Raw genomic sequence first — 288,358 nt, forward strand, 5'->3', positions numbered from 1 at the left:
TGAAAAGCAATTACAATCAATGAATTCGAAAACAAATTCCGATTTTTTTCCGAGCGTAATATTTTTCTCAAACAAGACTAGCTCATGGGATTCAATTTGATATGTCGATCATCTGAATCGCTGCAAGAATCCAAAATGTTTGAATTTTTAGGAAAAAAAGAGTTTCCGGATCACCCTAAAATGGAAATGGTCACCCTAACGAAAAAATAAAAAATACGGGTCCAATATTTTGCGATAAGGAACAAAACTACCAAACTGTATCACAAACATGTCGAGTTAGAAAACCAAAGCAAAAATTATAGTGAATGGTGTCTATGACCGCATTTTTAACGTAGCGCTACGAAATTATTCAAATGTCGATCGTGTATGATGTGCTGAAACGTTTCTGTGAACGTGAAAATGTTGTTCGGAAGGATCAGAGGACGCGTCGTAGTAGAACTTGCGATCGGGAGCTGTGGTTGAATGATTAATTAACCTTCCTATACTCGCGCATAGGTCTGACAGACCGTGAATGAATGAGGTGGCTGAATTAAACGACTATTAAAACTGAACGCAGTTAAAGAAAAAAAATGGAGTTTTTTCATTCAATTACATTTTGTTCTTTGAATAAATACCAATAACGCCTAAAAATACACAATAACAATATTGCAGACATGTGCACAGTCTATGAGTACACGAGATACGATTTTTCACGCGAGTAGAGGTGTGTTAAGGCATGAACTAAAGGGCGAACACGAAATTATTGCGACACCGAAAATGTCATGCCAATTTTCTTGTAATGTTTATTAAATTTTAGAGCAGTTTTATACATATATTTACTTCAAAAATCAAAAGAAAAGTTAATCGATGAAGCCTTGAGTGTAAAATTGAACGCATTTTCGCTTAATTCCCTCCATCAAAGTCTTTACAGTGTCATCCGGTACCAGTTTCTTAGTTTTTTTTCCATTTTCTTAACATGTTCTTCTCGTCTTTGACTGTCTTCTTGCCCAGTACTGCTCCACCGGGCGCAGCTCCGGACAGTTTGGCGGGTGCATGTCCTTTGGAACAAAATGGACAGAATTGGCCTCATACCACTCCAGGACACTTTTAGAATAGTGGTATATGCCAAATCTGACCAAAATAGCGGAGCTTCGTCGTGCTGCTGCAAGAACGGCAAAAGGCGCTTCTCGAGGCACTCAGATTTGTAGATCTCGCCATTTACTGTGCCCTTTGTCACGAAAGGCTCACTCCTTAGTCCGCAAGAGCAGATGGCCTGCCAAACGAGATATTTGGAGGCGAACTTCGACATTTTCTTCTTCTTAAATTTGTCGTCCACATCGAACTTGCTCTTGCCGGTGAAAAACTCCAACCCCGGAATTTGCTAAAAATCGGCTTTCATATACGTTTCGTCGTCCATCACACAGCAGCCATATTTTGTCAGCATCTTCTCGTAGAGCTTCCGTGCCCGAGTTTTAGCCGTCGATTGTTGCCGCTCATCGCGGTTTGGGAAGTTCTGTACCTTGTATGTATGTAGTCCAGCTCTCTTCTTTGCATTCTGGACGTATCTCTGCGACATGCCGATCTTTTTAGCCAAATCACGGCTTGAGACTTTGGGATTTGCTTGAATCATCCGCTTCACCTTTCCCTCCGTCTTTTAGTTCTCCGGTCCCGGTTTTCTTCCAGCTCCTTTGCCGTGGTCCAACGTCAACCGCTCCTGGAACCGCTTCAACACTCTGGAGACGGTTGAATGGTGAATGTTCAATATTTTTCCCAACTGCCGGTGCGACAGGTCAGGAAATTCCAGGTGTTTGAAAAGAATTTGTTCTCTCGACTCGCGTTGGTTCACCTCCTTTTTCGTTGAATCGAAAAACACGTTTTTACCCAATGGTAAAAAAGTTATGCCCTGTTGAATGTGTCGCAATAATTTCGTGTTCGCCCTTTACGACATCGCCAAAACACGCAACTTTATCCAGAATACCATTCAGAGAATCTATGCGAGAAGGTATTCTATCATAATTTTCGTGTCTGCAGGCCATCAAACATGACCCTGAAGCAAAATCTGGTGGTCAAAAGACTCTCAAAAGACGTTGTACAACAAGGATTTGACGAAGTACGGGGATGCATGTTGACAGTTGGCGAAACATACGTTAAGATGGATTTTGGACAGCTCTCAGGCCTGAAATTCCCAGTTCCATTTGGCTGATAATTTTTTCAGGAAATTCTTGATTTGACAAGGGATTTGCAGCCGTGGACAGAAAACCAAGGTTTTCGTCAAAAACAAGACAATGGGCTCGAAAATGTATAGGGAAGACTACCTGTAAAAATGCCTTCTTCTATTTATTAGGGCTCACAAAGTTCCTGTGAAGTTTTGGCCAGTTTTGCCACAACAGTTGAGAGGTGCTCAAGTGGTACAGGTGCAATGTGTTCGATTTCATCCAAAATGTCCTCAATCCTCCCAATTGCCATCGATTCCGCCCTATCGAACGACATTGGGCAGTTGCCAAGCGGAAATGAAAAGAGCGTGGAATAAAATGCCGCTGAGTTTGACCAACAGAGAGTCCCAACATTGATGGAGGGTATCCGAAGAAAAAATCAAAACTGAAAAGACGCATAATTCGGTGTCAGCCTCCAAAGACCGACGCGGGGCTGAGCATAGTAATTGAGGGGCTCAAAATGCGAGGGGTGTAAGTGACTTGATCGATTTCTCTTCGTCAACTTTTTATTTAACTCAACTACAAAAACGTTCCAATTTACGTTTGCTATAGAATAGATAGATGAGGTTCTGACCTATCTTCCACATTGTCAAATACAGCTGGGAATATATTTGCAGCTAAGTTATGACCAAAAGAGAGAGAGTCGATGTAGAGAAATCGATCAAATCACTTACACCCCTTTCATTCTAAGCCCCTCAATTAAGATCCACATTATTACTTGTGTGTTCAATGGCGTTCGGATTGGTTTTTTATTATTAGAAAAATATATTTGTAAAAATCTTTATTTACAAAACCCTTTTTTTTCACTGGCTGCGTAAAATGGCACGTTCGATTATTGCAATATAACATTACGGATTATTTGGCTTCAGCAGCACTTTGTATGGCGATTAAAACTATTATGTTATTCTTATCTTTATGACACTATTTAATAGGTAGAAATATGAAACGTAGCGTTTGTAAATTGGTGTATGTTGTTACTCATTTGTTCTTCGTTCTGTATCGTAGTGTAAGTTTGATCCATCTCTTCTCTAAAAGGAGTTATGGAAGCGGTACAGCGTACACCCGACCGGGTACTGCTAATCGATCTGGACACCCGTTTCGGTCGGTTTCGACACTATCTTAGAGGTTATGTTCATCAGTGGTCCAATCAGCTCGATTGGCAGAGGGAACACGATGGTGGAGTTCTTCTCGCCCGCAATGCTGCTCAAGGTTTGCAGATAGCGCAGCTGGAGAGCCGCTGGACTCTCGCACATGATATCAGACGCTTCCTTCAGAGCACGCGAAGACTTCATCTCACCTTCCGCGGCAATCACCTTGGCGCGCGCTTCACGGGTTGCTTCCGCTTCGGCGGCCATCGAACGCTGCAGCGAGTCCGGTAGGGAGACGTCCTTTCTGAAGTTTTGGATGAGAATGATAATTGGGTCCTATCACAACAGTTGTATACTCACATTTCAACGCGTTCCACCTGTACACCCCACGGATCGGTGGCCTCATCGAGAGTAACTTGCATCGAGTGGGAGATAGCTTCTCGCTCCGTCAGCAGCTCGGATAAATTTCGCGTTCCGAGCACATTTCGCAGTGTCGTCGCGGCTAGAAGGCGGGTTGAGTGGCTGTAGTTGGCCACCTGGACGACTGCGTTCAATGGGTCACGAATACGGTAGTAAACAACCGCGTCAACGGAAACCGTTACGGAATCACGCGTAAGAACTTCCTGAGGCGGCACGTCAAACGAGACAGTACGAAGATCCACCTTACAGTAGTTATCGATGCATGGAAGAACGAAAAACACACCGGGTCCTCGAGCACCGCCGGATCTGGAGGGAGAAAATAGTCGGGATAGGCTTTGGAGTGATGATTTTCAATTTTACTAACCTCAATCGACCAAGTCTGAAAATGACGGCTCGTTCATACTCCTGGACTACTTTGAAGCACAGGAAGATCGAAATGGGCAGCGTCAGGAACATGAAAATGGTCGAACAGACCGTTGCGAGGACTTCGACACATCCTATCGAATCGGCTTCGGCTGCAATAAAGATAATTGGATTATAATAGTTTTAAATCGTTTCGGTCATCGGTAATTTCCCCAGCTTAGTTCTAATGTTTGTACAGTGAACCACACTCTAATCAAAAGAGGTCAGAATCAAATCGATGGAAAGTTTCTCGAGGACCGAAAAGCGACGCTTTCATAAATTCTGATATCATGAATTAGGAAATTTATCAAATGGTGCGTCTTCAGAAATGGATTCCAGGATTCGCGACGCAATAAACACCGCGCCGACTGGTCACAGTTCCAGCAGTACGTGGACACCGAAATCGACTATGACATCTGCGTGTCCCTGAGCATCCGCGGGATAATCGGAGCACGATCGTCCCGATCCGCACTTCACGGTGAAAACGAAGTGAATTGTATACAACGTTATTACGGCTGCCACCGTGTGTGTAGAATCCGGAAGAGTTCATCCGTCGTGACAACTTTGATGAACTCGGTGTTATTATGAATATCACGATACTGTCACGTCGCGGGGAAAAACAAGTATATTCGTCACTTGTGTTTTAGATGGTGAAAGCTAGTCACGCGGAATGGAGTAAGTTTAATTTCGGATTTATTTAGCTTTTTTGCGAACATTTTGAATCTTGTCTTGCTTTTTAAGAAAGAAAAGATAAAAAACAGCAATTCACCCGCTTGGTGGAATTTTTAAAACGAAATTCTGATGTATCCAGAGGACGTAAATTTGTTTTTTAGGATCCGATAAATGGGATGCAATTGAGGACTAAAAATGTAGCTCCCGTAGATCGATTGAAACATGACGAAAGGTCTAATTTCGATTGTCCTAATTGAATAGAAATTGTTTTTTTTCTATTTTATGGATTAGACTAACAGAGAGTTATAACTCCATAAAATGGCAATGGAGGCCACTGGCCCAAAACGATCAATATTATACATAATCAATCATTTATGTATAATATTGATTTGTTGATATTTTGAATATAAAATAATAACTGTAATGTTTTTCCAACATTGCAGAGCTGATTTTTGTAATTCAAACACAATTGGTGGACAATACCCGAATCAGGACGATAGTTACATTGAATAAGGACATTGATCTTTTGTTTTCACGTAATAGATATTTTCAACGGTATTATTTTGAAGACTTACTTCGAATGAAAGAATATTTAAGTTTCAAATAAGGAAAAAATAATCTATCATTGCAAAGTGTTTAAATTAATAATTTTTAAATTATTCTCTAGTTCTTTTTCCATAATTTTGATATCCGTCTAAAGAAAATCTGAATCATTTTCTGCTTTTGGCAAATTCCTTGAAACTCATCAGATGTTTCATATTAAAATTATGCCTCCGACCGACGCTACTGACCAGTTCCTGCTTAAATAATTATATCAAACCTCATGTCCCGTATATCAAATTACACGGGAATGGGAAGGATAAGAGGATTAAACTTCAGAATGTCATATGGGAGTAGCTCAGATTATACTGATCATGAGATGGATAAATTCGGGTTTATTCTGAGATATAGAAGATATCATTATTCGTCAAAATTGTAGGAAGGGTTCTTAAAAATTTTTTTCAACATTGACCTATACTAAATACTTCTCAATATTCAAACGAGTAAGATAGAGCTGAGTACAGGAGTATGCCAGATATCGATTATTAAACTGTTGATAGTCATGCTTTATCTCTAGAGTAATTTATAGAAAGAGGAAATAAAATTACATTCCCCTATGTTCAACAACTACATTATTCAAGAGCAACCAAGTATTCCTCCTCATCTTTGAACCAGCGTTTGAATCAGCAAACTAACGCACCAAGCAAATGATTCATGGGATGAGTCCGAATAGTATAGCATTGAAATCATCGAGGTATAATCGCAAACTTGTAATTCTAAAACATACGTTCAATTAAATGGAATATTATGTCATACACTGATTAATTTTACCTACATAACGTTCAAACGTCCGAAATTATGCAACTGACATGTCTCTTATGAACGGGAATGAACTCTTTCACTTCACGAAGTTTATTTTTACACGCAACTGTCCGTGACAATGATGATAGACACACAAAAAATTAAGTGAAGTGTAAGTGACGTGAAAGCGTTTGTGACAGTGATGTTCGTGATCAGGCACATTATCATTTTTTCATACGGTCGTCCCGATCCGTGAATATTTTCAGTTCCATTTTTACACCACATGGTTGTCCCGATCCGCATTTATTTCCATTTTCCTTTGTACCCATACGGTCGTCCCGAGTCGTACCCGTTTGCGCGGTCATCTCGATTCACGCTTTTACACTTTTATTCTACAGTTTCATCGTACGGTCGTCCCGATCCATACTTATTATAAAAGATTTACCTATTTTTACCTTGCTATATTTTAAAAATAGTGGAACACATCGGTGTTAATAATTTGTTCGTTTTCCTTGTGCATCTTTAGAGTAACGCTCATTACTAATATATGATACGTAATTTTGAATTTTAATGCGTTACTGCGAAATAATATGTATTGATGCAATAGATTTACAAGACATTCAAGTCAACCTGCAGTTTAACATGGAGCATTAGAAATTTTGCCAACCATGCTGTATAATTTATACTTTTTCAAACGTATCATTTACTTACTGAAAATCTTCATGCCTCCCGTTGTAGGAAAGTTCTGCTACTTGTAGTGTTTCGCTAACGGGGTAGTCTCGGGCTGACCACTCCTATAGCAATCATCAATGCCAAGATGGTGGATCTCAGGAATAAACATTTTTCAGATCATCTTCGCTCTCTCCCAGATTGCGCAAAACCTTTTTGGAAAACTGCCAAGATATTAAAAAACAAACCGCGACCCATTCCTAAAATGCGCTTGCTCAACACTTTGTGGATTCTCACAATCTTGGTCGCTTCATGGTGTCTATCGTCGAGGAGGTCGTGACCAGTGATGGCATTTTCACTGAAATGATACACCCGCGCGCTGGTTTCATGTGAGAATACAGTCATCACTCACCAAAGAGAAGCTATGCGCTTTTTCCTATCACCGGCGAATATATAAAGAGCCAGTGTCCGCTAATTGGGAGACCAGAGACGAATGAACTGAAAAAGTTTAAAGTCTCTATAATACAATACCTTACCTTACCTTCATTGGGAGAAATCTTAGTACGAGTGAGTCACACTCTCTTTACTCTTGGGAGTCGAGTGCGCCAGAATCTGTGTCCACCACTGAAGCGCGCTGATCCGCGCTCTGCCACACTGAAGAGTACACTGAAGAGCAGTGATGTCCATATCCTCTGTGTAGCGAAGAGAAACTCAAATTCACCCACCCACTCCGTCATCCTCAATCAGAGCGCTCCTCTTTGGTCTATAATCACCATAGTTCTAACTATGTGCGAGTGCAAGATGATGGAAGATCAGTTTTTTTTTCACGCAACACTCGGTCGCGCTAGAGTGTGGAAAGAGAACGCACAAACTCTCTACAGTGAAGAGGATAAATTCACTGGAGAGTACACTCTAATGAGCTCTTACCTGTGCACTCTGGCGGATGCGCTCTAGTAAAATAACAAAAGTGGCTTTCAATTAACTTAACGCTGCGGTTCACTGAAAACAGTGAACCGAGGTGCGTGTCAATTATATGTCGAATGAGATTGCAGGCCTCAGTGTACTCCTCAGTGTGGCAGAGTGCGGATCAGCGCGCCTCAGTGCTGGATACAGGTTTTCGCACACTCGAATTCCCAAGAGTAAAGAGAGTGTGACTCACTCGCACCAAGATTTCTCCCAACTAGCGCACACTTTCTCGTTATATATTCCCCGGTGGAAGGGAAAAGCGCATGGTTTCTCTTTGGTGAGTGATGACTGTATCCTCAGTTTAGGCATGAAATTCGCGCGCGGGCGTATCATTTCAGTGAAAATGCCATCACTGCTGAAGAGTAAACTGAAGAATGCAATCTCATTCGACATATAATTCACACCCACACATTCACACATTCACATTTTCACACAGCGCTAAGTTAATTGAAAGTCACTTCTGTTCTTTTACCTGTGCACATCCGACAGAGCGCACAGGTAGAAATAAATAAATAAAGTGTCCTCTCTAATGCAGTGGTTTTCAACTTTTTTTGCTCGATTTCCCCCTTTGTGGACATTAATCCCAGTGCCTCACCCATATCAATATATGTAGCATATCAGTAAAGTAATTTAAGAATACAAACGGATTTCAGGTTATATTCGCAACAAATTTGGGTTTATGCTTGTATCTGATTACAGAAAAAGGTATATATAGTTTGGCAAGTCAGTATGGCACCTTCGTCTGAACGATTTCTGCCAAAATCTAAATTCTTGATAACGTTATCGAAAAACACGCTATCTCCACTATATCCACTCTGTCACGGTGTTTTGTTCCCATCAGCACCATTGTAGGAAATCCAGATTCACATAAATTCTACGCAAAAGACAACAACACTCGTAACGCTTATTTCGCATATCAGGATAAGAATCGGTCATTTGTAGATCGATGAGTGTGTTCTGAAATTGATAGGCATTTCAAACCATGTCCAAATTTGTTCCTTGATATGAGGAAAATATGTTTCAAGTTTAACTTGTTTAACAATTTTTTTGTCTTCTTTACTGTTTTGTCGTCTATTCCATCATCATTCACTGACGAAAGTCTTTCAAACAATGCGAAGTTGTTCAATTGAACATTATATATCAGATTTGGAAATGTTTGCCGAGGATCGCAAATTTTAGCGTATCCAATAAAGTTTTTGTGGCAATTTTTGCCAATCAGTGTCGTCTTCAAAACGTAGTAAATGTGTAATATTCCCTTGCACAATACCCCTCTTTTAATGACCGAATTCCCCACTAGAGAGGAATCCCCACCGGTTGAAAATCACTGTTCTAATGAATTTATACGCCCTATTTCCACACTCTAGCACGACCGAGTGTTGGGTGAAAAAAAACTGATCTTTCTTCATCTTGCACTCGCACATATCTAGAACTTTGTTTATTCTAGACCAAAGAGGACATCACTGGTAGTGATTAGTATCTATGTACCCCCATCGTTCTCCCCGAGGAATCGAAAATAACTGCGATTCGTAACACAAAACATGAAAGCCGCCGGGTTCGACGGAACGCTGCTTCGCGCACTTGGTCTCCAATTTCATAATGGGCCTGATTCTCGAATACACTACGAATACACTTCACGGTGGAAACGGTATGAAACGCATTCGCGATGACAACAGTACAGTGTCGACATCTGGATGCGAGATTAGTTTCCCACTAAATTTATCATTATAAAATCAAATTATCTTCAGATTAAATTTTTGTATGAGATTATTATACCACATGAAGTAAAAAAAGTTTTCCACTCACATTGAATACCAGTTTGATACGAAGAAGTTAATTTTCATTAATGATTTTTTATTTGAAAAGTGCTCATTCTGCCTGAAAACTCATCATTATCTTCGACACTTCACTAACTCGTAAAACGTAGTTCAATGGCGTGCCGTTCATTTCGTTTCCACTGTGAAGTGTATTCGAGAATCAGGGCCAATGATTCATAATGAGTAATTTCGCTACACAAGACTGGTAAAGACCCCTAGCGTCCTCTCTCCACCAACTTGTGCTAGTCAAGAACATGGTATTGTTGGAGGTCGAAATGGCATTCGGCAATGTCTGGCACAATGGTCTTGTGATCGAGCTTCCAGAATTTCCTTGTCAAGTTCATCGGGAACTATCCCTCGGATAGGACTTTCAGATACGTTTAACGTCATCGCGGGAGTATAGCAGGATAGCCTCCTAAGCCCTATTCCGTTTAACATCTTTACATCAGATGTTCCTCCCCTACCTGGTGATGGCGTGTTGTTTATGTTCGCTGATGACACCGCCATCACCTACAAGGTTCGAGTGATACGTCCGCTAACCATAAAATTGTAGAAAGGCCGAAATGTTCCGTCTGACCAATTCAAATCATGGAAGATTTGCTTCAACGCGGCGAAAACACAAAACACACTATTACCGCACTTGGTGAAAGTCTTCCTCAGCAGCACTCCCATTAATCGAGTCGAGTGAAACCGTCTGCCCTGGTTTCACCCTGAACGGGAATTTAAACTTCGTTTCCCATGTGAGCAAAACATTCCCGAAGTGTTCCAAGCTGATCAAGTCGCTATACCCGATCATCAAGCGAAATCCTATCTGGCGCAGAACAATAAAGGGGCTGTCCACATACCACGTGGACAGAAAAAGTAGGATTCCAGACACCCCCCTCCCCCTCCGTGGACAAGCGTGGACATTGCTTATACCCCTGCCCCCTTTGTCCACGTGGACATTCCTAACTTTTTTTAGAGAAAAAATCGACAATTGTTTCTATTTTCTGTTTTGGTTTTTTTTTTCTGAAAAACCAGAACGTTATAGGGTTGTATCCGAACCATGACCACACAGTTGACGTAGGATTACGTTACGATATTTGTAGTATGTTGATTTTCAATATCTTCGAACAAGATGAGATTTATCATGGAATAATTACGGGTCGAGATTGTGTTGCTTGTTATGTTTTAGGGATATGACTTGCGTTACATTAGGGAGGAATGAGGTCCAATATCCATATTTTTCGGCATTGTGGAATTTATGTATAATGCCATAGTAGCGATTTATTCTCTATTCTTTCATTTCTGCTACATTACCCGGTAAGTTATTTGTATCACTCTCCAGTTTCTTGCGAGTTCCATTTATGCTATCTACAATGAGCTTCTGTGCGTGAAAAAATAATGCTATAACTGTTCCTGCATCTCAGAATTGTTCAGTCATTTCGTTATGGAAGTGATCTGTGAATTGCTCTAATCTTGTTTGTGTGAAGCTTCCGTTTCACCAGCACCCAAGATCAAAAAAGTAGCAAACAAACTCAACTCCTGATCAAATTTTCTTATAACTGACGCTAGTCGAATGTCTATAAATGCTACAGCAAGTGCATTTGACAGTTTCGACCAAGCTACATCAACGCACATTCTCTGTAAGGTTCTCAATTTCCCAACAGCATTGCTGGTTCGAAAAGTCCCGATGATATAGTTGCAATAGTAATATTCTCATCATGCTGTTCAAGTTATAACCGAGTTGCCGCTCGAACTCAAAGTCGGTCAATAGTGTTCAATTTCGGATCCCATTTACTTCGCTGATCCGTAGATTCATCACCCCATTAACCCATTAGTGCCCAGCGTATGAAATTTAATACGCAAAAATGTCCGTTTTTGAAAAACTGTTTTTGATGAAAGTGTTAAGCGCATTTTAAATGATATTACATGACAATTTAAGAGTGTTTTTTGTGTCAGTGTAATTTTTGTTGTTTTGATGTGTATTGAAGCTGGCAAAGTTCGAGTTTCCCGCAAAAGTCGCAAAGTAAACATAACCTACACTTGGGCAGTAATGGGTTAAAATTATTTTGATATTGCGAAATATTTTCGGAATTACTCGACTTAAACACAGATCGTTTGAGCAACAATGGTACACCCTCGCTTTTGCAGAACACAAAACAAGGCTGGGTAGTGTCTATTGGCTACAAGGAACCTTGTCAAATTATTACTCTAGCAGTAGTTTTGCGATTGTAATAAGTTGAACTACCAATGATCTTCCTGTACAACTACTTGGAAAATATTGAGTTCGCTGGTAAGCTCGTGCCGATTTTAAGGAAAAACTTTAAATTATAATTAAAACTGGTTTGTTCCACGATCTTTCGTCAAAAAACTGTCATTGTGTTTTTTATACTATGAGCACGGCGAGCACGGCACGGTTTCAGCACATCCCTGTCAAACTCCAAAACTGCTTGCCAGGTTGTCGAAGATACATGAGGTCTGACGCAACTCTGGTGCAACACGACGCCCATCGTATTGATTGGTACTGAATGGATCTCTGCCATCAATTCGTCCAGTTGCGTGCTGTATTTAGTGAAATTTATAGACTGTTTGTTTGTTTGTAGCCCATAACATAGAACTTCTTTTCAATACCACCAGATATACAGCATGACTTTCTGCGAGTGAGGACCGGCTTTGGGAATAGATAACGGTTTATGTCGATTATCCAAAGATTTTTTCATTCTAAATTGTTGTTAATTATCAGGCTTTTCATCGCCCATCAAACGGAGTTTTTAACCCTTCTAGAACGAATCGCAGACAAAGATGTGATCAATAGAGTTTATTTTGGTCAAGTAATGTGGAACCCAAATGCTCTAGCAGTTTGTGTAAGCTTGCTTCACCAGATGCTCAGGGACGGTATGTTTTGATATCTGTGTGAATCTGTTATTTCATTGGTTATGTGCCGAGTATTATTCTTGATAGATTCCTCGATTTGTTTGTCATCAATGGCGGCACGAACTTTCCGGGCTATTCCATAGAAGAGTATTTCACAATTTACCAAATTTCAATAAATAGCAATATAGAGCATCGCTGTTAGAAACCCTTCTTCAGAGATACGACCCGACACCTCAAATAGATTTTTTTTTGTTCGTCTTCCATTTTCGCAAAACCTTGAAAGTTCTCAAGAGATAGAAACGAAGTGGTTTTTTTTATCATGAACGGAAAAATGAATCAAAACCCGCATTTTAGAAAAGAATGTTGACCATTTTCAATACTACAATACTAACAGCCTGTGGTGTTATCTTAATTCTGGCGGAATAAATTATCAGTTCGATCTAAGCTACCGAGAGAGAAGCATCGTTCCACTGTAGCTCGTCAGATCATAGTCGATTTCTATTAATTTTCACGCGTAGCAGGAGAATTTAAAAAGAAGTCACGAGGGAGGTCGTTGGACAATGACGGAGGATTCAGATGGCGGAGGGCCATCCTGGACCTTTGGATCTAGGTTCAGTAGTTTGGACGTGGATCAACAGGAATTGGATAGCACACAAACGCTTACAAAAGGAAACAATAGAGGAAACAAAGGAAACAAAAGGACAGCTGTTCGAGCAACACACCAGGAATATCAATTTACTAAACAACAAAAAGTGGACACAATAGCTGTTCACAATGGACCACGTTATCTGATTTTAAAACGTACGGACGAAGGAAAGACAATGGCTACTGTTTCCCCGTTTTTCATCAGAAAGGCAATGGACAGTATCACATCCAATATCACGATAGGAAGAACGAAGGATGGAGGACTGCTACTGAAAACCATAAACAGACAGCAAGCAGTAAAGCTCTTGAAACAGACTCAAATTGGAACAATAACCATCGCAATAATGGAACATCCTACAATGAACACAACCCGTGGAACCATCTTCTGTCCAGATCTGAATATGCATAAAGACGAGGAAATCACAGAGGAGTTGAAACACGCACATGTTATCAATGTAAAACGAATCAAGCGGCGGAACGGTGCAAAGCTGGAAGACTCAGGAGCATTCATCCTTACCTTCAACTTGGGAACCCTCCCAAATTCTATTGATGTAGGTTTTCATCTGTGCAGGGTTCGACAGTACATCCCACCCCCACTGCGGTGCATGAAATGCCTAAAATTTGGTCATAAGAAAGATGTTTGCAAAGGAAATCAGACTTGTGCCAACTGCGCGAATTTATACCATGACAAAACTGAATGCCAGCAAGAGAGAAGATGTGTTGTCTGCCGTGGAGGACACCACACCTTATCTAAAGACTGCCCAGTGTACACCGATGAACTCGAAATTCAACGTATGAAGACCACCGAAAAGATCACCTATCGTGAAGCCAGACAAAAGAGAAGACTACAAGCACCGGACCCTAACCCACCACGACTGAGACAGTTGTTCTCTAGTCACTTCAATACATCTGAAGGCGAGCCCAAGAAAGTGAACACTACTAGAGACAATAATACAGGAAAAACCAACGAGAACTCACAAAATGTTCAACAAATACAACCATGCGTAACAGGTAAAACAATGGAAAGAGAAACTCAAATGAATACTACAATGACCACTAACCAAGTCGAAGAGAACTCAACGACTAATACTAACAGCAACGAGATGAAAAACCCCACAGCTAATGCAGATAATCTCCACCAGTCCAATGAAAGTCCAATGAATAATTCGCAAATCAGTTCGATAACAGATGATATTACTAACCCAACTAACAATAGCCATAAGCTTCAGAAGAACACAGATGAATCCAATACTACAAACGCAACGACAGAAACTAGAAATCTCCATACCTTGTCACAAGCAATCTCACAGTCGATCTTCGTTGATGATATTGAAACAGATGATATTCAGTTATAAACAATCATATCTCTTGGCATACTTTATACATATATTCATTATGGATAATTGCATATTACAATGGAATATTAATGGATTTTATAATAATTATAACGAGTTAAAGACGATCATGAATGATTTCAACCCATTCGCTATTTGCATCCAAGAGAGTCATTTCAACCATACAAGGAAACCCACGCTTAAAAACTATTCAATTTACTATAAACTAGACCATTTCCATACACGAGCATCAGGAGGAGTTGCTATATGTGTAAAAAATGGATTTCATGCGGAAGAATTAAATTTAACACAAATCTTCAAGTTGTAGCAGTCAAAATGTTCAATCCACTTGAATTTACACTTGTGTCACTATATTTACCTCCCGACCAACAGATCCAAAGAGCAGACATAGATGACCTTTTTCATCAACTTACTACTCCGTTTCTGGTTTGCACCGATTGCAACGCCCATAATATTTTATGGGGAAGCTGTCAGAATAATTCACGTGGGAAAATACTCGAATTAATAATAAATGACTGGAACTTGAATATTTTCAACGATGGTTCACCTACTCACTTCAGTGTTGGAAACAATAGCTATTCTGCCATTGATATCTCGTTTGGTTCTGCCTGCCTATCAAACCATTTTAATTGGACTGTACACACTGATTTATGTTCTAGCGATCATTTTCCTATTATCATTTCTCCGCTTTCAAGAATGTTAAATACCACGAGACGCCCTCGATGGTTAACATCATTCGCTAATTGGAATGAATATCAGAATTATGTAAACTCAAATTTGAACGAACAACAACCCACAGATTCATTGCATCAAGTCGATCATTTCACTTCAAGCATTTTAAACGCCGCAAAGCAATCAATTCCACAGACATCGAATGTTGTTAAAAAATGTAAACCTCCCTGGTGGTGTAAAGAAATATCAGATTGCATCAGGACTCGGAAAAAGGCTCTCAAAGTTTTCAACTGGAAAATGGATCCCGAATCGGAAAAAATATATAAAATCGCAAGAGCTACAGCCCGACGTGCCATTCGTCGACATCAACGAAACTCTTGGCAGGAATATGCATCTACAATCGATAACTCAACACCGATGAAAGAAGTTTGGTCCAAAGTATAAAAAATTTCAGGAAAACAAAATTTCAAGGGATAACTTGCCTTAGATCCGAATCAGGATTGATTCATTCACCAGTAGCTATTGCTAATAAATTGGGTGAAAATTTCTCATTGATTGCCAGCTCTTCATCTTATTCCCCAGAATTCATCCAATACAAGAACTACACGGAAAATAATGATATTGTTCTGTTTGAAGAAACCATTCAAAGCGATTTGAACATGAATTTTACAATGCAAGAATTGCAAATGGCCTTGAAGGGCTGCGAGGGATGCTCTACTGGACCTGACAATATTCATTACGAAATGCTTAAAAACTTACCGATTGATGCATACTTCTACCTCCGACAAATACTCAACAATATCTGGACCCAACGCAAGTTCCCCGCACAATGGAGAGAATCTATAGTCATTGCAATTAAAAAGCCCAATAAAAGCCCATTGAACCCTACGAATTATCGACCAATATCGTTGACATGCTGCATATGCAAAATCTTTGAAAAGATGGTTAATCGTAGGCTAACGTGGTATCTCGAATCCAATGGTTTACTAGATAACACTCAAACTGGTTTTAGAAAACATCGTAGCACGATTGATAATTTGGCTGTTTTGGAAAATGATATCCACGAAGCTTTTCAAAATAAAGAACACCTGGTATGTATCTTTTTCGATCTAGAAAAGGCATATGATACTGCATGGAGATTTGAAATAGTGAAAACACTTTCCTCTTACGGAGTTAGAGGCAATATGTTGTGGTTCATCAATAATTTTCTCCAAGATAGATCCTTTTGTGTAGCAATTGGAAATACGTACTCGTCAAAATTTACACAAGAAAACGGAGTCCCGCAAGGGTCTGTTTTAAGCGTAATCTTGTTCTTAGTGGCAATGAATCGCTTGAAAAACTTTATTCCAATGAATGTTAAGAATTATAAATTTGCTGATGACGTAGCAGCATATATATCCGGGAAAACTCTAGTTGAAGTACAACGACTTTTGCAGACTACATTACAAAATTTAGAAAATTGGAGCAAAGTCACTGGTTTTCGTTTTTCGGTTAGTAAAACGAAGGTCATCAATTTTTGACGTAAAACTAGTTGTAACACCGAACCTTACTTGACTCTATATGGACAGGAAATAGAAGTGGTGAATACCCACAAGTTTCTGGGAATGACATTCGATAGAAAACTGAACTGGGATCGACATTTGAAAAATGCTAAAGTAAGATCCATGGGAGCAGTAAAAATAATTCGCACATTATCCAATACACACTGGGGATCGAATAGAAAAATTCTCCTTACCTCACACAACTCACTTGTTCTGTCAAGACTGGAATACGGAAGCGTTATTTATAACTCGGCATCAAATACACGCTTGAAGCAATTAGACCCAGTTCATCACCTAGGTATAATATTAGCAACTGGAGCTTACAATACAAGCCCGTCTGTTAGTATCCTTTGTGATGCAGGTATGATGCCATTATCTTTCAGGAGAGACTCCCAAACATTAGCATATGGAATCAAATCAATTGCCTCATCTTCACATCCCTTAAACACAAAACTGTCTGATTCAAATAGATGGAGCCCATCAGGAAGGACCAAATCCTTAATACACCGATTCAAAAGCTTATGCAATTCATACAGTACAGAGACTGGAAATATCTACGAACGTAGATTCCACGTTGAACCTCCATGGATTGTGGGAGCACTTGAAATAAATTTATCCTTAAAAATGACGTTTAAAACAAGTGCAATTCCACTGATGGCCCAAAAAGAATTTTTGGTCCAAGCCTCCAAATATGATGGTTTCTATTTTATCTATACAGATGGCTCGAAACTCGCCAGTAACGTTGGCTATGCTGTATTTAGTTTACAACAACGAAAGCAGGAACGCTTGACCAATCAAACATCAATTTTCTCAGCAGAACTATTCGCAATAAAAAGTGCCATTGAATATGCTATTGAAAATAATTCTCATTATAAATTCCTAATCATATCAGATTCTATGAGTTCTCTTAAAGCAATACAAGATCCATTTTCTGAAAATGCATTGATCCAAAAAATACATGGACTATTGCTACGCGTCAAGCACAGTCAAAAGACAGTTAAATTCCTATGGATTCCAAGCCACATGGGAATACCTGGAAATGAAACTGTAGATGAACTGGCCAAAGAGGCCACAAATCTTTCTCACACGCTGTGAGAGGCAAATGGAAGCAATTCTGGGAAAACATTGAAAACAATAAACTACGCTCAATAAAATCAAACACATCACAGTGGAACACATCGTACTCCTTGCAAAGAAAGGACTCAGTTGTCATTACTAGACTTAGAATCGGTCATACAAAACTGACGAATAAATATATTTTTAAGCGTGAGGCTCCTCCATAGTGTATGGATTGCAACTGTAGAACACATAATGGATCACTGTCCAAAATATGCAATTTTCCGACTAAAATATAAAATCAATAGCCAGAGTTTGAGGAATAATTTCGACAGAGTAAATGATCTTCTGAAATTCCTTAAAGAATCAAATCTTTATAATGTAATTTAGTATATTGTTATATCTAGGTAGAATTAGGTGATGTTTTTTTTTATAAATCTATAAAATGTATTGTATTATCCATCTTGGTTTAGATGCAAATAGCCGTAAATGTGCTCTGCATCTTGAATAAATAAATAAAAAAAAAAATTATCATCTACTAACAATGGAAATAGATCGATGGCTCACAGTTTTTGTGCATTATTTGCAGAATAGATATTTCAATGAAAATGATCAAGAAAATAGATGATAGAGAAGTACGGATTAGGAGTGGACGATCTTGAATCGATATTTAGAAGATCGATCTTTTCCTCTCTTCGATTTTTTTTTCTTTTTTCGATTTTTTGGATCTATTCTTTGTGCTCCAAAGAATCGCGAAATCGATCTTTTTTTATCGATCTCCCCAATCTTTTTGATCGTAGAAAATTTTATGTAAATTTGTTTTCAAGTGAACATTGATTTTAATCTCACCAAAAATCACCTGACAAATTTCATAACCATTGGATCCCTTTCAAGTCAAGGCTTCCATTTATCAAATTGGTGGTCGTAAACTTAGAAAAAGCAGTTTTGTAAGTTTGATCGTTACAAAATAGCGAAAATTGTTACGAAATTGGATGATGACATCAGGTTCAGCCCAGACGTTCTTTTCTAGAACGTTGACTACGCCCAAGGTTTCGATCAATTGTCAGACGTATGGAACGGTTGGATTTTATGTGATCAATGTCAACGAGTTCTGGACAAATATCAGTTGTTAAATTACTAATAGTAATGTTCAATTAATTTATTTAATTAAATGACTCCATAACGGTACAAGATGAATGCCCTGGAAAACAATTTTTTTCTGGACTTTCGAGTTTTTTTTTGTTATGCTGAGAATCAAAATAAAATGCCTTTGATGTTTGAATAGAAATGTGAAATGTTTAATCCATGTTTAAAGATAAGACGACAATTAAATAGAATACCTAAATAAATAGTACAAATACATTCGACTTTGGTACCGATTCAATCAGTGAATCGACGCTGTTTAGAAAATCGATTCGTCAAGATTGATCTTTTTCTAAAGATCGCCCAATCCTAGTATGGATACCCGACCGGCACTCTCAGAGTATTTTTACACAGTGCCAGCAAACAGCCATCATTGACAACTTCAGGTCATTGAATACAAGCACTTTTGGATGATCCTGGACAGTCCATCAAGAACCCGAAATTCGAAGATCCCCGCACGCGATCATCCGGGAGCTGGTCTCATAGTTTTATTTTTTGACGTAGAACTACGTATTTCAGGAAGGGTGCCAAATCAGAAAACAGGTCACGTTTTCATGAAATAAAATTAACGTTAATAACTATTTTCACTGTGAACGAATTCTCATGATTTGCATACCAATTGAATCTCAAATTCTCTAAGATTTGTTTGATATGCTATACATTACAATTCGCTAATCTCTAAACGGTTTCAATTCATGAAAACTGGAAAAACTTCCTTTTTTTCCTATACATTTTTTCTGTCGATTTGTGTGATAACCCTACCCGTATTTCGAATGCTTATAACTCGAACATTTCCTAACAGATCGGAAAGATGTTAGTATCAATTGATAGGAAATATTTTTACGCTTCTATCACAATTAATGAAATATTATTTTTCATGAGATGAACTATTGAATAACTGTAAAATGTCAAGCGTTATCTAAACGGCCTAACTGCCAAGTTTTGATTGGCCCGATTTACGGTTTCCCCAACACAGACTTCAAAATCGATGTACCTGTGGAAATCCGCTCTGCAAATATAAAGTCGGGGGTATTTTTTGGTGATCAGTACTTTTGTACTCGCTTGTCGTTGTGCAAACCGGAATATGTTTCCCTAAAACGTACTTTTTAAACTGAGAAGCCTGGGAAAATCGTCATTCCAGATACTAGAGGTGAATGAACTTTCGCGGTTCGAGAAATATATACATGAGATGTGCAATAATTTCAGAGGGAAACGTAAAATGCAATGATCGCTTGACAATTCTTCCGTTCATATATTTTGGTAGTCCTAGGCGTCATATCAAACGTAAAAGAACGTTCATCAAATTTATTTGTAACGAAGAACATAATCTATTACAAATATTTCGATGCATTCTAAAATAATATTCGAAGTGGTAAACAAGTGGATTGCATAATATAATTGCGTAGTTCTACGTCGAAAATATGCGGTCGTGTCCTAGATACAACCCCTTACAATTTTTTTATTTTTTAAAATCCATTGATCACTTGTTTCCCAATTACAAATTAATGTATCCTTCTCTCCGGGATCCTGACCTGAGAATTAGACCTGCAACAAAAAATTGTAATACAAATAAAAAAAAATCCCGGCATCCTAGGCTGAGAAATTGAGATGTAAACTAAAAATTGTTTTAGATTTAAGAAAACCTGAAAAAAAACTTTTAATATAATATAAAAAAGTGAAAACTAGTAGTACAACCAGGGTTGCCAACTATAATTTTCAAAAATCAGAGAAAATGAAAATAAAAATCAGGATAAATCAGGATAGGTCATTTTGGGATGTACGTAATGTTCGTGCCTATTTTTAGGCGAACAAAGGCATCATTTTTTAGGCAGGCATACATTTATTCAATTTTATGTGCACAGTTTTGTTCCACAACCTTCCGCCATGTTTTATACAGCCTTAAAATTATGCCTTAATTTTATGCTGTCCAAAAAATCGAAGTTCTTGCCCTTGAATTAATTTTGTAGAGACCTGAACCTTACGTGAGCAAACTTCCACTTGTCCTTTTTAGGCATTTCCACAGCTTTGCATTATTAGTATTGTGGTTCGTGATACTATGACTATGACAATAAATGGATTACATGTGTTTTTGTGGTTCTTGAATAATTTCTAATTATGTACTTCACAATAAAAACTACTGAATATCTATAACTTTGTAATCTCTGACATAAGATTCTGGAGGGAGAGAGAGAAAAAAGATCTCCAAAATTATCCTCAATGTTCTTTCATTCTATGGGCGTTGACGGTTTCATTTTCTGTCATTGTGAAGCGAAAAACATAATGGATTTTGAGGTGGAATAAACGCACTACGTGTTTTAGGCATTCAAATAAATATTAATACGTAATAATAAATAATCAACGAAAGAAAGAGCAATCACTATATAAGGAAGAACCAAAGAGATTTCGTATGTAGTCTATACCGACAGTTCTCATTTCCAACCAGGATTCTTTTTATTGTGATAAAATAAAAAAATAAAAATCAGGAAAAATCAGGATCACTTTAGAAAAATCAGGCAAAATCAAGTGTTTGTCAGGATGTCAGGATACGAGCCAAAATGTCTGGGAAGGTTGGGATCTCTAAGTACAACGATAATGGTCGTGGAATCCGCCCAATGACTTGCAACTAAGGTCGAAACTGTAAGCAACTGCTAGGAATTCAAGGGATAATGGATTTAAGGGACTTCCAGGAATAATATCACAAATAAACCGAAATTGATAATATCATTCGTAGGACATCGATTATCAATTCGAAAACATCAGATCTTGAAGGAACTGTGTCCAATTCCTACATCTGAAAAAGAAACGAAACAATGATTGTTTAGATCGCAGAACTAAACATGAAACGAAACATCAGGTGGCAATTTGATAGATGTGTTACAAGTCATGTGGTTCTGTAATTACAGATGACTTTGTTTGGTATGATATGTGATGACACTCGCCATTATGGATATTTATTCCACCCTTTGGTTCAACATTGTTGACTTCAAAGGTGTTGGCACGTGGCTGAATTGTTTTGTACATAATTAAAGAGCGTATTTTAACAACGTTAGTCAATTGTGTGTACAACTAACTTGGAACTTTCACCATCATCATTCAGTAGACAAACTTCCGTTGAACCTGACCATCATGTTGGAGAAACTAACCGCTCTCAAGAATACTTGGAAAGCCCATCACCGCTTTTCGATAAAAAGCAATCACTTTGTCATGCTCGATTATTTCATGACCATCAGTGGAATACGTGTTGAGACCCGGACTTCTGAGCTGCATAAAGCTTTTCGATTGTGCATGCTCGTGTCAACGGTGTTGCTGTGTGTTACTCTCTGGTGTAATATCTCCAAGTGGGAATCCTTCAGAGCCGTTCTGAACAGTCTCCATGTTTGGTTGACGATTATAATCACACTAATACGTGGAGTTTGGTTACAGGCGTACACGAAAGAGTTCAACGAGGCGAGGGTCTATATCAACGGGCGACATTTTCGGCCCACTGATAATTGTGCAACAGAGATTCGCCGTGAAGCTTATCAGCATAATCACATCGTGGCGACGATATGTGGGACTGCGCAGGCGATAATGTGTATACCATTTTTGATGATCGATCTACGACGTATTCCTTCATTATGCAATCCTATTGACATTTACGAGTGGACCAGTAATGAGGTTCAATTTGTGCTGGATAAAGTGTACACAACGATGTTATTCCCATTTGCAGCAGTTGCGGTCACCAATACTCTCTCGACCTATATGCTGTTAAAAGGATTCATTGTCGAGATGCAGATCATAGCTGATTCCTTTGGGCAGACTTTCTACAGCAAGCGAAATCAAACGGAGGCTGTGTTTTGGCTAACATTGCACGCCAAATTCAAGATATGTACAACACAACATGTGACCTGCTTGAATCATCTAAGAAACACAAGATCTCTACTAAATGGAACATTGCTGATTGTCTACTACTCAACCGGTTTATTCATATCCCTTGGGGCGATATATATTATGTGGGTCAGAGAAATCGATGTACCTACTTTAGAGATATTCTACATGACGTTATTTTTTGTAATCGAGTGCTATATCTTCAGCGTTTTGTTGGAACGCATTAAAAAGGTGGTATGTATTGAAAGAAATTACATGAAACCATTAAACGGAATTTATTTGCTTTACTCTGATCGCAGCATAACTCTGTGGGAGAACGTATTTATGATCTCGCTTGGACTACTGATTTGAAATATTCAAAGGATTTCGAGAAGCAATACCGTTCTATTCGGGCAGCCATGATGATTGTGGTGCACACGGCCGAACACCCGTTGGCCATCAATTGTGGAGGACTCTTCGAATTGGGAATGGCACGTTTCTACGAACTCATGAAGTCGTCCTACCAACTCGTTATGTTCCTTTGGAATTTCACCGACGCTTGAGATTTCGGAACCAAAAAAGACGGGTGGGTAATGTCGGGGACATAACCGGAGTGACGTAGGACTATACAAAGGGGACAGCTTTTGTTAAATATATATTTTAAATATATTGTTTTATTTTCTTCTCCTACGTGAATACCTACCTATATACCTGAAAAATGGATTAGTTTACTGTTTACTCTTTATGAATATGTTGATGGTTCTGAAAAGAACCTTTGGTGTTGTGTTTTTGTTATCACTCGATAGTCCCATCTTGTTCGGTTAAACCTTCCTGTTTAGCTATTGCGTTTGCCACAGCTTTCACAGTTGGAAAATTTCTTCCCATCCAGCTTGTGACATATTGTTCAGTAAATTACATTTAATGCGACGTGCGTTGTCTTGATGAGCGCCGAACCGAAGCTGCTCTGTTCTTGATGCGGGTTTTCTGATTGTCGTGAGCAGCTTTGCAAGCCAAATCGAGCACTCCGACGGCCGAAACTCTATAATCGCTGTTAGGTATACTGGTGCTCCGGCACCAATCCGTTCGGCCTAGTTACCCTTGCGGAGCAATCAGTGAATGCGACCAACAGTGAACTGGAGACCTGTACGGTTCGAGTGGGACTTTGCCTTTCCCTTAACTTGTCCTCCTTTGTTACGTCCACGATGCCGATGCCGTACAACCACACGGGTTTACGGTTTGAAAGAAAATAAGATATTTTTTTGGGGTCCGCGTGTTTTATACTCTAGCGGTACACACTCACAGGATAGAGACAAATCGGCAAACTCAGCCAGAGGGGTGAGTCCAACGAGACGAACGAATGAGCGTTAAAAGGGAGCGATGGCAAAAAAAAATACATTCATTACGATTTGTTCGCTCGTTTAATTCACATGCAGGCTAAAAAGGGTCCTTTTCAGGATCACAAAATTATCTTCAATCTAAAGAGTTTATTGTTTTGTTATCACTCGATATCCCCATCTTGTTCGGCTAAACCTTTCTGTTCAGCGATTGCATTTGCCACTCGCCACAGCTTTCACAGTTGGAAAATTTCTTCCCATCCAGCTTGTGACATATTTTACAGTAAATTACATTCAATGGCAATTGAACATTTGCGATGACAGTGGTACAGTGTCGACTTTCAATGTGGGGTCATAATTTGGACCCCGAACTCTATGTTTACAAAAATGTCCAACTAAATATGTCGCATTGCAGGTCCGTCCAAATAGCTAAATGTCGAGATAAGTGTAAATTACTGTACTTTCAATCTAGAAGCAATTTAAGAATTGGTGAAAATCAATAAGCTCAGAACAACTACCAAATTCACATACTCATCATATCCTGGCAAACAAATTATGAAAAAATCAATTTGTGTTTTATTATTATTTTGGATATTGTTTTAGAAAGCATTGAACTGTATTTCCTAAACTCTTTTTTGGAAGGTTTAATGGCCCTGAAAAGCGCCTTGTTTTATGGAATGGTTCCAATTTAGAAAACTTAGTACTCGTGGTTTTGAAAAAAACCATTTCGAGCGCCCTCGATGCCGCCTTGTTCTGGATTTGCCACCAAAGCAGTTTGTATAAAGAACAAACTCTTTTCTTCTGCTACCTGATGCCGTTTTGCGATTGCGTTTGCCACTCGCCACTCGCCGCAACTGCCTGTTGTTGTCTTGATGTCCACCGAACCGAATGTGTTCTGTTCCGAATGTGGGTTTTCTTATCGTTGCGAGCAGCTTTGCCAGCTAACTCGATCACTTCGGCGGCCGAAACTATATAACGCCGGCTAGGTGGACTGGTGCACTGGTACTAACGCGCTCGGCCTAGCTACCCTTGCGGGGAACTCCAGATCAACACGGTTCGAGCGGGATTTTGCCTTTCCCTTCACTTTTCCTCCTTTACCATGTCCAGACATGGCTGCTTGGGTTGGTTTGTTGATGTGTTGTGATGCGAACCGATGTGGTGTACGGTTTGAATGAGAATGATCCTTACGGTAGCGGAGCGGGGATTTTTAAGCTGACTGGCTGGCTCGAGAATTACGCATGTGTGAGACTGCGACCAATGTTTCGTCTTTTTTTTCTTTTTCCTTTCCAATCGTGCTTCATTCTATTTCGCTGCTGCTCTGGTTGCCCGTTTTGGTCGATACGATTTGAGGAGCACAAAATGGACCAATCAAAAATGGGCACATAGTGCATTTTGACAATGCTTGATATTTCACAATTATTCAATTATTTATCTCAAGAAAAATGAAATGTTATTCGTTATGATAGATGCGTAGATATATTTACTATCAATTGGTGCAAAAACCTTTGCGATCTATTGAGAAATGATCGAGTTATAAGCGTTCCAAATCTTGCATTTTTTTCCTACTTGTTCAGTGCCTAGATTTCCATTTCACCCCCTATATCTTCCGGTTAGACGTAGTCCTACGTCAAAACTAGTAGCAGTGCCACTATAATGTATTTAATTTGTGTTGCACTTAATTTTTCTACTGAGTCAACGGAGAAATAAAGTTGAAGCTTTTCATCACGTGGACAATGTCTAATTGTTTCATTTGAAATCGTTTATTTTTATTCAGTATTCAGCTACGAGGGTCGTTCAAAAAATAAGTTTCAATGCCTCAAAAATCGCGGAAAAATAAAGTAAGGGCAAAAAACAAGGTGATTTTCGTAATTTACGTTTTATTTTATTTTTTTCTACATAATCGCCGTAACGTTCGGGGCATTTAACATAGCGTGGCACGAGTTTTTCTATTCCGAGCGCGAAGTGCGTAGAGTCCAACTTTTTGAAGCACGATGTAACTGCGTCACGAATTTCTTCAGTGTTATCGAATCGTTGACCGCCGAACGCATGTTTCATAACCGTACTATTGTGAAGTTTTGGACCGAATAAGAACCACGATTAAGAACAAAAGGCTAGGTTTATTGACGAAAGGAGTGTTCTTCATCCACGATAATGTGCGGCCCCATTCTGCTCGCGTACCTCAAGAGCAATTGTAAAAAATCAAATGGACTGTGTTCGATCATCCTCCTTACTCCCCAGACCTCGCCCCTAGCGACTATCACTTATTCCCGTTGAAAAAAACCGCCAAAATTTCTTATTTAATATCCTATACAATGATTTGGTTTGGGGGCACTTTTTACTCCCTTACCCGGCCAGGCCTTTTGGGTGAAATGAGAAAAAATATTGTTGATATCAAGGATAGATTCAGACTCAAACATCGTTGATCAGTCGAACAATCTTTTTTATAGAGCGAATAACAGTATACCACAATGGTCTGCAACAAAATATTCTCGTGTTGTAGGCCGTTTCCGAAAAACGGTAAGAAATGTTTATCTGAAAATCGTTTCTTAACCGTGTCAGTGATTGAGAAATGCAAGTTAATGGGTTGCAATCTCCGAAATCCGCAAATAAAAAAATAAATCTCTATATAGCGATAAACGGCATGATCCGAATTTTTTTAAAATGTATCTAAAAGGATATTACATTCCATTAACTTAAGTTTCTCAATCACGATTAAACACGGTTAAGAAACGTTTTACAGGTGAATATTTCTTACCTTTTTTCGGAAATGGCCTACAACACGAGAAAATATTGTTGTAGTTCATTATGGTATACTGTTATTCACTTTATAAGGAAGATTGTTCAACTGAAGAACAATGTTTGAATCTGAGTAACTTTATGAATGTATGTACAGAGGTACCCTCAAGATATCGAACTTCAGGTACAATCTAGGCATTACGTAAACAAGTTAATTATTTTTGTACCCATAACGTCCGGTTGTGTCAACAAGGTGTATTTGTGTTGGGATTTTAATTCTACTTTGAAAACTGTTCGTGTTTTGATCGCTACAATTTGTATTAACCCTCATATCTTCAAATATTTTTCAACGTAACTCCTAAACATATATTTTTACCATAATGATGTGTTTGGAAAAGTTTTTGGAAATTATAAGCAAATTCACAAAATATCGTGAAAATGATGGTATAACACGACAAATATATCAAAAGGACCTATTTACTATATAAATGAAATATTTTTGCACTCCAACGCATATTGCGAAAAAAAATTCAACGGTTTCAAGAAATTTAGCCTACTGCATCAACTAAATTCGACGTAGGACCACGTCTTCCAATGAGGGTGTCAAATCGGAAAACATGTCACGTTTTTATGATATAGTTTTACCCTTAATAAATATTTTGCTGCGAACGGATATTGATGTTTTGCTTACTTTACCGAGGAACGAATGTACCCATGAGCTGTGTTACCACACGTACAGATCTATCTGGAAAGGTACATATTTTTTCGTTATTTTTGATACAGATTCTGTACGGTACAGAGAACAGTTTTTCGTCAAAAAGTACAGATTGGTACAGATTTTTTCTGCGGGTGAAAATTCTTACATTTGCACAAAGCTACATTAAGGTGCATGACTACTTTTACGCCGCATAATCGCTCGGTGCGGCAGCTTGAAACTTCTAATAAATGATATCAATCTAGATTCAGAAAAAACTATGCATAACCATCATCAAACACACGAATGATGAATTAAATGTTAATGTGATATTTGTAGTGAATAAATGAGTATTTTTTATGCCAATAAAATGGATTTTTCTCTTCAACGAATATTTTCGATGGTACAGATTTTTGGAAGAAAAAGTACAGATGGGTAAGACTTTTAACCCTTCTGGTACAGATTCGAATGTGGCAACACTGCCCGTGAGGTATAATTATAATAAGGCGCGCTCAAATCGCTCGCTCGAAGTGCAAATGTAGCGTTCGTTCGCAAGGAAACTGTAGAGAGAGAGAACAACTTCCGACAGCCGAAGTGGTAACCCAGCAAACATTAAATCGTATAACTTTGCACATGATAAGTTACATATAATTTCGTATCAAATCACAATCGCATAAAATATCATTCAAAATGCAAAAACACGATTTTCCATGTCATCGATGGATTGAGTGGTAACGTTGTCGTATCAAATCGCATATCAGTCCAAAAAGCATCGCATATCGTTATATACGGCTGCATATGCGTACAAAATATGGCATATACGTATATCGCCTCCACTTTTGTGTGTATATGCTAGTTATCTGCATCATATATCATACAAATGTGTCTTGGTTGTATGTATATCGCCTCCAATTATAGCTATTCATACGACTTAATGTTTGCTGGGAAACAACCCAGCAAACATGAAATCGTATAATTTTGCACGTGCCAAGTCTTACAAGAAATCCGAATAAATCATAATCGCATATAATATCAATCAAAGTATGTATCGTGTATATTTGAAATCGCATTAAATGTAAAAACTCGATTTGAAATACTATTATCAAATTAAGTCGCAATTCGGTATAATAAACATCAATTTTATGATGTACATTGTCGTAAAATATATTTAATCCGCATCATATGCGTATATTACGCTGATGCAGTTTGTGTGTCGTATAAGCGTAGAATTTAAATCGATTCAGTACTGTAGTAAATCGTTTTGCATGCTGAAGAAAATCATGAAACAGTAAATCTTATTAGCTCCTAATAAAGAACATATTACATCATATTGAAATGTCAATGAAATGCTGATGCACTTTTAACCGCTGTTGAATTAAATTCAGATAGCTTCAGATAGCCGCGCGAGATAGCTGGTGGATGATAATCCAGACGACTGGAGTTCGAACCCACATCGGAGCAGTTTTCACCAAACATCAATCTGTGCCATTTTAAACATTCATATTCCACTCCCAACACAAATCAATCAAACAATTATTATTTTTACAAACATGAATACTCATATATATGGCAATTCGTGAGGCTATAATAAACATTTTACGAAAATATTTTGCGCAATTTGTTTTTTTTTCTATGTCTGTAATAATAAAAATTAAAAATCATTAAAATTACCAGCAACAGCAACACTAACTAATCTCAAGTGAGAATTCACCATAGTTCTAGATATAAATGTTTTAAAAAATCGTAGTACAACAAGAGAAATTATTTTTTTCTTTATATTGACAATACGGTATAAATTGATAAAAAAAACCGGATAATACAAAATGGTCGAAAAGCGGTATTGTCCCGTTCAAAATGGTACGTTTGGTCAGTCTCTACAGAATGAAATAAATTTAGCAATTGAGTTGGTTGATTATTCAGCTTGAGAGCTTGTACTAAAGCAAGTTAAGGTTAACGAGGCTATTCAGTGCGTCATGAAATCATGTATTCCGTAATTACGGACCATCGAATATCGGAAGTGGTGCGTCTCCCTTATTGCTCATTAGTTATGGATAATGGGGGTCTTCGTAGCCACTTGGTTACGCGTTCGCTTACTAAGCGATCGGTCGTGAGTTCAAACTCAGGACCCTCAATTGACCATCTTTGTGTTGTTATAGAATAACTACGTCCACGCAAACATCATCAGCGATGGAGATCGATCCACGGTCGAAAATAGATCGATTCATCCATACAACTGCTCTGCTCTGCAAGAAACATCGGGCTGCTGTTCTATAAATAACCCAACAATGATCACTATCAACTGTCTCCGCTGTCCGGTCTGCTGAACAATGGAAGAACAGAAAGAATACCCTTACGCCGAAATGGCTACTACTGTGTAATTTACCATAATGTAATGGAACAGAAAACTTAACGCCTAAATGGCTACTACTAACTACTGTGTAATTTACAGTTTATAGAAACATAAACATATGTACATGTACACGATAAAAACCCGGCTCTGTTACAGCTAAAATGCTAATGAGCCTAATAAATAAATAAATGAGATAAAAAAAAAAGTTATGGATAATATCACACACTTCAGTTCAATAGCCTCTCCGATTGTGCTTGTGAAAATTAGCATGTGACAGAGTCCCTCTTGCGTTAAAGGGTATATTTTGCTGAGTGGTAAGACGTCTTTCATCACACAGGGTGATTCTTTGTTTCTGTGATATTCAACGTTCTTATTTTTGATCTGATAATACGCAGTTACTAGTCATCAATAGTAGTTCAATCTTTTATCTAAGGATGATGCAGTTCACTTCAAAATAAACAGTAGTTACCGTTTGCATGAGATGGGTGTGGGAATATCCTTCGCGATATATTCTCATTCCCATCCAATAAGTCGAAATAATAAATATGTAATAGTAGTCACCCTGTGTTCCGAACCTACTACTACCTTCGTCTTTTCAAACGGCCAACATGAGCGCTTTATTGTTCAGAAGTCTTCGAAGCTCGGTTCTGATTAACTAGAACAGCATGTGGTGGAAATTAGAAACCCTCAAGCACACCTGGAAAACACATCACCGTTATTCGAACGAAAGCAATCACTTCGTAATGCTCGATTATCTCATGGTGGGCAGTGGAATACGTGTTACGGAATCCAGCTTATATAAATCTTTTCGACTGTGCCTGTTCGTGGAGACAGGATTGATGTGCGTTACATTTTGGCGTAATTTCACAAAGTGGGAATCTTTTGGAGCCGTTCTGAACAGCCTCCATGCTTGGCTAACCGTTTCAATCACGATGGGGCGAGCAGTTTGGTTTCAAGCGCATGCGGAAGGATTCAACGAGGCTAGGAAATATATCAACGGACGGCGTTTTCGGCCGTTCGATAATCGCTCCACGAAGATTTGTCGAAAAGCCTTTCGATTTAATCGCATACTGGCAGAAATTTGTGGAGTTTCACAGGGGTTAATGTGCATAAACTTTTTGGTTATCGATGTACAAAGTGTGCCCTCACTGGCCAATCCCATCCAGATCCGTGAATGGACCAGCGAAGGGTTTCAATTGGTGCTGAATAAAGTGTACACTATTATTATATTTCCATACGGATCGGTTGCGGCATCCAATGCGCTCTCAAGTTATATGCTACTAGGAGGATTCATTGTCAAGATGCAGATCATAGCTAACTCTTTTGAGGAGATATTCGACGAAGTCCCACATCAAACTGAAGTTGAGTTTTGGCGAACCTTGCATTACAAATTCAGGATATGCACGACGCAGCATGTGATATGTTTGAATCATCTTAGAAACACAAGACCGCTACTCAATGGAACACTGCTGATTGTATACTACTCGACGGGTTTATTCATATCCCTTGGAGTGATATATACAGGGTGGGCCATTTAAAGTGGAAGCATCTGGCAACCCCATAACTTTTGACAGAGATGTCAGATTAACAAATGTCATACCGCGTTGGAAGCGTCATTTCAGTACAATTTTAACCATGGAACAATACACACCTAAACAACGCGCTGAAATTGTTCAGCTGTACATTCAAAATAACTTCTCAATTGTGTTAACTAAACGTGCGTGGAAAAATAAAAATAAAGTTAAAACATCACCTGGAGACAACACTATACGTCGATTATATGCCAAATTTATATCGTCTGGTAGTGTTGGTAATGCCAGTCATCTGTCCAGACAACGACCAAGACGTTTCGACGAGAATATTGATGCCGTTCGAGCCAGTGAATGGGGAGCGTTATCGGACAATGATAATCGATTTTTTATTGCCATTTGTTCGTGAAAATGAATTGGACAATTACTGGTTCCAACAGGACGGCGCTACATGCCATACAGCGGCTGCCACGACCAAATTATTGCGCGAAATGTTCCCCGGAAGATTAATATAGAAAAACGGTGATTATGACTGGCCACCGAGATCACCTGATTTGACGCCTCCTGACTTTTTTTATGGGGATATTTAAAATCCAAGGTATACACTGGTAAACCAAGGACCCTGGCTGCGCTGAAAGACAATATCCGACAAGAAATTGCTGCCATATCGGCCGAAACATTGGGCAAAGTGATGGATAATGCCGAAAAAAGGGCACATTTTGCGGTCAAGGCCAGAGGCGGTCATTTACGAGATATCATAATCAAAAAGTAGTTAGAACAAATCTCCTTGGACCAAAATAAATGAATTTCAAAAAAATTTTTTTTAAATTCCACTTCTTTACTTTGCTATTGCAAAAACAAATCCTTCCACTTTAAATGGCCCACCCTGTATTATTTGGACTAAACGACTGGAGATGTTTAATATTCAGATATTTTACATTATAATATTCTTTGTTCTTGAATGTTATTGTTTCAGTATTTTGTTGGAACACATCAAAGAGGTGGTAAGTATTGGAGAATACACTTCTTTGTTTCTCAAATTATTTATCTCGTTTTGATCACAGCATAACTCAGTCGGAGAACATGTTTACTCACTTGCTTGGCATACGGAAATGAAATACTCAAAGGTTTACGAGAAGGAGTACCGCTCAATTCGGAGAACTATGTTGATCGTTATGCACGCGGCCGAACAGTCCCTGAACATCAGCTGCGGAGGACTCTTCGAGCTGAGGCTGGAACATTTCTTCGAACTGATGAGATCATCTTATCGACTTATTACGTTCTTGTGGAATTTCACCAATGATTAAAATATCTGTGATTTCTGCGCGGAGGTGACGGTTATAGTTGACTAGTTGTTGGGAAGGGTCTCATGATTACTCATGAAAGGGGGTTGATTACGGATGGATACCCAGACTTTCTCAACACTACTACTGTTGATACGAAGAATTTGCAAACCTGCTGAATTGTCACTCAACATGTAGAATTGTTAATGATGGCAAAACGCAATAAACAAAAACTAATCGTATTCAAAAATAGTGAAAAGGAAAAAAAGCATTATGTGTTCAAAAATGGCACAATATTTATCAGTTAAAATTTATTTTGTAAAACTGTTCTATGTGTAAGAGTATATTTCACTTTGTACCTGGTGCTTATTTTTTGTTTTCCATTATATTGGGGTGTGAATTGACACTACCGTTTTTTCGTTGAAATCTAATTTGATTCTAAAAACATGTTACATAGAAATATTGTACAATGTAACAGTTCGGCTATAAAGTTTATAAGATAACACAGTAAAACTATTTTTTTTGCAAAATTCAATATTATTATTCAACATAATTGCCTTCGAGGGCGATACAGCGATTATAGCGATCTTGAAACTTTTCGATACCATTTTTATAGTACTTTTTCGGTTTTTCCTCAAAATAGGCCTCAGTTTCGGTAATCACTTCATCATCGGTCTTAAATTTCTTGCCAGCGAGCATTCACTTCAGGTCTGCGAACAGACCAGATCTGGAGTATACGGTGGATGCGGAAGCAATTCGAAGCCCAAAAATTCGGATTATTCCATTTTTTCACAATAACAAAAGTTGCTTCACTCTCAATGCTGTAACGATTGCTGTCAAATTTTGACTTGTACTCATTGAAAGCTGGTGCTTTGTGATAGTCAAGTAGATTTTTTCAAGTGGCGCCATCTGGACGTCAACCTTATGGACTTTTCAGCCGAACTGTTATGCTCCATCAACAGCTACCTCGGTCCATATTTCGAACCGTTTAGAGATCCCCTGTCTGAATAAGGCCCCTTCTTTTGAAGCAATATTTAACATGTCAATATTCGATATCTTGACGAAAACTGTTGTCAATTCGAGATCTCCTAGACTTTTTCCGACTGATGACGTCAAAATTCGGTTCGGTGACTCACTAATCGAATGGCCCAGAACAGTGGTCTACTTAGGGCTCACTCTAACCCAGTGGAGGATGACCACCACGGCGGCCGCGGCCTGATTTGAAAAAAAAAAATCATATGAGCGAAATTATGAATATAGTTGAAAATTATTCCATACAATTGATTAGAAATAACTTTGCGAGTAATTCTTGTTAATCGTGTGTATCCAAACTATCTAAATTCATGCAAGTAACGGCAGTAAAACCGAGTTTATACGTTCCCACAATCCAATCGACGAAAAAAACATCGACCTAACAACGACCGTAGCGCTGTTACCTATTCACGATGACGACGATTAGGTATCGACATCTGGATACGGCATTAGTTTGTATGAGGCAAACTATTCTCTATCATATTAGTCGGCCCGAATCAGTTTATAATTGCTAAAATTTGTATGAAATTTTTTTCTTGGCATAATTTTTCCTACTTAAAGTACGTTGTCATGACCCTAATTTGAACGTTTAGATATTCTCAAAAGAACTTGTCATTATAATATAAAATTATCTCAAAACATATTTTTTTATGACGTTTTTTCACCACTTGTAGGCAATGGTGATTTTCACTTACATAGAGTACTAATTTGATTAAGGAAAAATCATGTTCATTCATAATTTTCATTTTAAAAGTGTATTCATTCCTTCTGCAAATCCATACTGTCATGCCTCTTCCCCAATATCGTCAACGCGAATAGTTCGTTAGTCGAAAATACTGAATAATTAAACAAACTAAATGGCGTCACTGGTGGTTCTTTTTTCCACTCCGCTAAACTGTCATCTCAAACAAAAACAAATGGATCATACAACTGGTGAGTATGAAATATATTTCGGCTTTTTAATTATTAATTATTTTATCTTGTCTTATCAGCTATGAATACATTCGACTCGTTTGCTTCCATCAATCGGTAAGTGAGAAAGATGATTTCTCCCATCACCACAGTGCGGATTTCCACTTCTATCACAGCAGCCAACAACATCCGTTTTCCTGCTGCAGTAACCTCCAACCCCTGTTGGCAATGCCGGGGAACAGCATTAACAGCAGCAGCAGCAGCAGAATTTGACCATGGTATGGTATTGCGAAGAACTTTCCCCATTAGAGGTTCCGTGCTTCGCGCACATTCAAAAATCCTCTTCAGACACGAAAACTCAACGACAAGGAGGTATTTATCAACTTGCTCAGCTGAATTACCACCCGGAGGAACCCGAATGCACTGATTCCGTTGTATAGTAGAATGAAAATAGGCGAGGTAAGCGAACGTAATCGCATGATATTTTAATGTTCGCATTTTTATCCGGATCATACAACTGGTGAGTAGGGAATTCATCTCTGCTTTTCACTTACTAATCATTTTATTTTGTTTCAGCTATGAATACATCCGACTCAATCAATCGGCGAATGAGAAAGATGATTTCCCTCATCACCATATTGCTTATTTCCACTTCTGTCACACCAGCCAACAGCATCAGCTTTCCCGCAGCAGTATCCTTTAAGTCCAGGGTGCTATTCCGGGGAACAGCATCAACAGCAACAGCAGCAGGACCTGGCCATAGTATTTCGGGCAATTTTCCCCATCGGAGATCCCGTGCTTCACGCACATTGAAGAATCCTCCTCAGCCACATATCTGTGTCATCGAGGGCAAAGAGGTATTCATCAATGTACTCAGTCGGATTTGAATCGTCAATCTAGACAACCCGGATGCACCGATTCCATTATATACCTTATTTTTATTATACATGGATTTTTATTATTTTTTTTCAATAAAATGCTTAAAATCGATCAATGTATTTCCTTTTCTTTTTCAATAACAAACCAATACAAACAAGCAGCAAGCAGTGCTGGAAGCAGCGCTGCAAGCAGGTCGACGCCTTGCACATGTTGGCGAAAAAGTGGCGTCAAGTTGTTCGATGAATGCATATGAAAGGTCGATAACTCGATTGCAAAGTGGCAGCATTTGAGGTCGATTGTTGACATTTCATCGACCCGATCTTGGCAGGCAAAACGGAATGTGGGTTGTCAGTTACTCGCTGTCGAGTAAACGTCACTGATCCGAACAATTACGAATGTACCCATACCATGAAATTCGACATTTGATTTGTGTCATGATGTGTGGAATAAAGGGAATAAAGGTGTGACCGTGTCGTCAATAAGTGCGCGAGGGGAAACGGTAAAAATATACAGAGGACTGTGGAAAGGGATTTGACTGTAAATAGAGATGTCTAAATTTTTCGTTTATTCAATTGTCGATTAATCGTGGGGTCATTTTTAAATATTCGATTCATTCTTTCAGTATTCAGTCTTTCAGTATTCGATTAATCGAGCAAACATTTATCTCTTGTAATCAAAACGAACAGACATTCATGATAAAAAATATGATGGCATAATTCTAAAAATTACATTAAATATAATTTTGTAATAAACATGGTGCAGAATAATGGTTTTTGAATAAAATGATATTTCAGTATGTTAATAAATTTACCATTTCATGATTTTGTGAGGACGATTGAAAAAAGAGCACACCATGAGAATAATGCACAACATTTTTATTACACCAACATAATTTTTTTCTGTTCAAAACTACCTATTCTTCGATTGTTGTTGGAATAGCTGATTTGTTTGAATATTTCTGCTTGGTCTCTATAGCTACTAGCTACTATTTATAGAATCATTGACCACTAGTATAGTATATTTTCCTTGGCACTCTGAATTTGGATACTTCTATTTTAGAACGGGAGCTGAGACTACCTTCTTTAAGTCCGCATTTTACTCCTGCAGACCCTGAATTCTTCTTCCCAGTCTCCTCCACCTCCAGGGAATTAAAGCATAAAGCTTCAACCGTAAATGATTTAGCATATCCGATGAATTTCGACGAAACACCATGACGGTTAACACTCTTATACTCGCGCATAGGCCTGAGAGACCAAGAAATCAATAATTCGTTCATTTCTCAGAAAACATCAACACTACCACATTGCGATTCTCTCTAGCTTCGTCATTCGTTGTTCGTCATCGTTTAGCGTATCGTATAAGTTGGTACGAAGGGGAGGTATATCACTTTTTCACCACCTTCGGTCTGAGACACCGACGCGCGTTATGGAGTAACTTTTTTGGACTAGTGACTTTTTTTCCTATTTTAGAATATTGTTCAATGAAATGTATAAATTAATGTCAGTGGCGTGGAATATTTATCAAATATAATGCATAATATCATTTTCGGACTATTCTTATTTGGTTTTAGTCCTTTTGTCACCGGATTGAACGGATTCATATATTATTCGTCGATATATTCGTCGTTAGATTCATACGTGCAAAAGTAAAGTACAAATGTTTGACATTCGCATAGTTGTTCACTAAATATAATGGTCACGCATATACACACTTGTGAAATAATTGCACTTGCGGAAGAATTGTAAACTGTAGAATATAAATTAATCGGTGGCTTATGGTTATTTTTACCGTTACAGCTTCGAGTTTTTTTTCTATAATATATGAGCTGAACAAGTCAAGAACAAGTCGCAGGAAGTTCCTAGAAATCCTTTTATATCATCTTTTTATGCCACATCAAAAACAGGCATTAAGTTTTTGTTAACCAAGAACACAGAAACAAAGAATATTAGATATAGGAAAACTTGAAATTCCAGAAACCTTACAATAAAAAAAAATACCTCCATCACCGACCGACATCGAAAGTCGATTTATTCTCTTGAGCTGAAACATATAATAAGTTAGAGTATATTACAAACCTAACTTTAACCGTAAACGACTTACCTTTCAACTTTTCAATGCCCTTATTCCCACCAAAACAATTCCAAAAAAATTCAATTCTGAAAAAAAGATATTGCAAAATATTGCAGATTGTTTACATACAAAATCCAAGATGGTTGAAAGGCCTTTCTCATAAGTCGCGCTACCGTATTGTATCTATCGTGGATTTGTGTAAGTCCAGTCGATTAATTTTTTTCGCAGATATTGGTGATTCAAAGCCCATGGAATAATTCTCCAATTTTCTCTACCCCATTCTTTTCCGATGCAGAAAACATGCAGATGGATCTCATTGAAACGCAGTGTGATTTAGTGTTGCGTGATAAATTTTAAAACCATGATGTCTTGGATTCCTACTCTAGATATGTTCCAGAAGCGCGATTTCCAGTACTAATAAAACATGCTCATTTTATTACTTCTTTGTTTGAATCCGCAAATATTTGTGAGCAATTATTTTAGTTATGAAGGAATTAAAATCAAAGTCAAGGAACAAAATCACTGAAAGTCGTTTGGAAGACACGCTTCACATCGCTATAGGTGGGACCAGAATGCCGCGCTATGCGTCGCGTTGCGACAATTGTGCTTTGACACTTCATTTTAAATATGCGTGTTTCCATTTAGTCGAACACAATAATGCGTTGCGTCATTAGCATCGTTGTTCTAAACGCTAATATTTGTTCTAAGCTGCTTGCGCCGAATTCGCGATGACAGTGGCATGGTGTCGACGTCCGGTGACAACTTCAAATTAGGGCCATAATTTGGGTCCCAAACTCATTAGTGTAATCTCTATCAGATTATAAGACACGAAGCCGGTTTTTGAATTCTAAAATTTGAATGAAAATTTTCACATCATGTTATTTGATTGCTTGAAACACGTGTTTCTGACTTTCATTCAACCATATGGCGAAACAATTCCATTTTTTCATCATAATATAGAGTCGTCTTCATAAACAATTTTCGTATGAGACTTTTTCACCACCTGCAAACAAAAATATTTTTCATTTAAATAGAATACTAGTTTGATATACAAAAGCTAATTTTCATTCATAATTTTAGTTTTGAAAACGTGTTCATTCCGACTGAAAATCAGCTATTCTTTCACTCTTCCCTAAACTAGTAAACGAAACTCAATGCCGCCAGCGCGGATACGTCAATTTGTTGTTTTTAAAAACATTCAACTGATCCGTGGACACAACAAGAATAAAATTTTCAAACGAACTTTATTTTGTTTTTGTTTACATGAAATGTGGTGACGCAATCAACAGACTGCATCGAGCGAATATTTTAGTACAAAACTCATGCAATGACTGCTGATGAGAAGCAACGCACAACACGGCATTCTGTTTCCAGCTTATCTCTCACATTCAAGCTGATTTAGATAAAATGGCTCAAGAAAAGTAGTACGAATGAAATCGAAACAGTGTTGAACTTCTCTCTCACCAAGTTTCGTGGTCCCATCGATACTTTTTCTGTTTCCCAGCAACGATAAAGTTCGGCCTGTACGTGAAGCATGTGGCAACTGTCACGTCATTTAAATGCGAGAAATCGGCAAAACAGATCTACGAGCTGCGCAAACCGTTTCCTATCGATGGACGATTCGTGTTCCATACACTACAACAGTACAAAAAACAGCTGTTGTGGGCGATAGGCCCATAAAGGGAAGTCCGAGGTCGGTAAGCTGTATAATGTTATCTACGTTTTCATGAACGCGTTCAACGCAATCCTCTTCGGAAACAGAAGTGTCTATCAGTCGAAATTAATTGGTGCGTACATCGATGTGTGAGTCATTTATTGACGGCCAGATTGAAGCGAATATGTTTGGAACGATGCAAAAAAATCCTGGAATGGTTAAAAAACGAAACTGACAACAAACCTGCCAGACTTTATCTCCCCAAATTACGTGCCTGTGGATGTTCTCATTGGAATTACCAATCGTTAAAGAATTCTATCGAGAAGCTGCAGCGATTGACGATTGGCCTTAGTGTTTTCGACTCTGCGTGAAGAAGCGAATAAATTTGCCAAAAAAATTTAATTCTGGATACTGGATAATTCTGGATACTTTTTTTTTTTACAATGAAATATTTGAGTTTTCATCTCATTTTGTTCTCGAGTTATGAGTCTCACAGGTATAGAACTGAATTCCTTCTAATTTAGAATAAAAAGTAAGTCAAAAAAGTTCCAGTTAAATACGTATATTTCACATTTCATTATGAAAAGTAGTAAGAAAAAAATCATTGCGGCCCGCGGCTATAATAAAAACTCTAATGCGGCCCGCACCGTGGCCACCACTGCTCTAGACAACCGTCTGATTTTAGATAGTCATCACGTTAATAAAATCATCATGAAATGTAATATTCTTCTCCGGTCGTAGTATTCGTTGCAGGTCCCGAAATCTACGAAGATGAAAAATTAATATCGACTCTCCTCTCAGTCGCTTCGCTTCGACTAGCACTACTTCGGCACACGCCGTCAACATGCCTTGAATTGACTAGAAATGAATTGACGAGCGTTAAGAGCAAGGATGACTGATGAACAATTCTAGCAAATGGTTATTCTAATTGACGTGACTAATGAATACAAATCTGTCTCTTCATTCAACCTGACTTCAATTCACACTACTACTCCCCCTGACACGAATTCCGTTAACCGCGTACACAATCTCATTTTTACGTCTATATAAAGTGAAACGAAAACTTGATTTCTGATAGCAACAAAACGCCCAAAGCGCTGTTAACCCTTTTGCTACGAGCGTCGTCTTTAGGCGACACGAAAATGATACTGCACATCGATCACACCAGCGCGATGTGCATACTTTTCGGCGCATTGCTTCGTACAGCGGTAGCACTCCGGCGGAGCACACTGCCGTATTGAAAGGGTTAAGTCATGCTGACGGAGAAACTACCAATAGAAGCCAAAATTCATTTCCATTTGAATATGTAGGCGAATTTCTTAGTCCCCTGATTATTCTCAGTTGAATATGACCTTGCCGTGGTTGGGATTGTTGATTTTCACAATTGTAAGGTTAATCAATCTGAGACTTTCGGATCCAGACAAATTTACAACCGTTTTATTCTACTGATTATATATTATTTCCCGTTATATAAAGCAGTATAGAAATATAAGAGAATGCTCTTCAGCTTTTGAGCGTTGCGGTGGTCCTTTGAGAGGATTTCAATATAAAATTCAATAAATTGTTTACACAATTTTCGTTGGCAGCATGCAATGCATTACAGGTAGGCATGGGATTACGGCATTTATTAGTAAGACTATAAGATTGAACTAGTGCACCCGTGGCCGAGTGGTTAGCATCTCACATTATCATGCCGAGTGTTCGGGTTCGATTCTAGTTCTGGCCGTTGGATTTCTCGTCAGAGAAATATCCTTCGACTTGCACTGTGGTCACGCGTATTTTAGAGCTTGTCCCTCGAAATACATTTAAGGCGTGTTATTTGGCTTAAGAAATCTCAACTAAGTATTAATGAACGACGCTAGTTAATATGCATACGTTGAGACGGCAAAAGTACCACAAGGGAACGTTAACGCCATTCAATTCAATAAGTTTGAACTTACTTTCAAATTCCAATGTCAGATCCAAGTATCAAATTAAGTCCGAAGAATTTATGATTCTATTTTGTTGCGGTTAATTATTATTTTTTAAACCGTAACAAAAGCCTTCGCGAGAGTTGGTTTTGATCTGCCAATTGATCTTTTTTAAGGCAGCATGAAGGCAGACAGCGATGAAGCACAATTTATGTCTGGCTCCAGGCAGCGAACAGTAGACAGCTTTTCATAAAGTTTTGAAAATAGTCTTCCTCAAGGTCCACAATTGCGAGCTATTAACTCACGATTTTACGCAAAGAATTCTCACGACGAATTGCGAATTCTCACGCCGGTGTTTTCAACTGAGACGATTGTGATCAACCCTCTTTCATTGTTTGTAATTCAAAGTTGTAAGTTAAAGAAAAATCTAACCATTTCTTTCTCTCAATCTCTCTCTCTCTCTCTATCTCTCTATCTCTCGAGCATAAAGAGCATAAAGAGAAAGAGAGAGAGAGTCGTCTTAGTTGAAAACTCCGGCATGAGAATTCGCAATTCGTCGTGAGAATTTTTTGCGTAAAATCGTCAGAAATCGCAATTGAAGGGCTCAGAAGAAAAGGGGTGTAGGTGACGATTTCTCTTCAACAACTTTTTCTTTAGTTAATAACTCAACTGCAAAAACGTTTCAATTTGAGTTTGACATAGAATCCGATAGGTGAGGTTCTGACCTATCTTCCACGTTGTCAAATACAGCTGGGAATGTGTTTGCAAGTTATGACCAAAAAAGAGAGTCGATGTAGAGACATCATCGATTATGTCACTTACACCCCTTTCATTTTGAGCCCCTCAATTGTCTTTTTCTTCCGAATCGATGGAGGTATCTTTTATCGAAGATCAGCCAATGGAGCAATCATATGCTCTGCATAAGATGAGTTACAATTCAGGATAGTGATTCTAGAGGTTGAAATTGAGGTTTCACATGAAAAATGTGACAATCGGTCAGTTGGTGTATGTTGTATTGTAAGACGATTGAATATATTATATATTTCATTTTGGATATTTTATAGTACTATGTCTACAAGGCGACAATCAATTCGTCTAATTTTTACAATATAGGTCTGCAAATTTAGAATCGGTGCGCTTTTTTCAGTACAGCGCAGTACAGTACAGTACAGTGGTTGGTTCTGGGATATTTGACAGCAGATTTCCTACAAAGTTTTTCTCTTAAAATCCTTTGCGAATTTTTTTAAGGAAACGTTCGTTGTTTCCTTAAATTAGCTACGATGAAAGAATAAGAAGAGAATAAAAACTGCACAAATATAATGAAATCCCCGATATGGTCGGATACAAAAATTACAGGGGATTTGAAAATGACAAAAATCATTGTGCAGAAACATAGTAAGGGAAGTTTGTCTGTTTCCCGGAAGGTTCAATCAAGGCGTCTAAGCGGTACAGTGGACCGGAAACTGCGACAGAACGTCATGAAGGCTTTCAAAGCAAATGCAAGGCTTTTGGACATGGATGTGGCCAAAAAACTCGTTGCTGATTGCTGTATCCTCCGCGTAGAACGAGATACACACTATAACATGGCGCAGCTTGGTCGAAACCACCCCGAATGGGTTATTTGAACTGATTGAGAACTAAAGATGACCTACGAATTAGAAACTTATTGTAATTCATGTGGAATTGACGTTAATTATGTAAAGAAGTGAGAGTTTCTCCATCTGGTTCTATAGTTATGAAACACTGGAATTTTTGTTTTTTGAATGTTTCGCGGCTGAACACAACAATAAAGTTCAAATGGCCAGTCTTTTAAATTATGATAGTTGTTAAATCCTACACTATATTCTTCAGAAAAAATGAGTGGTTCTATAGTTGTGAAACGCCGTGTATATTCAAAAACAAAAACTATATGCATATGAAATAATTTAAAAGGATTTTTTTGGACTCTACTGTATATAGAATTCGATTATATACAGCGATAAGAATTTGGATGCTGTATTTAATTTAGTCCGTAATGCTTCTGAATCCGGACACTTTTTCATAACATCTATTTGCATGTTGAATTAATGTTATGATAGTTACTATTGTATCAATTTAGTGTAGTGTCAAACATGCACCTAGCTGTTGACAAAAATGTTAAAAATCAAAACAAATATTTGTCCGGGATAAAAAGCGCACTCAGAAGATGATTTTAAATCCGGATCAAAGTGAAGGATGAAATTTCTTATTGAAGGAATTGCATAATAGTATGTTCATAAAATAACAATCATAACAAAAATTTTATAACTTTCGTTCATTTTTGATGTTTGGTTTAACATTATAATGGAAAAACAATGAAATAATAAGCTCTACAAAAATCAATAACTAATTTCTCTCAGAGTCAGGGCTCTGCATAGTCATAGTGTTCTATCCTGAATCGGACGCAGGATAGTTGGACCAGTGGACTGTAACTTTGGAATTTCGTTTCAATAGACCTTAGGTTGCATGTAGGTGTCCACACAGAATTACCACGGGTGGGGTTCTTATGTGGATCTACACACTTGGTCTAAATAGATACACACTGTTCGGATAGGTTTTTCTTTATTTCTTCGATGTTACTTATACAATGGTTGGAATGAAAATGACACTCTCTTAGCTGTCGATGCGGCTTTTTATACCCGTCATTGGGCGAACATACATGTTCATGTTTTCTTCCTTTTTCTGTTGCGCTTCGGTGGCATACCGAACATACTCCCCCCGATCGGTACGACTTACGATCTGCTTGGATGAGATGTACTTCGAATAGAATGGTTGTCTTCGATAGGCAGAATTGAAATTTTGTTGATAGGTCTCCGGAAAATCGAACCATCCACGGATACATCAACTGCTCGGATCAGACCGTCACTTCCTGGATACACTGCGGAGATTCGACCCAATTTCCAGTGGAGAGGGGGCTGGGTCCGGTTGTGTAGAAGAACAATCATACCTTCACGAACGTTGGGCATCACCTGTAAATTTTTCTTCCGCGGTTGCAGCGTGTTGAGATAGTCCTGGTTCCAAGCACGCCAGAAGTGCTCGCGCATTAGCCTAAGATGTTGCCAACGATCCAAGCGGTTTGCCTTGATATCTTCAAGCGATGGTTCGGCTGGAGCGATGAGAGGACGTCCAATCAAATAATGAGCAGGTGTAATAACTAGTGGATCGGCAGGATCGTTCGAAATACTATAAAGTGGGCGAGAGTTCAACACTGCATCAATCTCAGTCAGGACTGTTACAAATTCTTCGTAGGTTAGCTTCACAGGTCCAACAATACGCTGCAAGTGGGTTTTAGCGGATTTGACTGCTGCTTCCCATAACCCTCCAAACTCTGGGGCATCTGGTGGAATGAAGTGCCATTCGATTTCTTTAGTCTGGCAGTACTGCTGAATACGTTGAACTGCTTGTTGATTCCGGAATTGACGATATAACTCATGTAATTCATGCTGGGCACCGCGAAAATTGGTCCCGTTGTCCGAATGTAGTTGTTGAACCAATCCTCTTCGGCTCACAAAACGTTTAAGGGATGCCAAAAAGGCATCGGTGCTTAGGTCGGAGACAGCTTCCAAATGAATGGCTTTAGTAGCCATGCACACATAAACTGCTATATAGGCCTTCGTTAATGTCGGACGGCGAGTTCCATGCTTGATCCAACATGGACCAGCATAGTCTACTCCAGTCACTGCGAATGGAGGCGATGGTACAACTCTTGCTGGCGGCAAACTTCCCATTAGCTGCGTCGTCTTAGATGGATTCGTACGGAAACATTTAACACAACATCGAGTGACTTGTCGAATAGTAGATCGGGCATTTAACAACCAATATCGCTGACGCATTGCGTTCATCAGGCCAGTCTGTCCGATATGAAGCAATTCGATGTGCATTTCTTGAATCATCAGTCGAACTATAGGGTCTTTGTCAGGTAAAATTATTTGGTGTCGATTGTTGAACGGCAATTTGGAATGACTAAGGCGACCACCAACTCGCAGTAAACCGTTACTGTACATCGGCCGGAGATTACCGATTCTTCTGCAGGGCTCATTAGCAATAACTCGTTCAATTTCGTCTCCTAAGTGACTAAGTTGTATTATGCGGATGACAGCTTCTGACGATTGATACAGCTCACGAATCGTCAAGTGGGATCGTTCTCGTTCAGACGCAATCTTTTTGCAGTTCGCAACAAACCGCAGGATGTATCCCATTATTCTTTGTATTTTACGGAAGCTGCTGAATTTATACAAAAATGCGAAATGAGGACTACTCACGGCTGCTGTAGCTATAGCGGATTTCATTTCTGGTAACATATCATTGGGAACATCTTCAACATTTTTTGTTTTGTATTGTGACTTTGTGAGGAATTCGGGGCCGTCCCACCAAAGCATGTTTTCTTCCAGAAGTTCTGGTAGCAGACCACGTGATGTAAGGTCGGCAGGATTCTGCTGAGAACGAATATAATGCCATCGGTACTCACTCGTATGTTCTTGGATGACGGCGATACGATTCCGTACGAACAATTGAAGTAGGTTTAGAGGTTTCTTTATCCATGCTAAAACAATCGTGCTATCACTCCATAAAACTATGTCCTGGAACGTTATTCCAAGGGCTGGTATCACCTTCTGGAGAAGTCGCGTAAGTAATAGAGCTGCACAAAGCTCTTTTCTGGGTATGGAAAGGTCGTGTAAGGGAGCAAGTTTGGACTTGCTGCATAACATTCGAAGTTTGGCTGTTCCGTCGTTGAATATGCTTCGTAGATAAATACATGCTCCGTAGGCTACAGTTGAGGCGTCGGCAAATCCATGTAACTCGAAGGCAATTGCATTGTTAAAAGTCACACATCTCGGAACCTTTATTCGGTTGAGTTGTGACAACGAACACAGTAATAGATTCCACTTCTGGGTCAGTTCGGTGTCAACTGACTCGTCCCATCCTGCCTTAGTTCTCCAAATTTGTTGCACAAGTAATTTTGCCAGAACTATTACCGGCGAGAACAAACCAAGTGGATCGTAAAACTTAGCCACTTCAGCATAGATAATCCTCTTTGTAATTATTTGTTGTTGTATCGTTGGTTGCTTAGGTTGATTGGCGATATAAAGGGCATCTTCGTGGGAATCCCACAGCAATCCCAAAATTTTGATTACCTGGTTTGCTTCACAATAATCCATTGGTATTTGTTTCTCACACTCTTGCGGCGGTATGTGTTCCAGTAGCTCTTTCGAATTCGAACACCACTTATGTATGGGAAAACCGCCTCGACCAAGAAGCTGCCTTAATTGACGATAAACTTTAATAGCATCAGTCACACTTTCAGCTCCAGTGACTATGTCATCCACATATATATCCTCCTTTACTATGCGCGCGGCAACGGGGAAATCACGTCCTTCTTCTTCTGCCAGCTGCACTAAACATCGTGTGGCCTGGTAAGGGGCGGAAGCTGTTCCATACGTTACGGTTTTCAATTCCAGTATTCGCAGCGGATGTGCCGGATGTTCTCTCCAGAATATTCGTTGGTAGTTCTGATCTTCAGCTGCCATTGATACCTGGCGGTACATTTTTGCTATGTCCGCCGATATTGCAATTTGGTGTTTCCGGAATCTTAGTACAATGGAGAATAATTCGCTTTGTACTACAGGCCCGACGTGGAGAACATCGTTTAATGATAAACTATCAGGAGTGGGCTTCGCACTGGCATCGAAGACTACACGACATTTTGTGCTGGAACTCGAGGGCCGCAGAACAGCATGATGCGGCATGTAAAAATTGCGTTGATTAGGCAGGTCATTGGCTTCGTTAATTTCGTGACAGTGACCAAGAGTCTCATACTCTCGGATGAACTGAATATACTGCATCTGTAACTCAGGGTTGCGCACCAACTTCTTTTCCAACATCAGGAATCGCTTCAGTGTCAGGGCTCGACAATCATTCATCTTGTCAACATTCTTCTTTAGAGGTAGTTTTACAATGAATCGTCCGTTTGGGTCTCGCTTATACGTGGACAGGAAATGCGCCTCGCAAGCCAATTCGTCGGCAGAAAATTTGGGAACATCTGACACTTCTTCAATTTTCCAGAATTGTTGCATCATGGTTTCAACTTCTTCAATTGAAGCTATATTGGAGTGTTGGAGGTTTACTGTTGGAGAGTACGGTTCGTGAATAACTCCAGATACGATCCATCCAAGGTAGGTGTCGCGCAAATGAGGAAGGCCATCCTCTAGAAGAAGCTGACTTGGTTTGAAGATGTCAAAGAATATTTCTGCTCCTATTAGCATATCGATCTTTGCAGGCGTGTGGAACTGGGGGTCTGCTAGTATCAGACCAGTTGGGATATTCCACGAGCCAATATCCTGTTTCGATGTAGGGATAGTTCCAGTGACTTGTGTTGTGACTAAACAATCGAGGTTCGCATGAAAGCTAGATACACGGGATCGAAAACTAATGTTGATCTTCTCACGAGCTAAGGATCGCAGAGCATTGATGCCGGTGATTGGAACATTCGCACGTTTCTTCGGTACTCCAAGTCGATTGGCCATTTCCTCTGTCACAAAATTCACCTGAGAGCCGCTATCCAATAGTACTCGGCATGGATGAGGTCGGTTGTTCTGGTCAAGAGCATGCACCACCGCAGTAAGTAGTAGTACGGTTTTGGTTGGTTCCCCAACGTAACAGGAACATGGTGTGGAAATCGAAAAATCTTGTAAGACTGAGCTATTTTGTTTTGCAGTCATTGGATTGTACATCTGAGGAATTCGCAATGGCTGCTCAATTTCTGCTTTGATGGGAACAGAGACATTAGGTGTTACATTCGGCCGCGCATAAGATACTTCTACTTCATGTAGCAAAGTATGATGTCGTCGCTGACATTTACGACAAGTTTTATCAGAAGGACAGTCCTTGGAACGATGTCCCTTCCGCAGGCAATTGAAGCACAATCCAGCCGTTCGAATCATATTATTCTTCTGGACTGCAGTGAGGTTGTTCAGAGCTGTACACTGGAAGTTACGATGTGCACCGCTGCAAATTTCGCACACGTTTTCAGATGGGCTGGTGGAAGCCGCATGACATTTCTGCAATGGGTACTTTGGAGGTGATGAAAACTGCTTTGCCTTAGGTACAACTGGCACTTGACGCTGGAATGCACTCTCGCAGCTTTCTAGTATTTGACATCTCGATTTCAGAAAATTTATGGTATGCTCATACTTTGGGAGCTCTCCTTTCCGCTGCGTCGATTCCCAAGCCTTTCGTGTGGACTTATCGAGGGCGATGTTAATCAAATATACAATGAAGTGTTCAGAAACACCGGTGATATCCTGATCCAAGAAGCGTAAACTTTCTACATGATGGCTGACCTCATTCAGAAGTGCACGTAATTCTTTGTGGGATTCAAGACGCACAGGCTTGAGTGACAGTAATCCGTGGAGGTGAGACTCGACTATCACCCGTTTGTTTTCGAATCGCTCAGATAATACATTCCAAGCTTGCTGATAGTTTCCCTCGCTCAATATTCTGGCATCTAAAACTCCTGCTGCGTCACCGACAAGGGCTTTATCGAGATGATACAGCTTCAAAGCTTCTGAATCGCCAGAGTTCGTCATTAGGTCTTGGAACACCGCTTTAAATTTTGGCCAGTTGGAGTAACTGCCATCAAATGTCGGGATCGGCGCCTTCAAAGGCTTCTGTTGCACAATAACTTGCGGTGCTGATTTGGTTTGGGGGACGGTGTTGTTCATTGTCAGAATTAACTCTTCTACAGTTGTGGAAACGTAATTGTGAAGTTCTTCAAATTCAGCATACACTTCCTCTTGCTGATCAATCGCTTCATTCGGAATGAGTGGCATCGCTTTGCTATGGAACGTACTAAACTCAGCATAGGTCGCGGATAAATTTTTCGACATCACATTCAATTGTGCCAAACTGAGTTGCTGCTGGGACTGGAGTGTATTGCGGATTCGCATTACTTTATTTTGCACCTGGGCTCGTTGACGAAAAATTCCTGTCAATTCTTTGACGGTTGTTGTATTCAATTCGACTTCCCAGTCCTGGAACTCGTGAAATGATTCGCTATTTTCAGAAGAGCCACGCTGAGGATCTGTTGGGACTGGTTGCTGTTCATCTGGAGGGGTTTGTTTTCCCGGAGGCGGCGATCTATCAAGCGGCATTTTTCTTTATGTGTTTCCGCGCACTATCACCTCGCGAATGGTTTTTACGTTTTGTCCGATTTACACAACAAACGGAATCAACTCGCGCAAAAGCGTTTTCGAATGTACTCGAACAAACTTGTTACAACGCGTTTGCGCACACAACGACACGCATTTTATAAAAACAACCCACGCGACAATTCGAATGATCGCGTCTAAACACGCAACAACGCGTAGTAACCACAGCAAAACAAAAATTTCGGCACTTCTTCTTCGAAACACAGGTATCTCGGAAATCTCGTATCAGGTTTCTGGTATACTGGTTCTCCAAATCCGGTTCGTTTGGACCATATGTTCTATCCTGATTCGGACGCAGGATAGTTGGACCAGTGGACTGTAACTTTGGAATTTCGTTTCAATAGACCTTAGGTTGCATGTAGGTGTCCACACAGAATTACCACGGGTGGGGTTCTTATGTGGATCTACACACTTGGTCTAAATAGATACACACTGTTCGGATAGGTTTTTCTTTATTTCTTCGATGTTACTTATACAATGGTTGGAATGAAAATGACACTCTCTTAGCTGTCGATGCGGCTTTTTATACCCGTCATTGGGCGAACATACATGTTCATGTTTTCTTCCTTTTTCTGTTGCGCTTCGGTGGCATACCGAACACATAGTCAACTGAGGTTAGTCAGCTGACTATCTGACTGACTATATCCGTAGTCAGCTAGTAATGACTTTTGGTTTTTTCACGCAATTTCTCCGCCAAAACGACTGAACAGTCAGTCAGGCGTTTAGTTGCTATCTCCCTCTACCGACTCGACTATATCATTTCTTTCTTCCCAGTTCAATTGTCCTCATTGTATTTTGAAGTGACTTCCCCCAAAACGAATTCGTTCCTCTCTTTCTCTCTCCCATGTACGTGTATATGCAATGAGGTACATATGAGGTAGAGCAGTAGACAGAGTATATTCGTATTGGTAAACAAAATATGGTGTCGTAATTATTTGCATTCAATATAGAATCTATATGAAAGAAACAAAACAATGTTTAAATTACGTACGGTTTCATGATGTCATGAGCCAATTTTCTCATGGAATCTTGTAACTGATTGCTTTTTAATAGATGATAATTGTATTGTGACTTATTTCCATCATTTAAAAGGTAAAAAGGTCCAGAGAACAGTCGTATTCTTAGTCCTCCGGAATAGTAGAATTTTCAATGAAATGTTTCTTGATTGTAAGATAATGAAAAAGACACACAAAAATATCATTTCCATTCATCTTCTCCGACATGTTTCCACAAATATCCACTGCACACTATCACATTATATTAATATTCAGCGGGAATTCCAAAAAATAACTGTTTTAAAGAAACTTACTGAAAATAGCCTTTTTTGCATGGATGTGTAAGGCAATTGAATGTAAACACAAATATGAACGTCACAGATCGAGAAGTAGATATGGTAGCGCGTGCTATCACGCACACTCTACCATCTGCTTCACCTATACTTCTTGCTCATGGGTGTGCATTAGGATTGGGCGATCTTTATAAAAAGATCGATCTTATCGAATCGATTCTCCCAAATGGCGTAGGGATCGATCCACTGATTAAATCGGTACCAAAGAATCGATCTTTGTTGAATCGATTTTTGAAAAATCCAAAGCTTTTTGTCGATTTATCTGCTTATTCTATATGAATGCTGTCGTTTCTTTGAACAGGGATAACAAATTTCATATTGCTATTGAAATATCAAAAGCATTTTGTTTTGTTTCTCAGCATGAAAGCCACAGCCACAGGGCATTCATCTTGTGCCGTCAGGAAGTCATTTTATTTGATAAATTAATTGAAAAAGTATTATTAGAAATTTAACAACCGCCCAGAACTCAACTGACAATGATCCCATAAAAGCCAATCGCGCCATACATCTGTCATTTAGTCGAAACCGATTCTTGATTTTGGCGCCAGATCTAGAAAACAACCTTTCGCCTATAATTGACGTCAACATCAGGTTCAGGATCCTATGCGCATCCGCTCACAGTTCATTCTCTCAGTAGCTGCTGCTAGTTCTGTCTCTGTCAGCATTTGTACAGAAGTAAATCTTAGAAGAAGTTATCCAAATGATGGCATTATGTTTAAAAAAATGTTAGGTGACCTTTGGTGAGATAAAAAAATCGATGTATACTGAAAAACAAATCTACAAAAAGATCGAAAAGATCTAAAGTAAAAAAATCGATTTTCTCGATTTTCTCGAATACAAAAGATCGATTAAAAAAATCGGAAATCGGAATGGAAAAGATCGATCTTCTAAGAATCGATCCGAAATCGCCCAATCCTAGTGTGCATGCATCGATGTTCGAGTTCAACGTGGTTTGACATACGCTACAGGTGAGTTAGATTCTTTTGTATCGTACACGAAAATTGCTCACACGTATATAATAGCGTGTTGTGTGTGTGCCCTATTTTGCTCGCTATTTACTAATACTAACACGAGGACCTTTATAGCATACTTGATAAATGTCTAGGTTCGTTGGTATGAATTCACGATGGGTAGACAATAAACCGTCCATTGAAGGGGTCACTTCTTTTTTGCATCAGAAATCAGGGTAAGGGTAAGGTATTGTATTATAGAGACATTAAACTTTTTCAGTTCATTCGTCTCTAGCCTTGAGAAAGGCCCTTGGAAAACTTTACTCTACTCCAACACTACCCCTCCACACTCTTGCCTTGAGAAAGGCACTCGATCCCTCGCCGTCCTGCTCGTCCAGCAACGATGTTGTCCAGTCGGTGTCCACGCAACGAATGATCAGAAATCATCTTCTTCTTCTTTGTTTTTAAGAGACTTTAAACTTAATTCAGAAATCATGTTTTCGTTCCTCTTTATATGGACGTAAAATAAGATTGCATACGCGGGTATAGAATTAGTGTCAGGGGGAAATGAAAGTGTGGATTGAAGTCAGTTGAATGAAGAGGCAGATTTGTATTCATTAATCGAGTCAGTTAAAATCACCACTGACTGGACTAGTCCACCAGTCATCATCCCTAGTCAACGCTAGTCAATTCATTTTCTAGTCAAGTCACTTTTTGTTGGCGGCGACTGCCGAATCAGTTCCAGTCGAAGCGAAGCTACGGAGAGTAGAGTCGGTCTTAATTTTTCACCTTCGAAGATTTCGGGCCCTGCTCAGAGTAATGCTGCTGACAAAATGTGGTCGGCATTAAAAGCAAAAATGAATTCAAACCATAAATAAAAATGTGTCCGGATTTGAATTCACGGCACAATGAAGATATTTACAGATTTTGAACAAATATAACATAATTTTGTGAAATTCTGTGATTCACAACAAACATGAATGTCTTCTAATTATATAGGAACGGTAATTTTCCATGCTATGATATGTCAAAACTTTTAGTAGCTGAAGTTATCATCGTAAGCGCTTAAGCATTCAGATTCTCAGAGTGAAAAAAGGTATTTTTCGATTCTTTTTTATAGAGATGTTCAGCTTCCTGGGCTGCGTTGCCTCTGAATTGAAGAAAAAGATAGAAACCGCGAACGTCACCGATAAAGGTAAGCTGATTTTGATTCAATGAGACAGTACTGTTCGGAATAGGACGGTATGCAGCTGTACTTTATCTTTTAAATGCCTAAGAATTCACCAGTCAATGCCTGCAAAATCAGGTTCCAAGTTCTATGTGTGAATTTTACATCAAGTATTAACCACGAGAAAAGAGTCCGACGGACCATTGCTGCACGCGTCACAGAGCAATTTATTGGAAATTACAGGCCACTGAAAACAGTGTGACATTTAACACCTACTCTCAATGGCTATTATTGTACACTTTCGTTCACTATGATCTATTCCTGTGAAAATTGGCATATGCCTCTTTGTTTAGTTAAATATTGAACATACGAATGTAGAAATAATGATTATATTGGGAATATCTTGCTGATATTATTCTTTGTTAATTCTTTTCAAGAAATGGAACGCCGCTCTGCGAGTGAGTTTCCTACGCTACAAATAGTTACTAATCAGACAGTTCTAAGTCTGATGAGTGATCCTTATGCAAAAGTACTATCTAACCAAATGCCTCAATTTTTTCTTTGACCGGTTTGGAACTTACCGGCTGTTCTCTGACGCTTGTAAAGCTTGAAAAAACAATCTTCGACAATCATTCGGTTCGATTCTTTAGCATTTTTTTTAACGGTAACGTTAAATGGCAAAAACTAGATTTGGCATTTTGTTCTTGGAGTCACCGTCGAAAATCTGTTCTAAAACAATTCCAAAAAAAAAATGTCGAACGTTATCACGGGACAATGCTGTACGTCTTCCATAATTAAAGACCACGGAATGTTGAACAAATTCAACTGTACTCGACACTATGGGCCTGATTCGTAGGGTAGCGAATACACTACGAATACACTTCACGGTGGAAACGGTATAAAACGCATTCGCGATGACAACGGTACGGTGTCGACATCTGGATGCGAGATTAGTTTCCCACTAAATTCATCATTATGATATCAAATTATCTTCAGATTAAATTTTTGTATGAGATTATTATATCACATGAAGAAAACAAAGTTTTCCACTCACATTGAATACCAGTTTTATACGAAGAAGTTAATTTTCATTAATGATTTTTTATTTGAAAGGTGCTCATTCTGCCTAAAAACTCATCATTATCTTCGACACTTCACTAACTCGTAAAACGTAGTTCAATGGCGTGCCGTTTATTTCGTTTCCACCGTGAAGTGTATTCGAGAATCAGGCCCTATGTGTGAAAGTTGGCATATGGCTGAGGTTTTCTTGTGTTAGGACAAATACGAGAAATATGAATATATAATTGGATAAACTATTAAAGAGTAAGACGTTTTCGAATGGCACTGTACAGGGTGTCGCATTTATTTTATATTATATTTTTTATCATAGTTTAATTTTTGGACATAAGGATAGTATTCAGTCGAATCCATTTTATCCAACGACTACGAAACTCCAAAACTTTTGATGTTATATCTAAGACGGAATTTCTGGAGACATGCGAAACACCCTGTATTCCCATTCACACTTCCTATGTCTCTTAAAACAACCAACAGCGACGCCGGATCGTTCAGTAGTCGATCCTCTGACGCGTCTGGAAAACATGTTGTGGAAACTTGGAACACTCAGGGAAACCTGGAAAGCCCAACACCGCTATTCGAACGAAAGTGATCAATTCATCATGCTCGATAGTTGCATGACCGGCAGCGGGATTCGCCTGCCAAGTGGTCGCAGCCAGCTCTATAAAGCGTTCCGACTAGTTCTGTTTCTGTCGACCTCGCTGAGGTGGTCAACATTTTTGCTCAATTTCTCGAAATGGGGCTCCTACGGAGCGGCTTTGAACAATCTTCATGTTTTGACCGCAGTTTTGGTCACACTAGTGCGAGGGATTTGGATCCAGATGAACATCAAGGAATTTACCGAGGCGAAGAGCTACATCAACGGGCGTCGCTTCCGACCGAACGATGGACGTTCCACAGAGATCCGTCGTGAGACCTATCAACAAATTCACTTGTTGGTTACGGTGTATCTGATCGCACAGGCAACAGCTTACGCACCATTGATGGTGATCGATTTACGTCGTATTCCTCCGCTGCGCAATCCTATTGAGGTTCGCGATATGACCAGCGATGGTTTCCAGCTGTTCTTGGATAAATTGTACGCCGTGATGCTACTACCCTACGGAGCTTCAGCAGTAACAAATGTCCTGACAACATATATGTTGTTGGAAGGATTCATTGTAGAGATGCAGATCATAGCTAACTCTTTTGGTGAGATATTCGACAGTATCGCCAATCAACCGGAGGATGATTTTTGGCGAGAGTTACAAGCCAATTTCAAGATATGTGCGGAGCAACACATAACTTGTTTGAATTATTTGAAAAATACGAGACCACTTCTTAATGGAACACTGTTGGTTGTGTATTTTTCGACTGGTTTCTTCATATCCACCGGAGCGGTGTATATCATGTGGACAAAAAAATTGGAAATGTTCAAATTCCAGATATTTTACCTAATAGCGTTCAATGTTCTCGAGTGTTTCTTTTTCAGTATTTTGGTGGAACGCATCAAACGAGTGGTAAGGACTCACACCTTCGTTTTCCGAGAACATCAATCGAATGAACTTATTTATATCGTTGTGATCATAGCATAATTCCGTCGGAGAGCAGGTGTACAATCTGACATGGCATACCAACCTGAGATACAATAAGGCTTTCGAGAAGGATTACATTGCGATCCGGGAAACCATGTTGATTGTGATGCATTCAGCGGAGCGCCCCCTGGGCATCAGCTGTGGAGGACTCTTTGAGCTGGGAATGGAACGTTTCTACGAGATGATGAAATTGTCCTACCAACTGGTTATGTTTTTGTGGAACGTCGCTGATGACTGAGACGTTTGCAGTTTTGCACATATTTGGAATTTCTTTGCGAAAATGTATGTCGCTTTCGGTGGAATGCACAGTTGAGTTGAGTGTGATTATTAAATTTGCTGTTCGTTTTGAATTATTATACACCTGTTCTACGCTGAATAAATGATGGGTTTCATCATGAAGACTTTCACCCATATTCCGAAATCCAATTGGACTTCAAACTCCGAATTTTTTTTTATCCACGAATTTTTTATATTAAGGCTCATTAGTATTTTAGCTGTAACAGAGCCGAATTTTAATCGTGTACATGTCACATGGTTATCATATCTATAATTAGCACATTACACAGTTGCCATTCGCCAGTATTCCTTCTATACCATTACATATGGTGGTACATTCACACAGTAGCCATTTAGGCGTAAGGGTATTCTTTCTGTTCTTCCATTATCCAGTTGGACCACCGGACAGCGGAGACAGTTGTTTGATCATTGTTGAGTTATTTATAGAACAGTAGCCCGATGTGTCTGGCAGAGCAGAGCAGTTGTATGGATGAATCGATCTTATTTCGACCGTGGATCGATCTCCATCGCTGATGATTGTTGCGTGGACGTAGCTATTCTGTAACAACACAAAGATGATCAATGAGGGCCCTGAGTTTTGAACTCACGATCGATCGCTTACTAAGCGAACGCGCAACCAATGTGGCTACGGAGACCCCCTCAAACTCCGAATTGTCCGCAATCATCTGATTTTTTTTGACGTAGGACTACGTCTTTCATTTCTATACCGGGGTGTAAAATCAAAGTTTCGAAAACGAAAGCGTTACGCCGGAGACCGAGATTTTGAGCGTTAATAGCTCCTAAACAACTGAACGAAATGGTATGATAAACACTTCATTCGAAAGATAAAATGTCCACGCGTTCTATACTTGTTACTTTCTGATCCAAAAACTTGTTTCAATAGTCTTAAATTTGCTTTCAAAACAGGCTATTGAAATCACTAATCGGTATATAAGCGAGCGCCGCTCGGAAATCCACTCAGTTCTAATTGAACAGCGATTGGAGCGTGTTGTCGCTGTTGTGGTGAAGCTCTTTATTTATCATGAAAGCGCGGATGAACGGTGTCACCAAGAGCCTGTTTGTGCACCTTAGGCCAGAAGGGAATCCATCAGGAGGAGAGTAATGCCACAAACGGTTCCCCGGGAAGATCTCGAAGCAGCCGCTACACACACACACACATACACGCACGGAATTCTTTCCGTTTGGATGCCATTCAGCATCGAGAAATATCCGGAAAATAATCTGCCAGTTCCTCTGGGAATTTAATAATACATTCATTTGAAAGAGTTTATTTGAATGTTTTCTATCCATGTAACACTGTGACCAAATATGTTTCAAGCAAGTGCTATTAACAGATGGTTATCGAGTTAGCATAAACCACTGGTGGGCTTCCAGTATCGAGGAAAATGTGGAAATATCCAATCGTTACTGAAAATAATCTGCCAGTTCCTCTGGGAATTTAAAATTACATTCATGTGAAAGAGTTTATTTCAATGTTTTCTATCCATGTAACACTGAGACCAAATACATTTGGTTTTGTGATTTTTCAATCAATCGCAATTAACAGGATAGCTTCTGAAGATTATTCTTCCCCATCAGTAGGATATTTCCGTATCCAATATTGGATGCATAAAACCTTGTGCCTCCAACGTAACGCTCTCGTTTTCGAAGTTCTCCAAATATACATTCATTCAGAATGAATTCAGATTCAACTTCAAACAAATGATCTCTAAATCAACGATAGTCCTACGTCACCCTTGCGGTTATACCATAGATATAACCCACTTCCTGTTTTTATATTTATTTACGATCTTCATATGGACATTATCATGCCTTGTCAAAAAATTGAAGAAGCTGGGTACGCTTTTGTTCACTCATCGAGCTTTGGTATAAAGGTATTTTTTACTCCCCTCCCCCTAAGAGTTGTTTTTTCACGTTTGTTCCGTGGTAAAGTAGTGCCCAAACAATGGAGATTTCAGACTTCCCCCTCGTTTGCCTTACCAGAGAGTAGTAATTCCTTCAAATGTAATCCTACGTCGGAAGATATTTCTTCCGAGGACGTGTCACCTCACCCTACTAAGCCACCCACCAAAAACAATTACAAACCTCTCCCCTGATTTCTCCAATATTTCCACTCCCGTGTCTGAGTGGTTAGTGTCACACCTAATATGTCGGGTGTTTGGGTTCGATTCCCGTTCTGGTCAGGGGAATTTTTCGTCAAAGAAATTTCCTCCTACTTGCACTGTGATCACGCGTATTCTAGAGCTTGCAACTCAGAATGCATTCTAGGCATTGGCATTGAAATCGCAACTAATTACTAGTAAAAATGACGCAAGTAATACTACGTTGAGACGGCGAAGTTCCTCTAGGAACGTTAGTGCCATTTAAGAAAGCTACTATCCAATCATCGATCTCACTTCCTCCCTCTGATGACTATCCGTGAGCACGCAAATACGATTGCTGCTGGTAAGCACTTCGCCCTCGAATATCGAGTATATATACCATCCCATGACTTCCGAAATTTGAGGTGTGATAACGGAAACAGGTCCGACGAGCGAAAAATAGAAAGAGAAGCTTATTGTGCCAACAAGGAGTGCTGTGCCACTTGCGGAAAGCAACCTTGGGCGAACCTTATGCTCAGTGCGACTGAGCATAAGTGTCCATATTGCGGGGAACCCCAAACGTCCTCTTAGTATGTGAAACTTACAAAAGATAAACAGAAGCGCTGGGATGAACAGAAGCACTTTTTGAAGGAACACTCGAAACGCACTTTTGCGGATATTTTGAAGGGCACTTGCCCACTGGCTCAACAGCATCAACCATTGATCTAAAACAATGTCTTCGCTTCGCTGCCAGTTGACGAAATGGAGGCGCACTAAGTTGGTGAGGTTACACATTTCGTTTTCAAAGGGAATCCTAGGCGCAAAAACCCATTTCCCAAGTTCAAGGACGAGACCCATCGGTAAAATCCAGTTTCTCCTGACTTTCGAGGGAATAGTTCATCTTCGAACGACGAACGACTCGAGGGAACATTAAAACCTTATCTGTCCCTGTTTTACCGTCAATAACAACTTCCCAGACAAGATTTATAAAGTTGTCTAACATTGTGAATCAAATCTTCACGTTCTTTAATGTTTCCAACTCCATCAGAACCACTGTCGCCGCAACGCTTTCAGTAGTTAATAATTATTTGCAGCCATTGATGCAAATATTGCCCCCTATTGCAATGATTATTTCTCTCGCTTTTTTTTTATTTTTTATCCCAACAGTTTATTTTATTAGGCTCATTTAGCAATTCAGCTGTAACAGAGTCGAATTTATTCGTGTATTTTTTATCTTAAGATAACTTTTGTTGTATTTTACACTGTTACCATTTTTAAGGCGTAAGAGTATCGCTATCTATCGATAAACATTTGTTTTATCTATAACACAGTAGCCGTTTAGGCGTAAGAGAATTCCTAATTCTACCGATGCACAACACATGTCGCCTTTTTTCGGCGTAGGAATATTGCTATTGTTCGAATGTTCACGGATGAGCCGTTCACAGCGGGACTTGTGATATGAGGCTTCCTTTGTTGCGTTATTAATAGTGCCAATTACCGATGCAGCAGACCGAAAATGTGAGCGGTAAGGAACTGGGATTACCCTCACATGATGATTGTTGCGTGGACATAGTAGCTAGAATAACACACTAAGATGGTCAGACGATGTCTAATTTAGATAGAGAAATCAGAGATATCACTGTTTTACAGTGGAATTATCGTAGTCTTATCCCCTAACTTCAATTGTGATATTTTTGTTCTGTCCGAAACTTGGCTTTCTTGTCAAAATGATCTCTCTTTCCACAATTTCAATATTACACGCTTGGATCGTGATAACCGAAACGGAGGGGTACTATTGGTGATCAATAAATGCCACTATTTTTTTTTTAGAATTGACCTTCCACCAATAGGAGGGGTCGAAGCTTTTGCTTGCCATGCAAACATCAGAGGCAAAGACCTCTGTATTGTCAGCTTATATTGGTCTCCGACAGTTAGTCGGAAGCAGCTTACTGACATGTGCTCACTCCTTCCTGAGCCACGGTTGATCTTGAGAGACTTCAACTCTCACGGAACCGTCTGGGGGAACAGTACGACGACAACCGTTCATTGTTGATATATGAACTTTGTAAAAGCTTCAATATGACCGTTTTGAACACTGGGGAAACAACACGTGTACCGAAACCTCCTGCTAAACCAAGTGCTTTTGACCTTTCGCTTTTCGAGCAAAGGACTATCGTTAGATTGCAAGTGGAATGTAATCCAGGATCGCAACGATAGTGATCACTTGCCAATCACAATTTCTACCACCAAAGGGTTTAATTCTTCTGAACCAATAAATGTGGCATACGAGCTCACAAGACACAGTGACTGGAAAGAATATGCGCACGCAATTACTCTAGCCATCAATTCCAGAGATGGTTTACCTCCTTTGAAGGACTATAACTACCTTTCTCATTTGATCTATGACAGAGCAGTTCGCGCTCAAACGAAACCCATTGCAGGTTCCACTATTTGTCGAATGCCTCTTAATCCATGTTGGGATAGTCGGTATTATGTCGAACTTTATGTCGAAAAATCGGGTGCATTCAAAGCTTTTCGCTCATCGACAAATGAAAGCGAGAAATATTCACATCGATGACTTGTGTGTGACCTTCTTTTTTTCAAATTTTTCGTTGAAAAAATTAAAAATGTTAAATAGTGCGGCAAAGTGATAATTTTTTTACCAGTTCGAGCTAGTGGAAGTAATCGGAACTATTGTGTTTATTAAAAAAGGAAGCGGCTCGTGTCGAGCGCGCTAGTTTCAATAGTAAGCGGATCGCGACGACGCGCGCAAGGATTTATTGGAAGCGGATCGTGACGACCGGACAAGAGTTTATTGGAAGCGGATAGTGACGACCGCGCAAGGGCTCGTTGGAAGCGGATCGTGACGACTGGGCAAGGGCTCGTTGGAAGCAGATCGTGACGACCGCACAAGAGTTGGAATCGGATTGTGACCACCGCGCGAGGTTTCGTTGGAAGAGGATCGTAACGACCGCGCAAGAGTATTGGAAGCGGATCGTGACGACCGCGCAAGAGTTGGAAGCGGATCGTGATGACTGCGCAAGAGTTAATTGGAAGCGGACAGTGACTAGAATTAATTGAAGCGAATCGAAACGACCGCGCAAGAACTTAGTGGAAGCGGTTCATGACAATCGCGCTAGGTTTGATTGAAGCGGCTCGTGACGACCACGCAATATTTCATTTGAAGCAGATCGTGACCGCGCCAGGTTTGATTAAAGCAGCTCGTGACGACCGCGCAAGGGCTCGTTAGAAGCGGATCGTGACGATCGCACAAAGGCTCATTGGAAGCAGATCGTGACGACCACGCAAAAGTTTATTGGCAGCGGATGGTGAAGACCGCGCAAGAGTTTATTGGAAGCGGATCGTGACTGCAAATTTTCTTTTCACTTATTCGCAAATGTGACGAAATAGACGGAAATGATAAAAGCAAGAATCATCAATAAAGAAACTCCACGAAAAGAGCAGCCACCCATGCTCACAGGGAGACATTCAGGGTAATGGCGGAGATAAAAATCAAGCGAGGGCTGCCAATGGGGAAGCTACAAGCAAAAGACAAGAAATATAAAAAAAGTGAGAAGATTGTAGACGAGGGGCTCATCTGTGTCGTATTGAACCAAGAGGTACGGTGAATCTCAAGCGTCGGATTCTTGCGAAAGCAGAACACCGGAATGGTATGATTGTCCTGAGAACAGTCACACGTTGAAAAGACTCGTGTTACAGGTCAACAACCAACGGTCATCTCAAATAGAGGCAGCAATAGGGATTCCTTCACAGATCAAGCCACAGATCAGGATGAAAATTCAAAAGGTGAAGAAGCACAGCGAACGATACGCAATAGGTGAAATTTAAGTTTGAAAAATTACGTCAGTTTGAAGAAGCATGAAAAGATGAGATGCGCATAAAATGTTGTATCATTGGAGGGTGGCATAAAATGTCAGAAATTGAAAAAAACTGAAGAGAGGCAAATTTTTCTTCCATTCATTCCCTAGATTTATTTTTTTAAAGATGGGGGAGGATGTGCTGATTCCAGAGTGCATATTGGTCAGGTATAACTGTCTCACAACATATGTCCCCCCTTATAATTATACTTTAGCATTAAAAATAGATGTAGAATTTGGCTCCTTTAACCCTCTACCGTTTTTTATTTATCTATAAAATCTACTCCACTTTTATCTCGAATTTCCGACTTTCAACATAAAATACTCCTAGCAAAAAGCTGCCAGCATAAAAACAATGTATATGTGTGATAGATGAGACGTTCTAGTGGGGTTGAACATTGAAAATAATGTCTGAATAATTTGAAAAGAGAGTCCGTCTAAAGGCGGGCTTGGGCTGTAGAGGGTTAAACTTATGTAACTGAAGTGAACGATTTATGAAGAAAATATGGACATTATTTATAGTGTTCACCGTGGACATTGGCCATTCTTCTCCTTATTATCATTCAATGAAATGAGACAGATTCGATCCACAGATTCCTACTTAACTTTCAGCAGATTGCCGCCGGATGTTTTCAGTACAACTTTCATAAGGGAATCGTTAATGGATTAACTATCTGTAAGCGATTGAACAAATATTCACTGAACCGCGGCGCCACTTATTGCGTCAAAGATCATCGTCTTATTTATTTTTCTTCTTTTTCTTTGCTCAAACTATAAAACAACACAACTGTTCATTCACAGCACGAATTTTCGACGATTGACTTCCTGCCATCACCCACCAGCGAAGAAAAATCCTCCGTTCCGCACATGTTTTGTTTTCTTTTTTCACACAAATTTTCACCCGAAACGGAACATAATGAGCCAATATGTTTAGGCTTCCATGTGTCGGTTTATTTATTTTCACACGTTTCGCCAGCGTGGTTTTCCAATCGCCTCAGACTAATTGCTTTGTTTTGTTCGCACGAGTTCCTTTCTTCGCGATGGGTGGTTCGGTGGATTCGCGAGTCGGAAGAAAATCCCCCAACGCGGTACGATCGCGGTGGGGCAACGATGGTTACTGCTTCATGAAGGGTCAAACTACAAACTACACACTCCCAGACACTCGAGTGGTCAGGACGAAACCCACTTTGTGAGGGAACGAGAAGGAATATGTCATTCAACTGAATGTGACACGGTCCAAATGGGACCGATCATTTATTGGTGGGTGAAAACCCGGGAAAAGTTCCACTAGCTTGCATTGCTCGTCCCTTTGAGCAAGTCAAATCAGTTGGCACGACTCAGTTTACCAACCATACTCTTTCCATCATCATTAAATAAACCATGTCGAAATTGTTGGAAGGATAAATAAACTATTTTCTCCAAATTGATCATGTGCGCTTCAAACAACTTACAGACGTTGATATGACATTCACATCCGCCGGATTCGGTACTTAAACAATCGGTATCCATCTTTGGCCACTTTGTGCAGGAACATAGCTCTCGAATTTCCAAATCAATTGTCACAAAAAAAAACACAAAAACACGTTAAACACAGAGATTCTGTCACCTGCGCCCGTTGACGTCTTTGCGACGTGTTAAGTGTTCGTATGAAGCTCGTGTCTAAACAATCATGACATTCAAGCCCCTTGCGAATAGATTTCAAAACAAAAGACTACGCCCGTAAACGATCCGGGTGGTTCCCGAAAACACAGACCCACTTGTTAGCTAGCGATCGCGGACTGAGTGAGTGAGCATCATGCACGCACGGTACTTTGTGCTCATACCGAGGCAGATGCTTGCTCAACTTGTTCTAAACAAGAATGAATGGCTGAGCGAATGAGGGAACGTAAAAATACAATCTCCAAAGAAAACCATGCGATTTGAGCATCTCCACTTTCCCTGGTTCGCCGAAAGTACTTACACAGCAGATATATTTATAATTAAAGGATTTTGGCCGTGCACAAATATCTGATCGAGAGAAATGTATGAAAATATATGTGTATCGGCCGAAAGATATGAATCGTAAGCTCATTTTTAGTGCTCCATTTGCGAGGGGTTTAAGATGGGGCTAGTTTCGTACGAACGACCGGGAGGATTTGGAATGATTTAGTAATGTTTATTTCATGCCGCTACCCTCGGTGTCTATTTACGTTAAGGATTTATTTTCAGCCTCCGGACGCTGGCGGTCAATTAGGTTTTTTTCTCCCCCACACACACATTGGCGGGTGTTTATGCCAAATGGTCTGGATTTGAAATATTGGCTGTAAATAAATCGATGCCGAGCGTTACCAGATTCTAGCGGCGTTCGGTAATGTCGAACGTTATTGATCAGTTGGCGATTGAAGCGGATATTTGTCTGAGGTGCAATGAGAAAATTTCCAATTTCGCCAAGTTTAGGGGTCATTTCTCAGGAATTGGGACTAATTTTCAAAGCATTTTTTCCATGTGAATTCTACAACAAAGGAACCATTAACAGAGTTAAATTACATTCTCAGACAAAGATATTGTTCACGTTCTATTTGCCCAGCGTCTCCTGCGAAAACAATGAAACACCCTTTGCAATTAAGCCATGGTGCATGTTTGAAAAACCTGGTAATGACTGGCTGCTTTCTTTTAAGTTGTGTTAGCGACAAGTGTTAATCACACATATTGTGTGTTTTCGTCAAACGAATTTGTTTCAACTTCCACTTATACTAAAACACATCCGCCGAAATACTCAGACTCTTTCACACTTAAAACAGTATTCCGATGTGACGGCTTTAGTATTGTCAACTGTGTCAGTTTCATATTTTCCGTTTGTTTTTCGTAAGGCGTGAACTTTAAACTATTTTTTGCCTTTGACTCACGTGCACTTTAGAGTATATAAAGTTGAAATAAATGTGAAGAAGCCTAACGCCTTTTTAGATATTACACATGTATCGCCATCGTCCGTACCGAATCGGACTAAGGGGTGGAATGGTCAAAATATGGACAACTTAAATTTAACGTATTTTTATTTCACCATACATTCAAACAACATGAACAGCCCTGATTTGTCTAAAAAAATGTGAAGAAGCCTAACGCCTAACGGCACTTCTGTCATGCTGAAACTGTTGGATACAGTGGATCCGCGTACTTTGTAGTTTGTTCAGGAAGGTACTGTTCTTCGAACACATGGACTCGATTTTTAAAAAAAGTTAGCGAGCTCCATGAATTCGGAAATATTCGGTGTCAAGGACTAAAAGGAACATTATCTCGCTGAAAAAAGGCGACATGTGTATCGATAGAATAGGAATACTCTGCGCCAAAATGGCTACTAATTAATAGATGAAATTGTGTTTCGATAAGATAGGAATACTCTTACGCCAAAAAGGCTACTGTGTAATATACAACAAAATTATCGCTAAATAAAAATGTACACGAATAAATTCGGCTCTGTTACAGCTAGATGGGAAAATGAGCCTAAAAAATAGATGGGATAAAAAATAAAAAAAGGACTAATTAATCAAGTAATCACAATTAATGTGGATGGAGGACCAGACGAGAAACCTCTTTTAAAAGGTCATAGATATGGCGATTCATCATTTTAATCAATTGAATCTTGATTCAATATTCTTTGATACAAATGCTCCAGAACATGTGGCTTTCAACCGAGTTGAACGCCGGAAGGCTCTTCTTTCCGAGTGTTAGGTTTAATACATCCTCATGATAATTATGGATCTCACTTGGATGAAAAACTCAAAACAAGGGGTCCGAAACTGGAAGCGAAACATTTTGAATATGCAGCGGAATCGTTAGATGATCTGTGGAACAACCTAATGATCGATGGATATCCCGTTGAAGCCGAATATATTAGAATGGGGAAAAAGTAATCCATTATTTTTGGGTGAAATTCAAACCTATTTTTAAAATGCTTCGGATTGTCCGATTTGGGTCAAATATACACGGTTTTGTTGAAAAAAATTGTTGCCATTGCCAGGTCCGAACCATATGGTGGATGCATTAAAACATCCCAATCAAGCTCTTGGAATTGTGCGACCTTGCGTTGTCCTAATGAAACACAACACCTCTTCTGTTGGCCCATTCTGAACGTTTCTAGTCAGTCGCAGGCTTCAAACGGTCCATTTATTAACAGTAGTAATAATTTAGTGTATTGCACTGAATAAAAAATTTTAAAAAAAATACTTTTTTTCGAAAATAAATTAAATACATGTACTGTTGCAGTATCGGCACCATAAACATCAATCACAATTTCAGCGGCCTGACTTGCATTTTCGCATTTATAAAATAAAAAATGTAAAATGTACCGAGTTTTCTTTTTGTTGACCTCCATTGTTAACACCTTGTAAACTCACAACTGAGCGGAACAAACAAAAAACAACAAAAGATTTTTTTTCACCACCTTTACAACGAGCCTAAACTTGAAATCGTATGATCGATATTACGCGATCACTAAAGCCAGCCAACGAGAACATAATAGATTACTTTTCCCCTACCTAATATATCCAAGATTACGTAAAAAAATCAGTGGTTAAAATCGGTCCACTAGAGAAACTTGTAGAACTCCCACCAGTTAACAAGGTTTTGACTGCAAGGGTTCAACAAACCGGTTGCGGATATTCAGGGGACAGTCTGATTACAGGTCGGACTCGATTATATGCAGACTTGATTTTATAAAGTTTGAAAAAACATGTTTTTCTATCATTCAAATATGAATTGCTATTATAATTACAGTGGAGTAAAAATGGCGATTTTTTAATATTTTGCTTGAATTTTCATCAGGAATTGATTATATCGATATTGCAGTGAAATTAAGAAAGATAGAAGTTGGTTGTCAAAGAACAAATTGTAGAGTGATTTGTGAGACTTATTTTTATTGACATAAACAATTAAGTTTAATATGAATTTTTGGAATAAAATTAATAATTACACCTTGAAAATTACTAACTTTTATGTTTTGACTTTCAAAATGTTATTTAAGTCCACTAATTTAGATGTTCTACTACTGTATCCTGTACTATTTTTTTTTTCATCAAATATGATCATCTATCACCTCCTGAAAGATTCAGGATTTTTTTTTTCATGTAAGAATGGTGTTTTCTGATGAATTAAAAATTAAATTCTTATTTTATTTGCAATAAACGAAAAATATATGCATAAAAACGATGAATTTTTTTGTTGTTGACTCCATAATATACAGGATTCGATTATATACAGTGAAAACAAATCGGTATATAATCGAGTCTGCGCTGTAACACCAATTTATTTTTTGTTTGTTGAGTAATATATACCTAATAAAACTGTGATATCAGATAAGTCATAGTAATTTATTTTTTCGTGAAAATCACAAACTTTTTGTGATGTTCATAGTGTACTACTCCCTTAAGCTCTTCAAATCACTCAAGCCTTCGCTTAACAACTGCCTCCAACGAAAGCCATCTCGCTGCGTTGCGTTCAACATTTTTATAAGTCAATGTATCTATATATGCACTGTGATAAAATTAATATTTAAAATTGAATTAAAAAAAAAACTATAAATTCTGTATCCTTGCTGATTGTCATTTATTCAGTATATGCAGATTCTGCATCTAAAAGTTTGGCGAAAAATCTGTAAAAATACAAAATATTCTGTTTATGTGGCAACCCTGCCTGCAATTGTGACCAGAAAAAAGAGTTTTTGTAACGGGTAAGAATATATTTTCGGAACCATAATAAGAGTATGAATTAAAATGTATTTAACTCTTTGTATGGATCAACATTTAACTACATTCAGATAACGTTTAACATTTAACTACATTCAGATAATAAATTTACATAGGAAAACGAAAACCGTGACAGGAACTCAAATGTCGAGGGCCGTATAAACAGAAAAGTTAGACGATGAATACGATGTACCAATGATTTTTTGAATATTTTTCTATGTAAAGGCAAATTACCTATATTTCCTCCCTAGACAGTTTTCCGATTCATTCTAACATATGGTCGGGGTTCTGCCATATCGAACCAAGCGCCAAAAACATTATTTTGAGATATTTCAATTTGAAGTTTGAGCTCTCACTAATTGACTGTGTCGGATCGAATCTATCATTTAATCGTTCGCGTGTTACAAACAGGATGTCAAACATAATACTCCCTTTCATGCTGTAAGCACACATCTTCGTCAATTTCTGATTCAGAACTTTTAGAAATATGGAAAAAAAACTATGTTTTCGCTAGACACGCAAAACTTTGTTTTCTTTGCAGCCAGAGCGAACCAAGTCCATGATAGCTATTAACATAATATCATTACATAACACATTAGTATTTTGTAACGGCTCTTGACTAATTTCATGAATGGTATATATATTGACTCACTTTTGCTGTTTATGACAAAATAATATCTTAATAAATGATAATAAATTGATTCAACAATGCATTACACTTGGTTCGTTGTGGTTGAACGGGATTTTGAAAAATGTAGATCAGCGCTTCCACACTTCATTGCAGCCCGTAGTGTCTTACTTACCAGATCCCGACGACATTTGATTCCAGGAGCTGTCCGAAGCACAAAAATCTGTTGAAGATTCAGATCTGCCTTCTTGGAGAAAACAATCACTACCCTCTGATGACATGTTATTGGTCTATGGTTCGTTCTGGTTGAATGCATATCGTTTTTTTCACAGTCTTCTACACAGAATTTTTGTTTTGGAGCTGTTGTCAATTATCTGAATGACATGGTCATTTTACAGTCGATAGATTATTATTTTCTGCATCCAATGGTGTAAGTAACTCAATTTTGAAAAAAATGGTTCTTGGCTCGTTTTGGCAGAACCCCGACCATATATGAAATACCTTCAAATCTGTCCTTTTTCCAAGTGATCTAAGTATTTGTTTGTTAATTTAATATTTAATAAATTAATGAATTATAATTTGTATGGAATTTGAACAAGATAGCATTGATCAATCATCAAACCATACATTCATTTCAATCATACGTCACAGCATTACCAGTGAATCCAACGTGGAACGTCTTGAAGTGAGTCTAAAAAAAGACGGGTAGGTAATATCGGGGACATAACCGGTATGACGTAGGACTACAACAAGAGCTGTAAATTTAGATAACCTAACCCAAGTAAAACCCAAGTAGTTTTTTCAGTATCTCCCAGCAAAATTACATCTTCGATATTCCCAAAGAAATAATCCACAAATTATACTGAGCAGTACCTTTCGCAAAACGCCAACCAAATGTGTAATGGTGGCGGCGGCGATAGCAACCGGAAGCAATGGCATGCGGAAAGAAATTTTCATCCTTTCTTTTCAACCGAAGAACACATTTTTCATTTCACATCCAGGTCAAAACGCTGCACTTTAACGCTACGGTCAGAAAAAGTCACCAATAAGTACGAAAACACTTCTAAATTCACACAAAAACTCTCCCAGAAAAAAAGGCGTAACTAATATGAAATATAAAAATCAGTAAATAATAAATTTGAAATTATCCCTCAGTTTTAACACACGTTGATGGCTGATCGATATCTAGAGTGAAACTTCAAATGGAAACCACAGAGCAAATCAAATTATACCTTTTGTTTAATGCAACGTGACATCGAAGAAAGAAACCATACCATGTAAGCTAACGCCCGGATTGCAAGTTGGTTATAGTGGGAAAATATGAGCAGCGAGAAAAACGATTAAACCTACCTATTTTATTCGTAACAATGTTTATTTGTTTTAACTCCTATTTCCACGGTATACGTCATAGTAAGAAACAATGCTGGGGCTATTTCTTATTAGTTTGTGTGTTTGGAATCGAAATCCATCCATCAATTGAGAGATTAATAATCAAAATCTATACGCTTTTTCACTCGGAACATTGAACTGAGCCTCTATATTGAAAGGTTAGACGTAGACCTACGTTAAAAGTTCAATGCTTATGACACTAAATTGCGAGAAAACAAGAATATACGTCCTGTCCCGGCTTACGAGCAACGCAAAACAGTTAACAACACAATCTATCCAACAAACATACAGTTTCAAAGAAACACTTCGCGAACTTTTCCCGACCTAATCATTGCTTCCACCCTGAAAATGATCCATCAAATTTACATGACAAATTGGCGCAGCTGACATTATTAGCCGCAGCGACAACGCCAAACAGCAGCAGACCAGAAAAACGCGGAAGTCACATTCCATTACATTCGTAGCGGACTCCAATTCCAATGCTGCCGGTCCGTGGGAAGACACATACCTAACGGATGGGCAGCCGCTCAGACGACGTCTTGGAATTGCAAATCTGTTACGTTCATCTGGCTCCCGTCTTCGGTCTATTAATTCGACTTCATATTTATAAATCATCCAAATGAGGTGCGTCTCTCCGTCAACCGGCAATTCGCTCACTCAAGGAGTACATTTTTTTCATTTCAAATGAACCCATCACGTGGATGAATGGGAAAGTTGGCTCCAAATTTTCGATTCTAAAAATATCATAGTATTCTCGCGTTCACCTTCCTCACCAAGCTTATCCCCAGAGACTAGTAAAACACGGCTTGGGTTAATCAATTTTCCGGCTGAAAATGTGTTTCATTGTTTTCCCACTTCGGGGCGTCTCCGCCCGATGCCACGAACCCGCGGTTCGATGGTCAAAACAAAACTTGTGAAACCCAAACAGAGCGTTATGACATCGTAGCACCTACCTCGAGGAGGCGGAACGCAATGATTGATGGGCACTCGGAGCTCTCGAACTCGCAATGGGCCAGTCGGATAAGCGGATCGTGGTTAGTGAAGTGCTTTGGATTCATCTTGGCCAAAGCAATGGGGTTACGAGAGTGAGTGGGAAAACAATCACGCATTACGTGCGAACGAGCTTGGCAACAAGTGTCAGAGCAGTTTATGAGCATTATGAGATGAATATTAACCCAGGGAAAGTATACATTCTACAGATTAGGAACGACTTGAATTTGTGATCATTTGAAGTCGTTCTACGAAGTGTTCAAAAATATGATTAGAAAAACTCAAGATAATAAAATACGTTCGTTACATTCTTGTTTTAAGCGGGTGATAAAGTTTATTCCCAAATTGTTAACATTCCTCCCACATTCCCATCAGCTCTATTCATGTATTCCTTTTGGAAGTCATCGTCCCAAAAACAAAGTCATCATGCCAAGAATCATGGACAGCTGAAAATAAACGTCCTCATCTCGGTCGTCTGGTGCAGCAAGCGATTGCTTTATTTCTTTAATTTCTTGATACGAGAGTTCAGCGTTCATTCTTCCCCCATATCGTGTAACCAGCCATTCATGTTGTCCCTGCTGTTGGCACTGTTCATCTTTTCTTATTGCCACCGCCTGACGATGCTGCTCGTAGATTAAGATGCAGAGATTAGTAGTCGGTCATAGCCAATAGTATTTTTCTCCCGTTTCTCCATCTCCTTTTCCATCATTCAGTAGAGCGAAGCGAAATGAAGTACCATTACGACTGCCGGCTACGACTCTGAAGAGCTGCTAGGGAAGCTGTCAGCGAAGTGGGGGCGAAAAGTTTGTGGGTTCTTGAACTAATTAGGAATTCTAGCACATGATTTTCGTTCTGACCGAACAATTTTATGACGTTTATATTTCGTTCTCGTTCCATCTTCGCATTTGGCAGCGTTGAGGGTTTTTTTTTCTCCGCCGAGACGAGAAGCATTCCATTCCACCCCATTCTTTTGCCGCCAGCTTTTCAGTGCTTACCCGGGTCTTAGTTGAAAATTACTCGCGGGGGCGATTCCCCTTTTCCGCGGAAACATGACGTGAAATTGGTTTGTTTTTGTAATTGTCGGTCATAATGGCAAATTGTTATTGGAGTGTTCTGCGGTTAAGCGGATGGAATCTCACACATTTCATTCCCCATTTAACTTTTTGTTTATTGTAATGATGTTGCGATGCTACGGATTTTTTGTACTGACGAGCGGTTCATGAATAATACATGAAGGAAACTACCAATGTTTGTGTTATACTAGGAAATACGATCCGTAATGTGTGTTCGATAGTCAATCATTTGTTGTACTCGAGAAAGAAACGCAGTCCTTGACTACACATATAGTATTAAACATAAAAATGACGGGTATAGTAATGTCGGGGACATGATCGGAGAAACGAAGGACTACAGTTGAAAAATCCGAAAAAATCAGAATTTTTATTTTACAACTAGCTGACCCGGTAAATTTCATCCAGCCCGGTTTTTCGAACATTTACGTTTTCTTACGAACGTTCATGGGTTCAATCACTGAACTCTTCATTGAATGGTCTTCTAATTGGTCATTAACATTTTCCTTTTACTTTGAATTTCCTAGTACTTCTACCAAAACTCATCATTCAAAAATAAATTTATTTTCAGCCACAATTTTCGCTCATGATCCTTGATTCACTTGCCAATAACATGTTTCTCCGTTACATGCAATACATCTTTGATACAAAAAAGTAAACTTTCATTCATAATTTGTATTTTCAAAGCGCGTTATTCTACCTAAGAATCCATTACCATTTTCGCTTCACACCAACGGAACACGAAGTTTATTTCTGCAAACGCGAAATTCAATTGGAGTAACAACGATGTCATTGTAGAAAAATTAGGAATTCATTTTTTTCCAACACTCCCTCAAAGTTTAAAAAAAACCAAAATTTTTCCTCACTATAACACTGATCTACGGACAGAGACGAATACAACAAAATAAAGAAGGACGATTCCTTCCTCAAGTTTCGCGCTTAGCAACATATAGGGTTGGGGAAAAAGAAATGTCGTATTTCTGATCGAAATTTTACGCTTTATTAACCATACTTAAAATTATCCAATTTAAGTCAAATATGTGCCGTTTTATTGCCATTTAGAAGGCAACTGCATCTTCGGACTTGCAAATGTATTAATTGCTCTCAGCTCAGCTGAGAGCAATTTGGCACTACCAAACTATTTTCAATTTCAATGTCTTCGTTGTTGATATTTGTGGATGACATTATTAGTATTTATTCGTTGATATATTAGGTTTCTAAACACCGCATGGACCATACACCATTATTGTGGTAACAGTATCGAACAGTTCTTCATATTCCGGAATCTAATTAGTTTGAAACTCTATCGTATTTCACGATCACTCGATGTCCTTTAAATACATAGAAGACATAAACCTTAACCTAGCTTAACTTTTTTGTCTATAAACTTCCTTGCATTTCCACCAAAACTTTATACATAACATAAAATCATCGTCAGACACAATTTTCGTTCCAGATTTATAACCCAATTGCAGAGAATGTGCTGCTTTTTTACATCGAACACATTTTTGATATGTAGATTTAACTTTCATTAAAATAAATAGTTTAAAAGCGTGTTCATTCCTCCCGAATATCCAATTTGCTTTTTTGCTCCACAGAAATGGAACACGGAGCTCAATGTTGTATATGTCGAATTGCGTCGCAAGGTTGACACATTTGCACAACTCGATTGGACTCGAGTCGAACGGATTTCGGAATGCAAAATTGCAATCCGTTCGGATAATTTTGACTCTGACGCTGTTACGGCGTTGCCCTTGATAGCGTTTCCCAAGTGAATGTATTCTTCCTCAAGCCACTTATGTTGATTAGGTCGTAGGAATCGCAGTGGTTTTTTTTTGTTCGAATCACAAATTACTTGCGAATGTGTGGATGAAAGTTCGATCTAGCGTCTTCTGTCATTTAACAATATAAATATATTCGTCTGTTTGAAAAACGACCGGTGGTTAAATTATTTGATTATTATTTGTACAAATATAGTAAAATCGCTATTAAAAATAGGGTATAGGGGTTTAAAATAGTGGTTATATGTATTGTTTGTAGCAAGAAAAAAAATTCTGATTTTTATGCAAAGAGGTCTCTAATCGGTATTCAATATTTAGCAATCGGTATCCTAGCGGTATCGTATATAGTTTACAACCCAAATGTTTTGTGCATAATAACATCAAAATCGATTTCGCCGTTTCAGAGGAGTTCGGTAACAAACACTGTGATACGAGATTTTTTATATAGATAGATAAAGATACGGAAGAGCGTTATTTCATTTTCATTTTTCATCTCCACTTTCGAACAAAGATCAATTTCGATAGCGCAAGTATCTAATGGGCTAACAACGCATACCACGATGTAATTGAAGAACATTGATCTACGGGCAGAGACGAATACAGCAAAATAAAGACCGCTCGAATCGGACGATTCCGTCCTTGGATTTCTCGTTTAGCGACACATTTGGAGTTCCATTTTTATTTATATAGATTATTTTGTAGTTTTTACAAAAAGGACATAATTTTCTGTGCGTAGAAATATTTTCAACCCATTCATGATGACGTCTCGGCGATCTGTCTACGAATAGTCGAGTTAAAATTGTTCAGAAAAATAAGCAATAAATATATAGTTGATTACGTTGCTTCTTATTAATATTTCTATACAGTTCAGATGTAAAGTAAGCCAACTAAATGCTTTTACTAAACGGCACAAACCGTTCTTAAAGCAGCGAAATAATAACATATTCAAATTAACTCTCATCTTCAGTATTAACATTTCCTGTTGATTGCTCGCTGTCTAGAGCCCGCAGTGAAATACAAATTCTTCTTGAATATCCAAGTCGTTTTTCATTATGTCTTAACAAAATTACACATCCAATGCTCCCAAAAACATTATACTCATAGATAAAATCTATAAATTATACCCTTCGTCGAAGGGCAACAATGAATCCGAACCGAATTGGTGCTATGATGGCGGCGGAGGCGATAGCAACCGAAGCGAAACAAATTTTCACCTACAGTTTTCACGTCCTGTCCTACAAAACCCTTCCAGTGATTTTATCCACAGAACGTCCCAGAGTGGAGAGAAACTACTCAGTGACGAACAGGCGACGAGTTTGGAAAAATATGGCGTCGACAAGGTTATCTTCGAGTCTACGAAGCTACGAAGCTTGAAGACGTGATGCATCTAACGCTAAAAAATATTGAACACATCATACGGACAAAGTTCCTAATAACAGTAATTAAATATATAAATTTTATGAACAATGTGGATAATAACGTTGATACGAATGCGTCGAATTTCCATTTAATTGTAAATTCATAGTGTTAATTTTAGGAGCAATATTGAATAGCGTTAACAAAAAGATGAAATGAACCAAATTATGTCCATTGCAAACCCCGAAGAACGGCTGAAAAACACCTTCCTCACATCCCACTTTGAATGCACTACATTTTGACGCCACTTTTAACCCTGAATCAATGCACGAATTCGTGAAAATTGAATGATCGATCGGAAAATCTCCAAAAAGCCCTAAACACTCCTGAATTCACACAAGTTCCTCTTCGGCAAAAAATATTTTGAATATTACTTTGGAACACATCAAACTTTTTGATATAATCCTTCAGAGAAAGTTTTGGTGGCCCAGAAAAGGATTTATGTAAGCAGCAGCTAAAGATGATTAATTTATGATTCATTCTTGTACACGCGAGAACAATACACAAGCTGGCCGTATGTCTAAATTTGTGTCCTAATTGTCAATGTACGTAATGCATCTCTTCTTCTAAACACACGCACTGCAGTCACAAGCGATCCTATATGGGACCACCACCACGATTAACAACGCAAACTGTGATTCAATCATACGCAAACATTCTCCATCTAACGGTATCCAACGCATCGAAACGATCCAGCGTTATTTTATTTTTCGTTTCGCTTTACGTAATATGCCCTGGTTGATGATTTTCATCGTTAGATTTTCTCCTCTCTTGTCTCTCTCAAGTCAATTTTCCTCGCCGTTCTTAAGATGAAAGTGAAATGAAGCCATTGTAGTAGTATAGGTAAAAGCATGTGTTTTCATGGGGTAATAATGTTTGTTAAAGAAGAGCAAATCACACAGTTTGTTTTGATTTTTGTACGTAAATAGATCAATGCACTTATCAGACTGTGTGGCGCTTCACTGACACGAGTCTCAGAATACACTTAAAAAAATTACAATTCGATACTGGAGTAGAATGTATGAACGATGTGTTCCGATGAACAACTGCAAATATAAATATACACTCGACAAAAAATTAGAGGAACAGAGTGCGAAGTCGGAAATTTTAAGTGACTTTTGATATGCTGTAACTTCGTGAAAAATGAACGCATATCGATGGGATGCTCATCATTTTGAAGCTACAGCTTTCAGATATTATAATATTTTACGTACATTTTTGTATCTTGGTGTGTGTGGATGTGGTGGGCAACAATATCAGGGAGAAATGAAAAATCGATTTTCTTTGTTTTTCAAGAATATTCTGGACTAACAAAATTTTTTGCCAACCACCTCAACAGCAAATCCAATGAACCCTATCAAAAATCTTTATTTGGTTCCAAGAACGTTTCTTAGAGTATTCCCACACTGAGATATTTCAGTTTGAATGTAAAATTACCCCTTCGTCTTTGATTATGAATAATTCGATAAACAACCATCGCACCGCAAATCGAAAGGCAGTTTGAAAACTCCAATAAATTTTGCACAAGGATAATTTGTTACTTTGACGAAAAAAAAATTATTTACATTTTTTGCATCGATTTTAAAAAAGTGTCAAAAACAGGGTTTTTATAGTGCTTCACAAAATCCACTGTAATTCTGCAAATATCGCAGTAAGTTCTAATGTTTGTAGGCAAATTTTTAACCTTGTGTATTCTCTAAACATCCGTGAACGTTTTATATTGATAAGTTCAGCCGTTTTTTCTAGACGTTTTTTCGAAGTTTGAAGTAAATTAGAGAAACATTCAATCGCAATTCGTCTTCTTCTTCTTCTTATATGGTACTAACGTTCCTAGAGGAACATCGCCGTCTCAAAGTAGTATTACTTGCGTCATTTTTATTAATACTTAGTTGAGATTTCTATGCCAATTAAAAAAAATTATGCATTGAATGTATTCTAAGTGGCAAGCTCTAGAATACGCGTGACCACAGTGCAAGACGGAGGAAATTTCTTTACCGAAAAATTCCCCCGACCAGAACGGGAATCGAACCCGAACCCCCGGCATGTTAGGCTTGACGCTAACCACTCGGCCACGGAAGCACTGTCGCAATTCGTACCAGAAGTATAAAAAGATACGCGACTCTAAGAATGAACGATTCGTAACTTTCGTCTTTATGAGTTTGTGGGTGAAAAGTACCGTGTATGTGTGGAAATGCGTATGAATAAGCGTGAGTATCATCACACCTTACAATATTTGTACCTACAAACGCATTAAAACAAAAGTTACTTCGCACTCTGTTCCTCTAATTTTTTTTTAAAGTGTATATAGAAGGTGTATTTGAATATGAAGTAAAATTCTGATCATTTTCTTCACACTTTTTCGCAAAATTATTGATTTCCAGGCGAGGGGTTAGGGAGGGAAATGAATGAAATGAGCGACATTATGGCAGCCATTTGTGGCTTCCTTCCACCTTCACCTTAAAGAGTAAGAAAAACTTTACTTAGATTTAGATTCATATCAGATTTAGATGTCATTAGGACACTTATGTAAAGGTCCATTGATATGAGAAACACCGATGCGGGAGTCGTATCTTTTCATCGAGCCGCCACTGTCGTGAATGAGGCGATTATATTTTGTTCTATTATCGGCATTATCCCACATTTTTTACCGCCTCAATCTACCTTCGGCAACTCATGAAAACAACAGCAAAATGTGCGTGCGACGAAAGGAAACAAAGGCACTCTCCACTGATTGATCAGGTTGGGACAGGAGCGAATCATAAACACAGGCGTTGGTATTCTCGTCCAGTTTGTGACAGGAAAATTGTAACTCTATTTCCGCTGCCACCGCTGTTGCTGCTACTGTTGACGATGTTATTGTTACTGCTTTGCTACCGATCCGGATGGTAATGTTAAATTTGACTACCCTGCTTCTTTTTGCATGTTTCCTTTTGGTTGATGGTCTTAACTACTTCCCGGTTAGAAAACGGTTGATCGCTTCGCATGCAGGAGTCTGGCAGGAGAATCTCACAGGGGAATAGTTATCGACCCAATGTTTCGCTTCTCTCAGGAACTCAGGAACAGTATGCGCTATCTTCCATTGTATCGAGCAAAACCGTTGTTTGTAGTACCAGCATTAAGAAACACTGTTGTATACTCCGCTGGCTGGTGTGAGGTTGACTAGATTGAGGTCAATATTTATATGGTGGCTTCGTTTTCTCATTTCTTCATTTTCCTCGGATAGAATGATATGTACGATGGATAGCTACGATTGTTTTCGTAGTGGTATTGATGTATTAAAATTGTATTTCGCTGCCATTCTAGCTCCTTTTGGTCGGTGTAATTTGAGCCGAGATGAGACTTGTCAATAAAGGAGTCTATTCCAGACCAGAAAACTATCAAACTCGGACCAACTACTGGCCTAGTCGAGTTGTAGGCGTACAAAATTTGGAATTTCTACCTGATTTCTACATGTTCAGATTTTCATTTTACCCTCCATATCTTCCAGTTAGATGCGGTCCTATGTCAAAAACAAGACCGAAAACAACAATTTGACTTGGTGCATTTTTACATACGATACTGTCAACACAATGTGCCTCATTTCATCTTGCAGTTCACATCAACGAATCATACAGATAAGATAATCGGCTCAGAAAACAATTCTTGTATTCCAAGCGATATCACCTTTTCATAGCAATATCGGTTTAATACGTGATATCAGTTATCTGACAAATGATTACCGGCACTTATGAGAAATGTGATAACGATGTATCAAATTACGCATACTCTGTGCGGTTGAATGCAGCGCAAATCCCAGAATAAATTATAACTCGCACAAAGTGTTCAAACTAAAACATATAACTGCTTTATTATTGTTTTTAATACATCCTCTGTACTTCAGAAGCGCGTCCCATCAAACCGGTTTCACGCTGCCACCTAATTCCTCGCGTTAAACGCTAGTAATCTATTATGCATGCGGTTTTTTTTCGCAGAAATCGCGAAAATTATCGTGCGACTTGAAACCATGTATTAAAATAAAAACAATGTCACTCACATCGTATTTTGACAGCTGGTTTGTATTCGGGAATATTCCCACCACTGGGTCCAGCTACGCCATCAACAACGGGTTGGGCCGTCATCGTCACAATACTGCCTAAAACAAAACTTCACCGGCAGCTATTTGAGGTGTTGTGCGCTGCAAAAATGTCACGCGTTAGCTACGCTCCGCGTTGCGATTGGTACTGCTGCTGCTGCTGCGGAGTCGGGAGCATGTAAACAATCCTCCCGTTGTAGTCGATAACGTGTCACGTGACATATACGGGTGATTTGAGAGTATACGTATCAGTAGTTCCGAGTTCTGAACGCCTACTCTATCCAGAATACATAGAGAATTGCTGTGAGTCACACAACAATGCTTTAGGTTATGGAGCGTTTATATGAGTGTAATTTAATCGCAATCAATTGTAAATAATGTTTCTGCGAAGCGCATGAGGTACGACTGGAATTTGAGTCACGTATTGCGAAATATTAATGATCTGAACCGTTCGCTCCATGAAGCATAAATGTACTAGAAGAAACAAACACTAGAAAATTCATCGGTTCTCTTAATCATTTCCCATTACAGGTCGGACTCGATTATATATGATTCTATTATATACAATTTTGGACTCGATTATATACAGTTTGGAAAAAAATATTTTTTATACATCAAATATGACTTATTTTAAGAAGAGATGTAACCTTTCAACGTTAAGTTGAAATTAAAGTGTCTGTTACATGAATTGTTTATAGCGATATTGCAGCCAAATTAAAAAAGATAAAAGTTGGGTGTCAGAGAACAAATTGTAGAGCGGTTAGAGAGCTTCAATTTAATTAATAGAATTAATAATTACACATTAAAAATTATTAACTTTTAAGTTTTTCACTTCCAAATTGTTATTAAAATCCATTAATTTAGATGTTCCACTACTATATCCTGTACTCATCCTTCAAATGAACAACAGAAAAACCAACAGAATCGTCTTCCGTAGCGTACTTTTTAATGTAGAGCCAGTTTGAGGCAACAATCCGAAACAAAAAAAAAGTTCTATAGCTCTGTCATTGTTGAAATTCGAACATATGCGTAGAAGGATTTTTTCATCAAACATGATCGTCTATCACTTCCTGAGAAAATCTGGATAAATTTATTTTTTTCATGTGAGAAGGTGTGAGGTGTTTTCTGACTATAAGGGGATGAATCAAAAATCAAATTCCTCTTTTATATTTAAAAATCGAAAAATACATGCAAAAAAACGAATAGATTTTTTTTTGCCACGATTATACACATGATTCGATTATATACAGTGAAAAGAAATCAGACACGGTATATAATCGAGTCCGCGCTGTATTAGCTGTTTATAAATAGGTATCATTGGATATTCACATGTATTTGAGAAAAAATATTCTGTTTAGTCAAGTTTTATGGAGAGAATCTAGGTTTCAGTACTTTCGGTCTTATCTTATTATGAGCGAGTTGGATTTCCGATCGGGACAGTAGCGGAAGTCTGGGCAGAATGGACAATGGGGGTAAAATTGACATACATTTGATTTGTATAGTTACATTACGACTATCATATTTCTGTTGAAGAAAACTCCTTCTCCATGTTATTTTACAACATTTGAATCACCCTTTGACAAGAAGACTGATCAAAAATGGAAAAGGGAAAGAAAAAACCAGAAATCATAAGCGATCCCGCGCGCCGATTTTTTCGGCTTGGATAATGAGCATTTTGAATGGTTCAATTTCAAAATATTAAAAACTGGTGATTATATTCCGGTATGTAAGTAAACATCATAACGATATGAGGCATGGTCCAAAAATTTAATTCATTTGTGAGTGGAAAATTTACATTATTAGATAATTGTACTGGTTGGGTGGAATGGACACAGAAATGTTTTGATGGATGTCATTAATGATGGAAATTGATAAACATTCTCTTTTTTCTCTCTCTTTCTATGTTTGTTCTATTTCATTTGATGAATAGACAAACTGCGGAAGAGAGTGAAATTATTCCTCTCGCAAGCGAGAAACTTCTACGCTTCGTATATCATAAACCTGACCATTTTCCTCTCTGACAAATTTCGGAAAAACAATAGAACTACGATGAAATTTGGATTCGGCTTGCGGATAATCGATGTTCTACTACTTTTTGATGGTCTCAGAATATTCTGACATTCGCTTTTGTGATTTGAAAACCATTATCTCGTCCAAAATGGCTTCCATTACGATTTGCTAATCCCATACATCTATTCTGGCATTTCTGTGCTCACCTACCCTCGTGCCGTTTATGACGAGCAACTAATGCATCTGGGTGACACAGGTTTTATATACCACTACCTCACGCGTAAATCGCTCGCTCGAAATACATATACAGAGAAGAAGTAAAATATTATAAGCTAAACTCTGCTTTGTACTGGTTTGGAGAAATGGAGGAAATCTCACTTGTGGTTTCATTCTATTTTTTCTTCAGCCACTCACAGAGATTTTGGTCGATTCAAAGTGTGAGAGAGTCGATAGTGTGTTATAAATGAAAAATACCAAACCGCAGTGCAATTTAAATTCTTTCTAAGCTGAAAAATGCCCCGTTTCGATTTTCATACCGTTAGGATGCCCCTATGCAGAAAAAAATACTAAATAATTTTTATTTCTATTTTTTCTTAAATTTGGCATAAAAGTACATGTAACCTCAAAAGTTCACTGTCATTTCCTAATTTTTATCGCGATTTTAGTGTTTTGGTCTAAATAATATACAAATAATCGACCCGTCTCTCGTTTTTCGAAAAGAACGAATTAATTTACGCTCGAATGACAGATGGCGCTAAGTTCGCTTCATCGAACTTTCATCCACACATACGCCAATAACCTCAATTCGGCTAAAGCCGTGCGTGTTGCCGGCGAGCTGGAAGACTTTTTGAATAAACATAATGAATTATTGAAATTCTTCATATCAATCACGTGACTGTCATCCATCCTAATAAAACACCGACTGGAGAACACTGTATACTGTATACATTCGATGTGTATGTTGTTGAAAACATAGTAGAAGTCATAGTAGACGACCGCACAGCGACGCGAGAAATTGTGATTCGAAGAAGAAACAACAATCTGGAGTTCATCATTGACACTTACCGTTCGAACGACGTTCTCCATCTTCTCCTTCAAAGGTACTAACGTTCCTAATGTTCCTAATATTCACCATCTCAACGTCGAGTTACTTGCGAACGATAGAGAGGTAGATAGCGAACGACAATCGAGATCGATTCTAGACAATCAGAAGCAATGTGAGGAAAAATACATCCACTTGTGAGACGCTATCACGAGCATCGCCGACACAGCCTTTGCTGTTGCCAGGCCTAAACGCATGCATTGTCATGATATTACAGCACGTGTGTTCAAACAAAAATGAATGAAATGAAAAAGGAGCTTCATTGAAACATTATACGTATTCGGTCCTACATCTTGCTGGATGTATTCGGTTGAATGACAAAAGCGAGGATTACCTCATAACAAACACATTTATCACATTTTTAATTTGGATAGTCGACAAGGAAATCGATAGTGTAATTTCCTCAAAAATTCCAGATGTGTCTATTGATCAACTACTCGACCATATTCTGAAATCCGATCGAGTCAAAATTATCAGAATCAATTGCAATATCGCATTCTGACATCCGTTCGACTTCGGCGGATTGTGAGGATGTGGCAACCTTGAAACGTAATAGGATATAGACGTCATTGAGCTTCGTGTTCCATTTCTGTGAAGCGTAAATTGTTATGAATTTTCGAGTGAAATAAACACGCTTTATTATAAATGAAACTTGGGTCTATTTTGAGTTCAAGAGAATAAACATGTCAGATTCATTAATGAAATTCATCGAATTATTTCAAATTCATCGTGTTTTTTTTTAATTTTATCTGTAAACAACGTTCTATTCCTCGGTATGTGAAACACAAGTATAAACACAAGAGTCACGTACGTTTCACGTATGTGTAGATCGTTCAAACATTTAAACACACTTAAAATTTATCAGTTATTTTTTAATTAAACAACCACCATATTCACTATCAATAAATTTTATGGCAGAACAACATTTGCCGGGTCAGCTAGTACACGCATACGACGCGACATCTATTGGAAGATAATGCTTTTTAGAGGTAGAAGTACGTTTAACAGGAATGTCGTGAAATGAAAATTTCAAAGTTGAATATATATCGAAAAATTTAATTATTTCGATCGCTTATGAATCGATTATTTTCCAATAGTCGTATAGATGTTTGAAACAGTTGATTAGAAATATTTTTACAAACCAACAAAAAAAATCCCGTATCGAATGTGCTCCCCAAGCATAGCCATCAAAAACGAGCACCTAACAAGTGCAATTTGCTATTGCAATTTCTATTCTGGTCGCTTCAGCCAGAGAGCGGTAAACAGCCTTAATTCAGACTAGGAATCCATTCGAAAATTCGCAAATAACGCTACGAGAGAGTGGGTTAAGATTTTTTTAATTAACCTGGCTATGTGCGAGGTATTCCCTATTTTTTAATTGCCGCTTTTCAAGGATTGACAATTGTGAGGAATGAAAAATGTCTTAGGACAACATTTAACTTCAAGTTGAACTTTTTTTTACAAACGATAGATCATATACACTACTTATTCCGTTGTCTAGGCACAGTCCGAAAGAAATCTTAAAATGTGACAAAATGTTCCTCTCGCCTTAACCAGGTTCAGAACAAATAAGCAGCGAACAATTTGCATCAGAGATGGATGGATTTGAATTGGAAAGTGATCCCCAAGCACACTTCGCCTCAGGCAAACGCGTGAATTCGTTGCCAACTGCTTTTCGCACAGCAAAAGAGAACGAAAACCATTCAAAAAGCCGCACACTCATGAGATAAGACCTTCGGTGTGTAAAATTCTTCAAAGAGTTGGGGACGTATTCCACAGACAATTCAGCAGCACATACACGTAAGCGTCTGTGGAAAAAGCCGCCGAAGAAAGGTGAAAATGTGGCAAATTTAGTGCAAAATTGATGTAAATGGGAAAAGTTTTACGAGGTGTCAGCTTAGTTTACGAGCTTTCGAGTGCGGGGCTGAATGCGTGAGTATCTATCGTTCTTTCGAAACCGCTCGATGCTTAAATTGGTGGGGTTTCGAGAACGTTGGCCCATGTTTCAAATGCTATCATTGTTTAGTAACTTCAACAAAACACAGTGTGTCTCCATTAAAGCCACGGCGGTGGGATGTATATCGGATCTTGTTATTGGAGGCAGACTATTAATTCAAAATAGGTGATAGATGAAGCTGCATTCTAAGTGCTATCACTTGCGATGTTAAAAACACATTTATGCTGGTTCCATTATAATTTTCTTGCCGTATCATCCATCGATTCCGAAAAGTGTTTACGATGTGGGTAAGCATGGTCTTTGATAAAAGAAGAAATTTTACATCGATTCGAAAATACAGCATATTTATTATGACATGCGAAAAGTTTTGAGTGTAATCATTATTCACGATTTTCACCCACTTCATCATCATGCCTGTTCACATCAATCCTGCATGACCGTCTTTTCGTGTGTTTTACATTAACGTTACACATGGCGCACATGTGGTAATGGAAATCCAATTGATCTTCTCACAACTCCATCCACTCGGTCTGGGCTGGTGGTTCGTCACGAATCAATCGAAACACGAGTTGATTCCCAATTCAGCGAAACATTAAGCGTGACTTTTGAATGTTCTTCAAGCGCTACGCGAAGGTGTAGAAGTACACACGTGTGCATTCATCTCGCGTCCCTGGCGTGGCCAAGCCCCGACTGAATTCGATCACACAGCATACGCAAGTCGATGTGTTTACCTACGTTTTGATTTCCATCTGGACGGCTCGTAAGGCTGCATTGCTTGCTGCTATTTGCTTCCCTTGAAACGTGTCCGCAAAATTCTAGTATCCACTCTAGTCACGGCGGATCCAACTACGGGCACTGTTGTTCACACACACTTCCTACACTTCCTGCACTCATAAATTACATAAATAGATGTTTCATTTGCTTAACCGGCATTGGTCAATCGTCGACAACTTCAAAGCAAAATAACAAAAATAAAAATAAATAAAATAAAACGATCGAAGACGCGACACATTAGCGATTGTTCTCGCACACTTCACCCGCGGTGTCCCGGTGTCGAGAATTTCCAACGTGGCACTGAACGGGGGACAATTCTGCTCTGCTGTCGGCGTCGTCTCCTGACTCCTCGGAAAATTTGTAACAACAACGTGTGGAAACCGCTCGTAACGAACGAAACAAAGCCGGCGGCTCCTCGGCAGCTGCTGTGTACTAATATCAGACGCGTTGTGTTTTTTATTGCTATCAAGCTATGATGTTATCAACCAGCGCTCGGCGATACCGACAACGGCCAGTGGATGTATGTATCTTCTCGGCACAATCGCTGCTTTGCGAGAAAGGACGCAAAATCGGGGCGGCATGGGAAATGAGTGGGTCGGGAATGTTTATAAGTGAACCGTAGAGGGAACATTGTCATCGGCGAACCATCGTGTATCATTAGCAGCAGCTGCACCAATGCCACACTCCGAGAGACAGCATGCTTCCGAAGGAGAGCGAGCGCGAGCTCGGTAGGGACAGCAATGTGCGAAAGCTTCGATCCTAGGGTGGTGGGCAAAGGTTCGAATAAGAGGACATCATATTCCATGACTAATTGTTTCCGTTTTATGATCAGAATTTTATAGTCATATGTTTGTTTTCATGATACCAATCAAACAAAAACTTATAGTGGACGCTGCCTATTTATATGTGTTATTTTTTCATTACTTCATAGATTACTTGTTTTGTTTGTGTTCTGTCAATCTAGCAAAATTGATGGTCCATGGCCTAAGTGATACTCAGTCAAGCATTTTCATTTTTTAAGCAGAATATGTATTTTATCTACCTGAATTGTATTTACTTTTTATACCTGTATCAGGCGTAATCCTCATGAGCTCATACAAGAATTCAATCTTTCTCTACACCTTTGAAAACTAGGGAAACTACGTTTCAGTATGGTCCGACCGAGTGAAACTTACGATCACTTTTCGGTTTGGGATATTTTTCGATTTATCTTCTTCTTCTTCTTCTTCTTCTTCAATGGCACTAACGTTACTAGAGGAACTTCGCCGTCTCAACGTAGTATTACTTGCGTCATTTTTATTAGTACTTAGTTGAGATTTCTATGCCAAATAACACGCCTTGAATGCATTCTGAGTGGCAAGCTCTAGAATACGCGTGATCACAGTGCAAGTCGGAGGAAATTTCTTTGACGAAAAATTCCCCCGACCAGAACGGGAATCGAACCCGAACACCCGGCATGTTAGTTATGACGCTAACCACTCGGCCACGGGAGCACACTTTTTCGGTTTATACCTTTTCTTAATAGAGCGTGGCGTCTAGTTGCCAACGCTCGGAATAGAATGGAACACTACATTAGATTTGAATAACTAAACTTTATTGAATTTAGATCAAATTGATTTCAATTTCAGTTTAACTGATTGAACTTTTTTAATTGAACTTGGTCCAAAGGTCTTGAATGAATTTGAACTGACTTGCAAGGTAAGAATCCCGAGTTTATATACCTGGAATTCCTACCCAGCCTAAATCTGTGAGAGAGAGAGAGAGAGAAAGCTCTCTCTTCCTTGCTCAGATAACCGAGACCGCGTCTGGTTATCTGCCTCCTATTTGCTAGCCTAAATTCTATCCGCTTATCTGTGTGGTTTCTATTCTTATCTGCCAGCGTGGGAATTTTCCTGTTCCTATCTTCCACTACGCCACCCGCGTAGGGTCCCAAATAAACATTTAGGCTTATACGCCCTTTCCTTCTTCGGCCCTTCGCACGTTCCATGCGATAAGGAGTGAACCTAAACTTGGATAATTGCCATCAATAATATTCATTACTTCGTTTGTTCCCTACTCTTTCTCTGACCTTCGCATTTATGCGATAAAGATCGAGACCTAAACTTTTGGAAGCTATACAAAACAAAGAAAGGAAGGAAGCACATTTAATTCTGTAAAATTTTCTGAAAAAATCTGTATATCAGTATTATTAGCAAGAAAACTGTATCGAATAATTAAAGAAAAAAAATTAAAAATTATATTATGTCCAAGATACGACCGCATTGTTGACGTAGAACTACGGTGTTATTTTATATAAATCGCTTGTTTATACCTTAGAATATTATTCTATAATGCTGTGAAATTTTCGAAACAACTGCTTAGTAGAATAATCTCTGAAATGATTTTTTCATTGTAGAATCAGTTGACGAAAATTGATTGATGTTTCATTCTTGCCCTCACAAAACAATACACTAGCTGATTGTATGTCGCAATCTATTTCATGTCAATGCATTGAAAATTTACCACGAACGCTATTCCGGTGGCCTTTTTCGCAACTGACATAGACTCGGCTACAGTCGTTTATACACATGTTACACCAGCACCATTATTCCACATCTCATAACTACATCAATATATCTTTGGCACCGCATGGAAACAACAACAATGGCAACTCTTGCAAGTATCAAATATCATACTACATGTTATTTAGTATTGCCTCAAAGCAATCGCACCTCTAGGCATCGTTCGTACAACTTAAACAAAGCGCCAAACAAGCGTTCGCCATAGCATGCATACAGAGCCATACTTTGGTGGCTTGAAACTACTAGGAATATAAACACTTCTCATCATTTTGCGCTACTCTCAAAAGAAACGCTTCTGTTAATATTACTGGCCTCAAAAAAAGTTGCATTACTTTCTCATGCTCGAGAGAAGCACAGCTGTCACCCTTAGTGGAGGAATTGTTGCTACTGGTAAGCGAAACCTAATCACATACAAAATTCCAGAACACATATACTTTCTTGGTGACTAAACAAGCGAAATAAGGTTTATTTTCATTTTGAATTTATTTTTCTTATTTTTGGGTTGTTAAGGTCACATCTATACAACAAACTATATCATGAAAAAGATTTCTTATAATCCTCTGATGAATGTTATCAACAAGTGTCTTACAAACGACCTTAGCAAAGAATACAAAAAATTCTCATCACGCCTTTTGACATCCATCAGTTAGTACCAAGTTATATCTGGGTCACTCAATAATGCCCCATAAAATTCGTCTTGAGTAGCCTGAATTCGCTATCCAAGCCTTGTCTATTACCTGCTTCAACAAATTAAGGAAATTAGCGCATCAAATCATTAAAGTTTGATTGCTTGACAAAATTTTGAGTGTTCATAAAGGTCGCAGTTTTGAGAAGCGGATCGCTGAATTTAAATCGCTTTGAAACCTGTTTCACGAGATCAATATAGAAATCACGACAAATCGATTTGAAGGTCAGCTTCCTAGTTGTATCCAATCCTTTTCCAGCTTCTTTTACATCGATGTCAACGTAAATTTTCTCAGGCTTCTTCAGAAAGTCTTCAAAATCTTTCACATCAAGGTCAGCATCAGCGAATCGTTGCACGTACCTCTCCAAACATAAGTTACCCAACATGATCTACAATAACATTTTAACATTCTTGTCTCATTATGAAGTTCACAAAATTGAGAACTTTCTCAATAAAAAGTGTAATTGACGTTAATGATGAACGGTAGAACAAAGTTTAGGAACAGCATAATCGTCATAGGAACGTTCAAACGAGTTAATATACGATCGGTCATACTTAGCTTGGAACGAAAAGAATAGTTTAAGCTCTAACGGTCTATTATTTTCCCGGAAAAAATTGAAACGTGACAACAGTACCCTTAGAGAAACGTAGAACGATCGATTCTGAGTAGTACACAAACATTTACAACAATCACAATCCTTCAGCCTATAGCGTGCAAAATTCACGGCTACGATTCCGCTACTGTTTCGAGGATTTTTAATAGGCGAGTGGCTTAAGCGCCACCTCTAAGAGGACAACTCGCGCAATATATGCCCGGCAAAGAACCAGCCTTGAAGCTGGCCTCGAAAAATTGATTAGAATCGCTCGAACAGTGACTCTCCCAAACTATTTCTACTCGCGTTCCGATGACTTACTCGGCCGACAACAAAGGGATCTGGAGGAAATCCGCAGATCCTCCTGGAGCAAAGGCCCAAGAAATGAATGCTCTGCTGTCCAAATATCACCTCTTGCTTCAGACGCAGCAGTGAGACTCAAGACTTAAACTCAAAAACAAACAATTAAACTACCACGAACGAACGACTTAAACGGTTTCTCCAAAAAAACGAAACTAAATTACGTAACCTAATAAATAACATTTGTTAATTTCACATCATTTATTCTCCTGATATATATATATATATATATATATAAAGCGGGTGCTACACGATTCGTCCAACGTTTCACTCGAATGTTGGACTCAAACATTTGACTCGATGAATCGACAAATGTTGTGACGAATGTGCTGCTACACGGTGAAGTGAATGTTCGATTCAATGCAATCGGTCCAAACAATCGTCGAGTATTTGGATCGAATGTTTATTGGTTTTATTTACCATCAAAAACGTTAGGAAACTGGATGACGCTGCGAGTATTGAAATTGCTACCGTAGCAATTGTACTGATATCGGCTGTGAATTAAAAATGCTGTGAATTAAAAATGCTTGCAATCAACATTATTAAACTGCAATATTTTGCCGAATATTTTGAATTTTATGAACCAATTTCATAGTTCCTTCATCTAAAAATTGTAAACAAACCAATCTGTCAAAGATAGATTCGGACGAATCGTGTAGCGGTGTATCGAATGTCATCGAGTGTCGAATCAACGAATGACAAAAAATTTTTGACTCATGCCACTCGCGTTGGAAGGTAATCCACAACGAACGGATTAACTTCCAACGCGAATATTCGACACTCAACATTGGAGGTTCGTAGCTCGTCAGTCGACTACACGATGCGTCGAATCATCGAGCGTCCAGCTTTCGAGGGTGTTCGTAGCATCGTGTAGCGCTGGCTTAATCATATCCCTATTCTAAATTTTCCCCCACTGTGCCACGTGCGTCTCCATGGATCAAGCGTAGTCGTTTAGTTTTATAGTGATTAATTTTGTTCATTGAAAATACCCACTCACATGCGCATGTATTATAAAGGGTTGGGTACTCACGATTTGATACAACTTTCTCTATTAGCTCTGGTCGGAGTGCTGTGTGACGTAGCACTCCCTTCCGACAGGAATAGTGCTCGTCGGGAACCTTGACTCCAGATCGTGGGGTCAGCAGTGCGTCCAGGGTATACTCGGCGGTGTGCCGAGCCACGAATGTAGTGTTACTCCTGAGAAATGTATCCCAAATAAACCGCCGTCGAACGGCTGTTCGACGCAATCAGCATTTATGGTATTACGGTTAAAACAAAAGCTAAACTTTACCTTACTGGAGCTTTATTTTAAAGCACAAACACTCAACGAAGTTCTACTAAATTTAAATTTCTTCGTTAAATTTCCTATTAAAAAAACAACGAATATTAACACATTTTAAAGAATCCGTTTAGAGCGTAACTTACTTTACGAAATACACCGCGACGCGATTTCAAAAATCGCACTGTTCCACTGATTGGATCAAAGTGGACGAGCAATGGTATTCAAGTTTCCTCGAAACAGTTAGTCTTTTTCTCCAGGGGAACAATATTTGCCGAAGCGAATAATGTTCTTTTTGAACCGCGAATTTCCTCAAACCCCCAGTCATACGGCCAAACAAGTCATCATTGTCCGCACTTTTTTGTCAAGGTTGAGTCAGCTAATTCTTGCGATTCTTCCACGAAAGCTACTAAGCTACTCGCTCTTAGCATGTGTTGCTGTAGCGGAACATGAGCTTTACTCGCGCTCTTCGATGTGATGTGGCGAACAACAACACAACGACTTCATGCAATATATGAAAACCGTTGTGTGCAATGATCGACGGAAAAAAATCTGTTTCATTTGTACTGAGTACTTATGTTCCAGCAGAAGTTTGGCAAGTGTAATTTAAATATTTTAAATATTAAAATATTTTAATATTAACATAATAATTCCACCAACGAATAAATAAATAAATAAATAAATGAATAAATAAATAAATAAATAAATAAATAAATAAATTAACTTAAAAGTAAGTATTTATGTACAATACAAAAACAAAATACATAATAATAAATAACCAGAAAAACAAGAAATGCTAAATACTACAATATACAAATGTACACCTGTTACAAGCCAAATAAGGGAAAACAACTCAAGATTACGAACCGTTCTTCACCATGATAATGCGAGCTCTCACATGTCGACTCAAACATAGTTCAAATAGTTCAGTAGTTTTAATCCCTCCTACATCTTCACCAGCTTCACGGTAGTCAACTTCACTATTGAGATGTTGGTTCGTACTTCCGTGTCACGGCTTGAATCAAATTACAAAACAATTCCTCTTTCTTTCAACAAACACAGTACAGTACAAAACAAAAAAATCTTCAATCAAATACAATACAGTCACACCTTGAAACATACTCGAAACATGTGACTCATTCCATGAGTCACATAGTGCACCAAAAAACCAAAATTATAACGTTGTCTGAATAAACACTAGTTATAGTATGAATTTTTCGAAACGAACTTAATTTCCTTCAAGAGAGGCATGTTTAACTACTCAATTATATTTAAAATATATTAAGTTTTCACTATTTTAATGTTTCTTGAGATATCTCTGCACTTACTTAACCAGACATCAATGTCTATATTAGGGTGCCAATGAAAATGGTCATCTCTAATTTCAAAAAGTTAGCTCATAAAAAATGTTCACCACCTCGAAAAAACACCCTATGCCAAATATCAGTGGCGCAAAGCGGACGAAGTTTGAGTTTTTTGAAAATTGAAAAATCACCCAAGGGGGGAGTAAAGGAAATCGGGGTTTTCGGAAAAACAAATTTTATGCTGAATGTCTTAAAATTGCATGAAACGTCGTGATCTAGTGTCATCTCGAAAAAAAAATTGTCCAAAATCAACACTCCGGGACTTTTTTTTCGGAATACGAGACGAAACGTATGGTTTTGGGTGCTAATAAAAACAGTCATCTCGATTTTTCATTAGGAACTTGCTGCGAATTGTGAATTTGCACGATAATATTCCCTATGCAAAATATTAGCTCATTAGAACTTCATTTTTAGTGTTGCAGATGTTAAAATTTGAGTTTTTTTTGAAAACTGAAAAATCACCGAAAATCGGGGGCTTCAAAAAAAATTTGTTGATGCCAAATGTCTTAATATTTCATTACACGTCGAGATTTACTATTACTGTCACTGTTGAAATTCTAATTATTTGTCTTACAACGAAATATATTCAGGGTGGTCTTAGGCTGGACAGAGTGTAGTTATAATATGAATTGTTCGAAACAAATTTAATTTTTTGCTCAAACCGTTGAGAAGAGCGTGTTTAAAAAACTACATATTTATGTTTAATATTAGGCTGTCAAAAAAGTCCTGCGGTATTTTTTTTGAATTTTCATTTGTTCATACAATCATCTGTTTTAAGTCAAATATGCGCCGTTTTGTTCGATGACTTGTTCCCAACGAGATGCCAACTTCATAATACCCCTGTTATAGAAGCTCGCTTCCTTATTGGCAAAAAACTCGGATAGCCAATTTTCACAGGCCTCTTTTGTGGCTAACTTCTGACTACCTAGCTCATTCGCCATGGACAAAAACAGGTGGTAGTCACTTGGTGCAAGGTCCGGACTATACGGCGGATGCAAAAGAACCTCCCATCCGAGCTCCCGGAGCTTCTGGCGCGTCACCAAAGAAGTGTGTGGCCTGGCGTTGTCCTGATGGAAGACAATGCGGCCTCTGTTTATCAAAGATGGCCTCTTCTTCATGAGTGCTACCTTCAAGCGGTCCAGTTGTTGGCAGTACAGGTCCGAATTGAGCGTTTGGCCATAGGGAAGCAGCTCATAATAGATTATTCCTTGACAATCCCACCAAACACACAGCAGAACCTTCCTGGCCGTTAATGAGGGCTTGGCCACCGTCTGAGCCGCTTCAGCGGGCTTCGACCACGTTGTCGTAAGTGACCCACTTTTCATCGCCAGTCACCATCCGCTTCAGAAACGGGTCGATTTTGTTGCGATTCAGCAGCGATTCACATGCGTCGATACGGTCAAAGATGTTCTCGAGCTTCTTCGTGAATCCAAGCCTCTTCAAATGGTTAATAACGGTTTGATGACTTATCCCCAGCTCTTGGCCGATGCTACAGCTGCTACTATGCCGGTCTTTCTCGGCTAATTCAGCGATTTTGTCGCAATTTTCGACGACAGGCCTTCCGGAGCGTGGCGCATGTTTGACAACCTCTACACCAGAACGAAAACGTTGAAACCATCGTTGTGCGGTGGAAATGGAAACTGTATCGGGTCCATAAACTGCACAAATTTTATTGGCAGCCTGAGATGCATTTTTGCCTTTGTCATAGTAGTACTGTAAAATATGTCGGATTTTCTCTTTATTTTGCTCCATATTTGCGACACTATAACTCACGAACGACTTAACCAAACAAAACACTGTCAAGGACTATATTATATTATAGCGCAAAAATACCTTTCCAACAAGCTATGACTCGATACAATGAATACAACTAGAACTACGCGCTTACAACGACACCTCGCGGAAATACCGCAGGACTTTTTTGACAGCCTAATATATTTTAAGTTTTCGCTATTTTAATGTTTCTTGAGATATCTCTTTACTTACTTAACCAGACTTCAATGTATATAAACCATTGAATGAATAATTAAATACTTGTTTGACGAGCAGGGGTAGACCTATGTTGCATTCAGTAATTTATAGGAAACAAGCATTTGAAAACAGGTATTTTGAAGGGTTGTCACGTCACAAAATTAGAGTATGTTTTCAATTTATCAGATGAACTTAAGATCAAAAATTTTAAACTCGATTTCTCTCAGCAAACATTGAAGATCAACAAACCACTATAGGGTTTGTTTATTCGAACCCCTATGTGGTTTGACGTAGGATCTATAGTGAAAAACGTACTTTTTCGTTTATTTCAGGCCATCCTCAAAAGCTTCGAGATAAAAATTTGAAAAAAATACTGGATGTGCATCTTAGTACAGTGTATCAAGAAAAATTATCAAAACAAATTTTTATCAATAATTGAAGTACAAAAAAAATATTGAAATTTTGAAAAAAATTTTTTTTTGGGATTTAGAGATTTAGTACTACTTTAATTCATATTTGAATGTGTTCCTACGGCTTTTCTAGATATGTGTGATTTTTTTCTTTCATATTTTTTTCAGTGTTGCGCGGTACAAAAAAATTTTTTTTTTTATGTTTCCAAAGGGTCTGGCTGGGTAAGGGAGTAACAAGTGCCCTCAAACCAAATCACCAGCTGTATGGAAAATATGGTATAGAGTACTAAATAAAACATTTTGGCAGTAGTACCATATATTTTTTAAATTTATTATGGCTTAACAACTTTACAACAACAACACTTTACAACACAATTTTTCTCCAATTAACTCGGTTCGTGGCTATCTCCCTCCAATTCCGCGGGCACCCCGTGCTCACCATGTCATGCTCCACTTGGTCTAACCACCTTGCTCGTTGTGCTCCTCGTCGTCTCGTACCAGCCGGATTCCCGATGAACACCATTTTTGCAGGATAGTTGCCCGACATTCTTGCAACATGTCCTGCCCAGCGTATCCTTCCAGCTTTGATCACTTTCTGGATACTGGGTTCGCCGGTGAGTCGCGTGAGCTCGTGATTCATCCTTCGTCTCCATACGCCGTCCTCCTGTACACCGCCGAAGATGGTTCTTAACACACGCCGTTCAAAGACTCCGAGTGCTCGCAGGTCCTCTTCGAGTATTGTCCACGTCTCGTGCCCGTAGAGGACAACCGGTCTTATGAGCGTTTTGTACAGGGAACATTTCGCACGACTGCTAAGTCTGTTAGACCTTAGGTGTTTGTGGAGACTGTAGTAGGTACGACTCCCATTGATGATGCGTCTCCGGATCTCGCGGCTGGTATCATTGTCAGACGCTACCATTGAGCCAAGGTAGACAAATTGGCCCACTACCTCGAACTCATCGCCGTCGATCATTACACTACTACCTAATCGGGTCCTGTCGTGCTTGGATCCGAAAGCCAGCATGTATTTGGTTTTAGACGCTCGTCTCATAACACCCTCTAGCGCAATATTGAACAGTAGGCAAGAGAGACCATCACCTTGTCGAAGCCCTCTGCGGGACTCGAATGGATCAGATAATCCACCCGAAATTCGCACACAGCACTGTATTCCATCCATCGTAGCCTTAATCAGTCTTGTCAGTTTCACGGGAAAGCCGTTTTCGTCCATGATTCTCCATAGCTCTTTTCGTGTTATTGAATCGTATGCGGCTTTAAAGTCGATGAATAGATGGTGCGTGGGGACTCTGTACTCACGGCATTTCTGGAGAATCTGCCGCAAGGTGAAGATTTGGTCAGTAGTAGACCGACCTTCGATGAATAACCTCCCACGAATCTGTTTGTCAGTGCCGATAGACGACGGAAGATGATTTGGGAAAGCACTTTGTAGGCGGCATTCAGGACGGTGATTGCATGAAAGTTTTCCATATATTTGATTCCTTATATGGCACACCATAAGATCTATGGTGAAAAATGCACCTTTTGGTTTTTTTACGTCATTCTCAATAGATTTGAGACATAAATATGGAAAAAATACTGAAAGTACATCTTACTAAGGTGTATCGATAAATATCTTCAAACTATTTTTTCATCAAAAAATGTAATTATGAAAAAAATAAATATGCGGTACAAAAAAATTAATATATTTTCTGGCATATCGAAATTTTGAAAAAAAAATGACTTTGAGACCCTCCTCTGTTCTAATTTTTATTTAAATGGGTTCGTATGTGTCTTTTTTACATGTGGTGCAATTTTTTCCTGAATGTTGAAGAGCATTGCGAGACACAAATATAATTTTCTTCATCGTCTGCATTATTTTTATTTTCTTGAATTCGATCATTTTATTGTATTCGTGGTTTTCAATTGTAAGATTAAAATAAAACAATAATAATAATTTGGACGTTTTTAAGTGTTTTTCTTTTTTTTTCACAGAGCTCTATCGTACTGCTGACTCTTATGACTTTGGTAAACTATCTAAATCCGATGTAAAGATAATCTCATTCATTTAAAGATATGAGAAAAAAATCTTTGTACAGTGCAATGCTCTAAATATACCGACAAAACTTAGACATATAAAAACAAAATTTTAATAAATATCAGAGCAGTACTGGGTCTCTAAATTCAAAATAATCTAAAAATGCCCAAAGGCCAAAAAAATATTTTTTTTCGCACAATCCTCTTAAAACTTCAAGAAAAAATTACGCTACATGTGAAAAATCAACACATGCGAATGCATTTGAATAAAAGTTAGAGAAAAAGTAATATTTCTTTCAAAATTTCGAAATGCCTGTATATATATATTTTATATATTTATTTATATATATATATATTTTTTTGTATCGCGATAAACAATAAAAATTCTGAAAAAAATCACATATACCTAAAATAGACGTAGGAAAAAATTTGAATACAAACTAGAGTAGTACTGAATCTCAGAATAAAAAAAAATTAATTTAATTTAAAATAAAAATAAAAATTAATTTAAATTTTTTATAATTGATTTTTTGATGAAAAAATAGTTTGAAGATATTTATCGATACACCTTAGTAAGATGTACATTCAGTATTTTTTTCCATATTTTTGCCTCAAAGCTATTGAGAATGACGTGAAAAAAACGAGAAGGTGCATTCTTCACCATAGATCCTATGGTGTACCATATAAGGATTGAAATATTTGGTACTACTGCCAAAATGTTGTATTTAGTACTCTATACAATATTTTCCATACAGCTGGTGATTTGGTTCAAGGGCACTTTTTACTCCTTTACCCAGACCCTTTGGAAATATAAAAAAAAAATTTTGTACCGCGCAACACTGAAAAAAATCTGAAAAAATCACACATATCTAGAAAAGCCGTAGGAACACATTCAAATATGAATTAGAGTAGTACTGATTTTTTTTTCAAAATTCCAATATATTTTTTTAGTACTTCAATTTTTGATAAAATTTTTTTTTGATAATTTTTTTCTTGACACACCGTAGTAAGATGCACATTCAGTATTTTTTTCAAAATTTTTTCTCGAAGCTTTAGAGGATGGCGTGAAATAAACGAAAAAGTACGTTTTTCACTATAGATCCTACGTCAAACCACATAGGGGTTCAAATAAACCGCAAAAATTTCTCATTTAATTTTAATTTTTGGTTTTGATTTTGTTTGGGGGCACTTTTTACTCCCTTACCCGGCCAGGCCCTTTGGTTGAGATCGGTCCACAAATAGAGGAGTATCAACTATCTCAAGAGATTGTTGTCACGTCACGGAATTATACGATCCATGTCAGCGTGACATGACAACATTTTGACTCACTACAAAAAATAAAGTGAAGTATTCGGGTATTTTGATTATTGTTTAAGATATATTTGAAGATGTATTTTCCATTTTTTGAGTGTTCGAATAATTATTATTACGCTGTTGACAGCTGGAAGCGAAGATTCTGTCTAAGAATCGGTACCTTTCTGGTGGTATCGGTTCTGAAGCAACGAAGTGTCGCAGAACAAATTCCAATTAATATTGTGAAACTTTAGGACAATACCTAAAGCGTTACATAGGGGTCTTAAGAATTCGAAAAATTGCCAATATGGCGGCTAGTTGTTGTTTAGAAGCTCATAAACAATCCAAAAAATGAGATATCAAAAAACGGCTATGTAACGCTTTAGATAATCCATTTTTACATGCTGATAAAAATTTTCAGCAAAATTGGTCGAGTAAATCGATTTTTTCGATCTTCCAGACCGACTTATTTTTATTGCCTTGCTAACGATTGCAATCTCGAATATTTCACCCGGAACCACCCCACTATACCGATCCGAACACTGAAAAGAGCTACCAAAAAAGAAACACTCCTTCGGCCAACTTCGACATCTCACTTATCGGAAGGACGTACACACATATTTATGGCGTGCAGCGGTCGAGGGATAATGCTCAGAGCTTATCTTTCGGCACGGACTTTCAAGATTTGTCAGCAGCTCTTCCGAACGGTTCGCCACAGCGCCTTCGGAGCGACCCTCAGCCTGTTCCACTTTTTCCAAACTAGACATAATACCAGACTGCTGGCCCATAATTGTTACGGTCGGAAATCTAGCGCAGACCGGAAATTTGCGCGGAACAGTTTAAACGTACGAAATGAACGTAGATCCCCATCGTCCTCTCGTCTTCGGGACATTTCGCCCTCTGGATGTGTGTTATATCTTGGGCTGTTGAAAGAGCTATAAAATACAAAATACGCTGACAGCAGCCGAGCAGGAGACTCTCGAGTCGAGATATCATCCTTGTTGGTGCTATCGTGGTGCTGCTGCTGGTACTGCTTCCACTGGAGAAGTAGAAAAGGCCCAAAGCCCAGAAAGGCGACACTTTCAAAAGATTGCGCTCCGACATAAGCAGATTAGGATGCGGACCTTTGCCAAAAGTACTTATAACTTAAGAGGGCAGAGTTTTAACGCCAAGCGCTCCGCGAAATGGGACAAAACAGGAGCGGTAAAGTGTATTTCCAGAGGGTTGCTGGGCTTCGGGACATTAAAGCCGGACGAGCTGCTGGTGCTCTTTTTCGACTGATTGAATTGATCCTATTTCGCTTGTCCGCAGGGGGTGTTTATGCTGTGTAAGAGTGTACTCCGGGGATCGTTAAACAGAATTACGATTTAATCGCACAATCAGTTTTATGTTCGAGGGCTTACGGACTGCTTTGGGCACTCCCAAATTCAAATGAAAACTTATTCCGATGTCTTTGAAATCCACTTATTCAGTAGAATGCATGTCAATATGTAGTGGTTTTTCAGCATCGATTTACTCCACTTTTTCACAGCGGCGTCAGTCCCGATGAGCAGTGGACTTGTTTTGATCATATTTCAATTCGTTCGCCGACAAGCTGCGGTCGGAAAAGATTGATGAGTTTTAGCATGCGAGTAGATGTAAACATAGTTGTGGTGGATACAATTCCTAGAAACAATACATTGGTTAAATTTGAACAGATTTATGGATACACAATATTTTAACGCTGATTTATTAATTTAGGACAAGATTCATGCTATAGCTTTTCTACCAAGTGATGTGTTAACTTTCCAACCGAAAATAAATGGTTGCAACCAATATGGACACAGAATCAATTGCCTCGTGCAGACCTTAATGTATTTTAAATTACACTCATTAGTCTGTTTATGGGATATATAACACAATTACGATTGTCAAAGGACACTAAGAGCAATGTTGCATGGATTACTCGGCTTATGGGAAACTTCCACAACAAGAAGTAATTTGGCTGTAATTACAACACACATCTCACCGAAAGCAAAATGTTTTCGTTGCGCCAGCAGCAAGCCCAAACAACCACACAATAAGAAATATAGCAAGTGCTTGGCTCTGCTTTCGTCCTTGCACTTAAAGCGAAACAGTGCACGAGAAAAAAAGGTGGCAAATGATATATAGAATCATCTGCTTACATCAGAAAGTAGCAATAACAATGGCATAAAGTAAAAGTGAATCTTATATCTGACAATTTTTATTTGTGACCACCCCTCACATCCCGGCAGATGGTACTCGACGTAATGAGAGCAAAGACAATATCGTATTCCCTCGTATTCTTCCCTCATCCCGAGAGTGCTGGCATCAATTTTGTGTCGATACACATCGGTCGATATTAGCGGGAGAAATTGAACTTATTGAGCCACCCTTCTTCTCCCAACCCCATCTGTTTTTTTTGCGTTTGGGTGGGAGTAGACAATAGCTGCAGCACTACTTCAACAATGTTCTCGCCCCATTTAAGTTCAGCTTTGCATCATGGAAGCACTCCAGAGAATATCTTTATTCATAAGTTTAACTGATCAATATTGTGCCGTACTTTCAGTCTACTTACCAACCAAATAGACCATACTCAACAGACTAAACAGTGTGTTATCGTAAGCTAACAAAAAGACGGTTTTGAAACAGGAGATAGCACAATCACTTGCAGCCATACACTACAGATCCTATCCCCGGCAGCAAACCATCACCAAAATGGGAAGCAAACGGCCAAAGCTGATTCATTCGACGACAGCATCCTGGGATAAAAGCGGCGACTAAATTTAAATACTATCGAGAAAATTGGATTGTTTTAGTCTATTTCAACCCGCCCGTTAAGCCAATGTAGCAATTTTGGGAAGATAGCAGTTAAAACAGAAACCGGGAACGGGAATAATTGGATTAGTCTGGATGGTTCGATTTACATTCTTTCCAATTCAGCCGCGCTCCTATTTGCATACATTTCTCCGGAATAATTTGGGCCACTTTTGGCAAATTGAATCAATTAGTCTGAATTCGCTGCACTTACGAATTCAATATGGTGTGGAGCCTACCCAAGTAGTAAGGGAAACCTGAGAAGGTAACCGAGAAAACTCCTCTAAAGTCAATCGTCCCGGCGATATTTTATGTTATTCACAGCTTACACACATTATAGAACTCCATCCGCGACGACGGAGAGTAGAGAAGGCTTAAAAAGATATCCGGAAGAACTATAAAACCAATTGTTACGGCGATGTATTGCATTATTCCATTACTCCAAACTTGAAGGAGGAGAGTTATCTTATGAATACCTCAGAAGGTAACCAAGAGAACTCTTCTGAAACCAATATTTCCGGCGATATATTCCGTTATCAGTCGCGCGTACTCTGTATCGAACTACAATCACGACGGTGGAGAGTTATCTCTCTTTACGTAATAGCGATGCATAACAGCTATTACAAACCTCCTCCTAGGGGGCTTCGGACCTAGGGGGCTTCGGACCACAAGAAACACTACGGAAATGCCAAAATTGAGTTAAAAGAAAAATAAAATAATTGAGGTTAGGTTTAATGAAATGGTCTACAAAAAACCGTGTGAACATCATGCACCAAAATTGATTACATTGTCGGGCAATGAATACGAGATGTTTCATATTTTATCCAAATAAAACCGTAATTTCTAGCGGTTCTAGAAGAAAAGATCCTCAAATATTATTTCACAGCAATGTTCGAGTGGTGGAAAACGTTATTTTGATCTGCTCGAATGGTTGATTAATGGTTGTTTATGAACTACATATAGATACTCCACGAAGCTTCAAAGGGAATTCTATTTCCCAAGCTTTGGAATAGGTAAAAAAATCATATTAGATAAATCACTTCTAACTTCTTAACGATTTTACAGGATCCAGTTTTCATCCAGTTTTTTTAAGAACAATCTTCCAGTTTTTTGAAAAATATTATTGGCAACCCTGGTTGCACCCGAACAGACAAAGGGGTGGGGACTTACGATTTAAGTTTTTCCCTTCTCTCTTTCTCTCTTCAGTGCGTTTGACGGACTGAACAGTGACAATCCGATCCAAAACCGACTTCTTTGGTGCCGTTTAGGAAGCATCTAACAAATTATTTTGTAATCCTCCATCTACTTTTCGATCAATTTTGTGTTGCATCCATTTTCTGAGCTCCTGAATATTTCCCACGGCCTTCAAACGATAGCCAATTTATGTTCGACACACATTCAGTGTTTCTCCTAAATTTTGTTGTGTTTGGGTTGGGTCTGCATCCTGCAACTCCTGCAATTACTCGTCTTCAAACCGTTTCGCTGCACCAGGAGGGGATCGATCTGGAAGACGATCGAGGTCACCACTTTTGAATTGCCGAATTTTAAAAATCAAACTCATTTATTCACTTTATAAGTTCAACATTAAGTCGTCGACTTCTCATTGAAATTTTATTCAGGAATCTATCCAAAGATTGTTCAGCTCAATCCGCGATCCACAGTTGCCTTTTTTAACAGTCATTTTGTGTACACAATAAGAACATCCAAGATATGCTCGGAATGCTTTTCAGAACAAAAAATATAGGAGGTTGTGTCCAAGATACGACCGCATTGTTGACGTAGAACTACTCTGTTATTTTATATATTTGTTTTTCTTCTATTATACACCCATACCTCGCTTTACGGCCTAGATACGTTACACGAAATTTGGCCGCAAAGCGAAAAGCCGTATAATGAATCAATTATTATAATACAAATTCATACAAATTCAATCAGATTGGTTCCAAATTTGTTAAATAATTAACATGGTTTATCATTCAAAATGCATTTCATCTTTTTACTTTTAATTTCATTTGAATCAATCAATCAATTCATTAAAATTTATTTCATTTAAATCAAAAATGGGACATAAACATAAAACATACAATATACATACAATAAAACCAACAATAATCTATAAACAAAAATGAAACAACCGGTTACATGGACTATGTGTATGTATACATATCTATTTTTTTGTTGCTTAAGTTATTGTCTCTCAAATATTGTTTCACTTTTGTACAAAAGTAATTTTTGAACCAATCCTCAATTTTTTTGCCGTTATAACGAAACATTTTAGGCCGTAAATCGAAAACGTGACTGAAATGAAGAGGGCCGTTTTATCGAAATACCGTATAGAGAGCGGCCGTATAGCGAGGTATGGGTGTAGTGATTTTCAACATATTTCGGCTTGTTCGTCACTTTTACTTCCATTTTTGGAAGAATGTCGGGAGTGAGAATTGATCTTCAGATCTCTGCGTGAGAGGTATGGATGTTACCACTACGCCAGATCGTCTCCATTTTATATAAGCGGTTTGTTTATAACTTCGAACATTATGTAATAATGCTGTGAAATTTTAGAAATAACTGTTTTTCAGAATAGTTTAATTTTCCTGAAATGGTTTTTTTATTGTAGAATCACATAGTTTCTCATTATTCTTAGAAGAAACGCTTCTGTTAATAATACTGGCCTCGTAAAAAGTTGCATTACTTTCTCATGCTCAAGATAAGCGCAGCTGTCATCCTTAGTGGAGAAAGTTTTGATACTGGCAAGCAAAACCAAATCATATACAAAATTCCAGAACGACATTCACTTTATTGGTGATTAAACAAGCGAAATAAACTCTTTTTTTAATATCAACAACCTCGAAAACAGTAGCATTGCTTCATTATGATCAAGACTAGTGCAAATGCAATCCTAGTTGTAGGCAGTTTTGCGACTGGCACGCGGACCCAAATAACTTGTAACATTCCAGTACGACATTCAAGATGCTTGGTACAATCTTAACGCCTGCTTCGCCATAACGTCAGCTTAATACATTCATGCAATGTCAAAAACACCATCGAAGCGCTTATGATGACGGAAAACAAACAATGTTCACTGCTTGGAAAAAGACTGAATTATGCCACACAGCTTGTACTCTGCTGTAACACCGATCGATGCGAATTCGCTGATGAGCAACCGCCTTCACCACCAGCGGGGGGAGCTTGTTGCTGCCTGGGTAACGGCGTTTACATTTTCGACCGACGCGCCGAAGTCGCCTACTTCGCTATTGTTCGATGCGAAGGCTCGGTTCAGTGCGAGCGCTTTTCACTGCACCAACATCACGTGCATCATCTGATGACGCTTGCCTCGAAATTTTATTGCCCCTGGCAATGCGTTCGTTTTTTTTGCAGGGCTCGAGCCAGCCTTCCTCTTCTTCTTGCTCATCACACACTGTGTGAAGCGTCCAATTTATGACGCGGAAAAAAACACACGATACGAATAACGCGAAAAACGAACTGGAAAAACCACACGACGATATCCAAGTTGAATTACCACTGGTGGGGTCCAATCTTAGATCGAAGCGCAGCAAAAGCAAAGTGAACTGGATTGCTCAACAGTCCGATGCCGAATGAAAGTTTGCCTCAGCGAAATTCAATGTTTATATTCTAGGCAAGTATTCCCCTTCATTCATCTACTTTTCCTTTGTTCATGGAGACTTAAAATCCTACGATTTCCCCTCCGTTGCTCGTCGATAAGTTGCTCGTTATTGACAGCTCTGTTCGGGAAAGCACACAAATGGACTGAACAAATGCATGGGAAAATAGAAACGCTTGAAGTTTTCATGAATTTTAACCATTTACAAATAAAGGGATTCTAATGTATAGCATATTAAACAAATCTTAGGGAATTTCCGATTCGTTTAGTATGTAAATCGCCAAAATCCGTTCGCGGCAAAAATAGTTTTTAACGTTAACTTTATTCCATAAACACGTGACCTGTTTTCTGATTTGGCACCCTTTTCAAATTCCAATTTATAATCACTTCCGGCATCGCAAGCGAAATTGAATAAGCTTAGTAATGATCTCCTCAAGCATTTCAGAGATATTCTGAAAACATCCATGAGCAGCACAGAAGAGATCATTATCGAGTTCAAACAATGGAGTCGATGGAAGGGATGACTCGACAACGAATATCTAGAGACCTGGCCGTAAGAGTGGTGGTCAAGAAAATTCTGGCAGAATTCGGGCGCCAGCTGAACATATCAATCCGGGATGTCGCTAGAAAATGCAGCGCGTCAGTCTATTTTGTCCAAAAAACTATAAAACGTTCTGAATTGCATTATTAGAGCCTCCGCAGACTGCAGACTTTTGTGGTCGATAGTTTGGTCGCCAACTTAAGCGCGATTCAAATACAACATCCACGTCACGTTGTGTCAATTATTCTACCATGAAATTCCTATTGAAGCATTCACATATACCAGCAACGGCAAGTCGAAGTTGCTGTTGCCGGTGTATGTGAATGTTTGCATAAGAACTGCTTGGAAGAATAATTGACGCAACGTGACGGGACGAAACGTGAACGTGACGTGGATGTTGTATGTGAATCGCACTTTAATCAGTACGGAGTGATATGCATATGCGCACACTACACTGATTCAGTATCGGCCGATAAAAAAGTTTGATGGGCTTCCCGATTGCATTCAAACTGTTTTGTCGGCCAACTATCGGCCGTTTAATCAGTACTGGCTAGCTCCGACCTACGCACACACGACGATTGTTTATCGGCCGATATTTCAGTTCGCTCTCAATTTTTGCACACGTGTCGTGCGATTCAGTGAGAATGTGAGGCACCCAATGCTCTTTGGATCTCTTTTTGATTTTGCTTCACCGTTCTCTTCTCCGTTGTCAAACAAATTAAATACAGAGTCGTTCGAGAATAGTCGGTCGACAGTTGACTGGTGTACGCATTCTTGACTAACCCGACTGTTTGATTGGCTCGATGTGCGCACTAGCAACCCAACCCAACCACACTATCGGCTGCAAAAAAGTCTGCAGTGTGCGGAGACCCTTACAAAGTGCAGAAGCACCCAAACCGAAATTAGAACCAAAAAACCACCGCAAAAACCAGTGCTTACAAACCCGGTTTCTCATAAAATCGTGTCACATCGTGATCAATAACGAAATTTACGAGAACATCTGGCAAGCGATTTGCAGATGTGGAGAAGTTATCGATCCCGACATCTCTTTTGGAAGATGCCATATACAAGGAAAAGTGCCTTCAGGAGCGTATCTTGCCATTTCTGAAGCAGCACGAGGTTCAACTTTGTTTTGGCTTGATCTTGCACTCTGTAACTACGCTCGAAACGTGTTGGACTGGTACGACGCCAACAATGTAAATTTTAAGTCAATTAGTCGAGCTGCTCATTTCTTAACTAAGGACTAAGGCTTTTTATTATTAAACGGTTTTATTTAGCTTGCCCTGTAATCTGTTTGTATGTTTGTATGTTTGTATGTTTGTATGTTTGTATGTTTGTATGTTTGTATGTTGGTATGTTTGTATGTTTGTATGTTTGTATGTTTGTATGTTTGTATGTTTGTATGTTTGTATGTTTGTATGTTTGTATGTTTGTATGTTTGTATGTTTGTATGTTTGTATGTTTGTATGTTTGTATGTTTGTATGTTTGTATGTTTGTATGTTTGTATGTTTGTATGTTTGTATGTTTGTATGTTTGTATGTTTGTATGTTTGTATGTTTGTATGTTTGTATGTTTGTATGTTTGTATGTTTGTATGTTTGTATGTTTGTATGTTTGTATGTTTGTATGTTTGTATGTTTGTATGTTTGTATGTTTGTATGATTGTATGTTTGTATGTTTGTATGTTTGTATGTTTGTATGTTTGTATGTTTGTATGTTTGTATGTTTGTATGTTTGTATGTTTGTATGTTTGTATGTTTGTATGTTTGTATGTTTGTATGTTTGTATGTTTGTATGTTTGTATGTTTGTATGTTTGTATGTTTGTATGTTTGTATGTTTGTATGTTTGTATGTTTGTATGTTTGTATGTTTGTATGTTTGTATGTTTGTATGTTTGTATGTTTGTATGTTTGTATGTTTGTATGTTTGTATGTTTGTATGTTTGTATGTTTGTATGTTTGTATGTTTGTATGTTTGTATGTTTGTATGTTTGTATGTTTGTATGTTTGTATGTTTGTATGTTTGTATGTTTGTATGTAGCGCTGACCCAGATTAATACAAATTTTACCCCCTTTCTGTTGACCGATTGATCTGAAATTTGGAACACACTTTTATCTCTGAAGTCATTATAAAACTGCGTGTTTCATGATCTTGAAAATCCAAGATGGCGGCCGCTACAAAATGACGGACTACATATTTTGTCAAAACCCCGTTAATATGGGTATCAGATGAAAGAGACTCACTAGTAGAACACAGTTATTTATGAAAAATACAAACCCAAGATGGCTGCCATTGCAAAATGGCGGACCATATATTTTCTCAAAACTTCATTAATATGGGTATCAAATGAAAGGGCTTGACAAGTAGAATACGGTTGTTTATGAAAAATGTACATCCAAGATGGCTATCACTACAAAATGGCGGACTACATATTTCCTCAAAACCCGATTAATATGGGTATCAAATGAAAGGGCTTGGATAGTAGATCACAGTAGATCATGAAAAATCCAAATCCAAGATGGCTGCAATCACAAAATAGCAAATTACTTTATTACATGGTTTTATTTAGCTTGAACTGTTTGTATGTCTGTAGGGTTGTCTCACATTAATAGAAATTTGACCAATAGGAACTGACCGAATTTATAAAACACATTTGTCTCTGCTGTCATTTTAAAACTGCTTATCTTGAAAAATCCAATTTAGCCGCCGCTAAAAAATAGCTGATTCCATATCATCTCAAAAAAAAAGGTTGATTAAGATATGTGTATCAAACGAATGAAGGAGGCGATCTGGCGTAGTGGTAACATCCATGCCTCTCACGCTATAGGTCACGAGTTCAATTCTCACTCCCGATATTCTTCCAAAAATGGAAGTAAAAAGTGACGAACCAGCCAAATGAGTTGAAAATCACTAGAATACAGACAAAAAAAAACGAATGAACTTGACTTGGAGAACACACTATGTATTTTCTGCAATCCACTCAATATCGGTATCAAATGAAGTTATTTGACTTATAGAATACAATGGTTTTAATGTAGAAAAATATTGATAATGTACTAAAAATATAGATAATGTACTAAAAACTAGAAAATAAAATAAGTAAAAAAACTTTTTAAGTTAAACGGTTTAGTTTTGATTAAACATAATAATGTACTTTAGCTTTTAATACATTATTATGTTTAATCACAATTAAACCGTTTAACTTAAAAAGTTTTTTTTACTTATTTTATTTGTTTTTTTCCTGCCATCCTGCACCTTTGTTTCTACGGCACGAATTTCTCACAATTTTCTACAACGTACCTCCATCTAGTCTTGAGCTGGCCTATACCCCTAGAAAAGAAAAGCTGCTGAAATACTCCATAAAGAAGTTCATTACCTCCTGTTTAGATATGAATTTCCTATTCCTTCTACGATTGTACATAGACCTATACAAGTGCCTGTCGATAGCAAAGAAGAGCAGGATCACTGGGCAGCAACTTTGAGGGTAAGTAAGGAAGGTTTCCTATCAAGTAGCGCTTTCCGGAACGATGACGCGATACAGGTAAGTGAACTGATTTTATTTCTCCATTTTATTTCTACATTTCTCTATTGAACAATTCACAATTTAGTATTTCAATGAACTATTTCACAAATTATTTTTCAGGTTCACTTCTAGCAGTTGGTCTCCATCGGTCAACAGCAAAAGGTAAAAGAGGGCCATGCATGATGATGATGATGATATTGCATTAAAGAGACTTTAAACTTTGGGAATTCATTCGTCTCTATGCGCCATGCATACGATTCAAAGGCCTTTTATAGATGTTGGTTGGCGGAAGTGAAAATTTCAATTCCATGATTACTTGGATTGGTTTTGTCGTTTTTGTTGCTTGAAGGTCATAAATTTTCTTGCAAACGATGTTGACCATTTCTTACAGATGGCTCTGCATTGGTTCATCGAACATGCCTATAGAATGTACTAATACCTAAAACCTTCACAAGGTCGGGCGAGTGCGGAGGAGTCTCTAACAATTCAAACCCTAATTCCTGCGCCTCCACTTCTGACCGCTCTATGTGCGGGAGCGCATTAATGTGCACCAAAGGTACGGGTCATGGAATCTGCCTAACTTCTTGGCCATTACGTTAAGCTAACGCTTATATTGATGTCGATCGACTGTCTCGCGCGTATCCAATAACTCCCAGTGGATTACGTCATGACGATTCCGAAATACACATAACATGAAGAAACCGATGGCATACCTCTCCTTATCTAGTGAAGTCCTCTGTATGGGAAATTACCAGACTGGAAAGCATGTTATCAACTCACTTCTCTCCAACATAACTCGGGACAACTCAACCCATCTGAGTCAGCGGGCTTGAAACTACCTGAGGTGTTGGCAGTAACCGAAGAGGCATCTGACTTACCTTCATTTTTTCGACTAAAACGATTAACGTTCTGTTTTCGCTCCTTCCGTTCTTCTTTTGTTTTGTGTCACGGTTTCACTCATTTGCATCCCACGTGTTAGAGAAATAACGGTCCTCTATTTCAGGGCCCTGCTATATCTCAATAAGGGCAAAATACTGCAGAGTGTGACCTGGCCCCAACATGTTCCTCTAGAGACAGAGATCTTTTAAATCTCCTTGGCCCTTCATCCCTCGGCACGGATAACTTGAAGTTGAGATTACCCACACGATTTTACCGAGTTTTGATTCCAATGCTGCTCATTTCCGGGCTTGCGACCTTCAATAGGGTTTCTCAATTATTTATTTTTCCAATTATCAATCAAAGCCCTCTACAGGCTGAGGAAAGAATCTGGTACTGATTCGTAGTTTTAGATGGATTGGTTCTGGTAATTTTGATGCCAAAGATCGACTTCGTCAGTCAGTCACTGAAAAAAGTATATGAAATTTTGCAACTCATCGAGCAATACCATCATGCAAGCATGTAAGCAGTTATTCAATGCACTAAGAATCAACTATGTGACAGTTTTGACTTATTTGAAGAAGTTCGGTTACGCAAAAGAACTTGATTAACCGAAGTTCCTACAGAAAAGCACTACTAAAGTGTTAAGAAATTGACCGATTTTTAACCAGTTAACTATGATTGACGAGTATACTCGTCATTAAGAAGTGGCAAAATTTTGTGTATTGACGAGTATATTCGACATGCGTATAAATCAGTGACCATTAGCTATTTGAATTACAATTTTTTAAAAGAACAAAACATATTCTCAAATTTCATGCTATATCGGTTATTTCAAGAGATAAAGAAAAACTTTCTTCTACAAAGATGTCTCAAATAATTGGAGCTACAACATCATCGCAATATGTTCACCTCTATCTATAAAGATAAGAAAGTTAGATTTTTTATTTCATCGACAATTTTGGTCACCCTATTTTTGACAACATGAAAACGAGCGCTCTATCATGAGTAACAACTTTGTCTAAGGGTGGGTTTAGACTAGTGATATATTCATGTGAAGAAATATGATGAGATTTATAGAAATCGCATCAACCGTTTACACTAGCGTGAACTTCTATAATGAATATATTCATATTTTCGGTGAATTTATTCACCTAAAGTAGAACTGCATCCAACTTTAGTGATTTATCACTAGTGAGAAATTCACAAGCGTTTAATATGCTGCATTTATTCAAGTTATATATACCTCGAATAAGTGTATCATATTTATTCTCACCCGTTTACACCTATTTTCACGTGAATAAATCCATCTATAGCTATAGATCTCCCTAATGTAAACCCGCCATAAGACAGTTTTTGTCTAGAGAATAACTATCAAGCTCCAAATGCTAATTTCCACTTAAATGCATCTCCTGGACCATTGTGCATTGGAATGCTTTCGACACATTTTTCTTAATAGTAACTTGATTAGCTTCATTCAAAACAACATTCATTCAAAACTCTCCTGGTGGAAAAAAACACGACGTAAGAGCTATCGAAAATCAATTGAAAAAAAATTTCGCCGATCAACACAGAGGTTTTATAGAGAGTTAGTGTCTCGTTCACTCGGTGTACTATCTACGTTTCGTTCAAAAACGGTTGAGGAAACTTGAGTGATCTTCTTCATATTCATTTGAACACATGATATGAGAATTGTTAAGCACCTATTTTACCTAATACAAATCTCATCGTTCAGTTTTTAAGTCCTTACTCAAATTTTCAAGAAGCAACCAATTCGTAGTTCAATTCCTCCAATTTGACCGCCAATGTTTTACCACAACGCGTTTTCCTAAAATCGTAACTTGTCTGTCGATATAGGACTTATTACAATTACTAGAACATGACATTAAATTTGGAACAAAGTTCTGTAAAGGATAATTACGATTTGATATAAGACCAATATTTATAGATTATTCAAGTTTTTATCATACATTTTTATTTACTCACCCGTTCTAACTCTTAATGCATCCGAGATCGGGATGGCCAATGGTTGTATGGTAAAACCAAGTTGAGCAGGGGGTGATGGCGAAGATTGGGATGGCGATGATTGTGGCTTATTCTGCTGTTGTTGTTGTTGCTGCTGCTGCTGCTGTTGCTGATGATGATGCTGAAGATGATGTTGCTGCTGAGGTATCATCGACGGTTGGTGCTGCTGGCCCTGAGTCATAAGCAACGGTATCGGTGGTATCACAGGCGCCGGTATTGGACCCAAATGCTGGTGGTATTGCTGGACATCTGTCATCAGCTCGTCCGTTTGATTGGTGGGGGAAATCATCGCTAGTGGGTATATTGACCTGCCACACGCACTGACACCGTCCTCACTCCGCTAATGTACGCAACCGTTGAAAACACACGAGTGGGAGTTTGAATATTTTTTAACCACCAACAATTCTATAATAAACAAGAATATCCGCGCGGGAAGGATAAACAGCACACACTAAACGATCCGATGGATAGATTATGTCTGAAATATAAATCGATAGAAACAGGTACCGGACCGCGGAGCCGAACCGAAGCGCTATGACTGCCCTAACTCTATTACAACAAATATCGCCCTTAAAACCGATCAGTTCCGTGAGATTGAATCCTGGCTTACTCAACACATCAGTTCAATTGCAAAATGAAACTCAACTTTCCGTTGGTGCAAATCCATCACGTGCGAAATTAGCACTAACTACTATTGATCCCCTTCGAGAGCACCTTGCGAGAAGTACTGATTTGTGCACGCGTCCGCCGGCTACTAAACGTAGATTTAATATCGATGCGCATGCGGCCGCTTCTCGGAGCCGCGAGATCCAGCGAGCCGTCCGTGGTAGTTTGGCTAGCGCGAAAGGCAAATATAAACATTGGCGAAATAAAATCTCGTTTGCTGGTGAATAGTTTTCCTGCTCAGAATGAACTCGCGGCGAAATGTTAGCAAACAAGATCGGCATCGAAGCAGAGAAAATAGACCCATCTCGGGGCTGAATAAGCAAACGCGTTTCCGTCTAGATTTTGTTAGCAAGAAAAATAAACCGTTTACTGGCGGATCTAACCCTGGACTTTACCGGGGGCAATAAACTTTACCCACGGAAAATATGTTTATTTCGGGATTATTGTATGCATGACCAGAAAATGATTAAATGCATTATGCTTTTACCCTGGGAAAAAATCGGAGCCTTCAATTGCGAAATATTCCGTCCAGTGTCGTCTCGGCGATAGAATTTCTGGGGTTATGCAAAAGAAACGAATTCGCGTAACCATAATTTTATTCGTCAACGAGAATGCCATCATTTTTTCTGATTATTATTGCCAGTACAACACATAACTCCACAACTCACAGTGAGTCAATCAATTCCACCTCATGAATCAACTAATAAATAAATGCTTATGCGCCACTGCATGCTGCCGAAATTATAAACACACACCCGCTTAGCACATTAGTACTTCTTTAGTAGCGTTGCAGAATTCCAGTGGTTTTCGGCGGAATACTGAATGAATCGGCACAAAACATCACAAACACACGCACCGATCGGACTTAATCCAGTCCAAACAGTTCAACATGTTTACGACTCGGGTGGGAAGAAAAATCACGCTCTTCAATCAAACTGTAGCATGTGTGTTTTCCTTTCGTCGCCGCCCGTCTTTTCTGGGAGAAGTAAACCAATGGCAGAAGTAGTTTATTCTTTGTCCGAACTTAAGAAATTATCTGACCACCACGCTTTCGGCGCATTGGTTTTGATGTGGATTAGCCGCAGCTGTTGCTTTTCCTGTGAATGATCACCGAAAGGGTGGCAAGACTGGGTGAGGAGCTTTGTTTGGGGCTTTGCTTCTACATCGGTCATTTTGAAGCCAGTTATAATACTAATAATCTGCCGGAGCAATCTGTTTGCCAGATTGGATGAGTCAGATATAAGCGCATTTGCACTCTTTCGAGGCGCGCACATAAATTTCAAAATTTATATAGGTTCAAAGAAAAATGTTATTACATCTATATTTGCGCGCGTTAGTAAATTGATACGTTTTTACATGAAATTCCTTAATACTAGCTAGCTGACATTAACTATTGGAAGAACTCGAAGAGTTCCCTTCTTTGAGGGGGGTCAAACGACCGTGTTTCTTCATTTGATCCAGCACACCAGCAAAATTCGTGGTTTTCTTCTTAGCTGATCCCTTTGGGCCACTATTTTGCGTCCTAACTCGCATCTGCGGCAACGACACATCATCCATAAAGTCAAATTCCTTGTTTTTAGTTGGTCTGCAAATGGGAAATGGTATTTCACTTATTTCTCAACATTGAATCTAATTTACTCACGTCTCCTTCTCCACAACTTCAACCACCTTTGGTTCGTTCGTTGGTACCGGCGACGGTGGTCTTCGACCGGGGCACTTCCAGTTTAACTCTAGCGAGTAGGTCCCATTCTCAAGTGCAACAAAGGCATCTTCCAACTCCTCCGGTGAAGGTATCATGTCATCCAATTCACAACATTGCATAGACCAGTTATCCTCCTCGGAACTCATGATATGCGAGCTGTAGTAGTTTACCGGAAAAGTCGGAAAAGCACTCCAATGGTTTGTTTGCAAACAATATTGAGCACACAAACACATTCGCAATGTACGAGGACGACAAAAGGTTTGTGCTTTTGGTGCTTTTATGCTTTGTTTCTACTGTCATGTAATGTCCGTTTTCTAACCTTTCATTTTCTAACCTTTCATGATTTTGAAGTTGCATGCAAGTTATTATTTGCGATGACAGTGGTACCGTATCGACATCTGGTGACGACTTTCAATCAAGGGTAACAATTCGGGTCCCAAACCCGATAGTGAAATTTAAATCAGGTTAGATGACACGAAGCCTGTTTGAAAATGTTAAAATTTGAATAAAAATTTTCACATTATGTTATTTAGTTACTTGAAACACGTGTTCCTGACTCTTATTTAACTATTTGTCTATAAATTTTGTTTTCCACTAAAACGTTTCACCACCTGCGAAGAAAAGTGTTTTTAATATAAATAGTATACTAATTTTATATAGAGATGTTAGTTTTCATTCATAATTTTAATTTCAAAAACGTGTACATTCCGCCAGAAAATCAATTATTATCTTTGGCGCCCTTAAACTAAGAAATGAAGCTCAATTGACGAATTTACGTTAGATTTACAAACAGATGGCGCATTGAATAAAATGATGATGTTTCGTATTTTTAGTTTAAAATTTGCTTGAAATTGGTAAAAAAAAACTGCATTTTTCTTTAAAATTTCCGGTTACGAATATCCACATAGAAAAGGTTAGAAAATCATCATTTTACAATGTGGTATGCATTTTATGAAGAATGACTTGGTATAAGAGTTGTAACTTTATTTTTTTTAAACTAGATAAACGATGAGTAGCATGTGTTGAGCTAAATATCGGCCCCTACATAATCAATGATATCATCCAACTTGATATGATATCGATTTCATCGTCATTATCCACAGTATTCATAATCTGTATGCATCATCAAACTTAAAATTTTCGAATATTATCTATGGCTTTGGTCCAATCACGTGTGGAGACCATCGTTAATACACAAAGCTCTAACTTTCTTACCATATACTGACGACATTTAATAATTGGAATGAATCTAAATAGAAATAAAATGAATAATCACGACCGAATCTTGCTTTTCAGTGCGTAAAATAAACAAACATCATCACGTTTGTGGTTCTGAGCTGCTCCATAGTTGTGTAGAAATGTTCCAGTCTTGCTAAAAAAATTGTACGGGGTTGTGTCTAGGACACAACTGCATTTCGATGTAGAACTATGCAATTATATCATTCAATCCGCTTGTTTATTACTTAGGATATTATTTTAGAATGCATAGATTTTTTTAAATAACTTTTTAGTTATTTAATGTTAAATTGCAGAAACTCGGGCTCATTACCCGTACAACGAACGCTGCATTTGATTTGTGTATCACGTAAATGTCAGTGAATGTGAAAGAAATTGCAATATCTTTCATTTATCCCATTCTTGTATCTTGTGTATATTCTTGTGTATATTCTCAGCATTAGGAATAAATCGCTCGCAACTATGGTTTCATTCCATCCCATTCCATTCCATAGTGGGTATTGAACTTCTTCAGCTCGTTCGCCTGTAGCCCTGAGAAGGGCCCTTGTGGAAAGAACTTCTCCATACTCTATATACTTGTTCTTTAACATACAATCCATTCCCACTCGACTCTCACCGGAAACGACGTTGCTCCAAAGTCCACCAAACGAGATGTGAGCAAATTATTTTACGTGTATTCTGTTTTATTATGTACCTCACTTCGATACAGCGGGCTTCTTCTTCTTCGAAACAGGCTTGTGTAGTGAATGTGATACAACATGTTTGCGTCCCTTTCGTTATTGTGTCGAGCCGTTTGTGTTTCTATGTGTGTGATATCAGCATTAGGAATGAATAAAGTCCGCTCGCTTGGCCTGCTGGATAGGGACTGTGAATCAAATACCAAATAAGTTGAAAACGGTTAGAAAAGAATGTATTAGTTACTCGTTATTGATGGTAGAGTTAACACACAAATCGTCAGAACAAATATATGGGAAAATGGGAATGCTTCCAGTTTTCATTATTTTAAATCATTTACAGACTGAGATTATAATGTATAGCTTATCAAACAAATCTAAGAGAATTTCCAATTCGATTGGTATGCAATTCGTCAAAATCTGTTCGCAGCAAAAATAGTTATTAACGTTAACTTTATTTCATAAAAACGTGACCTGTTTTTTGATTTGGCACCCTTAATGAAAGACGTACTTCTACTTCAAAAATACCATTTTACGACTAAACCTGTACAGCTGCTTAAAATTGTCGTCATCTCCTCCTCTGCGTAGTTTGTAAGTTTTGATAATCCGATTTTTGCAGATTCAGGAACGATGCTACAAACTAGTGGAAACGGAATGTTTGGCGCTTCAAAGTACATTTTAACTTGTTTAACTTTAGGCGCTAGATAGTAACATTCAACATAAATCGAATGTGATATCAAAACGAATCAAAATGTTTTCAAACGTAAAGTATGCTCATGAGCACACTTGATAATTACGAAGTAAATACTTGATAAATGCTGTCTTATTCATACGAAATCAAGTAAACTTCCGTTTTCGAAAGTAAATACTTGGTTGTTACTTTTATTTATACCAAACGTAGTAGTAGTAGTACTACCCAAGCTCAAGCTCTAGTTTTCGTAAACAGCTATTTTCGTTTCTTCTGTGAGATACTGAGGAAAATTTTAAACATATCCATTGTCAACATTTTAAAATAAGAATCTTAATAGACTTCTTCAATACTCGAACATTTGAAATTACATTATATACAGTGACTCAAATCCGTAATCGTACTCCACCATGCAGATCTCTTTTCCTTTCTTTCGAAAGTCGAAAACAAGCTTTCGGAACATTCTATTTAGATAAAGTTATAGTGTCATATGAGAGTTAAAAGGTTTGCTATCAGTTTTCAAAATAATGATAATTATATCTCTGAAAATTACGAATGTATGTGCTAAAGTATGAAAATTGACTCAAACTCATATTCGTACGCTAGTTGAAATATGTACTCGATTTCGGAGGCGTTGGCCAATTTCCGAATTCCATCATTAGTATGGTATCCCTTGTTCATTGCAACTATCTTTAGCTGTCTTTGGCCTTATCTACGAGGTTTTTGGTGTATTCGAAAGGAATATTTATCAGTTTTTCATTAAGTTGTTTTTAAAATCGCTATTTTAAGAAATTTAATGGCTTCTAAATTTCCTACAAAGATAACTTTTTCACTTTTTTTTACTGGGATTGATGTCAGAAGATTGTGAAGGAATATCAATAACTTTTGAGTAATTTTAATGTAACCATGTGCGAACTTTATATGTCTTTAGCTCTGGGCCATCGTCATGCCAAAACTGGAATCCTCGATTCCATCACATTTTGTTGACACTTTGCTCCATATTCCCCTTCAGGATGGTCAAGTAAACATTCTGATCCATTACACTATCGATAAAAACCAAATTGAGCGACCAAAAAGTTTGTAATGTGCCTAGGAATGGCAGCTTGAATGCACGAGCACAGAGGGACACACAGTATATCAGCAAAAAAAAATCAGTAACTCCAATTTGATTATTTCAAACAGCTTGAAACACATCAATGTCTTACTGTTATGGTGTTATTTCCGTAGATGGGTCCTAATTTGATATTTTTGGCTCCGATGGTTATCGTTTCGTATGGAGGAAGCCAATGATGAATTAAACGTAAAAAAATCTGAAAGCAACGTTTAAACATGAGGGTGGTAGAGGGATGGTATGAGGGTGCATGTATGAACAATTTGGTTTTCATCGATGGTGTATTGGATCAGTTTGTTCACTTGAATACCCTGAAAGAAAATATGAAGTAAAGTGTCAACAAAATGTGATGAAATCGAGGATACCAGTTTTGCCAAGACAGTGACCCAGAGCTCAAGACATATAAAGTACGCTCATGGTTACATTACAATTACTCAAAAGATATTGATATTCCTCCACAATCTTCCGACATCAATCCTAGTAAAAAACTGAGAAAGTTATCTGTGTAGGAAATTTAGAAAACATTAAATTTCTTAAAATAACGATTTTAAAAAACTACTTGATGAAAAAACTGATAAATATTCCTTTCGAATACACCAAAAAAACTCGTAAATAAGGCCAAAGGCAGCTAAAGATAGTTGCAATGAACAAGGGATACCATACTAATGACGGAATTCGGAAATTGGCCAACGCCTCCGAAATCGAGTACATATTTCAACTAGCGTACGAATATGAGTTTGAGTCAATTTTCATACATTCGCTATTTTCAAAGATATAAAAACCATTATTCTGAAAACCGATAGCAAACTTTTTAACTCTCATATGACACTATAACTTTATCTAAATAGAATGTTCCGAAAGCTTGTTTTCGACTTTCAAAAGAAGGGAAAAGAGATCTGCATGGTGGAGTACGATTACGGATTTAAGTCACTGTGTAAACTTCTACTAATTTTCGACATTACATCTCATCGTTGAGGAATTGACGAGCCCCCCGATCGTTTGTTTTTGTTTATAGTGACTGTGCTACTCACCAGTCGACTCGAGTGTTTGTAATCCTATCTTTTCCCAAACAACAGCCATGGTTCGACACTGTGTTGTACCGGGTTGCGGTAGCAGTGATCTGACTACACTCTGTCACCGTTTTCCCAAACGGAAAGATGCCTTCAATCAGTGGAAACTTTCACTGCAGCTAGGTCCAGTTGACACGGAACAGCTGATGCAGCGATCCGTAGTTTGTACATTGCACTTTGCGGCGTCGGACTACCGGAATGCAAGTTCACGAATGCTTAATTCGGTTGCAGTGCCGAAGTTGGAATTCTTTCACAAAACTGCCTTCTACGATGCTCCCACCATGACAAATGGGACTGGTTCTAGCAATGATAGCGCAAAGAGGGACCCCATAAACGAACAAATAAGCGCTCTGGAACCCGTGGTTGAAGTAATAAAAAAGGAAGATCTGATTGGAGCTACGGAACAGAACTCAATGCTGCTCATCGAACCGGTAGAAACATTGGAGATAGATGGTAACAACGACGACGATATGGTTTTTTATATGGAGGAAGAAATATCTCTGCCTGACAGCGTTGATGCGACGACCTTGGAATTACGAGATAACTCACCGACTTCCAACGCAAAACGTTTAAGGACGGATAGCGGGGAAGAAGAAGAAGAAATTGTCGAGGATGTCATCGATAGCATTCATACTGTTCCAATCGTTGAGGATACCGCTCACCGGATAGCATATCATCAAGCGAGTTCCCAAACTGACGAGGTACAGATAGTGTCCAGCGAGGAGCTGATGCAACGACGAATGATAGAGGAATTTTATCCAGAATACGCCCATCGCAGTCGACTGGATTTGATCAAGGAACTGCGAGAAAAGGAAGAGCGACTGGCGGAACTGACAAAGAAACTTGCCAACTTTGAAACTGCACACGCGGCGATGATGAAAACGATGGAGGCGTTCAAAAGTATTATGAATTAAGGCCAAAAATAAGAATAATTATTCGGCATTAAATTAGTATAACCGATTTTTTTTAAAAATACATCGTTTGTTCTCAATTAAATAACCGACAGCCACTATTCTATTATTAAATATTCTAAACTTATCAATCGTTTTACTTTACTAAGACCTGGCGCTGCACCGTTGACTGCAGAAAACGCAATCCGCGTACAACATATGGTTACTATTCATGATCAATTGTTGACAGTTCAGTCGAACAACTTTAACACGTTCGTAAATCTTTGTCGTGAAACAAAGCAATCCACAGCCACAGATTGGAGTCCTGTGCATCATTTCCACTAACACAAATGGGATAGTTGCCGGCGAGTAGGGTATTTTACGCGCAACAACAACACGAGCGGCCAATTCGCACAGACTAGCGACCTGGTTGATGTTCGATGACATTCGGAGATCCTGTACCGTCGAGGCGTTTTGCGAAAGATTATTCTCCGACAGATCAATCTGTTCCAACCTCATCCGAACCATTGACTCCGGTACGGAAGCAATTTGATTGCCGGATAAATTGAGCAGCCGCAGTTGTGCCATTTTCCACACAGCAAAAGGTAGCTTCTGTATGTGATTGCGCTGAAGGTCCAGCCGAACGAGTCCTTTGGAGTACACCAAATTGGTGGGGAAATAACTTAAGTTGTTCGAGCCAACATTGAGATTCTGCAATCGGTTTTGAATCGTTGGTTCCAATAGCCATTCCCATCTCTCGTTCTGAAGTGCGTTCCCTGAGAGGTCGATGTCGGTTAGGTTAAGCTGACCAAGTTCTCTGGGTATCTTTTCGATGCAGTTGTTGGAAAGGTTCAGTATTCGAAGACTTCGTAAAAGCAATATTTGCGGGTCAAACCGAATCAATTTTATGTCGGAAATCTGCAGCGTAACGAGATTGCGCGAAAATCCTTTCAGTGGATAATCACTTCTCCTTCGAATGACACACTTGGTGGAGAATGTCTTTGTAGATGATAGCACCGAGGATTTCATATTAGCCACCGAAGACAAACAGGATAGTTTCCCAAGAGTCGCTGCAGGAGAGTTGGTGCGATTTTGGGCAGGTTTTTCGCCAGATAAGACAGCTTTCAGCTGCTTCAGAAATGTGGTCAATTGTATCACTTCACTCTTGATTTGCACATCATGCTCCGGAACATTAAACGATATCGTTGCCTTACCCTCGGACACGAAACGGGTGAAAATCTTACTTATATTTCCCTTCAATTCATACTTGCTTCCACTCTTGTTCTCGGTGGTCTTTAGCATGATAACCGTTTCATCTGATTTTTTCTCGCTGTTTTTGCCAATAGCTAAAATTGTTCTTTGAAACCCCCTTCTGGTGGCGGGGACGTTCCGGTTAACAACACTGGTTTCACAAACTAATTTCATAGTTACAAACGAATTTATTCCATTTATGATTGAAATGAGAAGGCTCCTACACTCTTGTTGTGATCGTTGTGATAAATTCGTGGTGCTGAAAATGATGATTTCGCGCCAAGTTCACCTGTCGGCGTTGTTCACTTGCTTCTTTTCATACAGTGACTCAAACTCGAATTCGTACACCACCATGCAGATCTCTTTTCACTTCTTTTGAATTTCGAAAACAAGTTTTCCAAACACTCTATTTAGGAGTTGTCAACATACAACAACAGAGGACTCCAATCTTTGGACGACTTGAGAAGGTAACCGAGAGAACAGCTTCAAGCTTCAGAAACGTTCTGGATCGCTGACTTGCATTCGTTCATTCAGTTTCGATCAGTACTTGATAAAATTTATCGGCAGGTTGCATAGTAGAAGCTTATACAAATCCTTGTTATCAAATGTTTTCCGTAAAATAATATGTAAACCATACATTGTAGTGTTTTACGTAACCAAGATCTATCACGTGCTTATGAACAGTAAATATCTGTAGTGAATCTACTAATTCGTGTGTCATGTATCGATGATAATTCTTGATCAGTGTATCGATTTGATTGTCATCAGTGACGGCACGAACTTATCAGATAGCCCAATAGAAGCCTATTGCAAAAATTATCATATTTCAATGAAGAAGAGCATTGCTGCCAAAAATACATCTCCAAAGATAAGGCACGTGAACCTTTGAATGAATTTATTGTTCTTCTTCCACTTTTGTAAAACTCGAGAAATAAACCGAAATAAGTTTTACATCAAAAGTGATTCATCCTGGCAAAATATAATATATGTTCAAAGTTCAGCCATATGAAAAAATCATGGATGCTTGACCGCACAGCATTCTCAGGCAGCTCAACCCTTTTATTGATAAATGCATAGTACTCAGGGTGGATGGAAAGCTTGAAAAATTCATGAAAAAAGTTTATGGGTCTGGGCCTAGGGGCACGAGCGAGATCTTGACATATGACTGTGATTGTGTGTATTAAATGCATTTGAATTGGGTTTTTCCATTATACAAAAATTGAAATGATACCAAAAATTAACGAAACTGAAAAATCGATATTTCACTGTATAGAGAGAATGCCGATGTGGAGACGATCTGGCGTAGAAGTAGCATCCGTACCTCTCACGGTCAACCAGGCTTCCTGTGCGCGCGCATTATTTTCGAGAGACGAGTATTGATTTTCTCTTCCTCACTACCCTTCCATGTGCAAGCGATGAGATCGGGCTTTAGCACGCGAGCTTGAGATTGGCTCTTTCTCTAATATTTCAGGAGGCGATAGAGGATCATATTTGATGAAAAAATCCTACACATATGGTCAATTCTCAACTAGGACAGAGTTGTTGAACTGACTCTAATTTAGAAAATACGCTACTTAGAATATTTTTGCTGCTCATTTGAAAGGTAATAAAATTCTGCGTAGAATGCAGTTGTAAAACATTTAAATTAATAGAACCGAGTAACTTTTAAAGGTAAAGAAGAAACATAAAATTTTGTGTTTTTATGGTTTTTTTTTTTATTAATTTTCCAAAAATGATTGATTAACTGAATTGCTTCTATCAACCAAATTGAAGCTCTCTTTTCTCCTTGTTATCTTCTACTAATTTAAATGTTTCACAACAGAATTTCATGCAAAATTTCCTCAAATGAAAGCAATTGAACCGTGCTAAGCAGCGTACTTTTTGATTTGAAGTCAGTTTAAAGCAAAATAAAAACTCAAGAAAAAGTTCAACTATTCTTTCGTGATTGAGATTTGACCATAAGCGTGGAAGATTTTTTTCAGCAAATATGATCCTCTATTACCTGAAATACTCCGAATCAACTACCCAACAACCAATTTATGAGAAAGTTTTCTCAACAGCTTAAACATTTTTTTGAATTTCAATAGAAAGTTAATTTCTCATAAACATGTTTCAATCGGGCAGCTGATTTTTTGGAAAAAAAATGAACAAATTTTTAAAAAATTGGTGAGGATCAGAGTAGCGGCTGATTAATTTTACGTTGAATTGCTCTCTAGTAAACTGTTCGAATTTTATCAGTGATGTTTTGATAAGGATTTAAGGGGAGGAAAATTAAAGTGCTATACAAATAACACTTCGGGCAAGGTAAGCAAAAAAACAACGAGTCGTGAGTTTTCTGTTTTCATTTTGAAAGCCATCAAAGCAAAATGATCAATAAGCAGTTGAAAAATTAAAAAAAAAATTTTTTTTAGTTGTTTTGTACAAACAATATTCAAATAATTTAACCGTCGGTCGTAGTTCAAACAGAATGAATTTATTTATGTTGTTAAACGACAGATGATGCTAGATCGAACTTTCATCCACGCATTCGCCAGTAACCTCATTTCGTCTAAAGCCATTCGTATCGCAGACGAGCTAGAAATACTTCTTGAATGAGCATAACGACTTATTGAAATACTTCAAATCACACTTGCTCGATCATCAGTTCTGATAAATCATCTACTGGAGAGCACTTGTCTAAATTCAGTGTGCAAGCGATACTCAAAATCATAGGTGTCTTCACAATGACGCGAGAAATTGCGATTCGAAGAAAAAACAATAATCCGGATTTCATCATTGACGCACATCGTTCAAACGACTCTTTTCATGTTCTTCTTCAGAAGCACTAACGTTCCCACCGTTCGCCTTATCATCGTAGTATGTCTTGCATAATTTTAATAGTACTTAGTTGAAATTACTATACCAAACAACACGCCCTGAATGGATTCTGAGTGGCCAGCTCTAGAATGTGTGTGACCACAATGCAAGTCAGAAAAAAATATCCGAACGGATTGCAATCTTGCATTCTGAAATCTGTTCGACTCAGTTCAATCGAGTTAGTTGTGCAAATGTGTTTCGACATAGACAGCATTGAGCTCCGTGTTCCATTTCTGTGAAGCAAAAATGCAAAATAGATATTCGAGAGGAATAAACACGCTTTTTAAATCATTAAATTAATTCTACATATCAAAAATGTGTTCAATGTGAAGAAGCACATTCTCTATATAAATATATATATATATATATATATATATATATATATAAATATAAATATATATATATATATATATATATATATATATATATATATATATATATATATATATATATATATATATATATATATATATATATATATATATATATATATATATATATATATATATATAGGGTTGGGGAAAAATAAATGTCGTATTTCTGATTGAAATTTGACGCTTTATTTAACATATTTAAAATTATCCAATTTAAGTCAAATATGCGCCGTTTTGTTCGCGAACTTGTTGCCATTTAGAAGGCAATTTCATTATCCCCCCTTATCCTTATTTGCAAAAAACTCAGACTGCCAGTTTTCGGAAGCCTCTTTTGAGGCCAACTTAGTATCACCAAGAGCGTTTTGCATGGACCGGAAGATATGATAATCACTTGATAATCGCTTCTGGTCAATCGCCTGCTTCAAACGGTCAAGCTGCTCACAGTAGATAACCGAGTTAAGGGTCTGGCCATAGTTGAGCAGCTCATAGTGGATGATTCCCTTCGAATCCCACCAAACACACATCATGCCCGTCAATCCGGGCTTGGCAATGGTTTGGGCCGGCTCACCGCGCTTCGACCACGACTTTTTTCGCTTAAGGTTATCGTGCGTGATCCACTTTTCATCCCCAGTCACCATCTTCTTCAAAAATGGGTGGAGTTCGTTCCGTCGTGGCCAGTTCCAATCGAGCAAGTGCTTACATGCCGGTCTACTTGAATGATTTCAACGATTTTATCGTTTTCCATGACGATTGGCCTACCAGTACGGGGTGGTACGAGGTGTATCTTCGACAGCCACTACACCAGAACGAAATCGATCAAACCAACTCTGTGCAGTGCGAATCGTTACAGTATAGGGTCCATAAACTACACGATTTTGTTCGGCCGCCTTCGTTGCAGTTTTACCTCGCAGGTAGTAAAAACGTAAAATATGGCGAATTTCCTGCTTGGTGGACTCCATCTTTGACGCGCTATAACATGAGACTGAAAAGGACAATCACAACACTGTCAAAACGACACTTGTAGCACAGATTGTCGTCTTCAAATAGCCGTATGGTATGACTCGATGCGATAAGAACAACACAAGATATGTTCAAGCGTTGCCACATATTGACAATATACGACATTCCTTTTCCCCCAACCCAGTATTTAACGAAAATTGTGACGATGACGATCTGACGATGATTTTATGTTATGTATAAAGTTATGGTTGAAATGCAAGGAAATTTATAAACAAAAACTAGAAGTGGGTTATATCTTTGATATAACTGCAAGGTGGGCGTAGAACTAACGTTGACTTAGCAATCAAAAAGTAACAAGCATATAAATCTTAGACGTTTCATCTTGCGAATACAGTGATTATCATACCACTTCGTTTAGCCGGAAAAGAACTATTGACGTTCAAAGGGGGAATCGATTCCTCCTCGGAAATATCCAGCGCAAATAGTACCCAGTCCCCAAGCCCCGACAATTGGAATCATCGTTGATCCGGAGCAGGATTATTAACGCTCGAGAAGGAATGGATTCCTCCTCGGAATTACACAGCGAAAATAAGACCCCCTTCCCAACAATTCCAACTTCCCAGTAACGACGATCGATTGCAGCATTCGTAAACAAATAATTTTATAACGCTGCTTTTATAAATGTGATTTCTTCGACATGTAATATAATATCCACTTTGATCATATTCACTACACCGTATCATACCATATCAAATCCATAGTCAATACGAGTACAAAAGTACCCACTGCTTGCATCTAATTTGCTATGCCAATTTCCCCTGGCTCCATGGTTTTGAAGTGAACATCCATCTATTTCAGCGATCGTACCTCAATCGTTGCGCAATTATAACTGAGTGGATTTCCGAGCGGCACTTGCTTGTATACCGATTAGTGTGATTTCAATAGCCTGTTTTGAAAATAATTTTAGGGCTATTGAAACAAATTTTTGGATCAAAAAGTAACAGGCATATAACGCGTAGACATTTTATCTCTAGAATGAATTGTTTATCATACTATTTCGTTCAGTTGTTCAGGAGGTTTAACGCTCAAAATCTCGGTCTCCGGCGTAACGCTTTCGTTTTCGAAAGTTTGAACTTACACCTCAGTCTAGAAATGAAAGACGTAGTCCTACGTCAAAAAGTTAAGTTAGGGTTAGGACCAGCCGGGTGCTATAAGCGTGGAAACACACTAGACGGCTCTCCCGCGCGATTCTCGCAATGACAAGTCGCAGCAGGAGCTCGATGAAAAACACATTCAGCGGCTTTCGACGGCTTCACTAGCGGCCATTATCATATTTTTATAGACGGATGCAAGACGAGTCTATGGTACAAGGTACAACTGTTTGGACAGTAAGCGGATTAGAGGGGAGGTATATAAAGACAGAATGGTGGAAAACGGAAGAGGGATGTTTACCTGAGCGAGAGGGAGAAAGAAGTTGATCGCACACGTCTGAAATATTGCATTTCTCGATAATTTGGGTAGTATTCGAGAATCCGCAGCTACATGACCGCAGAGTGATTTTCACGTATTGGCTCACCGATAGTACATTAACTATTACCTTGCTTCATGTGCACCGCATAAACACTAATACTATCACAAAACCGTTGCGGCGCATCATCTCATTCGAGCCACCGCAGAGAATGAGGAACCTTACAACAGTGACTTTAGAACCGGCCGTACCCGCTCCGCCTTGTGTGTTTTATCTCATTCACATTCCATTATCGAGGCCCCGCGGCGGTCTGTCATTGCAAAATCCGCGCGGGGAAGCCGTCCAGTGTGTTCTTACGCTAATTGATGCTAGGATCGTTAGCAAAATCTCAAGCAGAACTGTCAGTGGGATACCCAATTCATGTGAAAACAAACATAGTGGTGTACGATTTCGAGTTTGAGCCACTGTACGTCAAAATTGTAAACAACATTCGAGAAACAAAAACAGCTGTTTTTATTTCGCCGGCACTTAGCAAAACGATGAAGTTTTCATTTGTGAATTATATTTCCTTGTTCAGAGAATGCTACAATAGCCGCCAGTATGTGTGCATCAATTGCGGAAACCCAGTTCCGGAACTTTACAGGAAGATAAGTGCCACAGTTTTGAAAATTACTGAATGCGTAGGTTACATCAGTCCACTGTCGGAATGGTTCTAAACTAATATTGTATCAATTACAGGATAAATGCCACAACCCAGCGGATAAATACATCGAATTCGAGGTTCTCATTATTCTGATTGATCTCGTTCTGCTATCCAAAGCAGCATATCGGCATATTCTGTACAATTCCGATTGTAAAAATCTGTGGAAAATTGGTGTCATACAGATCCTACTGGAAGCGTACTGTCTTTGGACAGAGACATTTAGCAAATTCACTAATGTGCGATACCAATCGAAACATGTTGACCCATTCCTTGCGGAGAAGGGTTTCTATGTGTCGTCCCTACATATATTCATTGGTAAGACTCAAAGCATAAATTTTTAAAATTTTTAGAAAAAACATGTCTCATTTACAGGAACTGTTCTTCTCTACACATTTGTTTATCTGCTGACGAGGCTATTCCACCGGATGGACATTGGAATGGCTGCTGGAAAAACCTACCCTCTTGCACTATTGCAGGGAGTCATACTGGCAAGCATTAGCAAATTTTTCTTCATTCCCATCATAATATGGAAACAAAACGCCACTGACTCGGGAATGGCCATCCATATTTTGCTTGTGGTGATCTACTTCGTGATTTCCTTAATCCAAATTCATTCCGTGATCAGCAGCTGCTCGTGGACTAAATCGGCTGTCATCGTGCTGTTGGCGTTTTTAATAAAAACTTACTTTCTCACGGAGATCAGCTTAGTTCTGAATGGTTTGATGTGAATTTGTAGATTTTTTATTGCACATATTTATCACAAATTCTTTTTATCTCGGTTAATGTGTCACTGAAATTAAGCAGTGACATCTTCTCATCCATTTGATTGTGAATTTCGAAGAGCTCATTGCCTTCTTCGGATGCCTTTGGACCTATAACTATGGTAATCGGATATCCTGTCTTTTTAGCTTCCATCAGCCGCTTTCCTATGGTAGTGTTTGTTCGGTCGTCGATCAAGATGTCGGACCTTAGGTCGGGCAATCTACCTAGTTCAGAAATAAGTTTTTCCGCCCAATGAGCAACGAGTGCTTCTTCCTTGCTTCCGCTTTTAGGAGGTATTAAACAAACTTTAAACGGAGCCAATGCAAACGGCCATCGAATATCCTTTTCACTGGAGAGAACTTCTACACCGGCTGCTATCAGACGAGTGATACCGACTCCATAGCAACCCATTTGAAGTGTGCCTGGTTTCCCGTGTGGCTTCATAAATTTGGCTCCCAACACTTTACTGTACTTATCCTCGAGTATAAATGCATGTGCTACTTCAATACCTGAATGCCTCACAATATTTTCATGACCACAACGGTCACATTTATTGTCACCTTGGAACAGTTCCTGGTTGCATCTCATCCCACATGTATCACAACAAATCAGTTGATCCTCCCCAACCTCACTGAGAAAGTGATACTCGTGAGAAACCGATCCGCCCATGACTCCGGAATCTCCACTCACCTTCACATAAGGCACTCCAATAGCCTCGAACAGCTTTACGTACGCTTCACCGACTTCTTCATACGTACGCCGAGCTTCAGCCAATCCGACATCGAACGTGTATAAATCTTTCATGACAAACTCTTTCGATCGCATCAATCCAAAGCGAGGCCTCAGTTCATCCCGAAATTTGGAGGATATTTGGTATAGTCTGAGTGGACACTGCCGGTAGGATACCGGGGAAACCGCTGCTAGCAGTGCCGTTATGCTTTCTTCGTGGGTCTGTCCAATTCAAAAATAAAAGAAATAAGAGAAAATCAAAACAAAAACTGAACACCTACCGGACCCAGGATTTGTCTTTTCCCATGTCGGTCGGTGGTCTGCATTAGTTCGGCCCCCGCGCTTTCAAGTCGACCGCTTTTGTGCCATAAGTCGGCTGAGGTCAGTATTGGCAGTGTGAGCTTCTCCGCGTCGACATATCGCTGCATATAGAGGTCAACCAATTCGACTGCCTTTTGCAGTGAGCGCTGCAGGAGTGGCAACAGGTAGAAGGTTCCATTGCCGGCTTGACGGATGAGGCCTTGCTCTAGCATAAGCTGTTGAAATCAAAGTGTGTATTCTCCAGGACATGTTTCGCGGTTTGTACGCGAATCTCACCTTCTGGCTTTTAGATGTAACGTCTTGATTCTTGATGACCGCATTTTTTGGTACTACCAACGATGGTTGGAATATTTTCGAAAGTTTGAACATTTTAAGAACTTTCGCTAGTATACTTAATTCATTATTCAACTTTGAAATGCCTGCCGCGCTTGAAAGATAGGTACAAAATAAAATGAATGATAAATGTTAGTGAATGGAATATTTGTTTACATAGCTCGACGTGGTTCACTGTTTATAGGATTTTATAGAATGACGTAAAAGGTGGGCGCCATAAGTTACGCTACATAAGCTTTCCGATCTATATTTAATCTTCACACTCTCTGAAAAACGTGGTATATACTTATGCGTTATCCCATAAGGGGGAGAGAAAAAAAAACTTTATTTCACTTTTCACTAATTTATAATGCACTACTGACGTCTTGTCAGCTTGAGAATCAAATTCAGACTAACTTATCCCTGCCGTACCTACTACCTAGCTGGCTAGCAGGGCACATCCGTCCAATTGCTGCGTCAGCGTTTCCGTTCGTCGCCGTTGGTCGGTGTGCGGTTTCAACTGTCCTGCTGGGTCAGGGAAACTGCATCCGTTTCGCTGTCAGCAAGATTGTCCACGCTGCTGCCAGGAATGCCACGTCGGCTTCTTCGTCGGTGCTGTTGTCACGTTAAAACAGGAGAAGAGCCCACGGGCCTTATTCCCGTATCCACTTAAGGTGGCCGTACACTGTTTGCCCGGAGGTCAAATATTTGATATTTTTTGACAGATAAGGTTTGATTTGATATTTGTACAAACACTATTTTGTTTGCCACTCTTCAATTTTAAACAGTAGTAAACAATATCAAACACCGAACATGGAAAAAAATCAACTGAAATATCCAAGGTAACCTAACCATGTACCGACAGGTTCGAAGAACAGACTGAAAAAATATTTTAGGCATCCAATAATTGAATATTTGCTTGTCGTGTTTTGTGTAGAATATATTTGATCAGTACACGTTGACCAAATTTTATCTGTCAAAAAGAGTCAAATATTTGGCTTCGGTCAAAAAGTGTATGAGCACCCTTACACTTACGTTTCCACTACGCTTACATCTCACTTCACTTTTTTGCGTTTCCACCGATCGTGAAGTGTAAAAATGAACTTCGTGTAGAATGTGGAGTGGATACCAAAATGACCCTGTGTTCATTTCCGATGTCGTTTCTAATGGCGCGTTTACATTTGGGAGATCTATAGATGTAGATGGATTTAATCACACGAAACTAGATGTAAACGGGTGAGAATATATATGATACACTTCTTCGAGGTATAAAGAACCACTATGAATAGAATAAATTCAGGCATATGTAAACGCTGGTGAATTTCTCTTTGGTGAGAAATCACTAAAGTTGGATGCAGTTTTACTTCAGGTGAATAAACTCACCGAAAATATGAATATATTCAGTATATAAGTTCGCGTTAGTGTAAACGGTTGATGCGATTTCTATAAATCTCATCCTATTTTTTCACATGAATATATCACTATTCTATACCTACCATAATAGAAACGTCAGTTGTATTTTGTTTTGTTTATCCTCGAGTTGTGTCGATACACCCAGAAAATGGATTACTAAAAAAAGCTTCCAAATCTTTTGTAATTCGAACAGTAGAATGTACATATTTTCTGTAAATATTACCAATCGTTTGTAAAATGAATGTCAGATGCAATACACATCCCTACCAACGATTGATTCATTTTACGTCGCGGTGTTAGTAACTTTTACGATTGTCATTACTGGCAACCGCGAAGAAAATAAATTTATTAGCCTAATTACCGAGTTGTTAATTGAGTTGCAAGGCACTCCTTTCCGATATTGATTTCATCACAGAAGAAGGTCGTATTAACTCAGATTCGGGATAGGTAAGTAATATTAGTGAAAATCAATTCAATTTATGTTCTTTAATTAATCTTTATACATATTGTATAGCAATGATTTGTGCTCGTCTGCTGCGGGAGAATGCGAAGACATTACTTCAATAAAGGGTGTGTCACATCAAATTGCATCACGGAAAAAACGCTGTAGAAATTCGCCCAGTAGACCGATCCTTTTGAAAATTTTAGACAGTAAAATAAAAACAATTAAACAACTTTTGGCATTTTCTTTTTATTCATACTTCGAGCCCAAGCCCGTATGCTCGTACCTTCCTCTTCACCCCGTCCATAAGGTTCTGTACAACGTCAAGTTGAAGTTTTTTTTTGAACAGAAATCCATTTTCTCTTGAAGTCCGCCTCCGATTTGACAACTTTTGGGTTCTTCCGGAGGGCCTGCTTCATAATCGCCCAATATTTCTCTATTGGGCGAAGCTCCGGCGCGTTGGGCGGGTTCATTTCCTTTGGCACGAAGTGTAGAGTCTGGGCCGTTTGTAACGTAGAATAAAAAACGCGTCTACTCTTGAACGTGAACGTATAAAGACTATTTTATTCTTTGTGGATCAAGGTGTTAACAAAAGAGGTATGCCTAATAATATAGTCAAAGGTCTATCAGATTCAGGTGTGGTAAAATCAAGATTAATACAAGATTATAATTAACAACATATGATGGACACTACATTCCTCACTTTCTTCAAACTAAACAAGGTTATTTACTTTATAATCACTCAGATATAGTGGTTGTTTAAAATCCCTCTTTGGACGAGATTTTGCTCCATTACTAACTTTTGAAGTGATGTCCGGTAGATCGTTGTTCTCATTAGCCTTATCAACTCCTGACTGGTTCGATACGCCATTTCCGAATTGAATGTCTCTAGCGTTTGAAGTGATGTCCGGTAGATCGTTGTTCTCATTCGACTCATCAACACCTGTCTTGTTTGATGCGCCTACTTCGGATGGAGTATCTCTGGAATTTGATAAATTCAACTCCCGGTGATTATTTGGGTTCGGTGCTTCTGGCTCGTTCGCGATGGGTTTTTCATCTGAAACGAGCTTTTTAAGGTGTGATACGTTGCGGTTAATAATTTTCCCACTCTCCTTCGATTTCAAGGTCACATTTGAGCCATTACGCGAAATAACAGTGAATTCTTCAGGGTGAAATGGTGTAGACAATTTATTTTCTTTTTGTATGCGTTTCGTTATCACTATGTCATCTTTCTCTATATCGTTTTGTTTTGCCATGCGCCGATGGTCTGCATACTCCGCTCCCTTCATCTTCTGCACGCGGTCACGATCTTGAATCTCCTCAAGAACTTTTGGACATTTCATCAGTAATCCGGGTAATTTATCTTTAAGTTTCCTCCCGAACATTAGGATTGATGGAGCAATGCCTGTAGTCGAATGCGGTGTAGAATTATGCATTAGCACAAATGTTCTAAGATCCCACTGCCAATCGGATCCCAATGTTTCTTGGCTTATCTTCAGTCTCTTGCCAATGGAACGATTCAATCTTTCCACTTCTCCGTTGGCTTGAGGCCAGTAGGGCGTTGTTTTTCTGTGGTCAATGTCAAACTGTCTGCAAAACTCTTGAAATTCGGTGCTGATGAATTGGGGTCCATTATCGGATTTGATGGATTCTGGCATACCGAAACGACAAAACGTTTCATGAAGAGCCTTTACCGTCAGGGTAGCTGTGATTTGACGCATAATAATTACTTCTGTGAAGCGACTAAAATAGTCTACGATGACCAGTAAGTTATGACCGGAGGGTAATGGACCAACGAAATCTACGGCTAGATCAATCCATGCTTTGTCTGGCATTTTTGTTCGGACCAAAGGTTCTGGTGGGTTCGGTGCTGCGACAAGAGTACACTTCTTGCAACTCTTAACATACAGTTCCATCTCCATGTCCATACGCGGCCACCAAACCTTCTGCCGAAGTCTTCTTTTCATAACCACTATCCCCGGGTGTGCTTCATGGGCAATGTCTAGAATTCGTGTCCTCAACTGTACAGGAATGACTAATCGATCGCCTCTCAATAGTAAATTGTCGACTCGGCAAAGTTCCGATGCAAATGGTTTATAATCATTAGAAATTTCGTTCCATACTCCAGTTTCTAAACAGTGTAACACGTTTTGAAGCACGATGTCCTTCAGTGATTCTTCTCCAACTTCTTTAACAGATACGGCATGTGGGATTCCAGTTAGTGCCAATTGTAGAATGCAGGCTTCATCCGAGGTGTTGAAACCTACTGGTTCCAATACCGACAACCTGGAGAGTGCGTCCGCCAAGTTATTAGCTCCAGGTTCATAGGCAACATCGAAACTGTACGTTTGCAAACGTAAAACCCAACGTTCGATCCTGGCACATGGTTTAGATCTTTCTTGGAACAAAAATAGCAATGGTTTACAGTCGGTTATCAATTTGAATCGTTTTCCTAGTAGATACAACTGGAATCTATCCACCGCCCATACCAAAGATAATGCCTCCTTTTCTGTTTGAAAATATTTTTGTTCGGTTTCTGTTAAAGCTTTGCTCGCGAAGGATATAATTCTTTTGTGACCTTCGGAGGTTTGTTGCAACAACACAGCTCCCAATCCAGTGGGACTTGCGTCAGAAATGACAATACAGAGGTCCTTTGGGTCGTAATATCCGAGGAAATCTGTTTCGGTTATCGCTTTCTTGATCTCCTCAAACGCATATAAATGTTGTGACTTCCAATCAAATTTTACACCGGCACGTAGTAAGTTTCGAAGTGGTTCTGTTTTATCTGCTAGTGAAGGAATAAACCTTCCCACATATGTTACTAACCCAAGAAAGCTACGCAGCTCGGAAATGTTCTTTGGTGCTCGAAATTGTTTAATGGCAGCAATTCTGCTTTCCGTCGGTCGGATTCCAGAACTAGACAACTCATGTCCCACGAATTCTATTTTAGGGACATTGAAAACACATTTATTTTCATTCAATAGGATTCCGTATTGTTGCAGACGAGACAAAAGATCTTTTAATCTTTCATCGTGTTCTTTTTGAGTTCGACCTGTGACCATTACATCGTCCAAATAAATAACAACTCCTTCCAAACCAGCAACGATGGACTCCATCACCTTTTGGAATAGCTCTGGTGCGCAGCTAATACCAAACATTAGTCATTTGTATCTGTACAATCCCTGTTTCGTAATGAAGGTTGTGATGTCTCTTGAACGCTCAGAAATTTCAACCTGGTGATACGCCTCGCGTATGTCTAATTTGGAGAACCGGGTTGCCCCCTTGATACTACCGAACAGTTCCTCAACTATCGGTAACGGATGTGTTTCTCTTAAGACTGCCTGATTGGCCCTACGCATATCGACACAAAGACGAATCTCACCATTATCTTTCAAAACGGGTACGATAGGCGAGACCCACGCTGATGGATGATGGACACGTTCGATTATATCCTGATCAAGAAGGTACTGGAGTTTTGCTGCAACTTTTTCTTCTAGAGCAAAAGGTGCTCGTCGGTAAGCTTGCTGAATCGGTTTGACGTTAGGGTCTACAGGGATTTCCACGAGGACTCCTTTGATCTTAGGAAACGACGTCGATGTTTCTTGCAATGATCCCACATTGTATCCAATCTTAAGCACTTTGAGCTTTTTAGCTGTTTCATCGCCTAAAAGATTCTGCATTCCATTTTCCGCGATATAGAACGTTGCTTCCACCTTGTTATCGACTGCTTCTATCTCGGCTACAAATTTTCCAATCATGGTCAGTGGAGTCGTTGAGCCATAGGCCTTGAACTTGCGGTCCACTCGAGAACTGAACCTCAGTTTTGCTTCGTGTCTTTGCAGCATTTCCCATGTACGAACATCGATGATATTTGCCGCCGCCCCGGAGTCAATTGTCATGATGGTTTCGACACCGCCCACTTTAAAACGGAATACATTTTCCCCCATAACGAAACAAATCTGTTGTTCCTTATCCGATTCATCGACATTTCTGTAGTTGTTTTGTAACCCGCTAGCTTCGTTCACTGTCTTGATGCGTTTTGCTAGAACCGAATCTTGAGGAGGATCCTCGTTTACTCTTTTTGTGCACCACTTGGCAAAATGGCCTACTACTCGACATTTACGACATTGTGCCTCTCGTGCAACGCAAACTGCAGAGCCTTTGCGGTGCCCACGACGGCCGCAAGCAAAGCAAATTCTGTCATCGGTATTTTGTTGATAATTTCCGGCAGATCTTGAAGTCGGTTGGATCCTAGAGTAACTATAGTCACCATTTCCTTCCAGTCTGTATCGAGGTTGTTCGTAGGGGTTCGTTCGCCGAAACTGTCCTTGAGAATTGAATCGGAAATTGGACAAGCGACGTTCGGTAGGCTGGTACGATGCTCTCCAATGTTGTGGCGGTTTTTGGTTTACCTTGTTCACGGTGGATGTTGTCCTAACTTCCACCTCCTTTTGAGCCAGTTCCTTACATTGTTGTTCGACGTCTTCTAATGTTTTCCCGATAGCCACCACTTCACTAAGAGATCGATCTTTTTCCAAGATTTTCTTGCGGAGTGCTGAAGAGAGACATTTTTCAGCAATTTGATCGATGATCATGCTTTCCATCACCGAACTCCCTTCCTGGTCAAAATCACACCGACCAGCCTGAACACGAAGCTTCATCACAAAGTCTCCAAACCGCTCTCCTGGTTGTTGTGAAATCTGGCGAAAAACATGTCTCTCGTACGTGCGTCGTTGGCATGGCTGAAAATGAGAATCTAGGTGCTGTACAGCTACATCATAGAATGGTGGGTCAGGTGTAACATGTGGAACGTCATGAACTCCAGGCAAATTATCAAAAATGTCCTGTAAGTCTGATCCTCCTAGGTGCAACAATTGATCCCGTTTCTCACGTTGACCTGTTATTCCACTGGCAGCTAGATAGTACTCCAGGCTGCGCTTCCATTTACGCCACTCGGTAGCCAACTGAGATTGATCTACCTTAGTATCAAATTGCTTGATCGGTCTGAATGAATCCATCTATATATAGGAATTTTCAAAATAAGTAACTTCTGTTCCCAAATATCATAAAATTTCGCTGTTTTGTCTACATAAGTGCATTATTTGTTCAGTATCCGTTTGTTAAATTCATGCTAATATCGCTGACAAAATCTAAACAATTGCTTGTAGTAATTTCATACCCTACTCTGCTCTGAACAAGCAATTTTTTTGTAAAAGTTCTGTTCAAGATCGAGATCATTTATTATTACATACTTCTGTCGGATGACCACAGTATAGTGACAAACTTTCACTCTTTATAAAATCAATCAACACGTTATTATTTACTGTATTCATCGATAAGCCTAATATTTATCATATCGCAGAAGCCCTTTTTTTTAATTTTGGAAAAATTTCAAATTTTGCAAACCCAAAACTCATTTTCAAATTCACCAGCTTCCCGTCAAAACTTTATTAGTATCAGACCTACAACTCCATTTGTATTTGGTCCTTTTCAACCTCTTAAAATGTCCTTATTAAACAACTTTGCTATTGTGACTTCCTTTCAGATTTTATCAATCTTATTCCTATCATTGTCCTCTGATCAATTGAAAGGTATATAAAACTAACTCAGGAATCTAGGAATCAGTTCACTTCATTTTCATTCTTGCTATTTATCAAATGAGAATCCAGCTTCCGGCTCTTGACTCATTTCAATGACAATCATCTATTTACATTGCACTAAAATCATGTAAATCCAGAGCTTGGCTCATTCCATCTTCATTATTTTTTTTTAAATGAGAATCCAGCTCCCGGCTCTTGACTCACTTAAATGATAATTACCAATTAACATTTCAACTAAATCAGATGAATTATTATTGCTTCTTTATCAAATGAGAATCCAGCTCTCGGCTCTTGACTCACTTCAATGACAATTATCTATTTACATTGCACTAAAATCATGTAAATCCAGAGCTTGGCTCATTCCATTATCATTTTTTTTATTAAATGAGAATCCAGCTCTCGGCTCTTGACTCACTTCAATGATCATTACCAATAAACATTCCAATTAAAATCAGATGAATCTAGAACTCAGCTCATTTCACCTTTTCTTGCTTTATCAAATGAGAATCCAGCTCTCGGCTCATGACTCAATTAAAGATCTCGGCTATCAATTAAAATTTTCGATCCGACCAATAATGCCTGGTGAATCTGGATCTCATTTCCTTTCACCATTTTTTTACTTCTATTTCGCCTCAGTCATGCCATGTTAAAGGCAATCAGTTGACTTACCTTGGCTTTTGACTCACTGCTTCCCCGTGATACATAAACACGGTTCGACTAACGACTAAACATCTTTACCTAAGATGCTTCCAATAATTATTGCATCATGCTGCTAAAATTGTTCATCGTCGATTCACTCCCTTCATCATGTTAAAAATATCCAGGTAGATAACATTTTCTAATCACATCCAACTGCGGCATGAAAAAAAACGGTACATCCATAATCATCACCAAATTTTGTTCCCACACATGCTCATTTTTGTCGAATCTAACCTCAACTCCACTTTCCAGATCTTTCCTAGAGTTCTACAATCAATCACCACAGTAACGCAAGGTCCATAGCTTCATTCGCTCTAATATAAACTTGAATTTTCACTCTGGATTTGTCCACCATGTAGTAATGCTTTTACTCGTCACTTTCAATTTATCCTTTATCGTATAATTTGATTTTTCTCTATTTCCGATAATCATGGTGATGACTCCATTTTGTTTTCTCTATTTCTTCCATTTACCACCAATTTTCAACACCATACCAAATAATGCACTCCGGAGACAATTTCTGATTGATTCAATACTTACTCCAACTGAAACCTTATTCGTGTAAATATAAATATCAAAATATCAGCGGTTTACGCTGCTCGTCAATACGTTTTCAAAAATTTCCACGACAGATGAAAAAATTTCTCCTCGTTCGCCAATGTAGAGTCTGGGCCGTTTGTAACGTAGAATAAAAAACGCGTCTACTCTTGAACGTGAACGTATAAAGACTATTTTATTCTTTGTGGATCAAGGTGTTAACAAAAGAGGTATGCCTAATAATATAGTCAAAGGTCTATCAGATTCAGGTGTGGTAAAATCAAGATTAATACAAGATTATAATTAACAACATATGATGGACACTACACGAAGGTGACCCCGTTAGCTTCGTACCACTCCAACACGTCCTTTGAATAGTGGCACGAAGCGAGATCCGGCCAGAAGATGGTCGGGCCCTCGTGCTGCTTCAATAGTGGTAGTAAGCGCTTCTGTAGGCACTCCTTAAGGTAAACCTGCCCGTTTACCGTGCCGGTTATCACGAAGGGGGCGCTCCGCTTTCCGCAAGAGCAGATCGCTTGCCACAGCATGTACTTTTTGGCAAACTTGGATAGTTTCTGCTTGCGAATCTCCTCCGGAACGCTGAATTTGTCCTCTGCGGAGAAGAACAACAGGCCCGACAGCTGACGAAAGTCCGCTTTGACGTAGGTTTCGTCGTCCATTACCAGGCAATGCGGCTTCGTCAGCATTTCGGTGTACAGCTTCCGGGCTCGCGTCTTCCCCACCATGTTTTGCCTTTCGTCGCGGTTAGGAGCCTTCTGAACCTTGTATGTACGCAGGCCCTCCCGCTGCTTGGTCCGCTGGACGAATGAACTTGACAAATTCAGCTTATTGGCGACATCCAGGACCGAACTTCTCGGATCACGTCTAAACTGCTTAACTACGCGCTTGTGATCTTTTTCACTGACGGAGCATCCATTTTTGCCGTTCTTCACCTTCCGGTCGATGGTTAGGTTCTCGAAGTATCGTTTTAGTACTCTGCTGACCGTGGATTGGACGATTCCCAGCATCTTACCGATGTTCCGATGTGACAACTCCGGATTCTCGAAATGAGTGCACTGGATTAATTCACGACGCTCTTTTTCGTTCGACGACATTTTTCCAAATTTACGAAAAATTGACAGTGAAGCATGGCCAACGTGATCTATACACTCTTATCTGATTATAAGCGAAAGCTGAAGATATAATTCCTAAAAATTGAATTTCTACAGCGTTTTCTCCGTGATGCAATTTGATGTGACACACCCTTTAGTAAGGAATCTGGGTACTTCGATACACAAAAACGAGCCCTGTCGAGTCCTTGTTCTACCTGTTGGATTCGGTCAAGGACAACTTCATAAACGTTTTGCAGACGTTTGTGATCGGTGGTTCAATCAATTAGATGTTTTCCGGATTCGTCACGACGCAGGTTCCGTATCCTGCGCGTCAAGTCAATGTTGCAACGGGGCATAAAGCTAGCTTCACTTAATGCCATCTGGGTTTTGTCAGTTTCATGATATCTCCCGAATGTGTTTGGCTGAGAAGTAATTACAAGCTGGTCCTGGGAGAGGGTAATGGTGAGAATTGAGTAGTCTGTCGTAGCTATTCATAGTAAAAACTGTGTATTTTTTCTTAATTTGTAGCCATCGAAGCAGGATCAGATGTCGATAGTTTAGATAGTTCAATAAATATTTTAAATAGTTCAGATAGTTCAATAAATGAATAAAGATGCATACAAAAGCTCAATAAATTTATAACAATATATGCATAAAGGTATATATATATGCATAAACCGACTGCTTATACTGGGTTGTAATGGCCGATTTGACATCATATCGTGTAATATGTACGAAGAATTCGTATTGCAAACATTTATTAAATATTGATAATATTTACCAAAAAGCTCGTCATATATACCAACTTTTCGGGAGAGTGTATGACTGTTTACACAAAAGAGAGCGTGAAGTGTAAATCAGAATAATATCGGTGGATGAACTCGGTGTATTGATAATTAATTCTACCAAATGTTTACAGTGGCGTGTATTCCGGAATAAGGTTGTACTCACTACACATGGTTTTCACGTGTAGTGTATTCGGGAATAAGGCCCTATATATAGTTATGGACATCACCATCACCCTACAAATGCAACATCAACAACAACGGTGAGTTTATTCACCTGAAGTAAAACTGCATCCAACATTAGAGATTTCTCACCAAAGAGAAATTCACCAGCGTTTACATATGCCTGAATTTATTCTATTCATAGTGGTTATATATACCTCGAAGAAGTGTATCATATATATTCTCACCCGTTTACATCTATTTTCGTGTGAATAAATCCATCTACAGCTATAGATCTCCCAAATGTAAACGCGCCATTAGAAACGACATCGGAAATGAACACAGAGTCATTTTGGTATCCACTCTACATTCTACACGAAGTTCATTTTTTACACTTCACGATCGGTGGAAACGCAAAAAAGTGAAGTGAGATGTAAGCGTAGTGGAAACGTAAGTGTAAGTGGATACGGGAATAAGGCCCATTATGATTTTTTTGGTAAATATTAACAATTTACCCAGCAAACATTGAATCACATTACTTAGCGTATTTTAATTGTGCTGACCATATAGTTCCGGACTAAAAACGGGACACGTAAGCAAAAAGACCAAAACCCATTTTTTTTTAAGAATTTTATTGAGTTAACCGAGTATAAAACCAAACAATTAAACATTTTTATACAGCCATTTCATGTCAAACCAATATAGGGGTTCTCAGATTTCGTTGAATGTAAAAGATGCCCAATACGCAAACTCGGTTGATGCGAAGGAATAAACCTTGCGAATCTGGATTGGCACTAGAAAAAGTGTCGAGTGAATTACTCTTGTTCCTGGAACAAACTGAATTGACAACCTTCGCACTAATTCCCTATGGAACGAGCCACGAACGGAAGCCACTCAGAGTTACTTCTTTCAACAAATTGAACTGACTGCCTTCGCACTAATTCCGTACGGAACGAGCAATGAACGGGAGCTGATTAATCTATCAAATATAAACTAAGCGGGAGGATCAACGAGTACAAGATCTTCACGAACTCCGAGCGCAAATTATACAACTATTGCTGCGGGCGTTGGGAAACTTGAATCTGAAGAACTCTCGTCAGTCGATTCAATTGGAGGTTTTGGACTTAAATCGTACGGCACGATTTCAAAGACTATCTGCTTTATTCAGAGAACCTTGGGTTTTTATACAATTTTTTGTGTCCTAATTCTAGCCTAAATTTAAATCTAACGTGTGAAAGAAAGAGACAACTATAAACGTTCTTGCTCCTTTGCATATAAGTTCTTTACCTATCGCTTATCTGTGATTCAACACATTCAACTTCTGGCTAAAGCTTATCTAAGATTCGTAACTGCATTCTAAGGGCAACGGAACCTAGCGCGATAAGAAATGTGTGCGATCGGTTTGGTCCCTTTTCTTTCAGTATTTTATTGCACTGGGTTTTATTGCAACCGCTCCCGATAGTTGAAATTGTTATTTTAGGATCGTACACACGGTTCGCTTTCATCGTGTAATGGAAATATAAAGAGTAAACTATGTTACACTATAGAAATTCATTTTCCATTTCTGAGGATATTTGCACCCAACGATTTGCAACTGGCAAGAATTATTAGTACTACCATCACCGTATTTTATCAATTTTAACTACTTTAGTTGTTGTGTATTCATCAAATAACATGTTTGCATTCATCTGGAAAAGAAAGTTTTTACTAATGCTACTTTCAATGGTCGGTTAGGAATTAACCCATTAACGACCAAGCCGTAAAAATTATTTTTTTTGTGAAATCCATTGGTCTAATTTTGATTATTGGCACCTTGGAAACCCTAATGTACAAGAATTATTTTTTTCCCATCTTCCATTTTCCGGAAAATGACTGTTCGAAAAATCGAACATTGGCCGAAACCTGCACTTTTTTTTCGCAAGTACAAACACACTGCCAACAAAAAGTCTCTTCAATTAACAAATATACGACATTCATAAATGCTTCAATTTTACATTCCTAGACGAACAAGCGCAGGAAGATAAGAGTCTTCAAAGAAAAAACCTGAATTCATCCACCTACGGAGATATGAGACCTATCAAATTTTGACTTATTACCGGCAAGCTTTTTTTTTCAAACGAAAACTATTGCTTTTTTATCGTGTTCCTGGTAGAGAAATGTCAACGCTTAATAATCGTTGCTTTCCTATAATCCAATTCCCGAAAAATCAAACAATTTCAAAAACTTGCAAAGTATAAATACGCTGCGGAAAAACAGTTTATTTTAATAACTAAATATACGTCATCAATGTTACAGATTATCGTAATAGTAAGACTTTATTCATGGATTTTATCAAAGCACTTGATATGGTAATGTTTGTTGCATTTTTTACAAAGATAATATGTTGGTTTGCCACAGCTTCTCCACTGACAGCGACGTACTTTTAATTCGGGATGCCTTATAATAAGGTGTCCTCCGCTAATACGGGGAATGTTATTGGGGACAAAATCTTCAACCTCCTTTTCCTCGTCGCTCGTAGTTGGATCACCAGTCAGTAACAGCGCTTGAGTAATCAATACTCTGAATTCCTTCTGATGCAAGGAAGTTTCGCCTCTGTGTTTCGCTACAAAACAGTGCAATTTCCACGAATTTACGACTGCAGAATTCAACGCATTTATCCATAGAGGCCAGTACCATTTTTTTGAACGAATGTTGATCCGATAGTTCTGCGCAGCATTGTCGTGCAAATCTACGCCACCCATATTTTTATTATAGTTATACAACACATGTGGCTGCTGCACGGTAACAAGTTCGCCGGCACTTTTACCCTGCACTCCTTTGCGCCAACGTTTAACAGAATGAGTTGGTTTAATTTGATCAAAGTTTGTAGCGATTGTTACTTCCTTGTTGTCCTGCCATCGACAGAATACGATTTTGTTGCAATCGTCGAGCTGACAATGATATTGACCTTTCGGAAGCTCTTTTCCTGTCTTGAGCAATGCACCTCCAACACGGTTCGATCGAACGGTACCTGATGCTGCGATTTTCAGTTCTGTTAGGATCAACATCAACAGGTAGCTTGTAAAAAAATTGTCAAAGTAGATGACATATCTAGTAGGGTGCTCAACTCGTCCAAGCAACCGCAACACAACATCGGCCCCTAAGCCCACTGTCCTGTTGTAGTTGTCACTTGCGCCACAGTATGGCATGAATTGATAGAGGTATCCTTCTGTTGAGCATAGACACCATACTTTATAACCGAACCTTATCGGTTTTCCTTTTATGTACATTTTGCAGGAATGTCTACCGAAGTATGGTACCATCTGCTCATCTATGGACAAATTATCACTGAAAACGCCAAACTGCATGAATTTTTGATTCATTACTTCAAAAAACGAACGAAGCTAATTGAAAGAAAAAAAAATTAATAGACTTTCAACAAGTGCAATTTTTTTACCTTAGCCATTTTATCCATCTTATTCAGGTTGTAATTGTCTGAAAAGTGAATGAACTTTTTTATCTCGCGAAACTTATTCCTGGACATGCACTGCTTAACAATAGGAACTCCCAAGGAAGGTTCATTGGACCAATAATCGTTAACATTGGGGAGGGTGTGGTATCCAGATAACAGCAGTATTCCAATGAATCTTTTCAAGGTTATGATGTCGAGTAGAAAAGTGGAATTTTGCTGGCCAGCATATCGATTTGTCTCCCGTACAATAAGTGATATGACTTCATCATCAAACAGTTTGAGAAAGAGTTGTAACGGTGATAAATCTTTGATTGTATCGAACAACTCTTGTTGTTTATTAGCCAGAGGTTCGTTATTAGGCGAAACAGAGTATTCAATTTTATCCGTTGTAAGACTTTTCCAATGGGGTTCCGGAAATGCACTCAATGGCTTATAGCCAATCTCCAACACTTGCTGTTTTGTTTGAGACAAGGTCTGTGTTTCACTACCTCTCTTACGTGAAGTGGAGGGCAGAGCCATCTTGCCTGAGAAATGTTTATCTTGAGCGGCAGCTTTGTGTGCATGATCTTGTGGAGTCGTCAATTCAGCAATGTCATCGATACTACCAAAAGTTTCGATCTCGAAAGTTCCTGCTACAGCATTGAGGGTAGGGATGTTGTCATTCTGTTGAATTGAATCGTCATTAAGGTTTTCCTCATCGGTGAGATCGCCCACCTGATCCGGCGGAAGAATATTTACACCGGCAATCTCACTAGAAGCATCATTCCACGTACTGATGATTTCCTCCAGCTCCTCCACGCACGAAATTCTGCGGACCGCCATCACCTAAGGTTATACGGACAAAAGTGTAGCTTTCCGACAATATTTGTTAAAATAATTGATACTTACAAACATTCACAATTGAAAACGCAAAATTGAATGAAAAAAAACCTTCCGTCTTCCAATGTAAACAAACCAGAATGCGCTGCGGAGGTTAGATGTGTTGGTATTGATTCAGTAGAAAAAAAATGTTCGTTATGGCCAACGTTCGATTTTTCGAACACTCAATTTCCTCGGCTGTTTTTTTTCCTGTAGGAGGCCCAATCGTATGATTTTTGCCCTACATCACAATATGTGTTCTTTTATCAAAGTAATGCTGTAGAAAAAATTACATATTTTTGTTATTTATTGGGTTTTTCTATTGAAATTGAAAACACCTTCCGGACATACTTGCATTAAATCGAATTCATTGCCCAATAAAGCTATTCAAAATTAAATGAAATTGATGGTAAGTGGTAGCCAACAAGTTAAGCTATCTTTTGGTGCAAAAACATTACCATATTGTTGCTTTCCGAAGACAAGAAAAATTATCAAAGTTGCTGTTCGATTTTTCGAACGCTTGGCACAAAATGGGTTAACTTCAATAAAATTCAATTATACTGTTGTGTGTTTACTAGACTAACTTTTCATTTTTCAATATACTCCAACACAGTATCGCAAAATTATTCACAGTTAAAAAAGATTTCGTTCACTGTGTTTCATCTGAATCAACTAAACTTTGCTCCTTAATAGTCAGAAATACTTCTTTCCTTTAATGTTGAAGAGTTTTATTTTTAAAAAATCGTTTATTTTTACAGGTTCTGTTGTATAAATTTGATGAAGTCAAATTCTAAATCTATTTTCAATTCTAAATTATATTTACAATTTGCTTATTCTACGGATAATAGGATGAAGGGGAGGAATAAAGGGGAGGGGACATAAGGAGATTTGGACACTTTTGATGTTTACACACGGAGATCGATAGTTCAGAGGAAAAAATAGATTCGGTCTAACCTAGTAAACATATCCCGCACCTGCACAATGGGTTCTTTCCCTCGGGCCCGAAGAGAGTTTACTAAATTCAATCTGGGATACACCTAACACGACATGCTCAATGTCGTGATAACCTTCATCACAAACGCAGGTATTGTTCCCGGTAAGATTGATACGAAATAACAGCACGTCTAAGCGTGGGTTTAGACTAGTGATATATTCGTGTGAAGAAATATGATGAGATTTACAGAAATCGCATCAACTGTTTACACTAGCGCGAACTTATATAATGAATACATTCATATTTTTGGTGAATTTATTCACCTGAAGTAGAACTGCATCCAACTTCAGTGATTTCTCACCAGTAAGAAATTCACCAGCGTTTACATATGCATGAATGTATTCTATTCATCCTATACATTTATACCTCGGAGAAATGTATCGTATATATTCTCACCCGTTTACATCTATTTTCGGGTGAATAAATCCATCTATAGCTATAGATCTCCCTAATGTAAACCCGCCATAACGAACAGTGATTGGATATAAGTCGGGAGAAGTTGCGAATGAAGTCCGACTAAGGCTAAGGTGACACTGGATGCGGAAAAGTAGTCGTACGAATTGTATGCAATAGTGAAAGTTGAAAATAGTTGAGTTGTATTTGTGTGGTTACATTGCTTCCCCCTTGTTTCGTTCGAATTCGCCAGCTTCTACCGAACAAAATTGTTTGTTTCTCTTCGTCAGTTATCGTACAATCAAAATTTCGTGCGTACTCCGAGTCAATGTCACCTTAGCTTAAATTACAGATATTTGAACCATGGTTTCAGACTAACTTTGGGGATAATCGAGTTGAAGACAATTTGACGCTAGTGAGAATTTTAATAAAATCCTCAAAATTAACGGCAATATCAGTGAAAGATACATCGTCTCTTTCAACACGACAACTAAATGTTGGTGATCTTTCAACCAACTGATGTCTCTGGTTGAAAGCAATTATAGTTTTAAGCATCGGTTTTCAGTTAAATCCGTAGTACAACAGGAAACTTTTCTCGTGAAAGAAAATAAGAGCGCAATCCTTCAAAAATACTAGGAATCCTCTCGTTAGAAGGTCCAAGAGAAAGGAATCGTGTGTTACCCTGCTCAAGTAATTTAGCACCATGTTCAACGACGAAATAACAAAAACTCGTCAATTTTTCCAACGTGTAAATATGAATATCTTTATAAAGTTTTACAACGGTGCTTTCAATATCGATTGCATGTTGAAGACAGTTGTGTGAAATCTCAACGAATTCAACAATGTAAATCCCAATTCATTCATCAGATATTCATTCGATTAAAATTATTGAAAATAATGATATTGGAATATTAAGGAATATGAGAATTTTCTGTATACTCAAAATATGGTACAAATCGATAAAAATATGGGACAATCAAAATCGGTCGAAAAAACGGTACTGTCCCGTTAAAAACGGTACGTTTGGTCAGCCTAGTTTTAATTCGCATATAAAGTGGATTCAAATCAAAATCGTATATAATGTCGTTCAAAGCATACATTGTGTACATCTAAAATCGCATAAGATGCAAAAACCTCGCTACATATTAAATCTCATCTCATTACATACTGTGAAAAATCGTTCAACAGTAAATCATATTAGATCGTAATTGAGGCCATATTCCATTATATTAGGAATTTGATATATCAAGATTCGCGGTGTCGTATTTTTTTTATCCCATTTGTTTATTTCAGGCTCATTAGCATATTAGCTGTAACAGAGCCGAATTTTTATCGTGTACATGTCACATGGTTATCATATCAATAATTAGCACATTACACAGTTGCCATTTCTCGGCGTAAAGAGAATTCCTTCTATACCATTGCATATAGTACATTTACACAATAGCCATTTAGGCGTAAGAGTTTTTTCCTTCTGTTCTTCCATTATCCAGTTAGACCGGACAGCGGAGACAGTTGATTGATCATTGGTTGAGTTATTTATAGAACAGCAGCCCGATGTGTCTTGCAGAGCAGAGCAGTTGTATGGATGAATCGATCTTATTTCGACCGTGGATCGATCTCCATCGCTGATGATTGTTGCGTGGACGTGGTTATTCTGTAATAACACAAAGATGGTCAATGAGGGTCCTGAGTTTTGAACTCATGATCGATCACTTACTAAGCGAACGCGCAACCAATGTGGCTACGGAGACCCCCTGGTGTCGTATGTACAGTGTCGATTTCTGGTGGTGATTGGTGATTTAGAGAGGCAAATTAATCTGTACCATATCATCAGGCCCGAAAACAAATGGATAGAATCTGAGTGTATAAAACTGCATATTGTGGTACTAGGATGATCGTTATACCGATATACGACTTAATCCATCAGTGATATAGAAAATTGTGTTTTTGCATTTTATACGATTTCGGTTAAACATGAACCTTCCTAGAATTGATATTTTATATGATTGTAATTTGATACGAATTTATATGCGGCTTAGCATGTGCAATAGTTATACGATTTAATGTTTGCTGGGTTGGCTCTGTAATGCGAACGTTGAATATTTATTTTTCTCTTACGTTATCTGCGTTATCTTGCCATCATATTTGAGAATAATAGGAGCTCTACTGTATATTGTTTATTTTATCATCAAACCTTTCTATACGACCACTCGCGCATATGAACATTGAATTAATTGAAACAATCACGTTCTAGATAGATGAAATCATTGCAAAAATTTATTCAGGCACATCCTGAAGTGTCAGCTTCAACTGGTTGACGATCTTTCTATAATAATCGAGCTGCTTTTGCAGCTCACATTTTTCTTGTTGAGATTGATCTACCAGACACTCTATCTCCTGCTTCTCGGCAACATACTGAGCTTTTGGCAGCTGAACATATTCCTCTCCCTTGAAAATAAACTCGTAAATTGATTCGTTCTTCTCCTTGGCTTTAGTATTGGTCTGAATGGATGTTTCGATCAGCGGTGTCTTAGAACTGCTGCTGCTGGCGGGTGACAAAACTGGTTGTGGTGTTTGCGTTGTTCCAGTAGGATTTTCTGCATGCTCTGCGTTACGTTGGGGACTTTTTTTCGCCGGAGATAAGCTCAACGAGGATCTAATTCGTTCCAGTGGCTTTGACGCGTCATTCTCTTCCTCAATCTTAATGGTTTTCTGCATAACTACAATCTTCTCGGAATTTGCCTCAGCAGGCTTAGATGCTTTCTTCAATTTAATCTTCCGTAGAATCAAAGCTTCTGGAGCACTGGTGGTCTTTAGAGGATCAGACTTCGTACTTGGTGAGGACGAGGAAACCACGGTCGAGCGCGCAGCAGTAGGAAATTTTTCAATCTTAAGAAGTTTCGCTTTGGAATGCGTTCCTGGGGATGTAGTCAGTGGTCGTTTAATCACAACGGTTCGTTCGTCTGATATTTCCTCTGGTTCTTGGATTTCCTCACTATCCACGTATAATATTTCTGTGTGCATTTCATGTTCCTCTATTTCTAAAAGAAAATACGTTAACTAATTTGAGGATTCCTGAAATGCCAATTTATATGCTTACGATCACTGAGAGATTCTTCATCTCGGATGTCCTGTGAAGTACTCTGGACCTGTTCCTGATCCTGATCCTCGTCGCTCACACCATAGGGGTAGGGAACGGCTGTATTTAGCAGCATTTTCCTACGGGAACTGAAGCACATATAAATCCTGGAAAAATGCAGATCGCACATAAACCGTGGCGATGAGTCGACTTTCTCGATTGCTCCGGCCTCGAGCCATTTGTTCGCCCTAACTTCATCCTTTGGGAACTGAAACAGTGTGCGCTCTGGATTCGAAAAACTATTCGTATCGCAATCGCGATAACAACAATATCTCCGCGGACGATTCATTTTGTTGTTGTTTTGGCGTATCAGTTGTATACAGATTTGAGTTTGTTATTGGCTGAACCAAGCATCAGGCAGTGAATGTTTTCCTCACGACAGTGTGTTAATGCAGAACGGCGATATACGATAGTACCAATGATGTACATATAGAGGTGGAGCAGTAGGCGAAGTGTATCTGTATTGGCAAACAAAATATCGTGTCGTAATTATTTGCATTCAATATGGAATGTATATGGAAGAAACAAAACAATGTTGAAAGTACTCACGGTTGCATGATAATTTAGGCCAAAATTCTCATGAAATCATTCAACTGGTTGTTTTTAAACAGATGACAACTATATCGTGGCTTATTTCGATTATTCATGTGGTAAAAAGGTCCAAAGAGCAGTCGTATGCTTAGTTCTCGAAAACAGTAACATTTTGGGTGAAATTTTGATTAATTGGCGATTATTATCTCACAACATACACATCGACACTGAGAGCCTTCGAAAAATCAACTTCATAACGGTAAAATAATGAAACTTCGTTTGTTTCTATGAACGTGGGCTAATGAAAATGCTGCATGGAAATATCACTTTCATCCGTCTTTTTCGACGTGATTTCACAAATATTCACTCCACGCTATCACATTAGCCTCAAAGTCAACGGGAGCTTTACAAAAATGAACGTTTTTAATTGATAAATTACTTTCTGAAAATAGCATTTTCACATGGATGCGGCGGGCAATCAAAGATAAACACAACGACTGACGTCACTATTTGCGAAATAGTTATGGCAGCGCATGCTATGTCGCTCGAAACTCGACCATCTTCATTACCTTTTTTCCAGGACATTGCGATAGTACCGAGATGAAGAATAGAAGGTGCGAAGATTCACGGGATTTGGTTATGTTGAACTTTGATTGTGTTAGTAGCCAGAAAGAAGTTCACATACCAGGTATACCAGTCAGTTACTCAAATGATACAAAATTGAATGTGTCAATGAATAACGTTAAAAAGGATATACAAAAGCTAATTAAAAAAAATATTTTTTTTTTCATTGATTTCAGAAATAGTATTCTAATGTCTACTATGTTTGGATTCTAGAGCAGCTTCATGGAATTTTGACTTGTGTCAGCAAATGGAATTACTTTTTTCACAATTAGGGTGCAGAAAACTTCAGTCGTCTAAAACTAAGACTTAAGCGGAAAACTTTTCGTTCCAATCTAAGTCATACGGAGCCAATAAAATTTATTTTCAAGTTGATTTTACATTGTTGATTTGAACGCTAGCATTGATTTAGGAAAACAAACTAGTTCGTTCATTTCATTTGCCTATTTTTACGTTTAATCACAACACTTTTCCTATGTAGTGGATTATTATAAGAAAAGTAACAAACATAAACAAAATCTGTGACGTCACAGATTTAAAAAATCTTCCCACCTTCCATTTTTCATCTCGCGATAGTACAATCTAGGTATGCAATTATTCATGAAAAAAAAAAAATTGCGTTAACGGCATTGAGCTTCGTTTACCAGTTTAAGGGAGCGTCAAAGGTAATATTTTTTTCCAGGCGGAATTAGCACGTTTTTAAAATTAAAATTATGAAAGTGAGCTTGTGAGCTACTTGCAATCTTATCTATAGTATTTATTCGATTTAATTTGAATTGTACACAAAATGAACTCATTTGCTCATATCGATGATGGCTATGGGTTATCTTCACTTGATAAAATACACCTTTCAGAAGCTTATAAATCAGTTTTTTCTCAGCTCACACTAATGCTGAGAATCAAAACGCGATCGCTCATCCTAACCAGATTATTTTACTTTAATTTATTTTATGTTTCAATATTCCGTTTGATTAGCAAAAGTGGCAAACAGTCAATGAAAATCAGGTTCAGCACTAAGTACGGTGAACATTTTTTTTTCCTGTTGCTCAGTGTGCGGCAAAACAAATCTACGAGCTGCTCAAATCTTTTTCAATAAATGAACGATTCGTGTATACGGAATGTAGGTGATAGACCCAAAAAGGAATGTCCGAGGTCGATACTGCTCTGCCCATGTTTATATAGGAGACGTAAACGACAAAATGAACATTCTACACAATGTAATACGTTTGCTCAACATGCAAATAAACATTTTTTGTTCGAAAACATTTGAGCAATTTTGAAAAAAAATGTTTCCGAAAAATTACTGTTTGTCCGCATAACAGACGTAGTTTCATACAGCTCTCATACATCGTTCGAAAATCAACAATTGTCAGTATTATGTGCTATAAGCTAAATCTACATTTGAATCACATTCTTTGTAGAATCCAAACATGTCTGTCACGATGGTGTCCTATTACCTAGCTAATAGATGAATATAAGAAACCATTGAAACGTAGCTCATATAATTACTATTTTGTGTACACGATATACAAAGAGAAACAATTGTGTTTTTTTTAATGTTATAATTGCCTAAATTTCGGCATTTGAATCTTTGAGTAGATAATGAAACAATCAGATTAGTAGTAAAATAAAAATAATATTGGTTTTTAGCATTATAACTCCTCGGATTCAAAATTCAATTATTCCAAATACTTAGCATTTACTCGTACCGTTGGAGTAAGTAACTCCACCATATTTATGCGATTGATCATGATATCGGTGAATCATGTTGCTAAAATTACTAACATTGCAGAATGCCTTTACAAACTCAATTAATTGAAAAAACACGAACCTGCTGTTCTTATCATATCCTAGAGTATTCTTCAGGAAAAATGTACTATTCTAGACTCGCAACAAATCAAGAGCAGCTTTTCTAGATATTTCACTAAATTTCTTCCAAACCTTTTTGATTTTATCCGATAACAACTGACACTATCGACGGAGACGCTTTGATTATTATCGGAATTGTAAATCCTAAAGCTACAAACAGAGCAACCTGATGATTACGTCTAGCTATGCGGACAAATGTTCATTGAAACGATTGATTTTCCGCATAAATAGACGCAAGCGTTTTCCAAATTGGAAAAAAGGTTAATGTCCGCAAAATCACCTAGACCGATAATATCCTTCAACTGGACAGATAATTTCATCGGAAATTTGAATGGTTATGCTTGTAGGCCAAAAAACAACAAAAATGTGTTTTTCCAACACTAATAGTGTTGTCGATTACGTCTTCTATGCAATCATGGGCAGTGCTGCACAGTGTAATCTATCTTGTTCATGAATACGTTCAACGCAATCTTCTTCGGAAAAAAAGCGTTCATCAGTCGAAATGAATTGGATAAATTAATTCGTGCGTACATCGATATGTAAGTCATTCATTGATGCTCAGATTGAAGCGAATATATTTGGAACGATGCAAAGAACAACTAGAATGGTTAACAAAACGAGACTAGTTACAAACCTACATACCTACCTAAATACGTATATTTTACATTTCATTATAAAAAGTAGTGAGAAAAAAATCATTGCGGCCCGCACCATGCCTATACTTGGCCACCACTGAGTTAGAGCATCCCCACCAATTGCTAAATTCGGTTACTAAACACAATTGGACAACCCTCCACCATAACTTGGCAACCACATAGGGAGTTACCATTCTGGTAATGAAATAACAGCGCACCCCCATAGTAGCAGCCGGTTCATAAGTTTAGTAAGACAGTAGTAACTTCATCGCAAGGTTGCTATTTACTGCAAAAGTCTAAATTTTGTTTTAATTCTCTCCGTTATGCGTTGGTTGTGATTAAGTTGTTTTATAAATTTTTGCTTTTTGCTTTCCTTTTGACGACGCGTGAATTTCTCAAAGCCCGGAGCAAACAATCATAACAACAAAAACAAACATCCTCGTTTAATAACCACCGGTGCGAAAAACAAGGTAGTAAAATGTCAACCATGATAGCAACAATTTGGTCTAAACACTATTTTGTTTGTCACTCTTTAATTATCCTCATTAGCAAACAATGTCAAACATCGAATATGGAAATATTTGACTGAAATGTTTAAGATAACCTAACCGTGTACCGACAGGTTTGACGAACAGATCGAAAAAAAATTTTAGGCATCTAATAACAGAATTTTGCTTTTTTTCTCGAATATATTTGATCAGTACACGTTGATCAAAATCTTCCGCAAAAACGGAACTATGATTAGTGTTCTATTAAGGTGCTACATGCGAAAAAATAGAATGGATAATTCTCATTTGGAAAACAATTTTATGGATAACTCATTTGTATTTCAGCTTTGAAGTTTTGGTTGTTATTCAAACCATATGTATTAAACTAATTATTGTATGTAACCGGAAACCCTTCGATTTGTGGAGTGGTCGTGAAAAAGCGAGAGATTGACACTGAGACAAAAGTCTACCATACTATGATACTGAAATGTCTTCACACACTACATAATGTCTTAGAAATGTCTTCACAGTAAGTCAAATATATTATTGTTAATGAAATTTCGATTTTACAACAGGCCCCAGGTATATTACATCGCTAGTATGATACACCTAGGTAGTGCGGACTGAATCAAAACGGCTGTCAAAAAAGATCCAATTGAAATGTCAAAACAGATCCAACGATCAGGAGTGTTATTTTTTTATGATAATCAACACTATAAAAAAGGTATTGTGATCAAAGGCAAAAATAATTAAACTTATAAAATGAATGAATTACATTTTCCGTCAATTGTTCAATTGATCATTGCATCTCTGAAAGAACATCTCATAATGCAAGGTATCAAAACCTGACAGGAAATCAACAACCTACAAAAGCAAAATTCAACATTGGCGAATTTCGATACATGAATACATAGCAAAAGTGAAATGTTTTTTTTTCTAACGTTTTTTTTTTGCTAGTGAAGCTGACCGAATGGAATCCGCGTAATTATGATCCGCTAGTGCTGATAATGAATATAACGGTAAAGCAATCTGCACTTCTTGTTGATGATGGACATAATCCTCCGAGTCAAATGCCGGTTTAATTGTTGGGAAGGCATTACAGTTTCTCACGATGTTTCCTTTCCAGTTGAAACGAAACGATGTATTTCTATCACAAAACGATCCTGAAAATATGTATGAAAGGTCTGCTACACTTGGTTTTCAATACTTCAAAAATCGTACTTACTCCACAGATACGGGAACCCTTATTCGGAACTAGTTTGTTGTCTCCGAAAAAATCGACCCAGTGTGTCTGTAAAAACGTTTCCGAAGGTATACGATAAAAGCTTACGCAAACAATTTCACTCGTATTCGGGCAGCCTTTCACTGAGCAACGCATTTTCAATGTCCACGAACGAAATAAAAACTAACGAAGTCACGTAAATGTTTACTCCTGCGATTTGAAAATATTCGATAAAAAGTGCAACGAAGAGTTGCCAGATGATTTTTAAAAAAGGTCTGTAAAAATATGTGAAAGTTTGTTAAAAATGTGGAAATGTATGTAAAAATGTGCGGATCTGTAGAAATGTCTTTTAACGTTAATTTTCACAGATTCATTAATACTTTATACATCGCGATGCACGTAAGATTGTCTTTTGTATATTATTATATATTTTGTATATATACAGCCGTTCCATGCCAAACCGATATAGTGGTTCTTAGATTGCAATGAAAAGTGGTGGTTTTGTTCTTTTATCGCAAAACATTAGACCCATATTTTTTATTTTTTCGTTGGGGTGTGGACCACACTAAAATGGAAATATCCATTTTAGTGTGGTCCGAAATATCATTTCCCACTTTTTCCCAAAACTGACATTTTCAAAAATTCATTACTTTAGAACCACTGAATAGGTTTAGATTATCGACATAGCTTTTTATTGAAAAATATTGAGCTAGCAAAAAAAATAATTTCATTTCCGTAATTTCGTTTAATTTCATTTCGTATCGATTGTAGTTGTTTTTTATTGTTTTCATTGGCGCTATATTTTTTTATATTTTTCTTGAAAGCTGAGGACGTTTTACACGACATATCTCGATTTCATAGATGCTATTTTTTTCGCTTTTGAGATATGATTTTTCAAAGTTATCCGGTGATTCGAAAAATCATTTTGCGCCTTGATAACCACTATATCGCATTCACATGGAATGGCTGTATATATATTTCCAGCTTTCGTGAAAAGTGGTAGATTTGTCCTTTATCGCAAAACATTTGACCCGTATGTTTCCATTTTTTCATTATGGTGCTAATTTATATTTTAGGGTGGTCCGAAAAATTCATTTTTTTCGCTTTTTTTCTCCAAAAATGACTTTTTCGAAAATTCCTCACTTTCGAACTGCAGAACCGATTTGGATGATCGAAATATCAAATTAAATAAAATTATATGGTATTTTTTAGAAAAACACTTGCAAAAAAATAGATTTTGTTTTTGTAATTATTGATTGTATTTGATTTTTGATGTTCTCATGGCTTCAGACTAGAGGGCGCTATATTTTTTTATATTTTTTTTGAAAGCTGAGGTCTTTTACATAACATATCCAGAAATCAGAAATGTGATTTTTGTCATTTATGAGTTCTGATTTTTCAAATTGAACCGATGGTACGATAAATAATTTTTTGCCTTTTCTTCCAAAAATTACTTTTTCAAAAATTCATAACTTTTGAACTAATGGACCGATTTAGGTAATTAGTAATTCTAGCCGCATATATTTAGTCTAGCTGCATAGAAATATTGAACGAATACTGGAAACAACTTAAATTTGAAAAATCATAACTCAAAAACTAAAAAGACACTTCATTTGTTTCGAAATACATTACGTAAAAAAACCTCAGCTTTAAAAAAATATTATGTAAAAATATAGCGCCCTCTATCTTCAATCGAAAAAAATATGGAAAACTAACACAACCAATAATTACTAAAACGAAAATCCATATTTTTCGCAAGTATGTATATTTTTTCAAAGAAGATCTATCATTGGCTTCAATTTGATATGTCGATTATCTGAATCGGTTCAGTTGTTCAAAAGTTATGTCTTTTTAGCATGAAATTTTGAAGTATAGTATAGTAAATGTATAGTATGTATAGAAAATGAATGCAATTTTTCATTCATCGTGAAGAATCAGATCGTCTCTTTCGTCTGCAATGATGTCAGGGCAAAAGTTCTTATGAAATCATAAAACGTTGACGTGTACAAGATATTGTTACAAAACAAAACACCAACAGAATGCAAAAGATACTGATGTACTATCGTCGGCCACTGAGCGATACTATGCTCAGACACCACTGCGGTGACACCACTGTGGTGACACCGGCAGTTAGGCGCTAGTTTGCACACGTAACCACTGTGGTTACGCCGGACGGCAAAGTGTTAAAGAATAACTCAAAAAATTGGTGTAACGTAATGTGTATTGATATAAACAAAATATAAAAACTTTTTATGTATTAAAACTATGGAAAAATGTCATACGGTAAGTCAAATATCTTTGTTGTGATGAATATCGCATTGAATGTAAATTACTGTATATTCAAAAAGTATACAACAAAAATAAAAAAGTATTTTACAGATATGTCTGTGAATTTACAAACATATCTGTAAATCTGGCATCTCTGGTGGTCTGAAAATTTATTGCAAGAAATCGCTTGAAAACATGCATGAATTTGCTTGAAACTGAAGTGGATTGAGTCCGCACCACTTAGGGTGCTCATACACTGTTTGACCGAAGCCAAATATTTGACTCTTTTTGACAGATAAAATTTAGTCAACGTGTACTGATCAAATATATTCTACACAAAACACGACAAGCAAATATTCAATTATTGGATGCCTAAAATATTTTTTCAGTCTGTTCTTCGAACCTGTCGGTACATGGTTAGGTTACCTTGAATATTTCAGTTGATTTTTTCCATGTTCGGTGTTTGATATTGTTTACTACTGTTGAAAATTGAAGAGTGGCAAACAAAATAGTGTTTGTACAAATATCAAATCAAACCTTATCTGTCAAAAAATATCAAATATTTGACCTCCGGACAAACAGTGTACGGCCACCTTTAGTGATAATGGGATCCGGAGTTTATAAAGATAAAAACAGAAAATTATCGAAGCAAAGAAAAACACGTTGTTTATTGAGTTAAGTTTTGTACAGTTTTTGTTGAAAAAGAATTTTGACATAAGCGCTACACTGCTCGATCGTCGATAGGCAGGGTAGCATTGAGGTGTATACACTGATAGAAATTATAACCACTTTACCCCTGCTCAATTTCTGGTCGGTGTAAGGTTGAGCTTCTCCCGTAAACGATGAAACTGCCCAGATGTTAAAGCCTTTGTCATTATATCTGCTGCTTGCAATTCCGTAGGCACGTACTTAACACAAATACGCCCCTGCTGAACTAGATCTCTAACAAATTGTAGCTTCACATCGACATGCTTTAATCGTCCATGATCCTTTGGTTCTACCACCACCCTGATGGTAGATTGATTATCCTCAAAATATTGTACTGGACTCGTTAACTGGTATCCAACTTCTTCCAGCAATCGTACCAACCAGACACCCTCACAAACTGCCGAGCAGAGAGCGACTAGTTCCGCTTCGGTGGATGATAACGACACCGTTTGTTGTTTCCTCGTCAGCCAAGTTGTTGTACATCCGAATATCTTGAAAACATAACCTGTCACTGAGCGCCTGTCGATCACGTCATTCGCCCAATCTGCGTCGCAAAAAGCCATAATGATGTCTGCCTTATCGTCACCGATGTATACCAATCCAACGTCCAAGGACCCCTTGATATATCGTAGCACTCGCTTAAGGTATCTCCAATGTTCCTCAGTTGGACAGGTCTGGAACTGACTGTAGTAGTTGACCGAGGCAAACAGATCCGGACGAGTCGTTAGGGTCACGTACATCAGACACCCTACCAGTTCTCTGTAAGGTTTTGTTGTTCGCTCTGATTCTTTTTCTTTGTCCAAACGTAGACGGCACTCCATTGGAACGGAACTAGCTTTACAATCCACCATATCGAAACGCTGAAGAAGATCTTCTAAGTAACGACGTTGGCTTATTCGCAGAACTCGCTTCTGTAGGTCTCTTTCGATTTTCATCCCGAGGAAACTAGTCACTTCCCCAGAATCCGACATTTTGAATTCCTTCGAAAGACAATCTTTGACGGCTCGGATCTCGTTCAAATCATGACCAATCACCAATATATCATCCACGTACAGGATCAGGAACACCTTCCTTTTGTCTTCGCCACGAACATACAAACATTGGTCACTACCGCTTCTCTTGAATCTTAGTCCGATAATGAAATTGTGGAATCGATCGTTCCACGCTTTTGAGGCTTGTTTGAGGCCATACAAAGACTTATTCAGGCGACACACTAACTCCGGATTGTCTTAATATCCTAACGGCTGCGTCATAAATATCTCCTCACTCAAATCCCCATTTAGAAACGCAGTGCGCACATCCATCTGGTGCACATACATTTGCTCCTGATTCGCGACAGCCAGCATTGCTCGTAATGTATCCATTCTAGCCACAGGTGAGTAGGTTTCATTATAATCAAATCCAAAGCGTTGACTAAACCCTCTCGCAACGAGGCGTGCCTTATATCGATCTGGCATCCCATCATCTCCAGGCTTAACACGAAACACCCATTTACATGATATCGGTACTCGACCTTTCGGAAGCTTCGCGAGTGTCCATGTTTTGTTCCGCAACAGTGAATCGATTTCATCTTGAATGGCCACTTGCCACTTTGGCCAATCAAGTATTTTCCTCATCTCGTCAATACTGTCCGGTAAATTTTCAACATAGTCCATTGCACCCAGAGCAAACCCAGCAAACGTCATGTCATAATCTTTGTGCCAGTCTGGAGGCTGCCTTTTCCGTTGCGAATTCGTTCCAGCGTTGCTCTCATTGGCCCTAGCCTCATCATACTGCTCATCAACGGATCCATTTTCACAACTGTCAAATCCGTCTGAATCCGAACCGTTACCCGCATCTTCTTCTTCGATGACTTCATCCTGCAAAATATCTTCATTCTTTGGAACGTCTTCTAATTCAGTATATCTGTTAACGTACACGATTGATGATTGCTTTCCAGTCGTATTAGTCAGTGAGTTTTCGTCAATGATGACATCCCGAACAATCCTGATTTTCCTTTCCAGTGGATTCCAAACTCGGTAGCCGTTCACACCATATCCCACGAAGATTCCTTTCCAGGTTTTCTTATCGAGTTTCTTCCTTCCTTCTTTAGGTATGTGACAATACGCTGGTGATCCAAAAACTCGAATCTTCGATACATTTGGTTTATGGTTGTTCCACATTTCAAATGGTGTCACCAGAAGACCAAGAGCGCAAGCGGGGCTTCTATTGGCCAAATACGCGGCCGTTTGAATGGCTTCGCCCCAGAACTCTCGTCCGATTTTGGAGTCAAAAAGCATCGAACGAGCCTTCTCCACCAGAGTCCGATTCATCCGTTCGCTTACTCCATTCTGCTCGGGGGTGTAGGGAACGGTAAACTCCATTCTGATACCTTTCTCTTTACAGAACATGCGCATTTCCTTGCTGGTATATTCCCCGCCGTTATCGGAACAAAGACGAGAAATATTGACGCAGAATTTCGCAGTAGCTTGCGCCACGTAATCTCTGAAACAACTGGCAACTTCATCCTTGGAGCGAATCAAGTAGACCACAGTAAACCTTGTCCAATCGTCGATGAAAGTGGCGAAATATTTATCGCCATTCCAGCCGGTTGGAGTTATCGGCCCGCACACATCTGAATGCACGAGTTCCAGTACACGAGTTGATCGTCGCTCCTCCCGCAACGTGAAAGGTTTACGTGTCTGTTTAGCCGCCACACAAGGTTCGCATATCGCCATAGACTTCCCGCTGCTATCAACCTTGATTCCAGAAACCATGTCTGAGCTTATCAAATTCGACAGATTTTTCTCGCCAAGGTGATCGTACCGTCGGTGCCACAGCTCTGTCATTTTGTTTATCTGACCTGAGAAAAAGGAAGCACTGCCTTTTCCTTTTGACGTGTAAAAATTTAATTCGTAGAGCTTGTCTCTTCTCTGACCTGTTGCTACAGCCACTGAGCCACGCAGAATTTCCACTTTCCCATTTGCGAACACGATTTTCATTCCGGTCGACTCAATCTTACTGAGCGAAAACCGGTTGCACCGCGCTTCGGGGATGTAAATTGCTCCAAACACAGTCCCTTCAATGATCTCGTCACCGACCATCGAGAGCACCGAAATATTTCCAGCTTGTTTCGCCGTTACACTTTCGCCACTTTTAGCTATGGCGATTTCCATGGGCTTCGCTAGCGGGTACAGCTTCTCGAACAATCGTTCATCGTTACAGATATGCTCAGTGGCTCCTGAATCAATATACCACCGAATCCGACTTCCTTCGCTGGGTGCTATCTGACCATCTGTTAAGAAAATAACACCACCTCTTTGTTCCTCCGCAACGTGTGCCGAAGGCTTCCGAGACGCTTCCGACTGATCTTTCTTTCGCTCCGGGCAATCCGCCAGCTTACGACCCTCCTTTTGACACCCGAAACATCTGAAAACTCTTTTTTGTTTCGGCTTGTCTCGACCAGAGCTACCTCCGTAGAAAACAGCCGATTCATTATTAGTGTTGCTAGATGATGACGCCGTGCTTCTCTTTATATCCTCGTCGAGGAGCCGGTATTTCACAAAATCCATGGTTATCTGTTCTTCTGTTTGTGATTCTATCGACGTGACGACAGCATCATATTCGGGTCCAAGCGAGAGGAGCAAACGGCAAACCACGTCGATGTCGTCGATTTTTCCTCCCGCGTTTTGAAACGTGCGCATCAAACGGTCGTACCTGACGAAGTGCTCCTGCAGAGTGCCACTCGTGTGCCTAAGTTCATGTAACTGACGGTTCAAGTGCATCCTCTTGGCCATACTCTTTCGTTCAAAAATAGCCACTAGTCCATCCCACATCTGCTTGGGAGTGGATTTTCCTTGAAAATGCTCCAGTTGGTCGTCGTGGATCCTGGAAACGATCATAGACTTGCATCGCTGCTTCGCTTCTGCCGAATCGTTGTTCTGCACCTTCAGCTTCACCAAATCCGCAATCTCAGTTTCGATGCAGTCCACCAACTCGTGTTCTTCCAACAAGGTCAGCATCCTAAATTTCCATGCGGGGAAATTTGTGCCATCGAACATTGACACGCGAAGGCATTCGTCTTTTTCATTGCTGCCCATTCTCTGCTAATTTCGCGATTCCGACCGAAACTTTACTTTCGTACCGATACGCGACCAGGACACGTTCCTGGGCCCATAACCTAATGGGATCCGGAGTTTATAAAGATAAAAACAGAAAATTATCAAAGCAAAGAAAAACACGTTGTTTATTGAGTTAAGTTTTGTACAGTTTTTGTTGAAAAAGAATTTTGACATAAGCGCTACACCGCTCGATCGTGGATAGGCAGGGTAGCATTGAGGTGTATACACTGATAGAAATTATAACCACTTTAAGTGATACACACACTCTCCAATATGAAGAAGCTAATTTGAAAAGCACTGTACAACTGTCATGTTGAAATTTTTTTTTGCTTTTTTTCTGTGCCACGGAAAAAACGGGGAGTAATATACCTTGTATTTTATTTACTTTGAGCCGATAAGACAATATCTACACAGATTTTGCATTAAATAAATTGGCAACCCTTCAAGTCACGTAAAGAAAACAAAATTAATCAAAACAAAATAAACGGCCGCTGGAAAGCAAAAACTAATACGTGTGCTGTTTGATAACAACAGTATTAAAACTTTTTGAATATTTTTGCAACTGTGCAAATGTAGTTCCCTTATCAGCTGGTCCATGGTATTAACTTTTTAGCGGAAAGGATTCTTGAGAACCATGGAACGTAACTCGGTGCAAACGGTGACGCTGATGAACAGTATTATTGGTGTGGGAATCCTTTCCATGCCGTTCTGCTTCCAAAAGGTGTGCAATGTGTTATTTCTTAGAGTAAATTAAGCATTATAACATTATTCTTTTCAGTGTGGAATCATTCTGTCTTTGATTCTTTTATTGTTAAGCGCGTACATCACAAAACTCATTTGTGGCTACATGATCAAATCCGCAATTATTTCTAGACGGAAAAACTTTGAACAGATTGGTATGTACGAATGATTATGTTACTTCCAGCTTTCATAAGAGATGATTCGCGTATTCCAGCATTCTGCGCATTCGGATCCTATGGAAAATTGTTGGTAGAGCTATGTGTCGTTGGCTACTTATTGGGTACCTGTGTAGCTTATTTCGTCGTCGTGGGAGATCTTGGTCCCCAGATAGCAGCTAAAATCCTATCCATGAACGAAAGCAGCACTTTGCGATCCTGGGTGATGATCGTTGTGACCGTGGTTTGCATTGTTCCTCTGGGATTGCTTCGAAACGTTGATAGCTTGGCAACGGTTTGTACCGCTTCGCTCGGATTCTACCTTTGTCTGGCACTCAAGGTGGTGGCTGAGTCTAGTGAGCAAATCAGTAAACCCGGATGGTTTGATAATCTGGCCCTATGGAGGACGGAAGGGATTCTCCAGTGTTTACCAATTTTCAGCATGGCGCTGTCGTGTCAAATGTGAGTATTGAAGCAACTGTTGACAATCGTAAAGATTTACGTCCTTATTTTGCAGGCAACTGTTTGAAATATACGCCACAATGCCAACCACTTCACTGGACAAAATGAACCGAGTGGTCCAACGCTCAACAAATTTCTGTGCCTGTATTTACAGTCTGATTGGATTTTTCGGATATGTTGCCTTCAATGGGCATCATTTTTCGGGCAACATTTTGGTCAACTTCTCGCCGTCGTTTGTCTCGGATATCATCAAAATCGGTTTCGTGCTATCAGTTGCCTTCAGCTTTCCACTTGCAATTTTCCCCTGCCGCGTCAGCTTATACTCGTTGCTCTACAAACGATCGCACTCCGATACTCACTTTTACATTCCCGAGTCCAAATTCCGTCCGCTGACGCTATTGATTGTGGGAGCAGCATTGATACTAGGACTATTGATTCCTTCGATTGAGGTAGTAATTGGACTGGTCGGATCAACGATTGGAGTGGCGATTTGTATTATCATTCCGGCAGCCTGTTATATGCATATTTGCAGGACCAATATATCCGAGAAACAGTTGGCGCAGGTCATGATTGTATTCGGTTTCCTGATAATGGTGCTTGGTACATACGCGAATTTAGATGCCATTGATCGTGTTCCAGTGGAAAAGTATGAAGGTGTTATCGAGAAAAAAATAACACCTCTGCCAGTAATTGTAGTGGATCGACCTGTTGAGAATGTGGACGAGAAAATTGAGGAATTGAAACCAAAGCAGGAACTAATACAAGAAGTGAAGGAGGTGCCATTGGTTACTGAAAAGATTGTGTCCAAAAATGAGGTGCCAGCAATAGCGCAAAGTATAAAACAAGGAGAAGCTGTCACTGTGATGATTGAGAAAGTAATTCCTCCCCCCGAATCACCACCAATCGAGAAGAAGCCTGATGGCAAAACAGATACAGTCAATCTGGACGCGATACTGAAGGAGGAGAAAGAGATTGCCGTCGAGGAGAAAGATAAGATCCAGAAGGAAATTATAGAACTGCAAAGTGCAAAGAAGGAGCTGGAAGCTCAGGTTCAAAATATCAAAGAACAGTTGGTGAAAAAGAATGAAGAAACCCAACAATTGGTGCTGAAGAAGTTCGATGAAATTGCGGAGAAAATCGATCAGAAAGCTTCCAAAGAGAAAGAAGTTTCTACAAATACTGCCAAACCGATGATAGAAGCGTCGCAGAGCGACGGAAAGGTATTGGGACCGTCTGACGTTAAGAAAGATCCGATTGTTCGAATGCTGACTGAGCAAGGAAAACTGAATGCCAAACCAAATGACACCATTGTTCAAAACGTGGAGAAGAGGTTTGAAATTAAACAGAAGATAACTTCTCAAGCAGTTGAAGTGAAACTATCCGATAATACAACGAACAACGAGACAGATTTGAAGACTGATCAGCAAAGATTGAATGAAAATGTGAAAACTTCAACAGCTACTCCCGTTGCGTTGGCAGCGGAAAAGAAAGAAGAAAAGGCGGAACCACTTCCGCCACTTCCAATAGAACAGGAAAAAGAACCGGAGGTGTTGAACCTAGTTAATCCAATAGAGAAACAGCGGGAAGGGGAGACAAACGTAAAAAAAGATGAAGATGCGGGCTCCCAACGAGATTTGCTTTCCGTGAGGAATAAAAGAAACACATTCAAATACAAAACGGAAGATTCTGTTTTAGATTCCACTTCAGATGAGAAGGATGAAAATTGTAATAAAAAGACTGGCCAGGAACATTCGGACAACGGTGGGGGAGACAGACTCGAGCAGCAGTTCCAGAAGAATCACCAAATCATTGAGGATATAATAGGGAAAGATAAGCTCTTGAATATGATAAGGAGTGATGTGTTGATGGATGAGAGTAAATTATTCAAGAAATAAATGTGTATTTTATTTTTTAACTATTCTCTTATTGAGCCTATATTTTTCGAATGTCTCATGTTAATACCAAATTCAACTCATAACAAATTCATTCTAGTTTAAATATTGAAAATGAGTCTAGTGAAAATTACGAGCGACAAGTTCGTTGAAAAACGTGGACGACAATGAGCGAAGTAGTTAATGTTCATGCTCTCGGGAGGGATATTGGAAATCGCCTTTTTGTATCATTCGTTTAACGCGTGAACTTTATCTGTATCCCTCTCCACATCAAACGATAGCGTGTCCTGGCTACCTTTTTTTTTGTGCTGCCGCCTAGTGGTAGCTCCATATCATTGTACACGTGCTAGTCCATACATTAGTGCCCTCTTACATAATAAAGTACAAGTTTTTTGAAAAAGTATACATCGACCCTTTTTTTACGCGGGGGATACGTACCACGTAAAAAACCGCGTTAATTTGAAAATCCGTGTGAGGGAATATGAGAGAGAGATTTAATATTACTAAGGATAATTGGAAAATTCGCGTTAATTAGAAAACCCGCATTGAATGGAAAATCCGCGTATAGAAAACCGCGATAATGGGAGAATCCGAGCAAAAAAAACCCGGAAAACCTTGGGTTGGAATTTTACTTCTTATTTTGCGGCACAGGTCGACTGCCTGAAGCGTAAGATAAATGTTGATCCTGTAGATTCTTATAAACGCAGTGCTGAGCAGGATTGTCATTAAAAAATCTTTGTTTTTTATATGAAAAAAATCTTTCATCTTAGTTTTCACGCCAGAAAATATGTCTGTATGACAATTAAAAGTAAGCGCAGCCGTCATCCTTAGTGGAGAAAGTTTTGCTACTGGCAAGCGAAACCAAATCACATACAAAATTCCATAACGACATTTACATTCATGGTGACTAAATAATCGAAATAAACTCTATCTGTTAATCTGAACAACCTCGAAAAGAGTAGCACTGCTTCATTATGATCAAGATTAGCGTTTGGGGCACAACCTTAACACCTGCTTCACCACAGCGTTTGGGGCACAACCTTAACACCTGCTTCACCATAGCGTCAGTTCAATGCATTGATGACAGAAAACAAACAATGTTAACTGCTTGGAAAAAGGCTGAATATTTGCCTCAGCAGAGATTCATTACTAATACCCTAGCGTAAATAATTCCCTCCCGCTATCTCCCCTCCTTCTTTATTTTTATCATTACGACTGCATAATTTGCATCGCAAAACAATCGTCAATCATAGCATAAAAAACAAGCGATTGTTGCATCATTACAGGGCCAATGTACACGAAAGCAGATACAAATGGGGTTTCAGCGTAGCGAAGATGCAGTATTTTTACGTACGGATTATGAAGCACGCACGTACGCACACAAATATCCATATATCGATGGCTTGAAGTATCTAAATATACACAAACTTATCCCCGTTTTGCGCTCTTCTTCACAGAAGCCATTTCTGTTAATATAGTCAGTCTAGATTAGCTTAGCTATCATCCTTTTTGGAGAGAGTTTTCCTACCGTCATGCGAAACCAAATCACTGACCGAATTCCAGAACATTTATTTTCTTGGTGAGCTGACGATAGCCTAGCTTGATGATTCTCCACACAATTGTGTATCTAGAACCTTAATGCAATGGCGTCAGTTTGATGCAATGATTGCAATGCCAGAGACATCAACGAGTAAGTAATTTGGTCGCGTCCACACCTCAATCCGAAACGAAGACACGTGATGACGCAAGCCAAGGAAGAACAAGCGAAACGGCTGAAAGTCTTTTAAATAAAGACAAAAAAATGATATTCATTGCTTTGAATACAGAACGATACTGAAAGTTCGCCTTCCTTCCTTGCTTAAGACTTTAAATTTCTTCAGTTCATTCGTCTCTAACCTTCAAAAAGGCCCTTGGAAAACTTTACTTTATCCATCATATTACTCCTCCACCCCCATTGCCTTGAGAAAGGTATTCGATCCCTCGCCGTCTAGCTCGCCCAGCAACGATGTTGTTCAGTCGATTTCCTCACGAAGAATGAAAGTTTGCCTCAGCGCGATCCACTGTTTATACTCTAGGCAAATATTCCCCTTCGTTCTTCTTCTTTTCCTTTGTTCACGGAGACTTTACATCTTACGATTTCCCCTTCGTTGCTCGTCGATAAGTTGCTCGGTATTAACAGCTCTGTTCGGGAAAGCACACAAATGGACAGAACAAATGTATGAGGAAATGGGAATGCTTCCAACTTTCATCAATTTAAACCATGTACAGGCTATGGGATTGTAATGTATAGCTTATCAAACAAAACTTAGGGAATTTCCGATTCGTTTGGTATGTAAATCGCCAAAATCCGTTCGCGGCAAAGATAGTTATTAACGTTAACTTTATTTCATAAAAACTTGACCTGTTTTCTGATTTGAAACCCTTAATGAAAGACGTAGTTCTACGTCAAAATCATTTTTTGGACCACCGTAAAATGAAAATTGGCACCCTAATAAAAAAAAATAAAAAAATACGGGTGTAATGTTTTGCAATAAAGAACACAATTACCACTTTTGACGAAAATCTGAGAACCCCTATATCGGTTTGGCATGGAATGGCTGTATTATTATTTTGACGATTATTCTATGAAATCGTCATAGCATCATAGAAGTAATGAAATTGAAAATAGCATGTTGAAGTAAGAATTCAAAACTGAATAACTGTCAACGCATGAACAATGAACATGAAGTTGTTATTAACATGTGTATGTTTCATTTCATACTTATACTTTTCATTTGAATTCCCGTCATTCAACCGTTTCACGATGCATTGCAGAAGATGGTCCAAAAACTTATTTGGCTGCTCCGCCCAGCTCAGTAGTTTCTGTTTTTTTTCAGCTTCAATACCAACGTTGATATCTTGTGGCTTCATCAGTCGATGTTCAAAATCTCCAAAATCTAATCCTGCGACATTAAATTTTATGTTATGTTCTGGGCATATATTACATCACCATCTTTCACCTGAAAAAAAATTTAAATATGATCGATAACAGACAAAGTATTTTTGTTCCCAAGGAAGTAGTCTTCAATGTTCTGAACGTCATAATCCCCAGCCTGGTCAGCTGCCTCACTTGTATAGACCGCTTTATCCTAACAGAGACTAGATCGATTTTCTAGTCCGTGTAAGAAAACCGACTCCTGCTGTACACAATTGCACGAGAAAGTCGAAGCTTCCATTTCAACGCTACTTGGACTAACTAAATATTGACAAATGTATGTATTTCTATATAACAATAAAATGGAAGTGCTCAAATCAAACCTTTTTTTTTGTGACGCGACCAATATTTTGTTTCTCAATTTGAGCTCTTAATGTGTAACTGAAATTCGTAATCAAACGTAACGAAATTCGAAATTCGTATCGATGGTTCTTTTTGTTATTTTCAGTCCTTACAACCTCAAATCAAAATGGAATTTATCGACAGTATGAGCGGATTTTTTAACTTCACATTTACTGTGCTTTAGTAAGAAAAAGACAAACAGTGTAATTTATTGTAACGCTAACCGATTCTTGTACGACGCAGACTTTTGCAACTTTTCAACTTTGATCGAAACTTGGACGAATTCTAGAAAATCTGTAATTTGGAATTAAAAAAAAAATCCAGATGTACGCAGTAGTTTCTTAGTTCCAAATGGGAGGTTATCTCTATCAAAGAAATCCATAACAAGAAGCCTCAAATATTTTTTTTATGAATTGTTTCAAAATTATTTGTATTGTATCATTTTTTGAAAAGATAATAGGGTTTCTATGCCTTTCTGAGAAAAAAAACATTTGTATTGTTCTACTCACAGAGGTTTTTTCCTATTCATAAACACAGCTCATTGACACTTTACGTTGCCGAGCCAGTTGAAAATGAATTTAGATAGAAAACTAGACTATAAGAAGGGGAGTTTTATGAATTCATTGAATGTCATTGCACTCACCCCTTTGTTTCGTTGGGATGTAATTTGTTCACAATTGTCTAGCTGATTATGCAGATATGCTACGTCTGGATATTTTTTAGGGGATGGATTATCGTTCTACAGATGATAGAAAGTCAGTTATCACAAAAAAAAAAACTTTGCTTCTATCTTTGTCAGGAAAAAAAGACTGGAGTGAATGAAGTTACACTCAAACCATTCCTATGTTCGATGAAAAATAGCGCCTATAGGAAAACATGCTAATTCACTGGAAGGTGTACGTACCATTTCTGGAGAAAATTGGATCTCGCGCAAGATACACAAATTATTTTTGAATTTGTTACATGAAGCATTAGTTTCTTCCATGTTGCATTTTCTTACATTTGCATTTTAAATATGCATGATGACGTTCCGAGAAGCCAGGATGCACCATTCACTCGTTAAAAATGCATGCAGTTTTCCGCTTGTCTGTGGAAAATTGGATCACCAATGATGACATGTGCTGTTTTCTTGTGAGGGCATATTATACTGAAGAGCTCTTCTCTTTTGCTCAAATTGGTACAACATAATATAAGGGGACTGCAATGTTTATTTTCGACAATTTTTTTTCAAAGGATATTAACGGAATTTATAACTTATAAGCGAATCAGTACTAGCTTGCCCTTTTTTCACGGTTATCGAGGTTTTATTATTTCAAAGAGTTGACTGCCAGGCACATTGATCATGGTTTGCGCCCAAGGGTCCACCGATGGCCTCCACGACGCTGTATCCATGTCGAGCGCCGGTTACCGTTAACCATTGAAACGAGCATAGTCGTTTCAAATAGAGTTTAAGTAGATTTGACGCCTAGTAGTAGACAACCTATTGGAATCAGACTTAAGTAATAAATCGATGTAGACTCCATATTCAAAAAATGACGCGGCGGGAATTAAGTCACGAACAATATTCGTGAAACCGGAAGCAGTAAGGAAAAAGGACAGAAAAAAGTATTCTAGAATATTCGATAGGTTTCGAATTCACGAAACAAAACCGACTCGATCTTTTCCTTCTGAGCCGCCGAGCGAATCAGTTGATTCTTAGAGTGTTAAATTTCAATAGTTATTTTGGTGAGATAATATTTAGTCAAGTAAAGTTTTGGTAATTTAATTAGAAATTCCTATTCCAGAAATTTTCGGAGTTTTTTTAATATTAAAAAAATCGTGAGCTTGTGTGGAATCGAAGAAACAATAGAAGTGAGTCGTTTATTGAATTAGACAATAGGTTTTTTGTGTAACTTTAATTTTATTTGTGAATAGGATTATTGTAGAACAATTCTACAAGGAATACGGTTGCAGCAGTTTTTGCGCACCAAGTGAACGGAGGTAAATTTAAAACTAGAAAAACATATATATTTTCGGTAGAAGACAGGGCATTAATGACACCATTAATTTATGTAGCCTTGTGGCTCCGCGTCCGGAGTATATTCAATTCATCATTGTGAATCGGTGCGTCGGTAGAATCCCCCGGAGTGGCCTATCGTCTAGTAGTTGCGTACTACTATAGGCCATTTTGGAGTGCGTTGGTCATCGGTGAGGAAGCTCGGTCCCACGGCTGCCGAACGCTACAAGCGGCAACACTCCACCGTGGTTTTGCCTCAGTCAAGGGAAAAGACTGCCAACGCAAGCGAGATTCCCGAAAACTCACGTCGGTGAACGGAACGGTGTGCGAGCGCATCAGCAAACATCAGGCTGCTCCATCGTTCCATCACCGGTGCTGCAACGTCATCGTTCGATTCGTGAGTACCCTGAAACAAAAGTGTGCGCACCAAAACCCCTTCCAAGTAGGGAAAACCATTATAGAGATTGGATATACACATAGAGTAGGGCTAAGAGTGACGTCATAGTTAGGAGTTAGGTTTAATTTGGAAAAAATAGACGATTAAAAGAAGGAAAGTTTCTGGATTAGTTTTTTTTTTTTTAATTTCACTTAATTTTTAGTGAGTTAATCTAACTGATTTGGTTGTGTCCGAAATAGAAAATTTCGGATCGGTTGTAAGTTGGTTGAAAGGTCAATTGAAGGTGGATACTGTCGCGTGGCCAAGCGAAAACGCTAGTCCGGGCAACCATAACTTTGAATCCCGACAGAAGGCCGTGGTCCTCTGGCGCGAAAGTCGGAGATTTTGAAGACCCGAGCAGGATCCCCCTTACACCATCATGGCAGTCAACGTGTTAATGTTCCCACCGCAAGTCTGTCAAACACCAGAAGTCTAATGAGGATACGTCCATTTAATCCCCAATCAAATGGCTTCCATTTCAATCATATTTACGAAGCGGTCACCGAGTGGTGGAAGCCGTCAGCCTGCGTACGATAGCAAGAGCTGATGGGCGCAGTTGATCCGTGTGAGTATATGAATGACACAGTGGATGTCAACGTCTATCTTCAGCCGCTTTTTCTGAATGATTGTTCACAGTTTGGGCGATCTGGGATCGATTCTTAGAAGATTGATCTTTTCCATTCCGATTTCCGATTTTTTGGATCGATCTTTTATACTCGATAAAATCGAGAAAATCGACTTTTTTGCTTTCGATCTTTTCGATCTTTTTGTAAATTTGTTTTTCAGTATACATCGATGTTTTATCTCACCAAATGTCACCTAACATTTTTTTGAACATAATGTCAACATTTAGAGTGCTTCTTCTACGATTTACTTCTATTCAAATGCTGACGGAGACGGAACTAGAGGCAGCTACTGAGGGGATAAACTGTGAACAATTGCGCATAGGATCAATGAACCTGATGTTGACATGAATTACAGGCGAAAGATTGTTTCCTGGATCTGGCGCCAAAATCAAGAATCTGCTTCGACTAAATGACAGATGTATGGCACGATTGGCCCTTAATGTCAGCTGAGTTTTGGGCGGTTGTTGAATTTCTAATTATGCTTTTTCAATTAATTTATTTAATAAAACGAACTATCTGACAGCACAAGATAAATGCCCTGTGGCTATGGCCTTCATGCTGAGAAACAAAACAAAATGCTTTTGATATTCAAATAAAAATATGAAATTTGTTTTCCCTGTTCAACGAAAAGATGACATTCATATAGAACAAGCATATTCGAAAAAAAGCTTTTAATTTTTCAAAAATCGTTTCGGTAAAGATCGATTTAGCAAAGATAGATTCTTTAGTACCGATTTAGTCAGTGGATTGATCCCTAAGCCGTTTGGAAAATCGATTCGATAAGATCGATCTTTCTATAAAGATCGTCCAATCCTAGCTCCGCCCTTCATCCCATGGCGCGGGACGATGAGGCTACCTTGCTCTCGGTCTCCCTCTTCAGCTTCTGCTGCACTTTACAGTAGCGCAGCTCTGTCGGACAATCAGAGTTAGGCTTCCGCCATTCTCCTGAAGAAAGATGATGTTATGAATGCCTAATCGGCTATATCGGGAGGACACGAAGTGCCTCACGATATCCTACTTCTTTGCGCTCTGGGGAGGAATTGGCAGTAAGAACAAAGTATCGGACGTAGTAGTTTCACAGTTTTCGCCAAGGCGGTTGCAAATTAACTGAAAAGGGCGTCGATGCATTTTTGTAAAAGGTCGTAGGATTTATGAAAAATATGGTCTATTAAATTATATTTCACAGTTTTTTTTATCGCCAACCGAAATTAGTCAATTTTTTTTAATGCATACATTATACTAACAGTTTAGTTAGCGAAAATTTTATTGTCTGATTGAACAATATATACAAGATTAAAACAGAGGCAATTAGACCTATGTTTGAGGTCTGAATTTGGAAGTAGCATTGCGTTATAGAACCCCGACGATGGACGTGTTTCACAAACAAAAGAAACTCACCCGTGCAAACGGAAAATTCCCAGGTCGTTCCTAAACTTGGTCGGTTGGCTTGAAATTTTAGCATGCGAAATCATCATCCGCTTCACGAGCGTTTAATCAATCTGCATCTAGACATCCACCATCCAACATGAGTGTTATTAGGGCACACAAATGCTGCGAGGTGATGCTTTCAGTTCACACGGCAGGTTTTGTCGCTCATCAAATATGCCGAAGTACTCGCAGAGGAAGTCCAAATTATTCGCATTCAGAGTACGTAAGATAGGTAAACTTTTCCACGAATAAGAGAAGCTTCCCCCGGTTGCAGATCCTTGAGTAAAAGTTTATCTTTCCGGATCGACTTGAGCGCGCTGTGAATATTCCATCGGGGAAGCTTGTTTACTGAAAACTCGAAATAGGCACGTTCATCACGCACTGCGATTTTTTCACGTCGAGGCTGGCGGATGACTCAACTCCCGAAATTAGTTTTATGCGTGCGGATGTACCTTGAGCACACAAACTAGTAGAATTAGTGGAAACATTCCTCCAGTTCAGCCAAACTCGAACAGTTCTTGGAGTCGCAAAAGGATAACTTATCCGCTTAGCTTAGATAAATAGATGCGGTTTACTGGTACAATGTTTATCATTCGCATCATGAGAAAAGTTTCCGAGATAAAACTGATGAGAAGGAGAGAAGAATAAAAATAAATCTGCTTCGCTTTCTTCCGCTGGTAGTACTTTCAATGAAGACAGGAAATTGCTCCCGCGCGAATTGATTTTTTTTAAATTGACCGGCATTAATTTAAAATGGGCTGTAACAACAACAAATTATGCAACAATCGTCCCTTCACATGAGGTAATTAGTACAGAAGCCCAAACAATAGTAGAACAGGTAAATATACCGAGTGAAAATTACTAGTTAATTGTTGCATATCGTTAATAGCGTCATGGAAAAGACCTACTGATGATGGGTAAAAACAATTCATTTATTTCCCCAACTAGTTAGGTGGCCATCGCAATCGTATGTGGTATCAACTGAAGCACAATGATGCTGAACAATGATAAAATCCATTGTACTGACGGCTCGTAGATGAGGATTTTTAATCGGATGATCGGTTGTGTAATCACTGAAACTACCTGCGGGTATTGTGTTTCCCAATTAAATTTAGTTACCGGCTGGTGCCAGATGTCATGTTCCATTTTGTAATCTCTCACATCCCAATCAAAACTCAGTCAAGACCGTTGAAGATTTTTCTATTGAATAATAGTTATTAACTATCATTGCATGGTATGCGAAGCGTGTTGTTCGGGAATAGAATGTAAACGCCAATACAAATGCTTAACCCTCCTGTACTCGCGTGCAAAATCGTAACACGTATACTCGCGCACGGTGTCACAGACCGAAAATTGCACTTCTCTGTAATGTTGCCATTGTGTATTTTTCAGGCTTTATTGGCATTTATTTGAAGAAGAGGGTATGATTGAATGAAAAAGCTCCAAAACATATGTTTTCTTCGTCTTTATTATGTTTTAATTGTCATCTAATTCAGCCTCCTCAAAATAGAGTAATTTTTGATACTCCAACACAAATAACAAAATTCGAATTTTTCACTGTTTTATATTAAAAGTAAGCAACTGGATATAATTCATGGAAGTATAAAGAGCTATAAAATAACATAAAAACGTATTAATCGATTGTGGTTTCATTGGAGTAAGAATCAGAACATAGCATAACTTGTTAGAGCTGATTATGAAATCGATAAACCGTTACGAAATTGTGTGCAATTAACTTTTTCTCTCACGATCTAGTTCTCATTGACTTTCTTTAATTATAAAATGTAATACCATCTGTTCAAATTAGTCATTAAAGCACAACGTAAGGAATAAAAAGCACGGTATTTTCAATCGTTCCCCGAAAGTGTGAAATTCTCGAATATTCTTCGAGAATTTTTTCTATCCAATTGTGCAGATTACGCGTACAATTAGTTTAGCGTATCAACTGATTTCTTAGTGGAAAAGAACAGTTTTATTTCAATTCCCGTCTAATGGGATTTTCGTTGAAGAAAATCGCCATTTTTGCTGCATCCGGTTCGAAGAAAAGGTTTTCGAATCGCGTAACCCGAAGATACCAGTTTAAACCCGTCTACTTGTCGAAGTAAGTTCCCCGTCCCCAACATTTTGGTGCCAGTGACCAGGATCCATCCTGGAAGCATCGTTCCCGTCCCGTCACATGTGTTGCGCATAACCTCGCACACCAACACGTTTAATCGTTTTTGGAGTTTACTGGATTCATATTGGAAGAATCAATCCCGTCCCGTTACATGCGTGAAGCATAATCCCGTTTACCAACACGCATTGCCGTATTTGAGTTCTGGTGCTGATAATTCCCGGAAAATCGATCCCGTCCCGTTACACGTGTTGCGCATAAACTAGACTGCCAACGAACATAGCCGTTTTAGAAATATTGTCGCTGATATTTACCAATAATACAAGGCCTCATTTTGAGAGGTATAAAGTGAGTACCTCTCCAATACGATTACGTGGTTTTTTGTGGTGCTTCCTGGTCCCTTTCGACCGTTTCAGCTTCATCGCCGTCGTGTCTAATATCACTCCGGAAGCCGAAAATACTATCTACAGAGAATGCCAGACGAAAGGAGATTGAAGGCGAAGGAAGCGAAGCAGAAAAATTCCATCAAAGCTATGGATAGAGTGATCCAGTTTATCCTGAATTATGATCCCGAGAGACAGCAAGGCGAAATTCCTCATCGGCTGGAACGCCTTGAGAAGATTTGGGAAACGTTTGAAATCGTTCAATCCGAATACGAAGAACTGAATGATAGTGAAGATTTTTCAGCGATAAGTGAACAAATCAGAGTTCAGATGGAAGAAAAATATTTCGAAGCGAAGGCTGCTTTGGTTTCGATGCTGCCCCTTGCTGCTCCCGTCGCACCCGCGTACCCCGCTGCGGCTCGTGAGGCACCTGGTCCTAACAACGTGAAGCTTCCCACCATCACACTTCCCGAGTTTGACGGCGACTTCAACAATTGGTTGACGTTCCACGACACGTTCCGGTCCATGATCCATGCGTCCACGGAGATTTCATCCGTCCAAAAATTTCACTATTTGAGAAAAAAAAAGAGTCCTTGAAAGGAGAAGCAGCAAGCCTGATCCAGTCCATCGCGATTACTGCTAATAACTACACCGTCGCTTGGGATACGTTAGTGCAGCGCTATTCAAACAAGGCCCTACTGCGTAAGAAGTACATCCGTGCTCTGTTGAAGTACCCGAAGATTTCCAACCAGTCCGTTGATGCCCTCCACAAAATTGAGGACGATTTCCAGCGTCACACCAAGATTTTAGAGCAGCTTGGTGAGCCCGTCGAGCATTTCAGTTCAATACTGATGGAGCTATTAGAGGATAAACTAGATGATGCCTCTCTAGCTGCGTGGGAAGAGTTTATCGCCACCGAAAATCAACCCACTTTTAACAAGATGATTGAGTTCCTTCAAAGACGAGCCCGCATACTAGAGACGATATCGGTTAATCGTCCACACCACAACCAAGTGAAGTCAGCGAATCAATCCTCCATCTCGAAGCGTCCCAGTAATCCCCGTGTGAGTTCCAACGCAGCTGCAGAAGTTTCACCGAAAACATATCCACTATGTCCAGCCTGTGAGAAGCAAAAACACCCCCTGTTTGATTGCTCCGTCTTCAACAACATGGATGCAAAAAGTCGTATGAAGGTTGTGATTGAGAAAAAGTTTTGTATCAATTGCTTCCGTAGCGACCATTTCGCTCGCTCATGCCGATCGAAGTTTACGTGTAAAAATTGTTCGAAGCGTCATCATTCGATGATTCATCCTGGACCATACGAGCTAAGCTCGACCATTCCCGAAGAGAATGCTGTTAAAGGATCATTCACATCTAGGGCTACCAATCCGGGTCCCTCCAGCGTTCTCACCGTTTCTGCTGTTCCTACCGACAGTTCCCCGTGTGTGAAGACAGTACTCCATCCTACCAGCGTTCTTCTGACCACAGTTGTGTTGATGGTAGTAGATGCTTACGGTCAAGAGCACGTCGCCCGTGTCATGCTGGATACCGGCTCTCAACCAAATGCCATTAGCGAGCGTCTGTGCCAACAACTTCATTTGAGCCGTAGGTCTGTCAACGTGCCAATTGCCGGTGTAGATGGGACCGTTACAAATGCAAAACATGAAGTATCTGCTGAAGTTAGATCACGTGTATCCGATTTCCATGAAGTGCTCGATTTTTTTGGTATTGCGGAAAGTTACATGCGATACTCCATCCGTACCGTTCAGTACGTCTGAACTGGAGCTTCCCGATGACATTGCCTTAGCCGACCCCGATTTTGGAACTCCTCGTAGAGTGGATATGATAATAGGTGCTGCTCATTTCTATTCCTTCTTGCGGAAAGGAAAGTTTCGCATAGCAAACCTTTTGTTTATCGAAACCGTGTTTGGGTGGATTGCGTCAGGAAAGATCGAGAGTAACCGTGAACATTCAAAGCAAGCGATAGCAACTTGTCATGTGGCGACAGTTGTACCAATCGATGAACTGCTGCAGCGATTTTGGCAGCTAGAAGATGTGAGCGCTTCTAATTACTCCGTGGACGAGCAAAACTGTGAAAATTTCTATCAGAATACAGTTTCCCGTGATCCCTCTGGGCGATATATTGTTCGAATGCCCAAGCATCCCGATTTCAATAAGATGATTGGCGAATCGAAAGCCATAGCAATGCGGCGCCTTAGCTGGTTGGACAAGCGACTGCAGAAGAATGAAGAACTGAAGATTCAGTATCATGCGTTCATGAATGAGTATATTAGCCTGGGTCACATGGTTCCCGTTCCCGATGATGATGAAGCTATTTCTATCAGATGTTACCTTCCGCACCATCCCGTGATAAACCAATCAAGTTTAACGACCAAGGTTCGCGTCGTGTTCGATGGCGAAAACTAGCTCCGGACACTCACTAAACGATGCGTTGGTAGTTGGGCCAGTCGTGCAGGACAACATTCTCGACATACATCTTCGATTTCGCATGTTTATGATCGCATTAGTGGCGGATGCGGACAAAATGTACCGGCAGGTACTTATGCATCCCGATGACCGCTCGCTGCAGAGGATTTTGTGGCCACCTGGCAGTAACGGATCCGTGCAGACTTATGAGTTATGCACTGTTACGTATGGTCTCGCACCATCTTCGTTCCTCGCTACGAGAACCCTGTTACAGTTAGCTGAAGATCATGGAAATGATTACCCGAGAGCAAGCAACGCTCTGAAGAAAAATGTTTACGTTGACGACTTCATCAGCGGTGACGACACAATCGAAGGAGCAATTCTATTGCGTACGGAGTTAACGGAGATTTTGCAGAAAGGCGGATTCCGACTGCGGAAGTGGTGCTCGAATTCGCTTCCGGTTTTGGCTGGGAAGACCTGAGCTCCTTGGAACTGAATCATCTGTTAAGTTCGGACCCGATGAAACCATCAAAACTCTTGGCATCAGTTGGGAACCTGAGGCAGACGTTTTCAAAATTGAAACATCACTCATCATCGAAAATCAGGCACCTACGAAGCCCAACATCCTGTCTGCAATTGCTCAATTATTCGACCCTCTTGGATTCATTTCTCCCGTCATTGTACAGGCAAAAATTCTCATGCAACATCTGTGGCTGCTAGCCCTGGAGTGGGATACGGAAGTTCCTCCAGAAATACATCAGCAGTGGATTCGATTCGCCGAGCAATTACCACAGCTTTCCAACTTCCGTATTGATAGATACGCTCTGATTCCCGGATGTCAACGCGCCGAATTGCATTGCTTTGCAGATGCTTCGAAGGTAGCATATGGTGCTTGCGTATACATCCGTTCTGAAACAGCAAACGGTATCGTTAAAATCAGTTTGTTGACATCGAAGTCCAAGGTGGTACCCTTGAAACCGCTCAGTATTCCAAGGTTAGAACTGTGTGCGGCTCTCATCGCTTCTCGATTATATGAGAAAATTTCAACGGCATTAGATATAAATTTCTCTACTGTGGTATTTTGAACAGATTCCACTGTAGTATTGCAGTGGATGAAATCTTCCCCCAGATCCTGGAAAACCTTCGTTGCAAACCGCATTTCGGAAATTCGATTCACAACTCACGGATCGCAATAGTTCCACGTAGCTGGGAAAGATAACCCCGCTGATCTCGTTTCCCGAGGAATGTCCGCAGAAGAATTAGTAGCAAGCAAACTGTGGAAATTTGGTCCTAGCTGGTTAAAAGAAAATAGATCAAGGTGGCCGGTTCAAATCCCGCAGAAAAACCAATTACCGTCCGAGGAAATGGAGGTTAGCTCGAAAATGATCCTTACAAATCAAGTGCTCCAGTCAAAATCGTTGATCGACAGATTTTCGTGGTACTCACTCCTACTTAGTGCAGTTGGATTCTGTTTTCGTTTTATAACAACTCTCGCAGAAATACACAACAACGTAATGTCAGCAGCGTTTTGTCTGCCGCCGAGCTCCAGAATGCCAAGAAAGCCATCTTGAAGCTGGTTCAAGCTGAAACGTTCCCCGAAGATCTAAAGCGCCTGAAAAAAGGGCAAATGGTATCAGGAAAATCCTCACTTCATGTGTTAAGCCCGTTCATTGGTTCTGATGGTTTGATCCGCGTTGGTGGCCGGTTGCGCCTATCTGACGCGCCATATAATGTGAAACATCAGATCGTCATTCCCGGATTTCATCATTTTAAGCAACTTCTTCTGAAACACCAACATCGCAAGCTCATGCATGGTGGAATTATGGTCACACTCGCTGTATTACGTGATGAATTCTGGCCAATAAATGGTCGGAGAGCTGTTCGTAGTGCCATTCGAAAATGCTACGAATGCAGCAGATCTAACCCGCAACCAATTCAACAACCAATTGGCCAGCTGCCAGCTGCAAGAGTGACAGCAAATGAAGCCTTTATCTGCACAGGTGTCGATTATTGTGGACCCATTTTCCTTAAACCAAGCCATCGAAAAGCTACAGCCCGTAACTCCTACATATGTATTTTCGTATGCTTGAGTACGAAAGCTGTTCATCTGGAATTGGCGAGCGACATGAGCACGAATGCCTTCCTGATGGCTCTAGACCGTTTTATTTCGAGGAGAAATAGGCCGCAGCATATATATTCGGACAATGGTACGAATTTTATTGGTGCGAAAAATACCTTGCATGAAGTCTATTCTATGCTTAAACCAGGAGTAAACAACGACAAGATTTCCAAGCATCTATCCGATGACAACATCCAATGGCACCTGATACCACCTCGCGCTCCTAATTTCGGTGGTATCTGGGAGGCCGCGGTAAAAGTAGCCAAGAACCACTTGGTGCGCCAACTTGGTTCCTCACTGCTTTCTTTCGAAGAGCTAACAACCGTTTTAATCAAAATTGAAGGTAGCATGAACTCTCGCCCTCTATTACCGCTTTCGAGCGATCCCAACGATTTTTCTGTTTTAACTCCGGCACATTTCTTGGTGAGAAACATGATCCATCCACTACCCGAAGCAGATATCCGTGATGTTCCTCTGAACCGTCTCGACCAGTTTCAGAAGCTCCAGAAATATTCACAAAACTTTTGGTACCGCTGGCGGAATGAGTATTTGAAGGAGTTAAACCAACAATACAGTGCCAACCCGAAGCGCTATCAGATTACCGTTGGAGACATCGTCATCGTCAAGGATGAATCCCTTCCTCCAGCTCGTTGGTCTCTCGCCCGTGTTCTCGAAGTGCATCCAGGACCTGATGGAGTGACCCGAGTTGCGACCCTTCGCATGCCCAGTGGAACCTTCAAGCGTGCAGTCTCCAAAATTTGCCCATTAGAGTGTGCAACTGAAGATTAATTTTCCATCTCATGTAAAGTAGTTTTGAAATTTGATTTCAAAAGGTGGCCGGTAATGTTAGAGCTGATTGTGAAATCGATAAACCGTTACGAAATTGTGTGCAATTAACTTCTTCTCTCACGATCTAGTTCTCATTGACTTTCTTCAATTATAAAATGTAATACCATCTGTTCAAATTAGCCCTTAGAGGCGAATGAACTGAAAAGTTTAAAGCCTCTTTAACTCAACATCATCATCATCAAATTAGCATTCTTTGTGTGGACACCGACTGGACAACATCGTTGCTGGACGGGCTGGACGGCGGGGGATCGAGTGCCTTTCTCAAGGCAAGAGGGCGGAGGTGGTAGCGCTGGAGTAGAATAGAGTAGAGTTTTCAAAGGGCCTTTCTCAAGGCTAGAGACGAATGAACTGCAAAAGTTTAAAGTCTCTATAATACAATACCTTCCTTTCCTTCCTTCAAATTAGTCATTAAAGCACAACGTAAGGAATAAAAAGCACGGTATTTTCAATCGTTCCCCAAAAGTGTGAAACTCTCGAATATTCTTCGAGAATTTTTTCTATCCAATTGTGTCGTGCAGATTACGCGTACAATTAGTTTAGCGTATCAACTGTTTTCTTAGTGGAAAAGAACAGTTTTATTTCAATTCCCGTCTAATGGGATTTTCGTTGAAGAAAATCGCCATTTTTGCTGCATCCGGTTCGAAGAAAAGGTTTTCGAATCGCGTAACCCGAAGATACCAGTTTAAACCCGTCTACTTGTCGAAGTAAGTTCCCCGTCCCCATCATAACTGCATGCTCGAAACAAACATATTTTTTACATTTCATGCAGTTGTTGCGTGTTTTTCGGGTTTTTGATCGAAGAGAAGAATGTATAATGACCTTCTAGATAATTACCAGATGATAAAGGTTCTGGAATATAAAATTGGCACATTTCTAATATTCTTTGTCTCTGATTTCTTGGTAAACTAAGAATTAATGCCTTTTTTAGATGGGACATAAAAAGATGATATAAAAGGATTTTTAGGAACTTCCTTCTTTTATTGTTGTGTAAAAAAAAATATCCCCGAAACTGTAACTGTTAAAAATTACCATAAGCTACCGATTAGTTTATAGTTTACTGTTTACAATTCTTCCACAAGTGAAATTCTTTCGCAAGTATGTCTATGTATGACCATTCTTTTTAGCGAATAACTATATAAAAGTCAAACATTTATATTTTGCTTTTGAACGTATGAATCTAATGACGAATAGTTAATATGTGGATCCGTTCAATCCAGTTACAAAAGGGACTGAAATCAAATAAGAAATGTCCGGTAATAATCTCATGCATTATATTTAATAAATATTCCACGCCACTAACATTAACTTATACATTTCATTCAACAATATTCTAGAATATGAAAAAAGGCACTTGTCCAAAAAAGTTACTCCTATACTCGCGTCGGTGTGTCAGACCGAAAGTGTGAAAAAAGTGGCACACGTCCTCTTTGTACCAACACATGCGATACGCTAAACGATGACGAACGACGAATAACGAAGCTAGAGAGAATCGCAAAGTCGTAGTGTTGATATTTTCTGAGAAATGAACGAATTATTGATTTGTCGGTCTGACAGACCAATGCGCGAGTAAAGGAGTGTTAAAGCTATAAGTAAGCAGGAATAAACCAGGTCACAGTCACTTTTCTAGTGCGCTTGTGACTTCTGGTATTGCTTAGAGTGCATAGTTGAATCTTCATGTGATTACTTAGAATTATACGGATACGTTTCAACTATAATATTGATTTTCTAACATTAAATTTAAATAATAAATTCTCTTAGTACCACATTCACAAATTGATAAGTCTAAAAGAAACTTAGAAGCATCAAAAAAGCTAAAATCTTCGCTTTGGGTTATTGAGTGATACAAGAAAACGTTTATCAATTTTTTCCAGCAATGATGCTTGGAACGTACCAAATCTGCTCTAGATACTTCCGGCCTGCGACAGAGTAATCACCTCACGATTTCGGTTTGTTCATGCCATGTTTCCGAAAAAACTTTTCGCACGGCAATGAATTAAATATTTCCTACCTGCTGGAAAAAAAACGCATGGCTTGTTTCCTGCCCCTTGCCTGCCACTTCGTTACCCACAATGAGAATGGCGGTAATGCAAAGACGAGAAAAGTTAGACTGCTACTTTTGCGCTACTCATTTTTCAGACAATTAGTGCCGACTGTTGCGAATGACAATATTCGTTGCTGACATTACTGAAGTTATCCAATTACTGTTTGACTGTATAATGAGTGAGCATCGTTGAATAGTTCACCATCTGGTGTTAAATGTATGACTTTCTTAAGAGGAAGATTAGCGATCGCGATTACTCAACCATTTTCATATCAATATCCTGATATTTTCTTTAGAACACTTCATTATAATATAACATTATCCTTAGACACAATTTTCGTGCAAGAACATGTGTTTTTAATGTAGATTAAATAAACATTTGATATGAAAAAGAAATTTTTCATTCATAATTTTTATTTCCAAAAGCTTTATCCCACCTGAAAATCTAATCATGTCATTGACGCTTCCCAAACTAGTGATGCGAAGCTCAATGTCGTCAACGCGAATTTAACTTCCTACTTCTAAAACAAATATTTACGCTCCGTCTGTGCTGCCGGTCCGTACTGAGCTATGTCTGAAAATATAAATTTTTCATGGTTTTTGATGGTGCAGGTGTGCTGGATAGTGTGAAACCATCGTTATGCGAACATTCACATACGCCGGCAACGTAATGAACCGTCAGCAAACTTTCAAGGTTGACGGTCAACAGGATCTTTAGAAAAGAATAATTGACGGAGATGAACGGTTCGTTGGATTTATGTCTGAACAAAATGTTTCGACTTTTGTTGCATTTTGACTACGTCTTTCAATAAGGGTACCATATCAGAAAACATTTCATACTTTTATGAAATAAAGTCAACGTTAATAACTGTTTTCGCCTCGAACGAATTCTGATGATTTCGATTGGGATGCAGAATCGTAAATTTTCTAGGATTTATTAGATATGCTATACATTACGATTCCCTTTTCCGTAAACAGTTAAAATCAATGAGAATTGGAAGTGTGTCAATTTTTCCATATATTTGTTCTACCCATTTGTGTGCTCACCTATCCGTACCGTCAATAACGGGCAACTGATGCATTCGTTTCTGCGCTTTTATTATTTAGAATAATAAGCCGCCCGCGATTTGAAATCACAGTCTCAATCCAGATAGCAAGCGGACAACACTCATTCCTAATGCTGATATTACACATACATATACACACACAGCTTGATATAAGAATGAAAGGACTGGAAGATATTTCAAAACTGCGGTGCAATTTTGTTCGGAGCGCGTCGGTTTTTATATTACCATTTTGTCTCATATTCCGAACAGTCTCAAATTCCGAACACAATGTTACAAATAATTGAATAATGAAAGCTCTGATATTCTTTGAGGTATAAGCTACATTTTAACATCATTTACAGGCATTGATTTGGTCTATAATTCAAAATATTAAACATTTGCCAAAAAGTGACAGTCAAAACCAAAGATGAAATGCTTGCGTTAGCAAATTCCGTAAAAGACAAGCACCGTTGTTTTTTCAGTTTTTGTAGTGTTTTCAACTATTTTGTTTGCTGTTTGCATATTAAGTGCTAGAAAAGGTAAGGGACTATAATAAATGGATGAAAAAAAAAAGATATTTTGTGCAGAAATATTCATTAAAATTAGTATTGAAGTAGTGTTCGGAATTTGAATCAAGTTTCTATGCATGATTCAAATTCCGAACACTTCATTTTAAATGTAAATTTACTAAACTTTAATGGTATAAATAATTGAATAATGACAGCCTTGTCCATTCTATGGGTTATAGGCTTCATTTTAACATTAGTTACAGGTATCGATACAGCCTATAATTTATAATATTAAACATTTGCAAAAAAGGGACAGTCAAAACCAATGATAAAATGTTTACGTTAGCAAATTCCGATATTCGGAATTTGAATCGAGTTTCGACGTATGATTCAAATCCCGAACACATAATTTTTAAATGAGATTTTACTGAACTTTAATGTTATAAATAATTTCATAATGAAAACCCTGACATTTTTTGGTTTGTAGGCTTCATTTTAAAATTCATTTACAGATATAGATACTGCCTATAATTTATAATGTTAAACATTTACAAAACAAAAGTGACTATCGAAAACGATTGATGAAATGTTTCGTGAATTTTTCGATTGTTTGCATGCTCTTTCCTTGCAAAACGCAGGTCGCAGGTGCAAACCAACGAGAGCAAAATTGAAACCACAATAACAAAACCGGGGTCCTGAAGTAACAGGGCGAACTCGATTATTATATTACATTTTTATATTACATATCCAAAAATCTGAAATGTGTTGTTTTTTGTTTTTGAATTATAATTTTTCAAAGTTCATCGTTGGTCTAAAACTCATGTTTCCCTTTTTTTTCTTCCAAAAACGACGTCTTTCAAAAATTCATAACTTTTGAACTACCTAACAGATTTAGATAATAGATATATTAAATTGAAGTGAATGAGCTAGTCTTCTTTGAAAAAATATTTGCGAAAAAAAGGAATCCTTTTCGCATAGTTCTCGTCTTGTCGCATAGGAATATCGAACGAAGACTAAATCATGTTAGCTTTGAAAAATAATAACTCAAAACCGATAAAAAAACACCTCTGATTTTTGGATATGTTATGTAAAAACTCCTCAGCTTTCAAGAAAAAATATAAACATATAGAAAAAACGAACACAATCAATGATTACGAAAACCAAATCAAATTTTCTTGCGAGTAAAATATTTTTCCAAAAAAGACTAGCTTTGTCGCTTTAATTTGATTTATCGATCATCTGAATCGGTCCAGTAGTTCAAAAGTTATGAATTTTTTTAAACAAATGCATTTTGGCTGTTCGGAATTTGAGACAAAAGTGTTCGGAATATGAATCAGTGACATAAATGGTGTTCGGAATTTGAGACAAATGTGATTAATGTAATTTTTAGTTTTTCACCATGAAAATATATTTGTGAATCAATTTTTTTGAAGTCAAATGAAAAAGAAGGCTCTGTTGTATCCAAAAATCAAATTAATTTCGCGATAAAGTACCATTTTGAGTAATGATACACTGTTTAATGGCCACCAAAGCTTAAGTTTTCGGAATTTGAGACAAAACGGTATGTCTGAATCAGGGTATTGAATTTCAACAGGTGAGCGTTATTTTATGTGGGATAATTGAATAATCTTTTCTCAATCATTTGTACTTCAGTTTCCCTCCGAAAGACCCTGACCTACAAGTAAGCGTTCGTTCTACGGGCATTGAAGGAGGAGAGAGAGAATATAGTAACTTAATTCGTTATCTCTGGATAGATGCAGAGATATTTGCATCACGATAGGAAATATTTTTATGCGCCAATTACAATAAAGAAATATATGATATATAAAACTATATATGAAACAATTGAACTATTGAACAGTCAGAAAATATCAAGCACTATATATAAAACAATCCTGTGTTCTGAAATTCAAAAGGAATAAAAAATTTGTGCTCTTTCAATTGTGCTGGTAGAAGAACAAGTAATGTAGCGATAATAATGCAACATGTCACGTTGTATCAAACAGAGATAGAAATTACGTGACTGCGACATCTTCTGTTATTGACGCTGTAGACAGCGATCAGCCAATGTCATATGTTGAGGAAAAAAAGAATTAATTTGAAAATATATCGGCTCTACCGATCGCCTGAAGTATGCGTTTCTTCCTTTGTTTGCTTACGGAGACATTAAATCTCTCGATTTATTCATCTCCAACTTAAGTTCAAATTTTATTAAAGGTTTTCGAACTTTTAGTTCTAAATCCTCTATAGGACTGTAGTCACATTGGTTGCGCGTTTGCTTAGTAAGCGATCGATCGTGAGTTCAAAACTCAGGGCCCTCATTGACCATCTTTGTGTTGCTACAGAATAACTACGTCTGCGCAACAATCATCAACGATGGAGATCGATCCACGGTCGAAATAAGATCGATTCATCCATACAACTGCTCTGCTTTGCAAGACACATCGGGCTGCTGTTCTATAAATAACTCAACAATGATCAATCAACTGTCTCCGCTGTCCGGTCTAACTGGGTAATGGAAGAACAGAAGGAAAACTCTTAAGGCGGAATTCCATCTATTCAACATGTTACATGCTACAAGTCAATGGTTTTGCTTATTGGAGAGTCTCTTTTCACGCCATTATTGGTCTTGTCGAGCAATGTTGGCCTTATCCAATGGCCTGCGGATCGATGCGGCATGTGTAGCACGACAATTTTGGAGCAACTACGTCATTTGTTGACGATTATAACTCACGACAATAATGGAACAACATAATGTTTGATCATAAAAACAAAAACATCAGAACAGACATGTGGAGCGGTGAGCGTTCGCATACTGCTGTGGCTGAGTGAAAAACAGGAAGTGGGTTATATCTATGGTATAACCGCAAGGGTGACGTAGGACTATCGTTGATTTAGAGATCATTTGTTTGAAGTTGAATCTGAATTCATTCTGAATGAATGAATATTTGGGGGACTTCGAAAACGAGAGCGTTACGTTGGAGGCACAAGATTTTATGCATCCAATGTTGGATACGGAAATATCCTACTGATGGGGAAGAATAATCTTCAGAAGCTATCCTGTTAATTGCGATTGATTGAAAAATCACAAAACCAAATGTATTTGATCACAGTGTTACATGGATAGAAAACATTAAAATAAACTCTTTCACATGAATGTAATTTTAAATTCCCAGATAAACTGGCAGATTATTTTCCGGATCTTTCTCGATGCTGAATGGCATCCAAACGGAAAGAATTCCGTGCGTGTATGTATGTGTGTAGCGGCTGCTTCGATGGTCACCTTCTCTTCTCCTGAAGGATCGGCTTCTCTGTGCTCCCTCACAGTTTCAAACAAACTGCTTGCGTTTCAGAGCAGATCTCGATCCTTCGCCGTCCAGCACCCTCAGCAATGATGTTGTCTTGTCGATGTCCTCACGAAAAATGAATGCATCTCACCACCAGAATATCGCTTAAGTATGCTTTTTGTGCGTGATTGAATCGAGAGAAGGCGTGGTTTACGATGGCAATTTGGAAGGCAAACTAGAGGGGAATGAACTCTCTGAGCTCGGAACTTTCGGCGACTGAGCAATAATCGATTGCGGGCGCATACAATATTGGATACGGAAATATCCTACTGATGGGGAAGAATAATCTTCTGAAGCTATCCTGTTAATTGCGATTGATTGTAAAACCACAAAACCAAATGTATTTGATCACAGTGTTACATGGAAAGAAAACATTCAAAAAAAACTCTTTAACATGAATATATTTTGAAAATTCCCAAAGGAACTGGCAGATTATTTTCCAGCAATGATTAGATCTTTCCGGAACTTTCTCGATGCTGAATGGCATCCTAACGGAAAGAGTTCTGCGCGTGTATGTGTCGATCCTTCGCCGTCCACCTCCTCCAGCACGTTAGGCAACGATGTTGTCTTGTCGATGTCCTCACGAAAAATGAATGCATCTCACCACCAGAATATCGCTTAAGTATGCTTTTTGTGTGTGATTGAATCGAGAGAAGGTGTGGTTTACGATGGCAATTTGGAAGGCAAACTAGAGGGGAATGAACTCTCTGAGCTCGGAACTTTCGGCGACTGAGCAATAATCGATTGCGGGCGCATACAATATTGGATACGGAAATATCCTACTGATGGGGAAGAATAATCTTCTGAAGCTATCCTGTTAATTGCGATTGATTGTAAAACCACAAAACCAAATGTATTTGATCACAGTGTTACATGGAAAGAAAACATTCAAATAAACTCTTTAACATGAATATATTTTGAAAATTCCCAAAGGAACTGGCAGATTATTTTCAGTAACGATTAGATATTTCCACATTTTCCTCGATACTGGAAGCCCACCAGTGGTTAATGCCAACTCGATAACCACCTGTTAATAGCCGCGCGTATATGTGTGTGTAGCGATGTCTTCCCAGGGAACCGTTTGTGGCATCACTCTCCTCCTGATAGATTCCCTTCTGGCCTAGGGTGCACAAACAGGCTCTTGGTGACACCGTTCATCCGCGCTTTCATGATAAATAAAAGGGCTTCACCGCAACAGCGACAACATGCTCCAATCGCTGTTCAATTAGAACTGAGTGGATTTCCGAGCGCCGCTCGCTTATATACCGATTGGTGATTTCAATAGCCTGTTTTGAAAGCAATTTTAAGACTATTGAAACAAGTTTTTGGATCAGAAAGTAACAAGTATAGAACGCGTAGACATTTTATCTTTCGAATGAAGTGTTTATCATACCATTTCGTTCAGTTGTTTAGGAGCTAGGACAGTTGTTAATTAACGCTCAAAATCTCGGTCTCCGGCGTAACGCTTTCGTTTTCGAAACTTTGATTTTACACCCCGGTATAGAAATGAAAGACGTAGTCCTACGTAAAAAAAAATAAAATAAAAAAATGCGCAAGTATCATATCCATTGTTGTTTACCATTGACTTGCAGCATGTTGATTAGATGGAATGCCGCCTTTACGCCTAGATGGCTACTGTGTAAATGTGTACCGTATTCAATGGTATAGAAGGGAATACTCTAACGCCGAAAAATGGCAACTGTGTAATGCAGCGATTTTCAACCGGTGGGGAATTCCCCCCTAGTGGGGAATTTGGTCATTAAAGGGGGGGAATTGTGCAAGGGAATATTGCACATTTACTTCGCCCAGAAGATGTCAATTATAAGCAAAAATTGCCACAAAAACTTTTTGGATACGCTAAAATTTGCGATCCTCGGCAAACATTCCCATATCTGAAATGAAATGTTCAATTGAACATCTTCAAAATGTTTGAAAGACTTTCGTCTACAAATGATCGATTCTTATCCTGATATGTGGAATAAGCGCGTTGTTTTTTTTGCGTAGCATTTGTGTGAATCTGTATTTCCTATGATGCTGCTGACGGAAACAAAACACTGTAACAGAGTGGATATCGAAGATGATATGAGGTGTGCTTTTCCATAATGTTCTCAAGAATTACGAAATGTATACCTTTATATACCTTTTTTGTAGTCAGATACAAGTATAAAATCATATTTATTTCGAATATAACTTGAAAACCGTTTATATTCCTTCATTATTTTATTGATATGCTACAGATTTTTTTTTATAAAATACTGAAATCATTGAGATTAATTTTCGGTCAGGGGGGATTGGGTTAAAAATGGTTGAAAACCACTGGTGTAATGTGATAATTATAGATATGATAATCATGTGACATGTACACGATTAAAATGCGGCTCTGTTATAGCTAAAATGCTAATGAGCCTAAAATAAACAAAAGGGATAAAAAAATTCTCTATAAAATAAACAAAGGTAAAAATCATGCAACATTGCTTCAGGTGAGAGGTATAAATTATTTAACTCACTGACTTACTTTTTTTTTAGTTTCACTATTATGTCTGAATCACATGGATCAGCCTACGCCATATGCTGAGGCTGAGACCTAATATGAACATTGGAATCTGTTATTGAAGGCTACGATTAAGTTAGATATAGGAGCAGTCTATACAAAGAAATAGTCTATATAAATAAAGCAAAATTGGTGATGGGGTGGTGATGGATTAAAAATTATGAATGAAAATTACCTTTTCTGTATTAATTACGTATGTTACGGAGTACCAATGATACCCTTCTTCTTATTCTTGAATGGCATTAACGTTTCCAATGGAACTTCTGCCTTCTCAACGTAAGTATTACTTGCGTCATTTTTTATTAGTAGTACTTAGTTGAGATTTCTATGCCTAGAATAACACGCCTTGAATGTATTCTGGAGTGGCAAGTTTTAGAATACGCGTGACCACAGTGCAAGTCGGAAGAAACCAATGATACCCTACAATAAATTTATGTTATAGTTATGAGTGTTAGTAAAGATATTAAAAAAATATAGGGGATGCGTCTATAAAATAGCCGCATTTTCGACGTAGGACTATGAAATTATACTATTCAATGCGTTTGTTCAACATCTTGAACATTTTTTTAGAATGTATAGACACTTTTAAAATAACTTTGAAAATTATAATAAATAAATAATTAAATAATGGTGTTGAAAGAACCGTGATTGTGTAGAATAAACAGAAGATTGTTGAGTCATTATTCATTCTTCCGTTCACAGGAATAATACGACAATCACGCGAATAATGAGCAAGCATCGCATAGTCTTACGTCAAAACTCCTTCCAGTTATTGTTGAGTAAGATTGAGTTCCAAAATAATGTTGTACGCAGTTGAAAGTCAGGTATTTTTTTTTTGCTTGAGTGTATTGCACAAATTACGTAACGCTAAAAATTTTGGACGAATTGAATCTTGCACCACCTAAAACCACCCCCCACCACCTTACGTAACGCAATTCTTATCTCTAATACACAGTAAGTAACGCAACCTGGACCCCCCTTCACGACTTCTCGCGTTACGTAATTTGTGCCGACCCCTTGCGGCGAAAATGAAATTTGGATGAATTGTTTCGAACTACGTCTCACGGAGTCAATCAAGTTTATTTCTCAAGACTTTTCTTTCGTTGATACAGCAGATTAAATACGGATAACCCATAGAAAATAATGAAAACAAAGCACGACAGTCGAATGTATTTATTGTGATTTTTACTTGAATGGTAGTTTTAGTGGAAGAAAATTTGCTAATAACATAATTCTAGCGTTGAGAATCTTCTAAGCCAAACTGACAGGTTGGCGGGAAAAAAATTTGAATTTTAATTAAATTTAGGACATCTCAATAACAATGAAATTTTAACTATGTCTTTGATTTGTTCTGCCATTTGGGACTGTCACGCTCGAAATCAGGCAACTTTGCTGCTGATCATAATCAACGCCAGTATCATGGAATGTTAATCAATCATTTCGCATCAAGTTTATTTCGAAATAACGCAAACCGTTGTTCGGCTTTAATTTTCACAAGTATATTAATCTATTCATGTCATTCAAACGTCGGTCTTGATTTTTTGATTGAGTTGGAAGCGGAAAAATAAGCGGTAAAAAGTTAGGTAGCTTTCCTCAGAAACGAAGATGTTTTCGCTGTTCGGCTTTGGAGTGATCATGGACGTCTTTTTATCTCTCCAACCGGTGGCACTGTTTTCGGAATTCATCAAGTAAAGCTAAAAAAAAGCTGATTGACTGGGAACTGTATGATATTCCAGGTTGGCAGCGAGCTTGTTGAATGGTGTATGGTGTTGGTAGGTGTTTCTAATTGTTTAAGACTTTTTCAGTCACGGAATTTATCTAGAAGTAATACAGTAGATTATCCGTGAGCGGGTGATCTACGGTGCGGACAATCCGCGGAAGCAAGTTCCATCAGAGGTCTTCCCGAAATTTGTCAGTGGGTTGTAGGTTTTTGCTCTTTTGTTTTAATCATGGTTTTCACATTATCTGACGACATTACAGATGGATTGATTAATAATTTCTGTATCAATAAAACATAGCTGAAATATCTTTTCTTCGTGTTTGCACTTCATCTTCAGTCCTTTATCGCGTTATCCGCGGTGAACTTGCCACTCAATTTCGCAGATAATCATGGTTCCACTGCATTTCACTAATTAAATTGAAACTGTCGTGACAAATCATCCCCGTGTCAGCAATCTGTATTATTCTAAAGGTAAGGTAAAAGCAGTGCCATTCAACTGTCAAATTAGTCGTTGTTGAATAATGCAACCCCTCAATGCATCTTTACTGTAAGATACAACAGGCAAACACGCCTACGGCTGAAGGTGACATCAGCAATGTTCCGCTGGTGTGAAAATCTTCACTAACGAAACTTGATTACGTCATTTAGTATTTTGTTGGACTTATTGTGCCAAATGAGTTTGCGATAAATTAGCTTCAAGGTGACGAGCGAGTCACATTTTGAAGACCAGAGCTTTCCTTCAGTGATGGCAAAAAATCATGAATTAGTGAATAGAATTGGATAGAGCAGAAAGGTAGTGGAGGAATGAAGTGTCCTACAAAAATTGGTACGAAATTAAATAGGATGGAATATATTTTTTCGCTTCGAAAGAATTCGTAATGCACGTATGTAGTGCACTTCATTTCACCTTGACAGACTAAAACCAATATCAAGATTATATCATGAAATTTTCAAAAGCATTTCAATGTCCGATACGGTTACAGACACGGATACGGAGAACAGACAGTAAAATATATATATGGCGCAAAGAAGTAAGCGGCCGAGAATTGAAGCAATATTGTTTTTGCTTCTGTAGAACATAAGGGTAGAAAATATATAGCCATCTCACCACAGATTTATAGTCCTTAAAAATGATCGAACAAAAAGGCTTGACCAAAATCACCTAGAAGGACTAGTAACTTTCCTCTTTTTTTCATGTATGAAATAGATTCCCGCATTCGGAATGACAAATTCGGATTACGTTTTAAAAATCGCTCTGCTGATTCGTCCATGATATCTGATTGCTCTTGCAACCGTAGTTAGTGGGCAAAAAAGAAGGAAGAGATAATCAAATTGTTTTTAAAACAAAATGTTTTTCTTTCCTTTCGGTGAGTATTTCACCAGTATTTCTGAAGTAAAAATGAGAAAACTTCACCGCTGATTCGATAAACTGGAAGAAAAGTAATGGTAAAACACTCACGTGACGAAAAATACCTAATTACGATGAGAGCCTTATTTTCTGCAGACGAAAATTTACATCGAGCTGCTCTAAGTAAATAACTTTTTTTGTTTTTATTTACTATTTTAACGAAAGGCCTGCTAGGTGTACACAGTAAGTGCCAAAGGTGTATATATATATATATATATATATATATATATATATATATATATATATATATATATACAGCCATTCCATGCCAAACCGATATAGTGGTTCTCAGATTTTCGTCAAAAGTGGTAGTTTTGTTCTTTATCGCAAATTATGAGACCCGTATTCTTTAATTTTTTTGTTAGGGTGACCATTTCCATTTTAGGGTGGCCAAATCACCTGGTCTTTCACTATACCTGCAGATTTGCAAATTTGAATTCTGCTCTCGTTATTATTGATTGTATTTTTTTTTTTATTGTTTTCATATTCTAGGGACCGAAGACGCTATAGTTTTTTTATATTTTTTCTGGAAAGCTGAGGATTTTTCACACAACATATCTCAAAACCAGGGAAGCGTTTTTTCCCATTTTTCCCACTACAAAAAATCATAAATCACAATTGTTTTCGTAATTATTGATTATATTTGTTTTTTATAGCTTACACCGTTTCGGGACCAAGGGCGCTATATTTTTTTATATTTTTTCCTGAAAGCTGAGTTTTTTTTTTCACATAATATATCCGAATATCAGAGAGGCGTTATTTTTCGTTTAAAAGTTATGATTTTTCAAAGTTAACATGTTTTCAGTTTTCGTTCACCATTTCTATGCGACTAGACTGGATGTATGTGATTATAATCCAATTAATTGGCAAATGTGTTATTTTTTCAAAAAAAGCTAGCTAGCAGGCTTTAATTTGATATGTCGATCATCTGAATCGGTCCGGTAGTAAGTAATTTTTGGGAAAAAAGGGGGAAATGATTTTTTGTACCATCGGGTAACTTTGAAAAATCATATCTCAAAAACGATAAAAAAAACGCCTCCCTGGTTGCGAAATATGTTATGTGAAAAATCCTGAGCTTTCCAGAAAAAATATACAAAACTATAGCGTCTTTGGTCACGAGACTATGAAAACAATAATAAACGAATACAATCAATAATAACTAGAGCAGAATTAAAATTTTCTGTAGGTATAGTATTTTTTCAAAAAAGATGATTGGCTTTAATTTGATATGTCGATCATCTGAATCAGTGTAGTAGTTCAAAAATTATGAATTTTTGAAAAAAGTCATTTTTGGCAAAATGCGAAAAAATGATTTTTTGGAACACCCTAAAATTGAAATGGTCACCCTAACCAAAAATAAAAAAAAACGGGTCTCATAATTTGCGATGAAGAACAAAACTACCACTTTTTACGAAAATCTGAGAACCACTATATCGGTTTGGCATGGAATGGCTGTATATATATATATATATATATATATATATATATATATATATATATATATATATAACTGATCGACATGAAGATTAATATGTAGAGGTTTTTGGGATCGGGGAAGGTTCTTATGATAGTTCGAGACCCCTCCCCCTCTCTAAGGGGGGGGCTGCGATACAAATGAAACCAAATTAGGCATATGGAGGTTTTAGGGTGCAATAAATGTTTCTATGGTGGTTAGACCCCTCTCTCAAAGGAGGGGCTGCCATACAAATGAAAAACCCAATTTCTGACTAAACTGGGGAACTAATCAAGCAAATGGAACAAAATTTGGCATATGGAAGTTTTTTAGAGAGCAATAAAGGTTTTTATGGTGGTTTGACACTCCTTTACCCACTCTAAAGAGGGGGGAGGAAGCTGAACAACTCGCGAACTAATCGAACAAATGGAATCAAACTTGGCATATAGAGGTTTTAGGGATCGATACACGTTTCTATGGTAGTTCGACACACCTACCCCCTCTCTAAGGGCATGAGGGCTGTCATACAAATGAAACACAAACTTCTGCGTAACTCGAGAACTAATAGAGGTAATGGAGCCAAATTTGGGATGTGATGGTTTTTGTGTACGAGAAATGTTTCTATGATGGTATGACACCCCTTCCTACTCTGAAAAGGAGGGGGGGTCCCATAAAAATAATGCACATATTTCAACCAATTGAATTGAAAATTGAAAATTATCGGAAAACTCTGAAGGAAAATGTGAAAATTCGAAAAAATGTAATTCACATGTGTTCTACAATTGTTCTTCAAATCGTTCCAACCATTTCTCTTCAATCTGTGTTACGTTTTGCGAAACTGAGTTTCGTGTATGATCTCTACTCGTACTGACTTGTTGTCAGAGCCAATCGTTGCGGCGTTGGTTTTGCGAAATAAATTTTATGTGAATAAGTGAAAATATTTTTGATGAAAGCTTCCTGGTTTTCATTATGAAACAGCTATCCGAAATATTCCAAGTTCATTTAAAATGCATTTCCATCCGGTATAAATTGCGCGTTGTAATCGCATTTCGTATGCATAAGCCATTACGGAACTGCACATAATTCAAGTTTAACAAATTTTCTGCTAGACTTGTATTTATGCATTTGCAATTCTAATTCTTGTTTTATTCAGAAAAAAAACCCGTCAGCGAAAATTATAGGGTAAAAATGCTTTTGGAAGTAAGGCTCATGAGTGAAGGATCAGCACTGCTAGCAAAATTACCTCCGTTAGTCGACGGTCAGAGTCTCAAGGGCAAACGTTTGATCAGTGAGCTATCCAGTAAAACATCTTACGGTATGAAAAATTGATTAGATGAACTACACTCTTCAGCACAACTGCCAATAACATCATGTGGAGCGTTGCCAGCCGCCGCCATAGCAAATCCACTTGAAGTCCCAATAAAAGCTAACAGCAGCACGTAGTCATTCTTCAAGATAACCATCTCATATGTCTACCATCTTTCATCTTGTCGTGATGTGCCGGTGGTTCACTAGCGCATATACTGCTTTGCTCGGTTCAGCTTTCGAAAGGATCTCACGTTTGCTTTAACTTCCATTCAGACGTGTTTCAAGAAGCATCTCTCAAGCTTTGTGTGTGTGTCAGTGTATGACTTATGGCAAAGTTGACTGTCAACTCTGTTCGCGTTCTATGCGACATGCATATTGAAAATTGAAGATATGTTGTCGTTTTTCCTGTCTATTTTGGAGAGGCTGCAAATAAGTTCAAACGTATGGATATGAATGGTATAAAGTATAAAATATAACCTGAACGCGCAGCGCCCATTGCATCTGTTTTTATTTCATGTTGAGTTTTTCTTATATAGGATTACGCCTTTCCGTAAGGGTACTAATTCAGAAAACATGTCACCTCTTTTGAAATAAAGTTAACGTTAATAACTATTTTCGTAACAAATGAATTCTGATTATTTATATACCAATCGAATCGTAAAAACTCAAAGATTTTTAAATATATTACAATTCACCAATCCTCAAACTTCACACAAATTAGTAAACATGGGAAGCATTATCATTTTCCCACACATTTGTTTCGCCCATATGTGTGTTTGCATACCTGTACCGTCAACAACGGGCAACTGCTGCATTTGTTTCTGCCCGTTTATTTGGTATAAAATAGTCATTGGCGATTTGAAATCATAGTCTCAATCCAGCTATCGAATAGACAAAATTCATTCCTAATGCTGAAATCACACACATATATACACAGTACGTTGCAATCATGGAGAGAATGGAAGATATTGCAAAACAGCAGTGTAATTTTGTTCGGTAGAACCATCACGTCGATCGTCATGTCATTGTATCACGCACATGTATTGAAAGTGTCACACTTCTTTCTTAAGCATTTTTGAGTCCGATTACTACATTGGATTGAAGCGAAGTTGTGATTGATAATGTCACTGAATAACAGATTTAGTTGTGATACGTTTAGTGGAGGAAGTCATAAACGTGAGTAACGGGTTTTACCTGTCAGAACGGATCTGCAGGAAGTTGATTTTTAATTGTTGTTCGTATAACGACGTTGAATGCTAAACATTGAGTGTTATTTTATGTGAGTAAATTGAATGATCTGACTGCCGGTTCTTCAACCACATTGACCAGTCGAACCTCCAGGTCCAGGTCGAGGGAGTTAACTCCGTTCAACATGCATAAAGGCCTCCATCAGTACACCATTTGATGTCAGCTGGCATCAGATAAGCTCCGGGGCGTTTCAGCAAATAATGGATACCATGCTCGCTGCTCTTCGTCAGCCTCTGGACCAGCTGCTCAAAGCGAGCACCAAGTTCGAATGGTCGTCCGCCTGCCAAAAGCCATTCGATCGTTTCAGCAGCTTCTTCGATAGCCGTTGCTTCTGACGCACTACAATCCTAACATGGAAACCATCGTGTCGGCGGATGAGAGTCGGGCTGGGAGCCCACATCGCCCTCAGATCCCTGACGAGTTCATCAAAGCCATCTTCTACGTATTCCGCAGCGTAGCCCCAGCCGAAAGCATCTGCAGTCATGTGGAAAAAGAAGGCTTGGCACTGGTGTTCGTCATCACGCGGTTTCACAGAATACTGTTAGGCCGTCGATATACTCTGGAAACCGATCACAAACCGCTGCTGCAAATGTTTGGTTCAAAAAAGGATATCCCCACCTACTTCGCTACCAGCGGTGGGCCCTATCCGTTCTCTTCTACGAAATCGAAATCGTCTACATCCGCACGACAAGCTTCGGTCACGCGGACATACTCTCTAGACTCATCAAAACTCACGCGCAACCATATGAGCAGTACGTTATCGCCAATCTTGAACTAAAGCAGTGCGTTCGTACAACCCCCAACGAGTTGCTGCAGGTTTTCCCGCTTCTGTTCAAGGCCATTCAAAGCGGGACCGAAAGCGAGGCGAAGCAACTCATCCGCTTCGTCAACGAAGGCTGGCAACTTTGAGAATCTTTCGTGGAATCTTTGCGAGACACCATCAGCTGGAAATACTGGTCACATATAATAGGACCGATTCAAATCATACTGCGACACAAACGGCATCGTTCACCTGAAAACAGTGCCATACGCAGCCTATTAACAGAGAAGTTTTTAGACAAGTTTAAAAGGTCGCTCAACCCTCGATGAAGTCATCGATATCTTTCTTCTGTACTACAGAACCACTCAGAACTGCTGCAGGACACCTGACGGAAAATCGCATACCTGGCAACCTGGAATGGTGATCGACGCGTTTGATCGGGTCGGATCGGGTGATGCATAACATCAGACTACCAACGAAGCAAAGCTTCATCCGATCCCACTATAAGCAACAGTGGACTCGTTACGCAGCTGAAAAGAACGCAGAAGCTGAGACGACACCGAAACCTGCCCAAGTACCGTTGTCTCTAGGTATTTATTAGAAAGGGGAGGTTTTGGTTGAAGGTGGAATACATCTAACTAACTCTCAACTAACGTTACCCAAATCACCACCGGGCTGTCTCCAGTTGACAGCCCTCAACATGACATATGCCGTAGCGGCTTTCGGTGTGCGTTGTCGTTGTTAACGCCATAATAATAAGAATATTACAATCAGTAGCTCGCGTTCATACGTTTTTTCATTTATTCAGATTGTAAAAAAATATGCATTTTAATCACTAAGCACGAGTGGCCAATCAGTTCTAGGGAACCACTTCGGGCGGCGAATATTATACTAACATTCCTTCCCTTCCCCTGGTGACTGTAAGGACGTGGCCGGCGTCGTTATTGACCATTTAAAGCTCGAATCACCGCAAATTGCACAACGAGAATGATTTGCTAGTCCCAAGCGTCATTCTGTGTGTTCTTTGTGCAATTTGGTTGGTTCAGGTCAATCACGGAGAGCAACTACGAATTGTACGGTCTACCCAAGCTCAAACTCGAGCTAAGCGCGAGTTGCCAATCATCAAGACAGTTCAAAGCCCGTTTCACCTAGAATTACGATCAAAAGTAGGACATTTCTCAGTATAGAAATAACGTACAAAAAGGGAAGAATTTTGTCCTTTAATGAAGTTGAAGGGAAAAATACATGAAAATTATTCGTCAGCTGTTCGGATGAATTTTTGAACTTTTCGTGTGATACAACCCATCATTTTTTACACAATACTGTTGGTAACCGTTTACGCCATCTTGTTCCAACACCTTTCTATTTGAGCGGATTTTTTGTTGGTTCTGCCACATTTCTTTAGTTTGCCTTTGATGATTGCCCAATATTTCTCGATGGGATGAAAATTCGGACAATTTGGTAGATTTATTATTTTGTTCAATGAAATCGATCTTGTTCTCCTTATACCACTTGACGACATCCCGACTGTAATGTCAGCTTGCCAAGTCAGGCCAGAACTTAATCGGACCTTGGTCAATACTTGCTTTTAGAGCTTTTTGACACGGGTTTTAGCAATCATGTTTTGTTCCAGCGTCCTGTAGGGGTGCTTGCTGGCATGATTCGCCAAATTCCCACGATTGTTGTGGGCTGCTATAATCACCTTTGCTCGTAGATTCCGGTCATATGTTCCACCTCTATTGCGATGTTCCCTCCTGACCACGTCTGGTTCTTAACGTGAGTATCTTTTCCCGCCTTTGGCGTTCCATCGTCGATAACTTTTAAATGTGTCCTTCGATCTTGATGAAATTATTACTGTATAAACAAACCATCCGGATCAAAATGCTGTGGATAGTTTCTCGATGTGACAACTAGGGCCGCTGCGGTGAATAAAAATAAGCAACCAAATTCTAATTGACGGATTTACGTTAGATTTACAGCCAGATGACGCAGCGAGTAAAATAATGATGATTGCTGTACGAATCTTGAATGTGTTTTCCTCGAAACCATGTTTTTAGCTGCTAGTATCGATATTTCAGGATCTATCCGACCGATTTGGACCTATTTGATTGAAACTTTTTATTAGCATGTAAAATGAATTACTTCAAGCGTTACATAGCCGTTTTAAATCTCATTTTTCGATTTTTATGAGCTTCTAAACAGCAATTTTACATGAAAAATAACTAATTTTTCAAAGAAATGGATTTTCAAAAATCCCTATGTAACGCTCTAGGTGTTGTTCTAAAGTTTCAAAATATTCATAGGAATTCGTTCTCCGACACATCGTTGCTTCAGAACCGATACCACCAGCAAGGTGCCGATTTCCTGACATCATCTATGTATCCAGCTGTCAACAGCGCAGTTATCATTATTCGTGCACTCAAAAATCGAAAATATATCTTCAAATATACCTTAAACAATAACCAAAATTCCCGAACACTTCACTTTAATTTGACTTCAGAAAAAAAATCACTAAAATTGATTATTTTAAGGGGTCCCCCCTTAACATGACATCGATTTTATCGCCATTTTCCACAGTATCCATAACCTGTATGCTAGAGTGCCAATGAATATATGGGAAAAAATCAACCCTAAAATTTCAAAAAGTAACCCTATACAAAATGTTCACCACCTCAAAAAAAACACCCTATGCCGAATTTCAGCTCAATCGGACTTAAGGGAGAGTGGCGCAAAGCGGTCAAAGTTTGAGTTTTTTGAAAATCGGTGTTTTCGAAAAAAAATTTTGATGCCAAATGTCTTAAAATTGCATGATACTTCGAGATCTAGTGTCATCTCGAAATTTTTTTTTTGTCAAAAATAGACATTCTGGGACTTGTTTTTTTTCGGAATACGAAACGAAAAGTATGGTTTTGGGTGTCAATAAAAATAGTTATCTCGATTTTTCATTCGGAACTTGCTACGAAATGTTGTTTTGCACGATAATATACCCTATGCAAAATATTAGCTCATTCGGGCTTCATTTACTGGTGTCATAAGCGTTACAATTTGAGTTTTTTGAAAACCGAAAAATCACTGGAAATCAGGGTAAAAAAAATTGGTGCCAAATGTTTTAAGACATTTGACATTAAATTTTTTTTTCGAAAACCCCGATTTCCCCCTTAGCTGATTTTTCGATTTTCAAAAAACTCAAACTTTGACCGCTTTGCGCCATTCTCTCTTAAGTCCGATTAAGCTGAAATTCGCCATAGGGTGTTTTTTCGAGGCGGTGTACATTTTTTATGAGGTAACTTTTTGAAATTAGAGATGAACATTTTCATTGGCACCCTACTGTTCCATTATCAAACCAAAAAATTTCGTAAATTCGTCAATTGAAATACACTTTACTACGTTATGATTTTGACTTCACGATATCATTGAATAAATTAAGTAAAAACTGATTTACATTCCAAACCCCTGTCTGTACAATATTTACATATCTTATGTTTCTGCAACCACGAATTAATTGTTCAAAAGACAAACACCTTAGAGCCATATTTTATAGAAAACCTCGGATTTCGCTATCATAACGACTATTTTCGCGCTCGAGAAGCTGAAAGCGTGTCAGCTCGAAAAATCTAACGGGAAATATGGTTACGAAACGCACGATGGAGTCCTCGCTGGCGAATTGGAAAATGAGCATTCAATATGCGAATTGATAACGAGCCGAAGTTTACCTTCCATTTCGCCACTTTTCTTCTCCATCAAGTGATTATTGAATAACAATGAAGGATTTTCGCTTTCTTCGGATCTCTGGGTTGCTTTTCGATGCCGGCGGAAAGTTGCAAATTTATTCTTCGGATCGATTGAATTAGCATAATTCAAATTTTAAAATGAATGTTTTGTTCTTTGCATCCATCGAAAATGGGATTAATTCTCTTCTGCTTATTATTGGGCGCAGCGATGAGGAATGTTACTAGATTGGATTTCAGTGCATCCGGATTTAGATTGCGAGTTATCGAATCTGGCTTTTCATCCAATCGCCGTTAATCGAACCGAGCCTTCGTTTGGATTCATCATATCTGCCCTCTGCAGCTTTCGCCCTGGAAATCGTGTATCTGATACCGAGCCGTTGATTACTTTTATCCAGAGTGTCACAGTGGAAGGTAGGTAGGAAGATAAATCATTTCAGTCCAGCATCAGTTTCTATCTTTGTGGTTTCCACTGTGAAAAATGTCAGTTTGAAGAACTGAAGCAGTGTCAGGCGGCTCTTTTTGTAACGATGTTTCTCTTGATGGACTTACTTCGGTCTGTGCTAAATATACAAGAACTGCCTGCCAACGGGTAGGTCGGTATCGTGTTGGGCCTCAAAGCGAAATAAAGATACTAGCTAGCGAAGAAGCGAACCAAATGCGGACAGTTCTGGTTCCACTTGCATTTGATTTATGAAGGCGGTGCTGATGTACCTTCGGATGGAACGTGGTAGCATGATTAACGCGATCGGTTTGAGTTAAGCATGGCTAATCTTGATACAAGATTTCCGAATAAAACCAGGTGGGATTATCGGGCGAAGGTCGAAAGAGTGGGGTTCCATGAGTTCCATTGCCGCACACTTAGTCTTGAAGATCAAGATTTTGATTTTTTTTTGAAAATGATAAGTTGAATGTATGATCGCATTTTTGTGTAATTTCCGTTTGTTTTTAGGCAAATTTGTTTCCGCATGAATGTCTTTACGAGCTGTGGATGTGTGAAGAAAATTTTCAGGAAACTGATGATCGTTTTTCAATTCAATTTTCAGTTTCTCTTGAAGATAACGTGTTCGATGTGTGCTGTGAAATTTTTGAGCTTAGCAAAAATCAATTTACCCAAAAAACACAATATCTCATTTTATTCGCAGTACGTGATATCCTATCACTTATTTGCATAATCCATCACTGTTTGGCAAGAGCGCTTTCATTCTGCTTCGTTGTGTAAAGAAATTAACACAGCGGTTGAAATATGCAAATTTGAAACCTTTAAAAATCTTCCTTGTTATCTTATCATTTTCGTTCTCCCGTTCAGTCGAACGACACACATCGCCCATTCAGAACCTGCCTTCGAGCCACGGCTGGTTGTTGTAAATTCCCCGGCTCGATTCGCGTACGGATCAAGAACTTCCGTATAATTATCGCACATCTTGCTTGTGAGGTGTGTTTTTATGAATTTTCGCATCGAATGTGCAATTGGGCGGAGAAGACTTAAAAAATCACAGGCGGTTGCGCGTTGTTCCTAATCCCGAACCTGCCCGGAGGAAATGGATGCGAGAACAACTTGCCATACATATTTAACCAGCCCGAGAATCTTATCGCTTCGTCCCATTGTGGGCCAATTAAAAATGTTAAACGGGTTGATTAAAGTGTTCAATGTGCCGACATTTCGGTCTTTAGGGAGTGCCGTGAGAAGGGTGAAAATGAATACAATTTTAAAAGTAAACCGGAGAATGTCAATTAGATATGGCTTTCCATTATTTTGTAGAAGGTTGATACTGTTCAAGGTTGTTCCATCTGTTTTGTAATGGTAGTAATGATATGTAATACTTTAGGTAACAGCGAATACCGAAGGCTCGCGTGCTTAAATTACGTTTCAATAATCAAACCATGATTACAATGATAATATTCCTTGCATAATGAGTGGTTGGCTATGTAGTGACACACGAAATACTCTCTCATTAGTTTGTTGTTGAGCGTTCCGAAAGACCAAATAATAACAATCATTAAATATGTGACATGAATCAAACCTGAGCAGAAACTAACCGCGACCAAAGATTAGTTCCATCTGAAACAATATTCTATGCACATATCCATTTGGTGCGTATGGTAGCGTTTCCATAGCGCTATATATCATAAAGTACATTTTTTGACGTAGGATTATGTGTTACATTAGGGGTGCCAAATCAGAAAACAGGTCACGTTTTTATGAAATAAAGTTAACGTTAATAACTATTTTTGCCGCGAACGGATTTAAACGATTTGCATACTAATCGAATCGGAATTTTTCTAAGATTTGTTTGATATGTTATACATTACAATCCCACAGTCTGTATATGGTTTAAATTGATGAAAATTGGAAGCATTCCCATTTCCCCATACATTTGTTCTGTCCATTTGTATGCTTTCCGGAACAGAGCTGTCAATAACGAGCAACTCATGCAGCCGCTAGAATAGAAACAACGAAGGGGGATAGCGAAAAGAGAATATTTGCGAAGTAAACTCCACCCTTGCATAGTAAGTAAGTTGTCGCTGGCGTATAAGTATTGCATCTACTCTAAGGAAAATTCTCAGAATCAACAAATATCGCTTATTCTGCTCGTTTTGTGTTTTATGTTTCCCCTCGAGCTGTGAACGCTAGCGAATATTTCACTTGAAGTGCATCTGGCATTGCAATTAACACAACCATTCGAATCATGTCAAAGCAGGCGAAAAAAGAGAAGAGTGCAAATGATAGATGATGATAGGTCGCTTCTAGTCATCAGTGTTTGGCTTATTTTCGTTGCGCGAAACTTAGAAATTGTAAATTTTCTGTACTTGTGAATAGCATACCTTCGCTACTCTTAGTTGCCATTCGTATTTGCTCTCGTGTGCATCGGCTCTGTTCTGATGTAACAAGCCCCTAGCTTTGTTGACGGTTTTGACCGAGAGTCGAGAAACGATTTTTCATAAACGGTCATTCCCGTAATGTTTCATTTTTACCGCTGCAACTGTGTGCATCTGTTATTCGCGTTTTTGATGCTTGTTGAAAGGCGATGCACGGAAGATGCCTCTCGTCAAATACTCAGTGCAATGCGTGCATTGATATTAAGAAACAAATTGCGACGTATGACCAACTAGTGTATTGTGCTCGCAATAGCAAGAAAGAATAGTTGCTTCTTGAAATGATTCTACAAAACCACGCAAGCCATTAAACCTTTTCAGGGTCCCCGGAACTTTTTACTAAAGAGTTATTTGACGGATTTCACGCCAACTCAACTGGTCATTGGCAGCACCATTTCAGATTGCAGTGAAACGTTTTGGGTGTAAAGATATTGGTCATTTAAGCAACTTTGCATACTTGAAATATTCCAAAAATAAATAGACTACTTTTTAAAAAGGGCCAAAGTTTTTTTTAATTTTTTTTTCAAAAATTTATATCTTAAAAACTATAAGACTTACAATATTTTGGTCAAAGAAGAATTATAGGAAATAGTTCAAATTTTCATAAAAAAATATTTAAAAAATTATTGTTTTTAATTTACACTGAAAATGTTTTTTTCCAAAAACTAAAATTCAATTTTCTCAAAAACGTATTCAATGATAAGATATACGTACGGTTATTATTTGTATTCATTCTTTTTTGTCTTATTTTTCTTTCAATAAATTTGAATAATTTACAGTACCGTCAACTGCATCATTGGCATCAGTTTCTTCCGTGGATGACTTGCAGGTGACATATAAAGTGGAAGCATACGTCAACATCTGTGCGGCAACATCTGTTCGCACTTGATGCGGCAACATCTGTTCGCACTTGATCCAGTGGACAAAAACAAATCAGATGATTTTGACGAGATGGTTATGCAATTGAAAGAAAACTTTAAATCATCTGCTAACGATATATGCGAGCAGATGAATATATTATCAGTATTACCCAAATCTTGGCCTATAACCAAGAGCGTAGGAGAGTTTGATGCACCGGAATACATGATTAAACAAATGAAAAGAATAGTTTATGAACAGGGAATCCTTTGTACCACCAAGACCAGAAGTGGCCATGGAATCAACGAACCCGAAAAAGCCTTTGTAACAAATTTCTACAACAGTGATGATATAAGCAGACCTATGCCAGGAATGAATGACTACGTTTCTGAACTCAAAAATGGCCAAAAAGAAAGAGTTCAAAAGCGTCTTTTGATGATGTCTCTTAAAGAGGCATTTATGATTTTCGAAAAACGGAATCAAAATTTGAACATCGGTTTCACCTCGTTTACCATACTAAGACCGAAAAATTGTAGGCTACTCGATAGTACAGGAATTCATAATGTGTGTGTATGCACAATCCATTAAAATGTGAAATTAATGGCTGAAAGTTTAAGAATCGTATCCCAAGAAGAAATCACTAGTAAATTGCTTTGTAATACATCTGTAAGAACGATAGAATGTTTTTTTCGTGCTTGTAAGGAATGTGCATTAAAGGAAGAAGTAAAAGAGGAACTTGAAATGCTATTAGAGGAAAACGAGATAGAACACATTGTTTTTCAACAATGGTTGACAACTGATCGTTGTAATTTAGAAAACATTATGAAGCCGGTAGATGAGTTTGTTTCATATTTTGTTGATAAAATTGATATGTTGATCACTCATGATTTTATTTGTAAAGAACAGTCATCCTTTCTAAGAAACAAAAAAGAATCTTTAAAGCATGGTGAATTACTTGCGATTTGCGACTTTTCAGAAAACTATCCATTCATACATAATCCAAAACGCTGCTCAGGGTTATCACTGGAATAATTCGCAAGGAACAATTCACCCGTTTGAAGCATACTACAGAAGTAGTACAAAATTAGAAAATATTAGTTTCATTATTATATCAGAGGTACTAGCCCTCGATTCAACAGCAGTTTAGTTGTTCATTTCAAGATTAATACGATTTATGAAACAGTTTACTGATTTCACAAAAATTACATTTATGTCAGATGGAGCAGGTGGTCATTATAAAAACAAAAAAAAAAATGCCAGTCTGTGTAGGTGTAAATCAGAGTATAATTTAGAAGCTGAATGGATTTTTTTCGCGACATCGCATGGGAAAGGGCCTTGTGATGCTATCGGTGGCACACTTAAACGAATGGCAAAGAGAGCAAGTCTTGCTCATGAATACAGAAATACTATTAAAACTCCGCGAGAGCTCTACGAATGGGCAGATAAAGGAATAACTAAACTAAATTTTAGTTACATAACGACTGAAGAATATAAAAAAAAAATCGGAGAAACTCGAAAAAATACTTAACAACGCAAAGACAATTTCAGGAACCCAGAAATTTCATTGTTTTGTACCTATTAATGATGAACAAATAGCTGCTAAAAGATATTCGAAATCGAAGGAAACTCCACAAATTTTCACATTGTTAGGAAAAGCCAGAAAATAATATGTATAGTTATTCTATAGCATTATATGTATAGTTTTTATATGATGTTGAATAAATTTTCTAGTTATGATATTCACCGAAAGTGTGTTTTAATAAATGAGGAAATGGTTGGAAACACCATCTCAGATTGCAATGAAATTTTGTGGGTGTAAAAACATTGGCCATTAAAGCATCTTTCCATATTTGAAATCTTCTTGTTAAATCTAGGTGACTTTTTAAAAGGCCAAATTTTCTTACTTAAACTGTTACAAAAAAAATCAAAAAACTTTAAAATTGTGTCCAAAGACCAAATAAAGTGGCCAAAGAAATATAGGAAATTGCTGAAATTTTCATTAAAAATAACTTTTTTTTAAATTACGCTGGAGAAAAGTATAAAAAAATAAAATTCATTTTTCTCGAAAAAGTTTTTTTAATTATAAAAAAAATCATCTGAACAGCTCATATTTTAACCAACAGTTCATCGAAACGTCGAAAGAAGGGCACTCCTATAGGAAAAGAGTTTTTCTAATTTTTTATTCCTTTGAAAAGTTACTACTAAGGTTTCACTTTACATTTCCATTAGCTAGAAACATTAGTTTTTCAATAGTCATCAGGCAACAATGCCGTATATTCAAGAAATTATAAATGATAGAAAGTTGAAGTCTTCGACAAAAGTTCATATTTTAAAATTATCTAAAACTTTGTCGAACACACTATATCGATATCTTGACTTCAAACAAAATAAGGATTCGTTGTGTTTTTTTTAAACATGAAAAAGTTGTTGTTAGAAAAAGTTTTTTTCCTGTAAAATTGCCCATCTTTGGATGTATGGACGACTTGTTGATAATTATTTATTAGTACGGGCTATTCACACAATTTTTTTGAGATTTTTTTAAAAAATACGTTTTTGAGAAAATTGAATTTGAGTTTTTGAAAAAAAAATTTTTTGGTGTAGATTAAAAACAATAAATTTTTAAATATTTTTGAAAAAAATTTGAACAATTTCCTACATTTTCGTCTTTGATCAAAATTTTGTAAGTCTTATAGTTTTTGAGATAGAAATTTTTGAAAAAAAAATTTAAAAAAACCTTTTCAAAAAGTGGTCCAATTATTTTTGGAATATTTCAAGTATGCAAAGTTGCTTAAATGACCAATATCTTCACACCCAAAACGTTTCACTGCAATCTGATATGGTGCTACCAACTCCTAAGACGAGTTGGCGTGAAATCCGTCATTTATGAAATTTCGACGTATTCGCAAATAATATCCGAAATTATAAACCAACAAATTTAAAAAAAAAATTACGTAATTCTACGTCCTAAGCGATCGTGTCTCCGATACGATTTTTTTTTATTAGAGTTCTGTTTGTGACAAACAACAAACAGAACGATAATACAAAATTGTACTTTATGGTATATGACGCTATGGAAATGCTACTATTCTTGTGTCTTGAAGCACTTTGAACCTCAAAATCGCGGTAAACTTCAAAAGGAATCCAACCGGTCCCAAGAAAAGCCCGCAGATGTGCTTCAAATTAGCGCAAGTTTCTGTACCTCGTGGTTTAACGCACCAGAATAATGTGCAGGTTTCACGCGACACTATCATTAATTATTTCTCGATTATCAGCCACTCTTCTCAGGTGTAGTAGGTCAGGAGAATTTTCGTCTCAATTGTGCCAAGAGGCGAGGAAATTATCTGCAAACTCGTCGCTGGTGGTCTTTATTGATTGCTGATATGGAAAGTAAACACCCCCCCCCCACAGCCGAGCTGTCACAAAGTGGCGGAGGTTTTATCTCAAATATTTATGATAGTGGACACCTCAGTCGGGACGATGTTAGGCTGTCATAATTAATTGATGATCAGTCTTTCCGGGAGGCGTATTGGGTTGGGTTCTGTTTCTCACACTATTAGTCCTTCGTGTTGCTGGTTTGAAGAACTATGAATTGATTCAGCGGCAATCTGATGAGTTGAGTTGGGTTAGGTTCATATTATGTAAAGCCCTGAATTATCATCATTTGAATTACTATTGGGATTGGTTAAAGGTATAATACATGTTTTATATCAGAAATGCACATAATTTATTGTTCTTTTCAGAAAAAAATTACAGATGTTATTTCGTTTCAGTTTCGAAGATTTTTTTTTACTTATTTTCAGATACCCTCCATCGAAAATTGGGATCTCAGTTGGTCAACCCAGTGGCCATTTTTTTTCATGATCTCTTCATGTCTACAGCATCCCGAGTTACTTTGGCAGCCTGACTTCAATTTCCGCTTAAAAATTGCCCAATACTTTTCATTTGGGGGGAATTTGGCACAACTGGGAGGATTGGTCTTTTTGAATGTAATCGACCCCATTGTCACGGTACTACTGAAGCTCCTCTCGACTGCAGTGGCAGCTTCCCAAAGCTGGTAAAAACTTCACCAGACCTTTGTGCTCCTTAATAAACGCAAGGAGACGTTCCTGCAGGCACTCTCCCCTATACCTTTTCGAATCCTTTGTCATGTTTGTGACGAGAACCTTGGTTTTATGTTCACAGCTGCAATATCCATTGCAAAATCAAGAACTTCCTGGGAAATTTATAAGCGAAAACGAACTTAAATTAGCTGGATACATCTCTTCTGGCAGTGGCCTTGGAGAATTTCACGTTTGTTTCGTCATTCATCAGCATGCATCCTACGCACTTCGTCTAAACCTTGAGGTACAATTTTCGAGCGCGTCTTTTGGCCATAAGATTTTGCTTCAGGGTCCTGTTTTGTTGGAAATTATGATAATCTTCTCGCATATGAATTCTCCGGATGGTACTTTGGTTAAAGTTTGGTTTGGTTTTTGACGATGTCGTAGTCCGGGAGCATTACCTTCAACCCCAGCTTTCGTTCGTAAATTCCACTACAACGCTCTCTCTAATGTTGTATTAAATACACTTTATAATAATTAGAACGTGTCAAGCATAATCTTAACGCAAACCTCACGTTCTGATTGATCGGTATACCTCAAACTGTGTCGACCAAAACGAGCGACTAACGTAGCAGCGAGGCACAGTTTAACACTAGGGAAATTGTGCCATTGCGAATACAATCATAGCTCATCGTTGTGCTTCCAAAGAATAAAAGAAAAATAATACAGCGTTCGCTGCGGCTAACCGTCAGTTTCTATTTTGTTGAACGGAAGTTGTTTGCTTCAGAATACATTCTCAGAAAAAGTACAACGCAAGCTCAGCGCAGACCTGCGCGAACCCACACGCAAAACCAAAACAGAAGAGAAAAATTAATCATGCTCCGCGAGTATAAAATAAATTTCATTTGCGAAAAACATTCAAGAACGTCGTTTGGTGTTGTAGAAAGCGGACACGGTTTGCTGACGAGCGTCGAATGATGTGAAGTGTCTTATTCAAGGCAAGTCAAGAAAGAGTTTTAAGTAGAGTTTTCTTCACAAGGGCTCTTCTCAGGGCTAGAATAAGAATAAGAAGAAAAAGAAAAAGAAGAAGAAGAAGAAGAAGAAGGAGAAAAAGAAGAAACACATTCGTTCTTGCTTCATCCAGCAAGCAGTCAACAGCTATACAGAAGTTCAGCACGATGTTAAATCTGAGAGCGAAATCGCTTCGGAGGGTCAATATTAGATTGTAAATGAAGGTTGCCATCCTGCAGTGCAATTTTATAACTCGATGAAAAGATGCGTCGGTTTTTGCATACCGTCCGGTGGAGAATGTTCGTGTATGATTGAATCACACGTGCGCATTGCTGATTTTATTCATTGTCAAAGGTAGATATATCAAACTAATGGTCGCAGTGATTCAAGAATTAATTCAGAAGAAGGTAGATAAAGGTGTTGGTGGTACGAATGCATAATAGTATGTGGCTGCATTGTGTATCTATAAGAAAAAGGACGTTTACGGTGCATACTAAGCTCACAACGTATTGATTTTGATTCCACCGAATTTCTGGCATTGCTCAACGACAAAAAAGAGAAAATCATCCAGGATTATGTAAATCACAGTCGACTGAGTGCACGTGCTGATTTGTTTTACGTAATTCAAAATACAATTGCTGAACAATTACATTCGGTCGAATCTGTTGATAGTGTGACTAATCCGGAAGCAGAAACCAATTCTCCATCGGAGATAAGAATTCAGGATTTTCTAGGAATGTAGGGATTAATTTCGAATTGCCATGATTTTCGCCTAGTTGACTATTGAACTATGTGTGGCATGATCGCATTTTAGAGGACCTACATCTTAGTTCATTTGAGTGTCGGACACCAACGCCAAGAATGTCGTTTACTCTAAATCATTGAATGAACCTAACATGTGATGCCTAAAATTTCTTCACTTACAAAGTCAATACATTCTGTTAAATATATAACAGGAATTTGTGCTTTTATTTATCATCTAAATTTATATTGTCACCTCCAAAATAGGACCCTTCTGAAGCAAGACACTTTTTCCAAAAATACTCTCGACTTGAACGGACTAATTTCGGATGGTGATGGAAAAAATTTAGAGAAGATAATTCCATGGGACAAATTTTTCTTAACCCTTTCACTACGGCAGTGTGCTCCGCTGGACACAGCTTATCGCGCGGATGTCGTCTATAGACGACGCTCGTGGCGAAAGGGTTAAATGCTATATTTATTTAGCCTTCTAAAAAAAATATTCGACACCCTGCTTGGCAGCCTTATGTAAGTTGACCGAAACCTTAACATGATCGATGAGAAGATACATCTTTCGTGGCCTTGGCGATCAGCTGCTTCTCTGTTTGGCCACAAAATTATTGGAGTAGATCTTCCGTTTGTGGTTCACCCAGAAATTTCTTATCAGGCGCAACTGGGGGATTTTGGGATGGTTGGCGGACTTCAGCCACTCTTTCTAGGTGATTGTCTTCTGCTCGGACACGGCCGGCCTAGACTGACGCTTTGGGGGTCTTTGTAGCCACATTGGTTGCGAGGTCGATCGTGAGTTCAAAACTCAGGGCCCTCAATTGGCCACCTTTGTGTTGTTATAGAATAACTACGCCTACGCAACAATCATCAGCGATGTAGATCGATCCACGGTCGAATAAAGGTCGATTAATCCATACAACTGTCCTGCTCTGCAAACAACATTGGGCTGTTGTGTTATTAATATCCCAACAATGGTCAATATCAACTGTCTACGCTGTCCGGTCTGCTGAACAATGGATGAACAGAAAGAATACTCTTACGCTTAAATGGCTACTAACTACTGTATAATTTGCAATTTTTAGAAATCTAAAACATGTAACATGTACACGATTGCAATCCGGCTCTGTTACAGCTAAAATGTTAATGAGCCTAAATAAATAAACAAAAGGAATAAAAAAAGAATGACGCATCCGCATAAAAATGTCCATTTTAGCCATGCACTTGTTTACAGTTTGACCGGTTGCTCCGACCTCTCGGCCCAAGGTGCGGGACGATGAGACTACCTTGCTCTCGGTGTCCCTCTTCAGCTTCTGCGGCACTTTTCAGTTGTGTTGCACTGTCGGACGATCAGAGTCAGGCTTCGCTTTCTTCCGATGCTCTCACCATCCTCCTGCAGAAAGTAGATGTTGTAAATGCCGGATCGGTTATACCCGGCGTACACGAAGTGCCTCACGATGTTCAATTTCTTCAAGCTCTAGGTTTTCGGACCGATTGACCCGGTGCGCAAAAATGTTTGTTTTGATTTTACGAACAAGGAAATGTAAACAAAGGCACAGATAGCATTAAGGTATTCAAATATTCTGACATTGACTATCATAAGGTGAGTTAAACGGTACTGTTTACTGAAAAAATATATCACGCCAATTCATCATTTCTAGTAAAAGTTATAATTATCCAATAGGATTTCCTGTCTGGGTAAATTTGTTAGCATATAAGACTCCCTGTTGGTTTGTTCCCATTCCAATAATTGCCTATTGGAACCGCGTGTTTCGAGTGCGATAACCCGATACTCGGGAGAATGCAGTAACGGAGCTTATTTCGGTGGTGTGGAAGCACGTGTTTTTTTTATCGACAATCACTCAACCCAAACAACTGAATCAGGGAGAGTGTGATTCAACGCAAAGGACAGCTCACAATCTGCAACTTCTGCACATTTATAATCGCCTGATTCATTGATCCATGAACGCGCTAATGCATGTACATGTTTTATCTCGGTTTTAGCTCCGGGATTTCGTTTTTTTCTCGTATCTCGTATAGGCTCATAAATTGTGGTGTCACTCCTGTGGCTATTATACGTTTGCGTTGTCACGAAAGGCTTTGTTTTGTGGAAGATTGATGTTTTCACCCATCATATGCTCTACTAGGTATGACTCTTTTTTGTCGAGCAACGACAGAATATATCAGTTACCCGCAAACGTCCGCACCCGTTCGGGACTGTCAAATAATTTTTCATTCATTCAAATATGCGCACAACCGGCGGTGTTTATTTTTATTATGGGTATATGCAATGATTCCGAACTAAAAACTGGCCACGAATTGTATTTTTGATCCGAACTGAATGAGCGTTAGCTACGGTGTGGTTTACAGAATTGTAAATAGACACTCGGCATGCATCTTCGGATACAATAACAAAAAATCACACCTACGCCAAATGAATATCCGTATTAGGTTGTGTAAGGAGAACTCAACACGCTGGAGCATTTGAAAAGTGTTAAACTCCAACCGCTTCTAGTGTATATGTGTTTACATTGATATAAATGATTTATCCAGACTTTCTTATACCTTATTCAGAACCCAACAAAACCCATAAATCTGCACTACTACATCTTACACTTTTATCGGAAATCCTTCCGTGGACTGGTTTCCTTTATTTTTCCTTTGGTGGCTAGATTATCAGCAAACGGAAAACAAAAAAAAGCTCGTAATAATTTATTACTCTTCCACCTGAATGGGAGTTATAATCGGGTAAAATTATTGCTTACGGCAAGAAATATCCGCCTTTTGAGCTGTAATTAAATTGAATTAATTTCGGGATCAGGATGAGCCACGGCTACGAAAATCAAACCGCCGGCCATGATCTTTCATCGCCCGATTTCCAAAGTTTCAATCATCGCTCTAACCCTAATTAATAATCAACACGTCCGAAGATGGGCAAGGCCCACGAAGGTCATCTAATTAAACCTTTTCGGTGTTACAACCTCCCAAAGGAAGAAATACCTTTTCTTCTAACAAGGTTCGATTTTTTTCGAAACCGATGCTGGAACAGAGAGCCCTTTCGGCAAGAATCAACCTCTCATCAAATATTTTTCTGGTGTTTCGCTTCCCTTTCCAAGGGACGAAACAAATTCGGAAGAAGATGTGGGGGAGGACGGGGGAAGATGGCCACCCGGGGTAAGATGGCCACTCTCTAGATTATTGAAACAATCAACTGTTGGACAATTATAATGCATTAGTTTGGCGTATTGCATTAAACTCAATCATGTATACCCATTTTTGCGAGTGTATAGGTGAAACTTCATGATAAACAATAAAAATAAACTTTTAACATGGCGACGAGCACCGATTTGTTATTTTGCTTGTCACTATTGTAAGAGATGTGATTTGCTATAAACGCACCTTTGGACGCGCCTAATTGACGGATTTAATGAGATCATCACACCACTTGAATTGTTGGTTGAATCACTCAAGGCGCATTCATGATAAATTCCACATTTATTTCGGATACCAAAGATAATAATTTTTAATTATGATCATTTCGCAAGGGTTACACATTGAGCACGTTGTAGATAATTCGGGAAAAATAACATCTCCCACTCTTGTCACGCTTGATATAAAATACAACGACTTTGATATGTAGCACAATCTTGCCTCTATGCGCCTAGATTTACGAGTCATTTCATGTCATCTCATCCTTAGTGGTGGCTAATTTGACCCGTCATGATTTTAGTAGCACTTTTTTCATACCTTTTTTAATTTATCCTATAACATTATGAAATTCATTTATCATATAACATTATGAAATCCTAAAGATCGATGCTGACATAATGAAATGCCTCAATTTTGTGTGCATTGTGTTTAATTGTACTCTATGCTTAGGGTGGCCGTCTTACCCCGTCTTCCCCTATACAAAGCGAATAAATTGATCTGATAATTGGTGCTCATTATAAAATTCTCTTAGACAAATTGCGGGCTATCGAATGGAAGAATGTCGGATATATGTATTTTTAACACTTCTTCCCCTGTATTTACGTGGTCTGCCTCTACTTCTTTCATCGCTATCAAGACTTGGATGGATTTTATTCGTGTTTTTGAGGTGTTCTGAATTTAATTCAGTGCTATACAGTGTCAGATGAGCCTATGCAACGTAAATAGAAAGTGGCCAGGTATGCTATAAGGGTCTTCGCGTTAGTGTTAGTAAATAGTCTGCAAAATTTCCTGAATTTGTATGGATTTTTTAAAATTTTTGTAAATTAATGAGAAATGGATATATATTTCTTCGTAAAAAGCCTCATATTTAATGTTTTTTAAACGATTTCATATATTTTTTCTATATATTCGCAATGGAAAATATGATTAACTTGGAATGGTTGCTATAAGCTCACAATTAATTCTGATCATTCACTATTCATTCACAAATACAACAAAATATATGAAGCAATAGCAAAAAATGTGTAATGCAATGGTTTTGTATCACAACCACACATACATATATTTCTGATATCATATAAATGTTCGCACGGGTCAAAATGTATATGTCAAACCACGTTGGAGCCTATGAGCCAATGAGGCAAATTATGTCTAAAGTATCATTTGTATATTTTGCTGACAGCAAAGTATTCGGTCTTTTCTTTCTGTGGCATCCTCGGCAGTCAAAATAAATTGTTTATTTACCAAATAAATGAACATCATTAGGACGAACCTTTTCGGCGGCTGTCAAAACAAAACAGAAGATATAATATCAGACCATCGTTCAACATTGCTTTAAATTGATGAGTACTGCACCAATTCCGAAACCATACCGTTCGGCCGTTGGATTGAGATGCTGGGCGAAAATGTAAACAGCTTTATCATCGTCATTGCCCTCGATGTCTGGAGCATGTGGAGTATTTGTAAGGAGAAAGCACAGCGTCATGTGACTCAAGGGTGACCCTATCTATAAAGCCGTGCATCAACAGCTTGTTGGCGGTTCTACTGAGTTCTTCCAAGCTCGCTCGCAATGGAATTGATGATTGTTCTGTGAAGACAAGCTCGTGCATTTGGATTTGTCTCCAACAACCACTCTCGAGCTAGAAAGCTCGAATCATCTCTGGTCGCACTGTTTATTTTACTTCAGCGCTTTTAGTGGTCGAATCTGAAATATTTTGACAGAGGTTTGTTCTGAAATGTTTCCTATTTCAGTGCTGAGAAGATTGCTACGATTCATTTAGTTTCAATGAAGTTCTGTTAATTTTGGACACCCACTTCGAAAATCCGACGTGATCAGGTTTAAAAATTGTAAAGTCGTTAAAATTAGCTCCGTTAAAATCGACCGTGAGTGGCGTTCTCAAACATTTTTGTGAGCGACATACGACATAACGACATAGCGAATATTTCACTTGCTGTGTATCTGGCATTGCAATCAACACATCGAGCCGAGCTATGGCAAAGTAGGCGTAATCAGAATGTTTTTCGCCAAATTATGTAAGGAAAAATCAGGCTGGGCTATCATCGCTGGCTTACGTGGAAAATGATTCTCCTGTTGGAATGCTATGTTGATTAAGTTTCGCTTTTCAGTCGCAAAACTGTCTGCACCAAGAATGACATCTACTGAATACAACTGCAACTGCACCTCGACCAGCAATAGTCTATTTTTGAAGCCTATAATACTAACAAAAGTGTTTTTTTAGAAGAGTTCCAAATGATTATAGATGTGTGTACAAGGTCTGTTCAAGAAGGATCGTGAGTGTCGAATTTACGCGGGTTACGTACAGGGTGGCGCATGAGTCAGTCAGTTTTTGTTCATCTTCGATTTTTGCCTATTGTCCATCTCTAGAGAAATCCCTTCGTAGTACTGAAGCAAAATCGGCTATGGCTATGGAAATGCCTAATGGAATGGGATAGTGTAGACCACTCTATTTACAAGAGCTGTTCTAAAAGTATCACGATTTTTTATACCCACTGATGACTTATATTCGATTCCAGTTGTTGTCATACTCGGGCTTCCGGCACGCTTTGCGTCATTTGAATCTATTCGACCCTCCGAGAACATTTTTTCGAACTACGTCACAACCAACATTCGGAAAGTGTTCGCGCACTTTATTTTTTTTTACACAAAATTTGACACATTTTGCAATATACAAAAATCGAAGATGAACCAAAACACGTGTAAGAAAAGCCGTTGTCAAAAATTAACTGAACATTCAAAATAGCCGCACATGTCAGCATAAGTGAGAGACATGAGTACCAACATAACGCCACAAAAAAAATCTAGAATCGAATATACGTAAACCGCGTAAATTCGAAAGAAGCGATAATTTTTGAACAGACCTCGTATATTAGGTCGCTTCAGTGTTTGGCTTCGCATGTGTTGCTTGTTTTTGTTGCGCGGAAACTTTAAATTTTTTCCATATCTTGTACATATAAATATCGCAGCTTCGCTACTTTGAGTTGCCATTTGTATTTGCTCTCGTGCGCATCGGCCCCGTTCCCATGCAACAATCTCCTAGCTTTGTTAACGGTTTTGAACGAGAATTCGAGAAACGATCGTTCTTGCGATGTTTAATTTTAATCCATGTACATGTGTATCACCGTGTGCCTTCTCTGTAGAACGCTTGTTTGGTGCTGTTTGAATGGCGATGCATAGAAGATGGTAATAGGTTATAGGTATGAAAACATCGATTTGGCTCGGTTATTCAAGACAACATTGGAAGATAATCCTCCATTTCTTCAGCTCACTTAACCTCTACGTATAGGGTTTGATGATCAGGCAAATGTTGTTGACTATTTGCTGCGATAACGTTAAGTCTCGTTAGTGTCTGAAGTTCATCAAATCAAGAAAATTTGCGATTCGAGAAGTACGTATACTTATGAGATGCAACTTCAGAGGGAAATGTAGAATACATTGATCGTTTGACAATTCTTCCGTTCACATATTTTGGAATAATTTGTCATTTTTTTTAAATTTGGAAGTCATCGATGAATGAATGAAAAGAACAAAAAGAAAGAAGTTATACCCTATTACAGGTCGGACTTATATACAGACTCGATTATATGTGATTCGATTATATACAATTTTGGATTCAATTATAACAGTTTGGAAAAACCTTTTTTTTTTAATTCTCAAATATGGCTAAATTCAAGAAGAAATGTAACATTTCAACGTTATGGTGAGGTTTAAGTGACTATTACATGTACAGTGGGGTGAAAATCGTTATTTTTGAAGATTTAGCTTGAATTTTTACCAGGAATTGTTTATATCGATATTGCAGCCAAATTAAGAAAGATAGAAGTTGGGTGTAGAGCGGTTAAAGAACTTCACTTTAATTGATAGAAACTTTTTTAGTTTAATATAATTTTTAGGATAAAATAAATAATAACACATTAAAAATTATTAACTTTTAAGTATTTTGCTTCTAAAATGTTATTTAATTTCACTAATTTAGTTGTTCCACTACTATATCGTAGGGTAGTTTTTAATGTAGAGCCAGTTTGAGGCAACAGTGTCCGAAACAAAAAAAAGTACTATAACTCTATCATTATTGAAATTCGAACATATGCGTAGAAGGTTTTTTTTTCCATGAAATATCGTCTATCACCTCCTGAGAGAATCTGGATAATTTTTTTTTCATGTGAGAAAGGTGTTTTTTGACTTTAAGGGGATGAATCAAAAATCAAATTCATCTTTTATTTTCAAAAAACGAAAAATACATGCAAAAAAAACAAATAATAAATAAATAATAAACTGTATATAATCGAGTCCGCGCTGTATTCCCAAAGTTTTGTCGTAAGCCTGAATAGGGAATCATTTTTTACGCGATTTTCTCAAAATTACGCGAATTTTGTTTACGCGGTTTGCTCAAAATTACACGTTTTTATCATGCGATTTTTATTTTGGCACGCACCTAATACTCGCGTAAAAAAGGAATTCTGTCTATTGAATTTTGACATGGGTGTCGTTCTGGTTGGAATTATTTTTACATGAAAGAGCAGTGATTCATAACTTGTAAAATTATGAAAGATAATCAATATTTTTCTAATTTTTTTTGGAAATCTTTAGATAAGTATTTACTGACCAATGTGTTTAAATGTGCACTTTTCATATAAAAATATACCTTGTTATACTCCTCCTTCACAATATCTTTCGAAACAGACCCCAACAAGCAGTCCTGATTTTCGCATATATCACAGAAAAAAAGTTTCATTAAAAAGTCATTAGCCTAGAGAAATTATCTACGATTATATTTATAAAAAATTCCAACGTTCCAGTGGATTTTGGATGAAAGCGATGTACTTAATTATTTTCCATTGATTGCCTTCACATGCCAAGATAGCATTTATTACCACAGGAAATGTGAACTAAGATGGATTTTTCCTTAAGGTACAGTGAACATATTCAATCAAAACATCATTTTTTACGCGATTATCATACTAACATTCATACCCTTCCCCTGGTGACTGTAAGGACGTGGCCGGTATCGCTATTGACCATTGAAAGCTCGAATCACCGAAAATTTCACAACGAGAATGATTTGCTAGTCCCAAGCGTCATTCTGTTTGTTCTTTGTGCAATTTGGCTGGTTCAGCTCAATCACGGAGAGCAACTATGAATTGTACAGTCTACCCAAGCTCAAGCTCAAGCTCAATCAAAACATCATTTTTACTTAAGCATTTGACCAGCTTTAAGCATTGTATAACGCATATAACAACGTACCGTTTGTTCAATAAAATAATGTGAATCAATGACAGTTAGAAAAAAAAACACAATAGTTTGTTAATTCAGCTATCGTTATATATTTTCTTCTAAAACATGGTTTAAAATTTTATTTAGTGATGTAATATCTCATAAAATGAATGAATAGTGAATCTCCGATTATCTTTCAACGAGTAAAACTCATCAATCTTAAAGATTCCGTCTCTCGAGCGTATTAAAGCTAACATTTTTCATAAGATTTTTTGTGTGAAAGTTCTCAAACATTTGCCAAAAATAGGGGTAACAACGTATAAATACATCGAAATACACCTAGGATTGGTTAGTTCCATAAAAAAACATTTCGTTATCATTTCGTAGGAGTCGTGGATAAAATGGTGATTTCTCGACAGATAATCTCAGAGTTTATCACCATTAGCGTTGATAAAATCTTCCGTATGCATTAACGCGTGTTTCGGAATTCTGAATCCAAAACTAATGTCAAATAATAAAACCACTAATGCATCACGATTGTGGACCAAAAGCGATAGCACTGCATAGATACACAATTTGTAGAAACTGAAGCATGTTAAGCAAAACTGAAAAGTTAAGTTGCTCAAGAAAAGCTAGAAAATTGCGATGGCTAGTTACAATTTCCACCACATATGACATCATTGAAACCAATGAAGTCAGTTAGGAGCACATCTAAATTGGTTTGGGAGTGTATTCTACTTCTTGAAGAGGTGGGGAATATTTTTTGAATTTATAATTTTGTGGTTAGCATTTGTTACGGCCCGGTCCTTAAAATCGGATAAGAAAGTCGAATCGGAAAAAGAAACACATTTGTTGAACATCTCACAGAAATAACTTTATTCGCTGAATCTTTAAAACGCATCAAACACTTCAAACACTTATCATAATCGGCAATCAGCACATCCTAAGTCCGCTTCTGGAAATAACAAGCATAATTAATGCTTTAATCATAACAATAAGTACTTACTCGCTTCATCACGAGCATTCGGAATTCATTTACACAAACACCCAGCACAATATAAACAATAACAAGCGGATCAAAACAATAACAATAGACAAGACGAAGGGTATTGGATATTTACCGAGAATTTCTATTGCTATAAAACAACTGTTTATAGCGAATATTCCAGAATACCCGAGCAAAGATACAACAATAGAATTAACCGTAGCTCATACCATATAAATAAGGCAAGAAATGTTCAGTCGTTCAGTCGCAAATTATACATCGTAGTGAAATGGTTTAGTCGCAAATAAACCATCCGTAGTGAATAGTGAAAAGGTGAAACTCTCAAGGGTTCTGAAAATCTCGTGGAACCGACAGTTAATTGAAACGTGCCTCTCATCGAGAAGTGGAATTCCACACAGTAAAAGTCCAGCGGAATGATCAACCACGCATCAATTTAGACCAACCAGCATTGACTATATTTGAACCTACTTCATCTACATCAGTGTGGCAGGTCCAATCACTTCAAACACTGGAATTCTGTTCCGAAAACCATCTGGGCGGAAACAGCATCAATACAGTAATCTAGTAAATCAAATTCTAAATATTGGCGTTCAGCTCAATAATGATTTGATAATAGAACATAAGAGAACACTTATGGTTTCAATCTCGAAATTTGTCTTTTCCTTTTGTCTTACAGACCACTTTTTCGTATGATGTGACCGCCATAACTTGCAGAACGGCATGAATATGGAATGGTTTTAAGTGATTCTCGCTGCAGCAGCAGCCGCTACTTGTCCCGGCCACGCGTTATGCAAACTAGTCTCACTCCATTGTACCGTAATCTCCAGAGGCCATGCCGCGGAAGGAATGTGAGAACAACTTTGCATACGGAATCAATTTGATTATACACTGTGAACATAAAGAGGTCACACAGCATCAAATTTGCACGCATTTGCTTGTATGGCCAGCAGGGATGTGTGGTATGCTTGGCAGTGTCATTTGAAGCGCAATTATGGTGATTGGCGGGATGTGAGCTTACGGTGTTGAAAAGTGCTCTCCGCGATGCATTATGGATGAATCCTGGTGGGGTGAAGATTCTCTTCACCTCGTGTTCAATTTTATATGTAGATCATTGGGGTTTTGACAGGAGAATTGTTTTCAATTGATTTCGAAAACGAGAGATTATTACACTTTCGATTAAAAATTATTCTGTACATAAAAGTACTTGTTGCAATATTTGCGGAAGTGCATTTCAAATAAATTTTAGTTATTTTTCGAAATTGATGAAAGGAATTGAAATAATTTTCTGTTTCACTAAAGTAAAAAATCATACCTCGTAGCATTTATTGAGTTTTTTAAACATATTTTTCCTTTTTAGTATTTTTATGCAAATTCACAATGAAATGTCTATTAGTATAAAAATATTAGCATAAAATATAATATATGCATTCAAAAACAAGGAAATTGTAGCTATGAAATGGCGTATATTAATCTCAATGTGTTTATTTATTGTAATGCTTCCACACTCACGAGAAAATATTGATATGACTGTTATTCTGAGCTTCTGGAAAACCAATGGAACCTAATCCATTCCACATGTTATTTCTACATAGTAGTAGTTTCTATACACAAGAAGAAGGAACAGCTAGAACAAACTTTGCCTGCGAATGACATAGTCGTACAACATAACAACTATCTCTTCCTTGATAAACGCTAGGGAACCACGCTATAGAGGCGACCATTCTGGCTTTCGGGCGGCGAATATCATACTAACATTCCTTCCCTTCTCCTGGTGACTGTAAGGACGTGGCCGTCGTCGTTATTGACTATCTAAAGTTCGATTCACCGAAACTTGCACAATGTGAATGATTTGCTACTCGCAAGCGTCATTCGGTGTGTCCTTTGTGCAATTTCGCTGGTTCAGGTCAATCGCGGAGATCAACTACGAAATATACAGTCTACTCAAGCTCAAGCTCACAACAGGAAGGAACAACTAGAACAGCTAACGTAGGAATACGAAATTATAACCGGCGAGAAACAAACATTATATAAATTCAAGAATTAAATTCTTTAGTACAAACATTTAATAGCACTGACAAGGGTCGATGGATGCCTTCAGGGGCACAAACGTTTCGCTATACAATAAAACGCCAATTTGAGCAGATTTTTCATTTAAGTAAAAGAATTAATATGTACTGTTGATGGTTCGCTGTCTAGAGCGACACTGAAACATTAAACTGAAAATTCGAGTAATTTTTTTCGGTATCTCTTGGCAAAATAACATTTTTACATTGCTCCCGAAAACAGCACTCCAAAGAACACTCAGAACGGCAATTGAAATTCCGAACCGAATCGAGAGTGTGGTTGGATAACGGCATTGACATCAACCCCAATTTTCATCTTCAGTTTTTCACCGAGGAACGCAGTTCTTACCATTGAAATATATCTTTTCCACATTCACTTTGATACCACCTTTAATCAGGAAACAATGCTCGATTTCACGAAAATTGATTGATCGATCGGAAAAAAGACACCAATTGACGTTTAATCAGTCGTCCCGCTAACGACCAGATGGTAGCGGCAGCGAGGCTTCCCAAATGGCCTTTCTCAAGACCTAGTGACCAGTTCAGTTATCCAAATTTAGCATTGCCAAATTTGCGAATGAAGCTATCGTCCAGTAAAAAAAATATAAAATTCAATTCGGATATTATTTTAGAATACATTGATTTTTTTTTAAAAACACTTAACACTTTAGTAGAAACTTTAGAAGAATTCAAAAAAAAAAGACTGTTGTTTGCTAGCTGAAGCGAGACTGTGACTTGATGGCGATGGTCTGAATTATAGAAATTTTAAAATTTCTTAGTTCATTCGTCTCTAGCCTTGAAAAAGGTCAATCTGGAAAGGCAAACTAAATCATGAGCCTTGAAAAAAGCCATTTGGAAAAGATCGTTGCTGTCTGGTCGCTTGCTGGATGACTGACAAATCGTGAATGTTGTGAAATCCTGAATAAATTGTTTATACTCAGCAAACTGAGAACGGACGGAGCCTAGATTGCAAAATTCTCTCTATCCACGTTGCCTATAGAACGAACGCTGCATTTACTATTTGTATACCATAAAAAGGTGCCTAGTTTTCTGATTTGACACCGTTACTAAAAAATGGATATGATTTCTTAGGTTTCCGCTATATTACACATACAAAATAGTTTAATGTAAAGAAATACTGGTCTAGAGCAACTGCATATATAGCAGCAGCACTAAACGGAATTTAATTAACTGAGATTCACTAATTCCTCAGAGCATAAATAATGTGTTTCCCCAGGGGAAGCTGAGTACTTGCTCATAACTGTTCTGCCACTGGAGATTCTAGAGAGCAGGATTTGGTCGGCCAAGTGAAAGGAAGGGAAATTGAAGCGCTGAAACCGATGCTCTCTCATGTTGGTCCTTGTACTGCTGCCAGCAAGACATAGTTTTCCTGGTAGTATCGTGTGGACGCGATAAGAAAAAGTTTATGCAAATAAATGCAAGTTTTTCCTTGTAGCAAAAGTGGGGTCGGGCTGAGGAAACAATTACGAAGAGTAACGAAATTGAAAAGGGGATGTTTTCTTTTTTCTTGGTTTTATGTGTGTTGGAAATGAGAACAATTAATACAGCGTTATGGCGTATGCATTATTCAATAACATGATGCCATTACCATATTTTCGCAAATGTCGGTAATTCATTCAACTGTAGCCATTCATTGAACAATATTTTTTCTCGTTTGGTATCTTTTATTAGTATCAAAAACGATATCAATTATCACATTTTTCCATTCAAATCGTACTGAAATAATTACGTATCATTATATATTATTATCGGAGGATTGCTCTCTCTGTTTTTCTGTACAATACTGTAGCGTTTCAATAATGCATTAGAAACCATTAACCCAGTCCAAGTTTAATTCAACTTCAATATAACATATCCCTCAAAAGTGTGATTGATTTAATTTCACGGAAAGATACGTGTAACTTTATGAAATTTTCATTTTTATCCAACCTGATCTAACTGTCAAAGCTTTCTCGTAACTATGGAACGAATAGAAAGTGATACAGTTTTATTGCTCGAGTCATCTTCGAAGAACTTTTCCATCAGAATGAGCCGGAATAAAGTGAACGGACATAACTGTTAAATTGAATTGTCGCATCCATTCGGACGACTTCATTTCAGGGAAACTCGGTCCGGCCAATATTGGTCAAATTTATTCATCGGAAGCCACTTTCGCAGTTTAGGCGGAAGACAATACATTCCGTTTGACGACTTGCTCCCCGTGGCCATATAGTTGGTATTACTGCTCTTATCGCTAGCTTTATAGGATAGAGGGATGGCTTTCCCGAGCAAGGTTCAGCCGCACAATAAAATGACAATAAATGGTGATCCTGATCAAGCACACTTATAGCGCGTTTCGGTGCAATTCTTCTTGATGATATCGTTTTACGATATGACTGGACTGGATCAGCAACAGTAGTCAGCAAAGTAGAATCCGATGGGCCATTGATTATTCGGGTTGTTGTTTACCCATTGGGGATGGTTTACTGTCCCCCGCAGAATTGTGGGGAATTTCATGGTGTCGAATTTATGTTGCGAATGCGTAGCGCGAGATGATATTGCGAGCTCCGAAAATATGTTAGGGATGGACATTACTGGAATCGTGTATTCACAGGTCTATCTATGGTGGGTTATTATGAAATTAATGTTTAAAGAAGTTTTAATAACTATGAATCTATTGTGAAATGAGTGTGGCCTGGAACGCGTAGATAAAACCAACAAGATTTTCGTTCCTCGAAGATCTACAAGGAAAAGTGCCAGATTTGGTTAGTTTGTCGAGAGTCTCTTATCGATAGACACATGAATTGAGCAATTCCAAATGAAATCGTCCTCAAGATGCAGATTTTTAAAACATGTATTTTTGATTCGAATGAAAGTTTGTATTCCGTTTGGGTTGGAGGAAATATGAATTTTCGACAGCAATTGGGATTTTTTGACTCAAGTGTAACTTTTGAAAAAAGCGTATCGATTTTAGTAAAGGAAATCTTTGATAAATTATATCTCAAAAACATGTCTTAGAATGAGTTACAGAGTATTGATGTTAAAACGTGAATAAAATATACACTGAGAAAAAAAAATTAGTGACATTAGTGTCTCTATTGTTATTGATTATGAGACTATTGATCGAGTTCGGGACATTAAATATCTTGGCGTGATTATTGATGAAAAACTTAAGTTCAACACTCACATTGACAATGTCATAAAGAAAATTGCCAAGATGTATGGTATCTTATGCCGATTGAAAAACGATTTAACTATTTGCAGCAAAATACATCTGTACAAATCAATCATCTCTCCTCATTTGGACTTTTGTTCTTCCATTCTATTTCTAGCCAATGGAATACAAATATCGAGATTACAGCGTTTGCAGAATGAAATAATGCGATTAATACTAAAATGTAATAGGTTCACTTCCTTATCTTTGATGCTGGACGCTTCACAAAATTCGTTGTATTTCAAAGGAATAAATGTTGTCAACTCGATGCCGAGACATATTAAACGTGCAACAACATTAGCAGAGTTTAAGAGAAGCTGTGTTTCACACGTGAAAGCTGTGTTTTCATAACAGCTGAAGGATTTCTTTTTTTACTTTATGACGAAAATTTTAACTGACGAAGTTTTATACGAACGGATAATTTATGTGAAAAGTTTTATGCAGTCTTTTTTAATTAATTTTTTCATTGAATATTGTATCTGACGATGTTTCTATTGAACGGATTATAATGTGTAGACGATTTAATTTTTTTTCTCTATTTTGTATTAATCTCTATTATTTCTGTCATGATCTAGGTGATGATGGACTATTTTTATTTTTATTTTGATGTTTTTATATGGTAGTACAGGTCGGACTCGATTATCCGCAGACTCGTTTATCCGGGACTCGATTATCCGGAATTTTAGACTCGATCATCCGGAGTATTTTATTTTTGATTTTCGGAAATTTTGAATAATTTGTATAATAATTCTATATTGAATAGCTAATATGGGTATCAAAAGTAAGGGCTTGACTAGTAGAATACAGTTATTTATGAAAAATGCAAATCCAAGATGGCGGCCACTAGAAAATGGCGGATTGCATATTTTCTCAGAACTCTATCAATATGGGTATCAAATGAAAGGGCTTGGCTAGTAGAACACAGTTATTTATGAAAAATGCAAATCCAAAATGGCCGCCACCGCAAGATGGCGCCATATATATTTTTGTCACAACCCCATCAATATGGGTATCAAATGAAAGGGCTTGACTAATAGAATACAGTTATTCATGAAAAATGCAAATCTAATATGGCGGCAACTGCAAAATGACAAATTACATATTTTCTCAGAACCCCATCAATATGGGTATCTAATGAAAGAGCTTGACTAGTTGAATACAGTTATTTATGAAAAATTCAAATCCAAAATTGCCACCACCACAAAATGTCGCCATATATATTGTTTTCCACAACCCCATCGATATGGGTATCAAATGAAAGGACTTGATGGCGGTCACTACAAAATGACGGATTACCTATTTTCTCAGAACCCCACCAATATGGGTATCAAATGGAAAGGCTTGACCAGTAGAACACAGTTATTTTTGAAAAATGCCCAAAAATGTATCAAAAGAAACTTCTCGACTAGTAGAACATAGCAGATAATGAAAAATCCAATTTCAGGATGGCCGCAGTCCCCAAACAACTAAAGGGTGTGTCACATCAAATTGCACCACGGAAAAAACGCTGTAGAAATTCGCCCAGTAGACCGATCCTTTTGAAAATTTTAGACAGTAAAATAAAAACTATTAAACAACTTTTGGCATTTTCTTTTTATTCATACTTCGAGCCCAAGCCCGTATGCTCGCACCTTCCTCTTTACCCCGTCCATAAGGTTCTGTACAACGGCAGGTTGTAGTTTTTTTTGAACAGAAATCCATTTTCTCTTGAAGTCCGCCTCCGATTTGACAACTTTTGGGTTCTTCCTGAGGGCCTGCTTCATAATCGCCCAATATTTCTCTATTGGGCGAAGCTCCGGCGCGTTGGGCGGGTTCATTTCCTTTGGCACGAAGGTGACCCTGTTGGCTTCGTACCACTCCAACACGTCCTTTGAATAGTGGCACGAAGCGGGATCCGGCAAGAAGATAGTCGGGCCCTCGTGCTGCTTCAATAGTGGTAGTAAGCGCTTCTGTAGGCACTCCTCAAGGTAAACCTGCCCGTTCACCGTGCCGGTCATCACGAAGGGGGCGCTCCGCTTTCCGCAAGAGCAGATCGCTTGCCACACCATGGACTTTTTGGCAAACTTGGATAGTTTCTGCTTGCGAATCTCCTCCGGAACGCTGAATTTGTCCTCTGCGGAGAAGAACAACAGGCCCGGCAGCTGACGAAAGTACGCTTTGACGTAGGTTTCGTCGTCCATTACCAGGCAATGCGGCTTCGTCAGCATATCTGTGTACAGCTTCCGGGCTCGCGTCTTCCCCACCATGTTTTGCCTTTCGTCGCGGTTAAGAGCCTTCTGAACCTTGTATGTACGCAGGGCCTCCCGCTGCTTGGTCCGCTGGACGAATGAATTCAGCTTATTGGCGACATCCCGGATCGAACTTCTCGGATCACGTCTAAACTGCTTAACTACGCGCTTGTGATCTTTTTCACTGACGGAGCATCCATTTTTGCCGTTCTTCACCTTCCGGTCGATGGTTAGGTTCTCGAAGTATCGTTTTAGTACTCTGCTGACCGTGGATTGGACGATTCCCAGCATCTTACCGATGTTCCGATGTGACAACTCCGGATTCTCGAAATGAGTGCGCAGGATTAATTCACGACGCTCTTTTACGTTCGACGACATTTTTCCAAATTTACGAAAAATTGACAGTGAAGCATGGCCAACGTGATCTATACACTCTTATCTGATAATAAGCGAAAGCTGAAGATATAATTCCTAAAAATTAAATTTCTACAGCGTTTTTTCCGTGATGCAATTTGATGTGACACACCCTTTAATTACTTTTTGATTGGTTTCATTCAGCTTGACCTGTTTCTATGTATGTTTGAATGGTTGTTGGGTTGTCCCACATTAATGGAAAATTGGCCCCGTTCCTGTTGAATGATTGATCTGAAATTTACATTTAATTCTACTGTCATTATAAAACTGCGTATTCCATTATTTTGAAAAATTCAAGCCGCAAAAAAAAATTGCTGAATGGCTTGATTTGGAGAATACACTACACTATGAACAACATAAATTCGAAAAGATCGCCGCCACAAAATGGTCGACTATGTATTTTTTGCAATCCCCTCAATATTGGTATCAAATGAAAGGATTTGACTAATAGAATACAGTTCAGGTCGGACTCGATTATATGTGATTCGATTATATACAATTTTGGACTCGATTATATTCAGTTTGGAAAAAAATATTTTTTTTTATATTTCAAATATGACTTATTTCATGAAGAAATGTAACCTTTCAACGTTAAGGTGAAGTTTAAGTGGCTATTACATGTACAGTGGGGTTAAAATTGTGATTTTTGAAGATTCAGCTTGAATTTTCACCAGGAATTGTTTATATCGATATTGCAGCCAAATTTTAGAAGATAGAAGTTGTGCGTCAAAGAACAGATTGTGGAGCGGTTAAAGAACTTCATTTTAATTGATAGAAACAATCTAGTTTAATATAAAATTTTTAGGATGAAATTAATAATAACACATTAAAAGTTATTAACTTTTAAGTGTTTCACTTCCAAAATGTTATTAAAATTCACTAATTTAGTTGTTCCACTACTATATCCTGTACTAAAATTTCTCATCATTCAAGTAAAAGCATCAGAATCGTCTTCCGTAGCGTACTTTTCAATGTAGAGCCAGTATGAAGCAACAGAGTCCGAAACAAAAAAAAAGGTCTGTTACTCTGTCATTGTTGAAATTCGAACATATGCGTAGGAGGATTTTTTTCATCAAATATGATCGTCTATCACATCCTGAGAGAATCTGGATAAATTTTTTTTTATGTGAGAAAGGTGTTTTCTGACTTTAAGGGGATGAATAAAAAATCAAATTCCTCTTTTATTTTCAAAAAACGAAAAATACATGCAAAAAAAATTGTTTTGACTCGATTATCCGGAGTGAAAAAAAATTAATACTCCGAATAATCGAGTCCGACCTGTAGTTGAAAAAAAATAAAAGTAGAAGGATATAAAAATTTGAAAGTTTTGTATGGGCCGGTCTAGAAATTTTTCGTGAAGGAAAATTTCTCGATTTCTCTGGATGGGGACATTCAAGTCAATCCAAAACACGGCTGGCGGTTGGACTTGTGTCTTGGTGGACCATTTGGCTGCAAGGGTCTTGTCGGTACCGTGTCGGCTCTGTGGCGGACAAGACTGAGTATTGGCTTGTCTTTTGACATTGAAATTTTTTGAACTTATATCTGTACAATCAGTTGGTTTTTTTTTTGCTAAACTGATTTCAATGCTGAGAAAAAAAATATCTTTTAGATAACTCGTCTTGCTCAAATCTCTGTAGGGAGGCGGAGGAAGCGGGACCATAATCATCATTTTTTATAAAAATAGTACTCGTTTTTAATTTACAAAAAAAACTTTAATTTTCAATATCTAAAATATGTATTTTTTTTTTATTTTTATGGAAAATTTTTTCATATAAAATAAAAGCCATGTAGAACATTTAAAAAATGAGTCAAAGATGGTAAAACTATATTTGACGAATTTTGTGTAACATCGATTTTTTTTGTCTTACTAAAATCGATACGCTCTTTTCAATAGTTACATTTGATTTCATCTGGAATTGCTCTATTATAAGAACGGAGTGGATTTCATCGAAGTTCAACTCAACAAATATCATGCTTATGAGCAAGAATATGACCAATGGTACACATTAAACCCCAAAGAGATATCTCAATAACTCTTGTGGTTGCAATTGGCGAAAAATCAATTTTCCGACTCTTTATCCGACACTCGTTAAAGGATTACCGATATGCGGCAAAAATGGCTTACTGTCGATGGCTGCCACTCTTTATTTGTGGCCATTTTTTACGACCACAAAAAAAAAAACAAAATAAAATATTAATCCCCTGCAGTCTTTGGCAGCAGGAAAGATACATTTGCAGGTGGTGGATATGAATATTTATTCTTGGAAAATTGATTCAGAGTGCTTGCTGACAGCCAACAGCAGCGGATTCCCTTCCAATGCAATCAAAATATCCGTTGGCTAAATAATTGGTTACAATATTGCATTTCGGCTGGATGCGGAAGAAAATAACGAATGTGATCCGAAAATTTCTATTTGACAAAGATAAAGTTCAATTATTCCGTTCATCAGAAACCAACCAAATCAACCAAAAAAATATGATACCGTTGTTATTCAGCAATATTTCGGTTGAATTATTTTCAAAAACATTCGCTGCACTCCGAACTATTTTGCGAAAAGCCTCCACAATTACGGAGGAGAGAGGGGGCGCCTGCTAACCTATCGTTTCGGTCAGCGATTCGTCGTATCCGATTTTATCGCCCAACGTTTGTTTTCCGGGTATCGGGAAATAATTTGTGTTTATCTCCACTGGAAATGAATTCAGTTTCGCTTTCCCACCGAGAATTGTTGCATTCGTGCGAATTACGAAAAACAGTTGTTTTATTTGCCAAATCGAACGCTTCGAGTAATCAAGCAATATTTAATTAATTACAATCATAAATAATTCGATTTATCGATTCACTCAGAGTGGATTTGTTGTGGGCATAATAGGAATTATAGATTCATGAATCCATTGAAGGGAACAAATGGTGATAATCGCCACCATAAATAGTAAAATTAATTGATCGGCGTGTGTCCCCAAATTTCTCATCCAGTGAATGTAGTATTGTATAACAAATTGAATTCCGTACTTTAATCGTAACAATGCAATTGAAATACCTCAGAATAAATTTAATTTTTGAGCATCTTGATTTTAGTAAAATACCGCTCTAAGCGAGTTCATTGGTCACCTGCAGGGGTTATCATTTCGATGTCAATGCAATCGTAATCATGGAAATAGATATCATTGCAACAGAATTCGATAACTACAGTAGTTAAGGTGTTTTCAATCGTTTAATTTTATTTTTCCAATGAATCATTTTGTACACTTGTCCCACTTTAAAAAAAATACTATAGACAGACAGACGACGACAGTTCTTTTTAGCCTTCTCGTGAGCATATTGCATTCGCTCGGAGATGCGTTCAGGCATCCATTCCTCCTTCGTCACGGTAGTGAACAACCCTTTAAAACGGAACCATTCAGGGAGACGGTTTATAATTGCACAATTGTACCTTCACCACAACAGAAAAAGCACCACGAGCAAAGTCAGGAACAATATCACTCCAACAGGCTGCATTTCAGCAGAGTCCCTTACACTATTGGTATATTGACAACAAGCGAATTGTTTATATCACAATGCACATCTATTCTGTTCATTTGGCAATGTTCATTTGAAAATGTGATGTTCATTCGATTTTTTGCAAAGGGAGCATGGGACGACTTTAATTCTGAGCTATATTTGATGTATCAGAACGATTTGAACATGTCATGAAATTAATTAGCTTATTAGAGATATCCTCGATGTGATAATTGACGAAAATGGTAATCAGATTATCGAAAGATTATCGAAAGCTTGGTTGAATTAGTTTTAAAAGTAAATCCAATCTAAGTTGATTCAAAAATCGAATATATCGATCAGCGAATTTGTAACTATTTGTGTTTATAAAATACTTCTTGCTAGGCAGCAGTATACGCGGCTGCCTTTTCTACAAATTTCTCATGTGTCTCAACAAGACATTCAACTGAAACATGACATGACACAACTATATCGACAACATAAATGATTCATAGCGTATAAATGAGTGAAAATGCGGTACTCACTTCAAACAAGAATAATAACGCCTGTTGTTATGATCTATTGCAAACACAGAATGCATCCTACTTCGGATGAATATTAACTTGAAAACGACAAATAATAATAGAAATACTATCAAATTATAACCGACAAAATTAGGCGTCTCGTAAACCTACACCCAAACTAGCGTAGGCAGAAAACATTTCATCTTCGGCAGTAGAAATGCTTTTTCTTGTGCTGAAGAGCGAAATGAACAAACAAAAGCACCTTTCTCAAAAGCTTTAACATGTTTGTATGTATGGGAGCAGACATCTCCTTCTCTCAGGCTGATCGACAGCTTGGGATTGTACCTATAAAAAGTGCAAACGATATCAACGGGGATTGAAATCAAGGCCGGTTGGACGCAAAGCTGATTCACACGACCACGCTATCCACATAGCTACTGGTGTTATTATATAAATGAAATTGGAAAGCGTTCTCTAAGAGGAAACAGCAGAGCATAAACGTGAGTCTATATGCTTCTCGGTTTGGGCCGTGTATGTTGCAAAGTATGCGTGTCTTATTTCGCTCGATCGCATTGCTCTTATATTGCTATAGCAAATATATTATACAAATAATATACCAGTGTTCGTGTACGACGAATAAATTATTCAGTCATCAACCGTATCCAACTCGGCAGTAAATCGAGTGCTTACTGTATTGGGCATTGATTGCACAGTTACACCGCATCGATGCCTGCCGCAATTATGAGTTCCGGGACCCCTCGATATAAAAGGGATTGTTGTAGATGTAGGAGGCTCTATTGTTCCAGTCGCTTTAGTTAGTAGCAGCAGTCCAGCCATCATACCGTTTCTTCCATTATTTATATTAAATATTGTGTTAATTAGATCGTAGTATAGTAAATTGGATAAATGAAATAAAAATTGAAATTGTGCTTACCTGGGAATCCTTGGAATACGCGCCAAACCACCTGAAAAGAAAAGGAAGAAAAACTTACCGTTGTCACCGTTGTGTCCGCTGATACCTGGAATTTGTCCATTCTACTGAGCCGTCGACAACCAGTGTGGGGGAGCACCCCATTTTCTGTTATTTTTAGGCTCATTTAATGTAATAAATCGGGATGCCAAAACATGTGCTAAAAATTAATTTTGGGTGTAGTATTAGAAAAGGGATTATTTGTTTCTCTTTTCTGACCGATAAATACGAATATAAAATGAATATAACGAATATAGAACAAACTTGATGGCCAGGTGAATAAGAAATGCATGGAATTAATAATGGAATTTGGAAAATATTTTTTTTATTTCGTGACCGTATCAAATGGTTTTTTTTTTATTTTCATGTTTTTAAATCCATGATATAAATATTTTTTTCGGATCACAATACGATAATCAGAATAAACATGCTTTTAATTTTCATTGTTTCATTCTTTTGGAGTAAGAAAGGCCAAAAATACGAAGAAAAAAGTCACACGATCACATAGTTGACGTAGGATTCCGTTAGGCTATTTGGTGCTCCTGAAAAGGGCCGTTTCGTTTGGTGTTCACTCTACCAGTATTACAACCGAGTTTCACGATAGAAGATGCCGAAGTAGAATGAGATAGATGAAGGCTGCTTTCTGTAGTCTTGAACGAGATGGCTTCTGTGTTCTGTATAGATGAAATAAATAAGAAAAATCACCTATGCACAAAGGTCCAGGAGATGCATTTTAGTGGAAATTAGCATTTAGAGCTCGACAGTTGTTCTCTAGACAAAAACTGTCTTAGACAAAGTTGTTACATATAATTGAGCGCTCATTTTTATGTTCTCAAAAATAGGATGACCAAAATTGTCGATGAAATAAAAAATCTAACTTTCTTATATTTAGAGATACAGGTAAACACAGTTCGACAATGTTGTAGTCCCAGTTATTTGAGACATCTTTATAGAACAAAGTTTTTCACTATCTATGAAAATAATCGATATAGCGCCTTTTTTCTATGTTACGTTAGGGTCACCATTAAAAAAACTATTTTTGCCCCAGAAAGCCCCAGAAAGAATGACAAACATTTGAAGAGAGCGTATTTTTTGGGAAGAAATATCAATAACTTTGAGTAAAGTTGAGATATCGACAATTTCTGCATAGAAAAATGTTTGTATTAGTAAGCTCCAAAAGTCTTTCGAAGACAGTTTTGATGTAGAATTTGAAATAAAAAAGTTAAAGCGGAAAAAACACGTTTTTTCATGGTCACCCTAATGCAACTTAGAAAAAAGCGCTAAATCGATTATTTTAATTCTAATTTCCACTTAAATGCATCTCCTGGACCATTGTGCAATGCAATATAAGTTAACTACTATTATCGAACACAATTATCAATTTTTCTCACCACAAAAAGCATGTTACTTTATTAAAATGTATTCGAAATGGAAGAGGTCATTTTATTTTATAATTTTTACTTTCTGAGAGTGTATATTCAACCCATTTCTATTTTCGCTTCCAACCCAACGGAACATGACTAACATCACCTAATACGATATGTAGAGCATATTCAACAAAAAAAGAACAAAAGTTCCCCCAACTTGCATGTATTTGCAATGCCGGTTTCCCCAAGCACCTTTCAAAACCAAGGCACAAGTCTGTAATTTCATAAAATATATTATTTTGTTCATTTTCACTGTAATGAATTGTTAGGAAGTGCCCAAATGGTTGATGCAAAACTTCGTAAATCTATGAGTGATCTATGACTGCGCAATAATTGTGAGTACAAGAGGAAGCTTGTATCTTCGATTATGACCAATCAGAACTATGTATTTCCGTTTGGATAACGGTTGAGATTTCCCAATTTTACGATTGTTAGTTTCATGACATATATTATTTTATTCAATGTGAAAAAGATTCATGGAGTGCCGAAATCGATTGATGCAAAAATCTCATCAATTCATCTTGAACTTACTAAGCAATTAGCGTTTAAAATTGGGGATTTTTCACGATGTGATCAATTTTAGTTTTTCAATTCGTATCCTCAACATTTTCCCGACAGATGTAATCCTACGTACAAAAACTGTGAAATATGTTTGAAACTGACCAAGCATTCACTAACAGGCACAAGTTTATCATAAAACATGTAACCCGATTTCCAAAACTCAATCTGACACCTCCATTGCGTAAATTTGCCGAAAACCTCGTGGAACGAAGGAATCAAGTTGTCCTCTCAGATATATTCGCAATTATCGATAATTTTGTTTCGTCATGTATGCCAAAATCACACCTCGAGATGCTTTTCGTTATGTTTTGAGTTTCTCCGCAGCATGCAATATCACTATCGAATCATGTTTTCGCTCAGTAGAAATTTCCAGGAACCAGTTGTATTCGCCTAAAAGAACATGCTGTTGAAAGCGAGAAGCTACTGCGAACAAAGAAGATACCGACTGGAAGGATGCAAAATCAGTTTCACACGTCATTACTGCATTTAACGGTAACAAGATTTTTTTTGTTCCGTCCGGATTTACATGTTGCAGCAGCATTCAAAACAAGCTTCCCAATTGAGATTACTGTTGAGTTCCATTCCAGTTTCACTTGCTACTAAACGTTAATGAATAATCTAATACAGGCAAACCTGTTTTTATGCGATCCCTTTTTGTGCAATTCCTCGCTTGTGTGACTATTTTTGCCCAATTTATACATGAAAGCAGGACTTGAATCATACAAATTAATAGCACAAACAATAAAATCCCGCGAAAACAGTCACACAAATGAGGCATTGCATAAAACGCTATCGCACAAAAACAGGTTTGCCTGTATAGAAGTCGATATATTATAAATATACTAATGGAATTGGAATAAAATAAGGATTTTTCTCCTACAATTTTCTATGAAAAATCTATATGTTTACTGTCGCCGAATTTATCGTGTACATTTTTTCTCGTGTTGTATATTACAAAATAGCCATTTTAGGCGTAAGAGTATTCCTATTGTTCGAATGTTCACAGCTGAACACAGCGGGACTGTTGATACGAGGCTTCCATTGTTGTGTTATTAATAGTTATTAATTCATTACCAATGCAGCAGACCGTAATGTGAGCGGTAAGGGACTGGGATTACCGTTAGATGATGATTGTTGCGTGGATGTTGTAGCTAGAACAACACACAAAGATGGTCAGTTGAGGGCTCTGAGTTATGATCTCATGATTGTTCGCTTAGTAGCGGACACGCAACCAATTAGGCTACGAAGACCCCCTACCTTGATATTTGTAAATACTGTTATGAAACTGTATAACCCTCCGTTTTGGTGAGGTGCCGAACATTAAATTATCATGCTGTATGTTATCTTTTTTTAATTCAGCCATTTAAATAAATCGCGTCGCAATACAATATATGGTTGAAAATCAGTGCTCGATAATACCACCAGAATTAGAAAATTCCACAAAAAAGCCGAAGATATTCTAATTTGGTCACTTCACCCAGTAGAATTGTGTTTGGGAAAATAAGGAACCCATCATTATTGCAAATTATGGCAGGCAGCTGACTTTTAATGAAAACTTTTTTGCTCGGTGGTGAATATTTCTTTCGTAACTTTTTCTTTCTCCGAAGAGGAGGCTCAAGTTTAACTATAAATATTTAAGCATTTTGGTTCCCTCGAACGCGCAACAGTGTCTGTTCCTTGCTAGTATGAATTTTTTGAGCGCACTGAGTGATTTTATCCATTTAAATTAATACAGTGGAGATTTGAGGCGGAAGAATTTGCAAAGATGAGATTTTTTCTCTCTCTGTTTCGCATAGAAGACGACTTTATATGAGACATTCGCGGATAACTTGCTAGAGCCGAACTTTCGTTTTTAAGATTATTATTTTCTGTAACCAAAATGTGAAAACTTTTTTAGGCGCATTTAAAATGAAATGCGGAGAATGAACTCCACCCCAAGGAAGACGTATTCCACCGATGTAGTGCTGATAGGCACAAAGTGAGAAGAGACTTCACATCAATTTTGCAACCGAATCGTTTTTTTTTTCAACCTGACAATGTTAGGGTCATTTTAATTTTCATATCTGCGAACGAAAATTATTATCCAAACGGATCAATGTTTTGTCTGTGTTCAAATATAATCAGAAAATATAATAAAGTAAATGTTTGTGCAGTTATGTATACTTCTTGAAATCACTTTTCAAACTCTTGTAGTATTTGTGAATGATTAAAACAATCTCATAGGGAATACAACTTCATCGAATCGAAAATAATTCGCTCTGTAAAATTACTTCAGAGTTGCTATTTTACACAGAAGGCCAAATAAATGGAATGTAGTGAAAGCACGAACTGTAGAGCAGTTTTAGAGCTTTAATTTGATTGATAGAAACAATCAAGTTTATCATACATTTTTGGAAGAAAATCGTCAAATTCCCTAAAAAACACTGACTTTATATTTTTCTTTATTTTTTAAATGATACTTAAATCAACTAACAACATATCAATGTTCTGTAACTCATTCTATGTCACATTTTGTCATCTTTCAAGAGAAACGAGCACGTTTGGAATAGAAACAAAAATATGCATAGAACGATTTTTTTCATCAAATACAATCCTTTATGACCCTGCTACTGGTATTTATTCTACACACCAATGAGTGGTCAAACATTCGCATTTAAACACTGTGTACTTCTTCTTTCACGCTTCCATGCTTTCTTTTTCTTTTTTTTCATGCAATGCACTTTTCAAATAGGCGCCTTTAGTGAGTATGACCAATACCGGTGAAATGTACTGAAATTTAAATTTCTCGAAGAAAATGGTTTATGAAAGAAAACGAGTTGTGAGCTTTTCTATTGATTTATCATGAAAAAGTTTTAAGTTTCTTTTAATTTTATTCGAGAAAATTTTGCTTGGAAATTTTAAGACCTACCAAATATTTTAGTTAGTGCATGAAATGTAGGAAATTATGAACATGTCAAAAACATGCCAAACGCGAGAATTAATAAACAAAAATTCTACGAGTGGAACATTTTTTTAGGAGTCTCCATACAAAAATACCATATATTCCAGCAAAAGGATGATGACGTTTTCGATAAAAGTCCATAATTAAATAAGATCTAGAACTTTATCGAATACACTACACCGCTATCTTGAATATGAACAAAATTAATATTTAGAAACTAAGAATTGAAAAGTCAAAGAAAACATGAAAAGCCTGTTGTTAGAACAAAAAATTTTCCCTGTAAAATTATCCATCTTCCGATATATGAATGACTTGTTAGTAATTGTAAAGAATGTGTCGACCTTAAAATTTCAAAAAGTTGCCCTATACAAAATGTTCACCACATCGAAAAAACACCCTATGCCAAATTTCAGCTCAATCGGACTTAAGAGAGAGTGGCGCAAAGCGGTCAAAGTTTGAATTTTATGAAAATCGAAAAATCAACCAAGGGGGGAGTAAAGGAAATCGGGGTTTTCGAAAAAATTTTTTTTGATGCCAAATGTCATAAAATGGCATGAAACGTCGAGATCTAGTGTTATCTAGAAAAAAAATTTTTTGTCAAAAATCGGCACTCAATAAAAATAGTTATCTCGATTTTTCATTCGGAACTTGCTACGAAATGTTGATTTGCACAATAATATACCATATGCAAAATATTAGCTTATTCTGACTTCATTTACTGGTGGTGATTCCTTTGTTTTTTTTTATTTAAAAAAATTAAACTTTAACCGCTTTGCGCCACTCTTTCTTAAGTCCGATTGAACTGAAGTTTGGCATAGGATGTTTTTTCATGGTGGTGAATATTTTTATGAGGTAACTTTTTGAAATTCGAGATGACCATTTTCATTGGCCATTTTCATTTTTAGGAAAATCCATACAAAATCCTGCATTTCATTTATTGGACCAACATTTGTAAGTATTGTAAGTAAGTGTTTTTGAGTTAGAAATTTTAGTAAAAATTAAGAAAAAAGCTTTGGTCCAGTTCAAGAAGAGGCCGAATTTTTTTGGAGATTTCAAGTATGCAAAGTTGCTTGAATGACCAATGTCTTCACACCGACAATGTTTCACTAGAGTCTGAGATAGTCCTGCCAATGGCCAGTTGAGTTGGCATGAAATTCGTCATAGCACAAAGCCAAAGAAAAAGATCTGTTATACCCACATTACTAATGACAGTGACTTATGTATAAGGGTGCAATCAATATGCGGCATTTGGCTAGATTACTTGCCGGAGTAACGTGGTTGCGAAGTACCGAAAAACAAAATCAAGTTACCAGAAATTTTGCTTGGCACTATTTTTTATCGCAATTCAAAACGCTAATGATAACACTAATTGTCGTCGATTTAAAAATATCCAGACAAATCTAGACGTTTTGTACTTCAACCGTCAGACTTTGCTGAAAAACAACTAACAATCCTGTGCCGAGGAGTACGTTTCTAGTAATTTGGCGTAATAGGAACAAAATCGGTGTTTTGAATTTTAAACTCGAAAAATCTGAACCTTGTATTTTATGCGTGGCTTTCTTTCAGTTTTTTCGCTTACTTTCGAAACTAGTTAAGATTCGATGGTATAATTGATTTTTTCATGGTAAACACTTACATCCTTCTAAATTTGAGTAATTTTGAGCAAAAGCGTATGCTCATGTCGGTCACACACATTCAAACACTCGTAGAAAAAAATGGTAGATACGACGATTTTTTGGTAAATACTACCAATGATGAGTAATTTTTTTGCCGTTCGAATTTTTCGTACATATGACGCGATGAAATATGGTAAATAAATCTCAAACCGACAATACAAGCCGTCGGTTCAACGTTGGTTTAACATATACCCCAAACATGTTTGAAAATTATTCAAAAGAATTAACCTTTATGTATTGTTGCTATCCACACGGTGAAATTTGAAAAGATGACAATAACATTTTCTTCGCGGTTGCCAATGACAATCGTCAAAGTTACCAATACGGCGTACTAAAATGTATCAAACTTTGGTAGGGATGTGTATTGCATCTGATATCCTTTTTATATATCCACAGAAAAATGTACAGATGATAATGTTTGCGTTACCGAAGATTTGTTAGCTACTTTTACCGGGGATTTTTATGGGTGTGTACATGTGTCTATCATGGATAGCATACACTGAAATTAATTTTCATATAGACTTTATGTGTGGTAATTAGATGAGGGTGATTCTTTAATATTTTGGATTGATTTAAATGCAGCACATAATGATGACCTAATGATGCTAATTAATGTCCACTAAATTCAATGACGATGTAAATTATTTTTATATTCGATGCTATGAAATATAAATATTTTTTATTTACAACTAATCTTTGCTGAGAATAGATTCTCAGAGTGTTTGTCCGTTTTATGAAAACCATTCGTGATTGAAGATTCTGATTCTGGACAAAATGTCGCGCCCTGAACTTACTCTTGAAATTCTCAAGCTTCCAGTAAAGATGATGCAGTTTTAGTTATATAATATTTAACCATATCTCTTCATCAGCTCGTTGTTACAGAGCATCGACTCTCGGGACCATAACATAAAACGAACTTGTAAAAGATTTATCCGAATCCACACTGGTTGTAGATGTCGATGAAATCTTTCAGCGGATTTTCACCAGGAGCAAGATACCGCAAGTTTACTTTTTTAGTTCTACGAAATTACTACTTGAAGAGAATAATGATTCACTATCTGACTCAGCGTATGATTAATGCATTTGATCCGAGCCAACTGAAATCTCTACTGGCATACTTTACCACGGGAAAATTGCTCTTGGAAGCAAGTAACACGGGAGAATTTTCCACAATTGGTCATTATCAAGCATCAGTCAAGCATTAAATTAGCTCTAATTGAACATCCAACAGAGGATGACAACATTAGAAAAATGGTCATTGAGCCTTAGTAAGAGAAAACAAAATCTTCAGAAAACACTCTGTCACTGTCGATACCAGGGCCCGAAATCTACGAAGGTGAAAAATGAAGATCGACTCTAGAAAATGAATTGACTAGCGTTGACTAGCGAGGATGACTGGTGAACTAGTCCAGTCAGTGGTTATTTTACTGACGCGACGAATGAATACATATCTGCCTCTTCATTCAACTGACTTCAATCCACATTTCTACTCCCCTAGGAACGAGATTTATACCCTCGCATGCAACATTATTTTTACGTCCATATAAAGAGGAACAAAAACATGATTTCTGGTGCAAAAAAGAAGTTATCCCATCAATGGACGGTTTATTGTCTACCCATCGTGAACTCAAACCAACGGACTTAGACATTTATCAAATATGCTAAAAGGTTCTCGCGTTAGTATTAGTAACTAGCGAGCAAAATAACGCACACACACACTGCTATTTTATACGTGTGAGTAATTTTCGTGTACGATATAAAACAATCTAGCTCACCTGTAGCGCATGTCAAACCACGTTGAACTCGAACATCGATGAGTGCCTACGTACATGGGAGAGAGAAAGAGAGGAACGAATTCGTTTTGGGAGAAGTCACTTCAAAATGCAATGAGGACAATTTGACTGGGAAGAATGAAATGATATAGTCGAGTCGGTAGAGAGAGTTAAGGCTGATTTAGACGATGCCAGTCAGCGCTCTAGTTGAAATATCCAGTGAATAGAGAACAGACACTCTGTTTAAGTTAGAGGCCAATTACTTGTTCGATACTGGTACAAGTAACTTGAGCAGAGTGTCTGTTCTCTGTTCACTGGATACTTCAACTAGAGCGCTGACTGGCATCGTCTAAATCAGCCTTTAGCGACTAATCGCCCGACTGACTACTTAACCGTTTTGGCGGAGAAACTGCATGAAGAAGCCAAAAGTCATTACTAACTGAATACGGATATTGTCAGTCAGATAGTCAGCTGACTATCCTCAGTTGACTATGACTATGCAGAGCCCTGGTCGATTTTTTTTTTTTTTTTGGCAGACTTATCTCACTTCTTAACTAGACGAACCTAGCCAGAATTTTCACCTGCCCCCGGGCTTCCGAATGCCAAAGGGGGACTAGGCTCTGCGGAATGCACGTATCTGCATGCTCGTGCTGTTTTAGTCCTGACCGAGGAATTGTCGGACAATCGCGCAGGTGCTAAGGATGACCGACTTTTGGATGCCGGCCAATTCCTTCTCGATGTTCAACACCTTTAGCGCTTCCAGAAGTGTCTTCGGGATAATTCCAGTTCCAGAGAGAACGACTGGAACAATTCTTGGGACCTCCCTTAGCCCCCACAGTTCCTTGAGCTCCACGGCCAATGGTCGGTACTTGCAGATTTTGCGACCGTGGGTCTCCTCCAGATTCTGGTTCAGTGGAATAGCGACATCGATGATGGTGACTTTGCGGTCGCTCTTGTCGTAAACCATTATATCTGGGCGGTTGTGGTGGATCGAGAGGTCGGTCAGAACAGTGCGATCCCAGTACAGCTTGAAACGGTCATTTTCCAGGACAGGTGCAGGCAGGTACCGGTAGTTTGGTACGTTGTCTTCCAGTAGAGCACATTGGAGCGCCAGTTGTCGATGAACAATACGGGCCACGTTGTTGTGGCGCTCGGTGTAGGCTGCGTTGGCCAAAACGGGACAGCCTCCCATAATGTGTTCTATGTTTTCACCTGGTTGATGGCACATCCGGCAAATGTCATCAACGTCTTGATGCCAGACGTACCGCCTGCAGTTTCTCGTCGGCATTATCCTGTCCTGGATGGCTATCATGTCGGCTTCTACTACTGAAGAGAGTTCACCACGCGTTAGCCACAGATTAGATGCGGCCTTGTCGACGTGTGGCCGGTCCAGTTGATGGGGGTGGGCACCATGCACTGCCTTCTGCTTCCAAGCTGCAATCTTCTCCTCCACTGTCTGCAGATTGCAGTTGAGTTGGTACTCCGCTTGCGCCAAGTGCAGAGCGCTGTATCCTCTGTCGGTGGCGCAGACAGCCCGGTATAGCGCGTTTTGGTTGGCGCGTTCTGCGAAGTACTCGCGCAGTTGTCGTACCTGGGCAACACACAGTGCAGAAATGTCGACGATTCCAAGTCCCCCTTCTTTGCGTGGTAGTGAAACTCTCTCCAGTGCCGATTGAGGATGGTGCATTCCGGCCTCTTTGAATGCTTTCCTCATCCTCCTCTCAAGGTCCTCTAGGTTAGTTTTGCTCCATTTGACTACACCAAAACTGAAGGTCAGCAGGGGAACCGCGAATGTGTTGATCGCGCGTACCTTGTTCCCCGCGTTGAGGAAAGTCCTCAGGACACAGTTCACTCGACTCAAGAACTTGTCTCGCAGCTCCGTCTTGATGTCGGAGTGGCGAATCCCGGTGAGCTGTCGGAATCCAAGATATTTATAGGATTCGCCACGAACCATGTCTCTTATAAACTCGCCGTCATAGACCTCGTAGCCTCCGGATTCGGTAAGTTGTCCTTTCAGCAGGTGGACACAGCGACACTTGTCGAGGCCGAACTCCATACAGATGTCCCTGCTTATGTCTTCGACAACCCGGATAGCTACACCTAGACGCTGACGTGAATCAGCGTAGACCTTGAGATCGTCCATGTAAAAGGTATGGGTCACTTCTTCGTGGGCGCCGTCGCCATACCTTATTTTATAGCCATGACCGTTTCTATTGAGCGTCCTACTGAGGGGGTTCAGTGCCAGACAAAACCAAAGCGGGCTGAAAGAGTCGCCTTGGAATATCCCCCTCTTTATCTGCAGCGTTCTAGACTGCAACACATTTTCCCCATCACTAAGGTGCAGAGACGTGCTCCACTGCCTCATCGCATGCTGCAGGAACCTAACGACGACGGGATCAATTTTGTAGAGCTCCAATACCCGGACGAGAAACGAGTGAGGTATGGAGTCATAAGCCTTCCTGTAATCGATATAGGCCATGCTTAGGTTCCGCTGATTATAAACCGCCTGGCCGACTATGGTTGCGTCGATGATGGCCTGGTCTTTGCAGCCATGCGTATTTTTTCTGCATCCTTTCTGCTCTTCTGCGATGATATGGTGTTGTTCGCAGTGGGCAGAAACTTTGGCGGTTATGATGCTGCTTAATATCTTGTACAGACTCGATAGGCACGTTATCGGCCTGTACTTTGATGGGTTCAATGTGTTGCTGTCTTTCGGGAGGAGGAATGTGACGCCACGGGTGGCGAATTCAGGGAGGTTGTGTGGGTCACGTAGCACCTTGTTGAAGCACTCAGCTATCTTTTGATGTGCGACGGTCAGCTTCTTGTGCCAGAAGTTCTGAACACCATCGGGGCCCGGTGCTGCCCAGTTCCTCAGGTACCGCGAGGCTTCGCGGACATCGTTCTCTTCGACGATGATAGCTGGCATCTCTCCAATTTCACCACAACTCTCCTCCTCCCGTCTTAACCACATTTGCCCGTCGCGATGTTGTACTGGGGTCTCCCAAATACCAGCCCAGAAGTTCGTCACATCGCTAATATCTGGCAAACCTTCGCGGTAGTCGGGCTTCTCGTCGCTAATGTGGTCGTAGAACGCTTTTTCGTTATCTCTGAACATCCGATTTTGTTCCTGGCGCTTTGCAGAGTCAGAGTAACGTTTCAGCCGTTTAGTTAGGACGCTCAATTGCTGTACCAGTGTGTCGAGTTTTTCCGTCAGCTGGTGAGCTCCCAGCTGGCGAAGTTCAGTAGGCCGCACGATCACAGCAACTTGGTGACATAATTTCGCCGATCTGCTGCCTCTTTTGTACGCCATCAGTCTTCCAATTGCGGCGCGCTTGTTTAGGATCCGTTGCTCCAATCTCCTTCGCCATGGAGGCTCACGCCTTTCACGGAGATGTTGGAGCAGTCCGCCTCTTGGCCTAATACGGTATCCTAAACTTTTGGCGGTCGCCACAGCAGCACAGTAAACTTTCAGTTGCAGCTCCTCCATGTTCTCAGCATCAACCAAGTGCAGCGGAAGAACGTGCTCGTTCATGAGCTTTACTGCACTTGTCAGCCTGCGGGAATGCTGCAACTTCGGGATCCTGGGGCGCGACAATGGGTCTGTGTCGCGGAACTGTGAGATCGCCTCGTCGTAGTGGAAGACCAGATCGCGTAGTAGTTGTTGATCTGGCTGTGGGTCTTCCGGCTCAGGGGGTTGTAGTACTGTGGCCTCCACTGGTGCTGATTCGCGTGCCCCACTCGCGAATGAATTGCTCAGCCGTACTGAACTTCGTCTCGACACATCGCTTGCTCTGTTATTCCTGGAGCTTATTTCTCTCTGCACCTGCTGCTTGATCTCGTCGATTTGCGTTTGGGAGAGCATGTTGTTGCGTACTATCGCTCTACGCCTCGCGTTCATCGCGTTCTGATCAAGCCTCCCGACGAACTCTGGATACGCTTCCTCGAACATTGTTAGTATTCGAGGGCGACCGCTCATGTCCGTCTCCAAAGCAGTGCAGATGTAATAGGCGCGGATCACGAATTCATTCATTTCGTGTGTCCACATGATCCGGCGCCTAGTGGTACCCACAAGTGTGGACGACTGTCGTCTGGCAGTCGCAACACGTCTCGTAGGCGCAGCGTTTCTTGGGTGATGTCGATGGCTGCTGTTTCCGTGTGGCGGTAGCTCTTCGGGTTGAACCCGGCTGGTGGCCCGCTCTTGCACATCGCCCTCCAGCCGCTGGCCGCTCGCTCTTACGCCCGTTCCAGGACCAGCTCCAGTTCGGGGACCCTCCTCGGGCGATCGCATTCTGAGTATTCTTCGTGAACGTAGCTCCATTTTCTGGGTGTATCTCCTTTGCCCGGGAGACAGCGGGTTGGCAAGGCCTCCATGACCCGGGAGGCCTTCCCCGGGAGAGATATAGCGCTCTGACTCGCTCGCACCCCCTCACTTAGCCACTTTCGACACCCGTTCTCGGAGCCAAGACCAGGTGTGTGTTTCCAGTTCACGCCCGATCTAAAAATGTCGTCATATGATCTTCGTGGAGGCGTGAGATAGGAACATTTGAGACCAACAGGCAGGCTCCTACCCTATGTTGATCCCCATTTGCGACCAAATTTTTTTTTTTTTTTTTTTTTTTTTTTTAGTGTTGTTTGGTCTAATATTCTCATAAGATTCGATTGGTAAATCACGTAAATAACTATGCTTATCCTTCAACTCAGACACATTTAGCGTCTGGAACGGCAACCGGAGATCCTCGACGGTACGCACGTCCTCCAAATTGTATCTTTTCTTGTCGCAACCTGAAATGTCTAAACTGACTTTTTGTGAATTCGCCTCATAGCGTTGCATTCCGCCAGTCCACTGCAGGCATAGGGGCTTGATTTCTCCTTGCAGCCCTAAGATACTCGCTGCTTTTTTATCCAGGAGTGTCGAACCAGAACCCTCATCCAGGAAGGCGTAACAACGTAAATCTTTATCGACGCCATGAAGTACCACAGGCAAATAACGTAGTAGCGTACAATTGGTTGACAGCTGATGAGTGTGACAGTTTTGAGCTTCAGATTGGTTTTCATTATCCACATGATTTGTATCGTATCGAGGTGACCATTGCTTATGTAATAACGGATGGTGCTTAAATGTACAGCCATTAATACCGCACGGTTTCGAGTAACAACCGCCTTTGTGCTGTCGGAGACATTTTCGGCATAATCTAGCTTCACGAATTAAACCCCATTTAGCGTCGTAGCTTTGTGTGTTAAAACGTGTGCATTTTTCTAGTGATTCGCAGTTTCCTTTACAAGCGATACAGGTTTCAATCTTCGATCGTTCCGTCGCTATGTTAGTATACGAAGTGTATTGTGTCGTTGCATCCGTCGAAGATGGACGCTCCGAGTGAGTGTTTATATATGTTTTGCCCTTCTTGGGATCGGTTTGATGAACTCGATCGTTCATATGCTTCGGTTCAACTATAAGACAGGCATCTTCAGCAATCGAATACATCCAGGAGCTGAATATTTCTAAACTCCCTTGTACTACAGTTCGGTTCGATCTGGCCCATTCCAATCTAAGAGTTGGTGGAAGTTTACCAATGAGTTCTTGAAGAAATGATGCATCATTCATGTACTCTTTGCATTGACATGCTTCGATGGTTGCGCAGAGGTTTTGTACCGCTAAAGCAAAATCAATTAGCTTATCCATTGCATCGGGCCTCACAGATGGCATAGCAGAAATCTTCTTCTTCAAAGTATTTATTATTGTATGAGGTTGACCAAATCTTAATTTTAGAACGGAAATTGCTTTGGGTAGGGTAGATGGATGCATTAAAAAACTTTGAACAGCAGCGTATGCTTCATCTTTCAAACAGTTCCGGAGTCTGATCATATTTTCATCATTTCTATATCCACACATATTCGAAGTGCTTTCGTAAGTGGAAAAAAACATGGGCCACTCCTCTGGGTTGCCAGAAAATTTCGGTAAGTCTTTAGGCACTACCTGACGCGCTGCTAACTGATCTTGCGTCAATCTATCATAATCAGCGGATCTCAGAACTCGTGATGAATCACGTTCGTGATGTTTGGGTGTTGATCGCTCTTCTGGTATAAACTGTTGTTCATGTTGTTGATTTACAGTATAGTTGCCAGCACCTGCTTGAGCTTCAAGAGCGCATTCGTGTCTGCATTCACGTTGGGATATATTGCTTTTGTCATGTAACCATTCGTTTACTTTTGATGTAGCATCCTGCTCATCTATTTCTGAATTATTGACATCATTCATTTGTTCTAGAATGTGAAATCGTTTGTCTAGCATTTCTAGTTTCAGTTTAATTTCTTCTTTTTTCAACGCATGTTCCTCTTCTAATTTCTTCAGTTGAAGTTCTAGAAGAGCTTTCGTTTGGTGTTTAGATCCTAACGACTTGATCGACCCCGCTTTTGATGGTGGTTTAAGGTTTGATTCTTTCGCTGATTTTTCTTTGCTTGTTGTCGGTATTTCATCTTGATTTAGATTTTGCTGTGTTGTCTGCGCGTTTCTGCATTCTTGACAACTCCAGTCTTCATGTTCTATATCCTGTGTAACACCGACACAAGTATAATGGTACCATTCATCACACACGTCACATTGAACCATTCTGCTATTATCGTTCAAATTGCACGAACGACAATTGCAGTTTACAGTTTCTTGAAACGCAACGTTTCCCAATGGTTTTTGTTCTACCTTGTTATCTGGCATCTTCGCGTTATTCGGACGTGATGTGTCTGTAGATTTACTAGACTTAGTTTTTCCGACATTGGACATAATCAAAGATTTTTTAAAATGTTGGACACGGGAGGATGTTCAATTTAAATAAACCAACTCTATTCCGTTAGTGTGATGGTTAAAAAATCCTACAAATATTTTATTCATCATTTATCATATCATTATCATTTTTATAAAAAAATATATTTACTTTGAGTCTCCTCCACAGTCTAATCTTCACCTACTGCCTCTGATATTGAACCTTCAACTAATTTGTCAATTACATAAATTAAAATTAGATTGATTTCGATTGTTCTTTTTACAATTTTTAAAGGCGTATAGCGTATAGCGATTCAATTTGTCTTTTACCCTTTCAGTTCAATTTTCTTTTCAAGGATGAGGAACCTATTATCTCCTATTTGTGTCTTCATCCCTATTGTGTGTCTCTGGCTTGAAAACGATATTTTCTTGCAGCATCTGGAACCGTTGTTTTGGAATAGAGCGCGCACGCAGATTGCGTAACATAAGTGTTTTTGAGTTAGAAATTTTAGTAAAAAATTAAGAAAAAAGCTTTGGTCCAGTTCAAGAAGAGGCCGAATTTTTTTGGAGATTTCAAGTATGCAAAGTTGCTTGAATGACCAATGTCTTCACACCGACAATGTTTCACTACAGTCTGAGATAGTCCTGCCAATGGCCAGTTGAGTTGGCATGAAATTCGTCATAGCACAAAGCCAAAGAAAAAGATCTGTTATACCCACATTACTAATGACAGTGACTTATGTATAAGGGTGCAATCAATATGCGGCATTTGGCTAGATTACTTGCCGGAGTAACGTGGTTGCGAAGTACCGAAAAACAAAATCAAGTTACCAGAAATTTTGCTTGGCACTATTTTTTATCGCAATTCAAAACGCTAATGATAACACTAATTGTCGTCGATTTAAAAATATCCAGACAAATCTAGACGTTTTGTACTTCAACCGTCAGACTTTGCTGAAAAACAACTAACAATCCTGTGCCGAGGAGTACGTTTCTAGTAATTTGGCGTAATAGGAACAAAATCGGTGTTTTGAATTTTAAACTCGAAAAATCTGAACCTTGTATTAAAATATGCGTAAAATATTTATGCGTGGCTTTCTTTCAGTTTTTTCGCTTACTTTCGAAACTAGTTAAGATTCAATGGTATAATTGATTTTTTCATGGTAAACACTTACATCCTTCTAAATTTGAGTAATTTTGAGCAAAAGCGTATGCTCATGTCGGTCACACACATTCAAACACTCGTAGAAAAAAATGGTAGATACGACGATTTTTTGGTAAATACTACCAATGATGAGTAATTTTTTTGCCGTTCGAATTTTTCGTACATATGACGCGATGAAATATGGTAAATAAATCTCAAACCGACAATACAAGCCGTCGGTTCAACGTTGGTTTAACATATACCCCAAACATGTTTGAAAATTATTCAAAAGAATTAACCTTTATGTATTGTTGCTATCCACACGGTGAAATTTGAAAAGATGACAATAACATTTTCTTCGCGGTTGCCAATGACAATCGTCAAAGTTACCAATACGGCGTACTAAAATGTATCAAACTTTGGTAGGGATGTGTATTGCATCTGATATCCTTTTTATATATCCACAGAAAAATGTACAGATGATAATGTTTGCGTTACCGAAGATTTGTTAGCTACTTTTACCGGGGATTTTTATGGGTGTGTACATGTGTCTATCATGGATAGCATACACTGAAATTAATTTTCATATAGACTTTATGTGTGGTAATTAGATGAGGGTGATTCTTTAATATTTTGGATTGATTTAAATGCAGCACATAATGATGACCTAATGATGCTAATTAATGTCCACTAAATTCAATGACGATGTAAATTATTTTTATATTCGATGCTATGAAATATAAATATTTTTTATTTACAACTAATCTTTGCTGAGAATAGATTCTCAGAGTGTTTGTCCGTTTTATGAAAACCATTCGTGATTGAAGATTCTGATTCTGGACAAAATGTCGCGCCCTGAACTTACTCTTGAAATTCTCAAGCTTCCAGTAAAGATGATGCAGTTTTAGTTATATAATATTTAACCATATCTCTTCATCAGCTCGTTGTTACAGAGCATCGACTCTCGGGACCATAACATAAAACGAACTTGTAAAAGATTTATCCGAATCCACACTGGTTGTAGATGTCGATGAAATCTTTCAACGGATTTTCACCAGGAGCAAGATACCGCAAGTTTACTTTTTTAGTTCTACGAAATTACTACTTGAAGAGAATAATGATTCACTATCTGACTCAGCGTATGATTAATGCATTTGATCCGAGCCAACTGAAATCTCTACTGGCATACTTTACCACGGGAAAATTGCTCTTGGAAGCAAGTAACACGGGAGAATTTTCCACAATTGGTCATTATCAAGCATCAGTCAAGCATTAAATTAGCTCTAATTGAACATCCAACAGAGGATGACAACATTAGAAAAATGGTCATTGAGCCTTAGTAAGAGAAAACAAAATCTTCAGAAAACACTCTGTCACTGTCGATACCAGGGCCCGAAATCTACGAAGGTGAAAAATGAAGATCGACTCTAGAAAATGAATTGACTAGCGTTGACTAGCGAGGATGACTGGTGAACTAGTCCAGTCAGTGGTTATTTTAACTGACGCGACGAATGAATACATATCTGCCTCTTCATTCAACTGACTTCAATCCACATTTCTACTCCCCTAGGAACGAGATTTATACCCTCGCATGCAACATTATTTTTACGTCCATATAAAGAGGAACAAAAACATGATTTCTGGTGCAAAAAAGAAGTTATCCCATCAATGGACGGTTTATTGTCTACCCATCGTGAACTCAAACCAACGGACTTAGACATTTATCAAATATGCTAAAAGGTTCTCGCGTTAGTATTAGTAACTAGCGAGCAAAATAACGCACACACACACTGCTATTTTATACGTGTGAGTAATTTTCGTGTACGATATAAAACAATCTAGCTCACCTGTAGCGCATGTCAAACCACGTTGAACTCGAACATCGATGAGTGCCTACGTACATGGGAGAGAGAAAGAGAGGAACGAATTCGTTTTGGGAGAAGTCACTTCAAAATGCAATGAGGACAATTTGACTGGGAAGAATGAAATGATATAGTCGAGTCGGTAGAGAGAGTTAAGGCTGATTTAGACGATGCCAGTCAGCGCTCTAGTTGAAATATCCAGTGAATAGAGAACAGACATTCTGTTTAAGTTAGAGGCCAATTACTTGTTCGATACTGGTACAAGTAACTTGAGCAGAGTGTCTGTTCTCTGTTCACTGGATACTTCAACTAGAGCGCTGACTGGCATCGTCTAAATCAGCCTTTAGCGACTAATCGCCCGACTGACTACTTAACCGTTTTGGCGGAGAAACTGCATGAAGAAGCCAAAAGCCATTACTAACTGAATACGGATATTGTCAGTCAGATAGTCAGCTGACTATCCTCAGTTGACTATGACTATGCAGAGCCCTGGTCGATACACTCTTGAAAGGTTTTTTTCATTATAAACAGGATTACAGATATTAGCTTGTAAGTAATATTTAATATTCAAATGATATTCACAAATGTTCATAAATAATGTTTGTCATATTCCAGATTGATATTGCCTTTCGAGTGTTATACCCTGTGTCGGGTCAACACTTAAATAAAAATACTTATTTTCAGCAATTAGTTTTATATCAGACTTTATTGTACAGCACACCAAAAATTTCCGTCCGCTCGCTATCCCTTCTACCATTCAACTCCCCTTTCTCTATCTACTCTCTCTGACCTTCTACGTCCTCTCTCTTTCTCATATACGCTCACATCATACTCTCTGCGTTCAGCACTACTTCTTACTCGAGGGACAAGACCCTACACCCTGCACAGAATGAGGGACTAATCCAATTTGAGCGTTCTTTATCTGAACTTATTACGCGAGTGTCCTTGAATTACAAGGATAAGCATTCGTCAAAATTAGTTACGAGCTGATACCCCCATAGGTACATGTTCAAAAGTTCTAAGTACATGAGGTGGAAACAGAATGCCGCGTTGTGCGTTGCATGCGTTTGCATGCGTTTTGTATTAAAACATTCGCTCGACGCAGTTTGTTGATTTGCAGACACAATCTAGCATTCGCGTCACCACTTTTCATGTAAACAAAAAACAAAATAAAATTCGTATGAAAATCTTGTTCTTGTTGTGTCTACGGATCAGTTGAATGTTTTTAAAAACAACACATTGACATATCCACGCTGGCGGCATTGAGCTTCGTTTACTAGTTTAGGGGAGCGTGGAAGAATAGCTGATTTTCAGTCGGAACGAACACGTTTTCAAAAATAAAATTATGAATGAAAATTAGCTTTTTCATATCAAACTAGTATTCTATTTAAATGAAAAACATTTTTGTTTACAGATAATGAGAAAGTCTCATACGAAAATTGTTTATGAAGACAACTCTATGTTATGATGAAAAAAATCAGCAACAATGTTGGAATTGTTTAGCCATATGATTGAATGAAAGTCAGAAACACGTGTTTCAAGTAATCAAATAACATGATGTGAAAATTTTCATTCAAATTTTAGAATTTGAAAACCGGCTTCGTGTCTTCTAATCTGATAGAGATTACACTAACGAGTTTGGGACCCAAATTAAGGCCCTGATTTGAAGTTGCCACCAGACGTCGACACCATGCCACTGTCATCGCGAATTCGGCGCACGCAGTTTGGAACAAATGTTAGCGTTGATAATGACGCACCGCATTATTGTGTTTGACTAAATGGAAACAAACATATTTAAAATGAAGTGTCAAAGCACAATTATATAGCACAGTATTCTGGTCCCACCTTCACACGAACCGGTGCGTCGAAATGTGTTGTTTGGTACATAAATCATTTGTTATGTCTGTAGAAATACTCCATTTTGAGTGACGAACGAAGGGATATTTGTACCTTTTGCGGATACCAGTGAATATATCAAAAGATGCTATCAGCTATCTGCGTTTCTTCCTCGCCTTTCTCTTTCGATAACCACTCACCAATGGAAAATGAAGATGATTAAGTATTAAAGGGTGTGTCACATCAAATTGCATCACGGAAAAAACGCTATAAAAATTCGCCCAGTAGACCGATCCTTTTGAAAATTTTAGACAGTAAAATAAAAACTATTAAACAACTTTTGGCATTTTCTTTTTATTCATACTTCGAGCCCAAGCCCGTATGCTCGCACCTTCCTCTTTACCCCGTCCATAAGGTTCTGTACAACGTCAGGTTGTAGTTTTTTTTGAACAGAAATCCATTTTCTCTTGAAGTCCGCCTCCGGTTTGACAACTTTTGGGTTCTTCCGGAGGGCCTGCTATAAATCGCCCAATATTTCTCTATTGGGCGAAGCTCCGGCGCGTTAGGCGGTTTCATTTCCTTTGGCACGAAGGTGACCCCGTTGGCTTCGTACCAAACACGTCCAACACGTCCTTTGAATAGTGGCACGAAGCGAGATCCGGCCAGAAGATGGTCGGGCCCTCGTGCTGCTTCAATAGTGGTAGTAAGCGCTTCTGTAGGCACTCCTTAAGGTAAACCTGCCCGTTTACCGTGCCGGTCATCACGAAGGGGGCGCTCCGCTTTCCGCAAGAACAGATCGCTTGCCACACCATGTACTTTTTGGCAAACTTGGATAGTTTCTGCTTGCGAATCTCCTCCGGAACGCTGAATTTGTCCTCTGCGGAGAAGAACAACAGGCCCGGCAGCTGACGAAAGTCCGCTTTGACGTAGGTTTCATCGTCCATTACCAGGCAATGCGGCTTCGTCAGCATTTCGGTGTACAGCTTCCGGGCCCGCGTCTTCCCCACCATGTTTTGCCTTTCATCGCGGTTAGGAGCCTTCTGAACCTTGTATGTACGCAGGCCCTCCCGCTGCTTGGTCCGCTGGACGAATGAACTTGACAAATTCAGCTTATTGGCGACATCCCGGACCGAACTTCTCGGATCACGTCTAAACTGCTTAACTACGCGCTTGTGATCTTTTTCACTGACGGCTTGCTTTTTAGAGCATGTTTTTTACAGCAGTGATATTAAGGATGGAATCCACTAACCACTAATTCTGCCAGCAAAATGATCCAACTGTATCGAGAAACATCAACATCCCAGCTAAGTACTATTAACAATTTGTTATTTTTATAACCGATCCGAAATGCAATCCGCTTCAAGTCTCTCGGTGTTGTGTGCGAGAGAGAGAAAGTGTCAGTCAGTAGAAGACTGCGGTGATGGCGGGTGCGGCTGCGTGTGAGAGTGTGGCATTACGAGTGCGCGATCGTGGAGGATGACCAGCAAACATGTGATTGTATTGGTGTGGTTGCCTTGCTTCCCAGAACGGACTCGTTTGCTTCGGAAGACCAAGGTAGTTTGATTCTTTTCGTCGGTTGACGTACAGTCGAGTTTTTGTGAGAGGATTGGATCGGAGAGCATATTTTGATTGTGCGATAGCTGACGGATGGAGGCAGGCTGTTTTGTTTGTTCGAGGCAGACGATTTCGGTCACGGCAAGGCGGAGCGGACGGTGTATCCACGCCGGTGCAGTTCTATGTCGTTGTTTACTTCTCGCAGTTGCGTGAGATTTGTGCAGCCGCATTTTCGCGCGAAGTTGCATTCAATCTAAACGACATTCTAGAGTTTTAGAAGATCCAATAGTTTTAGAGGTTTTTATATATCTAATATTGTCTTCGTGGTAAAGAGCGCATTGACGTCAACGTAACATCGATTTTCTTTTCTTTTAAATCTAGCTAGACGTTGACTTTGATGTGTATGTACAAGCGGCCATAAGATTTCCATGCAAGAATATTCAATGTAGTGTGCGTTTCGACCATGAGAATGTTACGGAGGTCGAGAGAAAAGTTTGAATTAACTTACATTTGTCTCTTTTGCTCATCCATGTTTTTTCTTGGGATTAGTAGTTCACCTTGAATGTCAGTGAGTTCTTCTTGTGTGTATCTCCTTTTCGGTTTTTTTTGAATAGAGGATTGACGTTGCTTTTGCTTCAATTATGTCATTCTAACCCTTACTACAAGAACAATGATTTCGTTAAAAATTGCTCGACTGATTACTTGAGAAATTGTTAGTTTTTATTACAAATCCAAATCGCAGGTATCAAGTTTTCCTTTTCGAGGTTCAAATATAAATTGCAAGACTAGGTTCAAGATGCTAGAGTCCCAATTCGGAAAACTTCCGTGATTTCCGTGTATTACAATGGAAGAGCATGACGTGCGACTAGGCACAAGTATTAAGTCCGATCCGAGTCTGATAAGACCTTATCAGGTGACCCTTCAATATATTCAATCTTCAAATGCATTTGATTTTCGAGTTTTTGCTCCGTTGAACAGAGGAGACTTTTCAGGTTACCGTTCAGCTGCTACCAATTGCATTTGATGTTCGAGTTTTCGTTTCAACGAGTAATTGGGTCCACGCTTACAAAATTAATTCACTTACCAGAGTTATGATCCTTTTGCAGAGACCTTTCCAGGTCACCCTTTAATATCTTCACGGCTACGAAATGCATTTGGTTTTCAAGTTTTCGTTTCGTCAAGTGATCTCTAGTTTGCGTAAGCATAATCACATCACTTACCACAGTGAATCCTGATTATTACCCCACTAACAAACTATCCCTTCCATGATAAACGCTAGGGAACCACGCTATAGAGGCGACCCTTCTGGCCTTCGGGCGGCGAATATCATACTAACACTCCTACCCTTCCCCTGGTGACTGTAAGGACGTGGCCGGCGTCGTTATTGATCATTGAAAGCTCGAATCACCGAAAATTGCACAACGAGAATGATTTGCTAGTCCCAAGCGTCATTCTGTGTGTTCTTTGTGCAATTTGGTTGGTTCAGGTCAATCACGGAGAGCAACTACGAATTGTACAGTCTACCCAAGCTCAAGCTCAAGCTCAAGCTCTGCTGACCGTGGATTGGACGATTCCCAGCATCTTACAGATGTCCCGATGTGACAACTCCGGATTCTCGAAATGGGTGCACTGGATTAATTCACGACGCTCTTTTTCGTTCGACGACATTTTTCCAAATTTACGAAAAATTAACAGTGAAGCATGGCCAACGTGATCTATACACTCTTATCTGATTATAAGAGAAAGCTGAAGATATAATTCCTAAAAATTAAATTTCTACAGCGTTTTTTCCGTGATGCAATTTGATGTGACACACCTTTTAGTGATTGAGTGATTAAGAGTAATACGTTATCTAGTTTGATAATAAATGTATTATGCCATGTATTTTTGTTTCCCTGCCGAAGAACACGAGTAGGGGGGAAGAATGTTTCGGTATTTTTACTTATTATAATCTGGAAAGTGAATATGCTACACAATATTCATGTAATTCCTGACGATAATATGTGAATACATTGACAAAATTTACTTTTTCTCTATTTTGAGTTCTATAAAGCAAAAAGAATTCATTTTGAGTACATTCAAAAAATGAGTCCATTATTCTGTGCAACCGCATATAAAATTTAATTCAAGTGCAAGATTAACGTAATTTATATGCGCGGCAAGATTGCAAAAATATATGTGTCGTACAGGTAAATTTAAAAATACTAATACATTATGTTATGCACTGGAAACGTTTTCTTTTCAATTATTACCGTATAACATTGGCAAAGAAATTATTTTGAGTTCGTAACATGTGCTGTGTATTATATAGCATGATGTATAGCGCTATGAGGTAGGTAAAAAACTGGCCTCATGAAAATTGAACTAAGTGTAGTGTGTAGTTTTTTATCAAAATAACAATAATGGAAAATTGAAGAAAAAGGAAACGAAAAGAAACTGCCTCTGCTCAGAAAACGAATCATTTCGAGAGGGACACTCCAGAGAGTTGCACAAGGTAGTTCAGGTAATGTTCCGCAGAATGCACAAGTCTTGTTGAATTAATCATGCTAAAAACAATTCTTGTGAAGTTGGCAGAACGACATTCTTACGAGTATGCACTTGTTGAACCCTTTCAAACACACATTACTAAATAATGAATAACATTTCTTGTGGCGCTCGTTCAGATGAATATATTCCACAGCAAATAGTACATAGAAAAATGAAACTTGAGAATAGAACAATCGGCAAACTATTCCCAACGGTGGTTAGCCATGTTCAACAAAATGAAATTTGCAGGGCCAATACTTTTTAACATGTCAGATAATCTTTCACTATCATCAAAGTTTGAAAACTTCCTGTCAGTTGCTTTTACCTGGATGCACTTTAAAACATCGTTTCGAAGTAACTTGCCGTCAGATGCCATTTCAAGGAAGTTGCCCTTCACCTATCCGCTTCGTATCTCGTGTATACAAAATTGATTGGGGGAGAGTTTTTTTGCTACCGGAATAGACAAACCACTAGATAATGTTGGTAGAAGCTAGTGGTAACGTAGTTACGTTGGATGCACTGAAGTCATTCAGATGAGCTCAAAATTCTGCTGGAAGATGAATTTTTGCAATTCACTGGTATATAAAAGCTTTTGAAAATACCAAACACATTTCACCTATCGCGTAGTTCTCATTTTGCATGGAGTGTTAGTTACGAAGAAGTTTTCTTTCTTTTATTGATCGACCTGAGTATCTATTTACCTTCAGAATGTGCTTTTTTCCACTGGTTTTATACTGGTTTTATGCGGTTTTTTAATCGTAGCTGAAGTGATACATACCGATACGCTCCCGAAAACTATTGATATTGAGGGCACTCGAAGGATATTATTATGGAGCCTTCACTGATATTGTGTTTTCAATCAACTCGAGTGTTCCGTTTTTTCAATATATCGTAGTCCTCCGCAATCATTTCAGAACGTTCGTTGAAGGTATAACTCAGCTAATTCTGTTGACAAGCTGCACTTCAAATTCACCTCTCGGCGCGTTGAACACGCTGTAATTCAATACCGTAAAATTTATGTCCAGAAGAAACATGACATCGCGTAATAAAGACAAGAGATAATCGCTCGACAAGTTAATTAATCATTTTGATCTCGCGCTTAAGGCTACTGCCAAGACCTTTTCTGCGTCTTCTGTGTCCGGTTTTGATTTATTTACACAACCGATTGTAATCGATACCTCGGAAAGGTATAATTTTCGGTGGCACGACAACAGAAGCATCGATGGTACCAATGAAGGCTTCTCTGTTACTACTTGATCGGCGTTTTTGCTCTGGGTATTACATTCTATTTTGGAACGTTTTTCATCAGATCGGATCTGTCCTGAACATTGACGATGTGTGTTATTATCATCAAGATTGATCTACACTCCGTTATGATGATCCATGCGAAATCTGAACTGTTGGTGCCCCCATAACGGAGTCGGGAGCTACGAATTAGCATGAATTGAAATGAAACATTTATCCGAACAATGAGGAAAAATTGCAAAAGTATAACCAATGTTTTTTTTTATTCGGATTAATAATTTAATGGATTAATATTACTTTTATCGCCAATTGATTGGATTCAAACGATTGAAATTGTAGAAAAGTTTGTCCTGCATTTTGCTATAATTCATTGTTATTGTTATTGCAAGTCACTGATTCACGTTGCATATTTTGTTCGTCTTCCTTAAATCTATCATTAATCTTGGGGAGCCAATTACCCGTGGCCTACTCGGGTTTAGTGACACTCCAAAATATACACTAACACGCACGCTTCCACTCACGCATTCATACGATCTTTCGAACACTCATACTCAAACATAGAGGAATGGAAAGGACAAAGGAGTTGAAACTACTTAAACATAATTCTACAAACTATTACAATTTGTTAGAAAAAATTCAAATAATTATCAAAATGGTTTTTGAATATACTCTGATAGTTACATCGCGTAGTTTTTATTTTCTTTTTTAATTCATCCATATTACCTTGCCCTTTGCTTTCAAAATTGAATACTATAGTTTCTGTTACTAGCCATAACGCAGCTTTAAGCCTGCAATTTTTGTTCCCAATGCTATAGAACAATATTACTTCTGGATCTTTTAATTTTATTTTCATCTTGTTTATTAAAGCTTCCTTCAACCGTTTTCAAACAATACTCGATGATCTACATTTATTAATCAAGTGGCTCACAGTCTCTTCAACTGAGCATGTTTCGCACATGCTGGATTCTATGCCTCTAATACGATAATGGTACTTTTTTTTCCTATTTACGGAAATATCTTTAAATATGCTAAATAAAACAGATTTTCCTTTCAATGTTATATAATTTTGATTCAGATTTTCTAATAGATTTTCCCATAACAGATTAGGCATATCTTCTTGTACCTTACAACTAATGTTTGACTAGTATTCAGATGGTCATTTTGATTGACTTCGTTAGCAATACTAATCCATTCTCTCATGTTCCGTGTCAATTGTTTGTTGTTCATTTGTTGTAACATGAATGCATCTTGAATAGTGTCATTATTCCTTCGAGTAAATAAAATGTTTTTGATGAACAATGCTTTAGTCTTAGATTCAATGTCTATAAGAGCAAGAGCTCCTTTATAGACAGGTAAATATAGTTCAATTCTGGGGACCTTGAAAATGTAACCCTTCCAACGAAATCGACCAGAAATTGATTTCAATGCAGCAATATGCTTGTTACTTGGTGGGAATACTTGACAAATATACAAATATACAAATATATATAAATAATATAACTTTGAAAAAACATACGTGTTAGGAAGTCATGTCTTTTGGAATATGTTAAGATTCCTACGGTTATGTAACGCTAGAAGATGTTTTATGTTATTGTTATATTTTTCATAATTTATATCTATCAATTTGTCCAACTTTTGGCTTATTTTGACGCCGAGAACGTTTACTTCTCTGATGATATGAGGGCTAGATATACACGAATTAATTCTGATATACTGTGATTTCGGTAAATTTAGTTTTATTTTTGAATAAATACTAAAATACCCTACTAAAGGGTGTGTCACATCAAATTGCATCACGGAAAAAACGCTGTAGAAATTTAATTTTTAGGAATTATATCTTCAGCTTTCGCTTATAATCAGATAAGAGTGTATAGATCACGTTGGCCATGCTTCACTGTCAATTTTTCGTAAATTTGAAAAAATGTCGTCGAACGAAAAAGAGCGTTGTGAATTAATCCTGTGCACTCATTTCGAGAATCCGGAGTTGTCACATCGGGACATCGGTAAGATGCTGGGAATCGTCCAATCCACGGTCAGCAGAGTACTAAAACGATACTTCGAGAACCTAACCATCGACCGGAAGGTGAAGAACGGCAAAAATGGATGCTCCGTCAATGAAAAAGATCACAAGCGCGTAGTTAAGTAGTTTAGACGTGATCCGAAAAGTTCGGTCCGGGATGTCGCCAATAAGCTGAATTTGTCAAGTTCATTCGTCCAGCGGACCAAGCAGCGGGAGGGCCTGCGTACATACAAGGTTCAGAAGGCTCCTAACCGCGACGAAAGGCAAAACATGGTGGGGAAGACGTGAGCCCGGAAGCTGTACACCGAAATGCTGACGAAGCCGCATTGCCTGGTAATGGACGATGAAACCTACGTCAAAGCGGACTTTCGTCAGCTGCCGGGCCTGTTGTTCTTCTCCGCAGAGGACAAACTCAGCGTTCCGGAGGAGATTCGCAAGCAGAAACTATCCAAGTTTGCCAAAAAGTACATGGTGTGGCAAGCGATCTGTTCTTGCGGAAAGCGGAGCGCCCCCTTCGTGATGACCGGCACGGTAAACGGGCAGGTTTACCTTAAGGATTGCCTACAGAAGCGCTTACTACCACTATTGAAGCAGCACGAGGGCCCGAGCATCTTCTGGCCGGATTTCGCTTCGTGCCACTATTCAAAGGACGTGTTGGAGTGGTACGAAGCCAACGGGGTCACCTTCGTGCCAAAGGAAATGAACCCGCCCAACGCGCCGGAGCTTCGCCCAATAGAGAAATATTGGGCGATTATGAAGCAGGCCCTCCGGAAGAACCCAAAAGTTGTCAAATCGGAGGCGGACTTCAAGAGAAAATGGATTTCTGTTCAAAAAAAACTACAACCTGACGTTGTACAGAACCTTATGGACGGGGTAAAGAGGAAGGTGCGAGCATACGGGCTTGGGCTCGAAGTATGAATAAAAAGAAAATGCCAAAAGTTGTTTAATAGTTTTTATTTTACTGTCTAAAATTTTTAAAAGGATCGGTCTACTGGGCGAATTTCTACAGCGTTTTTTCCGTGATGCAATTTGATGTGACACACCCTTTATTTCGAGTACGGTATCAAATTCATGATTATTTCGAATCAAAATATTTATGTCATCTGTATAAGCAATAACGTTTACAAAGTTATTTTCAATGAGATAACCTGACACATTTTCTTTCATCATACTAATAAGAGGTTCAATATAAAGAACAAATAGCGCCATGCTCAATGGACAACCTTGGCGAACTGAGCTTTTGATGGTAAACGATGAAGTAAGGAAACCATTGAATAAATTTTTTGAATTCGCATTTTTGTACAACCGCTTCAAGCATCCAATCAATTGCGATGGAAAGTTAAATTTTTCCAAAACCGCCCATAAAAATTCATGATCTACTCGATCGAACGCCTTTTCCAAATCTAAATTTAAAATCAAAGCTTTAAAGTGTTTCGAACCATTTCCCCTTACGCAGACTTTTTAAACTCTGAACACATGACTGATCTGATACGCAAGCTGTTTGACCTTGTCCAACTATTTTATTCATCATTGGCTGTAATCGGTTCCATAATATTTTAGTGAACAACTTATAATCCGAATTCAGCATACTAATCGGTCCAAAGTTATTCAAGTCATGAGGGTGCCCTTTTTTTTTGGGAATGAGGGTGATAACTCAGGCAAAAAATGGAACGAGAGGATCTTCTCTTCCTAACAAATATGAATTTAATAGATTAACCAAATCGTCTTTAATTATATCAAAATAAACAGAATAAAATTCATAGCAAATGCCATCCAATCCAGGGAAGCTTTTCTTTGAAGCACATTTTGATGCTGCTTGCAATTCATCGGTAGAAATTGGGTTTAGAAGCTGTCGTTGATCATTCAATGTCAATGTATTTTTCACGTATTTCAAAACATTCTCGTAGCTAGTGCCGATATCAGGAGACTTTTCTAATATTCTTTAAAATGACTATAAAAATTTGCCGTAAGGCATTCATGTTAAATATCAATTCGCCATTGATTCTAAGCTTGAGCATATTTGATCCAGAATTTCTGTTTATTGCACATGTGATTTGATAAAAACCCAGTTCCTCATCCGATAAAAGAGTGCTTGGTTTGAATTTATATGAGATTGAGTTGATTCTGTTATATTCTAACTCCATTAATTTGGTCTTAACAAGCTTCATTTCAGAAGACACGTCTGTGGGAAATAAAGCTGACAGAAAAAAAGTATGTAACCCACTTCTTGTACACTTAACATAACAATGTAGGAAAACGCAAATTTTCCTAAACGCTAGATCTAGCGGAAGAAGAGACGCTTGAGAAAAACGCTGATTGCCGAAGGCCGAGCCGAAGACAAGAGAATAATTCTCTTTGTTCCGATGTGAGAACAGGGAGTTCAGATTTCTTGTGGACTTTCCCCATAGATGTAAAAAATTGAAAACGATGAAGGACAAGGACTTCAGAGGACTTAATCTAATTTGGGATCACTTCAGAAAAATGAGAGCCCTGAGAGGAAATTAAGCGGGAGAGAATTGGATTCTCTTGGTTGGATGATGCATTGCATCCAGTTGAGAGATCATTCTGTGTACGATTTTTGGAGTGGAAGGTGCTTCTCGGATCGAAGCTAATAAATTCAAAGATGGCTTCTCAGTTTCGCGACCCTGGTCACGACAACGTCTTCTCCGTTATGTTGTTTTTCAAATAATTCATTTAAACAACGACAGTAAAAGTTTTTCTCGCGTTTTGCTTGTCGACTGACACTGTAGCTTTCAGCCTTAAAGAGTCTTTTAGCACTGTTTTTAAAATCAATATTCCACCAATAATTGAGATTCACAGCAGAATTTCTCAACTTTGAATTATTATAAATGGTTTCAAATTTATTTTTAATTTCCTCTTTGACTAGCAATGATGAGTTTATTTTCCAATAGCCGCGGCCAAGAAAATTTAAAAATTCTTGATCATTTGTTCTGTATGTTAAACATCCTAAAATGTTGAAGGGACGGTGTTACGGGAGAATGTTGCTGACTGGCGGACTCGGTGAATAGAAAAAGTTTCTTTCCGACTGTATGCTCCGACCGACCACTTATGCGAAAACTTTCCTCCACTTCGGATCAAAAAAAGAAAGACGAATTTCAACTGCGCACTTCACTCGTTGATGGGTTTTATTGGAATGAACTTTTTGTGGTGATTGTCCAAGGTTATTTATGACAGTAATCATTTCCGTTCGATGTTTTTGTGTGACGTTTGCGTTTTATGTGATGGTTGCGTTTTATGTGCGTTTCATAAAAGGTAAGTAAATAGAGGTAAGTACAATTCGTGAGTTATTTGTGTATGATTTCTTTTTCGTGTTTAATTAATTGTTCATTTTTTATTTTCAGGATCTGGAGCTGTTCTCAACATGCCGGCCGCCGTTGAAACAGTCTGTTTCAACCAACAACCACGTCGCCAGTTGACGTTGCTGCTGAGCTGTCTTCCTCGTCGCCGGAGTCGATTGGAAGAACCGCGATCTCCGTGACCGCTCGCTTGTAGTCATTTGATGCCGTCCTGACTACCACTACTCGGACTCGACCGTCTGGATCGGGGATGGTTTCGATTATGCGTCCGAGAGGCCATTGTAGCGGAGGGCAGTTCTCTTGCTTCAGTAGTACCAGTTGACCCTTGCGAACGTCCACCGCCGGGCGTCTCCACTTGCTACGCTGGTGTAGCTGGCTCACGTAGTCCCGAGACCAGCAACGCCACAAATCCTGGACCGAGCGTTGCATGTCCTGCAAACGGGTGATGCGATTAGGGGACTGGGGAAGCAGGTCAGGCTCAGGTATAGAGACAAGAGGCTCTCCAATTAGAAAGTGCCCTGGGGTCAGAGCAGAAAGGTCGTCAGGAGAATCAGAAATAGGAACGAGTGGACGGGAGTTTAAGACTGATTCTACTTGAGCTACAACCGTTAGGAGCTGATCCATTGTGAAAGCCTTTTGTCCCATGATGCGACGAAAATGATACTTAAACGATTTCACTCCTGCTTCCCATATGCCACCGAAATGCGGAGAGCGTGCAGGAATGAAACGGAAGGTGATGCCATTTCCTGCACAGTAGTTTCCCCATTTCGTCGACTGAAATTGCTGCAGGTACTCCTTTCGTAGTATCCGTAGTTCACGATCCGCACCGACGAAAGCGGTCGCATTGTCACAATGCAACTCAAGAACCCGACCGCGCTTGGCAATGAAACGTTTGACGGCGTTTATGCACGCGGCGGACGACAGGTCGGCGACGACCTCAAGATGCACGGCCTTCACCACCATACAGACGAACAACGCGATATATACCTTAACCGACGAACCTTTCCCAATTAGCGGACGAACGAGGAATGGCCCACAGTAATCCATCCCGGAGTACGTAAAAGCTCTAGCTGGCCTGAGGCGAACTGATGGTAAAGGTGCCATAATTTGGTTGGATGTTGTAGGATTGCACCGAAAACAGGTGATGCATTGTCGGACAACCTTACGAGCCAAGTCTCGACCCCGGAGCGGCCAGAATCGTTGACGGACTGTAGCGAGCAACAGCGACGGTCCACCGTGAAGTGTCTGTAGGTGAATGGACTTGGCAATGAGAAAGCTCAAGGTGTGCCTTGCTGGAAGCAGAATCGGATGACGAGTATCAAATGGTGCGTTTAAGTTTTTCAGCCTTCCATCAATCCGAAGGAGTCCAAATTCATCCATGAATATATTGAGGTTTTTTAGCGGTGATTTTGGTGCGAGCCTGGCAGCGTTCTCGGACTGCTTTTGACGGTAGGAATGAACTTCCGTTGGGAATTCCTGGTGCTGAGCAAGGCGAATCAACGCCTTCAGTGCGTAGTCAAATTCCTCGGGTGACAGCGGGGACAACACGCGTTGGGTTTTCGGAAGCTTGCAGTTGTTTCGAAAGCGGAAGCAGTAGGCGACGAAGCGTGTCAGCTTGGCTAACTCTGAGAACTCGCTGAAGATAGTTGTTTTGTCTTGCAGTAGGTGGAGGGAAACCAACGGGCGCATCTCCTCCTCCAAGTCCGACTTGATCGGTATTGAAACCACACACTTTGGCCAAAGCTCGACGGGGGAGGTTAGATACTGTGGACCATGCCACCACAGACTGTCGTTGATGATCTGGCTCGCAAGCACTCCTCGGGAGATATGGTCGGCAGGATTCAGATCAGTCGGTACATGCATCCACTGTGAATCCTTTGTTAATCGTTGAATCTCTGCGACCCGATTTGATACAAAAACTTTCCAGGAATTCGATCTGGATTTGATCCAGTGAAGTGCGACTGTAGAGTCAGTCCAAAACGTGACTGGTCCAGTGATGTCGGTGTTAGTCAAGAGGTTATGTACCAGTTGACACCCGAGGAGAGCTGCACATAGCTCTAAGCGCGGAATTGATTGTCCACGAAGAGGAGCGACACGAGATTTCGACGTTAGTAAATGTGAATGGAGCTGGCCCAACTCGTCTTTTGATACGATGTAGACGCAGCATCCGTAACCCTTCTGCGAAGCATCGCAAAAGCAGTGGAGTGAGTACTGACGTTTGGTGTTGCATACGACCCTTCTTGGAACTTGCAGCGAGTTGAGCTTCTTAATGTCCGCACGATACCTTTTCCACCATGTTGCTGGTTCTTCTGCAAGCTCAGAATCCCATGACATATTCGCTGCCCAAAGAGTTTGAATGAACATTTTTGCGTTCACGACTACTGGTCCGAGTAAACCAAGAGGGTCGAAGAGCTGAGACATCTCGGAAACGACAATACGCTTGGTAACCACCTCTAGGTCTGGGAGCTCAGGGACCTTGAATTTAAAGACATCCCGCAGGGGGAACCATAACAACCCCAATGTTTTGACGGCTTGCGAACGATCGAGCTCAAGTTCCGTGGACGTTTCCCATAAGGCTTCTGGGACGCTGCTGAGAACCGTCTTGTGGTTTGAAGCCCACTTGCGAAGGACGAAACCAGCGGACTTCATCATCTCCATCAGCTGCTTGCATGTTTCCGTCATCGTGTCGTGATCGTCGTGTCCGGAGATAACGTCGTCTACGTAAGTACCCTTTAGCAAAACTGGTACGGCCAGTGGAAAGCGATGTCCTTCATCGATAGCTAGCTGATTTAGGATGCGAGCAGCATGAAACGGCGAACTTGCAAGGCCGTAAGTGACGGTTTTCAACTGGTACTTGCGGATTGGCTCCGACGGTTTTTTACGCCAAAGAACTTGTTGAAATTTCCGATCATCTAGGTGGACCGAAATCTGTCGAAACATTTTTTCCGCATCAGCGGTTATGGCGAATAGCGGTAGACGAAAGTTCACGACGATGGTAAAGAGAGCTGGCTGAACCGTTGGCCCGACGTAGAGTGCATCATTCAACGAAAGCGAGGTAGCTCCACGACACGAACCGTCGAATACCACACGTATCTTGGTGGTTGTACTCTCTGGTCGATGAATAGCATGGTGGGGAAGAAAATACTGTGGGCCAGAAGACGCGACGGTACTCAACTCCATATGACCCAACCTCTCATACTGCTCCATGAACTCCGAATAGTCTTGACGGAGTTTTTCATCGGCGAGGAACCTTTTCTCCATCTGCTGGAATCTCCGTAATGCGGCGGGGTAGGAATCTCCAAGAAGCAACACTTTGTCTTTCCTGAGCGGTAGACGAACGACGTAACGACCCGTATTGTCGCGGACAACGGTGGATTGGAAGTATTCTTCGCAGAAATTTTCGTCCGGAGTGAGAGCCTTACCATCATCGAAGTTTTCGATTTCCCAAAATCGCTGAAGCTGTGTATCAAGGCTATCTTCGACACAGATGTGACAGGATTGTGTTCCAGTGGCGTTTGTCTTGGGCTGCTCCAGTTTTCCACAAACTATGTAGCCTAGAACCGTTTTCTGCTGTGTTGGATAACCAGCAGCAAGAAAGAGTTGCTGGTTTTCGAGAAGCTCGAAAAATAGCCCGGCTCCGATAATCATGTCCACACCTTGACTAATGTTGAATTGTGGATCAGCGAGTGGAAGATTCCTTGGGATTCTCCAGCGAGAGACATCAATGTGGTGACTTGGCAGCGAGACAGTTAGTTTCGGCAATACTAGACAATCTAGTTGAGTGGAGAAATTTTCAAAACGAGATGCGAGCGATAGCGACACAGCGTAGCGAACGTTGACAACGGATTGTCCGATCCCACTGACTGGCGAATTCAGCTTTGTCCGCGGCAAACGAAGCCTTTGGCATAGCGCTTCCGAAATGAAACTTGGTTGTGAACCGCTATCCAAAAGAGCTCTGGTAAGAACGTAGTTGTTATCAGCATCCTTCACCTTGATCACCGCCGTGGACAAAATGACTGTTGACTGTCGAGGTTGGGTAAATAATTCTGCACTCTGACAGGCAGTGGGTGGAGGAATGAAATCAACCCGCGAAACCGACGATTTGGGAAAAGTTTGACCGCGCGACGACTGCGAAAGACCCGATGTGCCAGGTGGTGAAGCAACAACGAGCTCTTCCGACGGAGAGCTTTCGATAAAATCTGGAACGAAGTGCGACATTTGGCACGTCTGCGAAGTGGATGTTACAGTGGACTTGCTCGTCCATGATGGCTGCTTGACTGTTGCCGCTGGTTGTGAACCAGAAGCCGACGAGAGAGGTGGCAGGTGTAACAACGAATGATGTTTCTTTGAGCAGTTCTTGCAGGCCCCGCTGGAACAGTTCTTTGCATGATGTTTTCCCTTGAGACAGTTAATGCATAACCCGTGCCTCTTCACGACTTCAAAGCGTTGTTGAGGAGAGAGCGTTCGGAATTGCTCGCACTGGAACAGGAAATGGGCCTGCTTACAGCTGACACACAGTGGCACGTTATCGGAAACAACATGCGCAACGACGGATCGTGACTTGAGATGCTTGATCTCGGATTGGGTGGTTGCTGATTGGGAGAGCTTAAGGGTTTGCACAATTCGCGATCTTCTATGGATAAACTCGAGCAACTCTTGGTACATTGGATATCTGTTGTTCTCAGAAACATGTGTCTCCCACTCACGGAGTGAAACAGCATCGAGACATTGGCTCAATCGTTCGACCAAAAAGGCGTTCCAGTGGTTCTCAGAATCTTCGAGCTTATCCAGCAGCTGTACGTGACGATCGAATTCGTCAGCAAGATCTGCTAGTCCCTGTGCAGACTCTTTTTTCAGAGAAGAAATCATGAGTAGGGCAGAAACATGCCGCTTTACTAATAAATTAGGATTTTCGAAACGTTCCTTCAATAGCTTCCACGCTACGAGATAGTTATTAGCAGAAATCTCGAGCGAGGAAATGATTCGCGCTGCTTCGCCAGAAAGTGTAGCTCGCAAATAATGCATTTTCTGAACTGCTGTAAGTTGTATGCTCGTATGAATTAGCGAGACATACAAATCGCGAAAAGAAACCCAATCGTCGAGATTCCCAGAGAACTCCTTCAACTTTATTTCCGGCAGACGAACACTCGACGAAATCGGAATAGCGGACGAAATTGGTTGAACAGGAGCAGGGGGTGGTACGGGTGGTTGCACAGGAATTTTACTTTGCAACGATGTCTTTAATTCGTAGTATAAGGCTTGAAATTCTTGTCTCTCTTCAGCAAAATCTTCCTCTCCATCTTCAAGAAGCTCAATTTCTTCTTGAGTTTCTTCAAATTCTCGCCATAACGCATCAAGACGTTGAATGCGAATGGGCACTTGTGCGAGTTTAGTCGAATCAAAATCGTCGTCAAATGATTTTATAAAATGCGCGGAACCAAAAATATTTGTCCACCGACGGTGCAATATTTTTAATTTTGTTTGTTTCGTCGCCTTTTGCTTTGGTGGCGTCATTATGAGCAACTCTTTATTCAATGGAACAAAATTTCACGTACCTGTGTTTTCTGCTATTGTTACCACCTTACCCTGACCTCTTCAGCCTGCTCTTTGTCCTCTTCGTCGTACAGGTAATGACGGGGGTGAAGATCCAATCTCTGCTTTCGGTAATCACCGACGGTTGTCGATAACGAGATGTGATGATGAATACGATGAACCTTCCACCGACCAGGTAGAGGGAATTTTCGCTGCTGGTGGCTGCGAACTGCTGTTGTTGACGACTGTTGACGATGAATTTTCTGCTGCCTACGGCTGGTGTAAACAACTCCTGCTCGACGAGAACTGGGACGGTGATGATGATGATGATGATTCGAAATGTGCTACTGCTGGTCGAATATGATCGACAATGACAACGAACACGATGCTGATTGCTCTTACTGGGCAACAACTTGCTCCTGGCCGATTTTAATCGGCGATGACGACGACGATAGCTTTGTCTGCGACGGTGATAACAACACTGGGATAATACTTCTGTTGTTGTTTGTCTGGTGCAATGACCAGTTCCAATTCACGTGGTGACGTGGAGTCAGGCGATGACGACACTAACTGATGATTCTGATTACCGTTCTTCTGATGATGGTGATGACGACGATGATGAGAGTGAAACCTTTCAACTCACGTGGTGAGGTTATGAAGCGACAACTACTTCGGCCGGTTTTGCGACGACGATGACGAGGGCGATGCCGATGATGACGAGGGCGATGACGACGACGGGATGATGAAAGCAGGAAGATGCTTCTACTGCTACTGTTTGTCCGGCAAAATGGCCGATTCCGATCCGCTGAGGTAGGACAACTGCCATCCGAAACTTTCCAACCACGTGGGAATGAGGTTAGCTCCTCCGTTCTGCAACTATAATCCCGGGTTTCGGCACCAATGTTACGGGAGAATGTTGCTGACTGGCGGACTCGGTGAATAGAAAAAGTTTCTTTCCGACTGTATGCTCCGACCGACCACTTATGCGAAAACTTTCCTCCACTTCGGATCAAAAAAAGAAAGACGAATTTCAACTGCGCACTTCACTCGTTGATGGGTTTTATTGGAATGAACTTTTTGTGGTGATTGTCCAAGGTTATTTATGACAGTAATCATTTCCGTTCGATGTTTTTGTGTGACGTTTGCGTTTTATGTGATGGTTGCGTTTTATGTGCGTTTCATAAAAGGTAAGTAAATAGAGGTAAGTACAATTCGTGAGTTATTTGTGTATGATTTCTTTTTCGTGTTTAATTAATTGTTCATTTTTTATTTTCAGGATCTGGAGCTGTTCTCAACAGACGGTTTTTATGTGAGATACCATTTCTATAAATGTAGATGAGGAATAAATTCTATCCTGACGTGATTTTGAATTACGTTATGGAAGAATGTAAATTGGGTGTTATTTCCTTTTATCTTTTTTTCAACATCGAAGAGGTTTAGAGATGAAACTATAGAATCTTCCGGGTAAAGTATGCAATTAAAATCTCCTATAATAACATTTTTTTTTACCTGTGACTAGATGAATCAATATGTCATGAGTGAAAAGAATGTCTCGTTCCTTTTTAAATTTGCTTCCAGAATGAGTGTTTATGTTTATAAAATTGATGTTATCGATACTAACCGAGATTATTCTTCCATTGCAGTTCAAAATACAATCGGAATATTCCAAGCTTTTTCGAATAAGAAATGCAGTCCTCTTCCCATCATCGCTAATATTTACTATTGCATTATGAGATCTAATGTATGAGAAATTTTCGAAGGTAACTTTCTGTAGAAAAACAACGTCCACATCGGTATTCCAAATGTAGTCCCTCAATAAGGATTTTTTTTAACTTCGCAGCTTATAGAATTAAGATTCACCGATGTAATACGCCGTATCATTGACATCGGGCATAAACTGAGTTTTTTTCCAAACTAACTTAAATTCAATCGTCGAACACTACTTAAGTCATTCATTCATATACCACGCATAACATTCATTATTCATATCATTCCCACACCAATACAGCAGCATAAGTCTATAATAATTACTTCGATCGATGTCGTTTCGAGCTTCGTGACCTGCTCCTCGATCCCATTCTAGCACCGATTGCATCAATGGAACTCATTGTTTCATTTGAATTTAACAAATGTTGTTTCTTTTTAGGTTTACTTTTCTCTTTCTTTGAATGGAGATCTTCGGATTCCGAAGACTCATTGTCTGATATTAAAGCCGTTGGGCGTTTTATTGTGTTCTTTAGATCTGCAGAAACACCATCTCGGACATCCCCCTCCTCTCCCTCGTTGCTGGCTGAGTTGTTGTCTTTACCCACTTGCATCTCCTCACCTGATACATTGTCTGCTGGTTTCATTGTTAACTTTATTGGAGCGGGAATCGTAGTAAGATTCAACGAGCCTGGAGCCGCAGGGGAACTTGTACCAGGCACATTGTTGCTGAGCACATCGCTATAGTTTTGACGCAGGCTAATTTTGGGCAATTAGCTTTCTAATGTTCCTCACTCTTACAGTGAAAACATCTGTTCTTTAGGCCCTCATAGAAAATTCAAGCCTTGAAATGACCGTAATTGAGAATTGCTGGGAGTTCCTTGGTGATCTTCATGTGAACAACCCTGATACCACTGAATACACTGCATCCAAAGTTCGCTGAATATTTCTCGCGCACATGTTGTCTAATAGATCCAAATTGATTCAGAACCGTTGCAATGTCTTTATCGTCTATTTCGGGAGGCAAATTGAAAATTCGCACATAACGAAACAGGCTACACGCTATTTCGACACGCACATTGATTTTTGAAGCATCTTCATATTCAAATTCGTATTGCTTGTCTACCCCCTTCGCGAAACAATTAAACTCATTTTCTCATCCTAAAACTTGGTGTAGTACGCATGGTCCTTTTCATCTTTGTAAATTGAATGAACACTACCCGCGGGAATCTCCAGACTACGTGCGACAAAACGCAGAACATTGCTTTGGAGCTTTTGCCGATAAACCGAAGGCGATTTTCAAAGTATTCTTCCTGACGACTCCCATTTTGCTTGCTTTTTTTTATCCCATTTATTTATTTAAGGCTCATTAGCATTTTGGCTGTAACAGAGCCGAATTTTAATCGTGTACATGTCACATGGTTATTATATCTATATAATTAGCACATTACACAGTTGCCATTCGCCAGTATTCCTTCTATACCATTTCATATGGTACATTCACACAGTAGCCATTTAGGCGTAAGAGTATCCTTTCTGTTCTTCCATTATCCAGTTGAACCACCGGACAGCGGAGACAGTTGATTGATCATTGTTGAGTTATTTATAGAACAGCAGCCCGATGTGTCTTGCAGAGCAGAGCAGTTGTATGGATGAATCGATCTTATTTCGACCGTGGATCGATCTCCATCACTGATGATTGTTGCATGGACGTAGCTATTCTGTAACAACACAAAGATGGTCAATGAGGGTCCTGAGTTTTGAACTCACATTCGATCGTTTACTAAGCGAACGCGCAACCAATGTGGCTACGGAGACCCCCTTTGCTTGCTTTGTAGTGAAATCCGTTTATTGTTTGTAGCTCACACCGATGAGTGAGAAACTAATAGACCATACAGGAGAGTAGTTTTCGCGCGTGTGATCGTGACAACATCCGGGCGTTAACTGAGGTTCGTAGATTTTTTTTCTCCAATTTTCTTAACAAACAATACCAATGTCATAAAATTGTATTATAATTTACTGTTTTATCGGTCTAATATTAAAGTGTCATCTATAAATTCTTCATGTCAATCCACTCGGTGTATTGCCGACGGGATGTAAATATGAGTATTCTGCGGAAGATGTCTGTCTTTCAAAGTTTCAAAGTCTGAAACCCAGACGATCCGATTTTATGTCAGATAAATATGTGGAGGAGGATTTCATTCAGATGCTGAATTAGAATTAAATATTCACGAACGATAAATTTGACAATATGAGACCCATTTGAAAATCGTATCAAACAAGGTGCTGAAAATATTCAATATAATGCTCGATTATTCTAACTTGAACAGTTCCAACCGGGATAGCTTCCAATATCATTTTTCATTCCACATAAAACTCCAATAAGGCATTATTTACAACGTGTAAACCACTTTCGAGTCGGAAAGCGCAACCGCTCTCATGGGGAAACCATCATCCACGTGCCACCTCGTTCATTTCCATTTTGGATAAAAGGTCTATTCTCGGGGGATGACATCATTGAAAATAAACAAAAAAAAAAAGCTGAAAATAAATCGATGTGAAGCTTCCCGCTGTGCGTTTATGAATGGTGCTGGAATTTATGTTTCTTTCATCTCGGCTCGGTGAATCGATTAAATGCTAGATGCGACAACGGTTCGATTTCATTGTGTCACGTGAACTGTCACTAGCGGGTGGAATTAAATCGGAATTAATTCCAGTTTTGTTGCTTTTTATGCGTGGTCAACCTCGACCGCTGTTGTTTCATGCCGGAATGAATGTAGAGGGTGATAAAATGTTATGCTGTGAAAAGTGCATATTTTTTAATGGCTGTTTAAATTTTGATTTTTGTTTTCTCTGCCAGTTTTTTAAGGTCCTTCGTTGAATTGATAATTCCAATTTATTTCAATGACTTACTGTTAGTGTCGCATTGAATCGATATAAATATGTAAAATTTATTTTGTCATTTTTCAATGTTCAATAAAACTCAAAACATCATCCAGACATGGTACGTTGAAGCAGTTTTGAATGTTTCATTTCTAACCGTTTCAGAATGGAACAACTTCGAACTGCTGTCAACAAATGCGTGAGAGAGTGAAATGAATGAGAGTTATTTGTTTACATTTTCAAACTGCTCGAATTTTACAGCATCTCCGAAAGAGAACGACGTTTCTGCTTCGCTCTTGATGGCGCGAGAAGATGCTGTAGCATCCTTTTTTGCTCTTTACGGATGCCCTCTCATTTATGTTCCGTGCGATTTAATGCGTCTCGAACTCATCAGTACCCAGTACCCTGGATAAACGTCGAATAAAATATTCCCAGTTGGTACGACGGACAAAAACAACATATAAATTTTTAAATCTTTATTAGTCTTCCGGCCGGCTCGGTCCGTATCCATATGTGATCCAGTACCAAACATAAGGTATAGATTGTGGACGATAAGGCGATCGATAATCAGTATAGAAAATTATGTGATAGGATAACTGGGTAACCCGAATTGCAATGGACTGTCATCACAGCAAATGGTCCATGTCCCATCGATGAGCAATTTAGTATCCGGTGGGCGACAAAATTGCGTGCTTGTGCGGGTTATTCACTGATTTCTATAGCAGGATGATTTTCAGTAGGTGGTAGAGATGTAGTAATGAATAATTGAATGCTTGGATTGGGGCTCAGATGTTTTTTTCCGTCTGTCCATCCAACCGAGTGAGTCAAGATAAATGAAGGTAAAATATAAATAAATGAGATGATTGATGATTGTTCAGCAGCGACGCGCGGTGAGTTGTCTTTCCAGGTCAGATGGTAATGAAGGACTCCTCTTTCAATTAAAATGCTATTAGGGCAAAGTCGATGACACAAGAGCGCCGACTGTACGGAAAATGAACGAGGAGGCGCTCGTGGTGTCAAGTATTGGCTAATTATAGTAATTAAAATCTTGCCTCCGCGGAAGCGAATTGGTGGTCGTTGTGCGTTGATACATTGATATCAGTGATTAATGAACTGATTGTTAAATGATGATAGCTGACTAATTTATGTTTGAACATCAAACTTTTTGTATCTACAGCTCAAACTCATTGATATCCACTGGAATAACACCAGGAGTTTTATTTTCATTATCAAATTATTTGAAAAGCCAAGGGAATGCTTCCCGAGTAGAGTAAGTCTAATTTTCAGTGTCATATGACAATAGACATATGAGGTATGAATGCAACCGTGAAATCGGCGTTTAAGTTTATCTGGTATTTTTTCATCCAAATCTCGATGAGTTTTTGTAATGTTTTGTAAAACTTAAAAAATAACTATTTGTACTACAGTTAAGTATTATGCATTGAAAGTAGTGAAAATGTGTCTCCTACGAACAGCTTTCAAAAATATTCGCAATATTTGTCAAGATATTATTAATAGCAACTTTCTCCGTGTTGACCTAATATCACCCCCATCGGCGGTACATCAAAAAATTTGTTAATGAAATGTTGAAACAATTATGAATCACAACAAATAAATCAATAAATACACACACTTTTTTATTATAATTATTCTACTTTGTTACTTTGTAAACAACGGCTTACGGCATTTGTTCTTATGGTCATGCAAGTTATGAACCTTAACAATAAAAATGGACCGGTGTTATATTTCGTGATAACCCGCGTCGACAATTCATAATTATTGTACATATTTTTCAATCCGGCGGTGAAGGGTATTCATGGGTAACCAGAAAAAGCCACCAGGAATGGTCAGACGATTAATCGAGACTAATCGTGTCGCGAATTTTCAAATATTTCGCATGCTTTTTACTATTTTTTATTCTAGATTATGAGAATTCATTGTTTTTGATTAAAGGGGGTATTCTAGTGCAGAGACACGAATTTCGGACGTTTCTTCGAGCTCCGTAAAAATAAAAAAAGAATATTTTTACTATCCATTATATCATCTATCATCTATCTTTTAACAAAAAAACAAAAATGGTACGGAGAAAAAATATTCATAACGAGAATCGTTACGAGCTGATGAAGTGAGAGGGTTAAAAAAGTAGTGCCATGGCTTACACGATTCCAGCCCTTCTGATTATCTGAAACAAAAAAATCGGACAGATTCTGAATCAGTAAGGATGTCGCTATCGCATGACAAGTCAAAAACCTCTTTTTAACAAGATGGCGGCCGTTTGAAAAACAAAATGCGGTTTAAAACGTTTTTTCTTACGTGTCCCGATTTTTTAATTTTTTTAAATTTGAAAAATATTATTTTTTAGAGGTTCATGCGTATGCGTATTGTATCCATAAAAATTCGACATGAATCCGTTCAGTAGAACTTGAGATATCGTGTACGCCAGTTTGAAAAAACTTGTTTCGAGAAAAACGCGTTTGAAGTTCATTGTTATGGCCGTACCAGGTTAGATACCGCATCACCAAAGTGGCTGTAACTCGGTAAATAATAAAATTTTCGATAAGTCCTTTCTAGGGTATATTCTTGAATGCCTAAACTACAGAAATATGAAGAAATTTTTTTTGAATGTTTTCAAATTTCTAGACTAGAAAACTCCCTTAAGATTATCAAATTTAAAACTCAGATTTTTGGATGAAAGAGCGTCCGTAAATCCAGAAATTAGAATTTTAGTTTCATTATTTGAATTTGAGGCTTTTGGATTTCAGATTCTGTATTTTGGGATATCTGATTATGTGTTTTTTATTTTTTTTTGTATTAAGATCTCAGAGTTTCGAAATCTAGATTCTATATTTGTGGTTTCAAGATTGTAGGATTTTAGATTCTGGGATCTGGTATTTAATTTTTTGATTTTGGTTTTTGAATTTTAATTCTTTGCGGTCGTTTGTTTGCTGTTTGTTTGTCTATACATTATTCATTTATGTATCAGTTTACACGTTTTCAACACGAATCTTAATGTCTAGTGAACCCGTTCACGTATTAATACGGTGCTCCTACGAATAATATATAGCGGTACTCGGTATAAACAAAAGATTAGTATCGTAGGATTTTTTTAAATTCTTTATTTTTGAGACTTTCAGCCTCTTGGGCTGGTTCATCTCAGAGTAGCGTAGGAAGATAAGAGTACAACCGCGCTACATGGAGAATTCGTGAATTATCAAGTTTAATTTCTATATAAAATGTCACCATAAAACACTTTGTTCAGTGAATACATATTACAAGTTCACAGAGAAAAAAAAAAAAACTTGCTCAACTTTCATAATCTTACATGTTATGCCTCACTGCTCTTTCAAGAGAATTCAATTACGACCGCAAAGGGTTAAATTCTAAATTTTTATATTTCAGATTTTTTGAGTATTAGACTCTAGACTTTAGGGTTTCTGATTGACAGATTTTAGATTCTAGATGGATTTAAGATTTAGCTTTTGAGGATTTTTCGATTTGGGAATCATAGATTTCAAACTCTAGACTTTGTGATTTTTTAATTTATGGTTTTATATTCTGGATGGATATTTTGATTTAAAGAATGCTCTAGGTAATATTTAGTTCGCCAAATACAGTGATATGTTTTTTGTGTTTCAAAAAAAATATCACTGTTTTTTGAAACAAAAAAAAAACAGTGATATGTGAACAGTGAAAAGTGTGGCTTATTTCAAGAAAAAATATAATATTTCAACGTTCAGGTGGAAGTTAATTGGCTATTATAAGTACCGTGGAGTAAAAATTGTGATTTTTGAAGATTTTGAGTGACTGCTCACCAGAAATTGTTTATGCTGCTATTGCTGCGAAAATAAGAAAGATAGAAGTTGGGTGTCAAAGAACAAATTGCAAAGCAGTTTGAGCTTTAATTTGGCTAATAGAAACAATCAAGTTAATTATGCATTTTTGGGATAACATCATAATAACACCTTAATAATAAACCGGGGACCTTCATGTTTTTCACTTTCAGAAATGTCATTTAGATCTACTAATTTAGATGATTCACAATTATATCCTATACCAAATGTTCCCATCTCTCAATTGAAAAAAAAACAGAATCGTCTTACGTAACGAACTTTTTAAAGTAAAACTATTCTAAAGCAAGTAGTGCCCGGAACAAAAAACAAGTTCAATAACTCTGTTATTGGTGGAACTTATGCATCTACGTCGAAGGATCTATTTCATTGAATATAATTCTCTATTACCTTCGGAAAGATTCCGAATATATTAGGCTGTCAAAAAAATCCTGCGGTATTTTTTTTGAATTTTCATTTCTTTATAAAGTTAGTTACAATCATCTGTTTTAAGTCAAATATGCGCCGTTTTGTTCGATGACTTGTTCCCAACGAGATGCCAACTTCATAATACCCCTGTTATAGAAGCTCGTTTCCTTATTGGCAAAAAACTCGGATAGCCTATTTTCACAGGCCTCTTTTGTGGCTAACTTCTGACTACCTAGCTCGTTCGCCATGGACAAAAACAGGTGGTAGTCACTTGGTGCAACGTCCGGACTATACGACGGATGCAAAAGAACCTCCCATCCGAGCTCCCGGAGCTTCTGGCGCGTCACCAAAGAAGTGTGTGGCCTGGCGTTGTCCTGATGGAAGACAATGCGGCCTCTGTTTTTCAAAGATGGCCTCTTCTTCATGAGTGCTACCTTCAAGCGGTCCAGTTGTTGGCAGTACAGGTCCGAATTGAGCGTTTAGCCATAGGGAAGCAGCTCATAATAGATTATTCCTTGACAATCCCACCAAACACACAGCAGAACCTGGCCTGGCCGTTAATGAGGGCTTGGCCGCCGTCTGAGCCGCTTCAGCGGGCTTCGACCACGACCGTTTGCGCTTCACGTTGTCGTAAGTGACCCACTTTTCATCGCCAGTCACCATCCGCTTCAGAAACGGGTCGATTTTGTTGCGATTCAGCAGCGATTCACATGCGTCGATACGGTCAAAGATGTTTTTTTGCGTCAACGTGTGTGGCACCCATACATCGAGCTTCTTTGTGAATCCAAGCTTCTTCAAATGGTTGATAACGGTTTGATGACTTATCCCCAGCTCTTGGCCGATGCTACGGCTGCTACTATGCCGGTCTTTCTTGGCTAATTCAGCGATTTTGTCGCAATTTTCGACGACAGGCCTTCCGGAGCGTGGCGCATGTTTGACAACCTCTACACCAGAACGAAAACGTTGAAACCATCGTTGTGCGGTGGAAATGGAAACTGTATCGGGTCCATAAACTGCACAAATTTTATTGTCAGCTTGTGATGCATTTTTGCCTTTGTCATAGTACCACTGTAAAATATGTCGGATTTTCTCTTTATTTTGCTCCATATTTGCGACACTATAACTCACGAACGACTTAACCAAACAAAACACTGTCAAGGACTATATTATAGCGCGCAAAAATACCTTTCCAACAAGCCATAGTATGACTCGATACAATGAATACAACTAGAACTACGCGCTTACAACGACACCTCGCGGAAATACCGCAGGATTTTTTTGACATCCCAATATGTGATTTTTTATATGAGAAAGTTATATTTTGACTATAAGAGGATGAATCAAAAATTAAATTGTTCTTTTATGTTCAAAAAGTATATTTACCGTTCTGAATAATATTTCGGACACTTTGTTCCAATATCTTGAAATGCTTAATGCAATTATGATATAACTATAAAATTAATATCACAATTGCATCTTTAGAGTAATCCCTAGATTTCACTATCATTTCATATGAGAACTACATTTGAATTATAACATATTCGGCAAGAATCTTACAACACTACTCATTATCGTTTGTGTTTGACGTTTGCTTGGCACGAGCACATAGAATTTACCCGTTCATAAATATTTAAATTTCTCCCGTGTTTCATCAGTTCTCATCATCGTTAACAGTTTACTGAGATTGCTTGGTAAGTGTTTCGCAAAAATTACAAAATAAAGTGTCCGAAATTTGAATTCAATCTGTCCGAAATTCGATTTAGTGTCCGAAGTTTGATTCTTATTCGCTTCATTTGAAAAGCATTTTACTCGACGATTTTGTTATGTCTTCAATCAAATAGGTACCAAAATAGAAAGCTTAAAAGCATATCGAACTAATTTATTGAAAATATCAACCAAATACCTGTGCATAAAGCTTAGATCTGTTTTCTGCATCATATGCCTTATGCGTCCGAAATATGATTCAGGACGGTATATAAATGAAATTAAGAAGTGATTTTTTTGTTCGATAGCTGAACTAGGTTTTAAGGTTTAAGATTTATGAGTTTGGGAATAATATTTTGAGATTTTAGAGTTTTTGATTTAAGATTTGAAAATCCCTCTTTCGGATTCAAAATTTTGGGATTTTAGATTCTAGATTTTTGGATTTTAAATGATTGAATTCAAGATTTTTGGATTTCATTGGATTTTAGATTGGTCGTAGATTTTTAAATTCTGGCTGTAACGCGCCGAGTTGTCTTAGGCTTTCTTTCGGTCTTATTACGCGACACAACTGTTCTTCTGCACGTATCAATCCCGACTCTCTCTTATTTTACATTTTTGTTTTTCTCATCGCTTAGGATGAGCAAACTATCTCCATAACTAATACTGATCTGATCTGGGTGTAGGTTTCCGAATTTTAATTAGAGCACTGGAACCCCATAAAAACAATCTACCTGTGTATTGTGTATTCTGAATAAGCTAATCAGGACTTCCATATAAAATTTGCATTTTTACATTACATGCTCTGCAACATGAACACTTGTACTGAAAAATAAAGGTTCAAGCGGTCATTTTATCTTATTAACACTAAGGTTCAATTCAGTTAGAATTCCGGAATCCCAGTCCATATTATGCCAACCGGTCGCTGTAGGCGTATCTCAAATATTTTGACAGAAAATTATTTGAAAACTCTGTATCTTTCGACGATGAAAATTTCACGTTGATCCGTTTTGTCAGCTGTCAGCGAAATCGCTGAAGTGGGAGAGTGCCTACAGAAACGTCCAGTGAAGTTTTGGCCAGATTTGGTAGGCTGTCACTACAGTCGAGTGGTGCTTCAGTGATTCCCCGTGACAATGGGATCGATTACATTGAAAAAGACCTCAATCCTTACAATTGCGGAATTTGTGCCAAAGTGACTCGGGATGCTGCAGACATGAAGAAATCGTGGAAAAATGGGTGCTGAGGTTGAACAACAGAGAGCCCAAACTTTGATGGAGGATATCCGAAGAAAATAACGAAAATTCATAAAAACTGTAAAAGAATAATTACAATATTTTTTTGAAGAAAAATAAATTATCTATATTGTGATAGAAAAACATTTTTTGTACCTTTAACTTCAATCGAGATAAAATTGGTTTTATGATTCCAGATTCTAAATGTATGTAATCAACAGTATAATCATGAGAATGGTTGGCTTCATCTACTAGTTGAATTTTTTCATCATTATTTACTCATCTTACACAAACAGTTCCTGAGTTTTTTATTATGCTTCGATAATGTACAATTCGATACAACGTACAATTTTGAAAGTAAAATGTACGATATATCGAAGTTTCCCTGTATAATAACCTGACAAGGTAACCGATAAAATTCTTTTCTTTGATTATAAACATTTGTGATTTCCGATTTATGGGTTTTAGATTTTTGGAATTCAGAGTCTAGATTTTTGAAATTAGGATTTCAGGATTTCTGAGTTTTGGAGTTTCGATTCTATATTTTAAATTTTTGAATTTAAGATGTTTAAATTTGGGATTCTATAGAATTTCATTGGATAATTGCATTCTAGATGGAATGTGGATTTTGAGACTTTGGGTGTTTGAATTTTGATTCTTGGATTCAATATTATTGGAATCTTGGTTTTGGCATTTCAAACCCTAGATTTTTGAATATAATTTTTTTGAATTTCTGAAATATTAATTTTTTTGATTCTAGATGGATTTAAGATTTTAGCCTTAGGAGATTTCCGAACTTAGGATTTGAGATTCTATGTTTTCTGATAGTTGGTTTTTGGATTTTTGGATTTGAGTATAAGAACTTCGAGATTTTATACTCTTGGTTTCTAGGTTATTAAATTTGAGGGGTTCAGAAGGAGATGTAAGTGATTTGATCGATTTCTCTTCATCAGCTTTTTCTTCAGTTAATAACTCACCTGCAAAAACGTTCCAATTCGAGTTTGCCGTGGAATCCGATAGAGGTTTTGTTGAAATTTTTGAAAATTCAGATTTTCGATTTTTGGACTACTTCTTCTGCTTCTTCTTCTTCCTCTCATTATTCTTCTTAGTACTAGAGAGGTTCCTAACTTTGCTGTTCATTCGCCTATATCGTTCTTTCTAATTTTTTAATTTTGTATTTCTGGATTTGCAAATTTCAGAGTTTTGTGTTTTAGGTTTTTTTTTTATTTCAAGCTCCGGAATTTAGGATTTTTTAATTTATGATTTTCGATTCTAGAAGAATTTCGATATTAAAAATTAGGATTTTCGGTGTTCGGTGTTTAGATTTCAGATTTTTAGATTTCAGAATTTTGGATTTAAGATTCTAAAATTTCGGACCCTAAGTTCTTGGATTTTTGAATTTGAATTTGAAATTTGAATTCATGATAGTAGGGTTTTAGATTTTTGAAATTCAGATTCTAGATTTTTGAATCTCAGATTTTAGGATTTTGAATCCTAGAATGTAGGTTTTTTGATTTTAGAATTTTTTTATTCCGCATTTCAGTATTTTCGATTCTAGATTTTGAGACTTTAGAGTTTTTGAATTTCTGAATCTAGATGTTGGATTATAGATTTTGGGATTCCTGATTTTCGGATTTTAGATTCTATATTTGTGTGCACTCGTGGCCGAGTGGTTAGCGTCTAACATTATCATGCCGGGTGTTCGGGTTCGATTCCCGTTCTGGCCGGGGGATTTTTTGTAAGAGAAATTGCCCCTCGGAATACATTCAAGGCGTGTTATTTGGCTTAAGAAATCTTAACTAAGTATTAATAAATGACGCTAGTTAATGCATACGTTGAGACGGCAAAAGTTCCACAGGGAACGTTAACGCCATTCAAGAAGAAGAAGAAGAAGATTCTATATTTTTGGGCTCTAGACGTTTGAATCTCCGACTTTTGAGTCATTGTTGTTTTAATTTTCTTTACTATGGGATTTCAGATTGATGGAATTAGCTGATTTTTGAATTGTGAATTTTTGTATTCAATATTTTTGGATTCTATTTTATTTATCTTTTCGATTTTGGATTCTAGATTTTGAAATTTCAAGCTTTCGATTTAAGATTTTTGAATTTCATGCTCGAGATTTCTGGATTACAGCGTTTAGTAGAAAAATGTAAAAAAATGTTTTTTAAGTTCTAAATTTTGGATTTTAGATCCGCAACTGAATATACCATTTTGATAGTTTATCTGAATTGGTAGTTAAGTCAGACCGGACTATGTGACATTTTTATGAGTTCGATGAAAACGAACTTTCAAAACAATCATTCAAAACAATTTTGATACGTCATTCCTGATGTACGCATGACTTTCCAAATCTGATAATTGTGGTATGTAGCTTACGAAAGGCTTAAGTTAATGCAATCTATAACTCGAAATTTTTAATTTTGCGACATCGTCCCCTCTGATTTAACACTGACCATTTGTTGAAAACAACGGTATTAGCTTTTGTTTCATTATAATTTTACTAACAATGGCACAAGAGCTCCTCGAGAAACACTTCGTTTCTAGATTATTAGATGTCTGCGTGCGCGAAGGATGGAAAGGGCAATGAATTGCATCCTAAGTTATGCACATTAAATTGTTTACAAGACGCAATCTAAGTGTTGCGCTTCGTCCTAACTAAGTGACTATTTACCATTCGGGTTTTATGAAAAGCAAATATTTGAGTTTGCCTTGCTCTTACACATTTTCCTTCGCTCAGCTGGGGTCTTGTTTAACTATAATTTTAAGTTTTGCTTATCTTATGGATTCGTCATTCGATCCGCGATAAGCCTCATCTGTCCGTAACAAACAGTGATTTTCTACATAAAACCGGTTTCATGTATGCATTCCAGAAAAAAATCAGGAAAGAAGAATTCAGTAGTAGATCTTTGTAGTAGTTCACAAAATTACACGCTTTAGCTCAGTCGCTCGCGGTAATGTCACACCAAATTATGTTACACGATAGGCTTCTATTTATAACGTGCCGCTATGGTCCACTTATATCAGAAGCACAACAAAATGAGCCGTCGAATGATTATATGAATGTGGGAACATATGTTTCACCTTGTCGGCTTTCTGGTGTGAAGTGTCCCACTTTTGTGTTTGCATGTTTTTCCTCAGCTATGATTTAGTTTTCCACTGTCACTTTCTCAAATATCACCCACTTTCAAAGGCAACATGCCGTCTCTGCAATTGTCCTTGCAATTTACAGAAAATGGTCCGAAGCACCGACAAGGGCGGTGCAATTGATGAAATTTCGTCTAATGTTTGGGAAATTCTCGCCAAAGTGACAGTCGACACACACATCTAGGAGAAAACCTTCCTCAAGTCCAATTGTTACACCGTGAGAAGACCCAATTCCATACTGTTCATGCTTAGGTGAACGACGATAGAGAAGACAGTGTTGCTTATTTTCTGTCATGGTCGGAAATATACGCTTACCTCATGGTATTACTTTTCCCCGGGAGCTACAAATTGTTCGCCGGTTTACGGTCCGTTTGTGGACGGTGCTCTTCGGTGACAAATGACAGAACCAGCAGCGAAAGAAATTGCGTAATTGAATAGTCATTTGTTCGTGCTACCAATTGCTTTCCGTTGGATCCGTTCCATTCTGCCCAACGCCCCATTTGTGATACAGGTATTTAGAAGTCGGTATTTTTGGCTCTTATTTGATACGGCACAATAACAGCGGCTAAGCTGCCGCATTTTATGCGTCAAAGCTAATATCAATTCGGAAGCGGTACAAATTCTTTCAAAATACACCGAAGACACCTTCCGAAAGCGGAATGTGACAAGTGACAGGAAGGTTTATGACCTCCTCCCGAATCTAGTCAACAGGGCGCCGCAAACTGATGCCTACCAATGGAAACTTACGTGAAAACTTATCGCTCGGAATAAATTTGATGAAATAGTCTCATTCTTGCACGTTTCGAATGTGTTATGCACTAGTTGACCCGGAAAACTTCGTCCCGCCCAAAATTTTTGTTTCGTTCTCACATCCACGTTTTCTTACTAAGCGCACGTTCATGGGTCCAATCGCAGAACTGTTCATTGATTGATCCTCTAATCTACCCTTTAAAATTATTTTTTACTATAAAATTTCAGTACTTCTACCAAAACTCGACATTATAATATCAGATTATTTTCAGACACAATTCTCGTGCAAGATTTTTCAACCACTTGCAAATAACATGTTTCTCCGTTACATGGAATAAATGTTTAATACAGAAAATACGACAAAATGAATGCAGCACTAAATCGGACAATTTCTTTCTCGAGTTTTGGTCTTATCAACATATTCGGCAATCAAATTTTATTTATATAGATAGTAGACGATACAGGAGTGCGTTTTACCACATTAAAATCCATTTACACTTTCGAACGAAGATATATTTCGTTACCGCAAACATCAAATGGACTAACAACGCTTGTCCATATGTAATAGTAGAACACATGCGAATCGAATTTTTCGAATTTTCACATTTTACTTAAAAGTGTTCCAAAAATTTTCAATTGTCATGTTTGGTTGGAATATGTTTGGTTGAAATATGTGCATTATTTTTATGGGACCCCTCTCCTTTCCAGAGGAGGAAGGGGTGTCATACCATCACAGAAACATTTCTCGTACCCAAAAACCCTCACATCCCAAATTTGGTTTCATTTGCTTGATTAGTTTTCGAGTTGTGCAGAAATTTGTGTTTCATTCATATGGCAGCTCCCCCTTAGAGAGGGGGATGGAGTGTCTAACCACCGTAAACACATTTATTGCACTCTAAAACCTCCACATGCCAGATTTGGTTTCATTTGCTTGATTAATTTCGAGTAATGCAGAAATTTATGTTTCATTTGTATGGCAGCCCCCTCCACGAGAAGGGGGAGAAGTATCTAATCACTATAGAATCATTTATTGCATCCTAAAACCCCAACATGCCAAATTTCGTTTCATTTGCTTGAATAACTCTCGAGTAATGCAGAAATTTGTGTTTCGTTTGCTTGAATAATTCTCGAGTTATGCAGAAATTTGTGTTTTATTCGTCTGGCAGCTCCCCCTTAGAGAGGGGGGGAGGAATGTCTAACCACCATAGAAACATTTATTGCACCCTAAAACCTTCACATGTCAAATTTGGTTTCTTTTGCTTGGTTAATTCTCGAGTAATGCAGAAATTTGTGTTTCATCTGTATGGTAGCCCCCCTTTAGAGAGGGGGGAGGGGTCTCGAACTATCATAAGAACAAAAAATTCGTATTTCAAAAAAATTATATTTTAAAAATAACATATCGAAATTAATTTAGTCGATTATGAAACTAAATTTTGGTTACCATGATCAATTGAGGTAGGAACAATCATGAATAATTGAATAATCGCATGAATTATTTGTTTATCGATTCAAGATTGAATAATGTGAGTGCTATGATTTTTAAAACCTCCGATATGATTGCATGACAATGAACCATAAATTATTATGTTATTGTCGTCAATCAAATTTGTAGACTAATACATTCTTAATACTACTTAAAACTACTTACATGAAACTATAAAAAAAACTTAAGAGAGCTGGCTGGATAATTTATCCGTTTAATTCAAAAAACGATTTTAACAAGTTACATGATCAATTTTTTTTATATAATTATTTATTTATTTCGTCAAACCAGCGTAGACCATGCTGCCCAAATATTAAGGTGAAATTTAACTATATCTTATTCTATTCAAATAGTCTTTGAGCATTGATCTTGACATGGTTACATCAATTATTTCACTGTGTTCGTTACAGGGGCTCATCATACTATTAAAAGGACTACATTTGGCATAAATCGTTCTTTAGGTTTCCTTAGATTTCTTCTGAGTCCACTACTGCCGTAATCTCGCAAAGTGACGCAAGCGCCAAAATTGACATTTTACTTTTTTTGTTATGGATCGATAAAGAATACCAAATGCTTTCAAACAACTGCGAAGTTTTACAGAAATGTGAGAAAATGACCCCGTAAAAACCTAAAAACGAAGTGGTGCAAGCGCTATTTCCACTGTGATGTGACGTAATTTGATTGTGATGCGAAGTGATTTTTTTATCTAATCTGATAGCATAGGATGGATTAGCAGGGACAGCAAATTTCACATAACAACATCTTCCGTAATGAACATTTAGCATAATGAAAATTACGTTTCCGAAAAGCTCGTCATGCCAAATATTTTAATCCAAAACAGTCCATCCCCATGCAGTGCTACATTTATAATAGCAATTTTGTTTCAGAACTACAAATCATGTACTTTGCTTTGTTTATAAATTTCATCAAATATTTGAATTCATCAAATCAAACTCATCTCAAAGGAAAAAATATCCTACATCGATCACATATTGCACATAAAAATTTTAACTAATTAGTTTAAACTCATCAATTCAATTGTTGATTACCAGAATTAATGGTTTTTGACGGCAATGATGTCTTCTATCCTCAGGTATCAAGGGACTAAGGTTCTTGACGCTGTTTATTTCCCCAACCTGCTCAATTTCTCTTTCGAATGGATCGAAGCTGAGTGTTGATTGAAGGGTAAATGTCAGATTTGGTGAAAAGCTGCATTTTTCTAAATTCTCCATCGAAATGCATCCTGTAACAAAACTCAAAACATCCTCGCATAAACTCTATCTGCTTTACATCGGATGATTTTGGACGGCATTAAATATCTTATGTTTTCAATTGCATTTTGGATTGGAAAGAATTGGTGCTGTTCATAATTGTTACAATCGGGTTCTCAACTATATTAGCCTGTTCAACGCATGTTACAAAATCGAAAAATGTGTAGATCTTTTCTCCCTGATGCTTTCTCATGCTCCGCTCAACGGCTGCATTTTGGAGAAAATAATTGGAAACAGATTCTCACATACTTTGAAGGATGAACGCCAATCGGTTGTGGAAACAGCTATTAAAATTTGCTGTTTCTACAAAAAATCGGCGTTGGTAATATAGCTTAAACAAAATGGCATTTTCTCAAAAATAAAGCCGATGGCAATGTTTTTCCATCATGTGTACACAATTTGTACAGATCAGATTTTCGTAATGTACGCGTAAGCTGATTATACATGCAATTTTACAAAAAGTCTCGTACTGAAAATTTCTCCCTCTGGCGCTTGCGTCACGTTGCAAGATTACGGCAGACTAGTTGTAATCGGTAATCGGTAATGAATTAGAGAGACTTTAAACTCTGAGAGTTCATTCGTCTCTTGCCCTTGAGGGCGGGAAATTTAATTGAAAGGAAAACTAAGAAAAATTACTGCAAAATTCATTATTCCCGCTCGACCCAGTACTAGTAACCGCTATGGATATATATCGTGTTGCCGCACCCTACACGGCTCTGGGGCCAAAAACACAACCAAACAAATGGAGCAGGGAAAAAGCCCCTTTTAGTGTGCTTGAGGAGCTCGCTTCTAAAAAGGGCGTAAAAAACCTGCTCATCTTTTGCTGAAATTAGAAGAGAAAACAAACATAGTTTTATCAGTATAGGTAAATGTAGTAATTAAACATTAGATCTGTTCAAATAAACCTGTCTCCTTTAGGAAATCAATGGTCCTTTTTTCCTCGACGGCGTCGTCCGATAGTGCTGTCCTTATGGTGTCTGCAACCTGAAACTTTATTCTAGAAGCATTAAATCTAGAGCATGTGATTAATATGTGTTCCACCGTGAGTCTTACATTGCACGACTTACATAGTGTTGGTTCCGATCCACACATGATGAATTTGTGTGTTAAATATGTATGCCCGATACGTAAACGAGTCAGACATACTTGATTAGATCGGAGAATACTATCCTTCCAGGGAAGGGTAGTATTCTTGATCCTTCTTAAGAAGAGGTCACGGGAAAAATACCAACTGTTCTCCCAGCTCAATCTGAGGGATTGACTGACCCATCTGATGGTGTCTGTTGCTGGGGAG

At 38.6% G+C, this 288,358-nt stretch overlaps 12 protein-coding genes and 1 long non-coding RNA gene across 20 annotated transcripts; 5 read left to right on the forward strand and 8 right to left on the reverse strand.

Annotated features, from left to right (window-relative positions):
• Positions 1–2,956: 2,956 nt before the first annotated feature.
• On the reverse strand, positions 2,957–111,243 carry LOC129775465 (band 7 protein AGAP004871-like). 5 transcript variants are annotated; one of them, XM_055780246.1, is made up of 5 exons: positions 62,499–62,753; positions 62,265–62,430; positions 4,065–4,215; positions 3,641–4,006; positions 2,957–3,584 (listed from the first exon to the last, which is right to left on the reverse strand). In XM_055780246.1, the coding sequence occupies exons 2-5, from the start codon at positions 62,305–62,307 to the stop codon at positions 3,269–3,271; spliced, it is 876 nt and encodes a 291-aa protein (XP_055636221.1). In that variant the 5' UTR covers positions 62,308–62,430; positions 62,499–62,753; the 3' UTR covers positions 2,957–3,268. The 5 variants fall into 5 exon arrangements, with proteins under 5 accessions (XP_055636221.1, XP_055636218.1, XP_055636222.1 ...); XM_055780243.1 differs by lacking the exons at positions 62,265–62,430; positions 62,499–62,753 and adding an exon at positions 110,478–111,243; XM_055780247.1 differs by lacking the exons at positions 62,265–62,430; positions 62,499–62,753 and adding an exon at positions 84,530–84,999.
• Positions 34,292–35,515, forward strand: LOC129775467 (uncharacterized). The gene is made up of 3 exons (XR_008742959.1): positions 34,292–34,569; positions 34,629–35,068; positions 35,125–35,515. It is a non-coding gene; the product is annotated as an uncharacterized LOC129775467 (long non-coding RNA).
• Positions 54,339–55,758, forward strand: LOC129775464 (uncharacterized). The gene is made up of 2 exons (XM_055780242.1): positions 54,339–55,328; positions 55,399–55,758. The coding sequence occupies exons 1-2, from the start codon at positions 54,354–54,356 to the stop codon at positions 55,639–55,641; spliced, it is 1,218 nt and encodes a 405-aa protein (XP_055636217.1). The 5' UTR covers positions 54,339–54,353; the 3' UTR covers positions 55,642–55,758.
• Positions 111,244–112,479: 1,236 nt separating the features above from the next.
• LOC129778443 (uncharacterized) lies at positions 112,480–113,190 on the reverse strand. Its single transcript, XM_055785337.1, has 2 exons — positions 112,825–113,190; positions 112,480–112,767 (listed from the first exon to the last, which is right to left on the reverse strand). Exons 1-2 carry the CDS (start codon positions 113,115–113,117, stop codon positions 112,569–112,571), a joined length of 492 nt encoding a protein of 163 aa, XP_055641312.1. The 5' UTR covers positions 113,118–113,190; the 3' UTR covers positions 112,480–112,568.
• Positions 113,191–118,533: 5,343 nt separating this feature from the next.
• LOC129778441 (leucine-rich repeat protein 1) lies at positions 118,534–120,063 on the reverse strand. The gene has a single exon (XM_055785335.1). It carries the CDS (start codon positions 119,976–119,978, stop codon positions 118,719–118,721), a length of 1,260 nt encoding a protein of 419 aa, XP_055641310.1. The 5' UTR covers positions 119,979–120,063; the 3' UTR covers positions 118,534–118,718.
• Positions 120,064–125,693: 5,630 nt separating this feature from the next.
• On the forward strand, positions 125,694–126,894 carry LOC129778442 (protein ARV1). The gene is made up of 3 exons (XM_055785336.1): positions 125,694–126,142; positions 126,201–126,480; positions 126,538–126,894. The coding sequence occupies exons 1-3, from the start codon at positions 125,828–125,830 to the stop codon at positions 126,891–126,893; spliced, it is 951 nt and encodes a 316-aa protein (XP_055641311.1). The 5' UTR covers positions 125,694–125,827; the 3' UTR covers position 126,894.
• On the reverse strand, positions 126,736–128,620 carry LOC129778440 (probable proline--tRNA ligase, mitochondrial). 3 transcript variants are annotated; one of them, XM_055785334.1, is made up of 4 exons: positions 128,467–128,501; positions 128,254–128,396; positions 127,938–128,192; positions 126,736–127,878 (listed from the first exon to the last, which is right to left on the reverse strand). In XM_055785334.1, the coding sequence occupies exons 2-4, from the start codon at positions 128,344–128,346 to the stop codon at positions 126,907–126,909; spliced, it is 1,320 nt and encodes a 439-aa protein (XP_055641309.1). In that variant the 5' UTR covers positions 128,347–128,396; positions 128,467–128,501; the 3' UTR covers positions 126,736–126,906. The 3 variants fall into 3 exon arrangements, with proteins under 3 accessions (XP_055641309.1, XP_055641308.1, XP_055641307.1); XM_055785333.1 differs by lacking the exon at positions 128,467–128,501 and adding an exon at positions 128,597–128,620 and having other exon boundaries at positions 126,737–127,878; positions 128,254–128,404; XM_055785332.1 differs by having other exon boundaries at positions 126,737–127,878; positions 128,254–128,404; positions 128,467–128,492.
• A 4,685-nt stretch (positions 128,621–133,305) lies between these two features.
• Positions 133,306–135,162, reverse strand: LOC129774545 (uncharacterized). The gene has a single exon (XM_055778304.1). It carries the CDS (start codon positions 135,160–135,162, stop codon positions 133,306–133,308), a length of 1,857 nt encoding a protein of 618 aa, XP_055634279.1.
• Positions 135,163–138,367: 3,205 nt separating this feature from the next.
• Positions 138,368–143,312, reverse strand: LOC129774546 (piggyBac transposable element-derived protein 3-like). The gene is made up of 3 exons (XM_055778305.1): positions 142,476–143,312; positions 141,460–142,422; positions 138,368–138,538 (listed from the first exon to the last, which is right to left on the reverse strand). The coding sequence occupies exons 1-3, from the start codon at positions 143,310–143,312 to the stop codon at positions 138,368–138,370; spliced, it is 1,971 nt and encodes a 656-aa protein (XP_055634280.1).
• Positions 143,313–145,978: 2,666 nt separating this feature from the next.
• LOC129776813 (uncharacterized) lies at positions 145,979–148,273 on the reverse strand. 2 transcript variants are annotated; one of them, XM_055782680.1, is made up of 3 exons: positions 147,839–148,273; positions 146,456–147,773; positions 145,979–146,392 (listed from the first exon to the last, which is right to left on the reverse strand). In XM_055782680.1, exons 1-2 carry the CDS (start codon positions 148,164–148,166, stop codon positions 147,016–147,018), a joined length of 1,086 nt encoding a protein of 361 aa, XP_055638655.1. In that variant the 5' UTR covers positions 148,167–148,273; the 3' UTR covers positions 145,979–146,392; positions 146,456–147,015. The 2 variants fall into 2 exon arrangements, with proteins under 2 accessions (XP_055638655.1, XP_055638654.1); XM_055782679.1 differs by having other exon boundaries at positions 145,988–146,392; positions 146,456–147,779.
• A 12,487-nt stretch (positions 148,274–160,760) lies between these two features.
• On the forward strand, positions 160,761–163,592 carry LOC129776095 (putative sodium-coupled neutral amino acid transporter 10). The gene is made up of 4 exons (XM_055781497.1): positions 160,761–161,040; positions 161,098–161,215; positions 161,275–161,677; positions 161,733–163,592. Exons 1-4 carry the CDS (start codon positions 160,954–160,956, stop codon positions 163,570–163,572), a joined length of 2,448 nt encoding a protein of 815 aa, XP_055637472.1. The 5' UTR covers positions 160,761–160,953; the 3' UTR covers positions 163,573–163,592.
• Positions 163,593–173,957: 10,365 nt separating this feature from the next.
• Positions 173,958–176,294, forward strand: LOC129774548 (uncharacterized). Its single transcript, XM_055778307.1, has 3 exons — positions 173,958–174,348; positions 174,414–175,635; positions 175,703–176,294. The coding sequence occupies exons 1-3, from the start codon at positions 173,958–173,960 to the stop codon at positions 176,292–176,294; spliced, it is 2,205 nt and encodes a 734-aa protein (XP_055634282.1).
• An 86,904-nt stretch (positions 176,295–263,198) lies between these two features.
• On the reverse strand, positions 263,199–268,619 carry LOC129774549 (uncharacterized). Its single transcript, XM_055778309.1, has one exon. It carries the CDS (start codon positions 268,617–268,619, stop codon positions 263,199–263,201), a length of 5,421 nt encoding a protein of 1,806 aa, XP_055634284.1.
• Between the last annotated feature and the right edge of the window lie 19,739 nt (positions 268,620–288,358).

Source organism: Toxorhynchites rutilus, chromosome 3 (genome assembly GCF_029784135.1).
Source record: "Toxorhynchites rutilus septentrionalis strain SRP chromosome 3, ASM2978413v1, whole genome shotgun sequence".
Classification (NCBI taxonomy): Eukaryota; Metazoa; Arthropoda; class Insecta; order Diptera; family Culicidae; genus Toxorhynchites; species Toxorhynchites rutilus.

Excerpts from the sequence above, each read along its gene's own strand:
- LOC129778443 (XM_055785337.1), bottom strand. The coding sequence starts at position 113,117 with ATGTGTTTGTGTGCTCAATATTGTTTGCAAACAAACCATTGGAGTGCT. Across the intron at positions 112,768-112,824 it reads GAAGTTGTGGAGAAGGAGAC|ACCAACTAAAAACAAGGAAT; the intron begins GTGAGTAAATTA and ends TCCCATTTGCAG.
- LOC129778440 (XM_055785334.1), bottom strand. The coding sequence starts at position 128,346 with ATGTTCAAACTTTCGAAAATATTCCAACCATCGTTGGTAGTACCAAAA. Across the intron at positions 128,193-128,253 it reads TTACATCTAAAAGCCAGAAG|CTTATGCTAGAGCAAGGCCT; the intron begins GTGAGATTCGCG and ends TGATTTCAACAG. Across the intron at positions 127,879-127,937 it reads AAAGACAAATCCTGGGTCCG|ACCCACGAAGAAAGCATAAC; the intron begins GTAGGTGTTCAG and ends TGAATTGGACAG.
- LOC129775465 (XM_055780243.1), bottom strand. The coding sequence starts at position 110,805 with ATGATTTCCCCCACCAATCAAACGGACGAGCTGATGACAGATGTCCAG. Across the intron at positions 4,216-110,477 it reads TGCATTAAGAGTTAGAACGG|CCGAAGCCGATTCGATAGGA; the intron begins GTGAGTAAATAA and ends TCTTTATTGCAG. Across the intron at positions 4,007-4,064 it reads TTCAGACTTGGTCGATTGAG|ATCCGGCGGTGCTCGAGGAC; the intron begins GTTAGTAAAATT and ends TTCTCCCTCCAG.
- LOC129774546 (XM_055778305.1), bottom strand. The coding sequence starts at position 143,312 with ATGGCGGTCCGCAGAATTTCGTGCGTGGAGGAGCTGGAGGAAATCATC. Across the intron at positions 142,423-142,475 it reads AGATGGATAAAATGGCTAAG|CTTCGTTCGTTTTTTGAAGT; the intron begins GTAAAAAAATTG and ends TCTTTCAATTAG. Across the intron at positions 138,539-141,459 it reads TAAGGCATCCCGAATTAAAA|GACCAGCTTGTAATTACTTC; the intron begins GTACGTCGCTGT and ends ACCCTCTCCCAG.
- LOC129778441 (XM_055785335.1), bottom strand. The coding sequence starts at position 119,978 with ATGAAATTAGTTTGTGAAACCAGTGTTGTTAACCGGAACGTCCCCGCC.
- LOC129776813 (XM_055782679.1), bottom strand. The coding sequence starts at position 148,166 with ATGAATCGTCCGCGGAGATATTGTTGTTATCGCGATTGCGATACGAAT. Across the intron at positions 147,780-147,838 it reads TGAAGAATCTCTCAGTGATC|AAATAGAGGAACATGAAATG; the intron begins GTAAGCATATAA and ends ATTTTCTTTTAG.
- LOC129775464 (XM_055780242.1), top strand. The coding sequence starts at position 54,354 with ATGTTGTGGAAACTTGGAACACTCAGGGAAACCTGGAAAGCCCAACAC. Across the intron at positions 55,329-55,398 it reads TGGAACGCATCAAACGAGTG|CATAATTCCGTCGGAGAGCA; the intron begins GTAAGGACTCAC and ends TTGTGATCATAG.
- LOC129774545 (XM_055778304.1), bottom strand. The coding sequence starts at position 135,162 with ATGGATTCATTCAGACCGATCAAGCAATTTGATACTAAGGTAGATCAA.
- LOC129778442 (XM_055785336.1), top strand. The coding sequence starts at position 125,828 with ATGCTAGGATCGTTAGCAAAATCTCAAGCAGAACTGTCAGTGGGATAC. Across the intron at positions 126,143-126,200 it reads TTTTGAAAATTACTGAATGC|GATAAATGCCACAACCCAGC; the intron begins GTAGGTTACATC and ends TATCAATTACAG. Across the intron at positions 126,481-126,537 it reads GTCCCTACATATATTCATTG|GAACTGTTCTTCTCTACACA; the intron begins GTAAGACTCAAA and ends TCTCATTTACAG.
- LOC129774548 (XM_055778307.1), top strand. The coding sequence starts at position 173,958 with ATGCCAGACGAAAGGAGATTGAAGGCGAAGGAAGCGAAGCAGAAAAAT. Across the intron at positions 174,349-174,413 it reads CACACTTCCCGAGTTTGACG|ATTTCATCCGTCCAAAAATT; the intron begins GCGACTTCAACA and ends GCGTCCACGGAG. Across the intron at positions 175,636-175,702 it reads TACTCCATCCGTACCGTTCA|AGTGGATATGATAATAGGTG; the intron begins GTACGTCTGAAC and ends AACTCCTCGTAG.
- LOC129776095 (XM_055781497.1), top strand. The coding sequence starts at position 160,954 with ATGGAACGTAACTCGGTGCAAACGGTGACGCTGATGAACAGTATTATT. Across the intron at positions 161,041-161,097 it reads TGCCGTTCTGCTTCCAAAAG|TGTGGAATCATTCTGTCTTT; the intron begins GTGTGCAATGTG and ends TATTCTTTTCAG. Across the intron at positions 161,216-161,274 it reads GAAAAACTTTGAACAGATTG|CATTCTGCGCATTCGGATCC; the intron begins GTATGTACGAAT and ends CGCGTATTCCAG.
- LOC129774549 (XM_055778309.1), bottom strand. The coding sequence starts at position 268,619 with ATGACGCCACCAAAGCAAAAGGCGACGAAACAAACAAAATTAAAAATA.